The sequence below is a fragment of the Megalops cyprinoides genome, chromosome 16 (genome assembly GCF_013368585.1).
Source record: "Megalops cyprinoides isolate fMegCyp1 chromosome 16, fMegCyp1.pri, whole genome shotgun sequence".
Lineage (NCBI taxonomy): Eukaryota > Metazoa > Chordata > Actinopteri > Elopiformes > Megalopidae > Megalops > Megalops cyprinoides.
Genome location: NC_050598.1, coordinates 25,836,552 through 26,094,051, shown reverse-complemented (window position 1 = coordinate 26,094,051; position 257,500 = coordinate 25,836,552). Strand labels below are relative to the sequence as shown.

Sequence of the window (257,500 nt, the reverse complement as noted above, 5' to 3'; positions counted from 1 at the left end):
CACAAATAAGATAAGGCAGAGGAGTGTCCTTTCCCTGTGCCACAGCAATGAGTTCCCTCAACTCTTATGTCCACTTTGAAGCAGCTGTCCCACTTCTACCTGCAGTAATGTACCACCACAGTACTGTTACTGTACACTAACTTCCTGCTCCTTTGGAGGGACCAGAGGTAACAGGCCAGCACCTTCAACTCCCTAACATCACACCCCACCACCATGGGACTCTAGTGTGATTTTACACTTCACAACGCATTAGTTACACATCTGAAAAATGTTCCTATCCCCTTGCATGTCACACAAACTGATCTCCTAATTACATACACATGAAATCCTCTAGTGAGTAAGCTTGATAAATGATTGCAACTAATTAGCCATGTGGTCACCCCGTATGAAGAGCATGGAGCACGCGGTGGTGGCCTGGCTTACCTGCAGGGATAAAGGCTGGCTGCTGGAGCTGCATGTTGGCCAGAGCCTGCTGATAGTGGAACATGCTGGGGTTGAAGACCGCCGTGGCGGCCCCGTTGGTCTTCTCCAGGGTGGGCCTCTTTGGTATCGGCTGCAGGGCCCCTGGGGGTAGGGACTGGGGGGGGGATAGAGAAAGTAGGAGAGAGAAATGTTGTGGTGAAAGGGATACGAGTCAGAGAATCCACAGGCTCATAGAGTTGGAGTGAGAGGTGCACATCGCTAACCATGTTCTTATCATCTTCCCAGCTTCTTAGCTGCTGTTTTCTCTGTGTTCTACAGAAACAGGCGAGAGAAAATATGTATTTCTGTTGAGAAATAAATATTCAACATCCTCAGCTGTGTCTCTTGAACATCTGTTATTTGCTCGGACTACAACCACTGTTCCATCTAACAGCAACGCGGGCTCTCTGAGCGTTGAATTTGCGCTATTTTAGGGTCTCAAAGAACACTTTGTCGTGTTGCCACTTAGCAACCGCTGTTGTGTTTCTTGAACATGTCCACTGATAGCTTTGAATAAACACAAAATGGGCCGTGGCCAAACACACAAGTGATACGTCAGCCACACTGGACTGTGGTGGGGCTGGATGTTGCCTGCAATGTGGTCACTTCAAGCAGACTGTGGTACAGTGTTTGTAGTGCCACTGGCTCCATCCAAATTATAAATGTCAAACTCTCGGAATGCTGGGCTGTGACCTCATAGGTCATAAAAATGCAGAGCATTCCATCAGTTCCACTTGTATATGGCAGCCCCAGAGGAATATGCTGTTATTGTTTACTATCTTTAGCTTTAGCTTTTTGATTAAAAAATCCCATCAGTCAGTGCTTTTGTCTACAAAGTCAGACAGCCACATAACTTAAAGCTACAAGAATGAAACTGACTTGCTTGTTGATGTGGCTGACCATGATGATGGATGAACTCATTTTACCCAACAGTACTGCTCAAACTTAGTGGGCACTCTGGTCTTACAGTTATTACATCTCTGTGGTAGGCAGGTGACTCTAGTTACTCAGGTTACTTACACTGTTTAACTACATTGCAGCAGCATGAATGCCTTTCACACATCTTACTGAGCTGCCAGGAGTGCTTTGGAAGCAAAGAACCGACAAGTAAGGATCGAGTAAGAGAGAATCAGAAAACCAGGAGATCACTAAGAGTGACCTGAGTCACAAGCTTTTAATTCAGACCTTTTCTACACAAAAGAAATCTGCCACTCCATTTATGCATGCACTTTTTTGTTAAATGACGTACACCGGATACTGACTGAAAGTGTCTGTGCCCGTCTGTTGTATAATATTAACAGATCCTTTACCATTGACCATGACTGGCTCAAGACATTTTAACTATTGCATAGGCATTACTACTACTCAGAGCGGTAACAGGGCACAGATGATGAGAAGGACTTAACCAGTTCAGTGCCAAGCCTGGTGAAAACCAAGAGAGAAAATATACACAGACAGGAACCAACATGCTGTACTTATCAAAGGAGCATCACCTTTGTGCCAGCAGTGTGTTGGAGGGAGAACAAAAAAACCTTTGTGTTTCTGAATCCCGCAGAGATAACCACGTTTCACCTGACACTCAGTCTAGTATGAGAGATACACGTATTACTCTATATGGCAATTATTATCAATAGCAAGAGAATGATGACGGTGATAATTAATATTTTTATTAGAGGGAACTATACATTATATCTTCCAATTATTTGAATAAATAATTTAAAAGTCAAGATACTGCAGCTGACGTCTTGGCAACACTTTACATGGAAATGTTATGGCAAATCCCTGTGATGCCTTTTATAACCATTTAGTAAAACTATATCTCACACACGCACGCACGCACGCACGCACTTCGTTGGAAATGCAAAATGACGGGATACTGTTAGTCTAATGAGCTCTGCTCGGAAAGCATCCTCTTGTGGTTCCAGACTGACATGTTGCGCATCTAATTGGATTTCTGTAGAGCATGCTTGCTCAATAAAATTAAAAATTGGGCACTGGAGTTCTGCCCTAATCCTCGATACCTCAGACTCCACTGGGAGCTTGGGCATTTGCTCATGTTGGCACCACCCAATTAAAGCTGGTATGCAACTTTCGTTATAGCTATATTAAAAAACTGCAGTGAACTTTTTTTCCCTCTCCCCATGTAAGTTTCCAAACAGAGATGCAAGCACAAGGATCCACAATGATCAAGCAGACGGAGACAAGGACACGGCATTCGCAAAACAACGTCTTCAGAATAAGACCTTGAAGGGGGAAAGGCGAAACAAGCAGCTCACAGGTTGGCAGAACATTAATTTTCCTTCATTGAATGGGTAGCAGGCTTTGATTGAGTTAGCAGGCAGTGAGCACGAGACTACTGCCACTGAGGATCACCTACAACAAGAGAGACGGAGGCGGAGACAGTGGAGATGGCACACACAAGAGGGGGGATGCTGAAACACAGATCAAACATAAAACCCAATAAAAAGGGAGATAAAATGGAACGGAAGATACATCCACATGCAACCAAACAATAAAAAGCTACAGCAATAGGTCTTACCAAAGCACTGTCAAACACATGCCTCCTATAAATCTGTGGTTTACATCATCCCCAAAACCAGTTTATGCATTTATATTTCATCCAATTTTTTAATAATCACCATATCTCACGAACACAGATGTGAAACAATAGCCTACACCGCCGTAGCCCAATCTAGGGTGAATCGCCTATCTGTAATCTCCCGGTGGACCTGTCCGGAGAATAGGTTTAGTGTCATAAACAATGTATCCTCCTGATCAATCACTTAGCGCTGTCTCAGATGCAGGGCGGAAAGCGCGATCCATCACAGCTGTGAGTGTGCTCACTTCGCTCTCAGTGCTGCATCCTCAGCCATCCCCACATGTGCAACAGAGACCGTTTCCTTGACAATAAGGCTATGCCTGGGTAGAGAATGATAAAAACAGAGACGCGGCTGGGAGAAGCAGGAAACATAACCTGGCTCACAGATAATGCTTTCACCTCTTTGTATTTGACCATGCAGTGTATGGGAATCGGGCTGAGATAAGGGCACAAGGGAAGCCCTTAATCCTAGCCTGAGCAGAACAGAAATGCAATGAAGAAGATGCACACACACACACACACGCACACACGCGCACACACGCGCACACACGCGCACGCACACGCACGCACGCACGCGCACGCACGCGCACGCACGCGCACGCACGCGCACGCACACGCACGCACACGCACGCACACGCACGCACACGCACGCACACACGCACATACACGCACATACACACACACGCGCGCACACACACGCGCACACACACACGCGCACACACACACGCGCACACACACACACACACACGCACACACACACGCATGTGCAAACACACAAACACACACACACACACACACGAAGCCTGAAGTGTATGGCAGCAACAACCATACTAAGTTAAGAAACCAGAAACAACACAACCCCTCTAGACTCTCTTTTTCAAAAGTCTGTAATTCAAATTGACATTCCACATCACAATTCTCTCAACATCGATGTCCAAACGAGTTCAGTAAGCCTTTGTGAAAAAAGACGGCTGACAAGTACAGAATACCAAGAATAGTTCTCATCTTTCTCACTCGCTCACTCTCTCTCTGCAAAATCTTTCTTTCCCAAGTGATACGCTACAAAAGCATCTGAAAGAACCAGTATAAAGCACCGCGCTTCCAATGCCGTTTTCCTCCTCCCTCCCTCTACCTCCTGCTCTGTAGCTCACGCTGCCAGAAGTTTCACACCGTACTGTTATTGCTAGATTCACACCGTCAGTGTTAGATTCATTAGCATAGAAAACACTAACAAATCTCACAATGACGAACCAAAGGAGCAGGGGGTGTGCACGTGGTACAGGTGAAAAGAGCAAAGGTGTGTGTAGGGTACAGGTGAGATGAGCACAATATCAGGTACAGGGGGAGGGTGTGTATAGTGTACAGGCTCTCACCATGGCAGCGGCGGCGGCGTTCTGGCTGGCCTGGTGCTGCGTGGCTTTTATCCTGGCCTGCAGGTGGGCGGGGGGGTGGAAGTACTTGCACTTGTCCCGGGAGCAGCGGCCCTTGATGTAGTCCATGCAGACGATGACCGAGTTCTCGCTGCCGTCCACCATGGCCGCCTCCAGCGGGTGGGCGTACCGGCAGTCGTTCTCACCCCGGGTGCAGTTTCCCCGCTGGAACTCTCTGCACACCTGAGGAGGAAGAAGGAGGAGAGGGGAAGACCAAGTCTGGGTCACGGGTCTCTGTTTTTTTATTCCCCTTCCAGGCAAATTGCAAGGTTAATGTGCTACTGATCAGGGTTGAAATAAGGTGCTTTTTTTGCTGTGGTATGTTTATATGGAAATTCACTAGTTAATCATACAGAATCTTCTCGTCAACTATTCCACATATTATGGGAGACAGTGAAGCATAGTGGTAAAGAAGCATGACACGTAGCCTAAAGGTTGCTGGTTCGATTCCCCACTGGGGCACTGCTGCTGTACCCTTGGGCAAGGTGCTTAACCAAGAATTGCCTCGGTAAATATCCAGCTGTATAAAAGGGTAACACTTAAAAAAACTGCAACCTATCTAAGCCGCTCTGGATAAGAGCATCTGCTAAATGCCAATAACGTAATGCAATATTACTTCTGATAGAATTGTGTTGTGTTGTTAGATTCTGTTTGTTGCGCAGTGGTAATTCACGTGGTATTCGTCTGCAGCAGGCAGGCGGTGTTCCCGTGGGTTTCGCCGTACCTCCAGCTTGTCCGTGCGCAGATGCTTCTGTGAGGGGCTGCTGCCTCCCATGGCGAGGCCGGAGGGGCTCCCCGAAACCAGCATGGGGGCGCTGGGCAGCAGCTCCTGCACCAGCCCCACGCCCGGGCTCATGTGACCCAGGTACGGGCTGAAGGCCACGTTGGGGCTAGAGGCCAGGGAGGGGGTCACTGGGAACGTTGTCTGGGAGGCGGGAGGGACAAAATTAAACAGGTGTTACACTCACGGTTTTCACACGACCCTCTCCTCACCCACACCCCTCGCCCCCCCCTCCTGTTTCCTTCAAAGCAGCTGGGTTCCAGTGAAACTAATGTGCGCTCACTATGGGCTGCAGCTGGGCTCCCGGCAGGATGAACTGCATCTGCTGAGCCAACATGGCGGCCGCCGTCTTCTGCTGGATCAGGTTGTTGCGACCGTTAATCTCCAGCTGCGTCTTCAGGTGCGGCGGGGGGTGGAGGTACTTGCAGTTCTCGCGCGTGCACCGGCCCTGAGAAGAGGAGGGAGTAGTAGGAGGAGGAGTGGGAGGAGGCGGGGGGGGGAGACGAGAGAAAACTGATTACCCGAATTTCAATTTGCTTTGCAAAAAGCTCTTACTCCCAGAGGGGACTTCATGATGGAAAAAAAAGTCTATATTGTATTGTTTTGTTTTTTTTTTTTTTTTGCTCCCAGTCATTAAGGGGAGCTTTTAGGAAAGAAAAGACAGAGTGACAGAGAGATAAGACTAATGGGAGAGAGAGAAACGATTGTATTACTGTTTTATAGGCTGAGAAGCCTGCATCCCGAGAGGGGAGCGAATGAAAGAAGATCAAGTCTATTTGATTCATACGCATTACTTTTTTGTATTAAAGTAATGCAATAAATGAAATCAATGACTAATACCTTTTAACCAAAACATTTTTACAATAAAATTCTTCAATCCAAGCAGAACTATCTCCTCTCTGAGTAACTCAGAACTATCTCCTCTCTGAGTAATTGGATGGATTTTTTTTTAATGGTCAGAAAGAAACAAAAGGGGAAAATAAACTTTTTATGGAGGTCTCACTTGGCTTGGAGTTTAAATAGGAAACAGAAAGTCAAGACAATGGTTATTCATTGCACAGAAAACCAGCACCATTAGAAACCTCCCCTCCAACCTGAAAAACATCAACTATTTTTCCCACCTAAAACTTGGCTGCTGCACAGTTAAGTCGTAAAGACTTCGCTGACCGTGCCAGCCCACAGACGGCAACACACGCTGCGATCTCATCTTCGTCTAGCGCGACCCGAGAGTGAGACGACCACTGCAACACGGCGTCAGAGTTCTCAGCATCAGTGCTGTATCAATCTGTCAATACTGCATATCTCAAAAGCAAACAAAGCAGCCCTCACAGCCCTGCTTAACACGTGCTTTTGTAAAACGCACGACTGCGAGACAACAGTCCCCACCCTCGGACACACATGCACGCACGCACACACACACACACACTCATGCTGCTCACATCCTAAGCAGCAAACCGGATTAGACCAGAGAAAATCAGACACGTAACCTGATTAGACCTGCAGTGGGACACCAGACGCATATAACACACACACGCACGCACGCATGCACGCACGCACGCACGCACGCACGCACACAGATACATAAACACACACACACACACACACACACACACACACACACACACACACAAAGACACAAAGATGTATACAAACAGGGGGACAAACACAAAATTTCAGTACAGCACACAAAACAAGGAAGCAGAAAAACAAGGTGAATATATGGTCCCCACACTAGCCTATACATTTCCTTCTCTCTACCTCAACTGTAATCTTATTTCAGAAAATCCAGGAGGTAGAATAGGAGACACAGATAAAATAATTCATTTGGGCAAAGGGCCAAAGCAAGGCCCCACTTCTCAATTCCATTACATTACAAATTTCATAGCTGATTAAAAATAGAACAAAGCAATGTATAAAAACAATATATTCGACATAACTGCATCAACAAAGAGTCTGTGTTCTATGAGGGGAAGCACCACAGAGAATTAAAATGCAGACAGGATTTTCTAAAATGAAAAGGAAAGAAATGTGTTTTTGAGGACAAAAATCTAACAGATAAGGTTATTCATATTATCCAGATCAGAGAGATTAATGCACAATGAGTTTATCGGTTTATGATTACAATATACATTTGGCATCAGAAACCAAATAAAAAGGCACAAATTAGGACTTATAAGGGAGGCTTTTACAGAAAAACCTAAATATTCAAAAAAAAAGAATTCCATGAAATTTATTTTATCATCACGTCTGTAAATCCAGAGAACCAAGCTTGCCTCCACTCAAGCTACCCTGTTAAAAAATAATTCCTTAAGCCCCTTTAAAACACTTTAATTCTAATTTCTGGAAGCTCAGTTTTGAGACCGAATCTGTCTTTATTTCACATTAACTTCCACCATATGCTCTGACACTATCCTCTCCATTCACATATTGCAGCATCCATGACCCTGAAGTGCTGAGCTGGCAAAACTGATGAAAACCAGCGCTTGAATAATGGATTTTACAGGGAAAATACACCCTGGTTTGGTTTATTAAAACCAATACAAAAACACTTTGGGTATACACCATTATATCTGTTCTTTTGTGCTGGAAGTCGGTCTGGATAAGAGCGTCTGCTAAATGAATGTAATGTAATGTAACATCATGTCTCCTAGGGCTGTGATAAGGATGGTCATTCCGGTCTTTCATTATGTATACTGTGGTAATCTTTAGCCTCCAGAACCTGTTCAAAACCATCTGTAGCTCAGGCTGACCCTGAACCTGATCCCGATTCCTGGCATGCTCACTGATGAATCCATGAAGATGGAGACACGTGGTTATAATTTTACTGAGCTGCTGTGGGGATGGAGGTGGGGGGTGTAATCGTGTCTGGGAGATCGATCGATTTGTGTGTCACTGGGGACGTCAGGCTTATGCGGGTCTGTTTCCGCCCCGTCTTCATGCAGAAGTGCTGAGGCTGAACAGGAAGTTAAAGGGAACAGAAATGCTCACCGCTCACAACCCCCCCCCCCCCACAACGCTGAGTACAGAACATGCCCATGCGCACGCTTTTCATCAGAGGCCTATGCGCTGTGGGAGAAGTGACAGAAGAACTACAATTCCCATGAGCCCATCCTACTGATCTCTTCTCAGCTCAACTCAAAATGAGGGAAGATACTGGGGAGTACTGATGTGTTACAGTCTGAGCAGAACAGAGGGGGGGAAGAAAAGCTACAAGAAAGTGTGGTTTTTTTTTGTCACAATGTGAATGCAAAAATATGTAAATGGTTTACCACCGCAGTTTTTGTGGTTATGCATTACCTCTATGTCGAGCTGTGTGGATTTTGAGCACATTCAAACTTTGGGGAAAAAAAAAAACACATTATTTGTGCAGAGGCAGACAGGGAGATAATCAGGTCTGTATACTGACAGCTTTACTCCTCTCAGGGAGATGGAAAGAGATGAAAAGCCAGCCACAGACTAGGTCAGGGATCGCCTCTTTGTAGCCATGGAAACACACTAGGGCAACAGGGAGGAAGTTTCTCCTCATGTCCTCCCCGGTTGCTATGGACAGAGAGGGAGGAAGGGAGGGAGGAAGACTTCACTCTGCACAGGCCAAAACAAGACAGGGCCATTAGCTACTATACACACACACCAGAGTGGAAAAGACTTCTACGGCCATCATATAGGGAATCTCTACAAAGTGCTACTTCAACATGAGATGCAGTGCAATATTAATCTGTGCAGACACTGCCAACACAAAATTATTACCCTCTTACTTTTCCCACAGTCCTCATCCAGCCTTCAAGTCTTAATTGTGGCAAAAAAAAAAATCCTGAAATTTTCTGAAAAATGACCATATTTCTGTAAAGGCCTTGACAGGTATCCTCAAGGCAGGTTTCAGATTCCCATCCAAGCACCCTATCCACACACAGCTACCATTTTTCTTTTTTGGCAAGAGCGCACTGTTATTAAAATACTGCTGAAAAGGAACAAATGCATTCGCCATCATAAATCACACACGGGTGATTCAGGGTTGTTCTGTGGACATGAATTAAGTCATGTGCACCCACCCCACCTGGCCACAGGTGCCTGCCCGCAGGTGAGGATGATGAGGTAGTGCAGGCCGAGAGCTCTGGGGTTTTACACACAGGGACCTGGGGAAGCAGGAGAGAGGCTACTAACTTTCCATCAAATCAATCCTCCCTGCCTGCTTCCCAATTAAGGAAAAAGGGTTGGAGGAGGGGATGGGGGTCCGCAGGGGTGGAGGACTTGTTTAATTCACGTTCCTCTCCTGCGAAAAGGTTACCTGCCACGGCCGGAAGACAGATGGGGGAATGGAAGAGGAAGAAGAGAGGAACAAAAAAAAAATGTAACGTCTGTATGGGTTACAGCACAGTGACTGACGATTATGTATATTCAGAAAAGGCCACCACGGCAGTTACCAGGAGCAGGTCGATTAACTAGCAAATAGGGAGGCAGAGGGAACGAAGGGGGGGGGGGGGGGTGGAGGTGGGAGAGAGGGGGACTCTATCTGGGGAGTGATTTAGTGTGGTACAGGTGCTGTTAGAGGGCAGGGATAAGCTGAGATTGCCACTGGTTTTGACAGCCATTCCCCTCACTCTACTAATATTATAGCATTTGAGCTGAGAGGCTGAAACGCGGGGGGTTGGGGCGGGGGATTGGGCAGTGGAAATCTGCTGCTGAAGATTTGTCCTCATGGCAAACAGAAAACTAAACTGACCTTCACTCCCCCCGTAAACAGCCCCCCCCCCCCCCGTCTCTCTCAAAGCTGAGACTTGGCCCAGAGGCCTTGGAACGGATCAGACGACGGCAAAACCAAGACTGCTTTTATTTACACACAAATGATTTTTATGAAGAACATATTCCATGTAAGCAGTCGCATGAAACAAACAAACACACACACACACACACACAAAAAAAAACAGATACAGTGGATTAGTAGCGCTGTGCATGGAGTTAGCTGTCCAATGGGTTCGCCTGACACTGTTGCTAAGCCTTCCTCGTGCTTTCCTTCACTGAGAAGTACAGATACATGAACCGGGGGGAGGGTTAAAATGACATAAATGAAATATGGAACTCCATTCTGAGGAGACAGCTGCCTCCCTCACACAGAGAGAGCCTTGTCTGTGTGTCTCTGGCAGGAGACAGACGGACACAGGTTGCCTGCCAGTGGGCTGACAGGGGCAAGATCTGCCTGTTTCCCCCAGCGTCCCATGCAGCCGAATCCATAGCAAAACCCTTCACTTTTAATAACAGTACCAGCATCCACAAACCACATTCTGACTGCGCTTGGCGCTTCTCATTTTAGAAGTAAATGAGGGTCAACATCTGTGTTTTCATCCACGAAGAGCAGACTTTATCTGACCAGAATACAGAGCTGATGCAGACTGATGCGGACCACAGAACAGAGAGGAGAGAGTGCGAATCTAACGCCTCGGGCAAGGCCTAAAGGGTGCTTGTACACGCCCCTCAGCTCAAACTGTAACCCGGCCGTTTTATCACGAACGTTTTATCAGCATTCAGACTAGGGCAGAGAGTTGAGAAATTTGCGATAGCGTTTATCATTAAATGAATTCAGAAATAAAATGTAACAAAACCCATGACTAGCCCTTAACTGTTCACAGACACAAATTATAAACTGAACAAGTTAGTCCACTGATTGATGCGTTTAATGTTCTACAGTTTTTTTTTAAGCTGGTGATTTATTGTGAGTGATTAAAATGCATGAGCAGATGCCATGAGTGTGATTCACAGTGGCAAAAAACTCAGCGAATGTGAAGAAAAATCTCACTCTTTCTGTAGTCTGAGCAAATCTGTGGGTGTGAGTCTGTGTGTGTGTGAGCCAGCATGTAGGTATGAATACGTGTGTGTATGTGTACATGTGAGTGTATACGTGGGCATGAGTGTGTGTCTGTGTGTGAATGCGCCAGAATGTGGGTATAAATAAGTGAGTGTTAGGGTGAGAGTGAATGTGTGGGTATGAATAACTGAGTGTGAGTGTGAGAGTATGCGTGAGTGTGTGTGAGTGTGTGAGAGAGTGTGTGAGGTTGTGTGAAAGTGTGAGAGTGTGTGTGTGTGTGTGTGTGTGTGTGTGTGTGTGTGTGTGTGTGTGTGTGTGCCGGTGTGAGAGAGCGTGCGTCTCCGTGCAGTGGCGTGGAGCGGCGGCTTCGGGCCGGTTACCTTGAGCGAGTCGAAGCAGGCGATGACACGGCCGTTCTCCACGTGGCAGCAGCGGGACGGGTGGGCGAACTTGCACTCGGCGTCGGAGCGGGAGCAGGTGCCCCTCTGGAACTCCCGGCACACCTCCAGCGTTAGCCACTTGGTGTCGCGGCCTATGGCCACACTGGCCGCCATGGCGGCAGCTCGAGACGCACTCGGGGAAAAAAAAAATGAAATGATACTCTTGGCTGACCAAGGGCAACTGACTGCTCACCAAAGCAAACAAAACCTTAGGACTAGTGAAATACACCCTTCAGGGGAATCTGGCTCATTGCCCCTTGCTTACAGATCTATTGTCTTGTTTTGTCTCTGCTTCCTGCTGGTGGTCCAAGGTCCCAGATGCACTGGCTCATTAGTAAGGGGTGATGGGAGGGCACGCAGAGTCCAGCTCTGTCATGGCCATGCATAAGCAGAGGGCGGGCCGCTCCGTCATGCTGGGGGCAGGGAGCCTCGCTGACGCCACCCAGAGGAGGGGTACTTCTCCTCTTCCACAACAGGTCAATCTCCTCCTCTGTGTCCCTGCGGCGCTCTCTCTCTCTCCCCTTCAACCTGCCCTTTTCTCTGTTTCTTTACAACTCTTCTTCCCTTGTCGTCCGAGCAGCCGGCGTTACGTTTCTGAAGCCATGCAGGACGGGAACCGCGGAGCTCCGTCTGTGCTGACCGAAGGCAGGAGGGGCACGGCGGGGGCACGGCGCGGCAACACGGCGTCTAACGAGGCGCCCAATAAAGAAACAAAGGAGAGACCTGAAATCACCGGAGGAGCGCAGCAGGAGCAGACACGGCGTGGCCGAGTGTCTGTGACGGTGAAGTACGCCGGCACCTTCAAGGCCACAGCCTCGCTGTTGTCTCACTCTCAGACAACAGAGGGGGAAAAAAAAACCTGGGGAAGAGGTGGTGGTGGGGGGGGAGGGGACACCCACACAGACACAAGGACGTCAACCAGCGCCGACGCTGCGTTCAGAGCAGGCGATTCATATTCTGCAGGTTCCTCCTCTTATTTTACGATTCTTCTCATCCTTCCTTCTCCAAGCAGCAGTTCTTACTGTTCTTTTAGACTTCCATTACCTTCTATATTTTCCTCTTTGCTCTTGGTATCTTCCTGTGCCAGCAGTGTCTGTCTTTGGGTAAAAAAAAAAAAAAGAAGACAGACGATCATAAAATAATCAACAGGAAACAAAACAGAAAGCCTCGAAGAAAATCATTCCTTTAAAACCTGTGTGAAGAGCCAGTGGAGACAGCTGAACTGAGGGGGAAAAAAAAACACAAAACAAAATGCATGGAGTCACCTAAGTATTTATAAAGTAGTCAGAAGAAACGGTGACAAGAAATGCAGGAGAAAAAAAAAAAACATCCAGCGGAGAAGAGGAGCACAGGGAGTGAGAGAGACTGGGGAAGAGAGACAGAGGAGAAGCAGGCAGGCAAGCAATACAAGGGAAAGGACAGACTGTGTCTGAGTCTGTGAGTCAGAGAGAGAGGGAAAAGGAGAGAGAGAGAGGGAGAAGGAGAGGGAGAGAGAGAGAGAGGACGTCCCTTTAGTAACTCCCAGGAGCTGCAGACAGCACACGCTGATTGACTAACTTGGCTGGAATTGAACGGCCAAAAACCTCTGAAAAGCAGAAAAAAAAGCAGAAAAGCCCCCTGAATTGGGACACAGTTGATCAACGCTTGTGGTCTCCGGGCACTATGGGGAGTTCTAAAGATGAAAGGAGGAAAAAAAAAGAAATAAAGAGGTAAGATAGAAAAGGGCATTTCTCCACATGCTGCAGCTGCTGTGCGCGGAACCAGGTGACAGCCAATCAGCTCCGGCTTTGCAAGCAGGCAGAGCCGGCGATGGACCAATGAGGAGGAGCGTTACATATTGATCATTTCCCTAGTTTTTTTTTTTTCCCTCCCCCTTCCCTCTTTCCTTTCTCTGGCATGCTTGCTCATTGCTATGCCTGCTGCACAGATATAAAAAAAGAGAAGAGAAATGCGTCTAACAGTTCAGATAATGCAGCAAAAACAAGAGGGGGGGGAGAGCTGAGGAGTGCACTGTACTTGACCCTTGCGGCGGGTTTCCCGCACACAGCCGGCCATTGAGCAGGAGCGACAGGGCGCAGAGGAACGAAACGGTGGAGAGATGAAAGGGGGGGGGGGGGGTGTGCGGTGTGTGGCGCGTGTGACAGCGCACTCTTCCAGCTGAAAGAGAGAGAGAGGGGGGGGGCTGAGGAAGGAAGAAGAGAGGTGGAGGGATGGATGGCGAGGGGAACGGCAGCGGAGGAGAGTGACTGAGAGGAGGCTGGGGAGGGGGAGAGGAGGAGGAGGAGGAGGAGGACGTGACAGACGCAGGCTGGGAGGGAACGAGGGAACAGGTAGGAGAGAGGTGATGCAGACACAGAAACGTGGATGGGATGACAACTAAAACACACAGTGTAAATAACACAGGGAACTGCTACTCGGCCCCAGCCTCTGACCCTGCGAAGGGAAGGATTAAACAAAAAGGACGGAAGCAAAAGGAAAACAGGCGGAGAAAGAGGGTAGGGGCACACATTATCAGTCCTCATGTCTCGTAGCGACAGACACAGATGGAGGGAGCAGTGGAGGGGGGGTGTGGTGGTGGGGGTGGGGGTTGGGGGGGGGGTGTAGACAGACAGCCCAAAGGAAGGCAATGCGGTGAAGAGATGCATCAGGGAGGAGACACGGAAAGAGAGGGAAGGGAATAAATGGAGGGGGGGGGGTGGGAATTGAATTAATACACCCACCTTCAGACACAAGAACAAAGACACACACTCAGAAATGAAAAAGAGAAAGGTAAGCTCGCTAAGCTTGCTTGTGTATGCTGGTCTCTGCCTGCTCCTACCTACTGATCGATAGAGGGAACTTCCTCAGGGGAACGCGCCACGCTGGTACAGCCAGCCTCCCTGGCCGTCCTGAGTCCGGCCAGCGGTCAGCACCCGGACCTCACGCTCACACCCAGCCTCACACCCTTTCCTCCCCAAAAACACACTGCGCCCCTACCTTCTGCAGAGACACGCTAGCACTCTTTCCAAAACATTTTTTTTTTTTTTTGGAGCCTGACATGAGTCACGATACCTAACCCTGCTGATGGATACCGTTTTTCCTACGGTGCGTCACTCCTGCCAAAGCCAAGCAGCCCCTGTGCTCCTGTGTAAAAATACAGTTATTGCAGCTACCATTCCCAGCCCTGCACCCTTGTGCTGTTTCACTTCTCGAGGAAAATAAATGCGTGAAGCAGTTACAGCCACAGGGACCATTAAAAATGGATAAACGCGGTTACAATAACATGCAAAACATGAGAATAAAGTTTGTGTACATGACTGCATCTGTCACAAATAATGTCACCACACCCTTGCTGCCACCATTAATTTTCCCACATCAGGGTGCGCCATTTCCCTCTCTGTCACGTCTCGGTGGACTGCTCCACTGCCACAGCCACGGCTGACAGACAACCACCGACTGCCTTCCTGTGCGCCAGACACACCCAGTCAGGGAAATACCTCTAACAATGTAAAAGAGATATTGCGTAATTAACAACTCACTTTTGCTGTTTAAAAAAAAAAATCCACAAACGTTCTTCTTAAAAGATTATATATATCCATGCAATTCAGTCTACAACCATACGTACACCTACACTTAATTTGAAATATTTTGCAGTGAAGGAGAAAAAACTGTGTCGATGTGCAGCATGGCAGTGAATTGAAAGAGAGGCTGGAGGGTGGATCTGGCTGAGTGCATCTTTCGGAGAGGGTCTGTAGCAATGCTCCGCTGCACGTACCTGGGAGTTGCCGTCACAGGTCTAGAGGAAGGCTGTAAATATCAGGAGCAGACACAGGGAACGTGTATTGACTCTACAAGGTCACCCAGCCCAGTTCTATACACAGCTCCTGCTGCTGTGTCCAGGGGCACACGCTGGTGCGTAATGTGTGTGTGTGTGTGTGTGTATGCGTGTGCATGAACGCATGCTTATATGGGAGTCCTTTTCTGTGTGACAGCAGGTATGCATGTGAATGTCAAACTGTGCGTTAGTGTGCGTACGTGCACGGTATGTGTGAGTGCATTGTGCACACGAGGCCTTGTGTAATAGAGGGAAAGAGTGCAGGGACTTGTACAGAATGTGTGTTCCTGCCTTTCAACAAATGCTGCATTCTCCTGTCAGTGAAGCCTTGCTCTCCGCTACGTCATTTGAAGAATGTATGCTACACAGTAAAAGTACGTGGTCATGAGCTGATATATGGGTGCATAACGCAAACTGGAATCATATCTCCTCATTGAGTGCTGCAGTCTTCTAGTGACGAAAATAACTCCTGAAGAGTCATTTATAAATTACTGTATTTGGCTTTGGCGTTTCTCCCTGTTTAAATATTAACTCTGGCCACATGTGACGCCTTCTAACTCCAAAGCCTGAAGACCAATATGCCCACACACGCCTACTGTACATAGAGACACGGCATCAAATCATATCTGCAACAGCTCACCCGCTCACCACAAACTCAGACAGCAAAGAAACGGAGAGACGGGATGAGATCTCTGAAAATACAGCAGGGACCGAGCTGATACTTCAACGAACAGTCGATTGCCTTCGATAATCTCCACGCTCGGGAAAGGACGCTCAATCCGAAACAACAGGACACATTTAAGCGAGAGCCACGGAAAGTTGATTATTCTGAAAACTTTGGTCGATTACCCCGATACGCGTTTGGGCTGCTCGGTAATTAAAGCCGAAGGCCCGATTCACCGTCTCTTCATTCAATACCTGCATGGGACAGCGCATGTCCTCAGCGTATCCAATTAAGATGACTGCTATCTCCATTCATGCTATCTGCCTGGTGAAAGGGCTCGCGGAAGACATGGCTGCCTCTCCGCAGTGGAGCGGCACTTATCTGAGGCTGTGTGCATAACCTGCTGTCTGCTGCCAATCTGGTATCTGTGGGCAAATATTAGAAAATGACAGGGTGCCAGCGACACCGCAAACAAAGTTCTACACAGACATGCTAACAGAAATACAGACTGCTGAGGTGTTAAATGGTTAAAGGTTATATGCAGGCTATTCCAAAATAACTAACTAATCAGCGTTTTAGGCTCCTGAGACGAGGTTAGATGACTTTCGACAATTCATTTTTCTGTTCGATAGATTGCATGCCCTATTTATTGCAACTTTGTGCTTGCCCTTGGGAAGTCTGTTTATATTTATGATTCATAATTTATTCATTCAGATTCTTCTGCAATTAGATTATTAGACGATGCCGGACTTGTGGGAATAGAGAATCAGTGACTGCATCGTCTTGCATCATTTTCAAGTCATCATGAACCTTTTGTTTCCTGTGGGAGTCCTACAGTTTAAATCACCATTTGTGGTGAATCATTGTAAAACTAGTATTAAAAATGACGCTTTACAGCTCCTGCCTTTAGCTAATAATTAATGATTTTTGGTATCTAGTTCCCCATTTGCAATATTGCTGTAGCAAGTCTTATATTTCACAGGGTCTCTCAAATCACAAAATGCCTAATTCTGATGTGCGAAGGTTACAAACATTTCCCTCTTATGGCAGTGACACATGGGGCCCTCCACACAAATGTGACCTTCATATTTTTAGGATTAAAATTCATTTATTGTGAACAATCTGAATGTGCATTGTGAAATTCCATTAATATTAAAGTATAACATAAAAAATTTGAATCCAAAAATCTTTAAGCAACAACAATTATCAAAGATGTACATATTTTCTATTACAGCTTGTTTTTGTTCCTATTAACTCGGGGGTATGAATGAATATCCAGAACATGGTATTTGAAAGTCTGTATCTTTTCTGTGCACATGTATTCCAAATCAACTTCAGGGGCATTAAAATTGTCTGGAAGAGAGGGGTTCGGGGCTGACATGAGGCGTCTGTGGTTGAGCTCAGAGTGAGCTGACGGGTAGTGCAGGGAGAGTGATGCTGCATTCTCCACCCCTGCCATGAGAGGGGAATTCTGGGAGTCAGCAGGTAAAGGTCATTGAGGAGGATGCCCACTCCAGTACACTTGCGCTCCTCGCAAAGATGAAGTACCACAACATGAGGTCACCTTCAGACCACAAAGAGCTGACGTGTGCAGGCAGACTCAGCACGGTCACTACACTCTCGCAGCGTCTCATCGCTCCAAACAAGCGCTGTTCGGATCCTGCAACACGCACACACAGACACACGCAGACACACGCAGACACACGCAGACACATACACAGACACATACACAGACACATACACAGACGCACACACATGCACAAGCACACACACGCACACAGTTCAAACCTGAAACATAACACTACAGCTGATTGCTCCACACATGCACAAACGCAGATGCACCCACTGTTCAATCCTAAAACACAATGCCACAGCTGACTGCTCCACACACACACACACAAGCACGCATACATACACACAAGCACACCCACATACGCACTGATCAACCCTAAAACTCAACATTACAGTTAACCACTTCATACACAAGCAGAAGGCCCTATTCAACCAAACACACACCACCACATCTCACTGCTACATGCCACATACCACTCTCAGACCACATAATCCACCTGTCACTTTCGTTACTGTAAATGATCCATACTGAAAGTATGGTAGGTGCATCTGTATTATGCTGAGACAAAGACAGATCTCGTTAGAAATATTATGGGCAAATGTAATTATGTTTTCATTTTAAAACAAGAAAAAATAGGAAATAGGAGATTTATATGCCAGACAGCTTCTACAAAAAAATGCCAACTGAGGATTCAGCTAACAAGGAAAGATTTCCCCTAAAAAAATATCCACTATGACAGAAAACCTTTCCTCCTCCTCCAACGTTCTGTATCGTGTACATAGTTCTGGGGTTTCTCCTTTTCCTTCCAGCTACAGCAGTTACACTTTACAAACAGGGAAGGAGTTTCCCCACGGTCCCTCCAGTAGCACATGTCTGGAGCGCGCTGCCTTTCCCCTCAGCGCATGAGGCAAAAGAGGGGGAAAAAAGAGAAAACAATGAAGGGACACCACAAACTGCAGCAGAAACCCAGTGGAAATTCCAAACCCAACCCCTTGCACCCACCACGCTTTCACGGTGTCTAAAATACCCCACGCTCCCTGGGACGGACACGATTAAACGGCCACACCTCTCGGCCGCCTCCCGTCACGCGTTTCTTCCCAGAAGGCACGCCCCGGTCGACAGCCATTCCAGAGCGAGGGAGCATGTCCCCCTGCTGTAAGGGATGCACGTCAGGAGATCCTGTGCGGCCAAAACGCGCCTTTCTTTACTGCAGAGGACCTCATGTTTCCCCTCTACCACAATAAGGAAAAGCACCAACAGGATCGGCCAGAGGGAGAGGAGAGAGTGAGGGAGGGGGAGAAGGGAGTGGGGGGGTAACAGACAGAGAGAGAGAGAGAGGAAGGGGGAGAGAGAGGGAGAGAGGAAGAGAGAGAGAAAGAGAGAGATAGAGCAACAGAGAGGGAGAGAGAGGTGATGAAGGCAGAGGGCAAGCAGAATGCTGGGAATGGAAAGACCAGAGAAAGAAAGGAGTAAATGATCGAGTGACACAATTGGGGAGGGGGGGGGGGCGTATATGAGGAGACAGAGGGCAACTGACAGACTGAGAGTGAGAGTCCTCAGCAAGAAGATAATTAGGCTAAGAGTCTGAAATCCCTTAGCAACATTACAGCGCCAGTCTTCCTTCGCAGCAACACCCACGCACGCACGCGGTAACACATGTGTGCACACAAAGAGAAAAGATACTGTTTCCAATCAGGTGGCGCAAACCGAACGCACAGGTGTTCTGTGACAGCCAGCAGTGTGCAGCAGAGCACTGACCTGACACAAAACACAGTGCAAAAGCAACAGGCAGTGCACCGCTGACTGCTTTATCAAAACCATGTACATTTTACACGTATCCACGCGTAAACCAAATAATATCAAAGTAGTAAGTCTTGGCCGGTTTAAATCTGCACAAGGGCTTTACATATCATTACATAAATATTATACAGCCTTATCTATTATATAGCCTTGTATTGAATCTGACTGCAAGCCAACGTTGTTGCTTTTCAGGTATAGCACTGCCTTTGCGTCCTTAAAACGCCACGCTACTGCGGATCTTTTCTGCGACCTCCCCCAGGAAGCCAGGGGGGAAACAAGGACACACCACGTGGGGACAGCGACCTCACTGTATACTGTTAACAGCCTTTTACTGACTGGACAGGGAGGGAATAAAAAAAAATAAAACAAAAAACAAGCTAGACGGGTACAAAGTCCACAGTCTTCGAGAGCACGCAGCGAGTCTGAACCTGCCACGTTGTTTAATGAGGCGAAGCGGAGGCTCTGATATGAGAAGCGCCTATGGCTGAAGAGGGGCCGCTCGTATAACGCTGTGTGTATGTGCACGGCTCTATTACGGTCTGCTCTGCGACAGACCGTTTGCTCCCGGTAGCTGTTTAGCTTGTGCTCTTTCTGAGTTTTTTTTTCCTGCGGGGAGGGGGGGGGGGGGAGAGAGAGACAGAGGGAAAAAACAATTGCAAAAGAGGAAGAGCAGACTTTCACTCCATCAGCCACCTGTCAAACTTACCACAGGCACATGGGAAGAGAAGGCTAATAGACAATGTGTGGGTCTGTCTGTCTCTCTGGCTGTGTGTGTGTGTGCGTGTGTGTGTGTGCGTGTGTGTGAGAATAAGCACATGGGGGCGTGCCTTGTGTATGTGTGCATGGGTGTGTGTGTGTGTGGGCGTAGGTGTGTGTGCACACATGAAGGATATGACTGTATCAAGCGTCTCTGTGCCTGAACCTGCGTGCTTCTGCAGGCTTATGCATCCAGCTCCATGCACGCGTGTCTCCTCCTCATTCAAAGCCAAGCAGAGCCCCCTTATCACGGCTGGCTGAGGGGCTGCTCTGGGTCCTTCTCCCTCAGTGATACACTCACCACATCACCACGACGCGTTAAAATAAGGCCTGATCCGAGATCAGCCCCCGCAGCGGCGCGGCGGGAGTGATGGATGTGCGGCGTGGCAGACGCCACCAGCCAGCCCTTCCAGACAGTCAGAGCCGCTGTGACGGGGTGACAGGCCGCCACAGAATGTGGAGCAGAATATTTAACTGGAGGGAGGGGAGCGTCAGCAGCAAAGGCCAACGCTGTCTGCTGTGAAACGTGTCGCAGCAATAAACGTGGACACAACCCTCCCCCATCAAAACCCAGAGTCTGCAGATGCATTTAAGTGCCACCAATGTGCTGGCCTCACACTACCTGCCCGTGTATCTGTGCACCAAGATGATGTGTGTACATGCAAGTCTTGAATCCACGTCTGCAGATGTCCAAAATAACCAAGGGAGATGTAGGTCAATCCCTTACACCTCAGATGACCAACTGTGATTCTGTAAGTCATGGAGACCACAAGGAACCATTCTGCCACTCAAACAACTATCAGGCTGATATCAGATATCCATTTCCTGTCTCTGTTCTTCTAAAACCAGGATTATACTATAGGACTAGCTTGGCAGCTCCATTTCTTTCTGAGATACACAGTGCATGCATCAAGAATAACAAAGTGAATTGCAAGTACTACCCGGGATTATCAGGAAGGGTCAAATATAAAGACAAAACCGAAACCATTTTCAAACAAGATAATTAAAATGACACTGGAGATTTCACTTGATGACCTACAAACTACTCCATTCTATCCACCTGAGGGAAAAAATAAACACACAAAAACATTTTTGTGTAACAACATTAATGCATCAATAAACAAACAGACCTACAGGCACATGTAGAGAAGATGCATGAGACTCTCTTTCAACCCCGCAAACAGATTCAGTAATTCGCTCCTTCTCTGACAATATGGCAGCTCTGCAACAATCAAAAATGGATTATCTTTGTTGTTCCTTAAATTCACAATGAGCAATGGCTGACAACAGGTAAAAATAACGTGCAGCCAACAGCCCAGTGCCCCTAACAGTTAGTGAGCAGTCTGCTAGTTTAAGCACAAGGGCACAGGCAAGAGACAATCAGAAAGAGCCCCCCCCCCCCCCCCCCCCCCCCCCATGAAACAGAAGAGAGAAAACAGAAGTCCTATTTTAAATGCCCAACTGGGGAGTCAAGTAGGCCTCCTTAACCCAAATGGACACCTCACACCGAAAGGCCTTTTGCACCAGTTGTACACGCACGTTTTCGGTTCACACCTATGCGGGGATCTTGTTCGCTGCCATTATCCCGCTTCTGAAATGTCCGCATTCTTTGGCGAGAGACAGAAGAATGTCTGAATGGAAGACAGTATTGCTTCACCAAAAGGGATCTCCATGGTAACCTGATTTGGGCTGGCTGGGGCAGCGGCAAAGACAGCATCAGTCACCGAAGAGACCGGCTGCTGCTCGGAAAGCCTGCGTGTCCTCACATCAACCTGACTGTTTCTGAGTTGACCACAGTATCAGCACCAATTCCCCTGAAACAGGGGGGGGGGGAAAGGACTATTCCCAAATTCAACAGTTGCAAACAATTACAAGGCATTGCTGGAGAAAGACTGGCGATTGATCGGAAATTTAAAATTAGAGCATTTTCAGGCGCTGTGCTTTGTTCAGCAATATAAATATAAAAATTGCACGGTGATACCGTCACTACACAAATTACAGTAGTGGACAGAGTTCTATATAACCCATAATAATGAAACAGGCCTTTTGTATTCCTGTTACCCAAGCTCACAGCACCACCTTTCCATATGTCACCGTTCACCACCCACAAACCGTTCTAGAACTAAACAGCGTGCACAAAATTAACGTAACAAGTGGGGAAAAACGAGCACGTAACTAGCACGTAACTCTTAAATTGGTAATACCGTACAGGAAGACCAAAATGAAATTATAAATGCAAAAAGCGAGCGACAATCGCCGCTGATTTCGACAAATGAAAATAAGATGACTACGCATTAGCTCGAGGTCGAACTACTGGTTCACAGATTTGAGTGAGTAAAGACACAGTACGCGAAGCAATGTCACAATTATCGATTAAAACCAGTGCTCAAACAAATATCACTACTGCAACAACAAACGCACCAGAGACGTATAACAGCAGCCAATGCATCGCTGGTATTGGCAAAGTATTTTCCTTGCCACCGCGTCCAGACAGACAAGCTATTATTAGGCTGCCTAACCTGTTGTGTGTTAAATAAGGTCATTGTGTTCGGCGTAGTTACATTTGCACTTAGAAGCAAGCTGCATACATGGGCAATACACGATCGGCACAATTACTGTCTGTATGAAAAGACAAGCGAATATTCAGTCTCGCTTGCTATCTAAGCCGCTCAATGATCCGATAGCGTGCGCATAACGTTGCTGAACACTGACATGCTAACGGCGCAGGAAGGCTCTTACCTGATCACTTGGCAGTTTTCAAATGCCCGTTTTCAGCGCGTCCTCACATGTTGTGTCTATGTACAGTGGATACCTAAATGTTATTATTTGGCAAGTTAATTATAGTAGCTACCTATTATTACTACGTCACACGCGAAGACTAATAGTACCCTTTTTCAATAACAAAAGTGAAAACTTAGATTATAATGGCTTCTGGAATAATAAAAACGTCATATAGTGCTAAAACTACCCATGGTTTCAGCAGAACAGAGAAGACAAAGCGCTATCTAACATGCGTGATGGTGAAATGTCGTTTGCTTGCTAGCTTGCTAAATAAAAAAAAGGAAAAAGACAAGAGGCGCGGCGAGGCAAAAAAGGAGGGAGGGCTGGAGGGAGGGGTGGAGGAGAAAGTGGTGGTTAGCGTCCTTCTCCCGGGTGGTACTACGCAGTACAGTGCATTGCCTCCATTTTAGGGGAATCCCACTCATCTTTCTATGAGCGGCGGCTCGAGGGCGGAGGAACCCGCGGAGGCGCAGGCTCTGCAAGGCCGACTCGCTGGAAAGCGCTCCGTGGCAGACCCAGCGAGCGGACCGGTCGCGTCCCCGGTTAAACATAGGTGCGGTTGCGGTGTGCTAAAGTGCAGGTCTACACTCTGCATGCAGACAGAGGAATTTTCGCGCAAACTTTCAGCTCCTCTTTTTCATGTTTCTCATACTTGATACAACCATTTTGTTCATGCTTGACAATGTTTGGTTCTTTAGTTTACAGAGACAATACACGAGTTATGCATGATAGCTGTATTTAAATTTAGAATGTATGTCCAGCGTGTTTAACCTCAAGACCATTTCTCTCAAACATATGTTTCACTTTTCGGTCCAATCTAACAGCAAGCAGCTCATTAGATCTCTGCAGCGGACTGCCAAGATGACTTATATGCCTGAACAAGTCATCAGTCTTTCGACGCACTGAAGGTGCACGCACGGTACTTCTGACCTTTAATGAATGGTATATTTCTGCTTTACAGCCACAAAAGCAAGAGAGAGCGCATGGAGTGGACCAGCCTTGCTCCACTCTCCGGGTCAGTGTTGTAAGCAAGCGCTGTGTCACAGCAAATGGTCAGCAAATAAGTACGACTGCTGTAATTGGATGACAGAGGAAAGCACCTCCCCGATATTGAGAAATTACAATTTTACATATTAAGATGGTCAGGAGCTAAAACTGCTTCAACTGAGATTAAAATCTGAAAACAAGCACACGAAGATGAGTATCACGACTGCTCCACGAGAAGACAATCACAACTCCTCAGGCATCCTCCCCAACTGTCTCTCTCTTTATTATTGTGGTAAAAGCGGTGGTGATGTTCTCATCCTCTTGATGAAGTCATGACTTTTAAATTCACACTGCGGTGTTGTGTGTTATGACTTCATTCCTCGAGCTGTTTATGTCGTTCTGCCTGAATGTAAGTAATAGCTCCGTGTTTTCTTTTAGGTGGAAACCGAACACAATGCGCAGGCAGTACTCTTCTTGGTTATTTGCTGTCGGCACTTTGCTGTATTTGCTGATGATCTCATTGCGTTGCATACGGGCGTCTGGAAAATAAAAATATGAACAACAATTCAAGTCAAGAATAACAAGAATATAACAAGAATAGCGAGAATAAGTATTAAAGGCACCAAAACATACCTGTCACTTCTGTTTCACATGCAAAGCAATGATGTCAAAAACATCCAAATTCATAATTTGATCCGGGACCAACTGCCCCACCCACACACACACACACACACACCTGTACACCTGGTCACACTGCTATAAGGAGCTTCATCCCACACACCCATTCCAGTACACCAGCCCCTTGATTGCAAGTCCAATTGCCTTCCCCACAAACACACATACGCCAGTATACCTGCCCACATTAACCCCTCCATTCCCCCAGTAACACACACACATATACTTGCCCAGACAGAGTAGCATTCCTGAGTGAGAGGGCGGTTAAGAGAACAATGCCCAATAATATCCCAACAGTTATCCAAGGCTTGGTAATTCCTTGTAATTATGCGTTTTGGCACCACCTGTTGGAATGACAGTGGTTACGCACTTTACACCCGTGTCAGGTCCTCAGCCGCAAGGAGTTCTAGAAGACTCGTTGTGATGCCACATGGCCTGTACTGAAAAGGGAGGGGAATGTTTTGTTTTGCATCATTTTGAAATGAGGAATAATGACCCCGTCTTCGCCTCAGCCACAAAGCATCTACCGACAACACATACGCGGACAAGTATCCAGCGCAACGCCACAAGCGAACCAGAAACAAACCGGGGGTAAAAATGAGGGGGCCGCAGCTGATGGCGTCTCCTGTCTGACTGGGGATTTAGGAGATTAAGCTCTGTAAGGAGACACATGTGCATGGTGGACATAAGCACAGACGGGGAAGCTATAATCATGATATGTAATAACCATGGGTGGACCTCTTGCTGCAGCCAATACAGACACAGCTGAAAGTATTCTTGTCATATACTTTGAAAACCCATTTCATATATTTTTTTCTTTTTTCCCCCAGTCCAGCTAAAAGCTGAAGTCAGTGAATTATTTCCATATTTCAGCTGCACAGAGACTGCAAACCTCTTGATACAACCATACATAAACTTGACTGCCTGAAGGAGAGATGACTACTTGAAGAGCAGCAAAACACTCCTGAAGCATTCAAGCAAATAAAGAATAAGAGAAAGCGATCAAAAGAGGTGGGATACAGAAACAGGACTATTAAGCAGTACAGACAGACCATCAGTTCTAAGTGTGAAGTCAGTGTCTGGTGTTTTAAAGTCTTTAGACACAGGTTTGGAATCTCTAACTATTAGTGACATAGAGCTCAGTATTACAGGCCTGTACTCTGACATGATTCGTTAGGAAAATGCCTTATAAATAGAGCATTCTGGGTATGAATACTAGATGGTATATTTATCTATATATCTAACTATCTGTATCTCTGTCTGTAAATAGCCATAAACATATATATTCATTACTGTGTGTATGTGTGTTTGCATACAATGAACTATATATTACTGTCCTGTACTGACATATAATGTTTAAATTTCAAGTCATTGTTACATTCTTATCAAAAAAAATGTGATAGTTACTGTAAATTGGTGTTGTCTGCAGGTAAACCTTTTGGGCAATTTGGCAATTATGCTTTTTCATGCAATCACCTCTAGGGAGAGGTTTACTGAGGGGCCCATGTGTACACCCACAGGGTGTGAGCGCTGATCAGACTGAGGGCGGGGAGACAGGCATTTCAAAGCTCAGTCCTGCTATGCTGTGTATACTGCATGCTTTTGAAGGCATGGGCCACCTTCTGAATGAGTGAAAGGCAGCAAGTCCTTAAGCGCGAGAGTATTTCAGTGCAAATTGCATTCTGCTCAAGTCAGAACAGACCCCACAGCAGACACATATAACCCAGAGACACATATAAAATGAACTGCTAATGATAGACCAACAACTGGGCTTTTGCTATATTATGAAACTTCACTTGAAAAAGATCCTTCATTGTGCAATGCCTTGTGACTCAAATCCCATTGTGTGTGTGGGCCCTGAAAATTATGATTTTCATACAACTGCTAGTGAGAAAGCAAACCTCAATCAGGAGGATAAAACAATCTCAGCCACACTGTGTTACATGGTTTCCTTTATCAAAAGGACAACGTTCTCCTGGTCCAGAGCTCTGGAAAGCAATGCTGACAGGTAGGCCTACACTTCCACCAGCATCTCATTGAGATTTGAAGACACACTTTTAGAAGGCCATGTTGGTATGTTGACACCTCACTACTGTAGGAAACAATGCCAATAGGGTAGGCTGTGATGACTGTGTTGGGTGGGCTTTGAGAGGCTTTGTCTTTGAGAAATGAGTCTTGAGTAACAGCAATAAATACACGACCAGATTAAAAAACTAGCTGTCCATTAAGTCCCAGTGTAAAGGAGCAGAGCATGATGGGAGTGAAGTTTATGGACAGGGCAAATCATTCAACACGGTGTCTCCTCAACTGTCAGTCAACCTTGTGCTGTCCACGCCGCGCAGCTCAGCCGGAAGGCATACTCTCCCACTGGAGCCCGGTCAGGCCGAAGAAGGCCACGCCCGGCAGGTTGCGCTCAGCACTCTCCAGCAGGGCGGCGCCGCGCTCCCGCTCCCCCACAGCCGACAGGTTGTAGCAGCCCGCCAGGCTGAGGTCGGCGAGCATGCGCGTCTGGCGGTTGTTGGCCAATTTGTAGGGGCAGGCCATGAAGTCCTCCAGGGAGCAGCCTGACAAGCTATTGCCCGGGTACCAGCTAGGCAGCTCCGCCAGGCTTGGGGCCCGGTTGTCGCACACGTGCAGAGACGCCTTCCAGGTGGCCCCTCGCTATATGTGCCTCCACTCACTCACTCAGGTACCGTCACACCGGGGCCCGCAGGAGGGTGACGCAGTAGTACTTCCTGCTGACAGAGGGGGAGAGCCCACTGATTGTGAAAATAAATTCCTGTAGTGCCAATAATGACCGTTAGGTGGCGATTGTGACCTGCTTGTTCAGCGCAGGAGAATTTGAATCTACTTTCACAGATGGCTTATATCGCGTCCAATTACTGCAACCAATATCATTTTCATTTCTCCCTAAATCAAATCATGACGCCCTAATGAGAAACATCTTAAAATCTGGATATCTGTACTGTGGCCCTATTCACAAATACATCCAGCACTTCAGAACGCATTCTTGTAATGGAGTGAAGACAAAGACTGACACCTACTGGCTGACTAGCGCCATTGACACTGTTGATACAATTAACGATAACCAGTACCAATCTAATTTGAATGATTGGGAGGGAACTGGTACAAGGGAATTTCTTACGCTATTTGCAGAAACTATTTCCAGTCACGGAAACATTCAAAGGCAGATGTTCACACAATAGACAACATATGTTGATTATGGTCTATATTCCACAACTTTGTGTATTAAGGAAGTGATTCCGGGCGCACAAAACCGTTTTTAATTCACTGTAAATTTTACATTATACATTTTCAAATTCTCATGATAGCATGGGCTAAATCTTGGCTCCCTAAATATAATTTGGCGCACGCTGAAACTGGTTAGCAACGGTAACGACTCTACACTGCACGTTTATTCAAGGGAGTCGCAGTGCCAGGCCAGCTACCGCACAGAGGAAAAAAAGACTGAGCTTCACTGTTGAAAACACAAGGTCACCTGACGCGACTTTGACTATTAAGTGTCTCATCCAATACAAACATTGCAAACAGGACGGATGCCTAGTCTACTTAGTAACAATTGCGAACTAAAAAAACGCGTCAGTGAATTATGAGTGATCAGTAGATAGAATCATCGATCAGCGATCTAGGACAAAACTGCAACAAAGTTGCAGACAATGATACAAACTGTTGCATGTTCGAACTAACTGCTGCTGTCATACACACTTCAGATAAACTCATCCAACGTAGAAGTAAGTATTAAAATCAAATGGATTTTGAAACTATGTCAACAATTTCCCTGTTACGTTGAATGGATGAATGGATTCGATTCAAACCTTTATTAAAATAAATGAAATATTAAAATAAGAATTAAAAAGCCCTACAGAATGGAATTATGTAAAAGCCATTTTAAAAGATAGAACGACATACTTCTGTATACAGTTACCCAATATCACACTTCAAAATCGCTGGAATTGGCAGTCTAAATTATGAATGATAGACTATAACTGTTGCGTCAAAACATTTAACAACATGGTTGCATAGGAATTAGGAAGTTGTGCGTTCATTGTAATTGCTACCTTAGCCAATTCAATGTCAATTGTGATTCGGAGTCTGATTTATCGTTTGATATTCACTGTATCACAATTAACATGGCAACTCAAGCTCACAACAAACACGGTCTGGAGGTAATTAGATTCGAATTGTTTATGATGTACCCTACACATATCGCCGAAATAGCTCAGTTGGGAGAGCGTTAGACTGAAGATCTAAAGGTCCCTGGTTCGATCCCGGGTTTCGGCATTTTCATACATTTTCAAAGGACGCCGTGTGTTCAGATTGATACCAGCCACGTACGTAATTTGAGTGAAAGGTACGATAATAATAGATACTGAAATGCCAGGACTACAGCAACCGAATATCACAGCTTGGTAACTGCGCACATACCCTGGCTCCCCACGACAGCTGAAGCAGCGTCGCTCCACAGCACAAGCTGTCAGACTGTGAAGAGGGTCTTTCGAAGCCACGCCCCTTTCTATTCACATGCCCCTGGCTTCGGCAAATGAGCTCCGGCCTACCGAGAGCAGCTGCGGGTAAGTGCTGATCTAGGATCAGTTTCCCCAGCCGCAGTTCCAATATTAACCGTTATACGCTGAACAGCAAGACTAGTCCTAGGGGCAGAAAGGGCAACTCCTCTCTGGAGCCCCGAATGAAGCACAAACAGCATGCCAGCTTACATTTACAAGCGTCTAAACAGTATATACATGTTTCAGAAAAAGGACATTCTTCAGTTTACTTACATTCTGGTGTACGTCAGTGTAGAAGATGAGGTGTGAAAATATGAGTGTTCCTACCAACCACGGTCGGCTGCGAAGAACCGCAGAAAACTATCAACATACCCCTAGCGTATTTGGTATGGCATCCAGAAAACGACCTACAATTACACGAAGAGGCAGAAAACAAGTCCGGTCACGTGTGTTTTTGGGGCAGATTCAGGTCTATTTTGCATAGAACATCCAGCCTGTTTGAAATTCCCCAATAGCAGGTGATAAAACTGGTAGGAACCAGTTTCTGTCCTGAAAAGTACTGCATGCAAGAGTAAAGATGAAAATAATTTTCAAGAGACAATTTAAATATTTGCAGTCTTTATTTCAACAAGACTAGGAAACGTTTTTAATATACTTTTTTTTCTTTTACATTTTAGTATCTATCTCATCTCTTACTCTCCCCTCCAGGCATATTTATCAGATACTCTCAAAAAAAGTAAAAATACAGATTTTGTTGGACTGTTATGGTCTCTTACAGAGACATCTAAAAAGGCTGCTCAGTATTTACAAGGATTCTTTTCAGTCACTGACACAGGGATGGCTCCCTCCTATCCACGAGGGGATTGGCTGGGGGGGGCTTCTGTTGACCTTTCAAACTTAGGTCTTCTTCACTGAACTGGAGTCTTTTCTGCCTTAGAAGTATCTTATTATTCCAGATGTTAGTCCCTGCCACATGAGAAGCTCCCTAGAAACCCCACAGGAGCCAAAGCCAAAGGATAGGAGGTTCCCCACCCTTGTTCTACACCAGTGGTGTTTCATTTGATTCATGGGCTTCTTGTCTTCATTCAGGCTAGAGTCTTTCATATCTAGTGGCAATGACTGCATGGAGACATTGAATCACCAGTTATTGAAAAACTGAAGATCACCTCTACAATGTTCAGCACTGTGGCTCTCCTGTACCGGAAGAGCACAACACTCTTCTACAACCTCCGTCTGGTATGTGCAGGAGAAGCTACAGAGGCGATTTCTACTCCAACCAAAGAGCATCCCTTCATCAATCAAATAATCATTTCCTCTTCTCTTAGCATTCACCCAAGTGAGTTGAGTTAAAATGTGTTTTCATGTTTGTTTGTTTTTTTTCCCCCTATATGCATCGTGGTGCCTCAAAATTTAACATGGTTCAGAGAGTGGTAAACAGCATATTTCAACTTTTGATGAGTTTTGATATCTTTGAATGTGTGGCTCCACAAGAGCTTGGTCATCAACCCCCACCCCCCGTCCCCCACCCACACCTCAGTCCTTGTTCAAGTTACGTGAAGCCACTGGGTCAGGGGCTGGCCAGGTTTATTCCTTGGGAGCTTCGGAGCTTTCGGGTTTATGCTTTTTTTTGCTCCACCTCTGGTTTATGTGGGCGATCAGGCCCAGCCTTCCTGACGTGTTCACTGGCTTGTTGAGAGGTATTGCACCTTTGACTCCAGCTGGAGGTCCAAAGCTTTGGAGCACTTCAGCTGGCCAGCCCCTGCCCAAACATCCTCACACTACACTCCCTCCACAAGTCTACAATCACCTCCTCCTTACTCATCCCCAACAACCTTTACACCAATGAATGGCCTACAGAGCCCATACTTTCAACTTGAATGCTATTTAAATACAGAAGACCTGATGCTATTACAAAAAACACAATTAGCTAACTTTTCAGACTTAATTAAAATGCATTTTACCTGAATATATAAATATATATGTATTCTGTCTCAAAACTTTTTTTTTTGATAATTACGGAAGCCATTGTTCAAAGCATGTTTGTAAATGCCTTTAAAAAAACATGCCATTAAATAATTTACTGTACAAGAGCTAATGGATGAGGAATAAGGCGACTCATGGCATCTGGAGGTGTAAGGACTTGGTACCGATTGTGCTTACGAGGCCTGTCATTATCTAAAGAAATACGACCAGTATAGACATACAAGCAATACATATGAATACATTAGCCAACTTGCTACAGGATTCGTGTTACTATTTCATAGAGTTCGCATTAACCTGTGGGTCAAGTCTGACCACTTAAAAAAAAAAAAAAAAAAAAAAAGCAGTCAAAGTACCAAGGTTTTCATTTTGCAAGGTGAAAGAGTTGCAAGAGCAGCACCTTGACACTGCTAGACAGACAATTTTCCAGCACCTTCTGGGGACCAAAATAAAGCTGAACAATAAGAACACAGAACTGGAGCTGAGGAGGGAATCTGTAGGTGAAATCATTGTGAAACGTGCAAACACACCGAGAGTGACGTTAAAAGTGGGAGTAAAAAGAAAAGGTATTTGTTTGGGACACATATCTCTACAGACCCAGACTGCTCCCATACCACAAGTCTTCCGTCTGGAGTTGCAAAATTCATTGAAGTACCATATATATATTTTTTTTTATATTGCAAAAAAAAAAAATGTAACAAGAAATTTCCCTCCATATAAACCCTGTGTTGTTTTCATGGTATTTCCATGTTTCCAAGTTCTCTTTGATACAGAAATTGAATCCAGTCTGGGCTGTTTTCCTTAGTGTGCATTGACATATGCAGCACAAAACCCACATTCAGTCATGTTATATCCCGCCATTATGTCTGGTTGTACCCATGATGCTTTGGGGTTGACGGCATAACTAACAGAACTGGATTGGTTAACTCCTGGATCAGTCATCCTGGACTGTCCACTGTAAGTTCTGCCATCTCTAGGGGTGGTGCTGGAGGTCCTCTCTCTCACCCAATTTGACATTTCTGTCTGCAGTGGGACTTCAGTCATATTTCCATACAACCAGGACATTTCTGTCATTTACTCTAATTAACCAGCCTGGCCACTTGGCAAGGGAGAATGTGACACATACAGACACTTACGCATGCCGCATGCCACATGCCACACACACACACACGCCCATGCACGCACTCGCACACATACACCTTCAACCTTCCCCAAAAATCCCAGTCTCACCCCTGGCTTTGACCCATCTTGCAGTATTTTCTATGAGGAATATGCCCTGCCATTTCTCACGTTCATCAGTGAAGCACACCATTTATCCCCAACCCCGACTTTCATGAAAATTGTTGCATTCGATGCTCTGAAGAGCCAAAGGTATCTTTAACGCCCACCCCAATCCCTGAATATCAGTTGAGACTCTTCAGGCACAGGTGTGCATTCATATCCACATGCTCGAATGCACAGCACTGTAAAACAAATTATAGCCAAATTAAGAATGGCTGCTATAACATCAAAAAGCGCTGAGGCTTAGTTTAAAATTGTTAAAAACTGGGGGAACCAGTGTAATACAATTCATTGTCAGAGCTCCTGGATTTGGGAAAAGGAACACATGCATTCTCACACACATTCTCTCTCTCTCTCAAATACACCCAACATTACCTTTCTCAGATGATCAATCTCAAAGAAACCCAATAAAAAAACAAAATGAAGAGATACTATGTTAAAATGTCAACACTGTTGATGTTGCAGGGGAAACCTAATTTTAGGGCTTCAAGAAAATAAAAGGCAACTCAATAACAGAAACAAATAAAAAAAAGAAATATTGGAAGGAAATATCCCATTGCTGTACACTGATGTCCGTTGACAAAAAAAAAACAAAAAAACAAAAACATCAAAAGTGAAGTTATTACAATATTAATAACTCAGAGTCCTCCCCAGACGGCAGGCAGACAGAGGTCCTGAAGGCAGTATTTAATGTCGTCTCTGACAGTCCCCCCTTCTCTCCCTCCTCCGATCTCACAATCTCCCTCTCCATCTCCGCTCTTATCTCCAGTGGGGGGTTAGCAGGGCCAGGGCGAGCCCTCCCAGCGCCAGCGCAATGCCGCCCCGCGCCACAGGGGCGGCGCTGGTGGAATCCCTCTCCCCGTGCACCACCTGGACCACGCGGGGTTTCTCGGGGGCGGCGGTGGAGAAGTACATGTCCCGGTCCTCCTCACAGGAGGGAGAGTCGCAGCCGCTCCCGCTCTCCTCTCCGCCGCTGCCGTCATCGTCTGGAGGGAGGAGAAAGAGAGAGGGAGAGAGACGCGGTGAGGGAAGGAGAGCAAGACAGAGAGAGGAGGTGTACCAGCGTCTGAGACACTATAGTGGGAGAGAAGAGGTATACCAAGCGGAGAGATGCTGTAGTGGGAGAGAAGAGGTATAAGAGTGTGTGAGACACTATAGTGGGAGAGAAGTGGGAAATAGGAGGTATACCAGGTGGAGAGATACTGTAGTGGGAGAGAAGAGGTATGCTGGTGTGTTAAGAGACTGTAGTGAGAAACAAGAGGAATGCCAGTGTGTGAGATACTATAGTGGGAGAGAAAAGGTATACCAGGTGGAGAGATATTGTACTGAAAGGGAGAGAGGAGGTATACCAGGGGAGAGAGACTGTAGTGGGAGTGAGAGAGGACACAGGTGACATGACATGTGTGCAAGAGCTAATGTAGAGGAGGGGCTAAGTGAGAGGAGGTTTAAGAACGTAGCACACTGTAGAGAAGGTGAGAGAGCAGGTTTACAAGGGTGACAAAAATACTGCGTAGGAGGTGAGGGCAGAAGAAATGAGAGCGTGAGAGAGGAAAAGGGACATAGATGGGAGCAAGATCCAAATGCTGCCACTGGATTTATAATACTGGTCAATTCCAGTTTATCACCTGAGCGAAATGTCTGAATGCAACACTGCTGCGCAGAGAGAATATGTGGCCAGTAAGATCTGAGAGAGGACAGGGAGGACAGAGGCCTGTAGTTTCTCACCGAGGCCAGTGGAGATGTCATGGCCGCTGTGGGCCGCTTTCAGCCAGCTGGTCATCTCCTTCAGCACAGCAATCTGCCGGCGAATCACCATGTCCGGCTTTGTGATGTCGACTTCTACATCTGGGTTGGCTACCTGATTGGCCAGGCCGTTACCCATGACGACTGACTCATACCTGAGGCATGGGAAAGAGAGGGAGAGAAGGCAGTCAGGTAAAAGGGTTCTGGCATGGCGTGTCCATACCTTTACCTGTAGCAGCAGAAACACAGGAACAACCAACGTTAATGACAGTACACAGCAGAGTTCTGCAGAGGTTTTTTCAGGTTTTTTTTTTTTTTTTCATAACCCGCAGCAACAAAAATTCTATTGCACTGCAACCTACTGTCACAACCCAAACTCACTGAACTCAAACTGAACCATTTGGACAGGAACTGTGAACTGACCCGAAGCTGCTTCCATATAAAACTGCAGTTAAGATTAGAAGATAGTGCAGCATGCACACCAGCCTGCTGCAATGCCTGTAATCCATGTATTCCATACCACAGCGTACACATTTCCACATTTCCTAAATAATGACACAGTGACAGAGTACGCTTTTCCTATCTTAAACGGTGGTTAATTAAAGTTGACAAATTGAAGTGTTGCCATGGGTACACAGAGTATGAAAAACAATATAAAATATACAACACACACACACACACACACACATACACATACACACACACACGGTGAGAGACAGGCATGCGAGAACCTGACAGGCCAGCAAAGACACACAAGGGATCCATTTCACACAGTGTTACCCTCGACACCCCAGCCCTTGCCCCATCTGTTCTGCTTCATCCTTCTCTCCATCTCTCCCGTGATCCGTCCTCTACCTCCTGCTACCCTTTCCTTCATCGTTCTCTCCCTCCCTCCTCATCCTCGCTCTCCCCCTCACCTGCTCTTGGCAGTGCCATTCCAGCACTCGTCCCCAGGCGCCACCCTCTCCCCGGCACACACCGTCTCTGGCAGCGTGGACCAGAACTTCTTTGCGTGTTTCAGCTTCTTCTTCACATCCGTCACCTGCAGGGAGAGCGAGGGTGTGAGGGGCGCTTAATATTTCAGTCTAATGGCTTTAGCACATGCTCCTCCAATTTCTGTTCTGGAATCTCAATAGCTACCATCATTAACGATTACAGTGCACTGCCAGGAAACCTGTAAGACAGACCCGAGAGGACAAAGTGATGACTCAGCACTACAGCGCCACGTACTGTCCGGCTCCTGTAAGGGTTCATATTTCAACCATTTTAATTAAGGCTGCACCTGTGAAAATGTAACTTTTTATGTATGTTTCACCAGAACAATTACTGAGCTGGTGTTGCTGAAATGTCCTCCATGGAAATAAAATGGACAGGGTTGGGTCACATACAAAGACATGATACGGATAGCCTTTATGTTAGGAATGGTTACTATGGTTTGGGGTAACCAATGCTCAGTCCTAATTAGACACCTGGTTATTACAACATTTACTGGCTTGGCAGGAAACCTAATTACAGCCTACTGTGACAGCAGTTTCTCCTCTTACACATGATGTAACCCCTTTAAATAAAGCCATTTTCACTGGAGTAAACCAGGGTTAAGCGTCACACCCCACATTCAAACCTGCAATAAATAGGTCCAAAGTGCAGTGATCTCACCCCTACCCGAAAGTGCGGCCACAAAGCTTTCTACCGCACAGTGGGGCCCACTCCAGCTCCCTTATTTTGGGGGGTGGCAGTTTATTTAGCAGAAGGGCCATGGTTACATTAGGAGCAGAAAAATGTAACCATGGGTTGAAATGACGCTACTGGGGCGGCAGCGTAGATTAGCGGTAAAGGAGTAGGACTCCTACCCTAAGGGTTGCCAGTTCGATTCCCCGCTGGGGCACTGCTGCTGTATCCTTGGGCAAGGTACTTAACCCACAATTGCCTCAGTAAATACCCAGCTGTGTAAATGGATAACATTGTAAAAAGATGTAACTGATGTAAATTGCTCTGGATAAAAGTGTCTGCTACATGCCAATAATGTAATGTAATGCTTGCTGGGGTCAGGTGAAAGTTTAGGTGGACTTAACCCCACCCATAACCAGCTGTAGATCCAGGCGTTTGTAGGGAGAGTCTGTATTATACTAGGCCAGGCTCAGGCTCAGAGCCTGGGCAGAACTGGAGTCTTACCAGTCTGTCAAGGCTGGTTCCCGCTGCGGTGGTGGGCCGGGCATCAGGGCTGTAAGGGCGGAACCGACCTGTGAAGCCGCCCTCCTTCACGGAGCGCCGGGACCGGAAACCCATGGCTAGCTTTGGCTGGCCACACCCCTGGAACACCTGGGAGGGAGGCGGAGTCAGTCAGGACAGGCGTACGCCAGGGTGGAGAGAGAGTAGACATGGGTGTCACTGCTTTAGGTAGCTCCCCCATTCCCCAGGGACAGAGGCCAAGGCCGTGACTGAGCATGAAAACACACACACACACACACATACACAGACACACACACTGCGAGAGAGGAATGCAAGAACCTGACAGCTCCTCAGCCAGCAAACAGGCACAAGGAAGTTATTTCGCACAATGTTACCCTCGACACCCCAGCCCCTGGCCCATCTTACAATGTTTACAGCCTGGTGCGATTTCTCCCAGTACTGCAGCACTTTGGCCTGCAGCCTATCCACTACCACAGCCCTTTCCACAGTCACTCACTACTCAAAACACAATGAGAACTACGGTGGAGCGGAGTGACGTGGAGCTTGGTCAGAGTGCTTAGGTGGCGACTGGTTAGGGTTATGGCCTCAGTGAGATCAGGGCTTATTTCTGGATGGGAGGACTGACATCATGAGGTTATACACAAAACCTATACTGTAGTGCTTAACTTTGGACCACACAGAGAGACAACACACTCTCTCTGTTTCTCTCACACACACACACACACACACAGGGACCAACCTTCTGTGAGACTTGCATGCTGTTCTCTTGCATGTTCATGATGGCATCGGAGATCTTCACATCGATCGGGTCCATCACAGACTCGAAATTAAACGGCCCCTCCAGTCTTTCTGCCAAACTCAGCATGGCATCTGAGAGAGAGTCACATGTAGAGGGATAAGAAAACACGGTAATGTCACCACACTTTATCCAGTGAGCTTTCACATCATACACTATACCTAACACACACTACCACTCAACTCTCTACAGCCATTACTCCAGGCTACCTCAAGGGGGCAGCATAGAGCCAGCACCGGCACAGGCCTGGCTGTGAGCTGATCTGGGCTGTGTGCAAGGCTTGTAAAAGAGGCGTTTTTAACAAGGCGCCCCAATAAAAAGGCCATAAAGCGCGTCTGTGGGGAAGCCACACCAAGGTCCAAACTACACAGAGAGCTGTAACTAAGGGCCTGAGACTTGCTGGCTTGTTCAGAGGGCCTTTTACCCTGCGGACTGGGCTGTTAGGAGGGGAGGACTTCACAGGGGTAACCGCTTCAGGAAACACTGCCATGCGCATGCACTTGCAACTTGCCTTTTACATTTATTCCCCTGGCACACACACAAAATTTATTTCAGCACAATTTCTGACAGATCTTAACACTGTATTTATCACGGCACTGATCGCTGCAGCCCACTGTAGCAAACTTACACTTACATTTCGCCATCTGGCAGATGGTCTTATTACAAAGAACGAGTACAAAAGGAACACGAAGAACAATATGAAGTACACAGAGAACGACATGTTCAGATGTTGTCTTACTGTACGCTCACTTGCCCCTTCACTTCGTAAATCACAGGAGTGACAGGAGCGTCTGCCGGATGACTCCACGGAAATGGAAATACATTTCACCCTGTCAGTTGGGCCTGTCTGTTCAATTAGCTGTGTTGCTTATTTTCCCCTTGAGGCAGGCAGACTGCAGCCTGGTCCTGTTCTCTCTCCATCCCCTCCCTCCCCCCGTTCCCGCCCCCCCCCCACGTCCTCTCACCCAGGAAGTTGTTCCACTCGGTGTCGAGGTCGGCCTGGTTGGCCAGGCAGCCCCGCAGCACGTTGAGGCAGTAGTTCTGGCAGGGCTTGAGGGCCACCTGGCCGGAGCAGTAGGGGCAGTAGAGCATCTTCATGGCGGCGCGGACGCAGCCCGGAGACGCGCTCACCTGCGGGGGAGAGGGAGCGGGACCAGGCCTTCATAACACAGCTCGGGATCCAATCAGAGAGCAGCGGCAAGGCGGGAGGGACAGGGAAACTCACACACACAGGAAGCTGTCAGGAGTTAATACAGAGCCCTCTACTGAGCCCCAGACCCACAGAGACAGGGCCTGCAATTACTCCCAAAACCAGCACTGAACGCTAGTTCCCACCACCTGATCAAACAAGAGGAGCGCAGTTGTGACACCTGGGTAGGGCTCGGGTATAAGTTAGCACACGTGAGAGTCAGTGTACGTGAGTTAGTGTATAGACACAATGGCAGCTGTTCACTTCACACACACAAGCTGAGTGACGTACGCGCGACTGTACTGACATACTGCTATAAAATGTGAGCCTTCTGCACTTTTCAGCGCACCAGATACACCAGGTCTGCCTGTTACACTGAGCCACTTTCTGTCACTTTGTTTCTTTAGCACTAACATACGCTGTCCTTTTTTTAACCGTCCTTCACACATTGTTTATTGTCCTGCTTCTTTTCTAATGCTCAGTCCTGCTCCCCCTCTCAAGACTCTCACACAGTAACCCATCTCCCTAAAATCTGCTCTTCTTTCCATCCAAGCCCTCTATACGTTATGTGCCATCCCTCCTGCGCCTGTTACTCTGAACCATTTTTGGCCACTGTTTCTTCAATGCACACATGCACTGTCATTCTCTAACTCACCTTCACACGTTGCTCATTACCCGGCTGCCTTTCTATTACCGTCTCATCGACCCTCTCCAGTGTCTACAATAACCCACCCCCTTAAAATCTACTCCTTCCACTCCACCCCTCGATACTTCATACGTCACCCCTTCCGCTCCGTGACCCCCCTTCCCCAAACGCTCCCCCCCCCCCTCACCGTGGAGACTTTGGCCACCACGTCCTGCATGAGCGCCAGGCCGCGGGTGAAGGTGCGGGCGGCCACGAAGGCGCGGGTCAGCTGGAGGCGGAGCTTGCGCGGCACGTCGCCGAAGGGCTTGAGCTGCTCGGTGTGGCGGCTGACGCACTCCATGTAGGCGTCGGAGAACTCGTACTGCACGTTGACCAGCCGGAACATGCGCTCCAGCAGCTCGGCCCAGAAGTCGGCCAGCATGGCGTCCAGGTTGACCGCCGCGCTGCCCGAGGCGTAGTAGCGCTTCAGCTCGGCGAAGAAGTGCTTGAAGAGCTCGGCGTTCTTCACGTACATCAGGCCGTAGGTGCGCACGAACATGTCGTGCAGCGAGCGCTCGGCGTTGTTCAGCAGCTCCCGGAAAAACTCTGCGGTTGGGAGAGAGGGGGGTCGTTAGAGACAGAGACTGTAAAAGACTGTGCCTGTTTGCAGATTGAACACGTCTGCAGTTCATCATAACAGGTTACAGACAGAGAGCACTGGAGCAGTGAGAGAGGAGGTGAGCTGTATGTGGTACTTTACACCAGGGAAACTCAGACTTCAGCCCAGACTTCAGATTTTGCCCACAAACTCCCCCAACCTCTGACTCCAAATTAGTTGTTACTCATATTAACTGTAATGTTCATGTGCTTAAACAAAGCGCCAATTTATGTTCTAAAGTTTGATATTACAGAGTATGTAATTGGTGTTGGGAGACTGAGGGACACCAGCCAAGCTGAGGGAAACGGCGGATAAGGATAAGATAAACTTTACTGCCCCCTGAGGACTGCAGAGATCAGTCACATCAGGCAGCAATACAGAAATATTTAGCACATTTACATTGGTCAGCAGTGTCAACGTATTTGACGACATCATCCTGCTTGATGTAGTCAGGAAGCAGTGTTCTCCCATATGTATGTGTGTGTGTGGGTGTATGTGTGTGGGTGTATGTATGTGTGTATGCATATGTGTAGTGTTCCCATACATTTTTTGGCAGCAGCAGTGTGACTGAGTCATTACAATGACACTCAGGAGTAAAAGATTTAGTGCTCCCCATTGCAGTGTTCTCAATGCACTGCACCTGCATGTAAAACAATCTGGAAAAACCACTGCTGATGCCAATAAAAGTTGGGTTTGAAGCAGCGTGAGAGAGAGGAGCAGGGGTGACGCCAGCTCAGACTGAGAAAACGCAGAGCGGGGCTTGCTCCTTTTCAAACGGGCTCGTTTTTCCGACTGTCCCCTCTCGGGGTCGGGGAGGGGAAGCAGCTTGATGGGGAGCAGAACAGAGCCTGTGATGGGGAAGGGGGGGGGGGGGGTGTCTCTTTCGATCTGCTTCAGACTGGGAGAGTGGCTGAGCAGGTGGAGACGGGCGCCTGGTCCCCCCGGACCCCATCGGCAGTAATGACCTCCGACGAGCCGATTCAGACCCGGCCATCAATGGCATTTTTTTGTTGTCACATTCCATTCCCTTCTCTTTCTCCCTGCCTCTCTCCCGCCTGTCCCCTCTGTGGCATTCTCAATAGGATTACTGCATAATGCATCGCCCCCCTCAAAAAAAAAAAAAGGGGGGGGACCTGTACCCCCCCCTCCAGTCCCCACGGCTCTCCCTCTACAGCTTTCACTTCATCAGTTTCTTCTGAAGGCTCTCTTCAGCGCAGACAGGGAACAATGACCTACTTCATCCTGTGGAATGTCGTTCCCCCCCAATAATACACACCCCCTCGTCCACCATCCTTACCCCCCATCCACCAACACGCGCACACACACACACGCACACACACACACACTTTAATAATTTGAACAAAATGAAAATTCCACACACCCTAGCACAGGGGGGGAAAATACAAAGAATGAAACTCATTTGTGCTGTTTTTTGTATACTCTTCTTACTGCCTTCAGTTGCTTACCCTAAAAAAAAAAAAAATCTTCTGCGCAGCAGAGGAATGTATTTCTACTTTTGAGTATGGTGGACTGCCGTTAATTTGGAGACTAATACCCCCCCCGCGCTCGCACCGAAGGCACCGGAAGAGGCCTCGCCCTCATGCCCTCCGTCGGGACATCCCTGCAGGCCCAGAAGGACTGTTGCCTCATATGTCTGTGCAATGCCCCGCCAACCCTGTCACTTCTACTTCAGGCTGACATACGCAAAACAGAATGGGGAGGGGGGGGGGTTTGGAATGGGGAGGGGGGTTGGGTTAAGTTGAGGGCTTTTTTTTTTTTAACCCCCCTCCCTGCTGTGTCACCAAGGATACCGGAAACACTGCGGTCCTTCTATCTACCTTGCGCCTACCACTCACCCCCAAACCCCCCCCCCCCAAAAAAAACCCATACAGAAACTGAAGAAAGGGCACCAAGCTCTACACTCCATTGACAGAGATAAAAAAAAAAAAGTTCCTCAGTCCCCCTTGGAATGTCACCACTGCCACAAGTTTAAAGTCAGCGGTGTGTGTGTGTGTGTGGGGGGGGGGGGAGTGTCCTGTAAGGAAGGAGGGGGAGCAACAGCAAGGCAAGCTAGGCAAACCCAGCCCGCATTGGCCAACAGGGAGAACTCAACACTCCCCGTTTGACTCACTCGGCCAAGATGTGCTGAAAGGGTGTCAAAGCAAATAAAAATTATACAATGAGTCATGGGCCGTAAAGCAATCGACACAAAACGGTGGATTTTCTGCAGCCCGCTTGGCCACATGGAAGCCTCTCTCATACGTCCCTCTCGACTTGTTTGCGAGGAGGGACCGCAGCTCGGAGTGACCACAAACCAAACCATGAGTCAAACCGAATTCCGAGCGCAACTGATAAACTCGGAGCTGCCAATGCAACGGCATCCAAGACCCCGCTGCAGGATGACGGATCCCAGATCCCGCAGCACGAAAGCAGTCATACTGAGGCATCTTGCTCCAAAAATGTTTTTTATAATGTAGAGCGGGACTCTGCCAATCTGTGATGGGGAGGCAAGATGCTCTGCTTTTTGATTCCCTGTGTGTGTATATATATATATATATATATAAACACGGTAATACGGTTAAAAAAAAAAAAGTGTGTGAAAAGTTGAGGGAGTAGGAGGGGGAGGGCCAATGAGCTGGCCAGGGAGCGGATGGGAGTGTCATGCTGAAACGGTGCTGGGAGGAGCTGCGGATGGTGGGGAGCCGCTGGATGGTGGGGATCTGGTGCGACAGGGCGCAGGAACTGAGAGAGAGAGAGAGAGAGAGAGACAGAGAGAGAGAGAGAGAGAGAGAGAGAGAGGTGGCCGTGCCGGGCGGCAGCCAAACCCAGAGGCTGCTGCCGTGGCACTCGGCCTGCATTCCTCCAGGGAGAATCCCGCTGAACGAAACGGATGACGCTCCGCGTAAGCAGAGGCACGGCGGCGGCAGTGTAGCATAGTGGTTAAGAGGCAGGACTTATAACCAAAAGTCCTGCCACTGGGGCACTGCTGCTGTACACTCAGGAAAGGTACTTAACCCACAATTGCCTCGGTAAATAATCAGCTGTATAAATGGGTAACAATGTAAAAAGAAAAAAAAAAAAAACCTGTAACTGATGTAACTCGCTCTAGATGCTACGAGCGCATCCTAAATGCCAATAATGCAATGTAATGTGAGGGTGGCTGTAAAACACACACAAGCAGCTCCTTTCTTCTCCCCCCAGAAAGTGTGCCTCGGCCCTCTGGGTCCCCGTGCCGGGGCAGAGGGGCCGCTGTCCCACAGGCGGGGAGAACGTGCAGCCGAATCCCATCAGCTGTCTCCACGGGGAGCGGCTGAGGGCCGCGTCCTCATTCCCCCGGCCTTCCCATCCCCGTCCTGGGCAGTAATTGCTCCCTATTTGTGCCAATTAATCTTGTGTTTTCTTTTCTCCTGGGATCCCCCCTTTCCACCCCACCCCGCCCCCCCCCCTGCTGTTGAGAATGTGGTATATGAAGGGGGGGCTTAATCCTTGCCGCAAACTTCCAGACAACTCAGATGGAGGGGGTCACTGCAACTGGAATTGGGGGGGTGGGGGGGGAGTGGGCAGAGGCAAACAGAGGCTGAGGGAAAAACTATTTCTGGCCCTCAACTTAAATTGGCCTTGACTCCCACCTCCGGCCCTATGGCGATGGAAGTGCCATGCCACTTCCTGTGGATATCGTGGGTGTGTGTGTTTGTGTGTCTGTGTGTGCGCATTTGGTACAACTGCTCTAAATATACATTACAGCTGACTCCTACTCCAAATTTAAGGAGCTACATGTGTGCCTTCGCCTCACTTTGGAAGGCTAACGTGAACTTTTTTTTTTGGGGGGGGGGGGGGGGGGGGGTAGCTTGATGTGTGAGCATGTGCTCCAGTGTTTTACAGACAGAGCAGGACAGAGGAGGGCGTCTGTAAGCTTATACGTGTGGCTGCGGGCTGACATATCCATGATCCGTAGCTGCAGTTTATAATGACTGTTTGACACACGCAGGCACATTGCTGGACTCTGGGCATGGGAGGAGCAGGGGAGAAAGGAGGAGCCAGCTGAGGGACGGATGGAGAAAGGAGAGGCTAACACACGATGGATGAAAGACAGAGGAGAGTGATGACAGGGGGACCTGAGGGGAGGACGAGAGACAAAGAGAGAGAGAGAGAGGGAGGAGGAGGGAGCTGGCGGCCACCACATTCCGACACGTCACATTCCAGCTCACATCTGGCTTCAGTGCGCACGCAGAGACACACACACACACACAAACTCATTTACATGCTCACACCCTTTCTTTCTGTTTTTCTCTCTCTCTCTCTCTCTCTCTCTCTATCTCTATCTTTCTCTTCTTCTCTCAAATACACACCCACTGCCGGGGATTCAGGCATCTTGAATTGTTATAAAAACATTGGCAGGGTTACAAGCTCTCCTGCCAGGCCCATGAAATGGAGTTTGACATTGACTTGAAAGTGGATTTTGAGAAAGGGACTGACCGATGAGAACCTGAGTTCACAGGACCCTCCACCTCCAACTCGACGCCCCCCCGCAACCCCCTGTCAGCACAGGGGCAGCAGTCAGCATGACAATCAGAGCGGGGAAAGGTTGCTTAAACCTCTGTGTGGAAGAGGTCCCCCCCCAGAGATTCGGAGCGAGGACCTCAGTTACTTAGCCCCATTGTCTGTTCCCACAACCCACCCCCCTCAGCAAGGGGAAACCTGATCTCGTGTAGGCTCTCTCTCACACACACACCAAAGGGAAGAACGCTGAGTCTGCGCGCGCGTGTGTGTGTGTGTGTGTGTGTGTGTGTGTGTGTGTGTGTGTGTGGTCTGAGTCTCGCCGCTGCAATGAGGACAGGAGATGAGAGAGGCGGGCTCTCTGTCTGCATGTACACCTGTTACACTCTGTCCATGAGGGCAGGTGGGAATGTCTGCCACGCCCACAGAGCCAAATGGAGACAGCTGATTGGCCTGCTGAGCGAGCAGGTAAGCTCATAGAGCAGCGCAGCTTACAGCTGACGTGGCTTTGTGCCTGTGTGCACGTGTTTGAGTAAGAAATGTGTGTTAATTGTGGCTTCATCAACATCTGGCATTGATGAAACCACAATTAAATGTTCTGAAAAATGCATCCCTTTTCTCCGCAGTTTCACTTCTGCTCTCAGACTTACGGGAGGTATATGCAAAAAGAGCATATAGCTGGTATATGCAAACACAGCCTTAGACTGACAGCGAGCGAGTGAGTGAGTGAGTGTGTGTGTGGCTGTATGTGCGTGTGTGTGTGCGTGCGTGAGAGAGAGAGAGAGTATGTGAATGAGTGAGTGAGTGAGCATGTGGCTGTGTGTGTGCGTGCGTGCGTGCGTGTGCGTGGGAGAGAGAGAGAGAGAGAGAGAGTGTGAATGAGTGAGTGAGTGAGTGAGTGAGTGTGTGTGTGTGTGTGTGGCTGTATGTGCGTGTGTGCGTGCGTGCATGCGTGCGTGTGAGAGAGAGAGAGAGAGAGTGTGTGAATGAGTGAGTGAGTGAGCGAGCATGTGGCTGTGTGTGTGCGTGTGTATGTGAGTGTGAATGAGTGAGTGAGTGAGCATGTGGCTGTGTGTGTGCGTGTGTATGTGAGTGTGAGTGAGTGAGTGAGTGAGCATGTGGCTGTGTGTGTGCGTGTGAGCGCGAGTATGAGCGCGTGAGCGTGTGTGGTGGCTGTCACTCACGGTCGAAGTGGCGGTGCCGCTGGGTGAAGGTGCTCTGCAGGTTGGAGCTCAGCTGGCTGACCGGGGCCTTCAGGTCGGAGCGGCTCTGCTGACTCAGCTTCTCCTCCATCTCCACTGTGCAGCAGGTGAATCCCTGCGGACACACCTTCAGGTGGGCACCTGCATCAGGGACACACACACACGCCCAGGTCAGCCAAACGTCCCAGCATCCCGATCGTCAAACCCACAGCATGCTTGTGACACCACCGTTCTGCACACAGCCCGTACAGACGGCCAGTTTCGGATGCTCTACAGGACGTGCCGGCGCCCTCACACCAACCCATGCGCTCACAGAACAAACCTGAGAACCAATAACCTCCCGAGATTCAGTGAGGATTCCGCGTGTCATCCGAGTTGTGAGTGTACACACCGCTGCTGCACAGACCAAAACAAGGTTAAGATCCTGGAAGCATGCACAGACAGGGGCGGGTCTCATTCAGGCAGGTTAAAGCCCTTAAGCGACTTTGTGACAGGCGACTGGTGGCGACCTGCTGTCTCTCCCCCCCGGTTTCTGTCAGACGTAAAGGTCAACTGCAGCGAGACCTCAAGTGATGCTGCCCCCAGTGGCACCAGAAAGGCCCGGCCCCACACCTCCAGCGCTTCCCCAAGTGCTTGGACGTGCGTGAAGAAGGGAGGAAAAAAAAGGTAACGTTTGAATTGGGAGGTGGAGCACGGAGCGGAGCCCGCAGTAAAATTTTGCTTTTTCTGTCTCTTTTTTTCCCCTCAATGCGGCTGATGGAATTTCAGGGGAGAACACAGGAGTTCTTTCACCCCTTCCAGCTCCAGCGGTCCATTCAGCCTCCCCTGCCAACATGGTAAAGCTGGCCACCAAAGACAGCCTACAGAAACAAGATTCTCACTTCTACACACTTCACACTGAAAGTTCTGTCCCTGATGCCTCACCTCAACTCCTACACAATGGAAAACTGCAGCGTCCCCCGATTTTTGTGGTTGCTCTCCGGTCCACCAGGACGGCTGGCTGAAAGTCATCATCAACATGCTAAACTCCTACACTTCCTAAACCCGGGTGAGGTGGAAATCACATTCAGTGTCTTCCTTCACAGGTCTGTAAGTTACTAAGAAATCCACTCAGTGAAAAGCTGAGATGAACAGTCACTTATAACCCGTTATCATGAGACCCGATGACCACCAGCGGCCAATTTCTGAATTCCGACAATCACGATGACACCTACCAACATCCTGCTGTCACACATTCACACACAGAACACAGACAAAAACACGCAAACTCAGACATGGACATACAGGCAAAGACACACAAGTACACAACACATTCACGCACTCTGATACGCAAACTGAGAAACACGCAGACACACCAGTTCACACACTCATCTTTACAGTCAAATGTCCACAAATGAGCACATACAATGTACAAATGTGTACAGAAAAATGCACACACACAGAAACACAGAGACAAAGACAAAGACAAACACACACACGCACACGCACGCATGCACGCACACACACACGCAGAGTGACGCACATACAGTCTCTAATGCCAACAAACCCAGGTTTCTAGGCCCTCTTTCTCTACAGCAGATGTTAATTCCTCCTTTTATGGCTCCACACATGAAGAATGACGTTCAAACCGTTGGCTTGTTTGTTTGTCGTATAACGCCGCCCCACCTTCCTTCCAGGGGGGAGAAGAGAGGGGCAGAATGAAATAACTCCCAGAAACGGGTCAATCCCTCCCTCTCTGCCTCTCTCCCGCCTGCAGAAATCTGAAAGGAATGCTTTGTATGTTATTTCAGCAAGTGGAACATCAGCTTAGGAGAGGCCCGTTCCTCTCTCTCCCGCTTTCTGCGCGTTGAGACCTCCACACCGGGACGCAGTGTCAGCACTCCCCCCCCCCAATATAAACCCAAGCCAAATGACAAGCTGGTCAACTGTCCCCAACACATTCACACAGCACAATAGTGCATTTTGATATGGCATAATCATGAACCACTCAAAGAGAGAAATATATATCCAGATGTACTGCAGCTGCATACTGGAACACCATTATTTCACTCAAACCCCCCAGGTGACCAGCATGCCACCATAATAAGGTACGCTACAGCTCAAAGGAGCACAGACAGAAGTCTGGGGTTTGCATTATAGTTAATCAAATTAGACAAAGTTATGAAAGTCACACAACTATACAAGAATTCAAATCTTGGCACAGAGCTTGCTTAAGCAGTATTAAGGATATAGTAGCAATGGTGTTCATGTCATGCGATCCCACTGTAAAACTGAAGCAGTCACATATGAAACAAATCGTTCATTCTTTCTCTGTACAAATGACCTCAACTGAGGGCTCGAAAGGCAGGCTCATGTCAGGGGTGAAAGGTCAAGGGTCAGCAAATTAGTTCCCTGCTCTACTTTATTCATATGATTAACTTCCTTCCAAAGACCTCTCCTCTAATTTTCTCTTGCTCTCCAAGTTAATTGCACAACCGATTCTAAAAAACGATTCTCTTTCCCACGCTTCCCAATATTACTGAACATCAACAGATTAATGTCAATGTTCAATAACACAAGTGGCGTAATCAAGAGACAATCTATATCCTGCAACAAAATGACAAGAAACAGTAAATATCAAAACAACACAGTGCATTTCCAGGCATATGAAAGCTGTCAAGTTGTGTCTCCACCTACCTAAATTGCTCCCAAAATAAGAAGCTTCCCCTCTCCCCCCGCTCCTACACCTCGAGAACGGAGACTGGAGTCAGGATATAGGGGGTGGTGGGAGAAAGGGCCCAGATTAGACGCTGCAACCCCCCACCACACAGACAGACCCCACAGCCTCGCCTCCAGCATCCCGCAGGCTTAACTGGCGGGGTCGGGGGTTAACAGCCACTCCTCTGAGAAAGGCTGTGACCTCTGACCCCCCTGCGCATTGGCCAGCGGACCTACCACCCACGCACACACTCACACATACACACACACAGTCTCTCTCTCTCTCACACACACACACACACACACACTTCACAAACCCAGACAAAACCATCCCTGAGTGAGAAGAGAAAAATTCCAATAGACTAACCCCCCAAATTAAAAAAAAAAAAAATGCCTTGCGGTTAAGCCTTCACACCTTATTTTAACATTAAGCCCCCCCCCCTCCTTTTCTTCAAATGGTCTCTGCCCAAAAACAATATCAAGCTGCCAAAGCACTAAAGTGAAGGGTGACACGCTGTGCATCATCTCTGCTGCAGCCAGGAGCTGAACCACGCAGATCTAACCCCTTCCAATGTGCCTTCTTTCTAATCTACAGGAAAGCTGAAGATGTCTTTTTTCCTGCATGGAAAGGCTTCTCTCACTGAGTAGTAAGGCCTTTCTGCACAAAGCTCCTACCTACAGAAAGTGTGCCATTTCTACTTTAAGGGAACCTGGAGGTTTTGAAGCGATCATCAATGCCCCACCTAGTCTGTTTTCCAAACCAACGCACTTCATCCGAGCTTGAAATAATTAAGCTGCCTGGGAATAAGGAGGGCGTTTCAGCAGTATTTTTATTAAAACAAAATCGGAGGAAAGTTCTTGGCTTGGGCATACCCAGCAAGGAAGATGAATCCATCAGGCAGATGGCACTTAAAAAGTTGGACCGGTAAATGCTCCCGGGAGATATTAATACTTTTTGACAAACTGGAGAAGTTACTGGACTGAGTAATTCCAGCGGCTTGGGAATTTGAGTAAGGAAAAAAGCCACAAATCAAAATTCTGAAGCGGCCTTTATGTATTCCTTCAGCAAAACCTGATCCTGTCCCAGAGTCTGGTCCTAGCTGCCACATATGCAATGAGCATCCTACCTGAGAAGCAGGTAGTGTTCCTCCAGGTGTGTACAGGTGTGACTGTGTAATGACCACATTACACCTGGAGAGTGACGTCACAACTAACCTGGATAGACTTGAGCCTCAACTACAGCCCCAGTTCCATCTCCCTAATTGGCAGAGCAGAGCAGTACTCCATGAGACCATATCTGGGTAGAACCCATTCACTCGACTGATTGATTCCCGCTCCTAAAACCATTCATCTCTCCACTCCTTGCCCCGAATGTTCCTGCTTCTCCAAGATCACCCACCCCCCCCAACACATGCATAAAGAAAATCATATGAATCTTTACATTCTGAATTATAATGGTGGTCCACTCTGCTCAGTACAGCTGACAATCACCCAGCTGCTCAGATGCACTCAAACCGAAGTAAACAGCTGAGCAAGTGCGCCAAAAATACACGCAGACACGCTCAGAACGTACACATCACTCCGCAGGTTCAGTTCCACGGAGCCATGGATACACACCCCCCCCCCCCCCAACCTCTCGCACCCCCGCCCCTTCCTCACCTCAGTGTGGGCTGTAATTGCTGAGGTGGGAGAGTGGAGCGCCATTTGTTGGGAAACTTTTTCCTTTTCACTCACACTCCACCCCCATCCCACACCCCCTCGCACCCCCCCCCCCCTTTCCAATCACGTCATTAAGCTTGAAGGATTACAGTAGAGGCCTGCAATATACCTAAACAAAATCCAGGATTCATACTGGCAGACCGAGAGACCGGTTCCGGAACATTCCCCCCCGATCTCCCACACCCCCGTCCCCGACCCTCTCGGCATCTCCCCAGTTAAAAATCAAAACCTCCTTAGCGCCGCCGCTGCCAAGCCTTTCATGTCCCTAAATGAAAGAGTGCTATAAAGCAAGAATGAAAAGAAACATTTAAGTCGGTGAATGAGTACATATTTGAATTCTAAATCACAGTAATTATTTCGGTTAGCCGTCTCTAGCCCCGAGCCCCTGCCCCCCCACCCCACGCCACTCCACTCCCTCCCCAGTCTACGCCTCATGTCATGGCTTGCTGATGTGTGTGTGACGTGTCTCTCCAGCATCCCTCTTCCTCCGCCTCTCCCCCAATTTCGGCGTGGCCGGGGGGGGGGGGGTTCTGTGTGACCACGCTCCATCTGCAGTGCGGCTGCACAATCGTGGAGGGCGGCACCCCTGCTGTCCCTTGATCAGCCCCCAGTCACACAGCCCACCCCCAAGATGGCCTCAGCAGGAGGACAAACATCCCCAGGCCTCTTACCCCAGAATACGGCTGAGCTGAGACACTGTGATCCACACAGGAGCAACCCAATGACAGCACGCGCAACACGCACATTCGAGGATATGTTTCTGTCCTGCGATGCTACCAGGCTGGGGCGGCAGTGTAGCATAGTGGTTAAGGAGCAGGAATTGTAACCGAAAGGTTGTCAGTTCGATTCCCTGCTGGGGCCACTGTTGCTGTACCCTTGGGCAAGGTACCTAACCCACAACTACCAAATTACCTAAAATTGTGTAAAAAAAAAAACTAACTGATGTAAGTCACTCTGAATAAGAGCGTCTGCTAAATGCTAATAATGTAATGTAATAATGAAGCTCTGAGGACTTCAGCTAATGCTGACACTGCTTCAGGGCGCGAGGTCTCTATTCTCCTCTCGACAGCAGCTCTCTCCCTGCGAGCACAGGGATGTTCCTCGTACTGAAAGCAGACCTGTCCCTCCAGAGACAGCTGGCCTTCCCTTTCACCCCGTGCCCAAACGTGACACCCCGCTCCCACCTCGTTTTCACCGCGTTCTACATACCGCGACGGGAAACTGGAACATACCGTAACGCCGCTCTGTTACCGGAAACCTCCATTAGGCCCTTCATATGGAGACAATCAGCAGGCGTACCCCCTAACGCCCCCCCCCCCCCCATCACTCTCCCTCTCCTGCTCAACTCCGCTCGCCTTTCTCAAGCTCACTCTCCGGTATCCTGATCGGTATGACAAGTTTACAGCAGTTTTGCCAAAACAATAATGCCTTTCAGATTATTTCAAACCGAGAGCGGGACAGGCTCCGCTGGGAGATGGTGGGAGAGCTTGGTTATTGCCAGGGCTTTCAAAACAGCGGGGTACGTAATGAGAATCGCGCACATGTAAACATGTGAACACAGAGCTCTCTGCCAGCAGCAGCCACGGAGCACCAACACACAGACACACGGAGGGCTCCATATGGGGGAAACGGAGTCCCACGGAGTCCCACGCCCCCTTCCCCTCTCTCCACCATACCTGACAGTGGACACCCTAAGAATGCGACAGTCTGGATGAGCCGAAATTTATTCCTACTGACAACACAGCTTCCTCCATATTTCTTTCTCTAGCAGACTTTTCATTGAGAATAGCCAATGATGAGCCCAGCTTTGACATCATGTTTCCCCAGTACAGAACGTCACACACCGGTGGTGTGTGTGTGTGAAGGCGACACACATCGGTCCCGGTCAGTGGCCTGGCTCCTCTGGCTTACGATTGTTACTACAGAAACAAAACAGCACACGCACAACATCTTCTTCACCGGACGGGGCGGTGCTGGCGCTAATGTTCCACACAGCTGCGATCCCCGGGCCACGCAGCAAGGACACATTCCCTGATTCGCGTTCAAATTGGCGTGACGACGAAAAGAAAAAAAACAACAAACCAAAAACGTGTCAGCGCATTGGAGACGACATGCCGCGCGCCGAACCTACAGTAAATGTTCGCACAGCCCCCTCCCCCTCAGTTCCTCTCCATTCCCAATATAAGCGCCCCCATTAGCAGCGACCCCCCCCCCCCCCCGCACCAGTCCCGCCTGGCACACGCTCTCACACCGCCACACGGCACAGCACCTCCTTTGTGCTGCTTTTCACCCCAAGAGGGCTGTTCTGAGCACATGCACCTGCACACGCAATTCAGCCTGGACCACTTCCGCTGCCCCGGCATTCAAAACGGCCAATGAGCAGAAACGAGCGGGCTACGTGTGAGACCAAAACGCTCGCTTATTTGAAAATCTTGAGGAGCCCTGCTCAATTTCTGGGATCAGTAATGAAACGCGTGTTAATTGACCTATAGAGAAGAGGAAAGAGTTTCACTCCGGCTGGCGTTAGTCGTGAAGGAGAGCGCTTGTCAAAACAGCAGACGGCTCATCGGTGTTATTGTGCCAATCTGAAAGCCTGACAGTAAATCTCTCCAATGAGTCATGCAGTGATTTGAAGCCAAAAAAAAACGCAAGAGTTAAAACATTCAAATATTTGATCAGTGAGCCATAGAATATTCAAATATTGAAACATTTGAAGCGTGCATCTCCATTAGCAACCCCCCCCCCCCCCCCCACACACACACACACACACACACACACACACACACACACACCCGCCCTCCCCTGGGGCTGGCGGTGCATTAACGAGGAAGTGTGTTAATGAGCAGGATATCCCCCGCCGGACGCCCGCGCTGATCCTCGCTGTCGGCGGAAAACCCTTTTCAGCACCGAGCACCCCTGCCAACTCGGGACGGTGTCATTCAGCTGCAGCACTCTCGTCCCGTCTCTCCCTCCCTCTCTCTTTCCCTCCCTCTTCCCATTTCTCTTCCCCTTCCCATCCCTCTCTCCATCTCAGCTTTTATTCTGACTTTGTCTCACGCTCTGTGACTCTCCGCTTCATGACCAGACTTCTCACAGAAACACCCACACCATTTCAACACTCAGCAGTGTGAAACTGAAACAAAATAAACTTTATCTTACTCCTCGTCCTTCGTCCTTACATTACATTTAACAGAAGCTCTTATCCAGAGTGACTTACACTTTTTTTTTTTTACAGTTTCATCCATTCATACAATTAAATATTTACTGAGGCAACTGTGGGTTAAGTACCTTGCCCAAATGCACAGCAGCAGTGCCCCAGCGGGGAAATTAAACTAGCAACTTTTTTGGTTTTGAGTCCTGCTCCTTAACCATCCCTGTGTTTGCTCATACCTCTATTACAATTATTGATGCTGGCGCGTCATGCTAGTGCTTATATAAGCTATTCAACTACGAGGCACTACAATACGCTCGGCTTGTTACTGAGTAATAAATCTATAACCACAGTCCCTGCCATCACATGCCACAGCGATCAGCGCTGCTGCTGCTGCTAACACAGCTGCCGTTTGGACTATGCCTACAATGCACACAGCCATTCCAACAACCACAATCCACAGCTACAACAACTACACCCCGCTCTACCCTCCCCTCTTCCGATTTATATCTGCCTCCTCTTCTTTCCCTTGCGGTTCGGCTTCCCCCCACCACCCCCCCAAATAATCTGACACAGATCATGTGATTCTACTGACCACACCCAGTCACATGACTGCAGGTTCACCTCAGGTATGTCCACTGTTGATGGTTTCTGCTGCTCTGCCAGCTCCAATTAGAATATAATAGGTTTAGATGAGCTCTGTGTAAGATGAACAAACAAGCCACAATCCAGTGTTACCCAGGTGGATTCCCTTCGTAAATCAGATTATTTTACAAAGTCAAAAGTGGAGATTTAAAACTTTATAGAACGGCGTCTGTGGCATGACAAGGAATGGATCTGCGCAGGCGCAAGGTATTGTCGGGAGAGATCACTCTGGCTCACGTTCTCTAAGAGACTTTTTAATCGGTTTAAAAAAAAAAAAAAAAAAAAAAAAACTTTTAACCTTTACACATGAGCGCCGTTTCGAGTGCAAGCGCTTTCAATTTGGAGAGAGAGACATTTTGCAGTTAAGCCGCCCAGCCACAACCTTGGAATGCGTTTGCACACAAAATAACGTTTCCTTAAATAAATCAGGGATTAAAATCGCTCCCTAACACAGCTGTCTAAACACCAAACTGCCAAGGTTTGCTTTTCAGATGGCACTCCGCTGATAAAAAATGGAGACAGAAATATATACATACGCAGCCACAGCAGACTTCATATAAAACTATTTCAGTTCCCAATTTGCTTAAGCGGCAATCCTGGCTCCCTAAATCACCTGGCTGAGACCCATCGGTTCTGCGCTGATCGGCCGTTCAATACTCTGACAGATGAATGGCCGGTGTCCAATACACAGTGCGTACACAGCGCCAATAACCCTCACTGTTCAGCTCATTTCCCTGCCTTGGGACCCTTCAGAACCTGTAAACGGATGTTTCCCCACAGAGGGGAACAAGCTCACTGTTGTTCCACAGTTTGCAGGACAGAGGTAGAACCAGCATGCAGATTTGTCAGGCACCAGATTAGGTCTGTATGCTCTGCTCTTTCTGAAGCTGTGCACAAGCGCAGACCCACAAGCGCCCAAAATCGCACACGGGACCACTCCACTCCACCCACCCGCCCCCGCCAACACCCAACCAGAGTCCATCACCCACTGCTAACCCAGTCAGGGCAGCTGGCCAATCAAAATACTCCATCCAAGAACATTCCAAAATGCTGTCATCCATGAACACTTACCCATAATCCCCAAGGGAGTTTCCACTGCATCGTTTTAGGCCCCTCGTTCTCCCCAACTCCCTCCCTCCCTCCCTCGCCCTCCGTCTCAGTCTTTGTCTCTCCATACAAAAGCTCCCTGCCTGCACCACTTCCCAGGTCAACCCCTCCAGTCCCTCCAGAATGATTTAACCTGTTACCGGACGTTTGAGGGCACAGATGATGACAGCGTACGCTAAATACAAGAACTATGCAATTGTAGCAACTCTTGGGTAAAAAAAAGATGAAGATCCTTTGGTTAGTAAAAGTTTGCCGTAGTCTACATAATGCTCTCCTTACTCTACAATGCCCTTCAAAATGTCAGGCAACAATCCCAACAAATGTTCTGTTATAGTCAGAATTAAAGTCCAGCATTTTCGTAACAGTGGTGAATCAATTTTTTACACAATGTGTAAGACACAAAACACAAACCACAACCCACTGCCACTGGTCCAAACTGGTCTTTTTTTCGGGGGGGGGGGGGGGGTGTTAAAGTAGAACCCAACTAAATTCAGGTGGAAACAATTAACCCCCTCCCAACACACACACACACACATACACACCTTCGGCTCCTGAAGAAGAGAAAACTGCTTTGCACAAAACAGCAGGAGAGGGAAAGAATGAGTTTCTAATTACAATGACTACGCCGGTAGGTAAGCAGACGCATGACGGGCTGGAATGCACTGTTTATTTACCTGGGCGGAAACAGAGGGGAGCGGGAGGGGGGGGACCGACAGAGAGATGGAGAGAGGGCCAGAAAGAGGAGGAGAGCAACAGAGAGGGAGGAAGAAGGAGAAAGGAGAAAGCGGTGAGAGCGAGGTCATGCGGAGTTGGTGAAAACAAGCTGCGGGCCCTAAACCGACTCGCAACGGGCGCCACACCCGCTCCGAGCCGCCAGCGCAGTAACCGTCACCCGCCAGGCAGCCTGGCAACAAGGTAAGAGTTACGGAGCAGAGTTGTGAGGAAGCGGATGGACTCCAGCTAACGCCACAGTGGAGGAGGGTGACGCCGGGGGGGGTCAGAGGGACGTGGCAGGCAGACGTGAGAACCCGCAGGGGTGGCCGCATGCCGGCAACACACAGCTCCCAAATCCTTCCCTCACGCTCCTGTGATTACACAGCATCCTCTGACTGGCGCGTCACCCTACCTGGCCATTTGCTTTGAAGAGACCGTCGGCGGAGGGCAGGGAAAAACATTCTAACATTCCTTCCTGCGTTTGGAACCAGAACCATATCTGGAGCTCATTTCCTTTATTTATTATACAAGGAGGTATCTGATTTTGTCAGCCTGTTTACCTGAATCCAGAATCCTTCTTTATGCTGGTATTTATTTCAACAAGAGAACACAGCTAACACATCTAACCAGTTTTTTTTCAATCCCAAACCGTATACCATTAGATGTGCACATGGCTTTGTTTTCTACATACTGCAGCCCCCTCCATCCTCACCATGAGTTCCACTCAAGGCAGATTATGTGTGCAGGATGTTATCTCACTGATTTGCAGAAGGGGGAAAAATGAACAGAGGCGAGCAAAGTTTCTACAGGCAAGTTACAGCACAGCGCGATTATCACCAGGGAGAAGAAGAGGGGGGGGGGGGGGGGGGGAGAAAAAAAAAACGAAACACAAAAGCCATTCCCAGTGCCTGTCCCTCCCTCTCCCTCTCCTCCGATGCGTTTCAAACCTGCTCTGACTCACGGCACTCGAAAGAAAACACAGACATGAAAGGGACTTTAAAGTTGAAAAACATGCACTTGCTCTTCAGCGCCAAGCGCTTTACCTTGCGCTCCCTATGCCAGCAACGAGCTGAGCTGTCGAGAGGGGAAAGAAAAAAAACATTCAGCAGTTGTCTGGCTGATTGTTACGGGGGTCCTTTCGGCGATTTTCGAAAAAGAGAAAGAAAGGCGAGACGGAATGAGCTCGAAAGAGGACAGAGCGAGATCTCTGACTGTCTGCGGTGGAATGACGAGACAGGAGTAACGCTAACAAGCTAGCACAGGTTCTCTCTCCCCCTCACCCCACCCCAAGTCTCACAAAGATGCCGCTTCTTGTTTTTCCAAGACTGAGGGGGGGGGGGGGGGGGGTGGGGGTGAAGGATGACCGGACACATGCACACAGACAGACAGGCCTTCGTGAAACATTCCAAACATCTGGACCTTTCTCCAGCTGTATTGCCAGTGTTCAGGCATCTGAGCAACACCACTGCCTTCTATCTACACCCACTCCACACCTACGACACATGTGCCTGAGCATCAGAGGTATTTTGCCAGAAGTGGACTGTGTACTTTTTTTATTGTGCAACCTCTCTCAAGCGTTCACAGCGTTTAAACCAAATACATATTGTAGTTGACTTCCAGATACACATTATGTTTTAATGCTTTAACAAACATTAGGAAAGTGTTCTGGCTCTGCCTAGCATCTGTGTACATGTGGCTGTCAGGAAAGCAGTTTGACTCTGTGCAGCTGCCAGACAGCACATAACCACATGTCCTCCGGTTTGCCGGGTGCCTTAAAACTTGAACTTTGAAATGCAGAATATTGCAATAAAGGGCAAATTCGGAGCAAGAATTTCTCATTCTGTCTTTGCCCCTTTAGAAACTGCTGGCATCTCAAACCCAGACTCTCTGCAGAACAGAGATGAACTCCCTTCATTAACAACAGGAGAAAATACCCTCTGTACTGTAGACCGCCCCTCCTGCCAGCAGTTAATCCTGGTCTTGTTGAATAGCCATTTACACCATTTGGTTAATTTAACTAAAAGCTACTTTCCATAGTGCAAGGTCTGTCTAAAGAATTTCGGGGGTGTTTCAAGTAGGTCATACCCAAAATAGCACAATACCCAACACATGCTGGCATACAGAACTGTGGAAGTGCAGGGTGACAAAGAAAGGGATCCCCCATTTAACTAACATTACCCTTATTTCAGACATTTACCATAGTGGTCAGTCTGGAAAAATACTGTGCACCAATCTAGAAAGATCCAGTAAAACAGCTTTGCAATATACTAAACTAAAAATACCACACATGTCCTACACAGGCAGTAAACCCAGATATTTTAAAGTAAAATATTGGTTTCAATATTAAGGAGGATTCTCTACTGTTACAGATGCGGTGTTTGGCTGTGCACTTTCATCTACACATCTGCTGATACAGAAACAGATCTAAGTCCTAAGAATTTTAACTATAAAATATATCCCTTCAGCTTCACAGTGGTGTGGTATGGTACCACCTCCAGGCCAGATCTCTGTTTACACCATCCTAACGCCTCACAGACATGGTGTGAATGGGTCTCCCATGGTACCTGCAGAGGTGGTTTTCACACCAATTACAGAAGGTGGTTGTAGATGTTTTTTAAGTATTCACGCTACAAAAAATGTGAGATACAAGCCAGATGTCATAAATGCCCTCAACTTCAAAGCAGTAATATCATGGAGAGAGACAAATAAATGGGATTGTGTCAATGCTGTGGGCATCCCAGTATGCTCTCTGTTATCTATTACCCTCAAAAAGATATAATATCTGTCTTTTCACCTCTGACTCACAAAACCTCAGGATTATACATATAATTCACGCATTAACAATGGCAGGGCTTCACGTCACCTCGTGACAGCATTCACACATACTACTAAGGGTCGAGAGCTGATTTATTGCAGAGTTCTTTCTTTTCCGTGCAAATGTAGGAACTAATGTGAAGACTCAATGTTTCAGGGGGAAGATGAAGAATGAGAACACAGAAGATTCCCACAGGCAGTATGAGGTCAGACATGAGATCGGGTTTCTGAGTCCTCAAAGCTACAACAGGGTAACAATGAGTGATATACCTGCTGGGGTTACGAAACAGGAGATCAGTGAGGTAAGTGGGAAGAGAACTGCTTTTAGCCAACTGTCAGAAGAAAAGACACTCTTCCAATAGTTTAGTCATTTATGCGTCAAATAAGTCATACTAAACACTGTCAAAAACTGACAGATTGTGAATCTTACATTCTTTGGAGTACTCTGTCACCTTTTTTTCCAACTAAACAATATTATAATGTGCAAATTTGCTATACAGGACACAGAAACTTCTTAAAGACATTTGATGGTTTACAAGCTGTCAGAAATATCAGCTGGCCTGAGAGCACAGTAAGGTTTAGTTCAATAACTTTGCCTTAATTTTGTATTCAGTGTCTTTACTGGTTTTAACAATGACGTAACTGTGTCGGCCAAACTGTGAAAAACTGTGGGAATAACTCAGCTTTTGAGAGTGTTTGTCCATATCAGACATGAGCAGTGAGGTAGAGCTCTGAGGTCGTTTGCTTCCTCTCCAAGTTTGTCCAAACCCCAGCTGGTAGTGCATGTTTAATAGCACGCTCAAAATGAAAACGGGATCAGGTAATTAGGTAGCCGCTTGCGTAAGGCACGCAAAGGAAGGCTGAGCTAAGCGTGGAGCGGAGCCTCATTAGGGGGGTGCCTTGATGTAGGCCATGGGAGTAATTAGCAAGGATTATGGCTCGTCTGGCCCAGACTCAGCACTGGGGATCCAGCCGAAACACACAGGCAAGTCCCTGGCTTTAGTGTCCAGCCCAACAGCCTACAAAGGAGCCTGAGGAGAAAAAAAAAGAACCCTCCCTCCCAAGAAAAAAAAACTGTCTCCTAATTTTTACTGCAATTAACAGTGTTAATTAGCACGATCAGTGACATTTAACGGGCTGTGGGACTTATTAAAAGGGAAGTTTATGTTGCTTTCACACAAGCGATGTGGGAAGAATGGACTTGGCTCAGAGGGTTTGGCCACCACGGTCTCCGTCCCCTTTGGGATTTGATCCAGAGGAGGGCCTCACCGCAAGCCCCCACACAGCTGCCTGTCCAACTCGACGCCGCTAATGAAGACCGACAGACAGTGACACGCACCGTCTCAGATAACACTGCAACAACGGCCAACACCCGGCGCTGACTTCACAAAGGAATCCGGTAGGAGAAAGTAGCCTGACGGGTGGGAGAAAAAAAAAACACGGTAGCGAGCCCTCGAAGCGCCAGTTCTTTAATAATACTTAGCGACGCAACGGCTAAGTGTTAATGTGCGTTGGCACGGCTTCAGACAAAAGTGTTTGCTAGCACCAGCAGTCTGTTTTGCTATTAAAATCATCTGGAATTCCTCCCGTAGCGACACCCTGAAGAGCAGACAGCTGAGGTAGAGAGCAGGGGTTTGGGGGGGGGGGGGTTAGGAGACAGAGAAGGAGGGGTGGAAAGCGAGAGGGGGGGGAAAGGTATGAGTGTTGAAGAACAGGAGTGGAGGACAAGAATGACCAGTATGGGGGGAACATAAAAGAGAGATGCAGACAAAGGCCAGATAAAGAGAAGCCAGGAGTGAATGAGACCCAACAATGTCACTCCAACTTCACTCAGAAGCACATTAGACCCAGCAGATACAGCCTGAACAGGAGAGCGGACCTGACAGACAGCCAAATGTATCAGCTTAGGGGAGAGGAGAAACACAGGGAGCGCGCAGCGGGAAAGGAGGAAGCGTTAACAAGGCATTTCGGCTGCGTCTGTGATCCGGCCTCAGGTGTCGGAAGCCACATGCTCGGGGCCAGGTTTCTTCCCGTCCTGCCGTCAAACTCGACTACTCGGCAACGGCAGGCCCCCCCGAGGAAACGAGGGGAAGACGAGGGCGATCACCGAGAAGCAGCACCGTGCGGCCAGCGTTCGCCGTACGCTGGTTTTCCCCTCCCGCATTAGTCAGGGAGTGAGTCAGGGCATCTGCATGTGTGAGTCACACAGCGTGCATGCACCTTATCATTACATCACATTACTCTCAATTGGCAGATGCTCTTATCCAGAGCGACTTACACAGATCACTGTTTTTTTTTTTTTACATTCACTTATACAGCTGAATATTTACGGAGGCCATTCTGAGTTAAGCACCCTGCCCAAATGGTACAGCAGCAGTACCCCAGCGGGAATCAAACCTCTCGATTATATGCCTGCTCCTTATCACTGTGCTAAAATGCTGCCTCACACATCATTCCCCCTCTCCCCCGTCACCTAGCTGTATTCCATGAGCTAAACCCACCTGAGGTCAGTAACTTAGCAGCTCTCTCTCTCAGGTCCTCTTTCTCTTTCACCCCCCCCCCGGGCTTGCTGCCTTAGTCAGTCAGTCAGTCAGTCAGTCAATCACTCACTCACTCAACCCCCCCCAGGCTTGCTGCCTCAGTCAGTCAGTCACTCGCTACCATACTCTCCGTCTTTGTTGTCCCTGTTCCCAGCGCGAGGGCCCTGGTGGTCCGCTGTGGAATGCGGCAAGCCGGGGGGGGGCGGTCAGAGGGAGGGGGTGGGGGGCACCCCATTGTTCCCCCCCCCAGTGTGTCCACCCCCCGCAGGTCCGACAGTCGTGGGGTGGGGTGGGGTTGGGGCGGTGGGGATCAGAGCCGAGAGTTGGGAGAGACAGGCGGTTGGGAGATCAGCATGGGTCACCGACCGATACAGCAGCACATCGCTGCATTGTGGGGGGGGTGGGTCGCTGTTCTGCTGCTTACTGCTCAGTCTGTCTCTTCTCTGCCCTTCCTCTACCCTGCCCTTTTTCACCTACGTCCAGCCTGAACCCAAGCAGTACTCTGAGAGGTAAGAGATCAGAGTTGAAGCAAAACACACACACACACACACACACACACACACACACACACACACACACACACACACACAGACAGTTCCTAAACCACTGCCACCTTAAAGCAGCCACACAGGGGTCCGAAAACCTCTTCCCATCAAACAGGTGTGTGGTGCAGCCCCTCAGAATGTGGGCGCTGACCAGGATAGTGGCTCAGTGGAGCAACAAGCCAAACAGCGATTTTCCCAGCAGAACAGTCTGAGAAACAGCTGCTGCTACCACAAAAGTCACCCAACACAGGCTGGCCACGACACTGCTACAGCCACCCAACAGCTACAGTTACCCAACACAGCCCAGCTGGCCCACTGCTTTGGTTCTCCCAACACAGCTCAGTCACCCCACATAGCCCTGCCCCCCAACTCTGCACAGCCAACCCACAGCTACAGAAAACTGATGAGACTCCAGACTGATTGTTGCCATGCAAAATACTGTCCAATACAATTCAGGAAGGTAAAGTATTCTCTTCTCCTGGACACCAGTTTTGGTAATAAAATAAAACAAACCAAAAAAAAAAAAGACACACATGCCACCCAGGGACTATCAGACTGACCAGCAACTGAACTTTCACTTTCTTAGGTGCTAAAATAAACTTGTAATAGTGAACATCACACTCAGTGTTTATCTGTCGTCAACCACACAATCCCTCCCCTGGTCAATTTTATTTCCTCTGGTCTCGATTCTAAATCTTTTGGGCAGCCCTGTTTTCGGGATAATAACGTTTGGCCTAAACTGGAGTAGAATGTAGTTTGGTGTATAGCGCAACATGTTTGCTTCAAACATTTTCTACATTTCTTCATCTCAATGTATAATAGTTCAAACGGCCATAGCTTGTGATCTTTTCAAGTAATAACTTCCCAGAACTTAACCATAACATGTTTCAACATATAGAAAGTACATCAAGAGGGTTTTGATGACCAGACGGACATATGCTGCCTTTGAAATGTCTACGTGACATGAGCGTGTCCTTGAATGACAGTGTAGGCCTACACATAAAGGAAAAAAGGCTTTGGCTCCAGGTGTAAATTAGCTGGGTGGTGAAAATCTCATCTTAAAATGTGAGGTAGACTCCAACACAAAACCCAAAGACCAAAATGTAAACAAACCCAGTCCACATTGTTCAGCATTGATCTTGGGCTTTTTCCCCATGCTTTTCAGACCTGTGTGAGTCCTCTTTGCCACTGCAAGGAGGCGCAATTACCACAGTTTGTGCCACGAATTTACAGGCACACGAAGGACTGAAACACCAATATAAGACCTCCTCTATTTGTCACAACGGTAGAAATAGCAGGCTGAACAAAGAGAGCGGGATTGCAGATGGAAACTAACGTTAAACTGGAGACGCAGCGCAATTATGTTATTAGCAGCTATGAGTGTAAATGTTGACTCTGTAGTGCTTATCAGACCATTGAGTTGTCGTTGTCTCCAGTGCGGGTCAGTAGTTATTGGCCGTTGACGCTATCGATTTTTTTCAAGCCACACGCGCCCCGGGCTGAAGCGGTTCATCAGCTGATGTTTTCCCATGCGCAGGGAGTCAGATCGGCCGAGCCCACGCCGATCGTTGCAGAGGAAATCCATGTCACACTACCTATGGAGAGGGGTTGGCAGAAATCTGGTTTGAATCAGTCTTCCCCAAGAGTGTTGGCCTCTCTTTTCCCTTTCAGCTTTCGGGGGGAAAAAAAGGAGGGATTTAAAAAAATACACCCTGCCTTCCACATGCAACACAACATGAAACAAACCCCTGCTGAACGAACTGTTGCCAGACTATTTAATTAGTCAATATGTGAAAACTTTATAACAGACAGTGCTTTAAAAAAATGTACTGGGGGACCACACCTGATTTGCAGCCAGTTATCAAGAGCTGGACATGTGTGTTCCACTTTCCCCTATGCCTTATCTAATCGCGTGAATGTCACCACAACAACAAACCCTCTTTAAATTTACTTAAACACGCAGACGAAGTGTACAAGGCCAACACTAAACCCCAGAGCGGGGACAGGCCAGCGTTCGCGGCTCCGGAACATCAAACTGCTCGAAGAATCCCCCGAGCTGAGATCACGCCAGCTCCAGGTTTCAGTTTTTATGGCACAATTTGATTATTCACAGGATGATCCTGGAGGGGGGGGGGGGTAAGCCCCTTTCCTGTCTTTGATCCCCTCCTGTGTCCCATACCTGAGCTGTGATGCAAGGCTGAGCTGTCAGCGTAAACCAAAACAGATTTCGTACGGGAGGGGAGGGAGGATCGCAGCGCCGCCACCCGCTCGCCGCCGCCCCCCGAATGAGCAGCTGTTGACGTGACCGATACCGATCTGGTCAGTTTTAGCCGCTCTTTATGAGCCTTTCAAAGCAAAGGTCCCCCCCGGCTCCACCGCGGCTCTCCACACAAACGCGCGTGTCTCAACAGCGGTGGGAATTAGGGCCCCGTGCTTCTCTGGCAGCAGGGCAGGCCCTTCTCTCCTCGCCAAGCTGCAGAGCGAAGGCTGGCGAGGTTCAGTTCCGGCCCACAGTGTGGTCCTCCACGGCGCTCCGCTACATTAGCGGCAACGAGGACAGAGCAGATCCCAGAGGCCTTCTCAGGGGTAATCATGTGGTCGCCCCCTTGTTAAGATTCCAGTAAAAAAAAAAAAAAAAAAAAAAAAAGAAACACTTTCCCAAACCACAAATTGCCGCATACCAATGACATGACTGCAATACACAAGAAAATGGTCAGATTTTTTTTTCCCACATCATACTGGGAATACGGTGAATGTTGTTTCCGTTCTTGCACCGCAGACATCTGCCTGATGGGAAATCACACGTTCATTCACCTGTGGAGGCCAGAAAGGTCCTTGCTGAGAGGATGAGCCTTAGAGCCTCATTCTGAGAGACTGGTGCACGGATACATGATCCACTGAGACTGTGAAGTTGAAAATGCGTAATACTTGTGTGTGTCAACAAAAAGGTATACATGGGATTGTGTCCTCAATGCATTCCGCCTGAGAGTACTGATTTTAAACTTACTCACTAGGGATTCATGAAGTTCATGCCTTTGTCCCATAATATCACTGCTGTTGAAACAAACACTTCAAATCTTCCAGCAGTAGAAATCTTACTGTTAGTGCCACCCCTCACAGTCTTAATTGCAGAGTAATAAAGACATGGCAGAGATCCTCTTACCTCTACACCGCAAGCTAAAACAAAAACACTTGTGGTTTAAAAGAGCACTGTTTGGGGCCTGTCTGCAATCTGCTGTACATTTCTTGAACATATGATTAGCGCCAACAATTCCAGGAGAAGATGGCATCTAAATACATGCTGCTATTTTTACGCTTTGGAAGATCTTTTTTTCTGTCAGAACACGCCAATTGAAAATTCTTCAGAGTGAATAAATAATTATACCTTTGCTGATTAATCTCTGAAGAAGCGAAAGAGTGGAAGAGAAGTGTTTAATTACGACCATACCCCTGCTTTCAACGAAAGCTACAGCACACTGGGACAATTCAGAACGTGTTCATACAGAAAGTCACATTTTAACAAACCAGGTGACATGTGGCACTTCTGAGGGCCGGCGTCAGGGAAATGACGCTGGCATAATTACTTTTGGGCTCTTTTCTTCCAAGCAACAGTAAACTGTTCTCCACTGACAGGACTATTGTCTTATTTCACTTGCAAAGGGAACCCTCCAAACAGCAGTGCACCCTTTAACTGTCTCTGGATCAGCTATTGCAGGCGCTGTCGGCGTGCGACTTGATTGCTTAGGCAAACATTGCAGAGACACACATATGGAGAACGGCACGCAAAGTCACTATAAACCTCATGAACCAAGTGCCTTAATGATACTCGTATTTTAGACAACATCAACAAAGTCTACCGTCTCACACTGAAACAATAACAAAGACAAATACTGAAATACTGAACTACAGTCACGAATAACTCTGATGATGGCGTACAAGGGTGAAATAAAACTGGAGTTCAGCTTGTGAGAAGCAGCCACAAGGACTGACACAGTAGCACTTTGAATGCAAGTATTTTGACCTCAAACAAAACGATCCACAGTGAAACACACCCCTATGATCGATTTGTAAATCTGAAATGCCACTTTGCCATTTGCAATGTTATAATGTGTAATGATATTCAAAAATGGTACTCGTCCATGTCCAACACTATGTTTCACATCACAGGGAAGATTCAGCTATTTGGGCTCTTTACACAGCCTCCATTCAGCTAACGACAAAAAAGCACTTTATGGAGAGGACAAACGCATTACGCTTTAAAGTTTAACTTCATCAAGTTAAGGAGTTCTGCATTACCGGTGGGCGCCGGTTTGGCAAATGAACTTGAGTGATTACGGGATTCAGGGAGGCTTAAACGGGGAAGAGCTGAGCAGCGGAGGCACCCTTGGAGACGTGTAGAAAGGAAACCGGTTGTGTATATATACTATGTCAAGGCTGTGGCGACCTGACCCACTTCTTACGTTTCTGACAACGGCGGCGAAAGTTTCGCATGAAACCTTCAAAACCGCTCGCACAGTATGAAATGGCTTAGTGATGCTTTCGAGAAAGACAACAAATTGGGACAACGCGATTCGACTTCGACTTGAACACATCCAGAATGTGTTTGTAAACCCTCCTTTATACACGCTTACAGTGCCCCCCCAGAAACTCGAGCACCGATTCCGCAATGGAGAGGGAGGAGGGGGAGAACTCGAAGTATGCGAGGCACTGTAAAGAATTCCTTTAAATCTTTCCCCCCTCACTCACTCCTCCCACTCCGCACCCCCGACAGAACGGCCTAAACTATTAAAAGAGGGCCCAAAGTGTATCAATTCCTCTGCGATTTTGTGTACATAAAACAATTACGAATTAACAAATCGTGTCCTCGGGCTACAGTTTCTCAGGTGGCTGAACGAAAAAAGGCGAGAAAACGCCATACGACTCCCTGCAACACCTCAACTTTTACACGCAATTTACTTGGCCATTACGGCCTACCAAGAAAGGTTACAAATTTCATACAATGCATTCAAGTTACTCCAATACCTAACATATTAGAAACCCTCTTCAAACACCTATGTTCACGCGGTAGTTTCTCAAAACCCCTAGCCTACTCAAAAGGCAAGCGACGTAAGACAGCATTTGCAAAACAACTCCGGTTTCTTCCCACAGAAGGGAATAGCTTATATTATAGTACTGTAATTATTTATTGCTTCAGTTCCTGTTGCTATAAAACTGCTACAATCGTTTCCTGATCCAATAAACTTCACAAATATTGTTTCCACGCGGTCAATCAAACAGTTCAGCAGACTTGATCATAAAGTTATCAAAATGTTCAAACCGGTTATTAAATGGTTTGTTGATGGGCAAGCTCTTAGAACAGTACAGCCGGGGGAATCTCAAAACTTCTTGTGGAATCCGTGTTTCGTGTAAAAAGATTAAAGAAAACAATGTAGCTCGTAACTGTTTTTCACTGTTGCCACAACAATTGACCAAACTACCTTCATGTAAAAAAAAAAATAAACCGTATACCGTCAGCGTTGTTCTAAATTCAGCTAATAAAATAAGTCACTTACGCGACAGAACAAGTTATGTCCGGGAAAAGAATGTAAGAGCAGGTTTCACAAAGGCGCAAAGATAGCCTAGTAATCGTAATGAATTACAATTTATGGACATTTCTCAAAACATACATTGACCGCTAGCCAGTTGCCAGCAAATAGTTTGGGATGGTATCTTCCGTTAAATAACCTACAGGATGCAAAAATTAATCTGTTACTGGTAAAGACATTCCAAAAATTGCGTGATCCATATAACTGCGATACAGAAAACAAGGTGGACTCAAGCCTTCACTTAAAAGTGAGAAAACCAAAGACATTATGAAAAAGTACACAAAGACTGCTTCATCGCACTCACCGTTCACTCCTTGGTTGGGAACATCATTGAGGTTGAAACCTTTGGAACTGTACGCTAGTCGGACTTCATTGCAGCTTTTAGACTTCGGCTCAGCCGCTGCCGAGGCAAAAATCACGGCCAATGTGCAAACTACAGACAACACTGTTATCCTCTTCATTTTTGATAGTTAAATAAGACAAGAGTTGTAATAACGAGAGGTTACAAATGTTCAACGTTTAAAGAGATTTTCAACTCCCACGCTGGGTTTCCTCATGGAGCAGCGTTGTTACGGCTCGTTCCCTGTTTTCCCTTGCGCTTCGCTGCTGAACTAAAGTTAAGTTAGCAAGTTTGTTGATTAGCTAACTCGCTAACTGAACTTTTAGTATACAGTGCTTGGGCCTTTGTGAACCTTGGCTGTTCTGTACAAATTACTGTTAAAATATGCTATGCCTTCAAAAGAAAATGAGCAAAAGCAAAAACCGCCAGCTGTCCGAAAACTTTTCCCTTTCAAGTGTTCCTTTCTTCTTAGTTATTTGTAAAGTGTGCGCGTCGTTCCACAATTCCCCTGTAAAAATAGAGGCAAACAAAACATTGGAGTAAAAACTTCTTTAAAAACTCAGCTGAAAGTCTTTTGTTTGTTTTGGTTTTTAATCGCGGGCGAAATCAGCAAAGTTGAATTAAGTTTCATGTGTAAAGCTGCATCCAAAGCCAGCTCGGGTTGGACTGTGATTAAAATGACGGTAAAAACTGAAATGAGAAGGTTGCTAAAAGTTTCCCCCTTTCTCTCTCTCTCTCTCTCTCTCTCTCGCCTTGGTTCAGACGGGACCCTACGACTGTGAACGTCGTGTGTTGGAGTCCGAAGGCTGTGAGCGCGGCGAGGTCTCGGCGGACTGCCAGAGTTGCGAGATCACGCAATGGAGTCCTGGACAAAGAGCCGGTCGCCTGCAATACCTGGCATGGAGCATGCAGTTCGTCTGGAACTGGGGCTGGAATAGTCGGTGTTTTTATTTATTTAATAACTTCAATTATTTTCTGTTGAACGCAGACGTCATACAAAATAACACAATATACATGAAAGAAAAGAAAACAGCAAATCAGCAGACAGGTATGATTTTCTTATTGCAAGGCCATCACAGTAAAATAAATACATAGGAAAAAGCTGAGTGGAATAAATTCAGCAATACCCAAAAGAACAAGTACAGTGGATTTACTGCACACCCAACATTCAGCACCAATGAGTGTCAATGTAAACGTTTTTTGTTGTTTTACTTTTGTTTTTCAAAAAAAAAAATCATATCAAGAATGGTTATATGGTCACATGTTATGTTTCATAGTCATAGTCAGGAGTCAAAGTGGTGATGTTTCCCTTAAAACGTGTTCCTTTTTCAGTTCTTTTAAGTAGAACACTTCTTACTTCGAGCCCAGAATATTGTTGTACATAAACAAAAAAAAAAAAAAAAAAAAAAAGAAATGCCTGTCAATATTTTCATGTCCGTTTGATGAAAACGCTTACCTGCCATATTTGTTGAGCCGGCATTTAAAGACAATCCTATTGTATGAGAAACGTTTATGAGCGATATCTACCGAATGTAATTGGTGAAAACATACTTACCGCGCCTACGGTATATGGAAGAGTCCAAACTCTTACATAACAGTGTTATTGAATACCTTATCAACAACAGAGATGACATTAACTGAAACCTTTTCATAACTGGCCAGAGATGTCAGCTGGTATACATACATTGTCCTTTCATTGTGTTCATATTCCAATGGAAACAGTGTCAAGGACAATGTTATTTTTTTAGGTAAGAAGGAAATATAATACTTATTCAGGAAATCAGTGTAGTCCTATATGTATCACTGGCTATTTGTAATGAATGCGCTGAGAAGTAAGAGGTTATGGCATCTATTCTGACATTTCCAAGCTTTTGAAAATACAATTTTGCTACTATGTTCCACATAGTATGATTTTGTCAGATACCTGGTGATGCAATTGATTTAATTAATTTTACTAAACATTAAACATAAAATATCACACATTTGCTCCACTCGTTAAAGAAGGCAGTGACTTGACCGTGACTTCTTTTTTTGATGAATTTTCTCAAAAGCTGTACAAACGTTTATGCAACGCAAAACACATTGAGTGGAATCTCTTATGATAATAAAAGTGTGGATGGACGTGACCCCCTGCTTTAAGCAAGACTTAAGAATCTGTCTTGCCAGATTCCCCCCGGCTGTGTGCGATGCCCACGGCTATGTCCCGTGTTTGTTCGTGTTAAAATTGTTGTCGTTTTCCCTGTTCCTTGTATTGATTTTTGGGAGAAGCATTGGTCAGCTTCTTACACATATACTGATACTTTCAGAAAAGTGCGTAACACCAAATGGTAACTCCATTTTGAGGAATATATCGTCAGCTAATTGTGATATTTTAATTCTGTGTCATGACGTCAAATTAAAGTAATTTTGGGATACTGCGTGACGTCACTGCCAGGTTACCTTGGAGCTGTCAACAAAAGAACGACCTTGGCGAACACCTCCGTTTTAACATCAACTCCAGAAGATGTTTCATGGAAAAGTTGAATAGCGCTGCTCTCCCCTTTACAAACTACTCTAATTCCTTTAGTTGTACAAATAACTGAAGAAAAAAAAACTCACCACACGTGGAAAAAATAAAATCACTGATCACAACGTCATATGCTTTCCGAAAAAGTAAGAATAAGATCTATTCTAGGAGATATCATTAACTAATTCATTATAGTCATCTAAGTCTAATTATAGTGGGGCATTTTTAAAATATGACGACTTTTAATTAAGCCTGACTGGACCTCATTGCTTTCTTTTAAATTGTAAAAAATCTATGTTGTAATGAGCAGCTCAGCTGCGGTTGGAATCGGAATTTGTAAATATGGACTGGATTCCCGGAATGGATGCACTCATTGATTTATGACGCCCAGTTCTTTTCGTTCAATAGATTGAGTAATATTATTTCTTCTTTTTCATTTTCCATTGCGCCATACAGACACATTGGTACACATAAGGTGGAAAAATAGATGGAAACTTTGACATAAGCAGTCCATTTCCCGTGGGTTTTTAGTGTCTACAGTGTATATATAGTTGAACTATGACCTGTGACCCAAATTAGTGATGTAGACTTACTAGGCTATTGAATGACCCCTGACTCACTGACCCTCCACCCCAAACAACTGGACATTTGCTGACCCTGCTTCCATTTACAGCAACAAGTGGCACACACAGATTCACACACCAGAGCCGCAACATACAAGTGAAGTCGATCATTTCAAAAGGAAACCCCAGATGCGCTGTAACCATGAAAGCACAAAATGAACATGCACAAACACGAAAGACTCTAGCAGGCACAATCAGCCGCTGACACAAATTCAGCTGCATCTGGAGGGGTCTGAGAAAGTTACACGGGAAAAAAAAAAGTCTCTCTTAGGATAAGTTTCAACACAGTCACTCCATCTGGGACAACGGTTAAAGAGGGAGGGCCGGAATCCCAGCCATTCCTGCGTTTTGGGAGGCAGGTCGAACATCTCACTCCAAGGATGGCAGCTCGCTATGACAACAGAGCTCTGAGGCTGAGGTTTATGGGGACGGCCGCACAGCCGGGCAGAGTGTAATTAAAGAGGCAATCTGGCTGAGGTTTCGGAGCGCGCAGTCTCTAGTGAATGATGAGAGCTCTGTGTGTGTGTGTGTGTGTGTGTGTGCATGCATGCCTGCGTGTGTGTATGTGTGTGCGGATGAGGAAAAGATGGGGTATGAATGCTAAGGTTAGTACAGGATGGGTAGGGCAGTGGTTTGTGCAGACATTAGGAGGGAATCCCAAAAAAGGACAAGGGGGAGTATTAATTGTTTGAGATGTTTTTTTTTTTTTTGTTATAGCTGAATGCACTGAGTTGGAACAATGTTTTACACATCTCCAAGGATTCATTTTTTTCAGTGGTATGAAGGGCTCATAATCCAAAATTTGCCATTGCCATTACACAGGCGAGGTGCTGTTTTTGTACCCCTAAAAAAACAGGCACTCAACCTGTTTCCTCTGTAAAAATATTCAGCTGTGTGATGTAATCCGTGTAAGCCATGTAAGCCATGCTGGCTGTAATAAACAATAATTTGGGTCCCAGTTTGTTTCCCTGTTCATTTAGAAAAAAGGAAGATTGGAGAGATAAAGAGCAATCGAGAGAGAGAGAGAGAAAGAATGAGAGATGAGGGAAAGAGACAACAAAATATAACAGGAAGAAATGTGGGTGAAAGTGAGGGATGGAGGAAGAGGGAAACAGAGAGAGAGAGATAACAAGAGGAGTAAATGGCTTTTATCTATGCTTTTTCAATAAAACTATTTCAAGTGGCACTGATTATTTCTGTGATTTATTTGCTTATCATGAATGGACTAGGGATTTGATATCTTTATTAACATTATTAACACAAAGCACAAGTTAGAGTTTCAACCTCAATTTGTCTTGATTTAGATACTGCATGGTTTTAACCCTCTTCTCTGTCAAACAACTGAATAGTATCTGTATGCATGGTTTTCCATGCATGTAACTACCAGAGCAACATATTCTCTCTATGGCCACAGAAACTGATGCATGTGATGGTGGTAGCGATTTTGAGCTCCTAAACAGACCTCAGGACGCTGATGCTTTTGTCTTTCTGTTTTGGTTATGACATAAAACACAACATCTCTTGGCTGGTCATTGCTAAAATGTTTTTTTTTTTTAATTAAAGTCAAAGGGTGCTCTTGCATCCTTTACAAGGATTTCCCCAAATGTATCCAGTTGTGGAGGTAAATCTTAAATCCCCCAAAAATGAATCTTTGCCTTTTAGCGCAAGAAGCCAGATTGTGCTTGGGACTTGCTGAGACTTGTAAGCGTGTGCAAGACAGCATGTGTGTGGTTTGGGGAGAGCACTCAGCTAAATGACATTCTTCCTATTGTATCCCAACATTCCACAGCTAGTCCCTTTCATTCTGTGCAGCTGCGGCTGGGAGAGCCAGCAGCCAATGGGAAGCTTGTGGGGAACACTAGGGAAGCCAGTAGCCAATAGGAAGCTTAGGGGGAAACACTGGGAGAGCCCTGCTCTTGAGAGTGGGTGAGCCAGTGGACTGATGTTACTTTCAGCAGTACTACAAAAGGTGCAAAAAATGGCCCTGCAGGGTTGTGAACTCCTGACAGTGACAAAGCGTATTTAGCCTTGTCTGTCTCTGCCCTCACAAAGTGTGTGTAATATATACATACACATACACACATTGTGAAAGATTTCAAAAGATGACTTTCTCTGACTAGTTAAGTTCATTTTTTTAGTTTTTTTTCAGTATATGCCACAGTGATATCGTACAAAAGATAACAAAGAAAAACATAAATCTGAGTGTATTTATTCATTGTATTTCATTGTCTCAAACCCCACATGAGAAAACTGCACGGCCGAAAAGTACAATTTTAACTCCCGCACATGTAAACAATCATTTTGAATGCTAATGCCTTTGCCTCCCCATCAAAGGAGCTTTCATTTTTGTTCAAACTTTGATGGAGTTTGGAGTAAGCCTAAGTCTGGGTATCAGCTGGCATGGCTCAGTTCAGTGATATAAATAATGTAATTTGTGCAAGTTCATTATCAAAACGATCTTTGCCATTGGCTGTGGCTTGATTTTGCATTTATAGTCTCCCAGCACCACGCTAAAACTTGAAAATCTCTGACATGCGGGATAATAACATTGTTTATTGCAGACACCTGTTTCAGAGGACATACATAGCTTACCATGTACACAGCAACATAATACTGAAAGATAATTATTTAACAATGACAATAAGTACTTCACTTCAGGTCACAATAGCAGTGTCACTGGGATTTGAACTCACCACCATCCAGTGCCTTAACCAGTACCGTTACAGTGATCCAAACAAAGCTGTTCTCATCCCTCTGACCTCACTGACCTTAAAAACCAGGTCAGTCACTATGATAGCTCCAGGTGAGAAAAAGAAAGTGGCACAGCGGACTATTAAAACAGTTAGAATGTTCTGTGCACCCCCCCCCCCCTGCCCCCCAACTCAAACTCAATCCCACCACGCTGGAGTGAGGCCCATAATAATACCTTAAAGACAATATCCAACCTTTGCATTTCAATAGCGGTGTTGTTTGCCGGCTCTCTACAATCCCATTAACATTCAGTGTCTATCTAACAGGTTGTGTCAGCTGCTTTGCTCTCTAAGGCCACTGTTTGCTCACTTTACTGATAAATGGAATCTCTTTAGCACTTTAGAGGTGATGCTCACAGCTGGATCCAATGGAAATTGACCTACAATGGGGGTGGGGGGAAGGGGGGGTTATGTATGATAGGACATTACATTATATTATTTGCTCAGCAGACAACCTCACTCAACTTTCATAGCTTGTGGCCTTGTAAAGGGTACCTATAAAGGTACAACAGCAGTGCCCCACTTGGGAATCAAACCAAACAACCTTTGCGGTATGAGTCCTGCTCCTTAAACAGCATGTGACTCTGCTCTACAAACTATATATGCAGAATTGAAATTGAAATTGGCTACATGCACTACTGAGGGCAGGTAATAAACACAGTAAATGTGGATGAGGTAGAAGGAGTAAAAGTGAATGCGTTGCCAAATGGAGGACGTGTGAATGCAAGCACTCACCTTGATGTACTTCAGCTACAGCTGTGAGTGCCTGTGTCTGACACTTAGGCGATACAGAGGGGGTTGAAGTGTAAATATTGCCTGGAGGGTGTCAGTCCTTAGCCCCGCTCAACTAAAAGAGCTCCCTCCACTGGTGGGAGTGGGTATTACTCATGACCGGGCTTCAGAACCTTTTGCGAGCGTGTGTGTGTGCGTGCATGTGTGTGCGTGCGTGTGTGTGTGTGTGTATGTGTGTGCGTGTGTATGTGTGTGCGTGTGTGTGTGTGTGTGTGTGTGTGTGTGTATGAGAATGTGTGAAAGATAGCAAATCCGTCACATAGACAAAAAGAACACAAAACTGGAAAAGGAAATAACTGCCCAATGATTCAGCCTCAGTTTACAGCCAGTCCTCTGTGGGGGAACAGAGAAACACAAGCTCTGCCTCCCAGCTCTGCTCTACCTTAGCATGGCTGCCACCACCACGCGCCCTCTTATATAAGGTACACCTGAGCGTGCGGTCAAATTTGTGCCTTCCAGGCACAGTTAAGAACCTAATACTCAACCTGGCCAATCAGGGTGAAGAAGTGTTTTTTCTTCTGCATTGTCACAGACATTTCCTTTAAGGCTACGTCATTATGATTTTATTTAGTTGCAAATTAGAAGCTGTTCCAACACAGTGATTCATTCGTGTGTGTATTTTTTGTTGCTGTCCAGAACAATGTGCAAACAGCTTTTTGTTTGCTAATTCATTAACCAAACTGTGCATGTAGTTATCGGTTCTATCCTGCCGCAAGAAAAATAGCTACCTCACCTGCCATATTTGCGAGCAAAAAAAAAAAAAAAAAATTGCATTTGTGTGCCGAGTTTATGTTAAGTGATGAGAAAATGCTGACAGTGGGTAAATCCATGGGAACAAGGGGAAAGGCCCTGGACCAGATGATAGAATATTTCCAGGGCCAGCAATAAAGTCTGACTGAGAAGAAAAAAACACTTAACTATAAACCAGGACCGTGATGGATTCCATGCTGGCAAGGAGCACTTAAGGTATGGGTGAGTGAGGCCTATGGGACAGCCGGACCATTGCAGAGCTTTAATATAACTTCCTTGGAAGAGGGCTGCGGATTGAAATCCCAGGTGGGAGACAGCTGTTTTGCCCTTGAGCAAGGTATTTCACCTCATTTGCTACTGATATTCAGCTGTATGACCGGGCAGCAAAATGTGCAGATGTTCAGTGTTGCCCCAGATACCGGAGTCTGTTTTGTAAAGGGAGGTAAATAATGTCGAGAATAACGTCGGCTCTTGGCTCTCAGCTGTCTGAACGCTGCTGAAGTCCACCCCATTCGCCTGCCTGACCCCCTCTATCCTCCTCACCCCTCTCTGCCACCCTTACAGGAAAAAGAACACCACACTGCCTACCTATAAACTTGTACAGTCTGGCTAACACACAAAGACACCCAAACCCGCGCACACATGCATGCACCCGTGTCCACACTCACACATACAGTATATACAGAACAATTCAGACACTCAGGTCTCTCACACACACACCCACTACTGTTAGTCTTTGACAGAACCCATATGAGCTGTCATTTCAAGTTCATTTATTTCTCTTTTTTGTAAATATGGAAATTCTTTTTTCTTCAATGTTAATGTCAATGTCAAAATTTAGAAGGAAGGAAGGAAGGAAGGAAAGAGTAAGAAAAATCTTACCAGAAGGTCTTTTCACATCAGTTACAGGTACAAAGTATATTCAGCCTCAGAACGCCCAAACTGATCTGTAACACTGAAGGGCTGACAAGCATAGAAATTCACAGCCCACTCAGCACACTCATTCAGTGCATGGCCAAAACCCCAAATTTTAAATAGAAGGGCCAATTTATTTTCAATAAACAATGGTAGTTTAAATGCTTTTTGCCCCCACCTTAGAGAACCGAGTGTAAATCACCTCCACACATAGGCCATCCCAGAGACCAAACAAACCACGCACAATTAACAAACACATATATTTCTCTTTATCCTTAGATTTGAGAATAATTTCAAAGCTAAACATTTCCCGGGCCTTCCACTCTAAGCTGACAAGTAACTGAGATCACTGTGATGGATTAGATAGCAGACCAAACTCCCAGCAAGCCTTGGGAAATGAACAGCTGAGACAGTGGTATGAGCTCCACTACCTAACAGAAGACATTTTGAAAAGAATACCGCACATCTATTTCTGTTTGAGAAAGAAAAAAAAACAGGTTCTTAGAGAAGATGTTTGTATACCATCAGCCGATAGTAAAAAAAAAAAAAAGTAAAGCACTGAGCAATCACTGTGCTCAGCAAACCATAACATGGTACATTTATCAAACAGGAAGGATGTCATCCAGCTGTACAAAAAGGTAGCAATACCATTGATTTCCCACATTTCAACGTCCCTGGTATCTGTTCGCATATGAGGACTACAGTCAGGGTTCTTTAACAATGCTGGATTAGGCCTTCATGAAGAAAGTAAGCATTCGGTGTCGCCACAGATTTTTTTTTTTGTACGGACCATATAGTCAGATCAGTGCATTCTCCATTGAAAACTGCCTCAGCCGCCATTGAAGATACAAGTGTTCTGATTGGCTGGCTTGTTATGGACATTCTTGATGGGGTGTTGTCTAAAACAGAACATCTAGGGTCGGCACAGGAAGATAAACAGCACAGGAACTACATGGCCGCTGGGGCTGGGCAGTCCCGAACAAACGTTAACAAGATAACTGATAAAACAAAACAAAAAAAAACCTGAACCAGACAAACCAATCTGCCCATCAGCATACTTTTTGGTCTTTTGGATTTAGCTGGACTGGTAACCAGTCAGCCGAAACAAGAAGAGATAAGAAGGGAACAGTGAGGGGAATATTCACAATATGCCTTTAATCTCTCAGGCGTGATTCACCCGTCACTGGGAAATGCCTAGGAGAAGGGTTTCACTGTTTCGGAGGGTGTGCTGCCGTGCGTGACTCAACCGGGAATAACACTGAAAAGGACACAGCCATTCCTCAGTCCTCTCCCATCACCAGGCTGGTTTCTGTACAGGATATGAGCGGCAGAGGTGAGGGGGAAAAATGTTTTTCTCAGCTCGGCCTTGCTGTGAAAAGGAACAGGTGCGGGGAGCGATGTGGCAAAGGGTTATGCCTCCCAGGTAAAGCCGGTCATTTGAAGACGGTCCCTGTTTTCTGTTTGTCACGGTCTCGCTTTGGAGCTCCCCTGCAAACACACCTGTGTCCCAGCAGCCCCGGGGTGCTGCGGACGGTCCCTTAGTCAGCGGGAGGTGTCCGAAGGGTTCAGCAGTCCCCCTCCCAGGCTCGGTGTTATTGAGGAAAGGGATGGTGGAGGGATGGAGTAAGTCCTGCACAACAAGGACAGCTGCATAACCAACACACTTGGAGGAAAGAGGCGACTTATTTACATGCCGTGGGTACGGTTGGGTAGGGTGCCGGCTGGGCAGGTCAGTGAGTCTCCCTAACGATGGAAGCACCTCAGGATAGGATATAATAAGTACATCACATTAAAACAGTAAGTATGTACCACGAGAGAGAGAGTGGGGGAGATGAATTGTCCATTTTCCTGCCATTAATTGAAGTCACGACAAATTCGAACTGTACTTCAGCGATGCACTTCGGACTCGCTGTAAAATGCTGGTTATGCCAATTTGCGGCACCTGGCCGTTCGACCTAGGTCAAAGATTCCAGGGAGTAACGCAAAGATAGAGAAAACAGGGCAATGGGGGCATGGGGGGTGAGGGTGGGGGTTGGGGGGGGCATGGACGGTCAGTGAAGTCTGAGCAGGATCAGGAGGACGGTCAGAAGGACGGCCACCCCCGGGAGGGGCTTGTCTGGGCCCCAGAGGCCCCTGGTCCCGCCCGGCACTGACTCCCCTCCCTCCGCGTCCGTGGCCAGACGAGGCGTCAGCAGCTGCTCGTGGAAGGTGAGGTCGTCCATGGCCGAGTTATCCGCCAGATCTGCAGCGGGGAAGAGGAGGTGAGAGACGTGAGACAAAGGAGAGGCAGAGACAGAGACAATGTACAGAGACAGATGGGAGAGAGAGAGATAAAAAAAAAAGACTTGAGGCCAAGGAAGAGAAAAGGATAGACAGAGCAACACAGTGGTAAGGACAGCTCATAACCAAAAGGTTATTGGTTCGATTCCCCACAGGGGCACTGCTGCTGTACCCTTGGGCAAGGTACTTAACCCACAATTGCCTCAGTAAATATTGAGCTGTGTAAATGGATAACACGTAAAAATTCTCTCAATAAGAGCTTCTGCTAAATGACAATAACGTTATGCAATGTAATGTAATGAATAGGACCAGGTAAGAAGAGCAAGAAAGGTGTTTAGAACGAACACCATCGCTCTCGCTCGCTCTGTACAGCACAACGCACACAGGTTATACCGCTATCATGAATCTGCCTAACTCACACAAGTACATATCTAAACACATGCAACCCGGGGTCAGCTGGAGGGAAGTGCAGTAATGTGCACACAGACACACAGCCTGCAGTCTCTGACACATAAAATCAACTCAGGGAGCAGAAACTGCTTTAAACTCAATCTTTCCACAGCAGCAGACAACCTCTGTGGTCAATCATGAGTGGAGAGAGAGTATGTGGACAGTGATGTGGAGGAGTGTGTGTGTGTGTATATGTGTGTCTGGGGGGGCAACACAATCTCCTATTCCAAATCCCGTGTGTCAAAACAGGGTGAGATAACGCAGAGCAACTCTCACCCCTTCGCTGGAACGGCATGCGGTGGGACCCTGAATCAACTCCAACCTTTGCCCCCGGCCAAACCCCATGCATCCCTGTGCCCTGCATCTGGCTTACATCAAGCCCCTTCTCATGCACGTCCACCTGCTTCTCTCTGCGCGTCTCTGCCGTTCGTCTCTCTCCTCCCCCCGGCTCTCTCGCCGGGCAGGACGCGGCGCTGTTCCTTTTCTTTGCGCACTCCGCACGCATGCGTCTGCCCATCTGTTTCTGAGTTCACGCTTGTGGTGTGCCATCCAGGAATAAGGACCCCGGCAATATTGAAATATGAAAAGCAAGGCGGGTTATGAGAAAGGCCCGTGAAATAACAGTAATCAAAGGGCACTATTGAAGCACGCCAGTTATGTGTGGATCTGTCCCCCCGTCGGGGCCAGCTGTACAGCATCGCTCTCTCTCAGACGCTCTGGGCCAGGCAGCATGGCATTGCTCACATACCTCCGCCTGCCTCACAGTCACAGATAAAACGCACAGCTATTCCAGCTACACAACAGCCACAACAATCACGCAACAGCCACAACAACTACGTAACAGCTGCAGCAACTACACAGCAGTTGCAACAACTGCACAACAGTGACAGCAATTACTCAAAAGTTGCTACAACTATATAACAGACACAACAAAACAACAGTTGCAACAACTGCACAACAGCCACAACAAGGACATTTGTTACATTTCTGGTGACACAACAACAGCAACGTTGATGCTGAGAAGTGACAGGAGCAACAACACTCATGATCAAATAATCACAGGGTTCTACGGTGCTTTTCTTAAGACACTTGGAGTTTGAAAACTTTTGCTTGTCAAGTTTCTTTCCCCTAATTTTTCCCTTACATGTAATTTTTTCCACTCAATTACATGTACATTTTTGTCATTTGCATGGAAAACACACAAATGTCGGTTGCCTTGCCACGACGTATGTCCAAAGCATTTACACTTGCAGAATACGATGGAGCAGGAGACCAATATTCCATAGGGTTGTCTTGTGAAAACTGGCATTTGACTGGATAATTGGGAAGTATTTTTACATCAACATGCTAAAAAAAAAACCTCAGCAAAGCATGTAGGAGAGAAAAATTTTCCTGAAACCCCACACCAGTTTGGGCCTCCATGAAGCAACAGGTCTGAGAACCCATTAGGTGCAGCAGCTGATGAGACGTGGAGGATTTCATATTTCAGTACCCAAACCAGCAAAAAAAAAAACGACTGACTAATACCTGCATAATCATGTTTCCACATGTAGGCCTCGGTAATCAGAGGATGCCTGGTACTAACACAGAGGAAGGAAATCAGTCATCCAGACTGAGGCTCTGAGATCAGCAGGCCGGATAAAGCAGCGATTGATTCTGGATCATGACTGCGATGCGATACTGAGACCGAACCTCAGCGCAGGGGGGACTTGTGAGGCCTTATCTCCAGGCATCCCTCCGTGCCCGAAAGCCCCGTTTCTGCCAGATGGAGATTAAAAGAGTGGAAAAGGGTAATAAACAACGATCCGATGCCGAAACCTCTGAGATTATTTATTTATTTATTTTTTGCATTTATGGAAAAGGTTGATCAAAGGCCAGAGGACAATCAACCATTTCTTCTTTTCCTTGCTGCACTGACAAGGCCAGGGCCTGACATTCTTTCGACCCTGAAAGGATGGTTTGTCCGCGAGACAGCAGTGTGCTGTACTCCTAAACCAACAAGGTGAAAGGTGCAATTCGATATGGCTTTTATATAAAATGTGGATGTGGAAAGGTGTGTACATATGAATGGCGAGGCTATGGCATGTGTGTGTGTATGCGGGCACTGTGTTATCTGTGTCTGTGGGAATGTGTGTGTGTGCAGGTGTGTGTGTGTGTGTGTGCAGGTGTGTGTGTGTGTGAGATTCGTGAAGCTCTGAGTAATTGACTGCACCGTGTAAGGGGGTGTGAATCAGACAGTAAAAATGCTTTTGCCTAAAACCAAATCTGAAATACATTGAGACAACGCATATGCAGGCAGTGTACAGTGTTGCCAAAAAGGCTCAGAGCATCTTATGCTTGTAAAATAGAGGCTTTGCAGTGATGGACTGAAAGAACAACTCAAGTGGGATTGAAGACCATGAAAACACAGATCATCTGCCACTAAGCTGAGACTGATAAAATCCTGTTGCAATTAGTGAGAAACACCTGAATGCAAAATAAATGCAGAGAGAAAGAGAATGAGAGAGAGAAAGACATAAAGACAAGAGGAGAGGAATGCACTTCAAAGGCCAGACAAGGAGTGGTAATGGTGATCTATAGATCGTGGACAAAGATAAGTTGATATATAGATGGATTGATGTTGTTTGGCCAAAAGTATTTACGCTACCTCTGGTGATGAATGTGACCAGCACTGGGGTTTCTGACACACAGTGGAGGGGGCCTTCCTATTCTCTCCCCTACCACCCCTCCAGTTATCAATTTTCCAAGTATCACTCCCCGAGGGGCACCGTTGTGCCGGTGTGCTCACTTTATCACTGTGTTTCCAGATCGAGTTACAACCCAGGTCAAAGGTCAATAGTTCACCCATTGATTGGTAATGGAAGACCAGGACTCGCCCCATACTGTGATTACTACCCAACGTGTCTCTCTCGCTCTTTCATACTCACACACAGACACAGACACAGACACACACACACACACACACACAGACACACACACAGGCTTGCACATTGTGTTGTTTTATTTTCATTTTAACAGCTGGTTGTCAGCAGAAGAATAGAGCCCAGACAGACGGCAGACTTTGGTCTGGAGAGGACTGTGGTATGTGCTTGTTTGTGGTTTCTGAAGGTCAGGCTGGACGGCTTTGTGAGTGTATCGTGTGGGCATGTGTATCGTTTCAGTTCAGGGCAACCCTGCTTCTGTGTGTCAATTTTACTCTCATTGAACGCTAAACCCTTGATTAGCATTGTAGAGTAAAAATCATCTGCATTTTCATTCTTTTTAACCTCCTCCATACACTTGCAAACACACAGAAGCACTGAAAAAATAATAAGAGCTCCTATCAAAATGATCAGTTTTTTAAAGAGCATATATAATGAATTACCTCAGGTTTGTGTTAACTGTTATGGACCAAAAAGGAGACTGAGCTGTCCAAAAAATAATAAAAATAGTGTGAAACACATGACAGCTCTCAAAGACATAGCACAGTCATGCATGCCGATTCGGCTCCTCCAACATACGCAAGCGTATACACAGTACATTTTGGGAAGAATCCAGACCCAAACACAGATGCTTTGTATGAGTCAGGGGAAATGCGACAGATTGCTGCATCATTGCTGGGAAATGATGGGGGCAGCCAAAGCATACATTAAATATGTTAGGTATATATGTTACATATGCAGAACAGCAGTGTGGCATTGTGGTAAGGAGCAGGGCTTGTATTTGAAAAGTTGCTGGTTTGACTCCCTGCTGGGGCACTGCTGTTACACCCTTGGACAAGGTATTTAACCCACGGTAATATCCAGCTGTTTAAATGGATAACATGAAAGTTGCTCTGGATAAGAGCAATGAAAATAATGTAATTTAATATACATATAATATATACTATAGAGAATGCAGTATGTGGTCTCTAAATATACCTTGTGTAACATAACAAAAAATCATCTCTTCACATTCAATTCTATGATTTTATGTTCTTTCCTGCTGAAGATTTATTCAGTATCTTTCAATATAACTATTCACTTTATATATATATATATATATATATGTGTGTGTGTGTGTGTGTGTGTTATTGTGTAACATTAGGGGTTTGTTGGACGAGTGCAGTCTTCTTTCTTACTGTATTCTCACATGGCACTTTGCTCATTAAGTTCACATGCTTTGGCAACAGTCAAATCATGCCGTTGTCTGCTGGTGAGTTGGACAGAGAGGGTGGTGATAAACATGAACTGGAATTTCGGAGGGGGAGAGAGAGGGCTCTGACAGCCCTCGGCCCTCTGGGGCTGGGTGTTGGCAGGCCCGGCGGAGCGGGGGAATCCGAGACTCCGCCAGTGCGCGGGACGTCCTGACCGCAGGAGCGAGCCGGGAGGCGGGGAGAACGTGCGGCCAAGACAAACGCGTCTCCCCGGGGGGGGGGGACAGCGCCGCAAACACAGCGCTGCACTGTGAGGGAACGCCGGCCGGCCCACCTCCGCAACACTCACTGTTATTCCACTGAAGGAAACCCTCTGACACTGGGGGCACGCGAGGGAGGGAGAGGGAGAGAGAGAGAGAGGAAGAGAGAGAAAGAGAGAGAGGGAGGGAGGGAGGGAGAGGAAGGAGAGAGAGGGAGAGAGGGAGAGAGAGGGAGTGAGAGAGAGGGAGAGGGAAGGAGAGGGAGGGAGGGAGAGAGGGAGAAGAAGGGAGGGAGAGAAAGAGAGAGGGAGAGTGAGAGAGAGTGAGAAAGAGAAAAGTAGGGAGAGAAAGGAACAGAGAGAGAGAGAAAGAAAGAGGGAGGAGTGAGAGGAAGGGAGGGAGGGAGAGAGAAAGGGAAAGAGAGAGGGTGAAAGAGAAAGGAAAAGGAAGGAAAAGAAAGGGCTAGGCTGGCAAGTCTGGGCAAAAAGGCATCAGTTAAAAGGTAAAGGATGTGTAATTCAGATACAGCACATTAGCGAAAAATGGCTCTATTTGTATCAGTCTCTAACTAATGTAGCAGCTTGTCAGCATTGATTATCATAATGAATATTGCTGCAGTCTTTAATAAGGGGCAGCTTCATCATCAGGCCTTTGCTTGGATTGGAGATCATCATCATGGTTTAAGGACTGAGAGGAGCTACATTAATACCAAAAATGACTGAAATCACTCCGTTCACATTTCTTTCTGAAATGTGTGTCCCACTTCCAAACATAATCTGATTTTCTAGTTTTTGAATGCCTGTGTGTATCGCTGAGCCACTATGTTTTAATGTTGTAAGAGCATCTGCTAAATGTTTAGTTGCTGGATAAGAGCATCTGCTAAATGAATGAAATGTAAATGTAATATAATGATAATCTCATGCATCTTGAGCCTGTCTGAGACAGAGAAGATAAAATTTGCGCTTCATTTGTCTGGTTCTCAGTGAGTCTATGTGTGCCCTTCGATTCCCGAAAACTATTACGTGATTGTTTATCTTTTTCCTAGGGGACCGGTTTCCAGTTTGGAGAAAATAAAGTATCTCACATTGTTTAATTCTCTGTGTTGATGTGGAGAATTTGTGCCAGGCTCCCTGCCTGTGTGTGTGTGCGTGTGTGTGTGTGTGTGCGTGTGTGTTCGCGCGCGCGTGTGTGTGCGCGCGTGTGAGTGTGTGTGTGCGCGTGTGCGTGCGTGTTTGTATGTGCATGCATGCGTCAGCCTCCCCACCTCCATGTATGAGGGTCAATTTTTCTTTGCGCCTGTGTGTTTCTCTCGGGCAAAACACAGTGTGTATGACCGTGTAACTTTATGTTAATTGATTCTTTTCCTCCATGCTGGCTGCCCGTGGCTATATCAGCTCCCAGCCTACATTCCTGACTGCACTTTCAATGGCTGCTTTGTGTGATTAATGCGAGTCAACACCTATTAATTATAATGGCCAGTGTGTGTGTGTGCTTGCGTGTGTCACTGGTGTCAGTGGTGGGATGACCGGCAGTGCTCCTCCTCACGTTGAGCACCCACAATTAGATTTCCCCCGAATGTATTTATAGTCTCCGACATCACAGGGAGCAAAGCTGGAGGACTCACAGAGAGGGGGGGGGGGGGGTATATTCTGAGACAAGATGAATTCCTCAGCAATTTGTCAGATGAAATCCAGTAATATAAAACTGGAGTGCCTTATGAGGATTAAAACCGGAACAAACAACAGTGACAAAGAAGTGATTCTGTGAGGGATAGGGATCCGGGCCAGGAGCATGCTGGGACAGGGTCACTGAGTTTAAAGATGAGAGTCATAATTCCTGAAGTTAACAGGGAGGTGGCGGACGGGGGGTTGACAGAGGTCAGGACCGCACCAGGGGCAGAAGCCCGGGAGAGACATGACGATGGAGGTGTTTGGGGGCAAACGTCCCCCTACCCCACCAGCTGATTCCATGCAAATGGGTTGAAGGCGTGGCCCCTGCGGTCTGGCAGGATCAGGCTGCTGACAGCACCAGGCCAGCTGTGATCCATCGCACTGGACCACAGCGCTCTTCTGATGTCTGGAGCAACTCTGGGGAACACATATGGAAGATCAGCTCTTCCATCTAAGAGCTACACTGTCTGGGCTGGAGATGTTCTGATAGGCAACATATTCTGAAATATGTCTGGAATTACCTGGAAAAAAACAGCTCTTCGAATCAGACCTTCGAACAGCCCTCGAGCAAATCCATTTTAGGGCACGCTCGCTATTGCATTGTGTTATACTATTTTGCTGTACTTGTGTATTGTTTGATATGTCAAATTACACTGTCTTACGGTCCAGGTGTAATGTTTTTTTAATCCTGCTCATAAATCCTGTAAGGTTTTCTTTTTATTGCACCCTGCTACAATTCCACCGCAAAGGGTGTTCACGGTATTTCAGCACTCGTAAAAATGTAACTGGCTGGTACTCACACAGTAAGTGTATGGCCATGTGTTGGTTATATGCCTCACTGCAGGCCAGTCTCACTGTGAACGGCACCGCAGGCAGAGAGCTGACGCCTCCCCCGAAGGGTCCCTCTCTTTCCTGCAGCTTGGCCCCTCTGCAAGGGTACCTCAGGGGGTGCTAACAAGGGGAGTTTATGTTTGGGTCCCCTTGATATAGCCAGCTCCCCCTCCCCCATCTAGCCCCAGTCCACACTAACCTTAGTGCTATTTGCACAGATGGTGGTGAGATTCATTACTTTTTAGGGGGGCGTGGGGTGGCAGGGAGAAAGGGTGGAAGGGGTGGTGATTTTTGGAGAAATTGTTGTTTATTAGGAACCCTGCGGTCGAATCCGTGCAGCCTTGGTAGCTTTGAGCCCTTTTTTCCCCCTCCTCTCGGTCTCTTTCTGTCTCTCTGATCAGGATTACTCACAGATGAGCTGCGGGTAACTGGTGTTCCTTCCGAGGCGAAAAATAAAACATCTGTCTGAGTTATACTTTCTTTATAACGGATTTAACGTACCACACAAAGAAATCAGCTTGCGGGAAAGTGGATCCAACCCAGCCAGGTTTTGCGCTGATAAACATCCACGTTTACCTGGCATGGAGTTATGTCCATATCCACGCCCTTCAATCCTTCTCTAAACTGCCTATGCTAAACACCCAGCATGCTCTGAACCCAGAGACAGTTATCTGACCTCTACAGATGCACACCTGGTCAGCAACAGGGCTAACACAGTACCAGTATACACATAAACATTTACAGTCATCAAACAAAAGTGAACAAGGAATATTTTTCCAAAATCTTACAGTATGTTGACTGAAACAATGTTATGACTTAAAAAAGAACTGGCAGTTGTTTGCAGTTGGATTCAAGCAGCCGTATGGACAGGTATGCCAACCCCCCCACCAACCCTGCACTCAATACACAAGGCCTCCCAACTCCCACGCACCTGTGAAGGGGTACTCTCCCATCTGCACCCTCGCTGTTTTTCAGATCCCGCCACATGGATACCTGCCAACATGCCTCGCCCTGCATGCTCTAAACCCCAGACATAGCTGTTCACTTCACTCCATATACACAACACATACTGTAGCTCTTCATTAACACACAGCACATAGCTGTTCCATAAACTCTACACACACAGCACATAGCTGTTCTGCATCTTGCATGGAGAAGCACTGTGTCATTGCTCCTTAACCTCACACTCATGTTGGGGGCTTTGATGTTTGGTCGGAACAGTAACCCCCCCCCCATTGCAGCTCCTCCAAGCTCCTCACCTTTGGGAAGGGACCGGGGAAACGGAGATCACACACGGAGCCTGGAACTCATCAGAGGCCCGGGTTCGAGTTCTGGAGTGCGGAAGGGCTCGGTTCTAAGTGCGAGCGGGGTCGGGGGCACCGGAGGGCCGAGTGTATGCGGCCACACGTCTCTTTCTCCGTCCCTCTCCCTCGTTCCCTCCCCCCCGCCCCCTCTCGCCCTCCTTCACTGTCAGTCCCTCTGAGTCCTGGGTAAACATGCTGCAGCCATGTCAGTCTGGCCCTGCCCCATTAACTCTCTGCATGGTTCACATTACAGGCATATTTCCACTTTGCATTGGGCTAACCTCCGTCGCTGATTTAAAAAAAAAAAAAAAAAAGCAGTGACCTCACGTCTGTGGTGCTCTGGAAAATAACAAGTATGCAAAATGTAGAACAGAGTGCTCTTACGAAACCTCCCACGGGATAGGTCAAGTTATTGTAGAAATTAACCAATGTGCTACTGGCTCCTATAGTGAACCGGACTATCCCAATGGGCATTTTGTAAGTGGGCCTAAGGGTAATGGGGCTGTGTGGTAGTGTGACTGTTGCTTTGAGTGAGATGCTCTACCTCAGCAATCCACGAACAAACAGAAGTTAGAGGTTACAGAATGTCTGAGATATCAAAGTATAAACATTAAAAGATCCATAAGGATAAGGGAGTCTGGTCAGATTATGAGTACAGTTATAATGTCATGTGACCTGCTCAGTGTGGAAGCCTGAGTACACACACACACACACACACACACACACACACACACGCACTCTCTCTCTTTCAAAGAAACACAGAGAATATGCACTCACTAACATGAACACACGCACAATAATGCACACAGACACACATATTCACACACACGCACATGTGCATACAAACACACACGGCACAAACAGGCACACAGATGCACGCGCACACACACACACACACACACACAAGCCCGTGTAATGTGCATGCTACGTGCTCTCTCCCTGCCCTTGTGCTATCAGTGCTCAGCACAGGCAAACAGACACAGGCCTTGACCCTTGTCTTTCACTGGGAGGTGCATTTCTGGGATGTGTATTGCAGAATTTAGTCTGGAGCAGACTGGGGATTGCTGAACAGCACCATAAATGGGAAATGAGTTAGTGTATCATGGCAGCTGGTGAAATATCACGTACAGTATTTATTTTTAAAACACAAGTTCCCCTTTTAGATTCCCTAAGGACAGCTACAGAAACTACACCTAGCATCGATGTTCTGGTTTAATGTTCACTCAGTACAATAGTAATGTGACAGGACGCAATACTAAATTACAAATAATTCACTGAGTAAAACTGAGCTGCGTTATGTTGTTTTTTTTTTTTTTTGAAAACTGTGGATTGAATTAAAAGTTTTTTTTCACAAACACTGAACTATCAACGAAAACAATTAATTATTACTGACTGATAAGCAAGAAGGGATAACAGGAATGCCAATCAAAAACATCCCGTGCGTTCAGTGTTCCCACATTATGGTAATCTCACTCAGCTCAGCTTTATTCTTGGACAAAATGAATTGTAAGAAAAATGCCGGGATGTAACGCACAACAAAATAAAGCAATAAGCTGGCAGTACCGAGGAAGTCCTCTGTCTCTCTGTAAAATATACCTCCAGTTTGCAACCAGACTGCCAGAGAGGGCTCCCGAAAAGAGTGCTTCAGTGTGGGTGCCAGGCCCCACAGAGCAGCACCCAGGAGTCCTGCGCCTGTCTACACAGACTTTCTGCATGGGACAGACAGAACCGCACAGCCCCTGTCCTGGAAAAGCTCCCACGGGCTGCCATGCTGGTAGGAGGTGGTGGTGGGGGGAGTTCTGGAATCTCGGTTTAGAATGAGCTATGGGCGACCAATCATTCCTGATCATCCAGAGCATCCACATTGACAGCAGGGGTCTGGGTCTCACATGTGTCCTGTCTGCACCTTGTTTCCAAGGGGCTTCGCTGTAGTGGCTGGGGGATTGTGGGATTGGGGGGGGGTGTGGAATGAGGGGGAGCCGTGCTTGTGTTCTGGTAAACGTTCCCTGCTGGCTTTGTGAAACCAGATATGTCATCCATCAGGTACGCAGCAGGGACAGGCCATCCATTAGTGAATCTGCTGGCCAATGAAGGCCACCACGGAGTCCGGCACTCCTGCCATTCACACAGACTGATTGAGAGGACTGAGATGTCAGTGGTCCATTAGGGGCATATTGGCTATCACTGACTACCGCCAAACGTCACCAAAACAGATATTTTGGACACACACACATGCTTCCGCATTGGTACAAGCACTCGCGCGCACACACGCACACACACACACACACACACACACACACACACACACACACACACACACACACACACACATACACACACACACACACAATTACTAAAAGGCCAAAACTAACTGTAAGGCACGCAAATAGTAATCCTACTATGTGAAAATACAGATATCGACCCTAGAAACGATACCAACACACCCCAGTAAATACATCAACACACACTTGCATGCACACTCATACACACATACACCCATGCACATACACCCATGCACAGACACACACAGACATATACACACACACAAAGAGGAGAGAGACAACAGTCTGGGACACACCCTGTCAAGCAGATTCCATAACTGGCAAATTACATCACCGAGAGTCAGAAACATATGAAAGAGCAAGAAAGGTGAAACCCGTCACCTTTACCCAGAGAGCTCCACCGTACACACCCACTCACTGTGAGCACTCTGGGAAACCCAGCCACGCCAAACGTCCGCGCACTCGGAATCAAAGGACGGGGCTACAATACACAGGAAATGTCATGCGAATCCACTGATCGGATATTCCTACCAGTTCAAACGCACCATTCGTTGTTTGCCGTAGAGAGCCAAGGGGCGATTGCGACGGGGGTCGTGGAGGTTCTGAAGCCTCCCCGAGCACATCTCACGGTCCAGCCCAGCGGATGTGCTGAACCTGTCAGATTCCTGCACTGACCCAGGACCCCCCAGCCCCGCTCTCTCCCAGCGAACCCCGATCCGCCACAACAAGGACAGCAGGACCCCGCCCACCCACCTGTTTGCTCAGCTGTGCCGGCTTTGTGTCCGAATATCGAACCCCCCCACCCTCCACCCCTGCTCCCTGTACTTCTATTGTTTTTCTTCTCCTGTGTTTGGTTTCTTTTCACTTTCAAGTTTGTTGCTTCTTCTGGGTTTTTGGTTTTTCCTTTTCGAAGTGTAAATCTTTCTTTTCGTTACGAGGGGCTCGCTGACAGCGAGGAGGGGAGCGAGTGGCTGCCTCCGGGCGAAGGCCATCACCCGAAATCCTCACCCCGGCCCCTCAGCTCCAGCGTTTCCCAGCCCAGCTGCTGAGCTCCCCCCGAGGCGCACCTGGGTAGTGCCGTGAACAGGGCTGGAAAAATTACCTCCAGAAAACTCCGTCTCGGGAGTGTTAGTCAGACACCGTGACACGGTGACCCCCACTGGTGTCAAAATACAGACAATTGCTGAATTGCAATGCAATTCCCAAATTATCAAGGAGAGAAGAAACCCGAGCCCCTTTCAATCACCCTGTTTTTAAGAGCTCTTAAAATGTAGTACAGGAATGATACTGCTACATGTAATTCAAATGCTTCCAGTTTTACGTATCACCTAATTTGTGCAGTTTCTTTGAGTATATATGTTGCTATGTTGCTTTCAGGAAGAGCGAATTATGGCGAGAACTGAAATCTTGGAGAAAAGTGGTCGTCCTTATGATGTTCATTAGTGTCCAGGCATAACTTCGGCCAAAAAGGGTTGAATTACAATTGAGACAACCCTCTCTTCACACAAATGGTAATTGCAATGAGCACATTATTGTGATGTGCTAAGATTACATATAACCCTTGCCCTTGTCCATCCACATGAGGAGCCAGAATAACAGGTAAAATTACCGAAATCATGATTTCTGTTCAAATGTCCTTCGTGGAGCTGATGCATGGAACGGCCTTAAAGCATCAAAACCAAAACACTTTGGCACTGCGGCATCAGGCTGTCCCAGAACTACATTACCCATATGCCTGAAAGACAGGAAGTACACAGCTGACACAGGAAGCAGGAAGGTCACTGACCTGCAAAAATGCGCAGGCGTTTGCGACGCGGGGGCGGCCCCAGCCCCGAGACCTCACTGCACTCGTCTTCATCATCGCAGTCGCCGCTGACCAGGCCCTCTTCCTCCTCGTCATCACGCCCGCCTCTTCCTCTCTCCGCACCCCCCGCCCCTGGCCGCGCCCGCCAGCGCCTCTCGGGCACAGTCACCAGCCGCAGGAGCTGTAAGAAAGGAGGCCGGTTATGACATCATCAGTATCTGCGGTTAACATTATTACCACCATTTATCCAACATATCAGCACCCTTATCATTGTAACCACGGCCCTTGGACGTGATTAATAGAACTATTACCATGAGCAAATCTGCAGAACAGGGCAGGGAAAACAATGAACCATTCACCACAATTGAGCCTTGCACTAAAAAGCTAGAAGCCTTTTTTTTAATTCTCAATAGGATCCTCCACAGAAACCCATCTTATTTTCAAACAGCAGCGCTGGTCTGTGTCCTGTTACTCAGACCAGATTTAGGTTTATTTCTCTAAGAGCAGTATGTTTGCAGTGTTTAATGAAGGTCTGAGCAGGGCTCATAACCAAAAGGCTGCTGGTTCAGTCCCCCTCTGTGGCACTGCTGTTGTTCCTTTAGGCAAGGTACTTGACCCAGAATTGCTTCAGTAAACATCTAGCCGTACAAATGGATAACATGTAAAACTGTGACCCATGTAAGTCGCTCTGGGTAAGATCATCTGCTAAATGACAAAAACGTAACGCAGTATAATGACTGGAAAGCAGCCCTGCCACGCACTGAACATGTGTAATTTTCTGGCTCTAACAAACTCCTCCTGGTTATTAGGCTTTGAGTGGCTGTGCTGTCAGCAGCGCACGCTATGTCCTTGAGCAACGGTCTGTGAGTGACAGGGACAAACTACAGTGCTGTAGCACCAAGGCACACATACCCTCAACTGACCTATAATTCAGAGTCCTGCTGCGTTTACAAGTGCATTTTCTTCAGACAGATGAAAAGAATCTCACAAAAAAAGGATATTCAATCAGATGCTGCAATGAATAGGAAATAGTTATGGATCAAGTGGAGTTTGTTTTGTAATAAGGGAATAACCGCAGCAACACCCAGAAGCCAAAGTTTCAGAGAGCTTCCAGACCGGTCTGACGTGGAGGAACTGAATACGCCCCGGAGTTTATATGTTACCTAGTACAATTGGGGCCAGTACTGGATTTAAATGACATTATTCAGCCCAGTCCAATTCAAATGTGCTCTGAGTGTGGAACTGAGAGCTGTTTTGGAATCACCAGGTTGGAATCCTCAGAACAGGAACGGAATTGAATCTGACACTGTGACGAAAACTCTCCATTCTGGTGCCGTGACGCCTATTCTTGCTCATGTCCATAAGGCATTCTGGAACACACTTTCCCTATCACTGAGCAGATATACCTGACAACTGTGTGTTGCGGTTGGCTGTACTGTACCATACCGGGTTGAGGTGTACTTAACATCTGAGAACAACTCGCCACCATGCCACCACTCCGCCTCAAGTATTTTCGTGCAAAGCCTGCGTGAAAACAAACTGGAATGAAAAATTGCCCTGGCAAGCCGACATGTCTGCCAAGTGGCATGTTTCTCAAAGCCCCTGGTCCTTTCTCCTCTCATCTTTTCATTCAGCTTCCCTTTCATCCCCTTTTTTCTTGATTTCCTTCCTCCGCGCGTGTGCATGTATGCGCTTTCTGTGGTTGCTGTTGCTGTCGTTTGGTTGTTTGTCAAAAGAGAGAAAATTGAGCTCAGATGGGCCTTCCTTTGTCCGGCTGCACTACGAAGTGGAAACCGCCGTAAAATGAAATTGAATCTGGAATTAACATTGCTGCCCAGATTTAAAAACTCAATCAAAAGCATGCTGATAAACATTCAGTCTGACATTACTCAAAAGATAAACACTGCTCTTATCGTCACTTCCCCAATACACACACTGACCACCATATGATTTATTAGTAACATCTTTGTAAGCTTTCAGAGAAGTAGACCAACATGCACCATGTTACCTAAGCAAGCCTAGATTCATGTCTCAACACTATGGACATATTACTGAGGTCTGGAAACATTTTCAAAAGGATGTTTATGTATGCCTGGTCATGGAAAAACAACATAAAAAAGGCATTCCAACACTATGCATCAAAATATGACCATGAACACTTTGAAACAAAGGAGAGCCAGATGGCCAATCAAATCCATGAGGAAAACGTGTTTCAAATAGTGCCATCTGGTGGCTGAACACAGTCTATATAGTATTTCACTCACAAAAAACAGCTCTTTTTCAGGTAACTAAATGAGAAACATGCCATATTTACTGACTTCAATTACTGAGCTGTGGCTTTGCTTCATTTCAGCTTCCTTGTGTGAGACAGAAATAAAGATTGGCACGCGTGTGGAGGGAGTGTAAGTGGGTCAGTGCTGGTGTCCGCATCGCTTCCTAATCTCGGATGTGGGATTCAGGGAGATGCCGGCTGGAGATGCTGCCCACAAACAAACTGGATTTTGAAAGTAAGCGGCAATAAAGACGGAGTGGCTGAGGTAATTTATTCAAGGGCTTTTTTTTTTTCAACAAATTTAATTTTAAATCCCTGATAGACGTACTGGTTCTCTCATTTTGAACCCGTTTCCGCAGTGCGTCGGTCAGAAAAGAGCTTTTACTCAGCTCAGCCACCTGCTCTCAGTAAAGTACAGACACCCGGCGCTCGGCCTGAGCACTCCCACTCATGTTATTTCCACCGCCATGCACCCGCAGAAATGTTTGCACTGAAAGTGACACCGCTGTCAAAGCACAGAAGCCCACACCAAGAAAGAACCGCCGAAGGGGTAAAAATAAAAAAAAACAGTTACGCTGTCCGAGAGCCATACGGCCATTAGACGCAAAGCAGGAAGGAAACAAACACATGAAATGTTTTGAGGAATGAAAGAGCATTAAAAAGCAACACTCGCTTGCTCTGCTGCCAAACCATTAGGTGAAAATAGACTTTTATGGTCCTGGGGGGGGGGGGGGGGGGGGGGCAGACTAGACACTGGTGTCTAATGCAGGGCACTGTGCCAGCAAATCACAGCCACCTCCTCCTCAGGGGCAGAGCGGCCAGTCACAAACGGGAAAACCAAAGTCAAAAACAACACACAAAACCCTGACATGCGCCGGGTCTCTCCCTGTAGGCCAGCCCAGACAGAGACAGTGCAACCGCAGATCTGTCACAACCTCCCACGCCACCACGAACTCTGCACAGGGTCAGCGCAAGCAAGCAGCGCTGTGGTGCTCAAGTGAATAGTATGGTTGCGCGCAGTATTCTGAAGTATACGATGGGAAAGAATACGACTACATAAAGTAGAATCACAGATATTTGCCCACATAGCCAGCTCGCTGTGTTTCACGTTGAAAGTTTTGCCTCTTCCGCTGTCGAAACCGTAAGTGTTCTGATTTGCTGGCCCGTTATCGATATTCTCGAAGGGGTGTGGTCTAAAACTGAACATCCATTGCTAGCATGACAACACAAACAGCAGAAGAGCATTCTGTTAGCATTGGAGCTGTCCAGACAAGGAAATACAGAGAATGGAAGTGAGGCTGAAGTTGCATATATGGTCATAATATAGAATATCTGTGGTGGAACACTACATTGTGATGTCACATACAGGGTCTCATAGGAATACACTGGTGCACCTAAGGTAGGTAGCCTGCATTAATGAAACTATGCAGCATGTTGTAGTCAGAATTTTCCACCTGGGATCTGAATCATAGACCTAAATGTCCACTCTGCCATTTGTGGAAAACAATGGAGAATGAAGGAGGACAATGGAGTACTGTGGGGCAGGGTGAAGTCCAGTGGAGTACAGAGGAGTATGGTTGAGTACACTAGAACAGAGTGTAGAGCAGGGCAGGTTTTCAATGCATTTTGCTCAAGCCTCCTTCTGTGAGGAGCTGAGGCAAGCAGTAAGTGTAAGCAGTAAGTGGAGGTGAGCAAAGCCAGAGGAGAGGATGTTTTTCTGCCTTTCAGCACGACTCAATTAGAATCTGACCCCAGCACTGAGTGCTCCTACCCCCCAGGAACAGGGTGCATGTCTGGGCATGGGGAACACTACTACTTCCCGGCTTCCTGGGCCCTCTAGGCTGGATCTTGAGTTTGCGGAGTTGTGGAGCTGTGATCACAGCCCGCCATAGCTGCACTGTGGCATTGATAATTCCATTTGCCACACTTGTCTGGACTTCATATTGCACAAAATGTTCTCTGCGTTTCTCAAACATATTTTTGTGAAAGTTCACGGCCCAAACATCCCCATCGTCAGACTGGCGTTTCAATAAAAACAGAGCTTAAATCAAGTCATCCGCGCTTTCAGACCGAAGATAAAGGATTTCATGCTTTGTGAATCATTTTTTTTAAATGAAACTTCCCATGTTACACAAACCCATGCTGTCACAACCCAGATACAGTCCTGACTTCTCTGTGAAGTACAACATGACAACTTCAGCACAGGTTTCTAGTAAGTGTGTTTGTGTTTTTGGGGGGTGTGGGGTTAGGTATTGGAGGATCAATGAAAAATCTCTCTCACTTACACGCACACATACACACAAAAGCAGCTTTGAGAACAGCTGTATGATGATGATGATGACGATGATGATGATGATGATGGTGATGGTGGTGGGAGGGAGGGGGGGGCAGTTATGATATACCTGAGCAGGGCAGAGAAAATTGAGCTGTATTTTCACCGACTGACTCATGGAAACCTCTGCAGCAGGCCAACGGGCTGCCAGGCCTCAGAGCAACCCAGTTTGCACTCTGCTGGGCATTACTCAGCATTTATCGAAAACAAAGTGTGTGCGTGCATGTGTGTGTATATTTGCAGTCTCTGTGCATAAAAGTTCCTATCTTCCTCCGTCTCCCTCTCTCTCTCTCTCTCATTCTGCCTCTCTCTGTCTGCAGTGGCATCAGTCACGCGAGGGTACGTGTGTCCCAGACAGCTGACAGACAGATTAATTTCCTACATTTAATTCCTGTGGAGGGGGGGGGGGGGGTGTAAGAAAACAGCCAGGAGACTCCAGAACATGCAAAAGGTAGGGTGTGTGCATGTCCGCTTTAAACAAACACAGCCTTTCCAGGCTGAACTTATTTTAACTGGAACCTTGTACGTTTCCTTCTGCCGCTGTGCAGTTTTCTCACTTTCAGAGAACTCTGGAAAACACGGATGTTTTTGCGAACTTTCAACTGAAAAATCAAGAGATTTCCCGAACAACCCAAGAATACTGTGCTAAATGAAAGTTCTGAGCAATCACATTGAATCGTTTAGAATGTACTATGTATGTGCATGTTTACAGGGATAATCTGGCTGTGGGAAAAAAAATATGTCTCCGGTCTGATTGCCATTCACTACCTTTTATAATCGCATCAAAACCTCAGGATGTTTTCTGTGAAAGCGGCTGATTGTTGTGCTGAGTCTACAGCTAAAAATTCCCCTGTTCCTGATGTAACCGCTGGCCCTGAAATCAGATTAGAGGCACAGACAAGACCTGCTTGTCTGCTGCTCCTCCTGGCTGACACGTTATTGAGGATGCTTCCCAGAATCTTGCTCTGGGTCTGACTCGGTGTGAGGCAGATCGCTGACATCACTGAGCCGTCACTGCTGTCTCACGATTTGCACCCGCCGTGCCGGGTTCGAGCAGACGGCCTGCGTTCCGACCAGCCGCATCTGGCCCTCTGACTCAGTTAACCACGGGCACAGCTGAAGCCAAGGCAGCAAACAGACAGGGGGGCGCTAATTCTCACGGCTCCGCACGTGTGAATCCCCCCGCGGCACTGCTAGCCGGGCGCAAGAAAAAAAGGAAAAGAAAATAAGAAAAAGGTCACGCGACCCTCGCAGGAAGACACGCTGATGACCCAGGAGAGACAGGAAACAGGAAGTGTGACCCCTGACCTCCTGTGGGGCTCCTGTTTCACTCCCGCATGACTGAATGAAGACTAATAGGCTCCAGTGCGAACACGGCAGGCCCCCCCTGCCCCCCCCCATGCCCCCTCCGACCCCACCCCCCCGGTGCTTGCTGGGAAAGACCAGCATGAGAAAAACTAACCTTAGCCAAAACTTCACTGAGTCAAGGGAAAGGGATGGAGTAGATTTACACTGCACCGCTGACAAAACAATCTCACGGAGTACAGCAAACTATGCAACTTCTCCTCTCTGATTTTGCTGATATCAAGAGCTGATGTCACCTTAGTTTCCCCATATCCCATGATTTAATCAGCTTATCCCTTTAATTTCCCTGACTTCTTCCAATAATTCTCACAGCTGTGGAGAACTCAGACACAAAACAAGCCCATAATTTGCCCTGTCCCTTCCTGTAACCACTGCTGTCTATGGTGCATCTCTCCAGACCTGGCTGTGGGGTTTTCGCTCGATGGCCATGTGGTAATTCCACCCAATGAGGGGGTGGGGATGTGGGAGAGGCAGAGACCCTGATTCTGGCATCTGGCCTGAGGAATTGGGCAAAGGGTTGGGGGTGGAGGGTGGGGTGGTGGGGTGAATCATTAGTAGCAAGAATAATTGGAAGGAAGAGGGTTCTCACATGCTCCATCTGACCTCCTGACCGGAGAGAGAGAGAGACAGACAGAAACAGGGATAGGCAGACCAAGAGAGAAGGAGAGCGAGAGCGAGAGAGAGGAGGGAAAAAAATTGAAAATTGAAGAGACTGGGGTATTGGCCCATCCCAGCTCAGAGAACCAGAGGTACAGGCACATACTGGGAAATGAAAACAAAAAAAAACCCGGTGGGAAAGGACAGAGAGGGGGGGATAAAGTGATGGCTGATGGTGAACTCCAGCCCAGATGTTCCTCACCGTCCAAGCCTGCGATGAGGAGCGTTGTAGCCCAACCCACCACCTGCACCTCCCGGGGTCACCAAGGTGCCTTGTATGAGGGGTGTAACACTTCGTTTAAAGAACTCCTATGGTTACCCCTTACAAAACAGAGCTAGAATAACACTCGGCAGCAAGCTCCCTGCTGCCAGGGGCCAAAAAGGCCTGGGATCCAGAGGAGCTGAGGGAGGAACAGCAGAGCGGACAGCATTAAACACCTCAGGAAAACACCTGGATAAAGCAAGGGCCAGAAACTGAGCAGAAGTGCTCGATTACACAGCCACATGGACCAATCAGGACCAAAAGTGGACGTGAACGAGCAGGCATTCTGTTGACTGAACAACAGCGGTGCTGACTTTCATTAACTTTAGTCGTGTGTGTGTGTGGTGGAGAGTCAGGTATAGATCAGTGTGCAAGACGTCTAGTTTATTGGGTAATTAGTTTCCGGAGACAACTTTCGGTAAGAGAGCCAGCCACACTGTGTAACCCTCCCTCACCACCACCATCCACAGCACAGCCCGCTTGCTCCCCCCGCCCCCCCCTTCTGTCTGAGTGCATGTAAAGAGTTACTGAGCCCAGGTGATTCACACCAACAGCTGCAGACAGGCTCCGATCCAGCAGGAGCTCACCTGAGTAACGACCCCTTGTGTTTCAATCCTCAGCTGTAGCAAAATGGCTACCAGCATCTCCAGCACTTCAGGGCAGCTCCCCCTCTGTGCATGTGCAGTAAGGGAGAGCTTCCCTGCTGGTGCATTGGTGTTGGGGGGGGGGGGGGTCCCTGAGGGTCCACATCCTACCATTGGGAACCGGCGATGCAGCGTTGCATTGTGGGATATTGACTACAAAGCACAAGAAGCCCCGGGCTGAACCATCTTTCCCGACTTCTGATGATGTAACTAGATGTAAGAGAATTCTGAGGTGTTGCTGCTGTGGTGGGAGGAAGCAGATATGTTTCAGAGGAACTCTGTGTTCCCCACATGTAGGTCGCTTAAAGACGCCAAAGATGCTCAGATGTTCGCGAATGCTGAATCTTTTGTTGTAGCAAAACGTCTCTTTATAAAGCGTGAGCATGTGCTGGGTCTAAAAGTATGTGTTAGTGTGTGCCAGTGGCATAGTTAGGTCCAATCATTCTGAGCTATAGCCCCGAATATTTTAAGCCTAGCCTTGAAATATTTTCACCCTGAAAAAGGAGGTTTTTATAGCAAAACAACAGACAGACTGTGTTACAGAGAGGAACTTGACTTGCAGCATCCGAAGGTGTGATAATATATATATATATATTTTTTATATTACATGTAAGGTATGAAATGACAGCAACAGAGCAAACATAAATCAAACAAACAACAATAACCACATCAAAAGTAAAAAAAAAAAATTAAGAAACATCTAAGACAAAACAGGAGTATTACAAAAGGGCAAAACAGACAAAATTACTCAACCCTCTAGCCACCCCTGACTCTTCCTCCCTCCCTGATAATATTTATTTATTATAAAGGTAGATATAATCTCCCCAAACTACCAATTACAATCTCCCTTCAAAAAAAAAGACAAGCCCCAGGCAAACTTGACTTAGCCCCGGATCTTTTCACTAGCTAGAAACGTCCCTGGTGTGTGCTGTGTTTGAATGTGTATGTTGAGTGTGTTCAAGTGTACTGTGTTTGAATGTGTATGCTGAGAGTACTGCAGTGTTACAGTGTGCTGTGTTTGAGTGTGAGTGTGTACTGAGTGTGTCGAAGTGTGTGAGTGTGGAGAGCAGGCAGTCTAAGTGCCAGGGCCGGCTGCAGGCTGGAGGAAGTGCGACTGCGTGCTGGAATGTGTGGCGTTGGGGATCTGGTTAATTTTCCACCCCGAATTCCTGTCCTACCTGCAGGACTTTCCCAGGTCCTGGCTTTAATTAGGGTGGGAAGCTGGGGAGGGGAGGGGGTGAGGGGGTGGGGGGGAGCACAGGGGCTGGAGTCTGTCACACACAACTCAGCACAGCCTGAGAGGGAGGAGGCGGGGGCTCAGGGGGAAGGCTGAGGGATGTTGACTTTCTCCTAACCCACCATCCACATACACAGCACACAGGCCAGGCTGTGCGGCCTCCACCCGAAAAATGTTCCACAGGTATATGGCCGTGTGGACAGAGAGCAGCAAGGGAAGGGAATTTTCCAATGGACAAGACCGTTAAGTCACTCAGGTAAAACAAAAATCCTCCACATCCTATCACATTGCAGCTGATTTGAGCCACCCAGAATGAGCAGCTCCATAAACAGAACAGATATTGGATCAATGGGAAGCCATCACTGTGTACACAACAAAAGTTAATCACAGTTTTCCTAGCAGTTAAACCCTTCCCACTCTTAATTTTGACAAAACATGAATCTGACAATGTAAGAGTTTAGATGTCTGTGGAAAAAAAGCAGACACGTTACCAGAAGAATGTGCAATATTAAAAAGTTTTCAATGTCTGTGAAAAAAGCAGACACGTTACCAGAAGAATGTGCAATATTCAAAAGTTTTAAGCTCTGAAAGTATGCCTCTCTTTCTTGTTCTCTCCCTCTGTCTCCCTTGCCTCTGAGGTATTTATGACTGAGGAAAAAATACAATGCTTTTGAAACGGCCAAGCTTCACAGATGCCTATGTTTTTATAAGCTTATCTGTGTTGCACCTGTTTGGAAGGCATTGCAGGTATTTATTACCTGGGTGGACAGCCACACTGGGGCAACAGAAGTGGGCAGCAGTGTTTTCACATTTTGTGTATGTACAGTCCTTGAAATTTTAGACAGTGAGTCCACACACATCTGGGACAAGTTGCAGAACAGTTCAATTTCCTTGAGTATGTTTTTGAAACTTGGGTTAATGTATACACAGACACACAGACACACAAGTACAAACATGTGCACTGGCACACACAGGAAGGTAGAAATGTGCGCTTACAGACAGTTTGCTGTTTTCAAATGGGTAAAATAACAAGCAGTGGTTATTTTTGACCCATTTATAGACAACAGCTCCTGTGAAATTTGGCCATAGTCAGCCATTACATCAGAACTGTTAGGCGTGAGAAAGCCTTGTTTTACGAGCAGGAAGAGGGTTGTTGGTTTTGACTATTTTCTGTTCCTTGAACCACCCTGGATTTAGTCTCTGCTAACTATACACGTAGCCCATTCTGTCTTGAGATAAAGTCACTAACGCCAACCAACAGTAGGAGACACACAAGAAAGGAATTTTTTTTGTTTACATATTTTGAATATGATTAATTCATATTCCATTCACATAAACTGCAGTTGGAGATTTACTGAATCTGATCGCAGTCTGAGTGAGCTGATCACAAGCAGCAACAAGTAACTGAACCATACAGGTGAAGGGCTGGGCCCAAATGGTCACATGGGGTGAAGGGCAGGAGTTACAAGCCATATCCCACTGACCTGCCTTAGCTGTAGGTCAGCTACAGTACACAAGGGGAAAGAGTATCATTTAGTATCCTAGCCAACAACAGACAGAATACTAATTTCGCCTTTAGCCAATCCAGGCAAATCATTCAGTTACACATATATTTTTTCTTGGAAACTGCCAGGACCAGAAAGAGGCAATGCTTAGTTCTAGCTACATGGTGTGGTCATTTTAGACAACAAATAAAAACCCCAATCTGCAGTTCTGTATGCTGGATTAGTGAGCTCTGATTGGCCAGTGTTCTCAGCCAGTAAGAGGAGCCAAGGGCATTACTGAAGCGTGTCTGTTAGGGTTCTGCACATGACATCATCGTCCTGGAAGACATTTTATTGGGAGGCTTTCTCTCTTGCCACTTAATGAGGAACTGAGAGCCAATGATGTATGTCAGCCCTTTTGTGAAAGAGACGTTGGAAAGACCGTGGTGATCTGCTGTTGCCTCTGTAGGCACTCAGTGGGCTAGGGCAGGAAAAGACAAACAACACATCATTTTGTAGGTTCCCTGCTGAGAAAAGGAGGGTCCCCCCATCTGTCACTGTTCCATTTTCAATTTGGCACATGTTTACTCTGTACTAAAAGCATTAAATGTGACAGTTTTAAAGACTCAAATCATATGCCTGCATTGGGTTTTGGCTGTAATTAAAAACATCCCCTCAAGCCCCATATTCTCTGTGGGGATACCTGATTTTAAAAAGAAGTGCGCACAACCGACTTGAGCATTTTTTGGCCATATGTCGATTATTGTTTAAAAAAGTTATCATGTGCAAACATTTTAGTCAGAGGCAAAAACACAGAATTCCATTCCCTAGGGACTCCAAATGCCTCCCATTCCTCCCACACGATTGGCCAGCCACAGCTACACAACCCCTAATAGGACCCAGTGATGCTGGGGCCAAGGGCGACGCTAAAGGAAGTAACAGCAGAAGGAATCTACAAAGAGGAAATCACACGTGGCGGTTTAAACAGGCCTCTTGCGATTAGCCCGTGCATAAACACCTTCGCTCAGTACATCAGGGGTGCACTCTGCAGCCACACACAGGTGTGGCCGCTGCATGACCGGGCTCAGGCTTCCCCAGGTATGGAATCTCAGATCCGAATCTAAACTGAATCAAACTGCATTGGAGCAGACAACAGAGCGTTTAATCATCCAGTCCTTTTGTAACGCGACATACATGCGGATGTTCACACAGGGATCAACCAACGAACAAACAGGCAGGGTACACAGGCTTCCCCCATGATGGCCTGCCTGCATGTGTGCGTGTGTGTGAGACTGTGTGTGTGTGTGTGTGTGTGTGTGTGTGGGGGGGGGGGGGGGGGGGGGGGGCAGTCTCACACAAAGGGCCCAGTTGTCCACAGGCAGATTTCACCACAATCGTCTCACGTCATGGTCAGGAAATCCACGCCAGTTCATTCACTCTGAGACATCGCACACACTACCAGACTCTACAGAGCTGGTTCCTGTGCATGAATGGGTGTGCACGCACTGCGAGGGAAGGGACTGGATTGTTAGGGCATCAGCACAACAGCTGGGGGGGGGGGCAGGGGTAACACTCGGAACACCTCCTAATCCACATCGGTCATCCTGTTTCAGCGAGGGGTCAGTGTGTATGAGGTAATGCAGCAATGTAATTGAGAAAATTGCTGCTTCTTTCCCAGCGGTTGGAGCTACCCCCCCACCCCCAGGGGGTCCTTGGGCTGGTGTGGGGGAGGGGGGGCATGTTATTCTCCCTCTCCAGCTTAGATCTCGCGCTACAGTTTGTTTAAACAAGAACGTGAGTCTAATCCATGCAGACAGGCCAGGGGCACACAGGCACGGGCTGGGCTCCGCTGCAGAGGAAGCCAGGCCTCCCCTCCTGACCGGAGGTCAGGAACAAAACGAGCCGGCACCGCAGCGCTCCCAGGGAGGCCGCGGCCCCAGGTGGGCCTTTATGCGTCTGTCACCGCAGAGACAGGTCCGGGCCGGGCGCGCGGGCAGGTGAGACGGTGAGCGACATCCTAATCAAACGAAGAGCACTGAGCGGAGAGAGTGGCGATTCCGCTCCCTGTGCGAGCTGCGTGTGTGCCCGCAGAGACACACCTGAGAGGTGAGTCAGGGCTGCTGCGCCTGAGGTCTGTTGTTAGAGTACCTGCATCCCGCATCCCTGTGGATGCCCTGATCACCTGGCTGACTACAGGCCTGCACACACAGGGTCTGATTTAGGGTGTTGTGACTGAGCTGAGGGAAAGGGTGTGTGTATGTGTGTGTGTGTGTGTGAGAGCGTGTGTGTGTCTGTGTCCGTGGGAAGGGGTGTGTGTGTGTGTGTGTGTGTGTGTGCGTGCGTGCACATGTGTGTGTGTGTTTGTGTGTCTGTGTGTGTGTGTCTGTTGTACCATATTGGTCAACGTCTGTGAATACTCGGAAGGGCATGAGTTACAATAAGCATGTTTCTTTGGCAATGCGTGTGTGAATATATCTGACATGCATGTGACCGGTGTGTCTCGTTCACCCACCTGGTTGATGTGCTTGAGTTTGTCGATGATCTGGCTGATGACGGGCTCGGGGCCCCTGTGCTTGGCCTCGGAGCTGTGCGTCGGAACCCGCTTTGATCCTGGAAACCTAGGGTAGGGGCAGGGCGCAGAGACGGGGGCGAGGAGTGGAAGGAGACATGGGAGAAGGAGGAGTAAATCACTTCCAGCTACTCAACATGTGCTTCAGTGCCTGAAATGCATTTATGTTGCTCTTTTTCTGCTCTCTGTACAAAACAGATGTTCACAGATAGACGTTCAGAGTTAGACACTTTATTGGTTTTATTATTTAACAGTTTGCGTAACTCTACCACCATGTTATAGCAGTTTGCCGCTGTGTTTGACCAATGCCCCTAAAACAATTATTGTATTGCCCTCTAGTGGTAGTCAAAATGAACAGCAGCCTTAATAAGACCCTTCCCTTATGAGAGAGAAAATACGAGGACTCTGCAAAGTCCGCGTGGCTGTCTAGAGAAAAGGACGACTTCAAAAAGCCAAATTATTCAAGAAATAACAAGGAACAACATGCCTCCTTTTGTAACACTGTCATTGTGCTTGTTCACTGCCTTAAGAAAGGGAAACTCCTTTAGGCTATAACAGCACAACTTCAACAGCAACACAGGTGCTGATAAAAATATTGGATGAAGTGAAGAGCTCTGTTTTCTGCTGGAGTTACAGCCAAAGAGGTTTAGTGAGGGAGAGACGAGCACACATGCCTCAGGCTCACATGCCTCTCTCTCTCTCTCTCTGTCTCTCTCTCTCTCTTTCTGTCTCTGTCTCTGTCTCTGTCTCTCTGTCTCTCTTTCTGTCTGTCTCTGTCTCTCTGTCTCTCTCTCTCTCCCTCTCTCTGTCTCTCTGTCTCTCTCTCTCCCTCTCTCCCTCTCTCTCTGTCTCTCTCTCTCTCTCACACACACACACACACACTCTCTCTCTCTCTCTCTCCCCCTCTCTCTCTCCCCCTCTCTCCCTCTCTCTCTCTCTCTCTCTCTCCCCCTCTCTCCCTCTCTCTCTCTCGGTTCAAGGTCTTGCGCCAGGTCCTGTGGAATTCAAAGCCTGGAATTATCTCAGGGTTCTCCTGCATCCCAGCATTCCCGCAGGGGCTAAGCGCTCTGCGCATTGAGAGTTTAACCCTTCAGCGCCTCGCGTTCATCTTTATCTGAGGGAATGTCTGGAGGCCCGCCGCAGACAGGTGTGTTTGGACAGCTGAGTCGGACATTAGGCAGCCCCTCTGGAGACTGGGGGCGGATGAAGGAAGGAGCTGGTATTACCCCCGGCTTGCGGTGTTGCGACGGAGATGGCTGCACAGGGGAAAAGCAGGCTGCTGATATTCTCAGCTGCCTGTACTGGGCTATACTCTGCTGTGCATCTCATATGAAGCTCCGGGAAACGTGCACCCAACCAACCATGTGAAGCCAGTAAGAACCTCAGATCAGGAATGTGAAAATAAAGGGGCAGCTTGCCAGCCAATGCAGATGGCATGTAAAACATTCTGTCCTCCTCAGACATGGGTCTCCTACAGAGCACTGAGCTCAAAGTACTTGTAACCACACTCAGTGTAATGTTTATATATTATATTATATATATTATGTATTAAGCCCCATCTCTGAGAGGGAGAGGAGAGAGCATAATTGGCACCACATACACACGTGCGTGTGTGTTTACGTGTGTGTGTGTGTGTGTGTCCACACGCACGTGCGTGCCTGTCCGTCACACTTCCTCTCCGACTGTCAGAGAATCACCAGCATTCCGCATCTAACAAGGCACAGTCTCTGCCCCATGGGGGTACCAAGGTCCCGTGTTCATTCTAATTACCCTCAATTAAAACCCAATTAGCTGTGATGCACAGTGGCAGCGAGGATTCACGGGGGCAGTGTCTGACAGGCTGACAGCAGCACCACACTGACTGTGATGTCACTGACAGCAGCATCATTCTGACAGTTATCAGCACATGAGGGTCCCTGCTACTCCTCCACTGCCCAACCCCCCCCCCCCCCCCTTTCCACCTCAGGACCTGCTATCATTCACCAGCTCATTTCCCCCATATTCATACCGCCCATTAAACCAAATTAAATTTCTAACATTATTTATTCTTCTTATTACCTGGAACGTCAGCTCACCTTCAAGTGTTAATTATCGCATTAATAATGTAGAGACAAGTCATCCATTAATAGGTGAGAGTAAAAGAGATATGGAATAGACAAAACTGAAACAGAAGGAAATTAAAATTTTTATGCCCTCCAGTGTCTGCCCCCCCCGGCGTCCCCCCAGCGTCCCCCCAGCTATGTGTCCTTGATCCAGAGAGCATTTATATTTTTCAGAGCTGAACTTCCTCTCACAAGGGAAATGCACAGAAATGACAGTTTGCAACTTTTTGCAAATATGTAAAGACCTTCCCCCCTCACTTCCATACTGTTTAAGATTCAGATTTGCAATTTGTTGACTGAGGGTGATCAGTATCCTTTTGATGTTAAGATGGCATAAAAAAGAGCAATGCCATAGAGTTCCAGTAGGGGGAGCAATATGACAAGATGACTGAGAAGCAGCAACGTACCCAGGGGAGGCAGACCACTTACAGATGCAGAGGGAAAGTAAGCAAAGCAGCGAGAAAATAGAATGTAAGGGGAAAATAACGGAATAATATTTACGAATGCAATTTTTCTGTTGCTGCAGCAGGCTGCACACGGCTAACGAGTGAGGGGCATCACCCCCCCAGCCATGACTCTCCCGAGCCATCTCTTACACCCTCTCCCCATCCTCTCCCGGCTCCTAATGAACCCCTCAGGGTACCTCTGCCCCCCTGCCACGCTCGTCCCTGTCCCCCCAGGGAGGCAGTAAATCATGGCTCTCTCTCTCTCTCTCTCACACACACACACACACACACACACACACACACATACACACACACACACACACACCAACCCACCCCCCCACCACCCTCACCCCTGCTGCTTCCTCCGCTTCACCCTGAGAGACACTGCGAGAAAGTGTATGTGACACTGGTGACGGAGTGAATTGCTGCCGGTCGCATGCTGAGAGATGGGGAGAGGGGAGGAGGCAACCCACGACAGGGGAAGCCCACACGGCTACGTGCACTCTGTTCTCTCAGCCCAATGTTTAACACCCCCCCCCCCCCCCCCACCGAGGAACACTATGTGTCTGTCCCATTTTTAATGTGTGTATATTAATGCTCTGGAATCACAACTGTATATCTACCAGGTTGAAAAGCCACACTGGAACACACTGACTGAGACAGATACAGGGGGGATTGCGGAGAACATGCTGGAGGAAGGTGAAGCGAAATATTGAAAAGTTCTAATTGGGTTCTGAGGGGCAGGGAAGGAGGCGAGGGTGGACAGAGGAGGAGAATGACAGCAAAGGCCTTGCTAACCAAGACTGGGAAGGGAACACTGCAACAGACACTAATAAATTCACGTAAGACCTCAGGCCAGGATTTACACTCAGAGACGGGGGGAAAGGATCGGGGGCACCAAAACAGCTACTTTCGGTTAAAGCTCGACATTTTCGTCTGACTTGAAGGTTGAACCGTCTTCTCTGTATTTTCCTCATGAACTTCATCAACATATGTTTGTAATATATCAGTTTTCCAGCATTTTCACAAAGAAAGGTGAAATGGTTTAAGCAAAAAAAAAACAAACAAATATGCCACGTTTCTCATTGTTGATCAGGCTGAAGTTATGATGTAATGACGCAGTGGTGATGCAGTACAAATGGGGGAAGGGGCCAGTTCACTCCACACCGTTGCTTCGGACAGTTACTCACCTGTCAGTCACTTCCTGTCCATTCCAGCAGAGGGAGTCGTTGAGCATAGCAGGGTCCCTGCTGCACAGCGCCTCCCCCAGGCCACCATAGAAAGTGCTGAAGCTCTTCAGGCTGTTGATAAACTCCCTGAGCGAAGAACATGAGAGAGAAGTTAGGCGATACTGATGTCTACTAGCAGAGGGACAGACAGAAAGACAGAAAGAAAGAGAGGGTGAGAGTGACCAATAAAACTAAAGCAGTTATGCACACGGTAGCTGAGGCAGAGGAGAGAGAGAAATGTCAAACGCAATCAATGCTAACAGTGACAGTGCTAACTATAACAATGTTAACGGTGGCCCACCATCCCTTTTGTAAAGTAAAATCACTGCTGTTTATTCAACTGCTTATTGTTTCATTAGTGGGTGAGGCAGAGGTTTACCTTACGTCTAGCCTGAAGGGCACGACAAGGAAAGTAGGGGAATAACAGGCATACGGTATGCACTGACAGCAAAAGTGTGTTTGACCTCCTACAAGAGGGGTGACAAATTTAATTCCTGCTAGGCCGTGTGTACGCCCGCTTTCGTTCCAACCAATTACCCCCATCTTAATTGGTCCAATTAGCTAATTAGCGTCATACATTCACACCGACGCATTTCCCAAAATACACTGCAGCAAAAATATTTACAGATTACTGATTAAAAGTGTAGCCTTGAGTGGTGGTTTATCTTTTGCAGAAACGTTAGAAAGGTCAAACTGAGTAATTGGGCTAATTAAGTAATAAAGAGAGCTAAAAGCAGCATACAGACAACCCTCCAGAAACAGTCTGACTCTCCCTTAACTATAACCATGACAGGAATTTTCCATGTCAATGCAGAGAGAAATCCCAGTGCATAGCAACACATCAGCATTAGTTCATAAGCTCTGCTGTCAATATTAATTAAATGGACAGGTCAGAAATTCAGCTTTGTGATATTATGTATAAGATAACTTTTACACTGTGTTGCTGCAGTTATAAGTAATATACACCTGTTGCTTGTTTATGCAGGTGCGTATGTGCATCTGTGTGTGACACAAGGGATCCAGTTTAATTAGATATATATGCCAGCTCACTCAACTCTCTCTATCCTTCATTCACGGTAAGCCTCATACTATGCGTCTTGTTCATATTCTGGCTGGATTCAGCTTTGCTTAGCACTACCCGTTAGTTCATTAGGAATGTCTTTGTTTTAGAGTTTATCAGTGCTGGACTGAAGAAATAAGTAGCACAATTCATCACAGCATTGGTAAACCAGCCCCTTCCTGTCCTCATTATTGTTTTCACATGGTGAGGTCTCACCAGTCAGTAAAGTACCCCATTATAACGCCATTTAATTTAATTAGGCAACATGTGCTGTATGAGCTTACTGGGGGAAAAAAAGCCAGCAGGTCATAAAAGAGCTTAACCATTGAAATATCATGCAGAACAAATACAACAAAAAATGGCAGAAATTCTCAAGTTTGGATTTCGCTGGAAATGGCTGGAAAGAGAACAATCTCTCACAGTTGTGAACTTTGGATTGATGACATCATAATGGAAAATATCCTGTTACAACCCAGAAGGACCTTTTCAGGCTGACAAATTTCTTGTCATAAACGAATGCCATTTTTTATCCCTTTCTTCCTCAGAATTTGACATTTAAAAATGTTTAAACTTTCGGCAATTCAAAGTGTACAAAAAAATCTCAAATGTATAAAAAACTGCACTTGAACTTAACATCAAACCTTAACAAAGAAACAACAAACGTATTACTGGACACTACAGTAACAGTGATCTGGCTAGTTGATGTGATTTCTATGCCTCTTCAGCTTTAAGCCACCTTCATCCCGCTTTTTGAGCCTTCATTTCAGTCTAAAAGGGTACCACCAAAGACCTATTAGTTGTGGAGCTGGTGAGAGTTGTGTATTTCCTCTGTTGCATCCAGTCACAGCTCCACTTCCTCTTGACACAGTATATATGATACACAGTCTGAACCATTAAGAGATTATGAACCAATAATTGTCCATTGCTATTGATTGCCCTACAACATCAGAGTGAGAGAGACCAATTCTGGTCACTGTTTGAGTAGTGAATGCAGCTCGCATGAATGTTCATTCTCCATATTGTCACTAGAGTGGTTAGCATCAGGTCACACCCCAGCGCCAATACCTGCGACGACCGGCCAAGGTCTCTTCCGGGTCAAAGGGCACAGGCTTCGGGCTGCGGTGACCAGTGGAGGCGGGAGTGCGGTCAGCAGGGGGCGCCACTGAGCGAGAGACACGCTGGGAGTAGGCACACATACCGCTCACCTGGGCAGGTGGGAGAAGGGCGCGTATGAGACAGCACAGAAGCACACATTCACAAAGCCAGAGCTTCCTGCAATACCTGCAGCACAGGCCTGGCAAGAGAGCCATGACATTGAGGAAGGAAAATTAAAACCATGTGGCAGCCAAAAACATCCTCTCTCTTTATCAGAAATGTTCACACTCACATTGTCTTTCATCCCTGTTTTGTTTGATTTACTGTTTGTTGCTTTGTTTTAGGGAAAGGGGCGGGGTGGGGGTGTTGTTGGGGGGGGGGGGGGGGGGGGCATGGATTTACATAATAACAAGTCATTCTTCATGAGTAGTTTTCGTGTTGTTTTCAGAATTCACAACTTCTCTATAAGCACAAAAAATGCAAATGAGGTCTTAATTTTCCTGGTAAAGATAAAACACATTGTTTTTATGCGGGACAGCACAATAATAATAAAAAGTCTCTGTGTCTCAGAGATAATGGAACGACGACATTCTTTTCAGGTGCAATAAAAATGCAAATGCTTCTTAATGATTTGCTTGTGGTTTAATGATTTGCCGGCGGTTTAATTTCCCTAGGGGTTCAATTCGGGGCTTAATTCTGCCTCGTAATATTAACAGCTAATTGTGCTCTGCTCCCCTAAGTGAATGTGCTGGTGCCCCCCCCAGCTGAATACTGATGCAGGTTGATAGAACAGACCATCAGAACCGGACATCTTCATCAAAGGGCGAGAGCTCACACACACACACACACACTCATACTCCCACATACACATACACACACATTCACACACTCACGCTTACACATACACATTTACACACATACATGCACACACACACACGCACACATATATGCATGCATGCATACACACATTCACAGATACGCATGCTTGCGTACACACACATACATGCATGCACAGACGCACACATATGCATCCTCAATCATACATGCACATGCACGTGGCTAAACACACATTCACACATGCATGCAATCGTGCAAAAAACCCCAAACACACATACATACACAGATCCACACAGGAAGTTTTCAGATCGGTAAATCAACATGAACATCACATAACACGTTTTAAAAAAAGAAAATGAATGATAATGGAACAACTTGCATCACGCAAGCCACGGAAATGCTTGCATAACTGAGGAGTTAAAGTTGTAAAACAAAGAGATTTGAATATGATGAATGTAGATGCAATTCTGATTCAGTGCATTCCATCTTCAATGCACTAAGCCTCTGGTATCTCTAACTCTCCCCCAAATAAACCACGGGCTCAACAATAATGTTCTCTGACTCTTTCGGCTCCAGGGAAATCATTAGAAGCCAGTTTGCACCACAACCCACAAGAGATTTTTCCCATGTAATTTATTAATTTTATCTTGTGTCTGCTATCCCAAAGGTGATGATTAATGCGATTTTTGCTGTTTTTTTTTTTTTTTGTTACAAAGAACCCTACAAGAGCAGAGGCTCATGGGAGAATCTGATTCAGCACCTCTTCCCCTCCTGATGTTTTTCCCAGGCTCTCTCTAGCAGGGTATTAATATCATCCCAAACTGGTCGAACTGAAATAACAGGATGGTGCGCAGATGAGAGTAGTCACAGAGCACAGAGCACTCGCCCTCAGATATCTTTACGCTAACACAGAGGCGCTGGAGCCGAGCTCCGCGGCTACAGACTCAATCCACATCCACATATGTATGCGCACGGAGTCACTTACATCCTCTCATCCCTCTCAGACACTCACCTAGTGCAAAATCTCCACCCTCTGATCCTTTACATACTCACTCTCTCTCTATATTTCAAACACACAAACACATGCACTCTCTCTCTCTTTCTCTCTCTCTCTCTCACACACACACTCACACCCTCACACACACACACACACACACATACGCACACACACGCACACACACGCACACACACACACACACACACGTCTAACACAAACACACTCCAGCCATTTGTCCATTACACTCATGCTCTCATTTTTCAATTCAGATAATGTCATTAATGTACGGTTATTACAATTTTGATAAGTATATTAAAATCATTATTAACACGAAATATCATAATTCAGTCAAAACAGTGGCTGGTCATAGCAGTACAAACAAAATTACATGAAATGAATTATGAGGAGCTGATGACGAAATGTAGGGATTGATTTGCTTCTGATCAGAGTGGTTACTTTATGTCTCCTGGGCTGTTATGGGTTATGATGTATTGGGCAGCTCAAGGGTTTGTCCTTATCCCAGGAAGATGTGAACTTTTCTGCTGTCCTAAAATCTGGAAAATTCAAGGACCTTCATTTTCTTAAAATAAGTTTTTCTCATTTTTGACTCTTTAAATGTTATGGAACAATATTTCATTCGTAATTATTATCATTAATTTCAATTTTGGAATATTACAGATGGGATAACTCCGACCGCACCTCTTCTGTCTCACAGAGACCACATTCAAAAAATGTTTCTTGGTAGCCAAGATTTTCTTTGCTTGCCTTTGGTGATGACCAAATGTGATCTCAGAGTCATGTACGTAACATCTCTCTCTCACTGATATCGCTGACAGTTTAGAGATACCCACCAAGTGTGTACACTTCTCTAGGGTCAAAAGGAGACCATGTTTGTTTCATGTTTTAGATTCATGCACCAACGTCAATGTCATAATTTGTCAAATAGCCTTGAGCACCATTTAAGCCTCCATAAATATAATATTGCAGCAGAAGTTGTAGAGCCTGCACTTTCAGAATTCAATACTGAACAGAAGTAAAGGAACCAGCCATGATTCTAAAGAATCAGTTTAAGGAACCAAAATTGCTCAGCCAATAAGAAAAGAGAAGGGCATGACTAGAGACCTTTTAAGCCTCCATATGAAATATAGGCTGAAGTACTTACTGTACTGTACTGTACATACTGTATTTACACATCCATAAACATAGTTTGGCTTCTTTTTAAAAGCACCTGTATAACAGTTAAATTCGAAAGATGTTTTTTGCCTTCCTTGCGATCATCCTATATCACCTGTATCACCATTACAGCTCCAGCAGGTCAGGAAGTGTGGCCACAGCTTGACCTACACCTATCCACCTCGGATTGAGAATGTTACTGCGAGAGAGCTGCCAACTGCCATCTACGGTTCCTGAATCTTTGTTTTGTTTTTCCCCATCCAATTCTGTCTATGCTGATAGGTTTTGAATTTTAATGAAATGGTGCTTTGTGCCCAGAAATCACTAGTCCAAGTTTGTCAAAGCAACCTGGTGTTGAATAGAGGCTTTCAGGCATATCTTTATATTACATCTCATTATTGGCACTTAGTGGACGCTCTTATCCAGAGCGACTTACATAGGTTACAGTTTTTACATTTTTACAATGTTATCAATTTATACAGCCGGATTTTTACTGAAGCAATTGTGGGTTAAGTACCTTGCCCAAGGGTACAATAGAAGTGCCCCAGCAGGGGAATCGAACCAGCAACATTTTGGTTACAAGTCCTGCTTCTTACCACTACACCAGCTACACTGCCACCACTAGTACCTTTTTTTACCTGCTACCTGCAGCGGCTGACTTCATATCAGCATGCTAATTATTTACATTAACAGCTAAAACATGAGGTACAAATGACCCTTGAGGTTTCCACTTCTATGTTACAGGCTTAGCCAACCACATAATCGCCTTAGGGAATGGTTTTTTTAGGGTCTTAACTCTCTTACTTGCTTCAAATTGCACTACAAGCGAGCGAGTCCTGAGTCCAAAGAGTATGATATGAGATGCCACTCTTTTTTGGGTCATTATCATCAATGTCAGCCTTATCGATCCTGCATGCACTCATTTATGGTTGTTCAAAATAATTATACAGTGCTTCCATGGAGTGCTTTTAGCATCTTTAGTACTTTCTGCTGACCGAAGAGTGATTGGTGTAATTACTTTGCATAGTCCTTCTTTAATGGCATTAAGTGCCTTGTGAGCTTTGTCTTTTAGTGCGAGCCTTGCCCTGCTAAAGCTCCCTAATATACTCATTTTCAGATCAATGTAGGTGTAATTTGGGGCTGTATTTGCGGGGCTACACTATCATCTAGCTTTCGGAGGATCGACACTTTGGTCTTTTGAAAGGTTTACTGCCAGGGCACAGTTGTGACAGCACTGCTTCAGCAGAGCCATTGTCCGCTGCAGTCGTTTTACAGGCAGCAGCAAAATCAGGCTTTTTGGATGCAAATATTAAACTGTGTCACATTCAGATTACAACCATGAACTAAATCCCTATATGATAATATCCTCATATTTGTTATCAATTTCTTCCTCCAGATGTTACTTCCCTTAGTCATTCCTACCATGCTGGGGACCTAACTCTGTATCAATGTCATGAAAGTGCATAGCATGATGTTTCATGCCAATATTTTCATCACACACATACACACACACACACACACACACACACACACAAGCTCTATAGACCTACTGATAGGCGCACAAGTTCAAAGTCGTGCACACTGTACAAACACAAAACATACACACCTTGGAGAGGCACCTGCACAGAGACACATAACCACAACAAACACTGACACCATTCACTAACCGTATCTGAAAAACAGTTATTCCATCTGCTGCCAGTCAGACCACAACATACTGCAAATGGAGGAGCTTCAGAGCTCAGGCAAGACTAATCACATATCTAAAGGAGCAGTGGATTCATACAGTCACTGCAGGCTGTGATTAACTTTTGTGTGGACACAGGAGTGTGGCCAGATTTTTTAGAGACAGACTGAGAGTGAGAGGGAAACAATGAGAAATGGCAAGAGAGAGAGAGAGAGAAACAGAGAGAGAGCAGAAGTTTGCTGCCAAATGCCTGTCCTTTTGCCACCTCCTGAGAGACAGAGTGCGGAGGTTGTGTTACCGCCGATCCAACTCACAGTTCTCATGAGTGTGACCCGTTCTGCCGGGTCGCCTGATCTTTTCTACAGCTAAAGCCCTCTTCTGCTTCATGCCGTCGTTCACTTGGTTAACACGGTCATGTAATCCACACTTATTTAATATGGTAAAGGCGGAGGTGGTGGATGCAACAGTAAGGTACAACACCGCTACATGTTCTATTTCATTTAATTTCATGCACTAGGATGCACTAGACTTTAATGGTCTTTGGCAGCACTGGTGTACTGATGCCATGATTAAGTCTTAATTCTATGACGGGAGAGGTCAGGATGGCTCCCTGGTTTCCTCTTTTACCCCTGGGCTTTCACTTCAAACTCTCTCGTTCTCTCTCTCTCTGCCTCCCTATGTGGCTGGATCTCTCACACTCTCTTCTGCGCAGTAACGGGTAAAAATAGAGCTTCATAAATCATGCATCTTCTCTCAATGCAGCACCAAAGAGAAAGAGAGAGAGAGAGAGAGAGAGAAAGCAAGGGAGGGAGAGGGAGAGAGAGAGCGAGAGGGAGAGGGGAAAAAAGAAAAGGAAAATACAGAGTGAGGTGGGAGGGAGAGGAAAAGAGATGCAAAGGAAAGACAACAAAGTGGCAGGCGAACGGGAGGCCCAGTGAACGAGCAAGGGGATGGCAACGGTGCTTCTCCTTCGCTGTTCTCACGCGGAAGGCGGGTTTCAGCCCGAGAGGTGAGAGTAAACAGGAACTCTGAGATCGCGTGCCGGGAAAAGGAGGCCGTGGAATACGAGGAAACGCTGAGGTCCTCTGTGGCCGGCCGGCGGAGGATGCAGGCTGTTTTTATAGCCGCTAAACACCAACACCTCTGAGGCGTCCCTCTTGTACAGATTCAATTTGTCTGTCACCTGCGGCAACCAGGGACCTCCATTAAAGCAGTTAATGTCAGTGACAATAAACAAAGATCCCCTTACAACCACTTTCTCCCCATCTGTTACATGCAAACATACTTCGCATGCATACACATACATGCACACACACACACACCCACACACACACACGCACGCACACAGGCACGCACGCATGCACACACACACAACACACGCACAAACTTAATATCGCAATCCACTTACACCGGAAATGCCAGGATCTGCATAAATCCTATACATCTGTTTGAGAGAGTAAGTGTGCTAAACACTGCCTTTGTTTGGTCATTTTGCCAAAGGAATTATTATATTGTTTATTATTATGTTGTTCATTTACTAAGCCATTTAAAATAGCTACCAGCGGGATTTTGTGTGTTATTCCCAAGAAATCAACACGCAAAAGAACAATAGTATGATAAATAAGGCTGTTTAGAAAACAAACACTCACACTCTCAGAAGTATATCTGATATAAAAATCAGAATTATCATCAATTCATGGACAAATATAAAACAGCTATACAAATATTAATGGAAAAAATTAGTAATGAAGGAAAAAAAACCCAAAACCTAACTACAAGAAGCCTTTCCCTACTTTATACAAAATACAACAGCGTGCAATAAAATTTACAATCTTTGTTGGAGAGTACTTATTCTTCAGCCACTGCTCACATGTCTCTGCACAACACAACACCAGCTTCAAACAGCCTCCCTCCCGGAGGATCTGTGCCCAGAAGCCACTGAGCCGCATGTTTGCGTATCAGTGCTGAGAACATCCCCACAGGCCGAGTGTGTCCTGACTCAGAGTGTGGAGAGGGAGTGAGGGGAGTCAGGAGGCTGGGAGAGGGGAAGAATGGAGCTGCATCCTTCCCCCAAACTCAGAGGTGACTGTCTGAAATGTACATTTAGAATACGTTTACATTTATCCATTTGGTAGACACTTTTATCCAATACGACTTACAAGTGAGGCAGAGTACAACACAAGCAAAAGCCATACAAGGAGTCACAGTAATAGAAGTGCTGAGTGACCGAGTTTCAATAGTTGGCCATATGAGGGACAAGCTAGCTGGTAGAGACAGAAGGGCAGTTTAGGGTTTAGGACATAAGAAGCTGCTTTAGATGGTAGTGATTCAGGTGATCAGGTGAGCGCGGAACAGTTGTGTCTTCAGATGTTTCTTAAAAATAGTGAGGGACTCGGCAGAACGGATGAAATGTGGAAGGACATTCGACCATCGAGGGACAATGGCAGGGAAAGTTCAGGATAGTGAACGTACACAGTTACTGTCGCATTTCCTCTTGTCTGTCTGATTACAGTTTGATGGAATTAGAGCACCCATCATGGAAATGGTGTCTGCATATCCTCGGTAATGAGGTAGACTTCAGTGCCCTCCTTGAATATGCATAACAGCTGAGGGGCTCAGGCACTCAGCCACTAGGGGGCCGGGCTGAGTGCCGCCACTTTATTAAGCAATACAAAGGAATTCAATTTAACACTGCCATCCTCATTAATCAAACTTCCAGGCATCAAATAGCAGAAGAGTTCGCATTACCCAAACTCTGTTGGACCGCAATCAACTAATTGTGTCAATTACATCGCTGTTCATTAAGGTGTCCAGTCAAGCACGTAAAAATCTTTCTTCCAACAAACAGCTTCTCAGCAGACACAACTGCAAGCACACACACAAATTGGTCACACATTTATACAATTATAACTGCAACGGCAGTGAGACACGTACCTCAAACTTGCGCAAACACATAACCTTGCCTACATTAGCACACAATCAGCAGTGGCTCAAAGTCACACACACACACACACCTGAGAACCCACCTCAGCACAACAACAAACACAGCCCCCCATGCACACACGCAGACTTACACATTCACACTCCCATACACACACATACACACACACACACACACACACACACACCTGCACACCCACCTCCACATAACCACAAACACAGACCGCTTTTTACACATGCAGACTCACACATATACATTCCAACACACACACACACACACACACACACACACACACAGAAAAAACAGAATGACTGAGGTCAAACCCCGATGTTAATAAATAATGTGCAGTGAGTGAGGACCCCAGGCCACCGGTGGGAGACACATTGTGAGAGTGAAAAGTTCAGCACAATCCCACACAGGAAAAACAGCTACCGTAACCACCTCAGTGGAAAGTGCTAAATATTTAATAGCTGCCTCCCCCTTACTTGGAATGCACGCATAGCACCAACTCATCTGTTTTATTGCAGTTTAAATGTGCAAGACTTCACTTTAAAGGCATTTACCTGCCAGAGAGAAAGTTTCTCCGCACACCAAGCAACGGGCCTCTTTCTAAGAAGCTCTGAGGTTTTAAACGCAATACAGGACTGTATTATATGTTAGTGTGCCTGAGTGTATGTCTGTGCATGGAGCTTGACATATACCAAAAAGGTACTAAACAAACATTCCAGTTTACTCTGACACCTTGTATTGTATGTTATATTACCATGAGTGTATGCTAGTCTGTATAGCTGGTCATACCCGAACAAGGCACGACAACAAACACACCAGTTTACCCTGACATATTGTATTGTATGCTACATTAATGTGATTGTATGCAGGTCTGTATAGCTGGTCAGCAGTGTGGTGTAGTTCTAACTGAAAGATTGCTGGTTTGATTCCTCTCTCTCTCTCTCTCTCTCTCTCTCTCTCTCACACACACTCTCTCTCTCTCTCTCTCTCTCTCTCTCTCTCTCTCTCTCTGGTGTGTGTTCAGGCTTTAGCAGATCTGAAGAAACCAAGGCCAACTTCAACCTTCTGCACTGCATCTGCAGATGAGTCTACAGGGCCCACAGACACTAAGGCTCCGTGAGGGCCCCTTGCCTGATTATGCTGTCATGTACCAAAAAGGCACTTAAGCAAACATACAGGTTTACCATAACACACACACACTTGAGCACAAACACATGTATGCATGCACACACACATATCACATATCACACACATGCAGACATGCATGCAAGCATGCAAAAAACCCAAACACACATACATACACAGATCCACACAAACACACACACACACAAACACACACACATACATACACACACTCTTACCATGGTGACGAGGCGGCTGCGTGCGGCGAGGGCGTGGCGGAGCGCCAGGCGGACGAGCGCGTGCAGACGCAGCACCACCGTCTCCATGTCCTGCTCTCCCCGCATGGCCCCGCCCAGCGCAGCCAGCCCCTCCACGTACCCCCGCCAGTGGGGCTGCACCTCGGCCGCCCCTCCCAGGCAGCCCTGCATGACGGACAGGCAGAAGCCGCGGCAGGGCCGGGCGGCCAGCAGGCCCTGGCAGTGCGGGCAGTACCAGAGGCGGAGCAGAGCGCGGCCGCAGTCACGACCGGGCCGCAGGTGCACGGTGGTGTTCACCACCTCGATGCCCAGGTTCAGCGCCTGCAGGAAGACCCGCGTGGCCAGCAGAGAGCGGGACAGGCGCGTCATCATCAGCTTGGGGTACGAGCCGAAGGCCCCCGCGTCCCTCCAGGCCCCGCGCAGGCACTCCTCGGAGACGGCCGCCCCCTCGGAGGGCCCCAGGAGGCGCCGGTACGCCAGCGGGAAGAGCCGGGTGAAGAAGGAGGTCACCATGTCGTCCACGCTGGAGTCCGAGCCCAGGATGTAGAGCGAGATGTCCAGGAAGAGCTGGCCCACCGCTGCGTTGGCCCCGCCTCCCAGGCCTGGGAACTCCTCCCTCAGCATCAGCAGAGTGGAGTTTCGGCCGTGACGTAGGACCATCTCAAACGCCTCTGGAGAAGCAAAAGAAGGTACACACAATGTAGCATCAGGTAGACACTAAAGGCTTATGGGTGTTGCACACAGATGTCACCCCCAGTAATAAAGCACTGAGCCATATATACTAATCCGGTGTACTGATGCGCCAGGATGGCTGAATCTCATTTTCTGGCTGAATCTTTTCTGCTGTTTCATATAAATGAATACGTAATTGTAGGCGTTTCCTATGGGAAAGGGCAAAACAGAAGGAGGAGAAAATGCTAATAGATGATAGTGAAATAATTAATGCAATTTACCAGGATTCAAAGCAATTACACGAAACATAATTGCACATGTATATTAATACATAGGGGAGGCAGATGTTAGACTTAGTGCTAACGTGCGCTATTGTAATGGCTACTGTCATCGTAGCCAGAAGGCGACTATGAATCTTGCCATCTCTCTTTTTATCTCATCAACGGTTCTTTTTGGGTTTTTCCCCCACTGCATTTGTCCTTTCTGTATCACATTTCTGCTTGCTGTACTGGTATTTTGCTGCCGCAGAGCTGCAACGTGCTGGTTCACCTCTTCCACCAACAGCACCAGCTCTTCTGGCTCAAATTAAATTTTTTGCTTGTCATGAGCTGGTGTCCAATCGTGCATCTAAATCCGCCATGACTGAAATCAAATCACCCCACGTGCAGAAATATTTTATGGAAGGAATGCAACTGTCTTTGTTGACCTAATTACTGTTAGTAGATCAGGTGCAAAAAGGAAAAAAAACACTGCATGTGCAATTACTTTAATAATGCAAGCAAAAGAGTAGCCATTATCATAACTCTTAGCAAATCAGGCCCCACATGTTAGGTGGCAGTAACGGCATAATCCTCTTCGCGCAAAGAACCTTCGAAACTTTAAATTGAGCCTCCTGTTCTTATGTGACAAGACAAACATACTTCTGAAATTAACACCATCATATACAACATATGTATGCACTGTAACATGCTTACACTGGGAAGAGTGGACACGTCCACCACAAACTACCAGCTGAAGAAATAAACAGCCAGTGAAAAATCATATCGCATAACGAACTCGGATCTCACTGTGACCTTTCCACATAAAAATGTAAGCATATTTCAAGGGTCTTAAGGACTTTAAAGCAATGTTTTAATCCTGATTTGAGTCACAGCAGAGGAGCTGGTCCAAAGCGATGTTTTTTAAAAAACTATTTAGAATAAAAAGGAGAGAAAGGGAGGAGGAGATGATTTGAAGAAGGAAAATAATCAGATGCATTTTTAAATGATGTGGAAAAAAAAATGTTTTGAGGCAGCGAAAAAGAAGTCTTATCAGCAAAGTGGCAAAAAGGCCAGAGCACCCAAATCCGTTCTGTAAAGAGGGGTATGAATTACAAAGGATTAACTGCCACAAAGAGAGGGGAGTTTTTTTGGGGGGGGGAGTTGGGGGGTTAGGTTACTCCACCGGGAAACGTGATTTTGTGGTGGTATAGAGGTGGATGAGTTATGGGGGGCAGTAGGGAGATGAGACATGGCATTGTCCTTTTGAGAAGCAGACACCTATTTTGGGCTGTGTGCATTCTGCAGTATCCATTGCACACATGCCTTTATCATTTGTTAAGCAGGTTGAGTACCCTGATCAAGGATACAGCAGTACCTCCCCCTTCCTGACGATATTCCCAATGACCACAGCCACACAGCTTGATTGATACTGTCTTCAGCTGCTTTCCTCACAACCTAGAAATGCCCTAGTTACACTAACAAATGGGATACCTACGAGTCCCTCTCGTCAGATGCTATTGTAGTCCAAATGCATGTCAGCTCTAACAGAGACAGAAATATGAAGCATACCGCTGCTGATGACCAGTGTGTGAGAAACATGCTGATTCCACTGTTTCCACATGGACCCAAGGGACCGAAATGTTACAGACTGACAGAATACAGGATTGTAGTGAGATTTGCACGTAGCCTGACTGCTAAACCCCACGAGCAACGGCTAATGAGCACTCAGAACAATTACCCCTGTTTTTGCATTATTACATTACATTATACGTTATTGGCATTTAGCAGACGCTCTTATCCAGAACAACTTACATCAATTACAGGTTTTTACAATGTTATCCATGTATACAGCTGGATATTTACTGAGGAAATTGTCAGTTAAGTACCTTCCCCAAGGGTACATCAGCAGTGCCCCAGTGGGGAATCGAACCGGCAACCTTTCAGTTACTGAATTGAACTGAACTGTTACTGAACTACAGCAAAGTCCTGCTCGTACTCCTACTTTTCCTATCAATTCTTCATTTAATGTGACCTGTTGTGTCACATAGCAGTGAAAATATCAAATATAACTTTAAAAAAACGGAGAGTGCACATGCCACTCTTCATTAAAGGAAGTTTAACGACAAACCAACGGAGAATTTAGCTCAGCTCAGAATTTTGCACGCTCAGCTGTCAAATTATGTCCAATAAACTTTGTGAAGAAAATTAAATAACTGCTACTGGAGTTAAAGTAAAACATCAATACTAATATTTGAAATAAAAAAAACAAACAAAATCAATTGTAAATAAACTTGTAAGTCACAAGGTCCAATGAATTTTTGCTGAGGAACAGAAGTGTGTTCACAGTTTGGTTTGGTTTTACAGTTACATTACAGTCATTTAGCACACTCTTACCCAGAGAGACTTACACAGTTTACAATTTTTACATGTTATGCATTTATGTAGCTAGATATTTACTGAGGCAATTCTGGGTTAAGAACCTTGTCCAAGGGTAGAGCAGTAGTGCCCCAGCAGGGGACTCAAACCAGCAACCTTTCAGTTACAAAGCCTGCTCCTTACCATTATACTACACTATACTACATCACAGTACATTATACTACAGGGGTTCTCCCATACAGAGGTTCTCCCATACAGGGGTTCTCCCATACAGGGGTTCTCCCATACAGGGGTTCCCTCATACAGAGGTCCTCCCATACAGGGGTTCCCTCATACATAGGTTCTCCCATACATAGGTTCTCCCATACATAGGTTCTCCAATACAGGGGTTCTCCATAGAGAGGTTCTCCCAAACAGGGATTCTCCCATACAGGGGTTCCCCATACAGGAATTCTCCAATACAGGGATTCCTCATACAGAGGTTCTCCCATACAGGGGTTTCCCATACAGGGGTTCCCCAATAGTGCAAGAGTTTCCGGCTGTTACCTTTTTCCACGTGACCCCGGTGCTGTATTCAGCAGGGGCAGCTATTTGCAGGATACTCACTCACTGTCTTGAACACTGCTAATGTTATGCTTGTTCTGGCCTGGTCTGTAAAGAAAAAGTCAGGATTACAGAGCCGTGGATCAAGGAAAGCTGCAGTTCAGTCATAACATTGTGATGAGTGAAAAGCATCATGGCAGTTTAGCATAGTGGTAAGGAGCAGGTCTCGCAGTCGAAAGGTTGCTGGTTTGATGCCTCACTGCAGCACTGCTGTTGTATTCTCGGGCAAGGTACTTAACCTACAACTGCCTCAGTCAGTATCCACCTGTATGGATAATCTGTCAAAAAACTGTAACCTATGTAAGTTGCTCTGGATAAGAGCATCTGCTAAATGACAATAGTGTAATGTAACATGAACAGCCATTTTAAAAATTAATGAGCTGGAAAATATTGACAAGTGCGCTGTAAGTGTTACAAAAAGTTAGAGACAGTTGATATGTTGTCCCAGACTGAGTAGTTACTAATGCCAGTGTTGTTGGTAACTAATTTATGTATTATTGAACTAGCAAATGCAATTTAATTTTTATCCAACCAAGTGCCGGCAAGACAATACGCTCAGAAAACAGCCTGTTTTGAACATCTATGTGTAAATTCAACACAAAAAGAACAATTTCACAGGTAACAGTAGTAAAACATTTAGGTATCATTTTGGATTCACTTTGGATTCATTTGCCGAAGGGCATAAACAACAAGATTAAATTGTTTTAGGTTAATTAGAAACAGTTTGGCTTCTGACACTGGCCAATTATTTATGCATTCCATGATCTTTTCTCAGTTAGTCTTCTGCTTCACATCATGTTCTCGGGCTAATCTGGCAATACGCGAGTCTATAAAATTACTTTACAACCAGGCAGTAAAAACATTGGATAAAAAGCCATTAAGGTATGAACCTAAGGGAGCCCCCGCAAGGGAGACTGCCACATCATAAAGCACAATATTTAAAGTTTATTATTGTTTATGAGACGCTCCAGTGTGAGACTTGATTTTTTGTTGCATGATAATGCTTCACCAATTTTTTGTAAATTCAAGGAAACTTAAAAAGGTTTGGCTGAAATAACATCCTTGCCTTCGTATTTAAATGTTTACAGACAGACAGACAGATGCTGCTTATGTCCTTGATAAGACCAAAAAAGCTAGACATGAATACAGTGAGAGCCACTGTTGGTGAGCCAAACCCCTGGGGGTTGTTTGTCAGCAGAGAAAGGTGGTTGATGTCCATACAAGCTTGAAGACTGAAGTGATTGAGTGAAAGGCTTTGTTCCTCTATGTCCCTGCCTCAGTCACCACGGTAATGTGGCTCGTCTCACGTCCGGGTGTAGGATGGACTCCTCTACCTCCTTCTGCTTGTCCTTTCTAGTCTATCCAGTGGCCTGCTATAAAGCGGCAGCTTGTACGGCCCGGCTCTGCCGCTGGCATTACTGGGCACAGAACAGACACCGGAGTAAATCCCTCCAGCTTGCAGCATATGCAACCGCAGAAAACAGTCATATTGCACTTCAAACACCGGACCTGTTAACTCCCTTCCCTCCCTGCATCAGAGGATAAACAGTGTGTGTGTGTGTGTGTGTGTGTGTGTGTGTGAGAGAGAGTGTGTGTATGTAGGACAGTGGTGGTGACAGGGGTTAAGGACAGGGGTGTAGCCCTGTGTTGACGTCTGGGCTGTTTTCCTGCTGTGCCAGAGTCGTTTGTGTTTGTGATCAATGTGTACAGGGACACACATACTGACATGCAGCACCAGCAGAGGAGTGGACAGAGGTGAGAGCTGCGGATACGCACAAGTACTCGCGCACACACACACACGTGCAAACACACACGCACACACACACACACACACACACACACACTCATAAACACTCATACGCACATCAACACACATATACACATAAACACACATATGCATGCACACGCACACACACACACACACACACACACATACTTGATTTTTTGCTCATCAAATCCAAACGCCTCTCGGTTACATAGTTTGGGGTTTGTACAAATGGAGGGAGAGACAGACATATACATAGAGGAGAGAAAGTTTGTTCATATACTTCATACTTTCCTCATCAATTTCTGAGGAATGCCTCGAGAAGACAGTCATGTGACTAAAAAAAAAAGCTTAGTGTATCACTTGCAGACCTGGTGCAGAAATATAGAATTTAATGGCTATGGAGGTTGGCTTTTTAACCTGGAAGAGGGATGCAGGCTCTTAGCAGCTGGGGCATAGAGATCAGGGTAATAATCATTGCCTCCCCATTTCCCGCATTTATGTTTCAGTTCTTTGCACATTACGAGGATCGGGTATCGTCTAATGGAGGGAGGCTGTTTTAACTACAGGTACTCGCAATGGACCCTGCAACTGAATCGGTTGATGGGAGAAGCAAGGTCTGGTACCCTGGCCTCAGAGACGCCGCCGTGGAGATGAGTTATGTGACTTTCCCTATGAAGCTAAGGATGCCCAGTGGAGGAAAAAATGCTGGGTGAGAGGCAACCAGTAGAGGGAGCTAGAGGGCCCCTCTTGTCAACAGATGCTAAGGGACATACTGCATGTTTTCATATGTAACCTGTGGGACTTTCCATCTGTGCAACTTGAGTATTTTATAGGGTTCAAAAGCCTAATCAAGGTATCTAGTGAAGAGATCCAGAGATCCAGTAGCGAAATGCAGAACCCACTGGTAATTTGATTTATTGAGGTTTAAGAGGTAACTACCGCTAATCGACTCAAGCACCATCTGTAAGGTATTGCATGACATGACAACAGGAAGACTCCACAGATTCAGAGTTTAGTTTACATGCACTCAAGCCATCTGTCAAAGCAACCAATGGCAGTGCAGTTAAGTGTCCATGAAACACCACAGTCATGGTCCTACAGCAGGCCCAAGGCATGATTCTTTGCCCTGAGATCCCTGACGGATCACTGAAGACTCCCATCCCAATAGACAGGTGGGGACTGTGGTGAATGTGAAGAGTAAACACCAGTGACATATAATTACTGTATTGGCAGAAAGTTCTGTTTTATTTGTGGAAAAGCGACAAGGAGATGTCCCAAATGGGTGTCTACACTTGAATGTCACTAACTGGAAAAAAGATAACAATCTGCAAGTACATTTCGCCTTTCATCCCTCCTTGGTGATAGACGGCAGCCATTTTGGACCACACATCAATTGAGGTGGAGTAGGAGGGATTCTTTTAGCCAGTTTGCCTGGGGGATGATGACGTGGCCAGCGTTAGAGATCCGTATTGGGAATCTGACCAGCTCAGCCATGGGATTCTTGGCTGACATGGGATTCTTAATAGTGAGTTGGATCCTCTGTCTAATGCCTCATCCGAGGACATTGTACACTGCACCACAGAATGGTCGTCACAGCATAGGACCATTGCTTAGTCCAGAGAGAAGACTGCCCCCTAGAGGCCCACCACCAATACTTCCAGTGACACCCTGGTTCTCTCCTCTAGCCATTTTGCAGGAGAAGGAACTCAGAAAGAAACTGCTGCTCGCCCTATCCCTTGCATATGCCTGACCCTTCCCTTTAATGAGCTGAGCCATTCCAGTGATTCCTTCACTACGGCGAAAGTGCACACGTGTTCACTGCCGCTACATCAATCAGGGGGTTCGTGCACTCATTATCCCCCCAGCAGAAATCATCAATAAATTACCCATGCAATAGGACTAATCAATTTCCCTGATGAAGTGTCACCTCTAGCTGCCACAGAGACAGATGCAGGACTCTGCCCCACCTGGCCCTTCCACTACAGCAACACAGATAAGGGCTAAAACGCACATTTAAGTTAAATAACTTCACAGTTCCACACAATCCACATCCTCGTAAATCATAGCAACATTAGTTCATTACCACTCACACAAGCACACACATGCAACACAAACACACAAACCTTGCAAGCAAACACATACATATCACTGCTATTGATTCTGGTTCTCGGTTGGTCCGACGTGGGAGTGATGTCTTCTCTCCGTAATTGGACCGAACAGCAGACCTGAGAGCACCCGTATCGCCGGCCTCTCGCCTGGCGCTCTCAGTTACTCCGAGGGCTGCTGTTTAACTCGCCTCAGCACCGTAATTGATGTGGAGCGGAGAGTCGGCAGGGGGTGGGCTTCTTCCAGGAAGGGAGCGAGGCAGACTGCTGGTAAGCCCTGGATAGCATCTCTCAAACCACACGGCCCCGGACATGGCATTGAATTACTCACCGGCGCAGCCTGACAGACGCAGATAAAGGAGGATCGCACACGCAGACAGATAAAGAGTTAGGGAGCTGAGAGTGAGGCGGGGACAGGGAGACAGATGGACGGACAGATAGAGAGAAGCTGGCATATCCTTTATGAGTGTAAAAAAAAAAACGCTCAGCATGGGTGCAGATACCCAAGTGTTGGGAGCTGATAAGGAAATGGGGACAGACAGAAAAACAGACAGACAGATGTACAGATGAACAGGTGTCCAGATATTAAGGGAGCAGACCTCAATCAGCAATGAAAGAGTCAAGCAAGCTGGAAAACTTCAGAGGACTGACATTGGGGGTTTGTGCTTCCGAGCGTCTTTGTTTGCTGTTTGCCACAATGACCTTGGGTCATGTGGTCGCCGAAGGCTACAGCTGAGCTTGGTCTCGGAGCCCCGGTTTCAGTCCCAGACGCTGATGTGAGCTCACTCGAGCGGCGTACGGCTAAAAAATAAGCATGCTGACGGGGAGGCAAAATGAGTGGGAATAAAGCAAGAGCGTGCTGAAGGAGAGCGCTGGGACAGCGGCAGGCAGTGCTTTGAAGCCACAATCAAAGACTGCGAGTAAAGTGGTGCCAGCCTGCAGACACGCAGAACACAGCTCTCAAACACCGCGCTGTCACGTTCTCGCACAACCCCGGCCAATCAGAGGAGTGCAGGACCTCAGCCACGGCCACGCATCCGCAAAAACCACGACAGGGCAACCACGACATCGCGGCAGGCAAATCGCAGACACACGGAGTTGGCCAAAGCTTTTTTTTTTTTTTTTTTTTTTTGTGACACTGCAAAACAAAAGTTCTGCTCGCCCGTATTGCTCCCCGTTCTCCGTATCCAGAGAGCTTTTGTAATTTTTTTAATCCAAGAAATTAGACATTGTTTGAAATGCATGAAGAAAAGGACTTTAAGCAGATGATAGGAAGAAAGAAGAACCGCAGGCTGGGTCTAAGAGGAAGGGGACCATGGGGATATAAAAATGTGTTTGAAGTTCAAGAAACCGACGCAGGCAGAGAGACACAGCGTGTGTGTATGAGAGAGCGAGAGAGTGTCTGTGTGTGTGTGAGTGAGAGAGAGAGAGAGAGAGAGACTGTGTGTGTGTGAGAGAGTATGTGAATCTATAAGAGACTAATCAGAGGAGATGGATCTGCATGCAAACAGGAAGAGACAGAGGCACCAGAGAGAGTGGGAGAGTGAGAAACAGGGGAGAGAGGAAGAGGAAGAGAGGAGGATCACCCAGCCTCATGGTGCCAGTGTTAGAGGAGCACAGACGCCTTCTCCCCATTACAAGCTGTGGGCTTGGAGAGATATCTCAGACGCCGCAAACACTGCCTGTCACTTCTCAGACACAGAGGCGTGCAAATTGCATGGAATAAGATTGCACTTTGCATGTGCGGGGCACATCTAAACGGGGGACTCATTATGTACAAGGCAAACACCCTCCGCCTCCTCCCTCACCTACACCTAACCTCCCATCTGCCTCGCACCAGGGTGGGAAACGATCCTTCCGAAATTGCATGGGTACGGAATGAGGCACGCGCCACCCCCCCACGCGCCACCCCCTCCCCGCCCCGCGGGTGGCACAGCTTGCGGCGCGCGTCTCTCTAATTTGGGACGAGGCGCTCGGCGCGTGGCGGCGCGCTCTCCCGCTCCGCTCGTTAGGAGCCGGCGCGCTCGGGGCGAGGCGGCACATGCTGTAAGCTCGAGCATGGCTCCCTGCCTCCACAGGCGGCGGGCTGATCAAAGGCCGGCCCACGCTCACCGCCTGCACTCTCCCTCCCTTTCATCCCTCCCTCTCTTCTCCTCTCTGTTAATTAGTGTGTCCCCCATCCCTTCCTCCCACCAACCAGGCAAGACACACTTTCCTCCCCTTCCCCACTTTCCCTCTCTCTCCCCCTTTTTCCCTCGCACTATACAATACTGCAATCCATCTATCTAAAAAAAAAGGGTCTCCCTCGTGAAATTAAAATAAATGTGTTGGTTGGCAGCAACAATGGGGCAGAAACGCAACACCCACCAGAGTTATTAATCAACGGCGAGGTCTCGTCCCCTCTCTGCCCTAAAAACTCCCTACCCCTCCCCCCTGCCCTTCCCATCACTGACCCCTATCACCGCCCTGACCCTACCCCCCTCCGCACCTTTCAGCACACCATGCATTATATTCGGGATTTCCGTCACCCTTACAATGGGAGAGACTTTTTTTAAAATCTCACAGCGCCGCTCAGGAGAGCGCTACCCTCTTCCACCCTGTCTCCCTTACTCTCCCGGTCCCATTCCCTCTCCCTCCCACCCCTGCCCGCACCCCCACCTCCCAGTCCCCTGGCCCCGCTGATGAATGGGCTGGTCCCGCCGCCTCCATGCCCACCAGCGGAAAGAGACGAAGCTTTCCAGGATCATGGGGTGAGAGGAGCTTAATTAATCCATTACACGGAGAGCAGGGGACGCTGAAGGTTTTGGGGCAGGTGTGCATGCGCGTGTGTACAGAAATACCGGGGATATCGGAGCTAGCAGCTGAGGACTTGAGATAATACAGGCACTGAAACAGGGAAAGGGAGTGATCTGAACATTTGGGGTAATGCACAGCAGTAGGTATGTGTTGGTTGAGGTTGGTTAAATGCAAGAGAATCTAGAGGCAGAGCAAAGGTAATATTTTGCCTCCCTGATTTTTTAATAAATATATTTAATTTAACATATATATTGCTTGAAGGTTCCCACATTTATATATAAACGTGAAAGATAATCACAACAGAACAAGCGTAACAGGCCAAACTGACAAGGGAAAAGAAAATAAGACCGTAAGACTGTTAAAGTGAAGACAGATTGTTGCAGAAGGAGAGAAGCAGAAAATGCGTTTATCTGTCTTTCTTCCTCAGCATGGAAGGCAGTGACCTAAATAAAATGACCTTCAATATCAACAGGGCACCCACGAGGAGAGAGGGGTCAAACTAAGACTGAAGAGGGAGTTTTTATGACTCGCTGACAAAGTCAAAAAGGGCCCTGTTTTTTCAGGTTGCCCTTCCACCCTTCATAAAAGTGATTTACAGTCAATTATTGATTTTCTGTTGATTTTCAGAACACAACGTCAAAGGGCAAGGTCACAGAAGCCCCCTGAAAGTTTTTTTATTTCTGGTATGCAGCTTGACTGTGTATACGTGGGCTTTGGTAAAACCTAACACAAATGCTGCCCTCACAAATTCCATCGGACACTTTCAATTTTCATGTAAGTCAAGGCTGCAATGTTCCTGGTTCTGGTTTTCAACCAGGCCACTTATGAATGGATTTTAATCAAACCTGACATCAATGGACTCTCTCTTACACGGAACCCTATTAATCTTCAAGTTAAAAGGTTAAATGAAAAGATCACAGAGCCTCTAGATACAATTATCAAATAAAAGTGTTTACTACGTGTGCATTTAAAATTCTCCTTCAACTAGTATCCATGCTTCTCAATATATTAAGTATTCTTGTAGCTTCTTTACACTAAACTGTAGATGACCATATAAACCATCCACCATCTCAATGCTAAGATACGTGTAATTTCTCTATTTACATCGTCCATTTCTGTATCTTACATTACATTACTTTGATATTTATCTATTTATCCCATATTAATTCCATGAGAAAAGGAACACCATGATGATGCAACACACACACACACACACAAACACACACTTGAGCAAGCTATAATTTCTCATACAGATTTCTGCAGACTTGATTTTTATTTTTCCAAGATCCAAACTGACTGATACATTCCCTGACATTATTTATTCAGATGTAAGGAAACAAACATTGCTTTAATAATATAATTGATTTCTGAAAGTGTAACAGCATTTTCACGGCTGTCTCCCGAATCAAAGAGGTTCCGTCTAAGTAAAACAAAAGAGAAAGGTCAACTTGTCCTTTCAGAAAAGCAGTTTGTGCCATACATTTTTAATTGAATATCTGGTTTTATACTGAGAAGCAGCTTGGGGACTTTGGTGCCCGGGAGAACAGAAATGCATGGTATCGTATGGAAAGTAGCCTCAAATGAACTCCAAATACTTGTGCTTAAAGAAAAAGGCCGTCTGTTTAATTGCTGTGATGGTAACCACACTTCCATGCATTCTCCTATTCACAGATTTACTGAGTAATCCACCATGTTGGAGGTCATAAAACACACTATTGAGGATTATCTGTAGAAAAATTTTGAAAGGCAAAACATCCACTTATTGGGAGTTTCTCTACATTACATTACATTCTACATTTCTACATCGGACCATGAATGTCGCTTGTTGTGCTGTTGGCTGTACAAACATAAGTTGTTTGATTGTTTTCCCAACACAGTCATAGAAACCAAGCATGTCTATTCTGTTATCCGGGCAAGCTAGCTACAGAACAAGCTAGCTGACAGACTTTAAACAATTTTGGGAACATAGCAGCATGAAAAAGCTAATTATCTAGCTAATAACAAAATAAACTTCCCATTTCACCACATTACATTCATTTAGTGTAATAACTGAGCCATGTTCTGTAAGAAATGTGATGGGACAAAGACCAGAAATATCCATAGCACTGCAGGAATGGGTTTGCCCATTCCTGGCCCGGATAAACAGGGAAAGTCTGTAGGCCACAATCCCAGGCCAACACATCATGACCCATTTCACTGTAGACTTTCTCTCTGTCTCTCCCTCTCTCTGTCTCTCTCTCCCTCTCCCTCTCCCTCTCCCTCTCTCTCTCTCAACAGAGGAACAGAGAAATGCACACAGCTCACACAGTCCTTGTCTGATGAACAAAGCGTGCTCAACTCCCAGAGCACAGCTAGATATTACAATAGAGGAAACAATCATCTGTAGCATCTTAGGATATGCCAAATCTTTATTTTTAGAATTTGGCAGAATACTGAACAGAATATGGAATCCTACGGATTTTATAATGGAGTCAAAAATGTTAAATTAAGAATAATGGATTCATTTTTCTGATTTAAAATTAATCCAGTCCCTACTTTTAATATATATTAGAATTCATCTTCATATGATTTTAAAATAGTTTAAACATATTTCATTATTCCCAGCAACAAATCTCTGACATTGTTCTTCAGGGTTTCTTTGTCTGAGAGATCGGTGGCAGGGGCAGTAGAGTGATATACTGGTAAGACTGCTGGTTCAATTCTCTGGCGTGTCACTGCAATTGCACACCTGGGCTAAGTACTTAACCTGAAATGCCTCAGTAAATATCCAGCTGTATAAATGGATAACAGGTAAAAATTGTAACCTATGTAAGTCACTCTGGAGCCTCTCCTAAGCAACTGTGACATAATGTCACGTAATGTGACTTCCATTGTTTGTGTCAGCAGAATCTCTGCAGCAGGTGTTAGCTATTAACTGTGGTGAGCCTGTCAGTGGCCCGACTAGTGCTGTTTTGCCACACTGTGCTCCAGACGCTGACATTGTGATAACAGTGAAGTTGTGCATTGTTTCACCTCCTTTCACCGCTCTGTGTTGAATATGGCGTGTCTGTTTTCTGAACCACTCCCTAGCCGGTAACACTGGGGCTTGGTTCATGAAAGCGTGAGTGTTCTAGAGAATCCATACCTGGAGCAAGACTGTCAGACACAAACACTGCTGAAAGGAGAGCTTGTTGTACAAGTGAACCATAAATGTTTGATATTTGATATCAGTTATATCAGTGATATCAGAGCACCAACGGTCATCTCTTGGGTCTATCCCAGAGGTCTGTTTCTCTTGCCTTGACTGGTCACTGTGATCTGCTCTGTATGAACAGCTGCGTTACCGTGACAGCAGGAGTCAAGCTCTGATCACTGTAAAAGTTGTCATCTCCCTGTTCATGACATAAACAGACAGAGACTGACGCTGCAGTCACCTGTCATAGCCACCCCCCATCACCCCCCCCCCCCCCCAAAGCCCCCATCCCCGCCCCCTGTCAATGTTTCCTGACAATGAACCGTTTCCTCATTCTCAGGAAGGGGTTGGGTGTTGGCGGTGGGGGTAGTGGAAGTGAGGGCATCTGACAAATTCAGGAATGTAAATGAAGTTGAAAGGGAAGAAGAAGAAAAAAAAAAACTTCTCCTTCACTTCCTCTTTGTATTTGCCCCACGATAAAAAAAAAAAAGAGAAAGCTGATGAAATATTTATTATTCCAGGCAACTGCTCGTGTCAAGATGAATATGTCTCAAACATTAAAAGCTTAGGGTGAGGAAGAAGGAGAAGAAGGGAGAGATGAAAAGACAGACAGAGCGATGCAGATCATCGCACTGATACGGTATGAAGGGGGGAAGACAAGCAGGTGCAGAGGGATAGAGATGACAAGAAAAGAGGAGAAATTTAAAGGGGTAATTTGAGGTGTGTAGAGGAGGGGGAAGGAGTACAGTGAGTGGAACAGGGGAGAGAATGAAAGCACTCAGAACGGGAGAGGCGGTGTTCACAGTTTAAATCATACGAAAGAGAGAGTGTTTGTACGTGTGTGTGTGTGTGTGTCAGTGAGTGAGTGAGTGAGTGTGTGTCTGGGTGAGTGTGACAGAGTGTGTGTCAGTGAGTGAGTGAGTGAGTGTGTGTCTGGGTGAGTGTGACAGAGTGTGTGTCTGTGAGTGTGTGTGTGTGCGTGAGTGTGAGTGTGAGTGTAAGTGTATGAGTGAGTGTGTGTGTGTGCGTGTGAGTGAGTTAGTGAGTTGGTGAGTGAGTAAGGTATGTGTCTAAGTGTCACAGCCTGAGGGACAGTGGGCAGGAAGAATTTTCCGTGCGTTTCTACATATTTGACTTTGACACTGCAGTACACCTGTTCCTGTTTAGTCATGCTAATAAAGCCATATTAAATTTGATTTTGTGTGTGTGTGTGTGTGTGTGTCAGGAAGTCCCGGCAGCTCCACAGGTGCTGTCCTTGGTGCTGAACTCCTCCTTGCCAAAAAGCTGGCCATAGAGGCCACAGTGTTGGAGAGCTGATGAGTGAGCGGGAGAACATCAGAACACAAACACATGGGGAAGTTTAGCGATGAGAACAGGCCATTCACCCCATCTCGGCTTGTAGCAGCGCCTACAGTCTAGAGAGTATCCACCACTGTGTCAAGCTTGGTTTTTAACACACCAAGGGTGTCTGCTTCCACCACACATCCTAGTAAGATATTCCATGCATTAATAACTCTTAATACGAAAAGCATCATTCCCTCATGCCAGGGTTAAATTAGGCTGAGAGAAGCCGCCTCTCCTCATGCAGGCTGAGTCTCACTGGGCCAGAGCTCCCATGGCAACGGGCAGGTCCCCACAGAGCTCAGTGGGATGGTTGGGGGGGGGCTCACCTGCAAATGGGTACACATTCAGGTCGACCAGTACCCTTTTACACCTGTCAGAACGGTCCCGTTCCTGTGCACCACGGGTGTCGAGACCGCGCCTCCACCGGGTGCCAAAAGTTCACCTCCCAGCAGGAGGCGTTCCCATCTCGCCGTTTCACGCATCGCCGGCGCGATTCGCTCCAACGGCCGTTTCATTCCCGGTGTCATCATAGCTTTGTCGCTAACGCCGCCCTTTTCCCCATGCCATGTCGGCTGTCACGGTCGGTGGTCGGCCGGCATGGGGCCGGGCGGACAGAGTGACTGCTTTTTAGCGCGAGAGCTACGCTTCTCCCCGGGAGAGATTCCCTGTGACATCTCCCCTGTCGCTCTGTGAAATCGAGGCTATTAAGTGACAGCCCTCCTTCGGCCTGTGGGGTTGATCCTGCTGAGGGTCCCCTAAGAGGCTTCGGAGAATCTACTAACTTAAACTTCTGCGAGGGGGGGAGGGGGGGGGGCAGGGGCGACGGCAAGTAAACAGACCTGTCTGTTCACTGCAACCAGACCCGATATTAGCTCAAGAGGGTGACTGCAAAAGGTTCAGCTCAGAACAAAGACTTTTTAAAGGGTGCATGTACATCAGCATGTGAAAAACAGCCTTGGAAATAATACCCACAATCCAGATTCGGGTCCTTCCTCGCAAATGCACTTCCATCGACGCCCAGCCGAGCGATAATAATTGTGGGGCTGAGCTGCAGCGGAACTGACGTCCCGTTCTGCGCAGCTTTAATGCGCCCGCTCCCCGCTGTTCTGCAACGTCGCAATACTCCGTCTGTACATGCGGCATCAGAGGAACCGCTGGTGCCGGAGTTACCGGCAGACGAGAGGCCCAGCTTAACAGGACCGTTTTGTTGCTTCCTGCCTCTATTGACCGCGCTGCGTTTGCCTCCTTTGTTGTCTTCTCTCCCTCTGCTGAACGGATGAAGTGGTTTCTCTGTGGGCAGGAGAGACAGTGGGACTCTTACGTAAGAAAGGGGAGAGCGGTGCTGGGTAATTATTTTCTTTGGCTTTGATCCAGGCCGTCAGATCTCCCTGATCCAGACATCTGTTTGAGGGGAGGTCCTGTCTGACACAGGATAATTAGAGCCCTGGCCCAGGAGCCAGCTAACGAGGAAGGGTATACATCACTCAGGCCGAGCTGCAACTGGATACACAATCACACATATACAAACACGCACATACAGACACACAAACACACACACACACACACACACACACACACACATACACACAAACATAAAGACCGCACATGCACACACACATACTCAGGCACACAAACACACATATAAATATGCACAAACACATATACTCAAGCATCCATATCACACCACTCACACACACACACACACACACACACACACACACACACACACACACACACACACAGAGTCCTACAGCTCTTTGCTCTCTCTTCAATGAGACCATCTTCCCTGACCCAAGGTGAGGACTGGCTAGACATGGACTGTCGAGGACAGGACTAATGCTACAATAGACAGAGGAAAAAGCTCTACTTCAGAAAAAAAGTTGTCCCAGTTTAAAGCCTCAAGTCCCACATGTCCAGCGAGTCAGCCACGCTGAACTGTGAGTTTTAGACTTGCTCACCTCCACTCTAACTTGGCAACTGTGAGCTGATGCATTTCACTGAAAGAGGTGCAGCAAGCAGCGAGAGGTGATGTGAGCTCACTTATCATGACATAAACTGAATTAACAGGACACTGGCAGTTCCAAGGATATAACAGACACTGATCATTCCGAGAAATAAAAAATTAGAGCAATTCCCACAGAGGTAGCTGTTTATATGTGTAGTTTTTTGCTCTCACAGCAGTGGCAGTGCAGATGTTAGTGACAGACAGCTGGGTCACGAGCCTAAAACTCCTACGTGAATTTCTCTCTTTTAACTGCCCCCATTCCCAACTGCCTCAGCAAGACTGAAAAATTCAATCAACACATCCAATCAACAAAGAGCTTCCCACTGCAGTGTGAGTTAAAGGCACATGTGCAAGAACACACACAAGCCAGGAGAGAACCCGGGACAGCCATTAACCCTTTCAGGTCTGATTTCTGAGACTTGTTCCCTCCGTTACCATTCAGAGGACAGGTAACAAGTCATGTTATATGTTACGGTAAAGCGGACATTCCTTTGGCCAGAACTGAGCACTGCAAATGCCTTTCCTCACAAAACTGACGATGTCAAATCTGGTGTAATATTTGGTCTTGTTATTTTAGGCTTGATTATTCAATTTCTATCTTCTATTTTTTTCAATCTGATTGTTTAATGGTTAATGTTTCTTTACTGCAACTGTCGTGTGATATGCACACAGACGCACACACACTACGCACATACAGGAAGAAGCACAAGCACTTGCACACCCAAATACATACACAAAAACACAGTCGCAAATAAACATATGCATAGTGATTTTTCTTGACTACAATGTCAGTGATCGAAAAGTCAAAAAATCCAGTGTACACACACATAAGCACCTGCACACAGGCAGAACATGTACAAAACAACACCGGGGCATGCACTTAAACACACATACACATCTGTGTGTCACAAAGCACACAAAACAGGGGGCCAAGTGACACGATGAAACATTGTGCTAAATTAAAATAGGCGGCAAATTACACCTATGCATCATTCATGCCTGACCTCTGACCTTTTTCAAGGTCACTGTTTTCCTCGGCATAGCTCAGACTCATTCTGTTAAAAAAAAAAGCAGAGATTCCCCCCGATAGAGCAAGGACGTGACCTGCGTGCGTCGGACAGTAGCAAGGAAGAGAAATCTAGCAGCGCCAGATGCTTCCAAATGTAAAAACGTAAGATATCATATTTTACACCTGGAACCCAAACTGTTCCCAACCCATTCTTTCTCTCAGACAGGCGCGATAAGGGAGAGACGGGGAGAGGGTGGGGCAGATGAGAAACTGTGCTCTCTCACTCTCTCTCTCTCTCTCTTTCCCTGCGGTGCAGACAGAGGCGGCCCCCGGGGGCCGCGGCGGGGCGAGTGTGAAGTGTGGAGGGAGCAGCGTTGATGCCCGGGCCCCCCCGAGGGAGAGGATGCAGAGCCGCTGCCGCCAGAAGCGGGAAACCTCAACAAGGCCCCTGGGCCCTCAGCGGGCTCTCATGCCCCAGACCCTTCCTCCATCTCACACCGGCTCCCCTCTTCCTCCTCCGAAGATCCGTGCTGGATCAAGCGTGCCTCGAATCTGCGAATCTCCGCCTCATTAGGATTCCTGACACCGCGTCCAAAGCAAAGAGACTGAAATGGAGGGACTAATCGGTAAACAAGCTCAAGATGTCAAATATATTTATACATACAAGACGGCAGAGACCGGTGCCGTGTTTCATCCGAGAGAAAATGTTCCTCCGTATCGCTCTCCACTCCTGTCTGGCTCACTCTGCTTTCTCACGTTACAAACATCTTTCGCTTTTACGAATGCATCATCCTCCCGGAAACACTCAACGTCTGCGTGATGGGGGCCCTGTGCTCACTTTGATTTGTTTAAGCAAGTCAAATGCCAATGTGCACACCTCAGAGGATCAAAGCTGGACGAGAGGGTCATCAAGGTCCCTGGACACTTTAAGGCAGAGGGATGATTGCTCTGAACCGGCAGGCAGCTCATACTCTTTTATATAACCAAATATCAAAATATACCAAACCAAATATCTATGGTTTTGAAGACTGTGCGTGCGGAATGGCTTAAGGAGGCTGAGCGCCTAACTGCCGAAATTGAGGAGTCTGAAGCGAGATGGAGTGGTGTGATAAGAAGAGAAAGGGGAGAGAAAGGACAGAAAAAGAAAATCAAAGAGGGTAAAGACAGTGTAGAAGACAGTGGAGGGGGCCAGGGTAAAGAATATAATACAGGTGCAGTGACGTGGCATGGTGGTACGGAGCAGGGCTTGTAACTGAAAGGCTGCTGGTTCGATTTCCCCCCCCCCACCCCCCGGGGCACTGCTGTTGCACCCTTGGGCAAAGGCATTGCCTGAGTAAACGCCCAGCTGTATGAATGGCTTAAATTGTAACCTATGTAAGTTGCTCTGGATAAGAGCATCTACTAAAATGACTCTCATGTAATTGATCATGAAGGGTAAACAGCGGGTCACATGGCACTGGCTCCATGCCTGCTGTGTTTGTGTGGGCACGCAGCTGCGCTGTTTGACCCCTGTCATGTGATGGCCACAGCGTGCGCACATCACTGTCATGCTCCCTGGCTCCTGCGCCCCTCCTTGCAGCCACCGATCCCGTCTCCCCCGTCTGGCAGCAGCTGTTTAACTATTAATCCACAAAGCCCCCGTGCAAACACAGCCGGCAGACGCCTGGGTTCTGTGGGGCTCAAAGGGAGAGGGAGGGGTCGGGAGGAGTCGGGAGGGGATGGGAGAGGGGGGATAATCGCAGTGACTCTGGACCGTGAACGGGTTCGTCTCCTTAGGTCTCGCTCAGCATCCCACACCCCGGAGATTTGGGCTGGATGAGGGTCACGGTATAGGCAAGGCCGAGGCAGCTGTTTTTAACCCCCTGCCCCCCGTCCCCACCTCCCTCTAACCCCCCGGCCTTTCGGTTCAATTATTCAATTATTACCCCCAGGCTAAACGAAGCCCAGTGCGGCCTTTGGGTCTGGGATTGGCACCTCATCACAGGGGAGGCATTACATGACAGATATTGAAAGTCGGCCCTGTGATTAAAACTGCATGAACCTCTGAACTTTCCCTGACTCCCCGACATGCGGATGAACCGGGCCCAAACGCACGCCCGCTGAGCACACCTCTGCCCAGACGAACAGCCAACCAGAGACAATGAGAAAGGGGGGGCAGCCATTTGATTGGAGCTGCCATCTTCTGCTCTCTGGGCAAGGAAGCATCAAAAAATAGCCAGCTACCTCCCAAGCAACCACAAACGTGATCAACACCCCCCCTCACTTCATGACCAAAACTGCTTTTTATCATTTTTAGAGGCTGCTTGCCACAGGTTAAAACAACCCTTATTTTTAATATATTCTGCTGAATAGCCCCAGTACAGTAATGGGGATACAGCAATGCCTAAGAGTTACTGAAGCAGCTGATCCCCCCGCTGACATGACTGACACAGTGGGAAAGCTGCACTGCTGTGATCACAGCCTCCTGCATACTGAAAGGCCATTAAACCTACCCACTGAGGCCTCCTTCCACAGGCCCTCATCCTGACAGGGGCAGGCAGCTTCCAGGGACATCCACACAATCCTTTATTACATCACAGAGAGGCCTGTGAGGTCACACGGCATCGGAATAACAACAGCAGGAAAATTGTGATGTGGTGTAAAACACACAGGTGGGAATTGGCTGGTGTATTGGCTGGTGATTGCTGGTGACAATATACAGAAGGCCAGACTTTCAGGAATGAAATGGTTGAATGAGTGAATTAGTGAGTGAGTGAGTGAATGAATGATTGGGTGTGTGAGAAGGCCAGGCTTTTAGTGATGAAAGGGGGAAATGAGTGAGTGAGTGAATGAGTGAGTATGTGAGTGAGTGAGTGAGTGAGTGAGTAAAGGAATGAATGAGTGAATAATTAGGTTGGGAGTGAGTGAGTCAGCAAGTGAATGAGTGAGTGATTGGGTGAGTGAGTCGGTGATTAGATGGGTGAGTGAGTGAGTCACCGGCTGAATGATCAGATGGGCGAGTGGTTGAGTGAGTGAGAGAGCGACAGCGTGTCCCTCCTCTCTCGCACTCCTGGGGAGCCCCAGAGCGTGTCCTGTTAAATAAGCAGCTGCCACTGCAGAAGCTCCTCAAATATTAATGGCAGCGATTCCCCCTGACAGCCACCGTGGGCCAGCGTCACCGACACGCCTGGGATCCACAGAGCGCCTCCCAGCAGAGAGGGGTCACAGGGGGTCAGCGCCACCCCGGAACAGCTAGGCCCCTCCATCAGTAGAGTTTCAAAGAGCCCGGGAGGGGCTGAGAGGAGCCCCAGGTCTCCTGTGTGTGTGCAGCAGCTCGATGTACAGCCATAGACACAGGTGCGAGCGCAGAACGGAGACCACCTGCACCTCCGCGTTCTCCCGCTCTCTCAGCCACGTCGGACTGATGAATAACATGATGAACAATGAAGGAAAGGGTGCTTAATCTCAGGGAAATCAATACTAACAAGGCCTTACTTAACGCTCTCTCCCAGTCTCGCTCCCTCCTGCTCTACCTCAAGAGGATAGACAGAGTAAACTGCACTGGTTTTATGACTGTTGGCATGAAAAGTGTGCCAGCTGAGCGCTGCCCCTCTCTGCTTGTTGACAGCTTGTTTCCTTGTGCCATTTATTGCACCCACGCTACCTTGCCATCGATCAGAGCCCTGGCTGACAGACTAAGGGGGGGGGGGGGGGGGGGCTAGGGGCGTTTGGGGGAGTTGTTGGGCTTGGACGAGCGCTCCCTCCATCACACCACTTAGCCCCTGTCTCCTCTCAGATCCGGAAGGCACTGATGAGCGTCCGCTGGGAGGTGGGCCAGAGATGATTCCCTTCACCACCAAAACGCCTCCTCTTATCAGTCTGAAAAGTATGTGGGCCTCCTCCTCACATATTTCCCAGCATGCACCCTGCCCACCCCAGTTCCCAAAGCACCCCCCCTCCCCCCCCAGCTGCCACCCCACCCAGCTCATGCCAAGCTGCTCAGCTGACAGATCCCGTCAATTGACCTGCTCAATTATATACTGGGTCACTGTTCCGTGAGGGGTCTTGCTTGTGTTCCTTAATGGCTGGGAGGTCTCATTGTTTCACGCAGATGAGACGGAGTCCGCCGCCCTCCTCCAGCCCAGACGGCTATTCCGCTTCAGTGCTCCTGGAACTCTCATCATTTCTACATTCATATTCAGTTTTAGGAAAAGGGCTGCAGCTGAAGCATTTCTATCCTAACTGCTGATAGAATACAGAACGTCAGAGCTCATTAAATATTACATAAGGCAGAAACTTTCCTGCAGCTCATTGACTTAGAGCAGTGTCCTATAAATGAGGAATAAACACAATCCGATAAATGGCATCCAAGTGACACCTCCTATCAGTCAGCAACACACTCTACCACCATGTACTGCTCCAGAAACTGTAATCCTGACACGTCAGCCCATTTTGAGTCATTTCCTTGTTTGGAGGCTGCAGGAAGAAAAATGGGTTTTTGATGCAGGTGGAACATTTAGGCTGAAAGCTGACAACAGCTTTTAAGATGATAAGTTCAGCGAGTTGCATGTAATCACCCAGACTTTGGAGGGATTTTGTTGGCCGTACACATCTTGTAATTGGACTTGTTTGATGCTGTTTATTTTTGCCAGCCTGGCCGACAGCTTGTGGCAGTTTTGCTTTGTTTTGTATCAGAGAGGTTGCAGTGCCAGGATGCCATGTTAAAAGGACGGACACTCTCAAAGAGGGATGTACAGACACCGGTGGTTGATTCTGAACTTTAAACATTAATTTTCTGTGGAGGGTACACTTCTGTCTGGCCTTCCTGTAGATGTGATCTGCCTTTTGAGAAATTTTAAAAGGCACACAGCTAATACCATGTTATCCGCATATTTGATGCAGGTTAGACCCCAATTATTCCACATAATTGTACTGGTACAAATTGAGAAGTCAGGGGACAGAACAGAACCCTAAGGAACTCTGGGTATTTAAAACCAGGTTCTTGGATAAAAAAAACACTTGCTTTGACACATTGCAGTCAATTAATTTAAAAATCTACAAGACGAGACTTGTGTTTACTTGTAAGTTACATAACCGTTTCAATTATAAATTAAGCGAATATTACCAAGGGCAGACGAAAGGCCGTGCTAAAATTCTGACACAGGACCTCCAAGTGTCTAAGCAATGAGAAACTAGATCTGGAAGCGTCAAGACAGCATCTCTCTGGAAGCACTGACAGCAACACTCTGATCTGTAGGACATTGCTCGCAGGTGCATCGGAACAGAGGCAGAGTCTGGACCTTGGAGCGCTGTTCTCGCCCGGGCCTTTGACATGGCTGTGTTTGGGTGGCTGCCTCCGTGCATTGCATAAGCCCCTCAATAATGCAGAAGCATATTTAAAATATACATACGCTTGCCTGAACTTTAAACGCGTCGACAGAGTGGGCCGGCAAGGAGGGGATGTGAGGGGGCGAGCTGGCAAAAACCGACACCCACGGTGTGGAGAGGCTGAAAGGTGAGGGAGCTGGTTGGGGCTCTGAGGAGGGAGGAAGCAGGGGTCATAACCCGTAGGTCGCCGGTCCGATTCCCAGGCGGGACAATGCTGTTGTGCCCTTAAGCAAGACACTTCGTTTCACTTGCTTCGGTAAACATCCAGCTGTATAAATGGAAGACATGCAATTCACTCTGGTCTGGTTAGCGAAGAATGTCATGCTATGGTCTTGGCTGAGATCTGAGAAACAAGACAAGCAGACCAGGGGCTCAGGTGCAGACAGTATGGTGCAGATAAGGGTTAATATAAAGATAAATGTTGAGGAGGGGTTACTGAGGAAAACTTTTCAGGGACTTATATATTTATATAAGACATGACTGTTTGAACAGCAACATAGAATGCAGAAAGAGACATAATTTGGTTTCTGTAAGCCTGAGGGAAACTTCCATTTGTTACACACAAATGGCATGTGGACTCCTTCAAAACTGACACAAAATTATAGAAACTACACCGCCTTTGATACAAGATGATACAAGATCCTTATCACCACTTTCAATACAACACCGTGAACATAAGGAACTTCTAATCTCCTCTGAAAGTCACTGAAACCCTGCCATTTTTACCCACACAGTCAAACAAACACTCTCCTTATGTTGCTGTAATGTAAGCAATTAGCACTGTCAGGCAAGATTGTATGCTTTTTGTGGAGAAAAAACACCTATGTCATTCTCGCAGGTCCCCTCCATATATCCTGTCAATCATCCTGAGCCCATCTCCAAACAGACACGCACGGATTGTTACAGGCAAAGTAAAATTCTAATTCCCACGACCATGAGGAAAAAAAAACAGAAAGTATGAGAGAAAGCAAGAGAAAGAGAAAGAAAGCGAGAGGGAGAGGGAGAGGGATATTGGAGCCATATCAAATAAAAACTAGTCATTGATGGGAGCTGTGTCTTTTATTATTTCACTTTTGTTGCGTGTGCTGTTGAGGCGCACTGCGGACGTTTTCTTTTTCTCAATAAACGCCCCCGCACACCACATAACAGAGGACGAAATGGCAAAACCGTGCCTCAGAAACAGACAGGCAGCGCCGAAACCCGCCAGGACACGACTGCCTTTGTAACTATCACAAACGGGAATGGCTGCCGCGCGGAAACTGCAGGACTTCACTCGCTCAGGCTCAGTGCTCCGCACTCAAAGCGTCTATTGATGCGGTACGCTCTGCACCGTCCATTAGAGTCAATACACACACACGCCCCCACGCTATGAACAAACTCTGAATGCAACTCAGGTATTTTAAAAAGCAAACCTGGTGCCACTTTCTCATCGGCTCGTCCCCAGACAGACGTCCTCCATTCAAGTGGGCAAACACGACAGCGATACAAGAGCCAGCCGTGCCCTGGCGCAGAGCTTCAAGTGATTTGTGGGACGAAATACGAGTGGGAGTACACATGAGAGTCCATGACACTAGTGCAGCTCACAAAGGACAACACAAACGGGAGGGGGAGAGTAGGTAATGTGTGATATACATGCCATCGACTTTATCTCGAATGAACTGTAATGGCCTGAGGTCAAGAATCAGGCTAAAAATGTCCCTGTGATATAGAGTATCTTTGAGACCCTGAGAGTAATGGCAGTGTAAGGAAAAACAATATTTGGCTCTTCAATGACAATCCATAACCATAACTACCCCACAGAGAGAGATGCCATCTCTAGGACCCTAGGGAGCAACGAGTGAGACTAGGGAGACAGAGGCGAGACACGGGTGACTCCCCCCGTCCCCCCGTCCAGCCAGACAGCCCAGCCTGTCAGTGAAAGTCCAATAGGTAATATTTCTGCCTACTTCAGGAGACAGGATGTAGAAAACGCAGACGTGGATGGAGCCGTTCGACCAATATGTAATTCAATTCACCGTCTTTTGCAGTGCAGCGCACACCTTTCACCAATAAATATCAACAAGCAAGGCACTTCATGAGACGCACTTTTGTACCCATTGCTTTGTGAATCACTCTGGATATAAACATCGGCCGAGTGACTAAATGTACAGGTAAACATAGAGATTAGCTGCAGTTATATGCACACGTGTGAGAGAAACTGTGTGTGTGTGTGTGTGTGTGATTTGTACTCTCATTTCTCCTTTTGCCAGTTTTACTTATTTTCTTCCTCATTGGCTAACTCTTCCTCATTAGTTTTGTGACTGTGTTACCGTGTTGGCAGATAAAGTCTGGACATCACAGGAATCTTAAACTTATCTCATCTCTACAAAGAGATCCCCCTTTGTTTGCTATAATGCCCTGTAATGCCAAAGGATAACAGCTCCACCCAAATTAAGCTCCCTCGCTTAAGAATCGGCCGCATTTCTTCCATGGGGTGATAATGCCGGCACTGAAGATTTTTCAAACCTGCAGTTAAAACGATATGCAAATACACCGCATGTGGCGCGAGCTGGCTGAGAAATTATCTGCAGAGAGCCAGCCACTGAATTCTGGTAGGAGTGTGGTCAAATCAAAACACAAAGCCACCACTGAATGAGTAAAGTAGGAAAAAAAAAAAAAGAACACTTTTGTCAAAAGTAAAATAAGTCGTTTGTGACTTTGCTGCTCCGGTCCAGGGGGGAGGAAAGACAGATCTCTCAGGAAGCACAGAGAGGTACACTTCTAGAGCACAAGGTGTTCTGACGCCGGAGTGTTGACACATTTTTTGAAAAAGGGAAACTGGAGCAATTTTAGAACAGCACTTGACAGCACCGCATAAGGTGGAATATCACCAAGGCAAGGTGATTTTTGAACGAAACTTAACTGCTACAAACGAGCCTATGTGTAACGTTGAGCCATTAGCACGTTGAACTGCGCAAAACGGAGGGGGCGGGGGGCGGGGGGGGGGGGGGGGGGGGCGTTAAAGCAGCAGCATGTGCCGTATAAGGTGTGGATGTTGGATGTTGGGGGTGGTGTTGGGGGTGGTGGTGGGGGGGGTGGGGGTCACATGAACAAGGCCACGGCAGGATTGCGGAATTAAGTCGATGAGAGATGGCTCCCGGGGAAACACCCCGCCAATCTGAGGTCACGCGCCCCCACACAGCTTCCACGCACCTCTCCAAGGTTACTCCACTCCGGCTAAACAGAGCCAGGGGTGGTGAGCGTCCCCGCTCTGGTGGCAGAGCAGGAGTGGAATCCAAAGAGCAGCCTGCACATGGGCTGAAGCTGACACAGTGTCTGAAAATAGGAAGCCCGTTTTCTGCAGCACGTGCTAACTCTCAGTCATTGCTACCGCTACTTGAGTTAACATCTTCCCATAATAAAAAGGAGCTCCCATCAGAAACACGCTGGCACGCTAATATCCTGCCCTGATCTGCAGTGCCTCCATGGCTCCTCTCCCATGGCAGGGTACTGACAGAGAATGAGAAAGAGCGCTTCGCTGATTTTATGTCCTGCTTCATATACGCTCCCTCTCCTTTTCGTATACCCAATGGAGTGATAGAGCAGACGTGCAGTCTAACTCTAACCAGCCAAATAAGAGAAGATCACAGCAGAACTGTAATTCCGTTTGAGGAATTACCAATTACTAATTACTAATTGAGTTGGTAGAGAGTGGTGAGGTAATGACCAATAAGTGCCAGCTGGTTGAGGGAAAGATGCACACAGGGCTTGGTACAGAACGACAGCCGTGTGTCCTGCCGGTCGAGTTATCAGATTGACCCCAGGCGATGGGTAAACGGCTTACGCTGTCTTAGAGCAGGGCAGGCACTCTGCCCGACTGGCTGTTACCGGGCTATCAGGGGAAACTTCGCTAGAAAACAAAATTACCCCCAAGAAAATGAGGCAGGGGATCATTACAGCAAAGTGCGCCGTGGGAAATAAAGCCGTTTTTCGGCGCAGGCTCCCTGAGGTTGGGGAGTTACGGAGGAGAGGATGAGTATTGGACACAGAGGGCGCCGGCATAAACTCTGATTACTTGCTGTGCGGCCGCCAATTTTCAGGCCTGGACGCAAGACTCTGCATCCATAGGCAGGCATGCTTTGTTTGTTATTTCTCTAATGACTGCAAATCAGCCCGCTTCTGAGACGAGGATGCTTTCGCTCGTCCCGGAGGATGCAAAGGGCCGGGGGTGCGTGTGTGGGTCGCGTACCTCTGCGGCGTCTCGCAGACTTAATTGAAACCCTTTTTGCGGAGAGGCAAGCCGGACCCCCGGGCGGCGGCGGTTGACAGCGATGAGCCGATCGCTTATGAGACGCTAACGATGATGCTAATTGAGAGCTGCTGGAGCCTAACTGCGTCTGGAGGGACCAAGGGACGGCAGCTCTCCAGCTCTGCCCGACTCTCTGAGGGGACGAACAGAGCCGTGCACGCCGAGAGTCTTCCAATGACAGGGGCGTTATTAAGGGGGTCACAATTCCCAGTCCCCCCTGGTTTGTTTAGTTAGCCGTCCCAGCTGCGTGGATCACGCTGTGCTCCACTGATCGCCTCGGCGTTGAAATGGACTCCGGTCCTCCGGGTACAGCTGCGTCTCTGCTGCCTGTGCTTTAATCACAGGGCCTGCGTAGTGCGGGAGCCGCCGTCAGACACAGTGGGGCCCCAGAGCTCCCTGCTCATTCCTGCACTCCTCACAGCCACGCCGTGACGTCCGGAGCATGTGCGGGTTTCCTACGGCGCCGGTCTCCGCGATGACGCTCTGAGGACACTGCCTGTGCCAGTTGTTCTCTCTGTCTCCGAACAGAGTACAGACTGTCTGCACCACCGCCTTCACCCACAGCAAATCTCTCCAACTACATGTTTATTCTGAGGGGTCTGTTTGTTTCCCTCTCAAATGCCAAGCTCAGTGTCATGTCTCCCCCCCCGCTGAGCCAATCTGCTCCCATCTCGATGAGACTTTAGAGGACCTCTGTGATTCGGCCGTGCAAGCCACCGCGGTTCCCCCGCGTTCTCCTCTGAGCCCCATTTTCACACTGGGCTTCTGCGGAGCCGGGAAACCGCAGACGCTCCGCAACCCCGCGGGAGATCACCGCTGCGATCACAGCGCTGGAACTGAGCTCATTTGCACATGGTGTTGTCTTTCCACCCTTTGACAAAAGACAGGGAGAAAAGGGCCGTCGCTGTACCTCCCCGTCACCCAGCGGTCCACTCCACTGTCAGCCTCCTCGCACTCATATTAATAACTGCTAAATCTGAGCGCAGGAAATTCCTGGTGGGGTTCCTTTTTAAATCACCGGCTGATAAAACAAATGTCAGTTTGGTTTTCAGGGGCAGGAATGAGGAAAGAAATGAGTGTAAAACCCCTCCCACTCTCCCGTTCCCTCTACCCCTCTGTGTGTTTGAGGTATAACTGAAGCTTGCGTACAGCCTCAACTCTGGAGCCCAACTCCTGTGCTTGTTATCCCCGGACTGAAAATTAAAGAATTAAAGCTGTCTGTTAACTTGACAGACACAGTGGAAGCAGACATTTTGGCTTATTAGCTTTGTGTCGGGCTTTGACAGAATGACTGACTGGTCTTATCGAGAGAATGCTTAATATATGGGGGGGGGGGAATTAACAGTCATTTAGCCAGTTGTATCCCTAAAGGAAATAGCCTGGCACTGTGGGAAGGGGTGGGGCAGTATCTCTACACTCAAGGTCCTCCAGGTCCCATTTGGCTGCAGTCTTGTCCACCCACAGGGTTAAGTGCTTGTCAGTACTGTTAGCTGTAGAAAAAGCCTTTAGCATCAAGACTCAGGATGGTCCCTTGTGGCCATGGCTTCTGCCATTGTTTTCATGAATGATGCAGCAAGCTGACTGCTCATGGCAGCAGGAAGTCTCAGTTTGGCTTGTTCCTCCATTTTTACCCTGTTTTGCCAACGGTCTCCAGCTGGCCTTTGGGAAACCTCTGGGCAACACTGGAGGACCTCTGGGTCACAGTGAACTTGTAAAATCAGGAAAGAACACCCACGCACTGTTATTATGCTTCCAAGCGATTTATTTGATTTGTCCCACAAGCAGTGACAACGCTGACCCCGCTGACAGGTAAAATCAAATAAATCACTTGTATCTGATACGGCAACTTATTAATTTTTCTTTATCTTGCTTCATGTGCTGCAAAGTCAATGTCTAATATGAGAGTGGCAGAACCAAGCACAGAATGCATGGATGAGTAGCTCACTTTCAAACAAGCATAATTTGATGCCCACATTTATTGCCCATGGCCTTCAAATTGGGCACATCCACAATTGTAATTCATAGCCTATTAAAAAAATCAGAGGTTGGCGAGGGTAAATATTTAGATGGTGAAATAGCCCCAAAAATATGTTTTTTGTTATGGCTGGAGGCAGTGTTGACTGGCAACGTTGTAGTGATTCTAAAGCAACTTAATCACTTCAGAGATATCCGACTGCCAGCCCCTTGGAAAGTGATGACAGACTGCCGTCATTATCGTGGCCTATTTTTAATAATCCTTCATTTTAGCACACAGATGTAGGATGACTTGATCCACATTCAGTTATTCTACTTGTCTGCACGTTTGCTGAATTCGGTGGCGTCCACAGATTTACAGGGTTACTCTGACAAAGGCTTTCACAGAACACAGTGCTATCATGGTGCACCTGTGGTCTGTGGATATAAAAATGCTGTCCAGCCTCTCACAATGTCTCCAACTCATTCTTCCCGTGCCCTGCCTGCTCCTGTTTGCTGGGTCTTAACCTCCTCTACACCTGCTTTTCTCCAGCCCTCCAGCAGCCTGCTTCTGTCGAGTCTCTCAGTCATCTTTGTCAATCACTTCCTTTCACTCCTTTCTCGTTGATTTGGCCATTTCTTCCCCATTCTTTGTGTAGAATCCGCTCGGGGCTGTGGGCTGCGAGTTTATTTAATTCTCTCTGCGCAATCAAAAGCTCCCCTTTTTCCAATGCAAAAATCAATCTTTTGAATAGAAAATTCAATCTCCACCCTTTGAGAACCCTGCTTACATGACATGTCATTGAAGCTGTGTTTTCTCTTACGATCACATTTGACATTCAGTTTCCCTTCGCTGTCTACAGAAAGTAATAAGGAGAGGGAGAAATCACACAAGGTCATTTGACTTCTATCAAGCAACATGTTAAACCAGTGAAGCAAGCAACCAAATGGAAATGGCAGTAGAGTTAGTAGAGCTGAGCTATTAAAAGCCTCCTTAAGTGAGGAGGTGGCTTCCTTCACAGAAGTAAGTACTTTGGTGAGGCACTTTGACCCTCCCATTAGATATTTGTTTACATACAGTGAACTACACATGGTGGTACAAATAACTGCAACCATTTGTCCTTTTTAGCTTCATACACAGACTTATGAGCACTACATACTTTTGCAAGAGGACAAATAAGTATGTTGAACATGGCTGCGTACCACCCATTGGGATGACATTGTTGAGCAAAGATGCAAGAAAGGCAATTCTCACATCAATCTAACTACATTATATTTCGGCAGTGAGAAACTAAAACCTGTGCTATCAAAAAACACTCCACAAGACCTTTAAGAGATGCTCCTGCTCACCCTTACCCAGAATACCCTTCTTCAGCAATACAATACAGGAAGGTCCAAGGTCAATCTCAGAGCCACATATTTCCATACCCATTATTTTTTCTGTCTGCGTATGCGGACAATTTGATTTCTTTCACTATGGAGATTCAAGATTGGATTGGATTTCAAGGATAATACCTTGATGGAATGCCATGCCTCCAAACCTCCTCGACCAGAGACAAGAGATGCTGCCTCGGGAGACGGACTCCGGCTAAACGCCATCGCCGCAAACAGACGTCTCCAGAATTTAAAGGAATCATAGAATTCAGATGAGCCATTGAGCTCTAGACAACCGAAAAGGAGCACGGTGAGGGTCCTTTTTTCGATTTGCAGTACGACAAACAGTTCCACAGACAGATTCTCTTGCTCCCTGCAGAAAGAGGGTAATTGAGGCAGAGGCGGGGGTTCAGGTACGTGCTGTTAGAACACACTAACGGACTGTTAAGAGGAAAGGAAACCCAATCAACAACCCCTCCTCTATACTACATAGCTGCACTCTCCTCTCTCCTCTCAGAGGGCTTGCCATTTGATCCTGTCTAACCCCTCGCTGCAGAAAGGCTTCACTTTTATGGTATGCTCGACAAGGTTGACTTCAAAAGGGAGGGGTACGGTGGGGGTGTGTGTGTGTGTGTGTGTGGGGGGGGTTGGCAAACCTGCTCTTCAGTTTGAGGTGCGAGAGAGAAGCAGCCTGGGTTTGGGAAGAGTGAGGGAGCCGGGGGGGTGTGTGTGTGTGTGTGGGGGGGGGGGGGTTGTGTGGGGGTGGGGTGGCTTGAGAGGGGAGGCCTTTGATCTGTGGTGGAACAGACAGAGCACAAAAGAACAAAAAAAGTGGAAGGAAGAACGGAGGTGGGGCCCGAAGAGGACCCGCACTCAACTCCCAAAATCAGACAGAGGAGGGAAGCAAGACCAGACAACGCCAGGGCCCAATCCAGGGACCTGAATAACCCCCTCCTCACCCCTTCCCATAGGCCTTTTCTGATTCCCCCTCAAAGACCTGACAGGATTAGACAGATATCAGCTATACGGTAACGGCATCACCTAGCCCTCGGGTGGGCCGGGTGGAGTTCTATTGCTCACACCTCACTCGCGCCCGTCTCCTCAAGCAATTAGCATCGATCCCCTGTTCTAACAAGTCCTGGCCCAACCACAGCGGCCGGCTCTGATACCATCAGTGTAACACAATGAAGACAAGCTACCCCTTCATTCCGCAGCGTACATTTCTTATAACTGACGAGTCGGAATCACATATATATTGATCTCTACAGGCCTGTCTCTCCCTGAGTTTGTGCAGTTATCCCGAATGCTCTTTCTCTTGCAGGCTTGGGGGACTGCTGCCCCAGTCGTCAGGTAGTGCAGCTCGGTGCTCGGCGTTAGATGCGAAGCTTGACAGAATTAAAATATTCATTGCCATCACTGACTCTTGCCTTCAGGGTGCCGTTGCTCTGTTCAATTCTGCCGTCAAGCCGGATACACCTGTGACCCCGCGGCTACATTAATTTCTGTGAGTGTTGCACTGCGCCAGCCCCGATAATTGTTTCAGGTGAAACATCTTCAGCGGAGCGCAGCTGGAGATACGACTTCTTTAGATCTTCCTCAATTAGGCTAACCGGGGGGGAGGGGGGGGGGGGGGGGGGGGCTGTGAAAGGGGTCTGCTCGAAAATACAAAAGCAGAAAGGAATATGACTGCTAAGCCTAACTCATATTGAGAATCAGGGCAGGTTTCAAAATACTGTGGCAGGAGTAACACTGAGTTAGAAGCAGTTACGCACGTTTCAGGTTAATGGATTGAATGATAAAGTCAAACCAGGAAATGATTTGGCTCCACTTGCTGTTGCAGGGGCACATATAGGAAATAATATGTGAAATATCTTAGTATCACTTTTTGTGTATTTGAACATACACGTTTAGGTATGAGGAGACAGGGGACATAGCCTCAAATACATAAAAAGCTGAACGTACTGAAATGCTCACAAAAACACCCGATTTCCTCCAACCACTTGCAAGTTAACCAGCACGCACACCGTTTAAGTAGATTGGAAACTCTGGGACCGGTTTACCTTGGAAGACGGCGGCATTTTGGATGATCAGGAGCTTCAGCTGGGCGCTGGACGTCTGCAGACGGGACTCCATGCTCTGCCGGGCGGCTGCCTGGTACCGCTCCTCCATCTTCCGCGAGCAGCACGTCAGGCCCTTGGGCTGGCAGACCTGCAGGTCTACACCTGACCAGCAGGGGGCAGGAGAGAGAGAAGGAAGCGTCAGTCAGAGGCAGCTCAATAAAACACTGCTCCGGCTTTGATGTCTCTGCTTTCCATTCCCCCAGAGATCTTATTTACTTAATGACGTTGGCTGCGCGAGCAGTCAATTCACTTGTTTTCTTGGAGCCCAATTGCCGATTCAAAGATGCTTATGTAACCAAGAGGAATCCATCACGCTCCCTCAGGGATAAGGGATATTAGCATGCCCGAGATTGAAAGCTGAACACTCAGTGAAATGAGCCAGTTTCACTCACCTTTCATTCCGGTAATGAAACCAGCAAAGACATCAACCAAAAGCGCAAACACCAAGCTGGAAAATAAAAACCCCATCCTGATCACATTCAGTGAGCACAAAACTCTCTCCTTCTGCACCACTTAACAGGAAAAGTCAGGAATATTACAAAAACAATTCCAAAAGGGGCCAAATAAGGGGAACCTCCATTCGAGGACCATTTGAGCTGTCCCTTTCCCCAAAACTTCGTCCTCAGGTTCAATACTTACAACTCAAAAGAACAGGTAGCGGAATGGGGACCGAAGGAATGCACTGTGTGACAATGAAATGGAACATCATGTTTCCCTTGGACAAAGAAGAGGATAAAATGGCAGGAAACAGGCAGGCCTCATTCTTGCAAGCTGAAGCTTGCTGAAGGTCATTTATGAAGAACGGATAATTGGATTTTCAGAGGCTTTTTTGCGTGGAGGAAAAGAAGCCGCTGATTGTAAACTGAAGTGACATTACGTGGATAAAGGAAAGGCATCCCGCAGGAATTATAACTTAAAGGTTTTTCTGTCACGGCGAATAAAAGGAGAAAAATGTTGCTTTTGTTAAGTCGGGCTCCAAGAATGTTACGGATAAAGACATCAACTGAGATGCGCTTTGGGGAGTTAATATAAACTAACGCAGATAAATGCAGCTCATCAAAGTTGGTATATTTTTGGTGTGTGTTTGAGTGTTCATTTGAGTGCCAGCATTCAAGTATGGCAATTTTCATTTGAGTTCATTTAGAATCTTCTACAAATTAATACATCTACATAAATCTATTTCATCTTCAAATAAAAACCTACACTGTAATCCCTAAGGCAAACCGCTGCAACAAAAACATTACACTGAGAAAGGAGGTTATAACATCATGTGTCCCAGACTTCTTTTACTATTGGTTTACAGGTGCAAAAATAATTTATCAACCTCAAGTGCCAAAGCAGTGCAGAAAAAGATTTTTCTAGAATTTCTCATGAATACCAAAACCTAGTCTTCCCCACAACTGTTAAAACTTGAAGAGACTTAAACTATCCATTCCAATGAATACGAACAAAGAGATTTTCTACAGGGGAAATCGCTGTCTGTTCTTTCTGCCTGTCATCTGCATCTAGCTATTTTCTAACTGGGGGGTGAAGGGAGGGGGGGGGGGGCACCTCACTTCCTTGTTAATGCCTGTGTCTGTCTAAAAACCATCCACATGAGCAGCCAAAAGCCTCTGCACACAACATCAGTTTAGACGTCCCTGGGGTTATTTACTGAGCTCTCACTCACCTCCGATGTCAAATTTGAATTCACCATCCCTGACCATTTTGCTGGCCCCTTTATTTTATCAGGCCCCCCCCCCCCCCCCCATACACTCCTCCCAGCATTACTTTTTGGTACCCCAACGATTTTCTGCATAACATTTGCTGTGGAAAACTGTTTGCACAAAAACTGTAACAACTACAGACAAAGTAGAAGACAAAGCAATGTCAACACAGCAGGTGAATTACCCTGGGGATGCTGGGAAAAGGTGTCCCACATGAATATGGTTCTGGTGACACTTCAGTGATTGATAGTGTAAACAGACAAGAGATTAGTCCCAGGGGTCTAGCATATATGGACACGTAAGGCAGAAGTACTCTGGGAAGCATTCGTATAGCTGGATCATCGAATGGGACTGTGATGCACCCATCAATACAGACCATCCGACAGCCAAAAACTTTCTAAAAACACGCCCATCACATTATCTGAAAATTAAGAGGCCCTGGGGACTCCAAGACGCAGAGAAATCCCCCTGGAACAGACACAGGCTTACGCAGACAGACATGCAGTGACACCCAAACGAAACGCAGACAAACCGAAAGAGACGAGGAGTGAAAGGCACCGAAAGCCTGCGGAGGTGCAGAGAGCGACGCGGAGGAAGAGCCGCGCGCGCGAGAGGATAAACAGCTCGCTAACACAAAGAGACGGGCGCACGCACAGCGACAGCACACTTTGGTGCACGTACGCTACAGATGTGCGTCTCCCTACAGGATCTTCAGAGACAGAGGCAGGAGCATGAAAGAGAAGCTGGATTCAAAGAGAAACGGGCAGCCCCATGTGTATCAGCCTAACAGCTATTTAATATTACATTTTCCTGTGACATTTGTTTACATTTCAATTTTTAAAATGCAAACAAATACTAATCACTTTTAAACAATGTAAGGGCTTGCCATATTATTACATTTTCTGTACTATTTGCACTTTTCAATAACTAATTAACTTTTGAAAATGGCAATATTTAGCACAGGAGTACACTGATTCCATCACCAACATGGAATACTTTGAAGTGGCAGCCATTGATCGGCGACTGTAGCCAATCAGAGTGCACATGTGATGCTGTTAATGCCAGCAGAATGCATTCCATCACATATTTCCAAATGGATCATGTCCACCATATTTGATCGATGCATGTAGCCAAAAACATTGGAGGACAACATTGTAAACTCTCGTCGCCCCTTTTCAAAAATAACAGCCATTATGCAGGATGACTATTTTTAGTGCCTTCTGAGCACCAACATCCCCTGATTTTGCATTAATCTTTGCCAAGACGCTGGCCCACACCGACCATCAATTTATTTACTGGGACAAAAACCAGCATGCACAATCTGTCCCTGAGACCAGGTCAGGAAACAATGCCTTATTCTTTCCGCTTAGGAGAGACACAATTATTTATACTCACTTGACCTTTTACATGCATCTCCTGCAATTCATTCGCTGCTGTCTTGATTACAGCTCTGCTGGAGCTTTTTGAACCCATAATCCTCTGTGTAATTAGTAAACCACTCTACTATCACACCATTGACAGTCAGCTTGTCCATATAAGGGCAATGTTGACATGTTATGATGTGAATGTGTGCGTAAATCCCAGCTCGCTGTGGGGATGGGACTTGTAAAATGGAAGGTGTGACTCCTAGGTGGGGTGGTGATTGTGCCCTTAAACAAGGTATGAATGCTGAACTTGGTAATAAAACACCAAACTGCAAGGCATACAGTTTTAGTGTATCTATGAATTAGGGCTAAGGTTTTTATTTCATTTCATTGTGTCTATTTTGTGCAAGTTCAGTCAAAGGAAAAAAATCCGGTACACCATGGAGATGTTAAACTATTGTAAAGACTGTTATGCTATTATTATACTATTGTAGAGTACTGTACTGTTCAGATGTGATCATAAAATTGTAGCGTGCATCGTGTTCAGTTTAATGTTATGGATGTAATTATCCTAGAGAGAATATTGCGATTGATCTTGCTTTAATGTTGGAGATACTGGGGTAGATTAGTGCTGCTTGAAAAAGAACAAGAAGGGGAGAGGAACATCATGGGGTTTGGAATGGCAGCTGCTATGTATGTTCCATACGCTTAAGGCAAGTTTTAGAGAAAGTGTAATAGATTACATCTATATAGCATATTTCAGCAGCCATTTTTTGCACCAGACAACTGGGAACCCCGCTACTCTTTGTGAGAAGTGCCAGAAGTATCTTTAAAGACCACAGAGAGTCAGGAGCTGGGTTTAAATCCGAAAGACAGAGTCTTCTACGCAACAACGGCCACATCACTGCACTAGGACATTGGTCTCCCATTGGGTCAAGAGGGAAGACTGCCCCCTGCTGGCCCACCAACACCACTCTAACAGCAACATGGTTTTCCCAGAAGGGCTCCAGTCCAAGTACAAGCCAAGAACAGAATCATTCAAGTTAATTCTTTTAGTTCAGCAAAACCAAAATGCCGCCCCGTGGAATTCCAGACCATGTAGCTCCAGTAAGGCCCTCATTCTACTGTGTTAATTAAGAAAAGGTACATCACACAGCTCATCACCTCCATAGCTCCAGGTACCAATTCTGTGTAAAATAATTGTGTTTACTTCAAGGCATTGCTTAAAGAAACCCTTTCAACAAATTTCATCATGAGCATAGACTGAGCACTAGAGACAATGATTGCACACCTTTATAATAAACATTGTAGGAAAGCACTATTTCTTAAAGGGACCGTGTCTACCTAACACAGAAAGGGACACAAAATAACTGCGTGTGTAGAATGTACACCAAACCACCGATTATGGTGAATTATGTACATAGAGTCCACTACATAACGATTTTTTTTTTTATGTGTTGAAATGCTCACTGGCTTTAAAGATTTAACTTTGGATTCATGCCAAAGGTGCCTAAAAACAAGAACAAAATATGAATAAAAAAAAAGTTACCATTATTAAACTTAATATTACAGTAAATTTTATTTACAATAACTCCCCTCACATAAAGACAAACACCTCAGATGCAAATATGACTGAATGCTCCTCTTTGAAGCAATCCCCATTCTGTGATTAAGCTCCTAGCCTTACATGGCAGTCATCACTTAAGATTAATGCTGGGTGCTGAATGGTGAAAGATCATACACTACTTTCCCAGCAAAGTGGAAAACATGTTCCGACACATGTCTCATGTGTTTCCAGGTTAGCTCATAAGCTGGACCTGTCACAGACAAGTGACGCATACACTCAGCTGACTCACATATATCTACCCGCAGGGCTGATAGCTAATATTAGCTAAATTACAAAGACCACAAATTGCCAGTGTAGTGCCATGGGTTACTCTACTTTGTTTCTTTGTGCAGAGTAGTAAATCATGGCAGAGGGGGTACGTGGCAGCCACAGCCACTGTCTGATAAAGGCACACATTACATTACATCATTGGCGTTTAGCAGACACTCTTATCTAGAGAGACTCACACAGGTTACAGTTTTTTTGCTTCACAATGTTAACCGTTTACACAGCTGAATATTTATTGAGGCAATTGTGGGTTAAGTACCTTGCCGAAGGGTATAGCAGCAGTGCCCCAGTGGGGAATCGAACCGGCAACCTTTCAGTTACAAGTCCTGTAACCACTATGCTATGCTACCGCCCGAGCCTACACGCCTACACACCTACACACAAGCCTCCTATCGTTAGAGAGCCACTGAAGAGCAGGGAGAGGCAGGCTGCTGCAATAAGGCTCCGAGTCTACACAACTCTGCTGCGGCACTGGGTTGACCAGGAGCTCTGCTCCATTCAGAACTGTGGTGATATATATGTGTTTTGATGGTTCGTGTTTGGTGAACCAAGCCTTTGAAAGTGATTCCGGTGCTTTGTGCTCAAGGACACTGCTGACTGCCGTTGGCAAACAAAGGAATGGCGGTAAAGCGGGTGGAGAACTCTACGGGCTAATTATCTCCTGCTGGAGGTATGAAAGAATCAGCCCCACTCCCAGCAAGCGTCTGTCTGAAACAAATATGGGTCCTCCGTTTGCATGGAAGAGCAACTTGCTACGGATCAACAAATCAACGAAATCAGAGGAAACAAAAGCAGATCGATGAGGTTAGGTGGCAAGCAGAGGCAGCCGTGACAAATATTCCATCTGGGCAGCAATCGCGTTTGCGACTGTGCCACAGCATGTGCGCTCCCTCTCTCACCACTCTCTCCTGTTCTCCTTTCTTTTCTCTTTCTCCCTGCCTTCACTCCTGTTTTCCTTTCCTTCTTTCTTTCTTTCTTTCTTTCCTTCCCCTCTCTCCCTCCCCTCCTGTTCCCCTCATTCATGATCCTTGCATTTTAATTGAATTTCAGCAAGTATCCATGGCCCCAGACCCCTTTCAGCAACCAAGTCCGAGGTCGCCCCCCCCCCCCCCCAAACCCCCACCTCCCTCTGCCTATGTTTGCATCTGTAGGTGTGGGAGGCAGACTGGAAGAAAAAAAAACAGGGAAATAGGAAGAAGATGAAATCCGATGTTCCAATTCCTCATTCCACATAAAAAAAAAAACAGAACATCTATTTCCACATCTTTGACAGAGACCAGAGACCAGCTCCAGCAGGGGTTCAGATGTACCTCAAGGTGATGTATATCCAAAAAAAACCCCACACTGCCACATTCGGCTGTAGCTCAGTCGGGCCTTATGTAAACATGTAATTATTCTCGCTGTCACAACGTACACAATCATGACAGCTTCACTATGGCCACAGTGAGACTCACCCCCTGCTCGTTTTAACAAGACTGCAGCATTCAGATGGGAAAAAAATTGAGCAAGTATGAACATACAGTATACATTCCAAAGCCAATTATGAAGCAATCAGCATGCAAGTTCATTTGGAAACAGCAAAAAAAAAAAAAAGAAAAAAGAAAGAAACAGCATGTGTTAAGATATGGAAAATGCTGAAAGGCCCTCAGAGACATTAATTATAGATCAACAACTCATGTTCAGGAATTAGGAATCCTGACAGCTTTCTGCGGGCTGATGTTGCATTTCACAAGAAAGACATCACACATAAATAAATGAGCGTAGTTAAACAATGACACACTGTAAGAAACCAATCATGGAATAATTTAAGAAATAGGCAGGGGGAGGGGGGCGCTACTGTGCTGAAGCAGTCCATTGTTTTGCACTACCCTTGTACTTAGGGACTTGGTGCTGCCCTTTTCCCATCCTCACTTTATTCCAAGACTGGAATAGTTGATTCTAGTTTTATAGTTTCAGCACTATAATTACTTCATCAAATCAGCTCCTGGGCCTTATCAGTCATGTAATGAGGCCAAACAGCCATGTAGTGAAGATGTTCAGTAATTAGTGAGACTCCACTTCGGTGGCAGTGGGGAAACTCGCATAAGTTAAAAACGCAGGAATATGTTGAAAGAACATTCACAGCCGAAGCAAAATAACTAGACACTGTAGAGTGCTTGCGCCCCAGCTTTTCTCTCCCTCACCAGAAATGGGTCGTTGTGTTGTAAATCGTGAAGGTCTGTTCAAATCTCACCGATCCTAAAGATCCCCCCCTTTTAAAACGAAAAGCACTTCTATTGCCATTCACCTCCATTAAAGGGATAACATAACAAGTCTACTCAGCACTGAGCTCACTGCAGTCCTGGCGAGAGGTGGGTTTCGTACTACGCGCTTATTTTGCTTCGGGTCCTGCAGGTGGCTTCCAATGCCCATTGTTCCACCTCTAAGACTGTTCACCGGTCTCACTTGCGGCGCGAACGCTGGTGAGAAAGAGACTGCCGCTCCGGTCAGCTGCCAGAGTTTTGGCCAGTGTCCTGTGACGGGTAGACTCCAAGACGGGGCGTCGGCCCGGCAGGCCCGACCCGAGCTCACCCCTACGCTAATTACTCCATGGATGGAGCCACTATCAGAGGCCCACAAACACAGCCGTGTCAGCGCCTGCTCGTGCTCCCTCGCTCTCTCAGTCTCCTCCTTTATTGCTGCAATGACCACGCTTCCAATCAGGGAGTGAGGTGGGTGGAGGGAGTGGATTCTTCCCCCTGCATTGGTGTCACTCCCAGGCAGCTCGGAGTGGGGAAAACAAGTCAAACCGCAGGAAAGACGCTCATCACTGGCGTATGGAGGACACCGTGAGCTGCGCTAATGATAAAATCTTTCGCGCAAAGAACTTAGGCGTTACCAACACAAAACAACCGCATTTCCATAATGAAAGTAACATTATAATGCAGTTGTGTGTAAGTAAGTGCGAGTAAGTTATGAATATATATCTTTAGGTAAAAAATGCTCTCAACATGTGTAACATGTAGAACGAATGTAAGAGAGTCAGGGATGGTGAAGTCCACTGCAGGCCAGGAGGAGACAGTGAAGCTGGAGACAGGGACCGCTGCCTGGAGCAAATACCCCACACTGCGAACTGCAGTATTGGGAATGGGGAGGGTCTCTCGTGCCCCCTCCACACTGTTAAAAGGCAGAGCGAGGAGCTGGGCATGGAGCACTTACAGGCTGTTACTCAAGAGGCTCTCCACCTCCACCTCAACATTCCTCTCCAGTCACGAGCACCAAGCCAGGCTGGGGGAGTCTCAGGTCTGAAAGGCAATCTGATTAAGCAGACCGCGCGTCTGTGAGTGTGTGCGTGTCCGTCTGTCTGTTGGTCTGTTCTTACCACTTTTCAGTCGGAATAACAAGAACAAAAGCTGTTGGCGGAGCTTTGGTTTGATCCAACTTTCATTCAGACATCCCCCCTCAAGTGAGGAAGGGTAGACAGAAACGCTCATCTGTCTCACATTCACTCTCCCTTTTCTTCTCTGTTCTCTTGGCATCTGCAGAATTTTTCTATAAATGTGTCTAGAAAAAAAAATCCTTCTCTTTGGACTCAGGCCCCCTGGCACCACATGGAGCTTGATCAGAATTCAGGGCTGTCTGTCGTCTGCCTGCATCCGTCACAGGAACACCCCCGCCCCCCATCTCACACACACACACACACACACCACCCCACCTGTGAATTCCTGCAGACACACGCCTCCCAATTTCCCCCCTCTCCCCTCAGGCAAGCCCACAGATCCTCCACCTCTACCCGCTTCAATCCCCTTCCTCAGACAGTCATTACCACCTTCCTCCCTCGCCTTCATAACAGGCCTCCAGTGCCCCGCTGCCAAAAAGAAACCATATTAAAAAGCAATATAACCTGTTACCAGAACATATCTGAAAAACTCCTGCTCTCATTTATGCATTTCAAACATCAAAGGTGATTTTGCGCAATGTGCATAAGGTGAACAAGGGCTGACCGCTCTGGTGTCATGTAAGGACACATTCACTTCTGTCCATTTTAAAGCAGCAAAATTCAAGTCAAGTCTATTATCCACCCGATCTCGTGTTATCTATCTGAAGAGTACTGTTTCATACTTGGCTCTTAATTATCTGTTGCAAAAAAAAAAATAAATAAATAAAGCATCTCAATTATGACAAAATGTTTAGTAAACTTGGGTCATTTAATCATATTCCTTTTATCAACTGTTCAACTATGGTGCAATGATGGACTACGCATCAGAAGAAATTACCAGTCCATTAAAGAAAACTCGGATGGAGGGCTGATCACATAAAACTCTTTTGACCCTTTGGTGTACTGTATACCTGGGCAGCAGTTCAACAGGACCAAGTTAGTGAGATCTTACAAGGAGCAAAAATGCAATGAAGATTAACACTGGGTTGGTAGTGTAGCATGGTGGTAAGGAGCAGGGCTTGCAACAGAAAGGTTGTTGGTTTGATTCCCTACTTGGACACTGCTGCTGTACCTTTGGGCAAGGTACTAAACCCAGATTTGCCGCAGCTAATATCCAGATGTATGAATGGATATCATGTAAAATTGTCACATAAGTCACCCTAGATAAGAGTGTCTGTGAAATGCCATCAATGTAATGTAATGTAAATGCTAAACTACAAGTCTTTCATAGCACAATAATACTGCCTTAGATGCTGCTTTTGCTCACTGAGGTAACATTAATGAAAGTCTGAAGTACTCATGGGTACTCATGGTCCTATGACACAACTTCTTCATATTCCCTTTTGCTTAATGGTAAGGGGAATTGCTCTGGGCTGCTGTAGACTACTGAACTCCAGACAGCAGTAAGGAGGGGAATAGAGGCTCTGTCACTGTTGGAAATCAAACCATGAACTGGAACTGTGGATGTCTGATGCCACCTCCCATAGGTTTTCCCATCTATTCTAGGGGTCTACGTCCATTCATTTCTGTCTGTTGTACCAGTCGGAACCAGAACCTGGCAGAGGTGAATAGGCCACTGCCGGTTCTTTATTTCCTCTCGATCTTCCTTCCATGACCAGGAGGGCTGGTATCAGGAGGGTCCAGTGCTGTCCATGCTTAGCTTTGATCCTCACTTTGCTCTGAAATATTTGCTCTTAAAGCTTGGATTGATTAAAGTTGAGATTAAAGTTTTGAGTAGTTTACCTTTGCGTTATCCTCTGATTAGCCAGATCAAATATGTGCTCGTAGCTTACTAGAATATTAACACAGCTGTTCACTCTAAAGTTCAGCAGTGCTTGCTATGACTGCTTAGTCCCTTTTCAGTTCAACCAGAAGGGCAAATGCTAAATGATTGCTTTGGCAATTAAAGTTTAAACACTGGAAATGGGAACCTTCCAACAAATAACTTCTACAATTTTTGCAAGACAGAAGTACATACTGAGCTGGATGATTTTACGAGGGATATAAATGTGTGTAAGTATAAACATGTAAATACTTGCCACTACTACCAAACTAAGACCATAGATTTGACTATTTAAATGAACTGGCAGATCATCCACAATCTTGCTTAAGATATTTGATACCCTTTGAAAAGATACTTATATTTTATATAAAACATATTTGACATTAAAATCTCCCCTGACTGGCTGAGTGTAGCAGCAGGTAGGATGGCTTCTGTGGAAAGAAAAAGCAATGGAAATATACCTTGGCAGGTTTTTGTTTTACAGTTCTCAGTCTGTTCTCAGTCTGTTCTCAGTGTTTTAGCCGTCTTGATAAATACACTTCTGGGGCCAACACAGAGCCAGATATAAGGGCATTGCTACACAATGGCAAGTAACACATCACAGACAAAACACCACACTGAAAACCAGAGCTAGGATTCAAACTCACAATCGTAACTGATTTTACGATACACACACAGTGCTTACACCGTTACACAGCGCAGGGAGAAAGGTGGAAGGCAGGCATAGAGTAAAAGGAAAAGAAAACTGATACACAGAGCACAATAAGCCTCCGAATCAGATGAATCGGTATCGCAATGTGGCTCCTAACAAAATCAAAGCCATCAGCAGGAAGAGACAGCTACGTTACTGTACCCACAATCGCCATGCTTTCAATTACTACCGAGGCTGTCCACATTCATTTGTGACACAAGGACGACACTAGGGCACAATCAGGGCACAGAGCTCAGGCAACAGTTATTGTAGTTACAGCAGAATTTGGGGCAGCACCTTCTGATCCTTGCTGCCAAAACTCATTAAAATATAGTGGATTCAAAATAAGCCACTGGTATCCCATCATTCCCTCTCTCTGGCAGGAGGAATATTAATTTAATTGCTGCTGGAGACCATAGATGGTGCCATTCCTCACACTGATCTGTCAAGTGCTCATGGGAAAAATTGAAATAAACAGGTAGTTCAGGTACATACAGCATCACCCTAAGATACACACTAATTACAGTAGCTTTCCCTTTGCTCATTTCTAGCTCGTTCCTTTGCTTGAACTATACATTGTAAATAGTTTATCTTTTTTCTACTTTTGTTCAGAAAAGGTAACATACTCTGTAAACTGAAACCACTGTGCGATTGCTTTGCGTGATGGTAGCACAATCACCTGGATTTCACGTGTGCACCAGAATATTCAAAATCTAGAAACAATTTTGCTTGTGGTAACAGAAAAAAATAAGATGACTATACATTCATTAGACAGATAGGTGTACCCAATCATCATCACACACCATCTGGCAGAAACAATGGCTCAACACAGTACCCAGAGTATACAAATGCTGCACATTCACAGTACATTTACCAGCCTTTAGTATATTACTGTTACTCTGCCATTGGCAAAGCATGGACTGCTGATGAGGAGATAAGAAAAAAAATAACCTGCGACATTTCCCCTTTCTGACATGGCACTAAAACATCCAATTAACATTAGCAGCTGACTGTGTTTTGACCACAAGAAAAGCTATCAATTTACATAATGAATCAGAAGCAACAATCACAGCTAGGGATCCACAATAGCTTGGCTGCACTAAAGTTCGCTGCAGAAAAGCAGTGATATTTTTTCTTCCTCATGCCTACATATCTAAGGAACATCCTTTTGTTTGGTGTCTTTATTCTTCAGGTAAGAGCAGAAAACTAAGATCAAAGGTCAATGCTACATGCTTTGAAAATATTGACTTACAACAGCTTGACTACACTTACATTACATTTACGTTTATTCGTTTGGCAGACGCTTTTATCCAAAGCGACTTACAAGTGAGGCAGAATACAACACAAGTGAAAGTCATACATGGAGTCACAATATTGGAAGTGCTGCAAGACCAAGTTTCAGTAGTTGGCCAGACAAGGTACAAGCTAGCTGGTAGACTAACCAAGATCTGATGTTTACTAACATGGTGTTGAGATCTGTGTTAATCAGTAGACATATTAATGCATATCTCTAGTTTTGAATTATTACGTCACAATGGCACAACAGTATCCATATTGAGATCAGGATAAAATTTTCAGTGTGCACTTTGTTTGGGCTTGCCATGTATAAAATTAAAGTGATGTTCTGAACAGAGCTGGCATTTTTCCAAACCATTTCTATTAATGGGTGCTGGCATTTTTTTTCAGTTGTTAGCTATTATTTTCTTCTCATTTTCTACCCCCAGCATTACACTACAAAGAGAGGAAAGCAGAGCTCATTGTGCACAACAACCAGCAGGAAGAAATACAAACAAAACTAAATAAAAAAACCTCTGAAGCTATCCTGTCAACCCATCTAGAATCTGTGAATAACAAGGCAAAGTCAGCCAATGATCAGGGCACAGGAGCCACAACACTGGTGTGAAGTTTAACTTAAGGCTGTTATAGATGACAAGCATATCTCCCATTCTCCCTCCTTGGGCTACTTTCACAGTCCCTGTTCTCATACCACAGAGAGACAGACACTCCCTGCTCAGCTCCCCGTTTCAGTCACAAGAGCCCAGATCAAACAATCTACTGTTTTTCAGCTGCAGAACTAGTGTATGGCAGTTTTAAATTTCATTCCATACCCGGAATAACACTCTGTCATAATGCTACTGCCGATCAATGAAAAAATCATGACTTTTTTTACCCTGCTGTTGCTGCTGTTGCACCTGGAATGTTCAACCCTTGATATGTGAAAAGTAAGTTTAAATGACAGCAAGGAGATGACCTTGTAAGGAAAAGCATCTGAAATTCCAGTGCTTCCTTCTGACAAGAATTTCAACCTTTGGTCTTCTCATGTCAAGATTTCCATCACTGTCTCAAGCCTGTGGTGCTTGTGGCTGAATGGGTGGATGTTTCTGCGCTCTGCGCTGGACCGATCCCACCTACACCGAGTGGGCTGATAGGCTGACAGGCAGGGGAGGAACCTGCACCATTACAACTGACCTGAGGATATCACTGTTCCCCCGAGCAGAAATCCTAAAATCAGACTCAGGATTGAGCAGACTGCTTATGTTAAAGAGAGAGAGAACTTGTGATAATAGCTCAAGTTGTGGGCTGGACCAACATAAAGTGCCTGCTATGAGAGCCAGAAAAAAATCACCTGCAGAGGCAAACTTTGACTCACCTCCTATTTTTTTTTGTAACAATCCCAATGCTCAATATGGCTATTGAACATTTTAGTTATGAAAATACTCTGTCATTTTTATGTGTTAGTTTCAAAGCATTGAGTTAAAAGACCATTAAACATTTGTGATGCCTTAGGGAGAAGTTTAAATCTACCACTCAAGGTTAAATCTGAGTGTATAAAGCCATCAAACAGCCCTTTTAAAGAGTTCCTTCTGTTTGTTGTTTCATGATGTCAACAGGTTGCAGCGTAAGTGTTATTGAAATAATAAAGACGAGCTTCAGCTGGGGGCAAATGCATTCTTCTGCTTCCCACCCGTGAAACTAAAACGGATCAAAGTGGACGCTCCGTCCGCAAGCCGCCGCACGGGCGACTCGGTACCACGTAGTTACTTCACAACGCTTACCTATGCTTACCTAACCGGACCCACTAATGAAGAACAGAACTTGAAAGATTTTATTGCATTCCCCAGGGCGCCGTGAGGTGTTTCTATCTAGCGTGACCATGCAGTACCTGTTTGAAGTAAATAATGTGAACAGTATTTTCAATAGACATAAACACAACGTCTGCGTAGTTGTTAATTTCAGTTATGATTTACCTTTGACTTCATCGCCCCCATTATCACCAAAACGGGTGCACGTGAATAACCAATGCAAGACAATTCGCAACATGTCAGATCAGAAAGGAATGGTGCATTTACCTAAAACAGGACTATCGGGGGTCCACTTCACCCCTGGGCTCAGCGACTGGAAGGACGAGCGCACCACCTGGCAGTCGGGAACCTGGTCGCTGGGATGCGCGAGAGGCAGGAGAAGGACGCACAGCAGCAGCGCACCTGGGACGCAGGCACCTTCCATGGCACGAGACAGGAAGTTCGCCGCAGCGAATGCACGACACTTCGGAATAAGTATTTAGATCACCTCAACTAATTCACAGCTCATTAAGACTAGGAAATAAACGCTGTTGCGATCAAGAAAGTATATATTTGACGGTTACTTCAAGAAGCTATTTCCTGTGGGCAACAGCGCTGCTCCTTGTTCTTTTTGTACCAAAAAACTGCCAAATCCCGCGATAAGCATCATTCGGCTATTCCCCTCAAACGCGGTGCACCAGCTAAGCAACTTCTTCATCTCCTTGTGGGATGCAGAATACTAACACAACGTCACTTTCAATATAATCGATATTGCGGATAAAAACGCACTGTTCCGGTTAAACACAACGATCATTCCACATTTGGAGCTTTGCCTGCATACTGCATGCACCTCTGCACTTGAGAGAGGAGTTTCGTGACTCGTAGACCTCTCGCCTCCCTTCCACAGCTCCGCTGCCTGTCGACTGGCTGCGCTAGAGACGGACGACTTAGAAAATCGCAGGACAGTCTGCGCGCGATCGCCTTCCAGAGCGCGCTCACCGAACTGACAGTTCAGGGCTATCGTGCAGCTATGGTTATAAATGTATATACCCACCAACTCGTGTGTGATTTCCGACCTATTTTCCGTCGGGACGCACCTGGATATGTTTGCCCTTCAAGGCAATAGATAAAATACAGCGACCCGGGTACAGTAGTGTCGCTACACTTTTTTATGCAACTTTATTAACTTAATAACGTCACGTAAAATAGAACGTATACATGTGGAGTATAGTTATCGTTGTTATCATTGATTTGTATCTAACATGAATAATGCGGCGAATGCATTTTTCTTTTAAAGAAACCGGGACATGCATTAGAGCATCACTATATACCGAGACAGAAAGAATAAAAGTTCGTCTTTCTCAGATAAAAGATATACATGATATTGGAACTGCTGGGACAGATTTATTTTTATTTATTTTAAGTTGTACTAACCAAGGAGTTCCTTGTCCGCTCATTATCCTAACGCATAGACCTACTTTTGTAACTAATATCATCTTAGAACAGATATTCCAATAAAAAGTCTCAGGGTTGAGTCAAACTGCGCTGTTATTTTATATATCTCTGGAACTGGGACTGTATCTAGTACGAGGCCAACCCACAGCGATGTAACATACCAGCTTGCAGTTGGTGCTGGTCGATGCTACGTTTATTCCCATCCGTTAATGAGAATAGGTTGCATGATAGGACAAGACGACCAGAAAGAAAATCGCCAGGAGGGCGTCATTATTTTTCTCTCGGCAGTCAGGGCATCCCTGTGCCACTGAAGCGCAGAGCTCGTTCAAGTGTGTTATTAACGCTACAGCGCCGGTTGGGTGTTTTCCCTACAGCGATACACTTAAATGGGTGAAAATCTGACAGTGATTCCATCAATCATTCAAACAGTTGAGTGCATTGTGCTGGCACGCATTTAATCCTTCAATCAACCAACATTTCCCTGTGAGACACTCGATAAATTATTTATAACATAATCCCCTATGCATACCTCGTAATGTGCACTGATAACGTGGTCTGGAAAACCTTGCCAACGTTCTTTCCTGTGCTCTGCAAACGAATGCCAATTAAAACAAACGTTGACAGACGAGTTTTTCATTATTTTCTTTGCAAATTGCACTTGTCCAGACCTTCGGGCAAATCTCTAATTGTACAATTTTTTTCAAACAATTCGGGCTTGCTGATACAAAGAACATACATGCTGTCAACTTTGTTGTGCTAACCAAACGGCACGAACGTTTCGTGTCACGAATACGCAGCCCACCGTGCATCATGAATTTGATGAGTTATAGCAGTGGGCTAGTCAGGTACCAAAACGTCACGTTCTGCATCAGAAGCTGGACAACCGGTATGCACGGTCTTCTTCGAATTAATAACACTGCTTTTAAACTTAGAAATTACCTGATCACATGTAGGACTGTTTACACCAGATAATTCGAGACGATTGTAGCCAACTGTATCTCAATGTGGCACTAAGGCTCATTTTCAGCAAACGTTAAATTTTCAGTTATTTCAATCAACAACTTAAAGAAAAGTCACGGGAGAATCCAAAATTTCAGAAATGACAACATGCGCAGTAGGTTACCAATAACCTAATATGCATATCGCAAACCACCCATACAGGCTACATAACACAGGCCGAACTTAACTTTACCCGAAAAAATGAAATCAGTCGTCAAATGCTTTATCAATACCATGCTCACAGTACAAAAGAAGAAACAATTAATGTAATTTTAAATGTTATCAGTTCAAATAAGATGACAACTGACTTTCCGACATGCCTTTCGTCGACGTGAGACTAGTGGCAATCAAAAACTCCCCTTTATTCAGAAGTCACACACGTACAAGTGCTGCCATCTGGTGGTCTTCCAAGAGACGCACTCGACGCGCACCACGCGTGATCTGATGAGATGCGCCTTTCTATTTGAGCCTCTTTTCCCTTAGAGGACTAAACTATAGGTTTATCAGGAATATCTTTATATGAATTTTCAGTGATCAAGTTTAAATCTTACAACTTGGTGCAAATATACCACTTAAAACAATCATCAAGAACATTTTGAAATCCGTATTTTTTTCGAAAGATGCCGTGAAGGTAATACTGATACATTTTCAGTAGTGAAACTTCAGTGTGGAAAATACAACAGGACAAGGATGACAACAAGGTTGTATTTATAATAGGTACATTCAGCCAAAATCATAATAAAGCAGATGATAAATTACAAAAGGAATACACTGCAGTTCAGAACATCTGGCGGATTACAGATGGATACCGTGCAATTTTTTAAAAGGTTTTAGGAATCATTAAAATTGCAAAGTCATCCACCCGGAAACAGCAAGACAAAAAACAATTCTAACCCCCTCTCCTCTGAGACTCAACACTTATGTTAAAAGGAAGAACACCATTTTTTGACCCAGTAATATACAGACATACAACTTTCTTCTTTCTGCTCTCTTCAAAACACCTTGCACGCCTCATTTAATCCACATACTGTGACAATGATGTAGTGCCAGAGTAAATTTTCTCCCATTGAATTCTGTTTAAGAATGGACTTCCATAAAGCCAGTGTATCCCTATGGTTGGGTCTACCCCAGACACAGCGAGTTTTGCATGGATTTGCACAGCAAAACTTTCACAAGCTGGATGCAAGCCTGCAAAACTTACTGTGGACCTGCGTGAGTGAGCGAGCCACAGTAAAGAAAAAAAAAAAGGAAAAAACAAAAACAGGTATCGTCTGTCATCCAGGGGATTGTGCCCGGCAATACTGGAAGTGCGCACGGTGCAGTAGATCAGCTGGTACTACCTGCACTGTGAGCACTTTGGAACTGCCCAGACAACAGGCTGAGAGCATCCATAAGGCGATTCAAACAGGACACCGTCGACGACGTTCTAGAACAGCTTGCAGCGTGCATTCTAGATTACTGGCTGAGTAGAAAGAAACAAATTGGAAGCAACTTCAGTTTTGATTTGTTACAGCCATTTGTCTGATACAACCTTCACACAATTAGCAGCATATAATTTCAGAAAAATTAAAAAAAAATACATTTGCTCAACTTATAACCTGACGTGTTGAATCTTGTCCCTTCGGAACCTCCACTAAACATAACTTTACGTCATGTATTGAACAACTGACAGAGGCCCCACTAAATTTACCATAGGGCAAAGGAGCAAATCGCTGACCCTGTTCCATCAGCAGAGCGTACAGCACCTCCTGCCAGAAGGGGCACCTAGCGCAGTAGATTCTAGACTAATTCACTAACTACACTAGATGCACCTTAGCGGGAGGGCCACAGTAATGTCAGGACGGCCTCATCTCCATAGCCCAATCAGACAGATGGAATCGGAAAGCTCACGTCTTATTAACACATAAGTTTGCATAGAGAAGAAAGGGAGAGAGATGAAAGATGCCTCTCCTCTCCAGTGCATGCGGCCCCTTGGTCAGGATCTGTATCAAGATGACATATCCTCTGGGGTCATCTTCAGTGGCTGGAACACTACCTGATGAAAAACAAATGGGAAAAGAACAGAATTAATGTTTAATTACATGCTTCTCATCATCTTCCTGTCAAAAAAGTAAAGTGATGCAGTATTTTCTTTTAGATCACTCAAATATAATGATATTCAGATGTTACTTGCTACAAGTAATACCATCCTTACCCACTGGTTCTCTCAGTGACCATTTCATATCACCAATCTACTACTGGACAGCACCAGGCAGATTAAGTTCTTTGAGCGGAAGAAAGCTCAAGAAATACACTTAGCTACACTCATTCACCAGCTCAAACAGAGCTCCAAACTGTAAATGTGTGTAAAAAAAAAAAAAACTACCTGGACCTAGCACGCACCAAATTCACACATCAGAAACATGGATGCAACTTTCCAGCAGCCATTGATTTTTAATTTGTAAACATGTGGTCAACTGTATGTGAATTCAGGGATAGCAGTAAGGCTTCAATACCAAATTAATCTTGAACTAATGATGACACAAATCACTTTGCAGTGGACTCATATGTGCAGCCAGGTCTGGGCAGCTGAAACACAAAGATTTGGCACCTCAGCATTCCTGGATCATAACATTCTTCAGTAACTTTTAAATTCTAAACTTTTAATGATTGCTCAACGCAGGTATTTGCAAACAGGTATATGTGCGTTTGTAATGCTAGTGTTAACCTACATTTGACAATGAAATATAAAATGGGGTCAGCTATCCAGAAAAATTGCTCTTCAAGTCAGTAGCTGGACACTTAAGTGAAAACGTAATCCTCAAAAGTGAACACACATTAATTGATTCGAAGTGACTTAACATTTTAGCTATGCCTCAAGAGAGAGAACTGCACTCTAACCGTGACGCAGTGCACAAGGGCACGTCACACGTGCTCCGCCGCGCAAAAATTTAAGATGGAGGATGTTCTTTCAGTGAAAGAACACTGACGGAAAGGAGACATTAGATAGGAATATACTGGAAACTGCCAAAACATTGATGAAGAACGAGGCATCCACCAACAGATTTTAGCCCAAGACTGAACACTGCGGGGACAATATAACAGTTGACCTTTATCTCAATTTTAAAAAGTCAAACTGCTGTTTTCCAAATTTCCAATAAATGCATAAGGCGCATTGTCGAAATGAATGTGCTACTCTAGATAACTGCAGTTCAGTGGTCGTTCAAACCCGACTTTTCAGACCAACGCGGGTGGGTAACACAGCAGGTCAAAGTAGTTACGAAAGCGCGTAACTATTTGGCGATTCCTCGGAAGAAATGTCAGATAGTGAAAGGTTTTCCACGCATTCATCTGTTCAGTCAGCAGTGTAGAACTGAAAGGAACAAGCCCCCCGCTCACAACACAATGTACACAGAACTAACTCATTTCATTATGCTACCATTTTCCTGGTTTGTAAAACGATGGTACAAAAACTGTTAAGATGTATAAACTGCAATTCCCACAATGCACCTCTTAACACAGAAACAAACATTGTAAAGAGGCCCTGAGTTGTAATGCCGAGGCACGCCATGTGCTCTACTGGCTGCGTCTTAGGTTGCTAACCACCTAGGAAGCATCACCAGCCCAGCTTGCCAACTTAAGAAACAAGTAACAAGCTAAACGATTAACTGTGTTAGGTTTCCACTACCGCCTCACGCAAAATAACATTGGACCATAAGGCGAAGATTTTATGTAACGTTAGCTAGCGAGCTAGTTAAACACGATTATAATCAATGTATTGACGAAAATTATCCCACAGCACCTTATGCAAGCATATTTTAGTAAATTGCATACATACCTGGCTAAACATTTACCAAAATATGCTAGCTAGCAAAGCAGCTACCATTCAGACAAACAGCCAGCATAATGTTAAGCGTCGTCAATAGAAATGCCAATGACCGCAGCTCAGCTCGCAGGCAATATAGCAGTTGCTGGCTATGTAGCTAAAAGCAGCTATTGGCTACATGCAAAAAGATGTTACGAAAGAATGTAGCCAGGGGGCATGCATGTTTTGTACTCGACCCCTGAGAACAACGATAAAGGTCCCAATAGCTAGCTAAAGGTTCAACAACAATCCGGTGTGAAAGCGGCATGAATGTTGGGCGCCATGTGACATTCAAACTAGGACTACTGGGTTTTGCCTTCCAATTACAGGCGACTTGCTACAGAACCACAACGCGCAGCACCACACAGTACACACCAGCTGGCTAACTAGCTACAACAAACAATTGGATTTGAGGTGACCCCATAAATGCATTATAGAATTCAGTGTTTTCCAGCCAACCAATAAGCTTGCAAATTTTAACCATGTAGCTCCCACTACAATGCATTAATTAGCTTGGCAAAACGTACACGTTTCTTAACACAATGCTTTTCTAGTTAAGACACACCATTTAATTCCAACTTGACTCCTGTTTCTAACCATCCAGCTCCTTTGCTATCCGAATAATTATGTCAGGATTATCTGTGAAACAAACTCGCTAGCGAATCTAGCTCATTTAACCCAACAGGTGGTTGTAAAAAGCTGAACGCAATCACCCACTCGTTCATTACAGGGTGAACCAGCTATCTTGGCCAGATATTTGGCTATAATCCTATGCTTACAGCTGCCCAGTTAGCTACATATCGTTAGCTATCATCAGCTAACCTAACCAAGCTAGCTAGCTGTCCATATAGTGTACTCAATGACAATTTAATTGCTAAACCGCAAACACTACTAGTGACAGTATGTAAGTGTCCAATTTCCTCACTCCTTCTGAAACAAAAAATATCAAAGCATTTATTTAACTAAATTATGTAGCATTGTAGTAGTAGCTCGCTTGGCTGGGTAGTCTAGCAACACACAAAAGCTTCTCAGCCGTGCATGACCGAGGGGTAGAAAAAGTTTTTCCCCCAATTCTGTTAAAACCTGCTTCAATCATAAATTATCGTACAACCATATTAAAACATGAATTCATAAAATGTATTAGGACCAAAAAAAAGTTATGTTACCTCTGATGTTAGAAATCTCTACAGGGTCGAAAGGTTTACGAAAGAGGCGCGAAGCTATCATCATGTGATGGGCCTCTCTTTCTGGGCGACTCCCCAACCTACAGCCCCCAAACTAAAGGCAAGGGAACTACATCCGCTAACAGCGACATTTGCATAATTAAATTAATGTGATTCTTTAATTTCGTGTGTTCACTAAAAAAATCAGTAGGAGTTCACACATTTTCACTTTTTTCAAAGACAAATCAAACAACTAGTCTTGCTTGAAAAAAAATGTAAGTCAATTATACAGGGTTGGCTAAAACTGGCTATTTTTTGTCCGTGTGAGGACATATAAATTGAATTGCAAACAATTAAATGTTGTGCCAAGATTCATTGTTTGCAACCCCAAAAAAATAACACTAACGATTTAGCTGTAATTGTGATATGGTAGATATAATAAACAATTGAGACAAGTAAACGATTGAGCTGATACGAAACACAGACCATTAATTGAAAGAAACACATTTAAATAAACACAGAAATAAACCAAGTTAACAAATAATCACTCACACGAGAGTACACATTTATGTAAGAGGAAAAAAAATAAACAGGAAACCTACCGCACCTCGTAAGGAATTGAGAGGCAAATTCGAAACCGGAGGAACAGCGACATAGATGACTGGAGAACTTAAACGTTACGTACCTTTTTCGCGCAGATGTTTTAAGTTGAGCTCCTCTCTGCTCTAAAATTACAACAAAAAGTTATGTCATGCGTGAAATTGAATGAGCATCTTTTTGTTGATTTTTTTCTGTGTGGGGGATGGGTAGAAGGAAATTCGATATTGTTGTGGAATTATGTTGTTTCTATCTTTGTTTATTCCAAATATAGATTCGCCGTTCATTCATTCTTCACTTGTAAGCCGCATTGGCCATATGCCTAACTAATATAAACAACCTAACTATATAAATAAGCTTTTACTAGAAAGATTCGCAAACACGTTATAGTTCCATTGTCTCGTTCTCTCTTCACATAAATCCTGTGGTCAAAAAAGACCCACAAGGCGAGTGACCTCTAACCTGACCAAACCCTACCCCCACATCTCACACCCTACCAAACCGGTCAGAAGAAGCTCGATTTTAAAACAGGTCACTCAAAGAAAGCGCTTCCTTCAACATTCCCGCGGTTTTTAAACCAACTCAGGTATTTCTTTCCCCTTTTTCCTGTCATAATGCATTATTCTCTGCAAATAATTTTCTTATTTTCATTGAAATTCCTGCCTATTCCTTTCTTTAAAATAAATGCTAGCCTATATAAATCATTTACCAAATAAGATCACTGTTTATCTTAACATGTGTATTTTAATCAAAACACAAAGTTTTGCTGTACTTCTTGGTGTTTTTATATTATGAAACCTACTTGAACTCTGTCCCATTTAGACGCCCATAGTTTTTCCTTGTCTTTTTTTTCAGTAAAGGCTACCAAAGAAAATAACCAGAAGGAAAAAAAAACCGTGAGAACACATCCCTTAACACAGATAGAATGTCAAGCAACCAGAGTATTTGAGTGGATGTTCATTTGAATTTCTTTATGCAAGAAAATACTTTTTTTGTTATACTGATAACCCAGAAAATAAAATTAACAAGGAAAATCTCTCAGTGTGTCTGTCCAAAATGAGTTAACTATTCCTCTATCATTTTTATTGATTGAATGAGACCTATTCTTAGAGTTATATTTGAAAACTACTTCACAGCAGGCCTATAAATGTGTCCGATTGTGCCATAAAGATAATATTTTCATGCAGAAAATCATCATGCATTAACTGGGCATTATTAAGCAAATTTGATGTTAATTTTAATGTTTCATGATTTTTTGTCCCCTTCTGATTATCCAGTTGTAACTCCTTCAGTTAATACCAACTATGCTTGTTTTCAAGGTACAGTTCTGAACATACAAGAATATATTTTGCCATTTCATGTTTAATGACAAATATTAGTCATAGTGCTATAATTTTATTTGGAATCAAAATGGTTACATTAATCAGCTATAATAGAGAAGCCTGCTTACCATTTCCAAGGGACAACAATACCACTACTAGACTGAAATTTTGTTTTGTTACAAGATAAAATGAACTACTCAGTAGGTGTTAATAACTCAATAAAATATAAAATCTTTAAATCTGAGCTGTTATTTTATAAAATGGTGAGATCTTGAAAAAGTCTCAAAGTAAAACCTTTCATAAATTCAGTTGTACTGGAAAAAAAGTCCTTGCTTGTTTGGTGACCATGTAACAGACAGACAAACTATACTATACTATACAATCAATGCACTCAGAAATAAACTAAAATGCATGAGCAATCCTTGCTACAATTTCTTTATGAAAAATAATGTGACAAGAGCACTTGTGACATGTAAATTGAAAATTAATTGGAAGCTGTTTTTCAGCTATATATAGTTCAAAAATAATTCATCTATGTACATCCGTTTTTATTTTTTATTAGGAAAAGGGGATTAATTATTGATTGCAAGTCAAATTCCCCAACAGTTTTGTAACACTGCTGCTTAAAACTAGTTTCATAAGGTCATATGGATGACTTTAAATTTCTTTTATTTTTAAATTCGTGCGTGTTCCTTGAGTCAACTTGGCTATATTGGAGTGTACGTTATAGCCTGTATAAAAGTTACACATCTCCACTGGCACGTAGTTGCTCTCTATTGAATATCTTTATCGATTAAAAACACCGTTTTACAATGTAGCGCTGGGTTTGTTTTGAGAATCAGTCACATGTTTCTTCCATCACAATAATACACACGACAGTACCCAATCGTGGTAGAAAGCACATGGAGGTAATTGTTAACATTTCATGTGCTGACGAGCTAACATTGCGTAACGACCACATCCTCAGTTGAAGAAGAAAAATGAGGGGAATTCAGTCGGTGAATGTTGGTCTGTACAAATATTCAAACAAAAAAAACGTCACGAAAGTGTTTTAATTAAAAAATAAATAAATAAAATAAAACGTTTTTACACCTGCGCTCCCCAACCAGATTAGGGAAGATAAGTTTTCTGATTCGGAAACATAGACTACTCTTCGATGCGATTTTCGAATATTTTGGCTGGCTACCTGTGTCGGCAAGTTATACACACGCACAAAACAAAGTAGATTTAAATAAAACAGTTGCTTAAAAGCACTCTCTTATAGCACGGATTGTCAGGTTAGAAGGTAAATTGAAAACAACATTGTCATATCAATACAGTATGTTTAGATATGCGCCAACTGCTGTTACAGTTATTAGTCAATTAAAAGTTCGCTTACTGTTTTGGCCAATATAGTCAACCTGCAAATAAACATAGAAAAACAGCGTAATGGTTTCATTGAATGAATTTTGAGCTGAGGAAAGTTTGTCGACTTAAAACAGGTGAACCCTAACTTACCGAGGCAACAATGTGCCCTGTAAGCTATTTAAACTGATCTTTTTTTTTTCAACACTGTACAAAATGGTTCAATCAATAATAGGCTGGTTGTTGTTCAAGAATGGTTCCACCGCTTTGGCTCTACCCATCGTAAACTCAAGCCGATTTGGTTTATCCCACAATGCTCGCACACTGACTCCTTTCAGTACACTCTATGGTAGTGACGGGTGTGACGTTTTCGTGTAGACGTCATTCATATGGGGTGCTTTTCCATGGATACACACACCGATCCATAGCCTTGAGTGAAACAGAATGGTATGTAGCTATTGCTTACACCTTGAATGGTAAAAAATGACAACTATCCGATCATTCTGTTGACCCAGACACATTAAAGTTATATCGATAGTTAGGCAGCTACGGTAACGTTGTTTGCCAGCTGGCTACAATTTGCTTCCATTACAAAGCCAGTCACGATTAGGTAGCTAACTATTGCCTAACGTTCACTAGCTGGAATGCCAGTTTGCTCGCTAGGTGGTTAGCTAGATCTGTTGGTAATAGGGAAACAACGAATGTACTGTGAAGTTCTCTGAAACTTTCAAGTACAGAGTTTTGGAAGATGTGAAAAAGTTATGTGCAAGTTTTTGTTAACTTTTGGTTTGGCAGCGAAGTTCGCTAGTTCACCGAGCGCAAAAAGGTAGGCGTAGCTGGGATGGATTATTTTGACTTCAGCGATTTATTTTGTGTGTAACGTTATTGCACTAGCTTGTGTCCGTCTTAACGCTTAATAAGTCGGTGTAACTCATGTATCCCAACTTTGTGTTTTTGCAGTTTTACAACTGAGAGGCACCATCAATGGATGAGCAGCGAGGCAGGGGGGAGGTTTCTGAACCCGATTGTCAGGAATCGGAGCTCAAGTCAGACGGGCCGCACTGGGTGGCGGAGCTTTTCCCTCCCCGCTTCACAGTGCTGGACCTGTTGGAGGGCAGCAGCGGGAGACCTGGAGATGCAGAGACAGGGCCACCAAAGCAGCTGGCCTTAGAGAAGCAGGCGTGGGAGAGGAGCCGCAGGGTGCAGGAGATCTATAAGACCGCCCTGCAGGAGGTGCAGCAGAGGGAGGGGCTGATGAGGAGGGAGACGCTGTCAAAGAGGATCGTCAGAGAGGGGGAAGGAAAGGAGGGGGCAGACCCTGGGAGTGCGGGCCACAGGGACACGGCCTCCACCCAGGGTCAGGAGAAGGAGGAGCAGGAGACGAGTTGCATCTGGACCCGGGAGGATCTCCACACGCTGCGGAACGCCATGCGTGAGGTGGAGCGCGACGGGCGCAGACTGCGGGCTCAGCTCAGACACGCGCTGGCGGAGATGGAGAAGCAGCGGGAGGAGCAGGGCCGGCTGCGGGGGCTGCTGGAGGAGAGGGAGGAGCAGCTGAGGCGCAGCAGGCGGGCAGCGGAGCAGCAGGCCCTGCTGCTGGAGGCGCTGCGGGCAGAGGCCCGGAGGAAGGACGCCGAGTCAGAGGCGCGGGCGGCCGAGGCGAGGGACAGAGCGGAGGAGGCCAGGAGGGCAGGCGAGAGCCTCCACGAGGCCAGGGAGGAGGCGCGGGAGGCCAGGAGGGAGAACAGTGACCTGGCCTGGGAGCTGGAGAGGCTGCGGAGGCAGCGGGAGGAGGAGGGGAGGCTGCGGGCGGAGGCCGCCCAGGTGGAGAGCGAGGTCGCCCTGCGGAGGCTCCAGCAGCAGCTGGAGGGTGTCGAAGCCGAGCTGGAGGCTGAGAGACAGAGCCACGCCCGCAGTCGCACCGCGCTGGAGCTGCTGCGGAGACACTTCGCCAGCCAGCCAGAACAGCAGACGCAGGGGACTCGCGCTGACAGGATTTCATACATTTAATTCTTAATTTTTTTTATTAGCTGGACTGGACTGACCCCAGATAGGACTCCTGTTCCTACCAGCAGATACTACAGGGTGATTTTTGATTGGATGAAAATGTGGAAAAATGGCAAGTGTTACCTCACACATAAAGTCACTTCAGAATCACGAGTTGAAAGATCATGTTACCCCTTCTGCTTCTGCAATTCAAAACAAGGTTTTTGTGATACAACCACAACTTGAAAGAGCACTTCGCAATTGTTATTGTCCATTTCATCTCATCATGGGCTGTGATTAAATACAGATAAGGCTTGTTTTTTTTAATTGACCAAGAAAACTGGTGCCTGTCTCTTGATTCTCTGCATAGCACCAAGGTGTCCTGTGGCAGTAGGGAAAAAGGGAGTATAAGCCATGAGATTATATGTTTGATAGTGACTAGTCATTAATAATAGACTAATCATTAATAACAGAACGCATCTTTTACCCATTAAATGAGTCACACAAACCAGTATGCAAGGAATTTTAATTTTTCATTGATTTTTTTTTTTAAATATGCCAACACCTTTTAAAATAAAACTATGTACATGTTATTGTCCTTCACCCATACAGGAATATCTTTGGAAACAGGAAAAGAGTTTAAGAAACAGGGAAAGGAAGGGGGGGGGTAGTCAACATATGAAGCTGGTCACAAAATGAAATATAAAAGAAGCACAGAACATTTGCAATTCAAACTTGCTCTTGAATCTTACAAAGCCACCTGTCTCATGTTCTCATTGAAAAACATTCAAGTTATGCATCCAAGTTACTATCCAATATTGTGTATTATTTATAATCACCACAGGCAGTTCACTTCAGAAGAGTAGCGTTTTCTCAGCTTTTCAGTTTACTTAGGTGTCAGACTTGACACGTATGGTTATTATACAAGCTTGACTGGAAAACCGTTAAATCTTATTTTCTTTACAAGAACAAAAAAGATAATGAGATTCTCCTTCTAGCTCCTTTGTATTTTGTGTTTTTCAGTCGCAGTTTCTGACCCGAGAGAGGTTTGGAGAGTGGTCCGATTTTAGGCTGTGATGGGAGGAAGCAACCCGACAAAACCCACAGTATAGTCTTTCTCCCAATAAGTGAATGACTCCCATAGTAACAACATTTCATCTCTAATGGGCAAAGAGCCAGGCAAAGCAATTGGTTTCTATTGGTGAGGTACTGCTGCCACTAAAGCTGATATGCTCAGTATAGTTACATAACACTTTTTATTACAGTTAAAGGGATCCAAATCAGCATCATATTAAGTATCATTAAAATTCCCAAAACACAACTGTATTGATTCAAACAAACATTTATGCACCTGGAGTTCTTTCAGTTTAAACTGGCAAAGCCATAGAGTTACTTTACACTTATATTTTAATTCATTTCTTCTAGAACGCACTTAAAATGCCGTCTTTACTGAAAATATCAGAGCATTGTACACAAAGACACAACAGGCTGAGTTTGTCCAGGGGTTTCAACCTAAAACCAATTTGTCCTGGGCTGTTTCGATTGCTGCCCAATCAACAGCCAGTTACAGAGCAGACCTTTCTCCAAATGACTCACTAGGTCAGACACAACTGTTATTACAGGCCATTAACAATGACCTGGTGGTCTATCACTGTGGGGGGATGAGAAACATTTTCCCACTTTCCAATTTTGGCATTAAAGTAACCAACTAACTCACATTATCCTTTAAAAAATTATTTGTGGTGAAAAAGGTTAATCACGTTTCCGATTGCCAAACACGAACATACAGGAGTTTTCACTATTGTAATGTTTTCACTGTTGTCTAGGATGCATTCAGTTCATCTCGACCTCCACCATGTCCAAGGTTTTTAAGGCTTCCCCTTGAAGAAAATATTTGTTTCCTCCCTTGTAAAGACTAGGCCCCGTTCTCCACCAGAAGATAAAATAAAGTTATCGTCAGGAAAAAAAAAAGTGGAGTACACTTCTGAACACAACTTATGAGGTATATGCAAAGATTTGTGCAAACAGAAATAAGTTAGATGGCAGTTTTGCACTGAAAGCAAAACATAAACCATGACTCTCAGGAGCCCTGGGTCATGTGGACACCTTACAATGGAATTATGGTTGGGAAGTTATGAAAGGTAAAACCAGAAAGGCAACCAATTACTAATATTAGAATAAATTAAGGTTTTAAAGAGATCTGATGTGCTACCACTACTGTGGATCATTCAAGTTTCACAGTGCAGGATACGAAATTCAAAATATAGAAAGCTGTAGTTGGAACGGGTAGAAAGGACCTCCACCGTCCTAATCTATGAAGAGCAAAGGGATGGATCCCAATACAACTTCTGAGTTTTGCTGACAGCAACATTAAAAATTAAGTTGAAGTCTTACAGAATTGTCTTATGCAACTGATCAGCATCAGAGCTTAAAAAGAACATTTTTCCTGTTGAATTCATATAGTCACCATTAAGAATTTGTGACAATTCTGTCACTTACATTTTTATTGTATTGTTCTTGGCCTGCAATAATATCTATTCATACATATAGATCGTCTCAGAAATATTAGATACAATATTTATTAAAAACCCTTATGTTTTTTTAAAGGCTTCCTGGCATGAAAATGATAAAAGTGCTTTCCAAAGACATGCACAACTGGGCAAATTTGGTGTTTTGTGAGACTATTACTGTGTTAAAGGTCAAAGCACAACAAGAAGCTAATAAAAAAACTAAACTAAATATTGTGGAATCATTTCACAAGTGCTGCATCGGAAACAATGCAGTTGATCTGTACAGGTTTACTATAGACTAAGCCCATTGAAATGAAAAATAAATCTATTTTCTGAACTGAGGCAAACCCACACCTCCTTATAAGGCTTGACATTCCAACACGCTCCACCCACCTCTGTACCCTGAGGCCCTTGACAAATATCAAATTTCACCCACATTGGGGTGGTTTTGTATGGAGATGTTGGTCAGGTCTGGGTTAACTGTAAGGCATCTCTTTCTGGCAAGAATGTGACCGGTTTAAAACAGGCAAAAGTAATATTCTAAGGTTTTGTGAGTATTGTAGATTGTTCCCTTTCCCTAAATGGTTCTATCAAGTCACAAACCACTAGAGAAAAATGTACCAATGCTGTCATTTAAAACAGGGCTAAATCGCAAGTTTGTCAAAATGTGTATGTTCTAAGAGTGATGGAGTAGTTTAAGGCTTTCAAAAACTCATGTACAATTAGTTGTATTATTCAATTAGCTGAATACATTTAATACCTATCCTATCCCTCAATTCTATGTACGAGGGTTGCTTTAGCTCCCGCTTATTAAAGTCACCCCAAAATCACCTCCATCCCCAAATACTCAGGGGTTTAAAGAAACAGACAGGGGAGGAGGGGTAAGAACAATGCACCAGTTGCATATCATGACATCTGCCCTTGGATGTTTCCCCACAGCCACAGTTGATTGTTCAGAAGAGGGATGCCAGAGCGGCCATCTCTTTCATTCTTTACCCCTCTTTCTCTTCACCTCTACCCCTCCTAACTGCCCTCTCTCCCTCCCCGCAATCCTGCCTCCTTCATCCACCTTTTCTCACCCTCTCTCCCCCTCACTCACTCTCTGCTCCAGCTCCACCCCACCTCCTCCTCCTCCTCCTCCTCCTCCTCCTCCTCCTCCTCCTCCTCCCTCTTCCACTAGGCCTCTCCCTGTGCCATGGGCTTCTTGAGGTCCCGTATTTGCTTGATGAGGTAGTTCTTCTCGTCGCAGAACTGCTCGTCCTCGGAGCGGTCCGTCTGGAAGTGGCTCAGGAACTCCACCAGCTTGACCTGGTTCTTCAGCAGAATGTCCAGCACGGGTTGGGTCTTGTTGGGGTTCGCTACAAACACCTGGGACAGACGGGCAAATGTCATCAGTACATGCAATATACAGCATTTGTTTACATAAAGTGATTGTGTGAGAAAAACCACCACAGCTCCTTACATTTCTTTTCCGTGAATAACACAATAATGGATACACTACATTACATCCATTTAGTATATGCTCTTATCCAGAGCGACTTCCAGCATAATAGAACATAAGTATATACATTCAATTTAAACAAGGAACAGTGTCAGACCAGGCTAACAACACTCCCAGACCAGTGAGTATGGGCTTAACACTACGCACCTTAAAGACATGGAAGGCCTCAAACTGGATGTTGCGGCTATTGTCCCTCAGCAGGTTCATCATCAGCTTCAGGTTTTCTGAGCGGCTGATGTACTTGGTCATGACTGTGAAGTTGTGTCTGTCCAGCAGCAACTCTCCCAGGAGCTGCATGAAAAGTGTGATTAATTAGAATCAGTGGCACATCCTCTTGACAATTCTCCAAAACCCCGGGTACCATGTTCAGTTGCACTGTTTTTAGCTCGTGACTGAACTGTCATAGAGGAAATACCTTCATAACAAACTAAATCTGAAATAAAACTGTTCAATTATATTTCAAGGTTATTACGAAGAATTACTAGACCAATGACAATTCTCTTTAGTTTAAATGTTGTGTCATATTAATAATCCGCAGCATTTACACAGGACATGTGTCAGGGACCACTAGCTAGTTGTCATTACTATTCTAGAATCCAAAGAATCCAAACAATGCAAAGCACTAATATAAGCCTCTTGTAGTTTATGCTGTAATTATTTTTGTTTGAGGCATCTAAGAGAAGAAGGTACCTTCAAAGACTGACGTTTGGTGACATAATTATCAGAGTGCAGGAGCTTCTCGTATTCCGTAAACACCTAAAAATACATTTGGAAAAAAAAATTCAGAGCAGAGTTCAAATTGTACAAACAAAACAAACCAGAAAAGCAGAATGAATTCTTACTCTGTCGTAATTTGTCTCCAAGAAGTCAGCGCACATGATCTTGTGTCTTGTAAGAAGATCCTGACCAGAAAAGGAAACACATTATTAGACTACATCCGGATCACTCCCACTCTTTATGAGAAGTTGTCCAGATGGTTTTCTGTGTGCAGATACATTCTGAGGGATAATACAGGGACCTCACATAAATGAGTATAAAATACATATTTTGGTATGATACTCAGAAGCATATTTCAGTATTATACTCAGCTCATGACCTCTGAACAGAGTGCACTTCCAGTTCACACCCGGAACTTAATCTTTGCATCATAACAGGTGATGACTAGAGTTCAGATCTTAACGAAGCTTAACTGATGTGGGTGTACATTTGGCATTTGAGGAGGTTACACCAGCATTTCGTTTCCTTACTACACAGGCGTGCCACATTTGAAAACCTCATACAAATGGCAGTCATAGCAAAAGAAAAGCACACAACATTAACTCTCAAGCAGTCATCTCGCTGCGCAGACAGCAGGCTTGTTATAGTAGTGGCTACAGCAAACACATTTCACAATTTAATCCCAAAACCCTGATCATTCATTTGCGCAGAAAATTACACACTACAAGCAATTATACTCAGACACGAACAAAAGTAAATTTAGCTCCTTTGCTTTACTTTGGCAAAAGCTAGGCGGAGTATAATTTCAATGGATCCTTTTGTTTCGATCTTAGACACATATTACACATTCACAGTTCACTGGCTGAAGTTGTACATGTCAGCAGTGAGCTCCATGTATGAACTCCAGCTGGAAAAGCACTAGCCTCAAATATACATTCTGAGCTTACAAAATTGTATACTGTGAACCCTTTACACACATATTGAGAATCTTGGGTACCACAATCTATCATACAGTGAGGAAAACTAACGCTTAATAAGAGGACCCCTACAGAAAAGGGGCAGCTGGCAGTGGCTCACCACACGAATTTTGAAATCTGAGAACTATAGTGCATGTCACCACCTCAGGACTCCGACTGCACTGGTTACACATGCGGCCCTGTGAGGTCATAAAGCTCTCGCCGTGACTCCAGGACACAGACAGTCACTAACTGTGCCTATCAAAGTACCAGCTATTTCCTTCCAGCGCGTCCATCATTTGAGTGTGGATGAAACGAACCGTCATGCTGGTTCCTCATCTTCCTCTTCTGTCCAGCGTGCATTTCCTGCCTGGCACCTTGAATCTTTTCTCTTTATCTCTGTCCTGATACCCTACTTTTCCACCTTTTCTCCCAGTGTCACTAGTCCCAAATTATTTCAGCTTGTCACCACCACAACAAGAACCGCTAAACCCACACTGGAGCACAGCGAAAGCGATCTTCGCCTGCAATCCACGCCTGCCACGACTATTTTTCACACGACAAGTCACACAAAGCACTAAGAGACACCCACATGAGTCCTAGAGTGCTGAGCACAGAGCAATGGGGGGACCTGGGTGAGCCTATTGTTCGCAAATGACTCGGTGAGTTTCAAACCCTGGCCATAACACTCAGGCTGCACTTGAAACAAGGGCTTTTACTGTGTGAGCCACTCAAGAGAGCCCTCCTTATTCTGAGTCTATGTGAAAGACAAGCAACTTGCTTGCTGTTACTCTTTATTTTTCAAAGGCCCGCAGTTCCTCACTGGTTCTGAAATCCCATGCTGAACAGGAAGCTGGCCAGTGAATTCAAGACTTATTGATATCGAATCGCAGCACCCAAGGTTCTCTCGAGAGCCATTATCTTTATTTGCAGGACCTCACATACAACAGACTGTTGAGCTGAGGTATGCTTTCAGTGTGTATGCTCCAAATTTCTCCTGGAACCGTAGCAAATTCACCAGGACAATTAAAAAAGCTAAATCTGGGCCAAAATGAAAATGCCTGCACCAAGCATGAGGTCCTTGTGTCAAGAAGCAAATATAGTACATCTTATTGCCTTCTCCTGGATATTTCACAATATTTCTTGCAGGAAAATATGGCAATATTTTATGTTTCATATTGCATTTCTGCAAAATTCTGGAAAATTCTGTTGCCAGTTCATTAGCCATGGGGAGCCATTTTAACTTAATTTTAATCTAATGGGTTACGCTCCAGTTACGGTCAAGTCAATGTGAAGCCATTTTTTCCTGATTTTTTTTTTTCATCAACATTCCTTTGAAAATGAGAAGCATAATTTTGCCTCAGAGCGCAGCAATTGCAAACATCTCTTTTGGTGCTGGCTCATGCAGAGCGGTGATCGTATTTCCTGAGTTCTGCCTACGATGATGATGCAAGTTGTAGCAATTCAGCTTTTGCTGCTAGTTTGACAATCTTCACAACAAAGAGTAGATCTAATGGATAAGATGAGAAACTGTTTGGCAATTCATCAGTCATCAATCAGCATGCAGTTTTCCAAATGTTCTGATTATAGCTTCTGTCACCTGGAGGCCAATATTAAACATTTCTTTGTTACAGCTGTTTACCTGTTCACAGCAGATATAATTAATTATACATATAAAATTAGACTGTTAGGATAGTTTTTGAGTATTAACCAATTAACCGCTGTGGCTGTGACATCAACTGTTATGAAGTAATGCATTGTAAAGAGATGGGGCAGAGCGTCTTGGTCTTAAACAGATGAGGGAACCAGGCGGGGAAAGGCGACCGGGAGAAGCGTCCGTACCTTAAAGGAGGCGAAGGCGTCCGAGGCGATGTCGAAGGTGGAGAGCTCCACGTAGCGGAAGAAGCAGTAGAGCTCCTCGGAGAAGAGCACGGTGCGGGCCAGGGGCTCGTGCCGCAGACACTCCCGAAGCATCATGCCGCAGTTCAGCGCCACTTCCGCACTCTCGTACCTGCGCGGGACAGCGTTTGCTTACTGACACAGCACCTCAGGGGGCCTGCTTACGGGTGACTCCGCATTCATATCTCAACCAGCTGTCTTGTATGTTGTCTGGCCAACTACTGAAACTTGGTGATGCAGCGCTTCTAATATTGACTCCTTATATGGCTTTTTGCTTGTGTTGTAATGTGTTGGATAAAAGGCTTCCGCCAAATGAATGTAAATGCAAATGTAAATGTAATGTAATGTAATGTAATGTAAATGTGTGTGGATGTTGTGATGCAGAGGGTAGTGTATGCCATTGTGACTGCCCAATAACAGTAGCAAGCCAATGCATATTTTTGGCAGCTGTATATGGGGTATGTCTGCAAACGCCTGACCAACCAGTCATAGTTGCCCATTTATCAAAGTCTAGGCTTGATTTTGGTTAGAGACAGAAAAGTAGAAATTAGCAGGAAGTTCCAAGTAAATGAAATGGAAACTCAGACCCCGACTTGCATGCACTTTTTCCTTGTGGCCGAGACCGAGTCCCGAGTTCCAGTTTAACGTCTTTGGAAATTCTAGCTGGCTTCTTATCTGAAAGCACGGCGCAGCGCTGGAACGTCCGTATAAAAGCAGGCCTACGGGGCGGGGCGTACCCTTTCAGCAGCATGAAGAGGATCTGCGGGTGGGAAGAGATGTACTCCACCGTGGGTGTGCGGGTGCCGATCTGGCGGCGCACAACGTTGCTGAAGACCTGCACCACATCCTTCTTTCCCTTGTGTCCAAATGAGGAAGAACAAGAGCAACAGAAACAACAGAAAAAGGGTTTTTATACAGAACCGAGGAGACCGGCTAAAGAATGTGCTGTTCCTAACCACAGCTTTATAGGAATACATTTCAGAACATGTTTTTTTCATTAATTTCTCTGATATTCATTCAATAACACCACAGAGCAGCAGCAGCAGCAACAGCAAGGCTGTTGCCAGTTCCGTTTTACACTTTGTTCCTGTCTGAGAATAAAAGCATAGTCAGAATATACCATCTGTAACTTACGTTTGGACTTACATAAAATACCCCCGGCTGCCTTTTCAGTCTCACACACACTCAAACACTCACACACAAATTTCAGATCATCAAATTTTAGCCACTTGTGGATTAAAAAAAGCGCTGTCTACCACTGTGGCAGCAGTGTGGTGTAGTGGTAAGGAGCAGGGCTTGTAACCAAAAGGTTGCTGGTTCAAATTCCCATTGTAGTACTGACGTTGTACCCTTGGGCAAGCTACTTTACCCGCATTGGCCTCAGTAAATATCCATCTGTGTAATTGGATAAAACTGTAAGTTGCCCCAGATGAGAGCGTCTGCTAGGTGATAATGATGTAATGTAATTTCAGGAGGAATCATCCCCACCTCAAAGTCGATCCTCTGCAGGTTGGCGATGAGGGCGATCAGCAGGTTGGTGTTGTACAGCTCCTGTGCCAGCTGTGCCACAGCCTCCGTCTGAGGCTCCTTTTCGCTCGTGCCACACAGCACCTCCTTCAGCGAGGCCAGGTTCTTGGAGACCTCCTCCGCAACCTGCAGGGACGGGATCACGGTCACTCAACAGCGGAACACAGGCCCAGGCTCCACAAGTGATCACAACTCAGCAAGAACAGTTTTCACCGCTACGTGGTCTCAGTGCTACTTCATATCACACGGAGGCTAAAGCACTCTCCCACCCAGAGCGAGCTCTGGGCGCGTGGTGGCCAAACACACTGAAAACAGGCACCGCTGTCGCGCCTCCGCTAGAAGGGCCGACCTCTGGCTGCGGCTAACCTTTTCGCACTTCTTGCTCTCAGAAGCGTCCAGCTTTTCTAAGCAGGCCACATTCTCCTTCAGGCTCTTCACAATATCTGCTGGGCTCTTCTGGGACTTCCCAAAAGGGAAAGGCATGATGGGAAGGCAGTGCTGGTGGTGTAGGTGGGAGGCAGTGAGGCAATTTTTTCCCTCTTGGGGATGACTGAAATGACACAGATAGGGAGCAAGGAAGTGAGGAAAAAGGCAAACATGAAGCTGTAAAATAGGCATACTAATTAAAGACAATGATATGATAAGTGAGGAACTAGTTTAACATTTAGCGGTCATGCTTACAGGCTACCTTTTCCCTGCAAATACAAGTTTGGAAATGATCTCAATTAAAAAGGCACTTCCTTAAAATATGCTGTAAAAAAAATAAACTTATGGACATACTTTCCACAAATTCTGCAAGTAAGGAAGGCTGAAAACCAGCACTGCAAAACTGTTAGATTCCACACACACACACACACACACACACACACACATACACAGTCCATTGAAGAAAGCACTGCATAGTTAGATGGAAATGGTGTTCAATACAATGAAAAATACATTAAACTCATGTTACTCTCCACCAGCGAATTAATGAACAAAAAGCGTGTTTATGCAATACATTGAATCTACTACTTTTCACTTTAAGGCTTCACATGTAAGTCCAAAATAATGATGACAGATCACTCTGGGATTTGTTGCAATGAGTGTGAAATGAACATTTGGATAAAAAGAGAAATCTAAACAGGTCAGGTCTTTGAAGCAAATACTACAGGGTGCAGTGAGCAACTCTCAGGTAAAGCTGCCAGTTACTTAGATCAGCGTTTCCCAACCCTGCTCCTGAAGGCACACCGTCCTGCATATCTTCTATCTATCCCTGCTCTACCTACCTGACTGAACTCATCAGTGGCACTTTTGATTAGCTGAGCACACCTGATTTAGTCAAGCAGGAAGGATACATAGAAGATATGCAGGACAGTGTGCCTCCAGGAGCAGGGTTGGGAAACACGGACTTAGATTACCCCAGCCACCATGCAGTCCAGTCGAATAACTCATATATGCAAATCCTGTCATGAAAAAGTAAGTGACCTCATGGTAGAGGAACCACTTAAGCAACCCATTAAATGTGGCTAGTGGTGAAATGGTTCAGCTTCTCAGGCATAGACCTTTTGAATGTTAACGTTGAACTAAGGCATACGGGTGAAAATAAATGACAAGGAATGACAAAATATCCACCGAGTATCTATATTTAATTTCTTCCACTTTTCTGCATCTTTCTTTTCCACAAAGTACTACAGCCAATGGTACCAACGGTACTGCAATATCACCTTCAGATACAAGAATAGTGTTATACAGGGTTTGTGGCAGGACTTAAACTGACTTAAACTCTTTCACTATCCAAGCGCCAAGCCCAAACAACCACATGCGCGATCACATAATGATTTACTAACAGGTGGTCAGTCCACAATAGAAGACTCACTAGGAAATAGACCACTTCATTTATACCGGAGCTGATGCACGATTCAGCAATTAATTAATCGTAAGTTTATTTAACACAGGGCACGTGTGCTGGGTTATAAAGGGAAATACAGCTGCCGGAGCACAGTTCAGAACCACTGGAGCGTGGTGCGCGTGATTCCGACTGCAAAACAAAAGACGGCTGTTACTAGGTCGCCTGTTGTGTTGGAGATGACACAATCGCTTTCATCAAGCGAAATAGCTCATAAAAACACAGAAGCATATATTTATAGCACCCATAAATGTGTCTGACAATGAAATACAGTCACGTCTACGTTTAAAACGGAGCGAAAGATGTGTTCGCAAAGCACGAATACCACACTGCAACTTCATTTCTGTCATCAAAAACACGATTAAGGTCTAATTAGTTTGTCAACTGTGATGCAAGATAATTTATGACATGCCTATGTCTGGCGAGTAGCCTATACGTCTAGCTAGCTAACCCCCTCTAAAAAGTTAGGCCGAGAGATAGCTGGCTGGTTTGCTAACTTGCTGTTACACGCATTTCGTGCACATTTGCCAATCTGTAATAGGCATGTTGTCATACAAGTTAGTTAGCGAGTTGTCTAGTCCTGAAATGTAAGGAATTAACGTTACCAGTTGAATGCTAGTTAGTCCCGAGCAGTTCGGACACTTGCTCTACGGGTGATTGTTTTGAAGTGTATACGATGTGACACGCATTGACAAATTTCCTAACTACTCTGTATTTGTCTAACACTTTCGGCAAACCACTGCTACATTAGCTGTCTACGTCTTTAAAGCGATAGGTAGCCTAAGTTATTAAACGTTAACTACAAACTAGAGTTCGATGCGGCAACAGAGAAGTCGTTGCGGTTAGCTAATGCTAGCTGGCTAACTAGCATGTCTCCACCCACTGCCGGAGATAGGCAATGATACAAGTTGGTAGATTTCCAAAGTAATATCCGGTATCACTCAATTGTCTTAACCAATTTCACGCATAAAATGGCTTGAAAAAAAACGACCAAGTAAAACGTATGAAGAATGGGAAAATATTATCCCTGCGTCTACTATGCACCGGGAAGTTTATCTAATGTTAGCGATAGTCTGTTAGTAACGCGTCCAACCTTTTCACACTGCAAGAAATTCATTTCCAAATTCTTTCTGCGTTAAAATCTCCATGTATTTAGCTAACGTTAGCTAGCCTTTTCCAACTCAGTGGTCCCAGTCTGGTTCGCCATTTCTTTAGCCACGATGTAGCTAGATAGGAAGTTAGTGAATCGTAATTTTTGCAATATTTAGCTACCTACCCACATACAACACATTAGTTTCTTACCCAAACGTTACAAAATAGTAACAAGTAAACTAGCAAACGTTGCAAGATGTAGCGTTAGACAAAGTAACTACGTTAACTGGCAACTCACCGAGCTTGACTTTGGGGATGTCTAGCTGGCTGACAAGCAAGAAGAGGCAGGCTTGTGTTTGTTAAGACTATCTAAAAGAATCTACAAAAGTCCTCATTCCCACCTAAGTCTCCCCTTTTCTAGCTAGTTCCGTAAAGTTTTACTTTAGCCAGGGGTTACGTTAGTATAGCCTTCGTTTTTCTAGTTAGCTATCTGCCTCACACACACTCACTATCTTCGCCACCGGAGAGATAGGAGGGTGCGAGTGATACACTGACTGAGGTGTCAGCGAGCCAATCAGAATGCCTACAACGTCTTGCAGCGACTCCTCCTACCGCAATGTGCGTTTTAGGAAACTGGAATTGGCAGTCTAACAAAAAACTCTGGTTAACTACTTAATGAACAAAAAGGCGCAACAAAGTGTTTAGAGGCAAATGTATCAACTTATAACACCAGTGAACACAGCCGTATTGTGTTCTTTGGATCATGACATGCAATTTGATGCGCACCAAGAATTAGATAGGCCTAGTGGTTTTGGAAATTGCTTGTGGCTTATTTTTGTCCTTGAAATCTTTTTTGAAAGCTATTTAAAAAGTTTTGTAGGTAAACCAAGATATTGAGAAAGTTTGGTTCTAAATAAGACACACAACATTAATTCGCCTATTATTTATACTTACTGTATCATAAATGCTTTTATCTGCAAATATGTATGCTAGAAAATCTGTGCCCAAATGCTTTGATTCTTTAAATTGCAAATAATTCAATCAAAACATGTAATCATTATAGTCGCTGTCTCTGGTTTTACGCTGTTGTAAAAACACATTCCTAATAGGCTCCTCTGGTACCAAGTTGGCTAAACATTTCAATGTGTGTACGGGCATTCTGACATTTTCTCAACATTGCACAAAGCAGGGAAACCAGTTATTATATCCGTTTGACTAGATTCACGACAAAGCAACGGAGAAGAGAACTGTGGAACTAATTTTTATATTTCAAAGTCTATATTTAGGCTATTATTATTAGGCTATAATTTTTAATAGCTTCCGTTTACGAACTAATTCTTTATGCAACACACAAATTATAAGACAGACAGTATTGCTGATCATTAGGCCTACTGTTAACAGATTTCATTTATTTTCATCCTAGTTTTCATAACAGTTATAATTTTATGCCACCTTTTAAAATGTATTTTCACTTTCACCTCAGAGACAAACTGAAACATAAATTTGATGTGAGAGCCGTCGAAAGTACTTAATGTGATTTTCAGCGCGCACAGAAAGTTTCGGAGTGGTACAGCCATTCACTCTAAATATTATTTTACATTAATACTTTATTGAGGCCATTACCTCCGCATAGCCGTACGGTAAGGCGCAAGTGGTGTGTGCGTAAGGGGCGTGTATTTTAATGTCTGACAAACAAACGTGCTTTATGCAGTACGCGACGTCACACGAATCATACGCAGTGGCGAAGCTGAGAATCCGAGAGCGCTCCCATCACAGTGGGAAGAAGAAAAATCTCTCACCCGCATACACGTTTTACAGTTTCTCCCTTCCAGCGGAGCAACGTGACCAAAACACACCAAGAAGGGTAAGAGCCATGTATCTGTCATTATTAGCTCGGGAACCTCGCGTTGAGGAGAGCTGTGTGGCCGATAGGAAGAGGAGGCGGACTTGTTCTCAGAAGTGATTCCCCTCCGTTTTCTCAAGCTGAACGTGTAAGAGATAGCGTATGGCGCTTGTTCGGCGAAAGCGGGTAAACCCCTTGCGCCAGGGCCGCCGATCCGAGAGCCAGAATGAATGGGATGTTGGCTCCAAGACGGAAAAAATATCTTTCAACTCTCCGATTTTTGAGTTCTCGTCGTGGCCTTAGTTTTCGTTCTCCGACGAGGCCTGAAAGGGGTGTTCATGTGTAGGTCCCCTTGAATTTAGTCTAGAAGATCCTAGAGGCGGCACACCCCCTTTTTAGTAAAGCTGACATTGAAATGAAAGAAGAACAGTATCAATTTGTTTTTGGTTGCTCCGATTTTTTCAGTTTTTCACAATTTACCTGTCCTTACCCAAACCCGTCAAATATCTAGACACGACTAATGTAAGAGCAATAAAACGATAATAAAAATGTTTCGTAGCAGTTCTCTTACCATGTTTTGATTGTTTACTTGGCTGTTGCACTCGCACGTTGTGCGACGATGGTGGTGGTGTTCATGCCTTCCGCCGCTATGGGGCTTCGCTGGCGCCCCTGCAATTATGACATCTAGAGAGGCCTATGCTACAACTCGTACAGTCTTATAATAATAATGACGATTGATAACGACATTTACGTTATTTTAAAATTTATGTGTACGGATAAGAAGGGTTTTTATGTTAGATATACTGGCTAGTTTCTTAGTTTGTAGTTGCTTAAAACATCGACACATATGTTTCTCGTCACAGGTAACCAGTCAGTCTGTTTATTTAAATGTGTTCATCATAGTCGAAAATATGCGCGTTCCTTTTAACATAATGCATTCTGTTACGTAGGCCTAATTAGCGAATCGTCAACATAAGATTAGGACTATATGGGGAGGCCGATGTTATGGTTACAGTAGCCAACCTTGTTTAATGTGCATGCTGATTCATTAATGCGACTAACGTGTTCAATTTAATGTAGATTTTACAACATATTCTTAAAAATTATTAAAATCGTGTTTTGAAAGGTGCAATGTGGAAGAGCCTCTTGGATAGTGTTGGATAGTGTTCACCCCTTGCTCAGAGTGTGTCTGATCCTGCACCCTTGCTATGAATGCTCAGACACACTCTGAGCAAAGCAGACGAAAAGGAACTGTGATCACTTCGTCAGCTCATCCATAGACAATTTGTTTTTCGATATATTTCAAAGAAACGCAGATGTCCTGAGATATTCCAAATATAAATAATACCAAGGAACCTCAGTGTTGCCCCCCTCTCCGCTCTGGCTCAATTCATTCCACTGACCCTCCTCCGCTTTCCTGTACAACGCACAGGCTGACCCCATTCCACTTACAGAAATGATTAAGATCCTAAAACGACTCATAACTCATGCTCTTGTCCCTTCCTTCTTCATCATAGCAGTACCCGCGCCTCTCACTCGTACCCCCTCCTTAAATGCACCCTTTTCTTCTCCAAGCCTGACTTGCACCACTTCCTCCAATTTTAGGAAACCACTCTCTGCCCACAGGGTGTACACCACCTCAGTTAGACGTAAACCCTGACCTTCTCCTGGTCATGTCCCAACCCCACCCTCCACCCTTCTGACTGCTTCTGTTAGGTTTTTAAATGGGCCTTCAGTGCTCCAGTCTTCAAATCTACACCTTTGATGCTTACAGCCTGTCTCTTCAAACACAAACATCTGTCAGGGCCAGCCTCTGTAACATGCACTGCATCCCAGACTTCCACTCCATATCCTCCCCATCTCCCCGGTCTTCAACTTCCCCCTGAACACCGTGCCACTGACCAAATCTTGGATAAAGGTGTCTGCTATGGAAATAAATATTACAGACTCTACAGCTGACAGCCCTTCATCTTTTCTCCTAAAGAGCATCAGTATTTAACAACACCACTGTAACATCACACTATGTAATGCTTCATACAATCAAACAGATCTCGTAATCTCTGGCAATAATAAATACAAGACTCCTTTACCTAGGGCCGCTCATTGTGCACAAACACAGTATTGGTATTCCTTTGTCCAGCGGCGGAGCCAAAGAGAAGGACAGGACAGAAGTATCCGGCCATGTCTGGCTCGTCGGGACAGAAAAGGGGAGCGGCAGCACGGCTGCGCAAGTGTGCCTTCTGCAGAACCAACCGGGACAAGGAGTGTGGGCAGCTGCTGGTGTCCGACAACCAGAAGGTGGCCGCCCACCACAAGTGCATGGTGAGAAGGGGGGGATTGCTAAGAACCTTTTGAAATTATAAGTTTGAATCACAAAATAATGTTTTCTTAATCTTTTTTGCCACGTATTAACATTTAATTAAAAAAATAGGTTTTCACACCATTCACTCAAAAACTCGGGATGACGTTAGAGGGCTCAGGGGTAGGGTGATGGAGGTTTTGGTGTCCACATTGTTTTATTTGTTCGTGTCAGCTGACGGTTGTGTTTCCGCCCACCAGCTTTTCTCCTCCGCGTTGGTGACGTCTCACTCGGACAGTGAGAACATTGGGGGCTTCTCCATTGAGGATGTGAGGAAGGAGATCAAGAGAGGAAACAAACTGGTGAGTAGGGAGGCCCCATCGCTCCTTCACCTTCCGCCTGATTTCAGTTAAGACAACGTTCTATGCATAGCATTAACCACTCATGTCTCCAAAGCTTTTACTCTGGTTCAACACCCTGGTCACATAATTCTGTCTTGGCTGTCACACTTAGTTTACATTGCACTATAATCATGCCATTTTGCATAGTGTTTTATGCTGTTATGATTGCATTTTGACCCTAGTTGTTTACATTTTCATTATTGTAGCACTGCGTCTGTATTCAGTATGGCACTATCTGTTGTAGCATTGTGTGATGTGTTGACACGTTCAGGTGGGATCCGATGTTTTGCTCATACATTGTGCATGTGGCCTTATCGTATGTGCTTCTGTACCTTGTCTTTGTAAGTTGCTACAGGTAAGACTGTCTGCCAAATTACTAAATTTAAATACACAATATCAAAGTGCAACCCTGCTTAAACATGGTGCAGCAAAGTGGTTATCTTGTCCTCTTTTTAACTCCCCTCACCCTCTTCCCCCTCCTCTCTCCAGATGTGCTCATCCTGCCACCGACCTGGAGCCACTATCGGCTGCGATGTGAAGACCTGCCGGAGAACGTATCACTACTACTGTGCCCTTTGGGACAAGGCCCAAATCAAGGAGAACCCGTCCCAGGGCATCTACCTGTAAGCGCGCACACACCTGGTTCACTTACTGCCAGACTGGCTCAGCAGCCCGTTTACCGTGTTAAATAGAAGCGTGCCGGGCAGAGCTGATGTGTTCGCAGTTTTAATGTGACATTTTTCCTCTGCCTCTGTCCTTTTGCACTCTGCTTCAGTGTGTACTGCCGCAAACACCGAGACGCCACACAAGACTCCAGTGAAGGTAAAGGAATCGACATCCCCTGCATGCATTGCAAACAGGGGTGCCTCCGTCTGTCTCGTTTCCAACGCTTACCTTCAAGTTCATGTCCTTCCAATTCAGTTAAGTGGTCATGAGGTTTTGAAATGTTGCCACAAACCGTTAAGTTGCATGAGATAGCTTTGCTCAGCAATGTTCTGGAGGTGTTCCATGCTCTGTGGCACTCTATGAGACAAGGTGGAAATTCATGAAAAGCTTAGAGGCCCAAGCCACGTTTTAATCAAACCTAAATCGTCTCCAGGCAAACTAATTATCGTTTACTTTTTTTCCCCTCAGATGAACTTGGGGGCGTGGCCAACGACTCAGACTCATCCCCTCCCCGGGGCAGGGGGCGGGGTCGGCTGGATAAGGGGCGAATCAAAGCCAGCTCCCGAGGTCAATCAGATGACACCCGCTCAACCTCCTCACATGGCGCTGATGACTTGGAGAGCACTTCGCATGTAAGATCAGAGGCAGCGGTAAAAGTGAAACCAGAGCCACCGATTTGACTGATACTTTCTGTTTATTTTACGTGTAGTATCTCAAATGTGTTACGGATTCTGCAGTGTAGTGACTGATGTATGGTAGTGTGTGTACTTAGTGCTTCCCTTAGTTTCTAGGCTGTCTAGTCAGGTTAGCACAAGTTAACCTGTGGGAGGGCTTGAATGGTGTTGTGCTCACACTCACTGGTCTGGGAGTGTTGTCAGCCCGGTGTGACGCTGTTGCTCATTCAACTCGAATGGACACACTTCTGGTCTCGTGCTGGAAGTCACTAGATAAGAGCATCTCCTAAATGAATATAATGTACTGTAAGATAATCAGTCAACTACGCAGCAAGCCATTTTATTTTACTAAGCTTACTGAGACCCTGCTACTCCCATGTAAACAGCTAGTTTTTTTTGCAGGCACAGGCCACTACCAGGACACACTACCACGCAACAAATCCAGCACCTAATGGAATTAATTGCTTATTTGTATTTAAGGTGATCAGAGGTGGTCCTATGAAAAATAGTTACTACCATCTATTTCCCTTGCTTACTGCATCCACCCAGAACTTTCACCGGGGTTCATTTTCAAAAACCCACTTTTTCCCAAACAAAGTTCAGTGAAGTTCAGGGTTCAGTTAGACCGGGTTAAAATAAACTATGTGTAACGTAAACTAGTGATAATTCTTTAGAAAATCCCCCTAGATACTTTTCCAGTGTATACTGTCAGGAGTACATTCAATGCTCTAGAACTCTTTCTGTGGGTGGCAGTGTAGTATAGTGGTTAAGGAGCAGGACTCGTAACCAAAAGGTTGCAGGTTCCTAGATACCTTTCCAGTGTATACTGTCAGGAGGGCTGCTGCTGTATTCATGGGCAAGGTACTTAACCCACCGTTGCCTGAGTAAATATCCAGCTGGATAACATTGTAAAAACAGCTACTGATGTAAGTCGCTCTGGATCAGAGTGTCTGCTAAATGCTCATAGTGTAATGTAATGTAATGTTCTGTGATGCAGATTAGCTTGTGATAGAGTGAGCCGACTGTGGTTCGGGAAAGGATGGCGAACCCACCTCTGTGTGTGTGTGCTCTGCAGCGGGATCGCTCCCCTCTGAGGGGCAGCCCCAGTGATTCGGGCCTCCGCTGTGGCTTCTGTCATGCCGGGGACGAGGAGAACGAGACCCGCGGCGTGCTGCACATCGACAACGGCAAGAAGGTGGCAGCGCACTACAAGTGCATGGTGGGTAATGCTGAAACCGCGCAGATGTGCATGCAGCGCATGCCTGCTGAATTCATACAGATGCAGGCCTGTCACACGCCTGCTTAACTCATGTGCTATTTGGTGTAGTCCTGAAACCACACATGTCCTCATCTGTCTGATTAAAGGCCACCAGATGTTCTGAAATGAAATCTGCACTGTTAGCAAGCTCAGTTATTTCATGTTTCAAACAGCTCATGTTTCATACCTGTGCCTTTGAGTTGAGTGGGGGCCCTGAAAAGACATATATGGCCCACATATTAATAACATGTTTCTGCCGCTATAAAGAGTGTCAGCAGTGGTGGCAACCCCATTCATACTGCAGAACTCCGATAGCAGTGAGGTAATCACCCAGGTCTCGCCCTAATCGGAACACCCCCCTTCTGACTTGCCTCTGCTCACACATTTTCCCGGCAGCTCTTCTCCTCCGGGACAGTCCAGCTCACCACCACCTCACGGGCGGAATTTGGGAATTTTGAGATCAAAACGGTCATCCAGGAGATCAAGAGGGGAAAGAGAATGGTGAGAACCCTGAAGAGACTCATCTTAAAACGGCTCTGTGATTGTTCTCCTTGTTTAAGGACAAAGGCTAATTGAGGTCAAGTCGCTCAATTTGCTACCTTCATTTAGACCGTAGTCCCAGTCTTCCTCTCCAGACATGTGGTCTGAGCTGGGGTCAGGATTAGGGTCAAGTCCAATCAAGGCAAGATCAGGATAATGGCCTTTAAGAGGGGGCAGATCTGGGATATCGTCTTTTTTGTGGATTTGATGTTAATGTTAAAGGCCAGGAGCATACTGTTCTTGTCTTCTCACTCATGTGAATGATGCTGTCTGGCTCTCCCTCAGAAATGCACACTGTGTGCCCAGCTGGGAGCGACCATTGGGTGTGAAATTAAGGCCTGCGTGAAGACCTATCACTACCACTGTGGCCTTCAGGACAAGGCCAAGTACATTGAGAACATGGCTAGGGGCATCTACAAGTAAGCACCCACCTTCGTCCTCTCTCTTTTTTGCACCTGTGGGTGGGAGAAGCTAAGCACAGTGCCAGATATGATCGACCACAGCTTCATTGACCCAGTATTGAAATCAGTATTGAATTTCAGTTGCTACTCAAAGCAACAACTTCCTCTGCAGCACAAATACAGCTATAGGTTTTGATTGAATCTCTTTCCTGTCCTTACCAACCTCTTCCTTCAGCTAGACACCCTTGAGTGAGAACTAGACGTGCATTTAATATCAAAGAAGAAAGCGGTGAAAGCCTTAAGCATAAACAAGTTCAGATTTCATCTTTGATCGTTTCCCTTGCTCTGCTGTAACTGTAGATGTTTGAAATATTTAAGATTTCCGGTGATTGATAATATTCGATTGACCTCATTTGTGCACGGCAGGCTGTACTGTAAGAACCACAGCGGGAACGAGGAGCGAGATGAGGAGGACGAGGAGAGGGAGAGCCGCAGTCGAGAAAGGGCCGGCCTCGATCACAGGGGCACCCTCTCTCTGCCGCCGCCTCAGGTCAATGGCAACTAGGTATGAAGTACACCCACCGAATATATAAATGTAAATGTCCAGCTGTATAAATGGATAACATTGTAAAGAACTGTAACCTATGTAAGTCGCTTTGGATAAAAAAGCGTCTGCTAAATGAATAAATGTAAATGTAAATGTAAATATACGCAACCTGGCACAACCGTCTGTTTATAGACTAACACAGCCATTACATTACATTAACTATGTAACCTTTTCAGTAAGGTTAATTCATTGTAACTGCCACTGAGCAACCTCATGTGGCAGTTTAGCTATCCTGTCCTGTGATGGTCCTTTGCCACCCCATTAGTAGTTCTGTCATGCAATGTAGTGTAGTAGTAAGGAGCAGGGCTTTTTACCAAAAGGCTGCTGGTTCGATTGGCCACCACGGCACTGCTGCTGTACCCTTGGGCAAGGTACCTAACCCAGAATTGCCTCAGTAAATATCCAGCTTTATAAATGGATAACATTGTAAAACATTGTAAGCTATGTAAGTCGCTCTGGATAAGAGGGCCTGCTAAATGCCAGCAATGTAATGTAATTTAATAGATTTAACACAGCTACTTTACATATAGTAAATAAGAAACATTTGCATTACTGTGTTAAACCATTACCTTAGTTGAATGTGGTAGTTTTAACTACCCTGTCCTGTGATGGTAAATCTGCATTACAGAGCTACTCTGACCCTATTGTTTGTCTTTTCTCCCCCCAGGTGGAGGCTTGAGATACTCAAAAGGAAACGGTGCCATTGGGGATCAAAGATGGGGGGAAAAAAAAAAAGAAATATTTTTGTATTCCGTTCTACTCGGTAAAATAGCGGCCCATCCATTTCAGTCTCTCCCATAGTTTCTAGTCGCCTCCCGAAGACCCATCGTTTCCCTTCCAGCAGCCAGACACGTACATGTCGCCCCCATGCCTTCAGCACTTATCTGTGGCGTACAGGTTTTCCGTGAGGGGAGTTCATCTCGTGGACTCTGCGACTCATGGACAGCACACGACGAGGGCCGAGGGATCCTGACGGAGAGCCAGTCGTGGAGGAAGTGGTGTTTCCCGTGAAGCCGTGCGACCACCGCTTGGGTGCGGTCTCTCTCTGGGGGGACACCCATATTTTATCATTGTTGAGGTCAGGACGGGACAGAGCCATCCATTTTTACCTGAATGTGCCGTGCTCCACAACTTTCACACTGAAGAAAAAAAAAAAAGGCTTTCTTCGGGACGCATCTTATGGAGGCTGTCGTCTATCCTTTTCATTTTTTTCCTCCTTCCCAGTTATGGAGTCAGTAACTAACTGTCATTTTCTTTTTTTCCAAGGAAGTGTAACTTTTTCTTAGATCTTTTTTCTCTCTTTAATCATGTATTATATTTTAATACCATGTTATTATCATGATTGTAATTGGGAATGTCCGTGGCTTTCTTTATATTCAACCAGGATTAAAATTCCTCTGGTAGCATGATCTTTGATTGTTTTTACCACAGGTGAAAAGGGGCTTTTCCTGTATCCATTCTATGTATTCTCAAGGAGGACTTTACTGGCTACCAGTCATGACACAAGCCATTTATAGTTAAATGTGATATTTATAAATGCGCTCTGACCATTATTTAATCACATGCATTGCACACTGGTACAGCATGGGCTTGTGTAATGATGATGAATGCCATGAAGCTGGAGAATGTGTAGCTTCAGTTTATCCAGTGGGTGGCAGTCTAACGCCCTCTTTGACCCACTTGATAAATCAGCCTGGAAGCCAAGTTCTCTTTGAAAGTGCCCGCTCAGCACACTGCTGGCTAGTTTGTGGTCCACAGTTGTGGTTCCAAAAGCACTGAACACTGTGTGATCTTTGTAATAACGTAACTGAGCGCTTGAAATACCATATCATCTGTTAAGCTACTCCCAGAAGACCACAGTAAACAATATTACTATCAGTAGGACAAACCGCTGACAGGTTCACAAACAATTCTCACCCTGGTCCTCGAGACAGTGCTCAGTAATTGGGGCAGATGCTCTTATCTCTTATGCCAGTATAAAAAAATTCCAAATTCAGAGAGGTTCCAGCCAAGTTTGGTTTACTGAAGAGTGTAAATGTAAATAAAATGCAAATAATCACCCAACACAGGAAAGCAGGGCAGGATAAATGGCCAGAAATGTTTTGGTGTATGTCTTCATACACACATCGCAAGACAAACCCCGCTGGTCCCTCAGTAATCCATATTGAAGACCGTCACTCCTGTCATCCTGACAGAGCATACTGTATGCTTATACATGGCACCAACGGAGGTATGAATGTCTGAGTCAACAGACAACATCACCTGTTAATCACGTCAACTTCAAAGAACAAACAAGCAGACCACCAAATCAATATTCCTTACACCAGTAACTTGGGCTGATTTGCGGTAGTGATTTCTCGCTGCATTCACACTGTGTGAAACTTTTTAGTGTAGCAAAAAGCCAGGCCCAGCTCACCAGTTCATTTCAATTCCAGCTGCCCGCCCTGCTGTAGAACTTGCATGTTACTGTATCCCTTCGTTCCTCTGAGTGTTCTTAAAGGCACAGTGCGTCAGAAATGAAACTCCAGAAGTGAACAAACAAGTCAGCCAGTTTGTGGCCTCACATGCACTTTCATATGAACCCGTTGTCTTCCAGGGCTGGTCATTGGTCGTTTTTTTCTCATGAGAATGATCGTGGCGAGTTTTGTGCAGGGTGCTTTGGAAATTAAGTTCTCAAGGTCCCTTATCTGTGTGAAGAGGCCCTATACAAGCATTTCGGAAGGAAAACATGGAATGAACAGTTAGTACTTGCGTTTTGAAACAGCTCTTATCAATTTGTATTTCAGCACTGGCCGTTGTTGACACCTCTTTAATGTGCAGTAAGATGGTGGGGGAAGGTAACATTTTACAGTTTGTATCACAGAAAACCTGCTGTTGATAAAATATTTCTGAACTCTTAAGCACTGTTGGTACCACAAAACTGTGCACCCTTACCTAAACATACTGGCCAGGCATGAGTCAAGGACTTTAAGTGCACAGTGAACAGATTACAAAGAACGAACACGTAATGTGGAAGAGACATGAGTAATGTCTATCAAGATGTAGCTGGGAAGGTATCCCAACGTTGTTGCTTGGGGGAGAAAAAGTCCGCATTGCGTTCTGTCTCCAAAAACATTGACTGACAGGAGAATGAGTGTATTGCAAAAATGTGGGCGGAGCTTCGCGCTTCGTCTTCTGTTGATTCGTCCCTCTGTCACACAGCGCTACATCAGCGAAGTCACAGGACCCACCGACTGTACGTTATCGCAAATCTGTCAGTGCAGGAGACGGTGCCGGCTGAAATATAGCGACCCACACCCGCAATCGGAGCTTTCAGTTCAGGGTGCAGCAGCTGAGAAGTCGGCAGTCGCGGTAAACAACGAACGGACACTGACATGGCGACGACCAGCCCCTGTGTAGTGGTAAGTTTGGTTGCGAGCTATAAATAATGTGAGAACTGTCTGCCTGTCACCGGTCGGAGAAACGGAGACAAAATACATGGGTTTCCCCTTAGCGAAAAAGCGTTTCGTGTGATGCGTTTCATCGCGCTGTTTTGCTTGGTGATCGTATTGTATTTTGCACACCGAACCCATAGCAACATAAAAACAAATACCAAATGGTTCATCGTCGGTTAGCTCGATCTGTATTATTGCACTCTTTTTTTGTAATTTGTAGCTAACAAGATTTGATATGAAAAGAGGCCTGGGTGCACGCGTGCGACACACATGGCAAAAGGCATTATACTTGTAATAAAGGCTGCTAGCTAGCTAGTTTGCTTGCAAGCAGGCTACATCAGAGTCCGTTGCTTCTCCGATGACAAAATATGGGAAATAAACACTTAGGTCCTCTGACGCAATATTTGTATAGTATAAGGCAGCAACATGGTTTGAACTATTTGTGTAGACCAAAAATACTGATAATAAGCATCCGAACGTAGTGCAGAGCTAGTCTACGAAAATCAGACCTACTTCATTTCATTCCATACCATACAGTTGTTATTAGTGTGTTATGCGAATCCACCTGAAAATAATGTTTTCTAATACTAGTTCGTTAACATTAGCTAGCTATACACTCCGAGTTTTGCTTTAACCGTGACGGTGTGTGTTTAGGCTCCAATTAAACTGGCTCATTAGTTTCAGTAGTTTTAGCTAGCAGGCTGAGAAATTTAAGAATGACTGCTTCATCCCTAGCAGTAATTAAGGACACGACCGTTCAGATTTTTTTAAAAATGTAATGTCTTAATTTACGATGCAACTATTCAGTAGAACTCAAATATTAATACTGTTACTTTTAAAGTGAGATCCTTTGCACAATTGTTCAAATGCATTAAATTATAGCGCTGACGTGATCACGTGGTCTGAGTTAATCTAGCCTCCTGTAATTGTACCTGATGAGTCCTCCGCTCCCGCTGCCTTTAATAATTCGAAGGTGACAGATATCACTGTGAAACAAGAGTTCAAATTGCTCCGTAGCGTCACTTGATTCGCCACATGCTTTTCTGTCGCGATGAACATTTCATTATTCTTATAGGGCACAAGCAAAAGAAAAAGATTTAATGTGCATCAGTGCACATTAAAACTGTAAATGTGGATGCATTTTCTTTCCAAGTGATCAACAGTAATAATTTTCATTCTCTCTTTGAACAGGGGATATTAGCAAACTAGAAAAAAACAAGTAAACAAAACCAAGTAAACCTAGTTCAGGTGATTGTGATTTGTAATATCAAAACACCCATTTTTTTAAAAAGCAACATAAATTGGATACTCACAAGTGAGTAAGAAAAACACTCAGAAGCATTATCTACTGTTGGAATGGCAAAACAGGTACACCTTAAAGGTTTTCTGTGTGTAGGGGGCAGGCAGAAGCCCCCACCCCCATCTGACACCCCCCTCCCCCATACCCCTGCCAGTGGTGGCCACACCCCAGATCAAGCAGTGCTGAAGTAATCCACATTGCTGGAAAATACTTTCAGAAATAATTACAGTCAGAGTAATTACAACAATGTGATGAAATGTACTGAAATCCTCTGACAGAAAATCCAGGAAGGCTCTCAAAAATCCATTATCTTCAGGTCTATATTTCACTATTATGTAATGAGTACTTTTTTAAATCCCAAACCGGTATTTAAGCCTAGTGGGATTTAGTACAGAGATGAAAGCAGAAATGGTGTCATGATTACTATATTAGTCCTTTTTCTTCAGTCATTTCCTCTGCTGTATGCCCTGCTATGTTGTTATAAATGTGGCAAATATTTCATTGCAGGAATGGTCAGGCGTACTTTTTTAGAATTATTTTGAAGTCCAAGTAACAGCGACGAGATGGCTACTTGAGAGCAACTGGGCACCTGGATGCCCAACTTAAGTGAACTGCGCAGATTCTCTTTGAATTCAGTGGGATTTAATATAGAGACGAAAGCAGAAATGGTGGCATGCTTACCATATTAGTCCTTTTTTTCTGAAGGTGAAGGGTCATGGGTGATATGACGTGACGTGTTCACAGTTAGCGACAGACAGGGAGGATGGTTAGTGATGCCAGATGAGTTGCACAGTCAACGTCCACCGATGTGTCTGAAAGCTCCTAGAAACTCCTCAATACTTACATTCACTTTCCACTCACATACAGTTGGGCGGGTTTTCGACTGGCATTTTCAGAAAAAACTGAGTTTGAATTTCCTTATCCATTACTGACAATGAATACATTTCTCTGTAAGAAATATTTGCAATCTGGGAGGCACATGGCTGCCATTGGTGGTGCGGGCAACATGCGTGAAGGCTGGCTTTAAGAACATTCATAACCCAAGGCATGAAAAAACACTCTCGTTTTTAATAGGCACCTTAGATGTGATGGCATAGGTCCATGCACAAGGATAAGTCAGTGATTCGATCTCTGGATGACCTACTGACCTGTGCAGATTTCACCCTGATGGTTTACAGTGGCGTTACATTATTTATAAAATAAAGCCATTGGAGGAAGCGGTTTCCTCATGCAAGTTCCATACCCTTACTATTAGCTTCACTTGTAACTTTTTGGCGCTTTGCTGATTATTACTGCGGTTTTGCTTAGGTCACTAATAATAGCTGAGAATGATAAGAAGTGCATTTTTAGAGTTCATCATATTTATCATAGACGACAGGCTACAGCTTCCCCGAATGTTGTGACTAAACATTTCTAGTGTTAGAACTTTTTCATTGTTTCTTCAACGTGAACACATCTGTAGTTTTGAATGAGAAATGTATTTGCTTAGCACCAGTTTTGACTACTGGGAAACCGGTTTTCAGGCTTGGTTTTTCAAACTTCAGCCAACGTTATATTTCTGCTATGCGCTTGGCATTATGCATGCACATACGTTCTTGCTGCTGTCGTGTCGTGTGAAGAGAAATAGAGGAGCTATTTGGCAGAGAGGAGATACCGCTAGTGTGAGTACCAGCCTCAGCTTGCATGCCCTCTCCACAGTCACACCCATACGCACATGCAGAGACATCGGCTACAGTCACACAGGTTTGGGGTTAACACTTGTGGTCACAAGACGTGATCAGGTTCAGAGCATGGAAGGCACAAAAATGTTGCCCCTGATGTATCTGTACAGTACAAACCACTTTAAGCAGTGCAGCTCTTAGTTTTTGTTTTGTGACAACTATTTCTGTACCATCCTCTTAGGAACTCAAGAACCGTACCACTTTGAGTAGTTTTTACAACTCACTCCCTGGCAACTTACAATCCAGGTAGCCCACGACACAGCTTTAACACTTTTTTTGAGGGACATTATCAAATTTTAACTGGAACATTTCATTATGTACACTCCCACCGTGGTACAGAGAACCACAACTGCAATCTCATCTTTTAATTTAGCCTTCGGTTGACATTGAATGGTACATTTCTGTCGATGGTGAAAGAGGCATTGACAGTCCAGGAATTTCCACTGAAGGAGCTGGGGGTGGGGGTGGGAGTGGGGGATTGGTCGGGAAGTGGTCTGCTGGGGTTTAACAAAAAAAAGTTTTAATAATGCTCCTGCTGTTGCAGAACTTCTACCATTAGCAGGCTTCCTGGACTAAGCTTGTTACAGTGACAGGAGAGAAATCCAGAGTCAGACAGAAAGGGGTAAAGCTGCATCCAGGTGCAGCGTGCAAACATGTACCAGCTCTTGAGTGCCTCTTCAGGACCAACAAGAAAACACTATTTGTTAGACATGTCAAACACAATTCTTAATGTCACTAAGATAGAAACAAGATATACCTCCCTTTCCACCATTTTAGCTGTTGCATAGGATGACATGAGGTATTGACTCAGACTGAAAGTCAATGTTTTACAAGCTTACATTGGGCGTTGTTTAACTGTGCATCAGTCCAACTGTCAAAGTCCCTACTTGCAAGTAGACGAAAGGTAATTGTTATGAATTCACTCACTTCAAAAAAAAAAAAAAAAAAAAAAAAAGAATCCTTAGGTGATGTGAACTCTCAGCAGTGCACTGTCGAAAGACAGGAATATCAGGTGCACAAGATGTTCTTTGTAAGATGCTCTGGATGAGTGTCTGCTAAATGATGAAAATTTAACAGTAAATGAAATGTAGAATCTTCAGTGCAGTGATTTCTGTGTATACCGGGTGGGTGTTCTATATAATGTTGCAGTACACCCTATTATACCACTGCTCTTCAATCAATGAACATAGTTTTTTTACCCAAGCTTTTGTATAAATACTTTCAGTTCATTTTTTGGGTATATTCTTTTTTGATCACATTTGACTTTGAATTTGATTTTTGTATCTACTAAACAAATTTCAGTTTCAATGTATATTTTAGAAATACTTTAAAGAGAAATAGTACACATTTAAATAATTTTTATTTGGGCAAATTCAGACCTGTCTTGAACAGATGAACCTCATCTTCGACTCTACCCCAGGCCCCCTCCCTTAAGTGTCTTATTTAAGGAGAGCAAACCATTAGGGTGGGGTGGGGTGGTCAATATTGGGTTTTTGGAGGAGGCAGCCGATATAAGGCAGCCTCTCTCTCTCTCTCTCTTTCTCTGAGGTTTCCCCTGCTTTGCGTGAGCTTGCCAGAGAGGCTGGCTGTACCTCTTCACAAAGCAGCACCTGCAGCAGACAGTCATGGCCAAAAAAAACCCTGTATGACCTGCCCTCTGCTGCAGCCCGCCCTGCACTGTGGCAGAGGCAACACCTGAGACCTGCTCCTCAGAACCTACCGCACTTCTGCGAGTCGCTGTCTGCGCCAGGGGCTCCGCAGGGTAGAGGGACACGATGACAGGGTGACGCGCGGACCCCTGCCGTTCCACCGCCAAATCAACAGATTAGATTAATTAACTCAATTATGGCTGACGGAGCTCCGAGGTGGCCTGGAGATCAGAGGGCCCAGCTGGGCCTGGCAGCTGAGGACGACAACACACTGAAGTGTGCTGTTAAGGGAGCTTTCACATACATACTGTACGCATGTAGTATATATTTAAGCCTGACTGATATAGGATTTTTAAGACTGATACCGATTTCGATATTTGAGGATTTAAAAATCCGACAATGATATATCGGCCGATATTCTTTTTTTTCCCCAGAAACACATAACATAAACAAAGATTTTCCCTAACATTTGTTATGTGTAGTTATTTAAGAGTTCTCACCAAGATAACATGACATAATGCAGTTTAAACATAAACTTGTTTGTTGTCATAAATAGTACTTTGACAAAAGTACAACAAAATATAGTAAAGTTTTGATGAGAATTAAATGTATAAAAATACAAAAACGTTTTAAAAATATCATGCCATCTTAAACTATGCAGTAAACTGATACAGTGACCTGGAGTAAACGCTGCTGTTGAATGCATCTAATACTACATGACTGTCTGCAACGACGACTTGCGACTTTTGGATTTCACAATACACGTTTGAAAGAGAAGCTAAATAAATTTGTTTGGCTACCAAGCCATGTTAGATACTTGTTCAGCTCACGTTTATTTATGTGTCCCCTGTGGTTTAACCTTTTCGCATGTAACTTATTTTTTATGCTATGTAGCGCGCATGTTACCTTACATGGTTCGTTATGCTTTCATTATCGTTATTAGGCTTCTCATAGTTTTCAGTTAGCATTTGCTATATTTTTTAGAGTTAAATCGCTGTTTCCTCAAAGCTAAAATTAGCTAGAATTCCTCCAATCTAGTGTTCTAATCGCACCAGTTTTAGCATATGTGCTAAACAGATAATCACACCAGTGTGACTGTACAAGGGTGAAAGGGTTAATAATTTCCAATGCACCGGCTGTAACTACAGACATGAGAGTCACAAATATATTTACCATTGCTTCATTTTGGCAGAATAAGTTAAACGCTATAGTCTAACTGCTCATTATCGTTAGCGGTCTTCCACTGATAAACATGGCATTAGCTAGCTTTGTGGCTAACCTAATTTAGCAATGGACAGTGTTTTAAGCTCCTGTAAGAAATGTTGCCAGAGAATTTTTAGAAGTGACGAGGGAGAAATGATAGGACCGTTGTTTGTTTACTCGCTAGAACAAGATCAAGTTTGTCAACAGCTTAGCCTACACCACTCAACTACCATAACGTTAAACGTAATTTTGATGTCTGACTGCTTTCACATTACAGCAGCAAAAACTAGGCATAGCTGACATGAATGTTGTCAGTCTTATTTAGGCTAAGAGGAGAAGTGATGGGGGATATTTATTATTATTTAAGTAATGTATTTCTCGTGACAATTACCAACTTACCATGAACACAGATGATCTCCGTCGTGGGCTACTCTGCTCGACTCTGCTTGGGTCAGCAGATTGTTGTGATTTGTGGCGTTCCAACCACGTGTGTTGCCAACAGTGGAGTTGCAGTGTGCCCTCTGGTGGACAAACTACACAACGACAACACTCATAACATGGTTGAAGGGTCCATCTTCCGTCTCGCCGTTTATTTTTTAATTGTCATTTATTGGCCGTTATAAATGCCAAGACCGATATATCTGCAATTACCTCATGTCGGCCAGTAATGCTGGCACGCCGATTTATCGGTTAGGATCTAGTATATATGTTGTATATATATTCATATGACTCAGTATGTATATGTGTGTATAAAATATGAATAGACAACATACCCAATTAAATAGGACCCAAAACACACTTTACCATCTATACCATCATTTCTGCCCGAAATAAAAAATGTCATGCTTTACTCTTCTTAGGAGAATTACTGAATATTATTCCAGAAAACACAAAGGTTTTCTGTACCAACTCTATCAGATATGACTATGGGCATACGACTGAAAATGCATTGCATGTATGTGTAATGTTTGTTTTGTACGCGTTTGCTCCGTATGCAACACCCGTTCACAGGCCCCCTGGCGTAACTGCTTCAATGGGGCGGCCGGGCCCGTCACATGTCACCAATGAGCGGCTCTGAGTTCACCCTAAGGGCCTGTTCCCTCACGCAGGAAATTCAATTTGAATGTGAAAGAATGTGGAGAATCAATCCCTCTGAGCTCTTAAGCAGTTACATCATTTTCTTCTTCTACCCCCCCCCCCTTCTTTTTTGGCTTTCCTTTCACTGCACATCTGCAGTGCCTGAGTCTTGGAACATGTGGGGGGGGGGAGTTTAACCTTAATGAAAACTGGAGGGAAGGCATAATCGAGTTTGCCTAATTGGAACTGGAGCCGGGTTCGGCTCTTTCCAAGAAGTGCCTGCGTGGCGCGCTGGCGCACCGCGCTCCCAGGGCCTTGAGCAGCTTCCGCCCCTCAGTTTCCACGCACTGCCGCCACTTCTGCTAACTTCTGTTGCCCTTGGCCAACTAGAAACAGTTGCAGTTTACTTACTGATAACTCGGCTGCGCCGGCGAAAGCCGACAAGAGCGTGCCCCCTCGTCCCATTTCTGTCTGCCGGCAGCCTGTTACCTCCTCTCATCAGACTGCACTTAGATTTAACCCTTCCCTCCCTGGTTGGTCAGCGCTGACAGCCATGCAGAAAGCAGTATGCAGGTTTATATTACATTGTCATTCTGGAGAAGCTCTTATCCAGAGGGACTTTCATAGGTTACGGTTTTTACATGGTATCCGTTTATACAGCTGGATATTCACTGAAGGGTTAAGGACAGTGGCAGTGCCCCAGCGGGGAGTCGAACCAGCAACCTTTCGGTTACGAGATCTGCTCCTTACCACTACGCTACACTACCACTACTACACGTGATCTGTGTGTGTCTCTCTGCTGGTGTGTTTCAGATCAGTGACGAGGAGCAGGGCTACGACCTGGACCTCTTCTGCATACCAAAGCACTATGCCGCAGACCTGGAGAGGGTTTATATTCCACACGGACTCATCCTAGACAGGTGAGTCCCACCTGGGCATCTGGCCCTCCTAAAAAACATACAGCAGTTTACCTTCCAATTACCACTGCACACCTGTGTGGAGCTTGAAAAGTATTCGATGCACCAAGCATACATCCCAAGTAAACGGTTATGCAGTGTGGGTTACTAAATGTTTTGGCAGACCAGCTGAACACTTTTCCTGGGTTTTATTCTGGGTGCTGCATTCTGTCTTGGCGGTTCACTTTCACTGCTGAATCTTCATTTTCCAGTGCTGGCCTCGTGAGGCTCCTTAAAACAGAGCATGTTGTAGGAACAGCTCCGTCCTTGACGCAGATTAGATGACCTTAGGCAAAACGTTTTGTCTGAATGCAGTTGGAAAGAAACTGCAGATTTGGAGAGAGAGCTGACACCTCCTCCTCCTCCACCTCGCCCCCCTCCCTGACAGGACGGAGAGACTGGCACGAGAGATCATGAGGGACATGGGGGGGCACCATATTGTGGCGCTTTGCGTCCTAAAAGGGGGGTACAAATTCTTCGCCGACCTGCTGGACTACATCAAGGCCCTGAACCGGAACAGCGACCGCTCCATCCCCATGACAGTGGACTTCATCCGGCTCAAGAGCTACTGTGTAAGACCCTGCATAACAATTTTAACATTCAACCGCTTCAAAGTTTTGGCTTTCATTGTGTAGCACGCTTATCTTAAATACAAGATCTCTACTTGCAGCAACGGCGCATGGGTGAAATGGTTTAAAAAGCTCACTATCTTCGCTGCTGCAAGGCTTCAGTGCCTCGTTTACGTTCAGCATATTCCCAAAAGGTTCTTTACAATTGCACACAATTGATCTTCCAGTGTATTTAAACCATTTTGAAGCACTGAAACATTTCTTTCCAGGAATTAACTCAAATGACCTGTGTTAAATCCAATTGAGTCGATTCAGCGCTCAGTCGTTCTGCAGGGCCAGCTGCCCGGGTCTGAAGCAAAGCTCGTTTCTCCGCCTGGTACACGACCAGTGCGTGTCCCTCCCCACCCTTCCCTCGCCTGCGTGGCATCACCTGATTTCCTTTTTATTTGCCTACCCCTCATGCGAATGATTCAGAGGTCACTGTTGGTTCAGTCTGGGGGGGGGGGGGGGGGGTGTTGTTTTTGCATGTAAGACAGACATGCATGTACTTTTGTGCATCGGTTCGGATAAAAGCCTCTGCTAAATAAATAAATAAATGTAAATGTACATGTCGTGACTATCCATTCTACTTCTCTCCTTCGTTTCTGCCCAGAACGACCAATCAACGGGTGAGATCAAAGTGATTGGCGGGGACGACCTGTCCACTCTCACGGGGAAGGTAAAACGCCTTTTCTGAATTCCCCGACAACTGAATCATCTGAACCTCCGCATTTTTAAAACACTGCGTCACACATTTCTGAGGACACCGTGCGTTCTTCTGTGCATGCAGACCAGGAGGACTTAAGGTCACAAGTCCACTGCCCTGTCCACTACACGGTGTTTGCATGTTTGTGCACCCACAATCGATACACTGTTAACAGAGGGAACACAAGGCTATGTAATGCTGCGTCAGCTGGAAAGAGGTGAATGCTCCACTTTCACTTTCTGGATCAAAGTCTGACAACCCACTCACCTCGTCATTCCACTGATAACATTTCCAAAGACTCCCACGCAGCCGCAAAATACGCAGCCCCGCGCAGTGATCCACTGAAAGAGGGCCAGTGGAAAGCGCGTATGGGATTAACGCAGGATCACAACGCTAAATGCCTTTTAGCCGTGACAGCAGAGGACACTGCGTTACATAATCACACAGTATCTTAGTGTGTGTCAGCTTGATCTCACTAAGGCTTGCTCTCCCTTTGTCTCTCTCTCTCTCTCTCCCTCATTCAAACAGAATGTCCTGATTGTGGAGGTAAGTAACCACTTATTTCTTGCTACTAAATCGGCAGGTTGCTAAAGCAAGTCCAGCAACGTGGACGGTGTGTTTTGCTAACAAAGATTTGTCCCGTTTGTCATCCATTTCCAGGACATCATCGACACAGGAAAAACCATGAAGACCCTGCTGCAGCTTCTAAAGCAGTACAACCCAAAAATGGTCAAGGTGGCCAGGTAAAGTTAAAAGGAGGAGAGGCAACACAGAACACATCAAATCCCAAACTCCACTGTTTATGGCTAACAGGCCAATTCCCATTTTGTGGTTTGTCCTATGCCTGTCAGCTATTGTAAGGTCAAGGTCTGGCAGCATAAAGTGGGCACTATAAGTGGATACTATGCTGAACAATACACTTTAACACAGACATCCCCTTAATTTTTGAGGAAGATGTGAATTTTGAGGTACCACTGCCTTTGACAAGTAAGTGTGTCAGCAAGCTGGATTTAGCTGGGCCCCATAACATATTGGAAACATAGACCTCTGTGCTGAATATAATCAAGTCTGACTTAATTCTCTTACACACCACATCATCAGTTTGGCAGTGTTAGGATTGGAATGACACTTCACACACCTACTTTTCCTCTTTTATATATTTGGCGTGTACTGTAGTAGGCGCCAGCTACGTCCCAGAAGGGATAAAACGGGACTTCCCACAGCAAGGGGTAGTTGTGGAGGGGAGTGGTGCGAAATTTAAAAGTGTGTTTGGTTTGCGGTGTGCACGTCAGGGACTGCAAACTGACACTCTTTCGTTTTTCTATTGAAATGCCTAACAGGCAGTTGTGAAGCCCAGTTTGGGCATTTTGGTTTGTCCGTGTGGTACAACACTGAGGGGATATTCACTCGGAATCCCAACCTGCTCGGTGTTGTTTGGCAAAACTCCTCTTGGAGATATTGGGACTTCTGGTGGTTAAACTGCCAGAGTGTCTCACCAGTTTTTGAAAACCCCTAAGGATCGGTGGTTCTGTGGTCTCCTTTCCATTCTTCTGATCTGGTGGGAACTCTTGTAGTTTTTGCTTGTGCTTTTCTAAAAATACAAAGACACAAACAAAAGCAAGACTGGGTGCAGAGCTGGTCACTGGCTGTAGGAGGGCTGCTGGCGTCCCACCGACACAGTGAACTCACTGTTACTCCCTGTCAAGTTGTGGGTCAGGACTTGCCCCTTTGCAGGAGGGCCATCCTCTTCTATCTGACGCATTTTGTTTTCGCACGTACACATCTACACGTCTGTTAGCTCCGTCCCTTACATGGTCATATGTAGCCCTCGTCCTATGACTGAGACAGAGGAGTGGGGTCGTAACGGCAGTCACGCACTTCAGATTAGCAAAACCATTAGTCGTAAATAATAAAAACACATAAGCCTTGGACGTTCGGCTGAACCTAGATCTAAGACTAGCAGCGATGTGTACGGACAGTGTTGCATCCCCCCTTTCACTCACCCAATTCAAACAAGTAAGCCTACAGCACACATTCCTCAGGCTCATTCATTGCTGATAATCCATTACATCATTTCGTCTTTAGGTACAGAGCCTTACTGAATCCAGTAAGAACTGGCCTTTGTGATTTTTTTTTTTTGATTTGCATGAAAAATAAAGGGCCTTGTCTTTAATTTTGTGTGATAAAGTTTAGTAACAAAGTATGCAGATTCGTTACTTGCACAGCAAAACAATGTTCTGCAAAACAAGAAAAAATGTGTCAAACTGTTACTTGAGTTCAGGACAACAGCATGCAGTTAGACTAGATCTAAGCCCTGTGCTCTTGCCTGCTTGCAGTTTGCTGGTGAAGAGGACACCAAGAAGTGTTGGATACAGGCCAGACTGTGAGTTGTATATTTCTCCATGTTTTTTTTCCTCTTCGACTGAGTTTAAAAATAAATCGCTAATGTTTTTGAGTTTCACAAATTTGTACAGCATTTGTGTTTAAAATGGTACATTTGATATTTTGGAGATAAAAAATACTACAATATTAATTTAAGGAAAATGAAAAGACATTAAGATGTATACATGGATAAGGAAGACGATAGAGTGCCGAGTTCTGAGAATATATTTTCTGGATCCAATCAAGTTTGTGGCAAAGATGCAGTACTAGAGATGCACCACAGGGGGGCAGGTGTGAGTCCAGAGTGCAAAGCGACAAAACTTTTATTCAGTATGGTCGAGCCTACATTGCTTACAATTCTGCCAAACACAAACTTTTTTTTTCTCTTCAGTTGTAGGATTTGAAGTTCCTGACAAGTTTGTGGTTGGGTACGCACTAGACTACAATGAGTACTTCAGAGATCTAAATGTAAGCATTTTGTTACAAAACACCATTTACAGTTTGCGCCATCTGGCCAAGTAAAAAGCGGAATACTTCTGATCACGTGATCTTTCTCTCTTTCAGCATATCTGTGTCATCAGCGAAACGGGGAAGGAAAAATACAAGGCGTGAGGAGGACCGCCCTTCCCCTTTAGCTGTGTACCATTACCATTGATGTAAATCTATTTTTTTTTTTTAATCAGTGATTTCTTTTGTAAAAAATTTGTTAGGCATATCAATAGCGCATGATCCCCAGAGTCTCCCACGTCTCTCTCAGGGTTCCCGATTATACAGGGAGCATAACGTATGCGCTGATATTGTACCTCAGATTTGCTGCTTGCAAGCGAATCCCCCCCCCTCCCTCCCTCCCCCTTCAGGCAGTTCTGGTCGGAGTTAGCGTGCTGTGTGTCTCCTACCCACATCAGGCTATTTGCAGTACTAAAAGTTTTTAATGATTGCTTTCTGGGATTACTTCCTGTTTTTTCTCGTTTTGTTTATTTTATTTTTTTTTTAAACCTGCTGGAGACTCAGCTGGCAACTCAATCAGACTGCAAAGCAGTTTGGTCTAAACCTCCAATAACAAATTTAAGGCAATCACTTTGCGGTCGCTGAGAGAACAGCTTTGGTTTACTCCTGCCCAAAATCAGATTATGGGCCTGTGTGTGACCAGTTCGGCCCCTTAGATTCCTGAGATGAGCAGGGAAGCCACTTTCGGCACCTGGCCTTTGCTTTGGATAAACAGTGTAATGCAAAGCGGGCTTAATAAGCTAATAAGATGGCGGCAGTTCAGCCAATCACTGCACACGGGATACTGACACACGTTTCAGATACTGTTTGGAATTAGTTATTTACAAATCAACCTCATAAAGGATTGAACAGAATCACTTCATTACCTCAAAAGCCAGGCTTAATCATTCTGTCGTGTAAATAGAGCTACAATGTTATTGAATGGGGATGAAAAGTCGAGGTCTAGATGGATAAAATCTATCGAAAAATTGGACACCTGAACCTACATTTATGATGTGTGCTTGAAACTGAAGTGTCCTGTTCCAGCAGCGTTGCTGGAGTAAGAACAAAGTGATGATAAATAAGTGACGATAAATCATCGTTATTCAAAAAAATGATTCAATAAAGTGGTGACAAATCATCGTTATATCCTTTAGAGAGTGACATAAAATGGAGAAAGGTATGATGTATGAGTTTGGGGTGTATGTATTTGCTACCTGCCCCGAAACATTTTCACATAGTGTAGGATTTGGACTCGGATATATTGACAGGATGCAGGGCCTTTTCATACGCGGTTTGTTTAAAATGGCATGGGTTTTGCAGAAACCATTGCAAATGTGCAGTGAAGCTATTTAGTAGGTAACTGTTCCAGAACGCCAAACTTGTTGACAGGATACCTAGCATAAAACAAGATTTTTTCTGAAATTATGAATAAAAGACTAACTCTCCTGGTTTTGCTGCTAGCTAGTTAACTTCATTATAATCTTCATATCTCTGTCGGCTTTGTACAAAAGCACACCAATGTGCATTTTGCTTCTCAGTCCGCCAGGAACCAAAACACTCACTTTCATGCGTAACATTTTCCAAAAGAACCGCCATTTTGTCAAACGAGCCGAGACCACCTCTTCCGAGAGGCCTTGGTTCATTTAGTTTCTGCTCATTTCAGTTTGTTTCTGAAACAAACTCAAAACATCCGTGCTAGTCTTCGAACAAAACGAGCCACGCTCGTCCAGGAACAAGGCTGTAGGGTTTCTAGCCACCCTTCCTACCCCGCTCCCAGTGTGGCAATGTAAGGAGGTTTAATCTTTCTCTCGCACACACATAACCTTCTCTGACACCAAATAGCAACGCATGCCCCGTTTTTCCTCCCCTGACCCAAAATGACGTTTTTGCCCTCATAACACTGGACAATAAATGGGGGGGGGGCTGTCTGGGTTGCATATAATGGTTATGAAAATGCTTTATTCATACTTTGGGTTATGCTGATGGCAGATGGTGTGTGGGTGCACTTAGTTTAAAAAGTTAAGTGTTTATTTGTAGAAATGGAAATATATAATTTCCATGATTAAAAAAACACATCTGTAGTGCCTTATATCCACCTGGTTATGGGGTGACAAACAACATCCTAGCTAATATTTAAAATTTTGTCCCAATCTGATTTAATTTCTCTGCATGGAAACAGCATCAGTTGTTCAAAACAACAGTGCAAAAGACAGACCAAAAGCAAGTACCTCGTCACGTTTTTTGAACAGTACATTTATGGGATTTGGGAAAACATAATGCATATGCCAACTCAGTCTCAAAGCCTAATGTATTCAGAAGGCTTGAGACAGGACAGGACAGAAAGAACAGGTGAAAGGTCATTTCGTCTCCATCCTGCAATAGATCTGCTTCAGACAGAAATGCTTGTAAAATGATACCTTTTCATGGAATGCATGAAACACATGACTGTTGTATTGTAATACAGTTTTAATCACACTTATAGTTCGGAATTACAGTAAACCAACTGAAGGGACACAAACGACATACACACAGAATGGACATACATTTCAGGTTTCAGCTCTAACCTTTGTGTGATTTCAAATGCCATCAACCTTCTGTGTTTTTTTTTTTTTCCTTTCCAGCGAGTTCGATTAAATACGAAGGCGGTTTTTCTGTGAAACTGTACATTACCCTTGTCTCCTGCAGGGGGCGTCTGCACACTGCAGTGCCCTGACAGCTTCCTGTTTTTCAGTTCTTTTCTGGGGAGATGGACCTACTGTATGTCTGCTTTGCCTCGAGACACGAGAGCCCACCGCTTTCCGTGCCAACGTCCCTGTTCTGGACTATTATCACACACTGCACCAATAAAGATTCAGTCTGAAAAACATGATGAAGATGAAGTTTATCTATGTCTTTACGTATATTTGTTTTTTTTTTTTTAAGACCTCACCCCCACCCCCCAAAACAAAAATGAGCTTCCACAGCTTACATAAAACTAAGAGTAAGGTCAAGGTGTAATGTGTAAATACCCCATGCAAAACAACCCCCAATTAGCTTATTTACACTGTAAGTCATTTAAACAAATATGGTTTGTTCAAAAACTAACAAGTTCTTCATTGGGATTGTCATATGTCATTCCAGCTTTGTCTCAGGCGAGTCCATAATGTGCTGCCTTGGTAAATTCGGCTTACATTCAGAAGCGAAGCAAACGGCTGTTGGCACGGCCGGGCCTTACTGGAGCAGAACAGTAACACTGGACACGGTGTAGCCTGGCTCCAGTATTTACGTGCTGCTACTGTACCACCCACACGACACGCCCTCCGTTCTCCGCGAGGCCATTGGTCACTCTCGAGTGCCCGTCACACCCACTGCCCAATGGGATGAGGGTGAAGACGAGGAGTGCTGGAGCCTGAGAGGCAGCTCCTCATGGTCTGCATCTCCGTATCACTACAAACCATGACGTGCTGCTACAGCGGCTACCAGCGACAGACAGACACCCACTGCCTCATACACCCACTATCACCTGGCAACCTAGCCAGCTTAAGGAGACACTTAAAACGAATGGATGTGGGGACACAAACACATTTACATTCACATGTGCTCAAAGTACACATATAAAGCCCTCCATATGTATTCGTATTCCAATAAATGCGACCCTTGTGTCTTCTAGAGTAACTCTCATGTGTGAGTAATATGACTTTGTCTGGTGAACTGCTAACAGGTTTAAAAGATATATATTAATATTTTAAAACATCTACAAGCATGAACGCGTGCATCGACTAGCATTAAGCACGACACACAAGCGTTGTTTCCCGAGATCATAACGCATCGGAAGCACGCTGCGGAGTACCCTGCTTTCGGTTGTGCCGTTTTCGAGAATGAAGGACACGGCGAGGGAATCGGACCGAGCGCGTCCCCGCCTCCCGCCTGACCGAACGAGGGGCGGAGGCATGATGGCTTCTGTGGTAAGCCAGCGGTAGGGTGGAGGGGGGGGGGGGGAAGTCCCGACCAACTCGCGCTCACACAAAACACGCATACGCTTATCCGCCTCCCACATCGATGAGAAAACCCCCCTCCTCTTCACTTCCATCCCACGCGGTGAGCCGCCACCCAAACCCCCAGCCACTCCCTTTGGGACTGGCCAATCCGTGCGGTGGCCTTCACTGCAGAAACCGCACAGTTTGATCACGGAAACTGCAGAATGCTGATCGTCTGCACACAGCCGCAAGCTTCGATGAAGATCCCTTCTCGCGTATCGTTGGCTAATACGTCGTAGTGCCAACAGCCTCACGCTTGGTCGTGATAGCGGCGGCCGCTAGGGGGGATTGACTGAATGGAGGAGACCCCCCCCCCCAAAATAAAAGAGTGAGACGTCTGTGAGATGGCTGGAACTGCAGATGGCATGGGTCATACGCAGACACACACCCTCACTGCCAATGTTTGTGCCTTGTCACCTGCGCCGTCACCCAAGACTGGTTTTTAATATGAGCCGGGCGAGGGCACGCAACCGGCCCTCTGTGAAGTCTCACTGTTCTTCACGGCCTTTGCACAGCAGAATCGGGTTCCTCTTTTCCTATTTTTATGCTGAAGAATGATGCACACTCACCGCTTGAAACATTTTTAGCTAAACCTGAGACAACAGATTTGAAAGGTTCCTTATTAACACAAAACACGGCAACAGCGAACCAAACCTGTAGAATGTTGGCTTGAAAGAACCACTGGCTAGGTGTGTGCTGGGTATGATTTAACACTTTCCCTGCGGTTCACATCCTTAAATTTGATTATGTTTTTCCCCAGATGTTGCCTCAACTTTGCATACATGTCACATGACAACTGTGATCCAACCAGTTGATTTTTCATCAGCCTGATACTGGTGCCCTTTAAGTGAGTCACTGAAGTGAAAAAGCAGTGGAGACACCATGCGAAGGCTTGAAACTAGCAAGGAGCCACACGATAATTTAAGTCTGTTTGTCGGCTGGTCTAACGTTGACAGGTGCATTGTTGTGAACTCAATGTACCTGTTTGGGTCAGGAGTCCCCGTCTGTTTCTATGGATGCTGCCAGTAGCCAGGTGATTGGGCGTGTCTTGGAGTTGACCACCAATACCTGGGGGAAAAAAAGACAAAATAAAATGCAACACAATGACAAACAATAGTAAAAAAAAAAAAAAAAGAAACTCAGGTAAAACCATTACTTAACAGCAGCAGAGGAAGCACAGAAACCTGGGACTTCTGGAAGTCAACAGACCGTTAGCAGCTGTATGTCACACCCCCTTGTCTCAGTGTACAAAACATACAGGAAGTGGTTGTTGAGTTGATCAGAACATCAATCAGGGAATCACAACAGCAAAAAATTCACACACTTGAAGCCTTTGCAAATAAAATCAGTAAGATACATCCATGGAAATCAAGGGTTGGCTGCACGTTATGGCCACCATATCCACTCAATTCATGCTTCAAGAAAATGGATCCAAGTCATCTGCGCCCACTTGTGAGATCTTCTTGTTCATGTGCGAGGGTGTCAATTTGCTGAGAAAAGCTTTGTGGACAATCCTCTCAGATACTGGGTATGTGTGAAAGCGTGCGGTGGCGCAGATGGGGTGGGAAAAATAATAATATGCAGTATGACACCCCCCCCCCCCCCCCCCCATATTTTCACTTGCTAAAATGGTGGGTCACCTCTTTGATATGGACCACCAATCCATCCATCATCCAAAATTGTGGGCGGGCTCATAACAGGAAAGAGATGTGGGCGGGTCCTACTTTTACAGGAAGCCACTGTGGGGGAGAAAGGCTCCCCTGCTGGCCACTGGATGAACAACACCTGGCTGTGGTGGCAGGGAACTAGGAAGGCCCATTTACAATACAGGCCTCAACTTGCTTCCCCAGCACAGTCCCCTTAGGGCAAAGGTGACTTTTACACAGAGCATATGAAGAGGGCAGAGGGGATGAATGATTTCATTTTCAATTCATCTAAATCCCTTAAAATCCCAGCAGCAATCTCGCAAGGGTATCCACCAAATTAGTTACACCTGTTAAGTAACAAGTCCCGACTGCTCAAATAACAAATTTTATGACATGACATATCCCTCGACCTTGAGACTGAGAGGTTCGGCACACTCTAACAATTAAATATAAATACGCTACACAAAAATACACTGCTCCACTGTTTTGTCATAAATTATTGAAAATATGAACCTAATAAATTAGTTGTTTTTGTAAATAATACTATGTTGCAGTTCGAAGCGTGCCTTATCAAAAAATCGCCTGTAGCCCGGGGAAACAAACGCACAAAGACTTAACAGAATGAGTGAGCGATTCCTTTAGGAGCTCCTTTGCGTGGGACATGACCAGACATATCCCTTACTACGCCATATGATAACTTCCATCATGGAATTACAGTGGCGACCTTTCCCCATGTTTACATATGATTTTTACAAATTAAATGCATTAAAACAGTGTATCAATAAACATCTGACAAAACTGCACTGAACAGCTATTTTAAGAAACACTTTTCACGCTGAGTGCAAGACTTGCCCTTAGAGAAAATACTGAAAATGAACAAGGCCGCTTAGTTTGTAAAAATCTGTGTACCCCTTCTACAGATTTACAAAATATTGACCTAGATACGGTATGCCAAGATATTACAATAAAAATAATAAAAAGAGTGGTTTCAACATAGTCACTCATAACGCAGCTCTCGGAGATAATCACCGAAATTAAATATAGCTGGTGTGTTGAAATTATTTATTCGATGACACTGAAAAGCCTATTAAAACTCGTAATTACGAAAACCATCTCCGAAATGGACACACTACTTGTACAAAAAAACCATCACCACGTATTCGTGTCAATTCATACTCGAATGAAATCGATATCGACTCAGCTGCATAATTTTTTGTTATAATATTCCAATGATTCAACAAAACCACTTTGGGGGGAGGGGGGTGAGTAATCCTCCTTTATGAACAAGTTTTCCCCAGAAAAACAACGTATATAAATATATACAAAAATATTATCTTCCAAGTAAAGCATCGGCGAGTTAAATTATAATAAAGGGAAAAGGGCCAAGCAAACGTAGCTAGCCAGCTATCAAGTTTAGAGTGTGCCAAACACCGTGATACTTTTCGAAAAAGACACCCTGAACTCCAAAATATGTCTTATAATGTCACCTACCGATTCCGTGTTAAATCGAAAACATTATACCAATGTAGCGAGAGGTGTAAAAGTTACAACAATCCAGAGCGACATTATTTTAAAATGTCTTTTGTGTAGTTCTTTCTTGGTTAGCAAATTTGGTTAACATCGAAACGATAATCTTTGTTATAGCAAGCTAAGTAGCTAGCAAAGTAATATGGAAAAGTTAGAAGGTGAAGGAAGATACAAAATACTAGCTACGAAAGCCAATTCTGGATGAATGAAATCAACCCAGTCATTTACTTTTCGCCCCACTGTTATTTTTTCCCTAAACGGTTTCAATCCTTCTTTTATATTTAAAGGTACTGGCGGATAAGACGCAAAATTAGCGTGCAAAAGTGTACAGCTAGTCAGGTACAATCATGGAATACATTTAACCCGAACAATCTCATTTTTCCAGATGCCTCAATCATTGCAATTTTAAGAACTCGGGAAGAAAGTGAGTGGGGGAGAGTTAAAAAAAAAAAACATGAAAAATAATTCCCAAAAAATCCAAACTTACCTCCAGCCCAATCGAAAATGGCGCCGAAACGTAAAAAAACGTATTAAATTTCATTGTAAGGTCTCATGCAAGGCTTTGTGGGAGCAATAGCGATGCAACGTTCCCCTCGGGTTCAGTAGGAGGGGGGAGGTGTTGTTGTGTTGTCTGTGCTGTGGCACGTTTCTAATAAACGAGCAATATTAATATCCCGTCTCGGAGCATTTTATCAACCTAGTGTGTATTGCTTTAGTCCGACACTCACGCCGCACAGCTAACTAAACGAGTTTTATGATGACAACGTGCGGCACAGCACTCCACGGTGCGACCACAGCAGTTAGCTGATTGTAGGCTACTTCTTTGAAACTTTATCTAACGAAAAACTCCTTGCCCATTTGCGTTGACCAAGACTCGAAATTAATGGTACAGCTGGTGAAATCTAACCGATTATCATGGTGATGTTCGATGTTTTGTTTGTGTGACAGGAGTTAAGTAAACTGGGTTGTGGTCGAAGAGTTCCTCATATTGTAGAAGGCATTGTTTTTCTTACAGTCCACGTGTTTTAAAGTATTAAGTGAACACTGGAAAGACAAACAGAATACACAAATATTAATATAAACGGATGAATATTAAATGCGTTGTATGTGTGTGTATTTTGGAGGAGGGGTGAAGTTCAAACCCACAGGAAGTTTAAAAGGGCATAAAAACGTGTATGAAATTACACACACACCCACATATGACCATCTGTCTTTGCACCCCCACTGATGTGTGAGATCACAACTTAAAATGTAATAGGTTTTATTACAAAAAGAAATACACCATCTTAGTTTGGGGGGTGGGGGTTGTGCGCGCGTTGTTGGTTTTAATTCCAATATCATCAACTGGCACCTTACCGAGCATATCTTCCTGTTTAAACTTGACCCCCCGCACCCCCACCTCGTCAGTGCCTAACAGTAAATAACAGCTCACCATATTCATAGTGAACAGTCAGCCAGTTCCCCATGCAATGCACGCTCCGCCAGCGGCAGGCAAAGGCTGAAAGTGAAAATAAAAGCCCACTAAATTACAGAGATCTGCTGTGTTAAAGAGACTGCGCAAATGCTGTGAACAATTACACGCTAAGTATCGCATCACCGTTCACATGCAGAGAGGGAGTGGTCTCAAACAACTTGAAAATAATTTGAGCGCTTTAGACATACGATAGTATGTTTATTTTGCTTACCCTCGTTTTTATTTTCAGTCTTCATACCCTCTTTTCAGTCTCTTCCTCTTTTCTTCATCCTGTCCTTCAAGAGACTGGTTCTGGACATTCCATTTTGAGAGTAGCAGACTCAGTGGTGGCCATGCTGTGTGCACCCTAGTTACAGCAAATGGATGAGGAGAGTTATTGAAAAGTGCCTAAACTGTCAAGACAGTGACAGAGTGGCAGAGGGCCTCTCACACCAATAATCAGATCTTATCCATAAATGGATTTGCCCTGCCTGACCTCTTAAACAGAAATGTCCAGCCTAGAACATACAAATGTAGGCCTCTTTTCATCCACACGTGCTTTGCACGTAACTTTGTCTAACTAACTGAAAAAAGAGTGAGTTTTTTCCTTATTCCAGTGTCCTCAAATATAAGCACAACATACGCTGTGGTTAGGATGAACACTACTGGTATAATAAAATAACAGTGCAATGTGCCATGTGATAAAGTTATTTTTGGTCTAGTATCATCAGTGTATCTGTCTGATATGTATGATGAATCTTACGGGCAGAGCTTTAAGTGTGATGGGGGTTATTTGTCTCGGCGCGTGTGGCCCACGAATTTCCCAAACCACGCTTGCACCCCTGACACGCAGAAACCACGGCAGGTAAAGTGCACTGTTGGCTGGCACAGCGGGTGAGTCATAGCGAGACACAGCATGAGGCAAACCGAGAGGGAGAGTACTGGGGAACAATGCGAGCTTTCAGCGTTTGGACTGTGCCTGCGCGCGTGTGTGTGTGCGTGTGCTGTCACAATGGAGCTAGTAAAACGTGAACAGATACGGCTAACTGCAGCATGTGAAACCATGAATATTGCATTGGCAGCACATTTATCAGGCTTATATCTCACAAGCACTCAAACACTCATCCTAACCTATATTTGTGCGCACACACACACACACATATATATATATATATATATATATTTATACAAACAAGGTGAAAAGAGCTACATGACCAAAAATTGCCAAGATTTCATAATGTATTTTAGTGAGAAAAAGTGCCATATTTTAGTGAGAAAAAGTGCCATGTTGCTCAGTTAAGACATATGCGTGCTGACTAAATGGTTAAAAAAAAAATCACCATTTGCATCTTAGATCTGGTGCAGCAAGTCCTTTGATTCCTAAAATTAAAAACAATGAACCATTCACCCTTCATATATTTTTACTAGATTTGGATTGACATGTTATTTCTTTCTCTCCCACCTTTACATACATACTGAATGGCTGTGAGCATGTTTTTCAGGTGTTAAACTGACAGTGTCCGAAACGCAGACAGTGTACTGAATTTGTCACGGACTGGGAGGCCGCGGCTAACTCACAGTTACATCTGCAGCCCCTATTTTGTTGTTGTTTTGAAGAGAGCTACTTGAGTCACTCCACTTCCTTCCTCTCGCCTGGGCTACAGGCCGGCGAGGGGGCTTGGTCTCAACTCATAACTCACTGAAGCTGTGCCTGGTCCAGCGCTGTCGCAGACCTGCATTGTCACAAAACTACACTCCCACAAACATGCACTGGCACAGAAGTGGACTGTATTAGAACGGTGCTGTGTTAGAGGTGCACTATCCAAGACCTGGACTGTCACAGGCCTACACTGCTGTAGGATTACAGTTAGCTACATTTCCATGTAGACAATTAAGGCAGATTTAAGGCTTGCTTTGCTCTCTGAGGCTTTATATGCGCTGACAATTGCTTTTGCTTGCACTGAGGCTGACCAACTCAGGAAGGAACTGTGAACTTGCGATTCTACTGGCCTCTGATGTACAAGCATTGCTGTATGTCAGTTTGTACATTTTGGTCAGCCACAAAGGGCCTGACAAACTTCTCCACAACGCGCAGGACAAGAGAACAGCAGCAAAGGGAACAGTGGCATATGACTAGGAGAGTGACACCACAATGAACATTGGACACTCATGTCACACTTTCGCCACAGTGGCAGCTAAGGGTCTATCAGTCTTGCTGAATGTCCACCAGATAAAAAAAAAAAAAAACTTGAAAAACAGGTGATTCCAGAACTATGAAGGCTTGGCAGGTGAGGTTGTTAGAAAAGAGCTCTCACCTTCCTTTTTTGTTGGCTGATTCCAGTTTTTTTAGTTTTGAAAAGCCTTGAGCTTCAGAAGATTTGCCAAAACTGGGTAGTAACCATACATGTTTTTCTGCCTGATGGCTTGCTCTCTACTTGGATGAGAGGCCTCCTGCAAAAATAGGATGATGCTGGCAGTGGTGTTGGCAGGCCAGTAGGGACTGTCTTCCCATTAGATCAAACAGAAAACTACCAAACACCCAAGTGCAATAATGGGGACACTGTGCTATAGGAGGTGGAAATTTTCAGATGAGATGGTAAATGATCCTGATTCACTGTAGTCATAAAAAAAACCATGGTATGTATTACAAAGAAAAGGAGTCCTTCTCAGTGTGATTACCAAATTTCCAATTCACAATAAAGTCATCTGGTAATTCCTCAGTTTAATTATCTTAATTAATCCTGCTGCTGGCCATTTTCAGCTGAGGACATGGCTGTGATTGAACATGGGCCATAGAGCTCAAATTGCACTTAATGGAAGTGTCTTAACGACTGAGATAGTTGGGGGCCCTGCAAAGCTGTTTGACATCTGTAAAAGGTGCAACATGGATGAAAGCCACTATCATTGTTAATGACATGTATAACAGACAAATTCACACTTAACTGCTGCAAAATGTCATTTTAACAGTGGTGAAAGTACAATACAGTGTATGTTTCTGACAGCAAATCTATGCATAATAATTACAATCTGGATGTCAATGTGTGTTTGCAACCAAGTAAAAAAAAAATCTGTGCTAAAAGCATAGAACTTTCCAACACTGGGGAATTCAAGACACGTCAGAGGGACGGGGAATGACCAACTGATGTTATTACTTATTTTATTTTGTGTATCATATTTACTTTCCTGTGTGTGAGTGACTTTTTAGAGCCTGTGCTGAACTACCAAAAGGAATGTGATTATCTTAATTCATTTTATAATTGCAGCAATCAAGACAAACCTGCTCAGACAAATCATTCACCAAAAGTTTCAGCTGTGGGTAGTGCACATCACCACCAAGAGTTCAGGATACATGTCTGTTGTAAGCAAACTTTGGGAAAGACATGTCATGAAGCTGCTGTTTTTGTATGCTCTCTGCTATACTCAGTCTCATTGCTCAGTGGTCTCCAGGCAAGCTGCCTGATCTGACCTTTCATGTGATACGCAGTATCTAGACAGAACACTGAATTATTGATGCCTCTGCCAGCCATCCTGGTGTCCATTGGTCTTTTAGCTGTTGGGGAAATCTTGCAAAAACACCATTAAGCATGACGAATTAAGCAGCGTGTTTAAACCCAATGCCAACACACGCAATATAGCCAGAGTTCAGAAGGGGTGAAAGAAAAAGACAGAATGAAAGGGCCCGAAAGCAAAGCAAATCAGTAGATACTAGGGAAGTCAATTTGCATGTGTTGAGAAAGGTGGCTAATATGTCCACATGGGTATCCATGCACATACCAACAACGAATTCCAAAACCAGTCGGTTACTAGGCACACAAGCAAATCCTCGCAGTGCTCATCCATAACTCTGGGATGCCTTTGAGGGTCACATGGAGAACGTCCAAGTTTCTGGACAGAACATCTGCAAGGGGATTCCCACAGTTTCTGCAATGCCTCCTTCCTACCCTCTGCTCCTCAGTGTCACAATCACCTGACCCTGGGTAATGACCTCCCAGACGCCTGGCTGTGCCACTCATGTCTCTCATTACAGATGGAGAAAGGAGACATTGTCCGCTGCCAGACATAAGGGCTTGAACAGAGCTGTATGTACCATGTGACTTGGCCATAACATAAAACAAGTCTGAGCTGTGTGGAGCAAGTCATGGACAGCAAAGATGTTGGTGTATGTTTGTGTGTGTGTGTGTGTGGGGGGGGGGTCTGTTTAGACAGTTATTTGCATTTTAATCCTGCCAAACAGTGGATGTTTAATTCACATTCAATAATGGGATTGAGAAAGAAGGCCTGATGTTTGCACTGTGACTGCTATCTGGTTTCACTGAATTTCAGCAAGCTGCCTTCTAACAAAATTTATTGGGACTCACCAGTTTGACATCACCATGAAATGCAATGACTGAAAAAACACAGCCTTTTTATTTAAAATGATAATAATAAACAAAAGAACACCATATCAGCAGAATTAAAGGTCACTCGTAGTAGCCCAGTTTCCTTTCATCCATTTCCCTTAGGTTAAACAAAATGGGGATGATGCACTAGTACGCATGTGTGAAAATAGCCTATTACAGCTGCATGTTTATGCAGAAGAATTGGATCTACGTTACTGTACCATCTAAAAGTTTCTCAGAGCATTATCTGATTATTTTCTTGTGCAGATAGGGGGATGTTGACTGATTTTATCTGGGGCTGAAGAGATGGTTCGGGGAATGCTGCTGCCATTGGGGCCTGCAGTCAATTCATTGGTCACTTCAAACTCTCCTGACTTTGGTCCTGCCCCAGAGTACTGGTAGACGACAGTCAAATTAGTTTTCACCAGAGTGTCAGTGCATTTCCTGCACTTTGCTATTACAAATGAAAAGAAAGGGAGGAAATAGACGAGGAGGCAGATTCACAAATCCATGTAGAGTTTGTCATTGCATAAAAAGAAATCATCTCCTGCAATGCTGTGTCCCTGTCAGTGGGCATCATGAAAAGTGGCCACTACTGAACAAACAACACCTATAGGTAATAAATATTCACCTACATACATAAGGTACAATAACAACAATAAGTTGTGTTATATTTACAGGTTACACACAGAGGCTGTGTCAACGCTAATATTTTAGGATGAGTGTAAAACTCTTCCGTCTCTTTACAAGTTGACGGTGTTTGCGTCACATAAGTGTAGCACACCCATGCAAACATTTTGCGCAAGTTAAATATATCTATCCTCTAATCTTGTGGCAGTCAAGGTTGCCCTCTTATGGTCAAAAATAGTACAACCATAGGCTGTCCGTCCTGAGTGCGAAATGTAGTGTCCTATATAAAGAAACGAACGAAGTTGACTCTCTTGCACGCTCTCAGAGGATAGATTGTCAAGCTACTTAGGATAACCCAAGAATAGGATGTTGCTTGGTGGGTTGCAAGCTTAGCCGTTTGCCGCTCAGAACAGCTGAAGTAAATTCTAATACTATTAGCGCCTTGTTAGAGGTAATGATGACTTATTTTAATCGTTGTATGGGTTTGCTCTACGTGAGTTGTGGCTTGTTGCGCGCAAACAGTAAGTATTTAAGTGTCTGCGAATTATATGATTATTTAGAAAACCTTCCGAAATTATTGATAAACTGAAGGCGGGACATAATGACGTAGTGCTCGTGCCTCTGCAGGAAATTGCTTAGACCCGTTCCTCTCATTGGTCACTCTATTGCCTTTCAAATTGGGTCGCCGGCAAATTCTCACATTTTTATTGGTTAATGTGGCGATCTATCAAACGAGCAGGCAAGAGAAGGGGCGGGAAGTTTGGTTGAGACAGGAGTTCTGCTGCAGCGACAGGCGGAGTGGTAAACAGAACATTGAAATCAGTGCCTCAATAAGACAATTAGCTAGATATTTCATTTGATTACCAGCTGTAATTCACAAGACAAATATAGATGTCTTGGACATCGGACTAACCTAGAAATTACTGAGGGTTGCTGATCTGTGAGAGATTTCGTTACATCGTTAGACTACCTTGTTAGCCAACAGTAGCAAGCTAGCTAAATTATTTCTGAGGCTTATCAATAGCTAGCTAGCTAGTTAGCTAGCTAGCTGGCTGGCTACTGTAGCTGGACTATCCAAGAGCTACAGATGAATCAGGTTGCGCCCAGTCTCACTTTTCAACGGCTTAAGCAACGTACTTTGCTAGCTCGTGTTTTCTGTTTGGAGAGTTGCTGAAATTAACCTCGCTACCGCACACACATTCTGATCATGCATTTTGGTTGTTAGCTATGTCTTTAGTGGTGCGTGGGCCATCCTTTTCAGGAAAAGCATAGCTGGAGTTAGCTAGCTGGCCGGCTATTGTTTGAGTAGCTACCGCAATTTACTGTAGCCAAAGCCATATACCGTCAAAACAGAGAAACGCTTGTTTGGTAGAGAGGGATTTTTTAGCTGTATTGATATTCGAACGAGATGATCCCCGACGAGACTTTGAAAGAATCACTCTAGTTAGATACAGAAAACAATTGGATAAGAATGGACTCTTATTTTCGCTTTACAGTTGGTTAACTACAGCTGGAGTTGGGAACAAATACCTGCAATTTAACGTTATCCTTCCGTCGGTCATTCATGCGCAGAAATATAACGTGTGTAGCTACATGGAGGGATGGAGGTCTGGGTCTACATCAATCTGTCCGGTAACTTTGAATTTGTCTGCCGCTGACTTGCTATGAAGACGACTAGCAAGCTTGCAGTGTCGCAGAAATAAAAGTAGTCTCGCTAAAAAGTTTGCACATGTGACCACAACCACAATGAATAACTCTGGAGTCATGCAGCAAGAGACGATGGAGCTGGACCTCGAGATACCATCGTCACTGGGTCAAAGCGACGGGTGCTTGAGACGATCCAACAGCGCACCGATGATAAACGGCTTAAGGTTAAGATTCGTTTTGACTTGATCGGTTTGGGGGAAACGTTTTTAAAATCTCAAATTCTTGTTGAAAAGTGGCCTTGTTCTGTATTCCTTATTTTTGTCCCGTGATTATGCTGGTGGCATTTGCATGCATTTAACTAAGAGTACATGGTCTGTTTAGTTTATAGTTTGCCCTGCAGTCGCCTTGATTGGTCCGTCAGTAATTTATCAGGTTTATTACAAATTAAACTGATCTGCAAATTCACCCTTCCATCTTGTCTTGCTGAAACTTGAAGGCTTTTCGTCAACTTTGCAACTCTGTGCGTATGCCCGTTTGCAGTGTTGACTTAACGGGGCCTCCAGTCTTTCCAGTAATGGCAGAGTTTTCAGTTCATTACTCTAAACACTACAGAACGACTACAGAAAGTTTACGATAAAGCTAGATATTGTTGTTGAGAAAGTCCAGACATTCCCAGCTGCAGATGTCTTTACATAGGGTTTCACTGTCCATCTTCTGTCTGATATTCTATGAATAAACCCCTCTCTCTGATCATCAGTGACAACACGCAGGTGTTTCAGAGGGAGGTCATCCTCGGTCGCAGAAACAGCACGACCATTGTGAACCGTCCCGGCCTGGTATGGAACCATCAATGTTTTGTTTTTCTTTACTTTTTTTTTGTTTTCTGGGGGGGGGAAGTATTGGTGGTTTAAAACCAGTCATTTAACAGCACATCACCCAAACACTTCATTGGTGCTGCAGATGGTGTGGTTTAAGCTTTGTCATTTTTTTTATACGCATGTGTGTATATCATGTACAGGTCCCTTCATCTCCCATCCGAGTCCCCAGCACCAGACTCCACCAGATAAAACAGGTAATCTGCTCCCACTTGATAATCCACCAGCACAGTAGCTGACTTGTGCACATGGCTGGCCCACATGGCATTGGTACAATTTTACAACAGCAATACCCTTGTCATTAACACTGTAAAGGTGCAGATCTTTGTTTATAGCAAGAACAGCAGAAGGTAAGCTCTCTGGGGATTCAATTTTGTTTTGGATGTTTTTGTGACCAAAGTGATTGCAGTGAAAAGCATGACTGCAGTTTTTTTGCACAATTTTTGTTTGTTGATCATCTAGGAGAAACCCCAGAGGGCCTCACCAGACTAGGGGGCTACTTTTTTCTCCTGAGGTGACCTGCATGTCAGACCCCTGCCTCCCTCGATCACCATAGGGAGTGTGGGTGACGGAGAGACATGCCAGAGTCAAACAGCATGGAGCTCACAGGGCCAGCAGTCTCACAGAGCGGACTGACTGGTAGTATCGCGCTCCAACACTTAAAACTAGAGCCTGACTGCCTGTTCACAGCCATCCGTGTGGATTGGGCACTGCATAGATTGGATTAACTTAGTTTGGCTTAACGTAGTATATGGATGGGGTAATCATCTCTGTACACCGTAAGCCTATCCTGTCGATATGCAGACTGGTTGAACTGCACAGCCTGTGCTCTGAGGTGGTGCTTATGAATGCACACTGTATTGCCATCTAGTGTGATGAATCGTGTCCTGTGGCTAATGTAAGTGTTTGCTTTGTGATCCTCCAGGAAGAGGGTGTTGATGTGATGAACAGAGAGACCGCCCATGAACGGTAAGCAGCCTGGCTTCTGCGGGGTTCCTGAATCTCCTGAATGGAAACCAGGACCGTGGGGACACGCAGTGCTTTTCCAGAAGTCTCATTTGACCCAGTTAAGCTGGCTAATTGAGAATTGGGGTGGGGGTGGGGGGGTGCGTTGAATTGTTGTGACATGTTTTGAATCAGTTTTTAAATCAGTTTTTTACCAGCTTCTTTTTCTGCAGTCTTATGAGATATAAGGTGCTGACTTTCTGTAAGCAGCCTTTTTAGAGTGCCAACCGGCATTTTTACCTGGCTAACGTTAACTCAGGGTTTGCTCTGAAGATATATTGTCGTTTACACATTGTGAAGCGTTACATAAATGTTTCACATTATTGTATGATCATGGCTTTTAAAAGGACCACTTCTGTCCAGTCAGATCTCGCATGTGTGTGTGAAATCTATTACAGGTGTGTGTGCGTGTACATGTGTATTTCACAGATCAGGCGCAAAATGATGGAGAAATTCCTCGTCCCTGAGAGCATCAGTAGAGATGCTGTGTCCCTGTGGGCACCTTTCTATCCAGCCTTTTCCAACATGAACAGCCATAAAAATAGGACAGCAGTAGTCAGTGGAGTGTACTTTTGGGTGTCCACTTTGAAAAAGAATGTGCTTTTAGATACTCATTTTTTTTAAAGAATGTGCTGTTGTATATTAATTTTGAAAATGTTGTAAATGCATTTTTTTTGTCTTCTCTCTTTCAGGGAGGTACAAGCAGCAATGCAGATGAGTCATTCATGGGAGGAGAGTCTCAGTTTGGTAAGAAATGCCTCTCTTCAGTTAGGACATCAGGTCTTCCTCCATTCCAGTGTTTGCGTTGAGAGTTGATTCACGCCCGTGATTCCCCCCCCCCCCCCCCCACACACACCCTTTTTTTGCCTTTTGCGTTTGCACTGGTCCTCCCAATTTCTGTTGATATGTTCTGGAATACTCAGTTATTCCACACTGGAATGCTGTCAGGTGTTTCATCCTATGGGCATGTCGTGGCCTCAGGGCTGCGGTGGCTCCCTTTCCCTGCTGTAGGGACTGTGGACAGTACAGACATGCAACATCAAACCAAGCGGAGTTAACAGGGCCACCAGTCTCTCGAGAACAGACTGAGTCGGTAGTATTATACTCCCACATCAGGCTCGTGGCTCAAATCTGAAGGCTCGCTGCAGAATGTAGAATCTGAACGGTGTCTGAGGAGGACACCCGGGGGTTTCTCTGTGATCACAGTTGCCCCCATTTTCTGCCAGAGTGATAACGACTTCGACAAGTCTTCGTCGTCTTCCCCGAAACGGATCGACTTCGTGCCGGTGTCCCCGGCTCCGTCCCCGACCAGAGGACTGGGGAAAAAGGTGGGCAGTCTTCCAGCTTGGTAGTGTGTGCGCTTGAGATTTTGTATTCGCGTTTAGTCATGTGGGAGACGGTCTTATCAGGAATGACATAAAAAGGGGAGGTAGATAAGGGCATGATGATAAGGCCACATGAACAAACATGTGGAGAAAACATAAGGGCAATGATATGCCCGTGCTCTGTAGTCAGATACAATACAAATATTTCACTCTGTTGTTTCAATCCCACAGCAATGCTTCTCTCCCTCCCTACAAATTCCGGTCAGCAGCAACGGGCTATCCCCCAGCCCCGTTCCCAGTCCTACCCGCCGTTTCAGGTAAGCCCTTCAAGCCCAGAGGGGCCTTCATTCTCACCAGAGAGAAACGAGACTGGCACGATCGCTCAGTGAAACATTCCTTAAAGGTGGCTCTTGTCGTGCCAGGCATTGAGCCAGAATGTTGTTTTGAAAGTCAAAATAAATACATTGCAACAGAGTCATGAATGACAGTGGACTGTGGTAGAGGGATGTTTGTGTTTTGCCTGGCACATGGCTGAGGATTTGACTGTGCTGTCCCTGTGCGCTCTCTGTGACTGTCCAGTCGGAGGAGTCAGAGTCCCATAAACTGCATCAGGCCGAGCATTCTGGGGCCCATCAAGAGGAAAGGTGAGACCATCCTACCTGCTCTTTCCCTATTAGGAATGCTGAGTAGGAGAATGTGTGTGCAATGGCCTCTGATGTAGTAAGACGCACGACGTGTACATTTTTTTTTTTTTTTGTCTTATTTTTATTTCAAAGTGAAGCCATTGTTGCAGGAGAGGGGATAAATGTAATCATGTGATGTAGCCATCGGGAGCTCTGATTTTAATGAGTGCAGGAATCAATACACCTGATGCGTATTGCGAGTAGGCACGGTGTCTGTAAGAGGGTTTTCACTCACTGCCTCTGTGTGTGGTGGGGTCAGGTGATATGGAGCCAGAGAGCCAACCCAAGAGACTCTTCCAGGGCACTGCCAGCATGCTGTCCCCTGAAGTGACCCACCTGTCAGACCTCAGCCCCTGGTGAGTAGTTCTGTGGTCCCTCCCTGTCTCTCTGTGGTCCTTGAGCCGATGAAGAGGCTGTTCCCTCATTTGTCAGCATGTGTAGATCTACCGGTAAACCTGTGAGAACAAAGCTGCTTTTAGAGTTTTTCACATTAAAAAAAATATCACAGGACAGAATTTAAAATGGTGCAGACGTAAACACCTCTGTTGCCCTTTTTCGGGGATGATGGTAGTTAAAGCACTGATTGGGACTGAGTGGCCTTTTTAGGCAAAAAGTGAAGTGTGGATCAGTTTCTCTCAATACTCAAACATGAGATCATATGAGGGGTACAGAGGGAAGAAATGAAAAGTGGAGTGGAGGGAAGTCCTTTTGGTAGCTCAGTCAGTAGGAGAAACCATTTTAAACCAAGCAGTAAAGATTAAAGACTTTAGTGCAACATGCAGCAGGCAACTATATTTTATATATATATATATATATAATATACTGTAAATGTAAATATGCTAGGCTCACCTCACCGTGACAACCTCTGGCAAGACAAATGCAATCCTCTGCTACACTTGCACCCAGCCAACGGCTGTTTTTTGCACTGCAAGTCACACGGCCCACTTCAGCGGGGTGGGCGCTCACTGGAGCATTTGTGCTACTCAACTGATGTCATCCGAGCAACTTGAAGGTGCCTAAGGAATGACAGGGGTGAGCTGAGAGCGGAAAAATGAGCACAGGCTGGCTGACTTGCCCACCCCCCCCAGTAGAACGAAGCAAATTTTTTTTTCTGCTGCGAGATCCCAGTGACTGTTGGCAAACGATGTGGCCAGATTGGAACCCAGGCTGCAGGGCTCAGCCTGAGCTCAAAGTTAATGTGTTACTGACAGAGCCACTCGGGGGGGGCCTGCCCCTAAATCAGCGCTTCAGCTGAATTCCATGTCGGTAGAATGCAGTTTGTTTCTCTCATTCTGTCGGGCTCTTCTCCTGTCCCCACACGTGCCCTGTCTTATTAACCCTCTCTCTGCCAGTCTGACCCCAGACCTGCTGGATGGAAGCCTCAGCAGTGTCGGCTCTTCTTCTGGGTCCCCGGCCAAGATGGAGGGCGTGTCTTCCTCCCCCGGGACCTCGCCCTTCACCCCTCTCCAGGACCTTTCCCCAAAGTGACACAGAGGTGCAGTAAAGGAGAGGGGGAATGAGGCTTCTGGGATTCTGTCTCACTGTTCCACTTTGGAACTGTGTTTGCATTGGTTTGCAGATTGGACAATAGGCGATTAATCAGAGGAGACAGCAAGGAGAAAAAAAACCTGTCTTTTTTTTTTTTTTTTTTTTTATAAACGCCTTGGATCTGAAGTGGTGTGGATGCTCTGTTCAGCTATGAAAGAGCGGTGGTTATGGGGACAGTTGGCATCAGCTTCTTTGTATGGATTTACCACATGGTGCTGAGCCCCTGTGCTGTTCCAGAACTGCAGTTTCCCCACTGGCTCTGCACCGGTTATCTCGAAGCCAGACAGAAATGGAAGTACCATATCCTTTCCCTCAAAAAGTCTTTTTTTTTTTTTTTTTTTAAAGGGGGCTTAAGATGACAAATGAACTGCCTTAACAGGATTTCCAAGTTCTTTGGTGTACCTGCACAAATTTCCTAGAGGTATTGTTGTGAATGAATTTAACTTATTTTGATCCCACTTGCAATTTTTTTGTAAGAATGTATATAATTATTATATATTGTTAATATTACTGTTGTTTGTTAGCTCTGAGGTGATTGCGGGCTCAGGGCCAGAAGCGCAAACTGACAATTGTTTCACTGGAACCTTTCTGCAGCTAAGGTTCTGGGGGTGTGTGGGTGGGGCAGGGGGTCTTTGAGTCCTTGTCTTTGTCAGAGGGGTGCAGATGGACAATGAATTTCAGTTGAATGTCACTCTTTTTGGAGAGGAGCCTGTGTATCTTGGTGAGGGCTTTTATGAGTTCCTTTGCCTTGGCACTTAAACCTGGCATGTCTGTCTTCTACTGAGTCAACACGAGGTGTCTGGATTAGACCTGATCTCCCGCTGTTGCACCTGGAGGAACCAAAGGGAGTGATGGTGGTGTCCATTCATGCCAGAACTAGAACACTACAGAGCAGCTGTACTGCATGGGTCAGGGGCGTAAAAATGCTGCTGCAGATTGCTGATTTGCTGCTTTTCATTGAATGGAAATTTATGATTTTTTTTTTTTTCCTGTCTTGAGTGAGACACTTTCTTTTTTTTTTTTTTTTTTTTTTAGTGACAAACTAAAAACTGTCTGGAAAACATTTACCAATGTAGTTGGCGATTTTTGATGCAAAGTGCTGCACAGCCTGTAAAGGTAAAGACACTGATGACAGTTAACGGCTTACGAGTGAGTCCACAGTAACTGTGGAGACGGTACAGACCAAACAGTGCGGGTGATATTGGTGTGATAGTGGGGGCTCTTCGTGTCTTGTGGCCTCCTGCCCTTGGGGACGTGGAATAATTTATTCTCTCCCAAAGTGAATGTTTCTGGACTCCCCTTTATATCCAACAGCTTCCTTCTTAATTGTGTTCAGTTCTGCAGCTTGGAACCGATGAACTGGCAGTGAGGAAATCGAAGCTTCATTCCCTAAACACAAGCCATCCAGACTAATTTGGGCTTCTGGTGGTTTTTGTTTTGCTTTTCACTGGAGAAAGTGCTGTCATTAGCTGATTCAGTAATTCTCTGTGCCATTGAAGCAATCATATATACAGGAGGTGTTTGACTGCAGCTGTATGAGGTCAGTGTTAACCAGTTTGATTTTTTTTTTTTTTTTTTTTTTTTTTTTTTTCAAAATAGGTTTTATAGAACACTTTTTCTTTCAAAGAAGGCCTGCTTTTTCCTTCAAAGATGCTGCTGCTGCATCAGCAGTAACGTTCTGCATTCATGCTGATGCATCAGGCTTGATATTTGCTTTTTTTCTGTGTAGGCAAGGCAGAGAATGTAGAGTGATACAGATCTGAGTAATGGATTTTAATTCTAAACAGGAAGTTGAGACGGCTTCGGTGCAACTGCACATTGTTCAGTTGATGTCTTTTTTTTTTTTCCTTTGTAAACAGTTGGGGGAAAGAATGCACCTTGTTGAAGATTGTTTGTTTGCTTTTGTGTCATTGCTGGAATATGTTTTGTTTTTTTGTCTTTGTCCTGTGGACTTTCCTCTGTTTGTGTTTAAAGTATATATATATATTTTCTCCGTAATATGCTTCATTTTTGAAAGTGTACTGATACTGAAATGGCAGGAAATGAGGAGAGAACCTAAAAAGGCTTCTGTGTGTGTGAATTTTTAGAGGACTAGAAGTCTGCTTGCGTTTGTGTGTTTGATTTATGAACACGTGTGTCCAGTGGGAACCCTACTTTTTTCCCCCCTCTGTTCCCCATGAAATCTGTGTCTGGATCAAATAAGAGAAAATAAATTATTAGGTGTACAGCAGTTTCTTTGCAATGAGTGGTTTGTCGTTTCAAGTTGGATGCAAAGTGCTTGCTGCAGAGATAAAATTTTAATGTACCACTCAAAGGAGCTGCCACAAAGCGCAATTCAGAGAAACGAATAAAAGAGCAATTATATACTGAATGAACAATGGAGAAGACATTTGCAAGAATGACAGTAGTAATGACAATGAGCTGTTCAAATTATGCTGGTTTGTTGACAGATGTGCTGACAGAACTCTGTAGTTAAATATAGAAAGGTATAAGATTTTCTCTTGCAAGGATGGAATGTGAAAAGGAAAACTAAACCACAGTAAATAAGAGAGGAAAATTTCCCCATTGATCCCACAGGACCAAATCTGCCTTGTGTCTTCAGCAGATCAAATTATGCTAACTTTGAAAGAACCTGAGCTGTAACGGATGTAATGGTTATTCACTCTTGAAAATGGGAAAAATAAAATGGCCACAGGTTCCATGAAACAATGTCAATACCTCGGAAATTGACCTGACCCAGAGAGAATTGGCTTCCTTTCATGATACCTGTGCGTTCTGCATTTCAGCTTGGTGTGGTATTGCCTCTGCTTTGGTCAGCATTTAATTTGCCTCGTGTTGGTGTTGAAGTAGATCACCACTGATTTTCATGAACAAGTGAATAGAGTCTTTACTCATAAACACTGGGTGCATAGGCAAGGTAAACAGGAATTTAGGATTGTCAGTTACCCTCAAGAAGCTCACCAAAAATAAAATGACTTGTAAAATAAAATCATAAGGGCTTCTTATGTATCTTACAAGACTTACTTTTCATGCCAGAGAAAAGCTTTTCACAGGTGCTTCAGTCTGCATATATTTGGACCACAAATCACCTCTCAGTGGGTGAGAAGCTGGCAGAGTTTTTAGAATATTTGACACAGCTGAGGAATTAAAATGATATTTGTCTGAAAATTTTAAAAATTCAATATAGCTATGTGCACTGATCAGGGCCAGATGATATGTCTGCAGACCCTTATGGAAAATTACAGGTCAGATGAGGGAATCTTGCTTGCACTGGCAGCGTAACTGATCAATAATAGATGTCTGGACATGTACATAGTGTCAATTTAGTGGTGCAACTTTATGTAAGTGCAGATAAGCTGTAGCTCATAAAGCTGCAGCCTGCAGTTTTATGTAGGTGTCCATAAAAAGAACACGTACCAGTTATTAAAATGAGCTATGCCTGGGCAAGGAATTTGTTATTGCAGTGTAAGTATACTACCCATAATTGTGGGACAGGAACATTTAACTTCTGCAAGATATTTTGTACAGCAGAGAAATTGCTAGCTCTTGGCCTCATTTTAATTCTGCAGATACTTCTCTTAGCCTTTGATTGTTAAGATATTATGAGTCAAAATATATCATTTCCTTTCAAAAATGGAAAAGTACACCAATTTGGATACAGCAGAATTTCTCTTGTGGTTAGCAATGATCCTACTTTCCAAACTTGCATAGGTGATTCATCTTGGAAGAAAACTGGACTGACAGCATTACTGGAAAAGATATATTTGAGGACAGCCATAGACAACAAATTATTTGCAATTGCAAATGACACCTAAATGGGGGGGGGGGGGGGCTTTGAGTATTTTTTTTTCTGGAAAAAGTTAGCATTGCACAATCTCTAATACTAGTGAAAATGTATTTAATGAGTTCAGAATTTATTCATTAATTTCGGGGGCGTACCTCTTTCTCACGAAGATGCGCACCTTGAAGTGTGGCAGTATGGATCTGGTTGTTCAGTTATGATCAAGAAGTAATCAGATAGAGTGGGATCCTGAAGGAGAAGTGCTGTGGATATTTTGAGGACACGAAACACCTAAATATGAATATGCGTCACTTTGAGTGGAGTATGCACTTTAATAGGCATTATTTTCTTTCAGCGTGAATGCAAAAAAGGGCCTGTCTGTATCAGCTATGATTTGTTTAAAACGCATCTGAGTAATAGTGTAATGCGCGCGGCCCAGAGTGCCTGTAGACATTGACAAGTGAAACTGAGGCAGATTTGAGATCTGTAACGTACGTAAAGAAAGCCCACCGGAGGGATCCGTACTTATATTGACAGATACTCACGGGTAACTTTTCAGTGGGTGCATAACACTATGACATCCAAGCTGGAAAATTTGCAAAATGTTATCGAAGCATACAAAAAACAAAAACGATGCTAACACGGCCATGCTACCATATTAATGAAATTCGTTATCATCCGTAATAAATGATGTTCAAGTAATGTACCCATGCTATCCAAAGTTTCCTCGCCCACACTAAGAAATCAAAATAATATACAGCTTTCGTCAGGTATCACTTTAGTTTGAATCCCCTGCTTATAGTGGGAATTGTACCCTGCTTGTAACCCCTGTGCTAGAAGACACAAAATTGTTCGCATTGTAAAACTTAAATTGTTGGAGAGCTGAAAGCATTTCATCACGTGGGCGGGGTCCCAAAAATGTCCCACCAGGAGCTGTGGACGCGGGGTGGGTGGGGAGATTCCGCTCAGTCTGTGGTCTGCGCTCACTAGTTTCTGACAGGCCGCTGTGCCTTGCTCGCCTGGGTCCTGTGATCCGGATCGTGAATTTATGAGGGATGGAGAGCCGCTCCACCGTTGACAGACCCCGCTTCTTGTCTGTCTGTATGTCTGTATGATGCCCTCAGCTCCAATCGGTGGAGCATGACGGTGAAATGGACTTTTTTCACACGGAGAGCAGCGAGTGAGTGTCAGAATTCCTTCTCCTTTTTCTCCAATAATTGTCTAATGAGTTGAAATAATACAACGGCGATGACAAGCGTCATAAACCCACTCATGATAGCAAAAAAAAAAAAAAAACATTCAGCTTCATCTTAAGACATTGAGCGATGCAGTTGTTGCTTGATTTAACGAACTATTTGCTTGATTTAAGTTTGTACTTTAACATTAGATGAAACGTTTCATGATATATCGTTTACATTCTTTTGGCTGCAAGTTGCTAGTCTGACATCCATGTAGAGAGTGGTAGCCAATCACGTCCGAAGGTATTGCGGTAGTCTACTGTGAATGTGTAGCCTACATTTGATGCATTTTCCCCCGATTGTTTATTTGGTTATGTCCGCCTGGAGTTAAATTAAATACTATTTTTGGATCGAGAAAACAAAAATGAGCAAGTTATAGTAACAGAATTCTCACCCGATGCAATGTGTTTTCCCGGGAAATCTTTGTGGGTCTCTGTCCTCTCCACCGCTGTAGACAATGGCTTTTTATTCTCGATTTAAGTCCTTCTCCAGGGATGAAAGGTCATGGTTGCCTTTCTTTATGGATTGACAGATCATTTACCCCCATGTATATAGAAATTTACTCGTTCATGGCCTCTATGAGTCGTATCAATGGGTGAATGGGCTTCACGGCCGAGCGCGCTGGCGGGTTCACGTGGGGGAGGGTGACCCTTTCACGAGGGAATGGGTTTGTCTCGAGATCTTCGTGACGCAGCGGTTGTAAGCAGCTGAGCGCTTCTGTGTCCCACGGTTTGCTCGGTAATGACCAATTAAAAACCTAGCAATTTCTCTCTTTGTGTATGCCTCCTTTGAATAATACTAACTGCTTAATCAACCTGAAAAAGCAAGTTGTGTAAAGGGATAGTAACACAGGTTATAATTTAGAAAACAATTGAAACTGTACGTTTTATAAGTTATCAAAGTATGATCACTGTGTTTTGCAGCAGTACATTACTACATGGCCATACAATTTGTGAAACCATTGTTAACCTGTTCAGGCATTTGACTTTGGGTCACTGCTCTGCCAGAGTTGGCGGTATATTTTTTACTCTAGATTATAACCTTCCATATTTGACTTAAAACTCTTGCTACTGCTTTAGGTCAGAGTGCAGCCAGATGTCCCATGAAGGCCACCGTAAGTACCCCGGGCGCTGTGGAAGTCACGTTTCCGTGGGTACCGCAGTCACATCCTGCTGCCAGACGGAGGCATCACCGCAGGTGTTTTTTAACTTGGGGGGGTATTCACGAGGGCAACAGATGAAAGCGGGCGTGTCTTCAGAGCGGCACTGCGTGATCGCATGGCACTGCACGCAGGACTGGCCCTGGCGTGGGGGGGGGGGGGGGGGGGTCGGGAATGCCAGACACCGCCAGCTCTCCACAGGCCAGGAGGTTTAAGGGGATTTAAACATCAAAGGCCGAAGCGTGGGGAGCAGGGGGCTGGACTGGACGGCCTGGGACTGAAATGCTGGAAGGCTCTGGCTCGAGAGAGGACGAGCAGGCCGTGTCATAAAAGAAGCACCACATGCCACTGTAATTATTTATTTGCCTAACAAACGCCCTTATCCAGAGGAACTTATATTACATATGACCCATTTTTGTTTTGTTCTTGGTCACCTTAATGCTACCCCAGTGTGGAATTTCCAGTTGTGCATTGGGCTTGTCTAACCGGGTCAACCTCCGCAGCTGCATGGTAGCACTGAAGCAAGACAAATGAAACTTCTGATAGCCCTCAGACAGCCTAGTTTTTGTAGTAAAAGTCTCACTGTGCATGACAGTAAAGCGGTTGCCAGTTGGAGGATGGACGCTACTCCGCTGACATCATCTGAGGAACACACAGGCACCTGATCACTCACATGGTGCCTCTGAGCGCTGAGATGAGGAGATCCTGTCCGAATCGCGCTCTCCTGTCCCCGGGGGTGCTGTGCGCTGCTGGTCATTGTTGACAGACGACACAACTGGGATTGAACCAAGGCAGCAGGGTTCAACCTGCGAGAGATGAGCTCCATGCTGATGTTATTCATTTGTACAGCTAGATGTTTATTGAAACATTACAGGTTAACTGTCTTGGGCAAGGGTACAACAGCAGTGGCAGTGAAACTGGAAACCTTGGTGTTAAGAGTGCCGGTCCTTTCCACTGCTCCACCTGCTGCCTCACTGCAAAGATACTACACTGCATTGTCTCATCAGATTCAAATCACTGTGTATAGTCACTGCACATGGGAGTTAGACTTTGAGGCTGTCACTGGAGTTAGATAGAGACTTCTTGGATTATTTGCCGTTGGCTCACTAAAGCTCTGCTTTCTCTCTCTGTCCCTGCCGTTGTGTGTCTGTGCTGTGCCTTTGTTGTGCATGCGTATGTTGTGCCCTGACTGTGTGTGTGTGGCTGCATGTGTTTGTGACTGTGCTGTGCCTGTATATGTTGTTGACTCTGTGGTTGTGGATGATGTTCCATGTTCAGGTGAGGCTCTTCCTCAGGGCTGCTTGGTGACCCTGCACCTCCTTGCTGACCCAGGGGGTGGTGACCTTTTGCAGAGGGTGGTTGGAGTGGCTCTGCAGGCTGTGGTGCCCAAGCCCCAGGCGCTGATCTGTGTGTCGGAATGGCAGTCACACCGAGAAGGCCCCCTCTCCCCGCCTGGCCCCCTCACTCAGCCTGCCCTGGCCATAGTGCTGTTTCTAAGGGAGGAGGAAGAGGACCAGAGGGAGAATAGGGCCCTGAGGCAACTGCAGGCGCGGCTGACTCGTCCGCCGTGGCGATACCACCACACTGAGCGGCTGGCTCCACGGCACCCCCACATACGACCCTACAGCCCCGCCGGCCAGGACTTCTACAGCCTGGGCGGGGCGCAGGACCAGCCCCTCTGGGCTGTTCGGCAGGTGCACTACGGGCGCGAGATGGTTCGCTACACCCTGTACTGCCGGCACGCCTCCTTCAGTCATTCAGCCGCGCTGTACGCTGCTATCCTGGGCCGGGGAGCGTCTCTGAGGCGGGATGGGTTCGTCTGCTTCTCACTCTTCCACCCGCACCCCCGGTGTGAGGTCCAGCTTGCCCTGAAGCGGCTCGCCCCCGAGGTGCGGCCCACGCTGCTGCCCTCCGCCATCTTAGAGTTCAGGGTCCTCGACCTTCGACCCCTCCGCCCCCATCTGCCTCACCCCTGCACCCCTGTCAGCGCCCTCCGGTGGCAGACGAGAGACCACGACGGGAACAAGATCCTGCTTCAGGTTCGAAACCCCTTTTTCAATGCCTTATCCTATTGTTTTTTTTTTTGCCTGGAAAGTCATTTTAAATGTATTTATTTTGAATCTTTGAAAAGCCCACATGTGAACTGCTCATGTGTTAAATGATTTTGAGTGTAAGTGTATTACCCACAGGTCAGTGGGTGCTGGAGTGGCTGTGTGTCTCCTCAGCCCTCCCTCTGCCCCTCCAGCTCAGCTTCCTCCTCGAGGTCCTCCATACAACATACCTGCTTCCACAGCCGAGAAACTCCCAGTGTTCAGTACTGCAGCTGCAGATGCCAGAAAGAGAGAGCCAGGAGCTCGCTGTGCGACACCTCTTCCTTTCCCGAAGCCCCGAGCGGTGCATCTTTCGCCTCCTCTTCATCGTTCTCCTCAGGGTCCCTGGGCTCCCCTTCTTCCAGTTCATCATCCATTCACTTGGTGAAATACTTCCCCCAGTTGCCCCCATGCCCTTATAAGGCAACCCCCCGCTCTGGCAGCCTCTCCCAGGGCTACTGTGAACAGTCCTATTCCATTATTCCACAATGCCACAGTGCTTTCAAGAGGGTGTTGCCCTCGGCAACCAGATTCCAGCCAATCCAGGAGCAAGGAAGAGTTTCCCCTTGCCTGCTTGCCTATAACTCAGATGAGTTCTACATTTAACTGAAAGCAGGAAATGATACTCACACTTAGACAGAAGAACTTGGACAGTATAATGCAGAGTGCCAGCTTTCGTATTCTTTTCAGCTGACATTTACACACATTTCATCAATGTCAATACCATTTACCTCACATCACCGCCTACAAAGATGTGTTCCAGGTATGCCAATGTGTCTGTCCATTTCAGTGCATCTTACTACACACCGAGGTATGACTCACAGAGAGAAAAGATATTGGGTCACTGTTTATACTCCTCTGAAAAGCAGTTGATTTAGTACCAATTAGCATTTCCCTGATATCAAATTTGAAATCTGCTACTACTGTAAACTGAAAAAGAAACTATTCATTTTTGCAGCTTTCAAAAGTAAGAGAAATCTGTTATTTTCATGGGTGGAGGTAAGTGGAATTAGACATGGGATTAGAAATGGGCAAATTTCTGCAGTCAGGCAAAATAGCCAGCTGACCTTATGTGCAAATCTTTACTTGTGGCTGTGAACAAATTCCAATATGCTTTTCCCCTGCATTGTTCCTTCTTCCAGGTATATAAAAATCCAGGCAGACAGACAAGAATGATGTGAAGTCAAACACCATTTTTAATAAAACATCACCCTGTTGTGTTTCTGCCCAAGCCCCTCCCACACCCTCTTCTTGCAGCCAATCCCAGCTCAGCTATGTCAGTGCTTCTCTCTGTCCACCCTGTCCTCCATCTAGCCCTGGTCCAGATGATAAGCTTCTGTACAGTTTGTTTGTTTGTGGCAGTGGCATGCAGTGTTTGTTCTCATGGTTAAAGCTTGCTGAAATGCGGTTTCCGGGGTTCTTGTTGCGGGCGCGTGTATGCGTTCCTTTCTCCTCCTTTCTCTGTTCAGGGTACTGGCACCCACAGTATGTCAGGTCTGCAGAAAAACCATTGTAAGGAGACCTGTGTAAGAAAAAGAACAGTTTATTTACCCTGACAATGGCATACAAGCTACTGCAAGATGTAGTCAACAAAAACCGGATGCAAGCAGAAAGCCCATGTGTTCTTTAGACCGTGCTGATCCAGTACTGACACTTTATATTATTACATCATACATATATACATTATATTAGTAGAGAATTTAGCTCACAGCATTTTGTGATTCCAAACAATGTTTCAGTTTAAGAAAATTAACCATGAAGATATCCATTATCCATGAAACTAATAGCAAACTGACTTTCAATGCACACACATGTGACAAAAAACACTCTCCTTGTCCTGTCTTTGTGCAGCTGCTTTCCTGAATGACTCACCTAGGACGTAAGCAGCAGCGAGCTTCTTGTTAACACTTAAATGGAGGTAGACGGGCACCGATGTTCCTTGCTCTCCCAGGGTGGGCAGCATGAGCGCAGCCACACACAGCACTCCCACCAGCACAGTGAACGCGCTAGGTCCCCCCGACACAGTCCGGCTTTCTGTTCAACACACACAAACACACACGCACACACACGCACAGGTCACATGGGATCCACCTGCCAATACCAGACTAGAAGGAGTAATATCTGACATACTTCAATACGGAGGTTGTAGCAATTGCACCTGTCTGTATAACTAATAATACTACAACGGCATTTGTGTACTTTGGGATCAGATGTTATAGGCAAGTTTTTACAGCTTAAGTTAAAATCTGAATGTCCAACAGTTTTTTTGGAAACAGGCCTAAGCTTTACAATTCATAACTTTTAACAATATTTAGAAATAGCAGGTTATTTACAGAGATACAGCATTGTAATCCTTCTCATATCTACAGTATATCTCATATCCACATCTCCTATCCATACCCCACTGGCTTTCATTTGTTTGGTATTTTAGTACATTATCAGCATTCCCATTAAAAATGTTAGACAAAAGGAATTTAAATTTACTTTCTATTAAAAAATTTTATTAAAATCAAATTATTGCTATCTCAATGGTTTTTATATGCTCTGAAATACATCTTCATCTACAGCTACTATCTGGTCAAATGTCAGTTCTTTAGGTGATTTCACTATATTGTATTTTTGGAAAATCATTACTTAAATGCCTGTAAATAATAAAAAGCCCAACTATCAACAAATGGTTGAACTGTAACCTCAGCTGTATACAGCAGAATCGTGTTAAGTTTTCATAAGTAGCTTAGAAACTACTGGACTTGTTCAAATTAGTTAAAAAAAAAATCAGCTTCTGTTTTTTTCCAATAATATTACATGATCTCGTTTTGACAGTCTGGCATCTTTCACATCTGGACAAACTGCAACCCTCAGTTTCACCAGAAATACAGGAGTGATTAAATATTTACAGCTCTTGTGTTCTATTCTTTTTGCTAGTGTGTCTAATGGTGAGGAAAAAATAACAAAAGCGTATGTGCCAGAAACACTCAGTTTAATGGCCCACACATCTAGAGATACAATCTACTGGAACTTTTTGTCACATGTTTATCCTGCAGATGCTTAATAAAGGCCAACCTACATTACCAAGATAATTATTGACAGGACATATTCAATTCAGAGAGATGCTGCGCACTGCAGTTGTTGTACAGATCCCACTTACAGTATAGAGTTTGTTTTAAACATAACTTGAAATAAGATGGCAATACACATTCCTTTGAATGTGACCAACTCCAATTCCTGAAAGATACTGTAAATCTTCAAGGATCAGCTGAATGCACCCTCTGTAATTGTTCACTACCCCCTGGTGGTCAGTTAGAGGTATTGCTTGAATAAGTACTGCACTTGCCATATTAGTAAGGTTCGATGGTGCAGAAGTAAATGTTTGTAATGAGCCATACTTGAGGGTCACTATGGTTAATTCTGTAGGGAACCCCAACAAAGGCTTAACTCTTGGTGCTATATGGTATAGGCTATGCCTGTCAATCCACAACTTGGCGGATGGAAAGCTAAAGGAAACCGATCAGGACAAAGGGAAAGGTTACCAAGTGCTGCACCAAGCCAGCACCATCAGCATCCTCTCCTCTGCAACCAAGGGTTCGAAAGGATACAGCACCCACTTGTGGCAGAGACCTGCGCTTAGCCGCATCTACCTGTTTGAAATGCAGCCTGCTCAAAGAAGACTCTCTCAGCAAGCCGCTCCTTCATCCTGCGCTTCTCCTCCTCCTCTTCCTCCTGGGATTGGGAGAGCTGGGGCTCCAGGGTTGCTGAAGGCAGCAGCGTGGCGATCACCTCCTTGCGGCCCAGGGCCTTGCTCTGGTTCTGGTCTGACACCTGCAGCCGGAACTTGTCGATCACGCCATAGTGGCAGGCCCGTACGTCCCTGTGCCGGATCACACTGTCAACAGGAAGAAGGTAACCAGAAGTGGTTGGGTGCAAATATGAAGACAGAGCTACAGACCACTGGGGCAAATGGAGGAGGTAGATATGATCTCTCTAACTAACACATATAGAGGGTGGATATATTAGTGCTATTATAGATGTACTCACATGTCCACACAGCACTGTGGCTTAACCGCTCCTGTGGCATCCACCACAGCATATTTGTTAGGTGCTGTACATAGTACTGGGAAAAGAGAAGGTGCACTGGTCACTAAAATGGTATACTTATGTATCCTTGTGTACCTTTGATCTTTGCTGTAAGCAGCTTGTTCACATGTATACATACTGCACTTTGTTGTTTTGTGTGCACTTTCTCTGAGGTAAAATATCTGACCTGACAGAGAGTGGTATGAGATTAGTGTGCTGTTCGCTTATAACATCCATGCAGAAGAATTCCTGATGACCGCAGCAACCTGCTGTAAAAATCACGTGAATGCGGCCAAAGCGGAGGCTACGCTGGATTATGACATCCCACTGACCTTTGAACTTGAGGGCAAACTCATAGGGGTTGTAGAGGGTAAGCACCTGCTTGTGGGACGCCTGCTCATCGGCGTAGAAGGCCAGCTCCGTGGGGAACACGAACACAGGGAGGGTGCCTTCGGCAAGCTGGGGCTGCCTGCTCCGCTGCTGCATTGACGCAAGCCACACCTGGGCCTCTCTCTTCCTCCTTCCCTTGTAAACGTGCTCGAGGCCTCTGTCTATCACGCCCTCCCTGTGGGAGATCTGCAGGTGTGTCACCCCCCTCCTCCTCTCAGCTCCTTGGTAGCATTGCAAACACCCTTCAGAAGAACGGAGGGCAGTGATTATTATATTACCTATATTAATACCTTGCCACCTAAGTCTGCTGGTATGAGAGACAAATATGCATTTATACAGTACGACAGTTAAAATTGTACAAAGAGCTGCATATTTAGGACAAATGACCTTAATCATGAAACTGAATCAGTATCATTTCAGTATCTCTGACATTTCAAATAACTATGACATTTTAAGGTGGGCATAGAGTGTAATGTCAAATCAGTTATTTGTATAGACTTTTATTGGATGGTTTTAACCTCAGAAATAACATAATACAGATTAAGGATTTTCTATTCCATGAGATGCAGACATTATTGTGTGGTGTGGGTTCTGTGTAGACTAAAAAATTATTAGCTGGTAAAATCAGAAGAAAATGAAAAAAAATAATATATTGCTGGGGTTATTATTTTGGAAATAATACAATTCTGAGCTCTCTGCTGTTTTCCTGTGAGTATGTACTTCTCCTTGTCCAAGCATTAAAGTAGTTTTAGAATAGTTACAATAGTATTTTTAGAGGTGTAGTTACAGTGTTATATGCGTTATACTGCTGATGATATGAAATATATTCCTTTAAGTAAGGAAAAAAATTCTAGTTCATGGAATAGCAACATTCCTTTACTGAACACTCCTTTATCTGAATGGGTGAGTCCTTCCTGCTATCAAGTATGAAAGGATTATTGGAGTGCCATTAATTATGAAATTTGCATTGTGGCAGACAGGGGACAGATTACTTGGGGTGACATTATGTTTAAGAATAGCACTGATGTTCCACCAGTCTTCAGTGGTGCATGAGGTGGAATCCTGTAGGACTGACTCGCTGAGTTTTGTGCTGACAAAGATAGATCTGAAAGTGAGAGGGGAGTGTGTGATGAACTTCCTGCAGCATGGGTTCTCCTTGTGCTTCATTTAGTCAGCAGATAAGAATATTACGAGATGGAAATCTAGAAAGAGTTCCACATTCTGTCAACCCAGAAGAGGTATTACAACTGTAATCAAGGCTGCTTCGCACAGTCATTTTTAATATAACTCCACCTGTCAGCCAAGAGCAGTGCATATCTTGCATGACCTCTTAACTGTACAAAATCAACAGCGGACATAAAGCCAACAGAGAACAAGATTAAGTATGATTTAGACCAGCTGCCAAGTGTGTTGAATTCCCAGGAGCAAAAAGTAACAAAGACTACACTCCCATTATTGAGCTTTACCGTAGGGAATGACTGTATAATTTCATTGCACTTTGACCCTAGTTGTCGATTTATTATTGTTACTATTATTATCGTAGCAGCTGTATATTCAGAATGGAACTGGTTATTATCAAACTGTGTGACAGATCGGCACGTTTCAGCTCTGGTCTACATTTCTGTATGGACCATACGTCATTATATGCACCGTTGTCGCTTGGGAAATCGCTGAAGATAAGAGCATATGCCAAAGTAATGTAAATGTATGATGTGTCTGTATGTTAGAAGAGATCATTTATTCATCTGTATTATCACCAAATGACTAAATTGGAAACAAATGGTGCAGCCTTTTGTCCTTTGATAATCGAATTAGGTGGCACTACTTTTGGCCAGACAACACCCGAAGATAAGCGTCACGTTTTTAAAATCCTGGCAGGGTGTGATCTTTTTTCATGTCATGAGGTGTGCTAAGGGTAACAAAACGTGCATGGCGTGTCAGGGCCACCAACAAATAGTGATGAAAACGTGCCAACTGAATGTGCGGCCTGCCTCAGCAATATATGCTGCATCAGAGGCAGAACTGTCTTTATATAATACACCTTGATTCCACCTCCACGTGCCTAATCACGTCAGCGTGTTTATAGGGGACGCTTTCAGAACTGTCAATTTTAACGTCAGTCCCTTGCAACGCTTTTGCAATGTCTTGCCAGCTAACCAGCCAGACAGGTAATCGTGCCCCCCTAATACAAGCGCTTTAGGTAATAGATTGCGGGTAATCGTTCATCATGTCAACTCGCAAACATGCGCCCCGTAATGACAGCCCGTTAGCTTGAAAAATAAACATTATTATGACTCCATTAATTAGCTAATGTCATCTATCTAGTGAACCAGCATTAGCGAATATCGATTGTCACCGAGAAGCTAAGCTTGGCTTGATAGGAAACATACGTGGTAAGCTACGTATTGTTGAATTAAGCTAATTTACTGCATATGAAAAAGCTAAAACAGGTAATCTAACTACACCGAGTGTAGCGTTATACGGTTAGACAAGACAACGTTAGCTTCGTAATCATCCTTAAAATTGGTGACGGAGAACCCATATAGCGTATCTAGCTAGCTAAATCACTTGAAGACTTACCCCTCTCTCATCAGTTCTATTTGTCAATGAGCGTCAGCTATCTAGACAGACAGCCAGGAGGCTTTCACTTAAGTGTTGCAGACAGGAGTCCACCCTGCCGTTTTCTCTTCTCTTTCCTTACGGTTATGAGCTGCAGTTCCACAAGGTGGATGCTGGGATAAAACAGGCTCCAGCGCCAGAGACGTTCGATGACGTCATAAACACTCGACAGTACATTCCCGCAGTTGTGGAGCGGTTCGTGTCTAACTCGACTGCAAAATGCAGCGGTACAAATAGTCTACAAACGTTAAAACGATAAACATAGGTTATAGTGATTGTATTCATTTTTTGTATAGGAACTCTCCATATAATGAAATCAGGGGAACTGTAACCAGTGCGTTTTTTTTCCAACCTTTTGCTGATTTCATCATAGACACATGAGGGATGTTTATTATTGACAGCAAATGCAAAGTCCTTAGTCGATGTCTAAAATTAGGCTGGCTGTGGTGATCTGGATTGATTTCCCTCTTCTCATTGACAACTGTTCGACTCAGTCAACAAGACACCTGCAGGAAGTTGCCCTTGTGTGATAGTTATAAATATGTTTCACTGGCTGTCATTTCAGCACTCGCCAAATACATGTGTCATTACTTCAAATTATACAGCTTGACATTGATTGTTTCCCTAATGTTAGTATACCGAACAATGTTGGTTCATGTTTCAGCAATGTTCCCTAAAACCTGATTTGAAGAAACAAAGAAACAGCGAATATTAAGGGGGAAGGGGAGTTGTGCTTCAAGTCTAATGTTAATAACGTATGCTTGCTATATCAGAGTCAGTGGTGACACATGAACTACAAATAGGGGAGACGCAGGACATACCTCTCCTTGGTAATTATTATGTGTAAATGTTCTTGATAGTTTTGCAGGATTAAAAATGATGCCAATTTATAGTATTGCTCATTTTGAGCAGTTTTTACTCAGTTGCTTCTAATACAGTGGAAGCACTATGCAGTATAGCATAGTGGTTAAGGAGCAGGATCATGACTAAAAGGTTGCTGGTTTGATTCCCCACTGGGTCACTGCTGTTGTAGCCTTGGGCAAGGTACTTGACCCAAAATTGCCTCAGTAAATATCCAGCTGTATAAATGGATAACATTGAAACTGATGTAAGTTGTGTCTGCTAAATGCCAATAATGTAATATAATGATGGAAAAAAAAAACTAATCATGAACCAATTATTTCAAAATAAGCAACTTCATCTCTTTTCCAATTGAAAAAAAAAATTACTATGAAGTGAATTAAAACACTATGAAGTGTTAATGAATCAGCTGCTAATGGCCTCCTCAAACTGGCAAGCACATAAACCACACATTATAGGTTCAGGACCATGATCAGTTTAAAGGTAAATTCTACGTAACCTCTGACCTAATGGTCAAAGAAAACCTTTTCTGAAGTAATCTCTTTCTCTTGCGTTAGTTGAATAGCCAAATTCTACAGTTTGTCAACAATGCAGAAAGCACATGCAATGGCAGGCTATGACCAGAAAGGAGAGCTCCTGGAATCCACAAAGGCGGGGGGAAAACAGATGTGAATTCTAATCCTTGAACACAAACCAAGTTCTATTAATTACAACCTCAAATGGGACAAAACAGTGTAAAAAAACTACATTAGCTCTGATAGGTAGGCAACTTGTTTAATCAATTGTACTGAAAGTCACTCTGGATAAGAGTATCTGCTGAATGATTGTAATGTAATGTATGAACCCTTTTACAGGAAACCAGTGTTTACAGGAAAACAACCTGTAATTTCATAGAATACTTAAGAGCTGAAATACTTTTGTGTACTAAAAAAAGATGAAGGAAGTCTGCAGCATGGTTTCCACCTCTTGCAATTTTACCATTACTGTCAGTCTTTGATGGCCTTTCTCACGGTCTCAAAATGTGAGTATCAGGGTGAATGCGTAAGAGCTGGCAAGCCTGCTGTGCTCGACTGAAGGGAGAGGGCAATTGGATTTGCTGATGTGCCACTGAAAAGGATGAACTTTTGACTTCTCTCAGAGCAAGAGGAAATTCCAGGAACATGCTAAGCATGGCTTTTGCCCTTTAACTAAAAAATGTTTAAGAAATCAATCTATTGAATTGTAATGAACATCAAATATAACATCAAATATAGGCGCACAGTGCAATGTGTCATTCTTTGCAACAAAATTGAGACATCAATGGCAGGGGACTGTCGGTATGACATGAAATTATAAGGTTTATCATAATGGTATGTTGAACATGTTTTTCATTCTGATTTACCTCTGAGCAATGTGCATCCACTGCATATACACACATTCAGTATGCAAGCACACATTAAGTCAGTGCTGGGAGTAAAACAAACAAAACGCCAAAACAGAAAAAAATTTTATTGCAATGGACACGTTACAATTTTAAGATCGACCTCAACTGAAGCAATCTGTTCTGTTTAAAGATGTTCAAGACTGGAAAAGCTACTGTACAATCACTATCATGTAGCGGACGCTCATTTTACAGTGACAATCAGCTTAGGATAAATTCTGAAATCTGTTTTGAATCCATTAACTGCTCTGGAGGTCACCCTGGATAAAGGCATCCCCTAAATAAAATAAAATATTGACTAAAGTATTATCAACATTTTATATAAAACAAGGGAATTCTTAGGTTAGCACACTGAAATTGTACATAAATTGCCTGTCGCGCTAGTGTTGCTGCAATAAAAATATACATTATGTAAACGTTGACACTTTAACTGTGAAAAACGGATTTTGTTACCAGGGTAATTTAATTAATCAAAAATAATTTCCGTAAGACAAGCGTGGACCCGTTGGTACCAGTTTTAAAGAAAGGCATGCTACAGTCTACGATGCGAGGTTAATGTTTGGGTTACTTTTGTTTGACATTAGGGACTGTAAAGTGACTGGGATCTGGCGAGCTTATGCCCCTGCCCCGACGTGCTAAAAAACTTGTGTCCAACTGCAAATAGAACGCCTCGAACCCGTCGGCACACACTGGACGGTTGGCGGTTTGTGGCTCGTGTTTTCGCAAGGTTCGGCTAAGTAAACACTACCCAAGGAGAAAACTGTGGTATTCTCACCATTATCTCTGCTTCAAAAACGACCCACCTCGTGTGTCATACTTAAATAAGCAATGTAGCACCATTCTAAATAGAATTTTACATTTGTAGACAACAGAGATTTGATTACATACACGACGGTTCCCCGTCCTCTTGCAAAAAAACCTATAGATAACCCGATAGGAAGCCATGTTCCAGTAGTGTATTTCCCGTTTGCGAGGACGTGCAGGCTCACATTCAAGCAGTTGCACTAACATGGCGCTTCAATGTGCTTGTTACAAAGGAGATAACCAGGAGGAGGGGAGGGTTGTGGGCAAGGCACGATTATTTTAATAACTGTACCATGAAGCAACTCCCCCACCCCCACCAGGACAGTCGCACGGGAACAAGAAAGGGAGGTTCTTTCATTATGCTCAGCAAGATATCTCGTCTTGCAACCCGTGTTCAAGTTCTAGGGGCGATCAATGACCCCCTATAAATTGATGATACACACTTTGACATGTTCTCCCCTCGCGCGCTGATGACGAAACCAACCCAACTTTCAACCTTACGCCAATTTAGATAATAGCAGAATATCACATTTTCACCCCTCCTCGGTCTCCCTCCTCCGTCTTGTGTGCAGAGCAAGACGGAGCGGACTGGGGAAAGGACGAAAAAACACTCGCCGACCTCATTGCATATTTATGCAATAAAGGGGGAGTGGCCACTGTGGCCGGTCTCAGCCAATGGCGTGGTGGCAGTACGGCGAAGGCGTTTCGGTCCGTTCGGAAGAGAAGTTCTCTATCAGCGCGAGCCCCGGCAGCGCTCAGTAAAGACAGATAGAGAGTCAGGCGGCGGTAAAGGGGTGGCTGTAGACCCTCTTTTGGGGGGGTCCGATTATAAAAAATATATACACACATATATACACGCCCAAGGCCGCAAGATAGGTCCTATGCCGACATTAGGTCTTTTTTTAGCAAGCATATAGCGGTATCTCTATAATTTTAAAAAATGCCTATTTTACTTTTCCTGATAGACACGTCCGCTTCTATGAATCAGCGCACTTATTTGGGTACGACGTATCTGGACATTGCTAAAGGCGCGGTTGAGATCTTTATGAAGGTAAAGAATAATTTTACCCCGACTTTTTCAGCATACTATTTTGCCTTGTTGGAGCTGAGGGTCCCTATAACAGATTCAGTCGAAATTAACGTGTATTGTTTCGTTTTCTTTAACAGCTGCGTGCCCGAGACCCGGCTAGTAGAGGCGACAGGTACATGCTAGTTACATTTGATGAGCCACCATACGGAGTTAAGGTAAATAAATACTGTTAAATTGTGTTTTGATGTGGTTGAGGCGGAATATTTTCTGACAGTGAGACTCTACTGTCCCTCTGGTTCGTAGCTGCGGGTATGGGCGGCCTCCCGGCGGCGAAAACGGCTAATTTTTGTTAAAATATCCGCAGACCCGGAGAAGCGCAGCCTCTGAACATGGCGGACATTTTGCTTTTGTATTGAGAAAGCGCTCGGCCGCTGAGATGGAGGCGGGGAGATTTATTATCCACCGTGACGTCACGCGTAACGTAGCTCCTCTCGGATTGGACAACTGGCCTGCACCTCTTCTTACGCCCTCCTCCCGCATCCGTTTTGTGGCTTCCCTGTGTGCTCTCCCCTTGGCCAATGCGGACTGTCCAAATCAAACTTATTTTGATTTACTCAAGCCTTTTTCTAAGTATAGATACTTCTTTCCAGCCTTTATTTTCACCTCAGGTAAATTTTAGGCGCACCTCTTTTTATGAATTGCTGTTATGTTCTTTTGTTTCAGTCAAGTACCCCTGTAAGGAATGTACTTCCTGCCCTCCCCATCCACACACACATATAGCATTCCCTCCCACTGTCCGGCCCCTTCAACACATAAAGTGAGCACCAGAGAGCACTCCAGCAGGATTCATAAACAAAATTCATGACCTTGCCAAAAGTTGAGCAAGAGACAGGAGAGAGGCTGTAACGCTAACATTATGTAAAGTACACTGGGGTGTATTTTGGGAGCTGAGCTGGGTACAGGGTAAATGATAACTGGGCAAAGCTGTCAATCAAAAACACAGAGACATAAGCCTGAGGCTCATACGTGAGAGAGTGGAGCGTGGGTTCTTTCCCACATGAACAGCAAATTGCAGGATAGGCTGTAGGAGTATACACGGTATACAGGCCTTCACGCCAGCAAGGCATGTCTTGTCATGCCTAGGGCCTGTGGACTCCCAGATCACAATGTGTACCGAGGTACTCCCTACTCCACCCCACCACGTGTAGATAGTTACTGACATGACTGATTAGAACTACATCTTTTTTTTCTATCCTGTGGCCAAAATACTTACCTCAGTCTGTGTGCCTTTAAGGACCCCCACCCTGTTTCAGTTCAGTTCCAATCAGTGATATTTCTGTGAGAATCACATGGAATGTGATTTTAACCCGCAGATGTGGAAGTGCTGTAAGGAGTGCAAGCTGGCGTGCTCGACTCTTGCTCATATACAGTTAACTGACACTCAGAAGGATAGATCTGAACCACAGTGCAGACTATCATCTGACCTTTTTTATTTAATTTATCTCTGAATCCTTCATCTGACCTCCACAGTGGCTAACGCATTGCCATATATGTAAGAATATTTGACAGTTGTTAGTGGAACATAAGGCATTACACCTGTGATAACACCTTTACCTGGGGCAGTGGCACGTGCAGAATTTCCTGTGCGTGTTGCAGATATGTACTGTTTGTGCGTTAGATTTTCGGTGTGCGTGTTGCATGTCTCGACTGTTATAGTAGCGGCGGCACGCGCGCGCGCATAGCCCGTTCGCGTACACGGCGGGGTCACGTAGGTGTGCCGCGTCCGAGTAATTTTAGCAGCGCTCCCCGCCGCGCGTGTCACGGGAAGCGGCGTGCTGTTTCTGCAGCCTGGCATTGACGGTGACAGCCCGAGTGGCTTCGGTCCCTGCGAGTTCATTAGCTCCGTCTCCCTGGCATGTGGCCAGCCGCCCTCTAGGGGGCTCTTCTCCCCATCCGCTCCTCCGACTTTTTTGCCGAGTCTCTGTTGCACCCCCCCCTCCTCACACACACACACACACTCCCCCCCCATCCCCCCCCCCGCCGCCACCCCCGGAATGAGGGGTGTGTCGGCACTGCCAGTCTCCTTCCTCCATGGGAGCAGACTCTGCTTGTTTTGTTTTCCATCATCAGCTCCGCTGTCTTCTGCGTCTCTTGCAGCTCGGGTTCTCCGTCTCCCCTCCCTGCCCCCGCTCTCTCTTTTGTTTAGTTGTTTTAGTGTTGGGGAGATACTTGAACTCTGGCGGAGCTGCTCACTTAACACTGAACTTCCTGTTCCTCCCCATCCCTAGCCCCTCAGCTTTGCCAGTAAGAAGTCCCCCAAAGTAGTCCCCCCCACCCACCCCCCAGGCCCCTTCTCTCTCCACATCCAGGCTTGGCTGGTCCAGCCAAGCGCACAACAACGGTGTCCCCTGTGTGCTCTCTCACAGGGGGGAGACAGAATCTGGCTGCTGCCTCAGTGCTGATCCCTCCACAGTGGCTTTTCCCCTGTCAATTATTCATGAGATATTCAACTGCTAATCAGTTAAGAGTTCCACTGAGATGCTGGCTCTGACAATACAGGCCCTCCCTTGCTCTTAGCCTTGCTCACTGGCGCCCTCTTGGGGAGGAAGGATGTCAGCATCTGCTTTGGTGTTTTTTTTTATCTTGTTTTTCTTTTTGTCTTTTTTTTATTTGACGTTTTTGCTCTTTGTTCCCTCCTTGTTGCGACATGTGGTTCAGAAGAGGGTGCCCGCTGTCCTAAGAAGTTAATCTACTTGGAAACCTGCCAACATGCCAAATATTTTAACACGTTGGAGGTTTCCGTTTCATTCAAGTTTGTAGTGAAGATGGGCTGTGTGCTAACACAGCTGGGAAGAAGAACAGCAGTTATGCTGTTGTTATGCTTTTCGTTGTGTAGCATGTTTTTGAAAGTGTGCATGTGTGATTTTCCTCACTGGATCCGG

The 257,500-nt window shown here is 45.5% G+C and overlaps 9 protein-coding genes and 3 non-coding genes across 20 annotated transcripts in view; 7 read left to right on the top strand and 5 right to left on the bottom strand.

Annotated features, from left to right (window-relative positions):
* mbnl3 (muscleblind-like splicing regulator 3) overlaps positions 1 to 12,396 on the bottom strand; it is a 19,929-nt gene extending 7,533 nt beyond the window's left edge. For all 8 annotated transcript variants that reach the window (XM_036547780.1, XM_036547781.1, XM_036547786.1 and 5 more), the window contains exons 1-5: positions 11,453 to 12,396; positions 5,556 to 5,720; positions 5,216 to 5,416; positions 4,435 to 4,674; positions 424 to 577 (exon numbers count right to left, since the gene is read on the bottom strand). In XM_036547780.1, the coding sequence (XP_036403673.1) occupies positions 424 to 577; positions 4,435 to 4,674; positions 5,216 to 5,416; positions 5,556 to 5,720; positions 11,453 to 11,626 (934 nt within the window). In that variant the 5' untranslated portion in view covers positions 11,627 to 12,396. The remainder of the gene's footprint in view (positions 1 to 423; positions 578 to 4,434; positions 4,675 to 5,215; positions 5,417 to 5,555; positions 5,721 to 11,452) is intronic.
* A 16,395-nt stretch (positions 12,397 to 28,791) lies between these two features.
* On the top strand, positions 28,792 to 28,864 carry trnaf-gaa. The gene has a single exon. It is a non-coding gene; the product is annotated as a tRNA-Phe (tRNA).
* A 3,834-nt stretch (positions 28,865 to 32,698) lies between these two features.
* Positions 32,699 to 67,947, bottom strand: LOC118791341 (glypican-4-like). The gene is made up of 9 exons (XM_036548662.1): positions 67,071 to 67,947; positions 45,232 to 45,390; positions 39,101 to 39,498; positions 38,044 to 38,209; positions 37,022 to 37,152; positions 36,265 to 36,411; positions 35,010 to 35,134; positions 34,075 to 34,247; positions 32,699 to 33,335 (listed from the first exon to the last, which is right to left on the bottom strand). The coding sequence occupies exons 1-9, from the start codon at positions 67,225 to 67,227 to the stop codon at positions 33,109 to 33,111; spliced, it is 1,683 nt and encodes a 560-aa protein (XP_036404555.1). The 5' UTR covers positions 67,228 to 67,947; the 3' UTR covers positions 32,699 to 33,108.
* A 9,526-nt stretch (positions 67,948 to 77,473) lies between these two features.
* Positions 77,474 to 165,819, bottom strand: gpc3 (glypican 3). The gene is made up of 8 exons (XM_036549149.1): positions 165,633 to 165,819; positions 151,367 to 151,528; positions 118,197 to 118,885; positions 109,162 to 109,301; positions 106,998 to 107,123; positions 103,203 to 103,308; positions 90,420 to 90,618; positions 77,474 to 77,684 (listed from the first exon to the last, which is right to left on the bottom strand). Exons 1-8 carry the CDS (start codon positions 165,787 to 165,789, stop codon positions 77,494 to 77,496), a joined length of 1,770 nt encoding a protein of 589 aa, XP_036405042.1. The 5' UTR covers positions 165,790 to 165,819; the 3' UTR covers positions 77,474 to 77,493.
* Positions 165,820 to 181,736: 15,917 nt separating this feature from the next.
* On the bottom strand, positions 181,737 to 190,664 carry LOC118791394 (calcium-binding protein 39-like). Its single transcript, XM_036548742.1, has 9 exons — positions 190,443 to 190,664; positions 187,531 to 187,714; positions 187,126 to 187,290; positions 186,375 to 186,493; positions 185,581 to 185,749; positions 182,908 to 182,967; positions 182,756 to 182,821; positions 182,213 to 182,356; positions 181,737 to 181,932 (listed from the first exon to the last, which is right to left on the bottom strand). The coding sequence occupies exons 2-9, from the start codon at positions 187,645 to 187,647 to the stop codon at positions 181,741 to 181,743; spliced, it is 1,032 nt and encodes a 343-aa protein (XP_036404635.1). The 5' UTR covers positions 187,648 to 187,714; positions 190,443 to 190,664; the 3' UTR covers positions 181,737 to 181,740.
* A 1,209-nt stretch (positions 190,665 to 191,873) lies between these two features.
* On the top strand, positions 191,874 to 199,568 carry phf6 (PHD finger protein 6). Its single transcript, XM_036548659.1, has 11 exons — positions 191,874 to 192,008; positions 194,128 to 194,309; positions 194,547 to 194,648; positions 195,177 to 195,310; positions 195,463 to 195,509; positions 195,822 to 195,985; positions 197,103 to 197,246; positions 197,682 to 197,786; positions 198,111 to 198,244; positions 198,653 to 198,791; positions 199,501 to 199,568. The coding sequence occupies exons 2-10, from the start codon at positions 194,169 to 194,171 to the stop codon at positions 198,789 to 198,791; spliced, it is 1,110 nt and encodes a 369-aa protein (XP_036404552.1). The 5' UTR covers positions 191,874 to 192,008; positions 194,128 to 194,168; the 3' UTR covers positions 199,501 to 199,568.
* A 2,429-nt stretch (positions 199,569 to 201,997) lies between these two features.
* LOC118790919 (hypoxanthine-guanine phosphoribosyltransferase-like) lies at positions 201,998 to 217,230 on the top strand. 2 transcript variants are annotated; one of them, XM_036548061.1, is made up of 10 exons: positions 201,998 to 202,234; positions 210,031 to 210,137; positions 210,562 to 210,745; positions 211,395 to 211,460; positions 212,016 to 212,033; positions 212,148 to 212,230; positions 213,824 to 213,870; positions 214,261 to 214,337; positions 214,434 to 214,525; positions 217,090 to 217,226. In XM_036548061.1, exons 1-9 carry the CDS (start codon positions 202,208 to 202,210, stop codon positions 214,479 to 214,481), a joined length of 657 nt encoding a protein of 218 aa, XP_036403954.1. In that variant the 5' UTR covers positions 201,998 to 202,207; the 3' UTR covers positions 214,482 to 214,525; positions 217,090 to 217,226. The 2 variants fall into 2 exon arrangements, with proteins under 2 accessions (XP_036403954.1, XP_036403953.1); XM_036548060.1 differs by having other exon boundaries at positions 214,434 to 217,230.
* An 11,573-nt stretch (positions 217,231 to 228,803) lies between these two features.
* Positions 228,804 to 235,151, top strand: LOC118791084 (protein FAM122A-like). The gene is made up of 10 exons (XM_036548344.1): positions 228,804 to 229,880; positions 230,414 to 230,492; positions 230,675 to 230,728; positions 231,457 to 231,500; positions 232,229 to 232,283; positions 232,763 to 232,864; positions 233,093 to 233,178; positions 233,441 to 233,505; positions 233,804 to 233,900; positions 234,897 to 235,151. Exons 1-10 carry the CDS (start codon positions 229,756 to 229,758, stop codon positions 235,030 to 235,032), a joined length of 843 nt encoding a protein of 280 aa, XP_036404237.1. The 5' UTR covers positions 228,804 to 229,755; the 3' UTR covers positions 235,033 to 235,151.
* Positions 231,051 to 231,192, top strand: LOC118791698. Its single transcript, XR_005005559.1, has one exon. It is a non-coding gene; the product is annotated as a small nucleolar RNA U109 (small nucleolar RNA).
* On the top strand, positions 232,499 to 232,651 carry LOC118791697. The gene has a single exon (XR_005005558.1). It is a non-coding gene; the product is annotated as a small nucleolar RNA U109 (small nucleolar RNA).
* A 9,272-nt stretch (positions 235,152 to 244,423) lies between the features above and the next one.
* Positions 244,424 to 250,515, bottom strand: LOC118791503 (motile sperm domain-containing protein 1-like). The gene is made up of 6 exons (XM_036548880.1): positions 250,405 to 250,515; positions 247,767 to 248,066; positions 247,396 to 247,471; positions 246,999 to 247,243; positions 245,233 to 245,394; positions 244,424 to 244,882 (listed from the first exon to the last, which is right to left on the bottom strand). Exons 2-6 carry the CDS (start codon positions 247,918 to 247,920, stop codon positions 244,851 to 244,853), a joined length of 669 nt encoding a protein of 222 aa, XP_036404773.1. The 5' UTR covers positions 247,921 to 248,066; positions 250,405 to 250,515; the 3' UTR covers positions 244,424 to 244,850.
* A 3,794-nt stretch (positions 250,516 to 254,309) lies between these two features.
* LOC118791376 (integrator complex subunit 6) overlaps positions 254,310 to 257,500 on the top strand; it is a 21,851-nt gene continuing 18,660 nt past the window's right edge. Inside the window, exons 1-2 of the mRNA XM_036548722.1 lie at positions 254,310 to 254,579; positions 254,696 to 254,773. Of these exons, the coding sequence (XP_036404615.1) occupies positions 254,469 to 254,579; positions 254,696 to 254,773 (189 nt within the window). The 5' untranslated portion in view covers positions 254,310 to 254,468. The remainder of the gene's footprint in view (positions 254,580 to 254,695; positions 254,774 to 257,500) is intronic.

Coding starts and splice junctions, on each gene's coding strand:
- LOC118791341 (XM_036548662.1), bottom strand. CDS start 67,227: ATGAAGAGGATAACAGTGTTGTCTGTAGTTTGCACATTGGCCGTGATT. Junction 38,210..39,100: donor TGGTGGCCAAAGTCTCCACG/GTGAGGGGGGGG, acceptor TCTCCCCCGCAG/GTGAGCGCGTCTCCGGGCTG. Junction 36,412..37,021: donor GCATGCAAGTCTCACAGAAG/GTTGGTCCCTGT, acceptor CCTCCCTCCCAG/GTGTTCCAGGGGTGTGGCCA.
- gpc3 (XM_036549149.1), bottom strand. CDS start 165,789: ATGGAAGGTGCCTGCGTCCCAGGTGCGCTGCTGCTGTGCGTCCTTCTC. Junction 151,529..165,632: donor CCCCGATAGTCCTGTTTTAG/GTAAATGCACCA, acceptor CCTGCTGGTCAG/GTGTAGACCTGCAGGTCTGC. Junction 90,619..103,202: donor AACTCAAGCACATCAACCAG/GTGGGTGAACGA, acceptor CCTTTCTTACAG/CTCCTGCGGCTGGTGACTGT.
- LOC118791394 (XM_036548742.1), bottom strand. CDS start 187,647: ATGCCTTTCCCTTTTGGGAAGTCCCAGAAGAGCCCAGCAGATATTGTG. Junction 182,968..185,580: donor ACGCCTTCGCCTCCTTTAAG/GTACGGACGCTT, acceptor TTTTCTGGTCAG/GATCTTCTTACAAGACACAA. Junction 181,933..182,212: donor AGGCCTTCCATGTCTTTAAG/GTGCGTAGTGTT, acceptor CGTCTGTCCCAG/GTGTTTGTAGCGAACCCCAA.
- phf6 (XM_036548659.1), top strand. CDS start 194,169: ATGTCTGGCTCGTCGGGACAGAAAAGGGGAGCGGCAGCACGGCTGCGC. Junction 194,649..195,176: donor TCAAGAGAGGAAACAAACTG/GTGAGTAGGGAG, acceptor TCCTCTCTCCAG/ATGTGCTCATCCTGCCACCG. Junction 195,311..195,462: donor CCGTCCCAGGGCATCTACCT/GTAAGCGCGCAC, acceptor ACTCTGCTTCAG/TGTGTACTGCCGCAAACACC.
- LOC118790919 (XM_036548060.1), top strand. CDS start 202,208: ATGGCGACGACCAGCCCCTGTGTAGTG. Junction 212,231..213,823: donor AAAATGGTCAAGGTGGCCAG/GTAAAGTTAAAA, acceptor GCCTGCTTGCAG/TTTGCTGGTGAAGAGGACAC. Junction 214,338..214,433: donor AGTACTTCAGAGATCTAAAT/GTAAGCATTTTG, acceptor TCTCTCTTTCAG/CATATCTGTGTCATCAGCGA.
- LOC118791084 (XM_036548344.1), top strand. CDS start 229,756: ATGAATAACTCTGGAGTCATGCAGCAAGAGACGATGGAGCTGGACCTC. Junction 230,493..230,674: donor TTGTGAACCGTCCCGGCCTG/GTATGGAACCAT, acceptor TATCATGTACAG/GTCCCTTCATCTCCCATCCG. Junction 231,501..232,228: donor AGAGAGACCGCCCATGAACG/GTAAGCAGCCTG, acceptor TCTCTCTTTCAG/GGAGGTACAAGCAGCAATGC.
- LOC118791503 (XM_036548880.1), bottom strand. CDS start 247,920: ATGCAGCAGCGGAGCAGGCAGCCCCAGCTTGCCGAAGGCACCCTCCCT. Junction 247,244..247,395: donor CCACAGTGCTGTGTGGACAT/GTGAGTACATCT, acceptor TCCTGTTGACAG/TGTGATCCGGCACAGGGACG. Junction 245,395..246,998: donor GCAGGCTGCATTTCAAACAG/GTAGATGCGGCT, acceptor TGTGTTGAACAG/AAAGCCGGACTGTGTCGGGG.